This window comes from Barbus barbus, assembly GCF_936440315.1.
Source record: "Barbus barbus genome assembly, chromosome: 5".
NCBI lineage: Eukaryota > Metazoa > Chordata > Actinopteri > Cypriniformes > Cyprinidae > Barbus > Barbus barbus.
This window is the reverse complement of record NC_136733.1, coordinates 22,986,602-23,220,692: the sequence shown is the minus strand read 5'-3', so window position 1 is coordinate 23,220,692 and position 234,091 is coordinate 22,986,602. Positions and strand designations below refer to the sequence as shown.

Sequence of the window (234,091 nt, the reverse complement as noted above, 5' to 3'; positions counted from 1 at the left end):
CCTAAAAGCTAAATTAAAATAAGGGTTAATCCTTTACAAGACTGATGGTCACATGTAAACCTGTAATATGAATGAATGAATGAATGAATGATGCATTTATATAGCGCATTTATTATGTATTACTGTACACCCAAAGCGCTTTACAATCATGTGGGGGTCTCTCCTCAACCACCACCAGTGTGCAGCATCCACTTGGATGATGTGACGGCAGCCACAGTACAACGGCGCCAGTGCGCTCAACACACACCAGCTACAGGTGGAGATAGAAAATCACGAGCTACAGACTCTCTTGGGCAGGTCTTCCCCCATACAAGACAAAGAAAGACTGGAATTCCTTAGGAGACCTTTTAACCTCTCTCTGGTCGTCAAAGAACATGCCTCTTATTCTCCATAGAACTACACAGTAGAGACAAATCTGTTCATATTCACTAAAAATAACCTTAAAAGGACTTATGAATTATTTCTCTGCATAGAAATAACCTATACTTTGTTTGTAACCCACACGTTAGACTATCATGTTGTAATCAAATATTTTTTGTGTCTTTTTAATCATTATTGAATAGCTGAAGGACTCATTTGTGTTTGGTATGTATGAGTTTGACAATTCTAGCTTGAAACGTTTCTTCCAATTGATTCTGTGTCAAATGTATCATATTCTGGTTATAGAAATCACATCCAAAATTATACTTTGCAAGAGTGTGTAAAATTCTGACCATGTGACTGATAACATGCTGATTTATGATGGAAGGAACACCCTTAGCTAAGATAATAGCCTATATAATTGGTCAAGACACCAGAGGGGATGGGTCCAGAAGCCGAGTTTAAAATCTCAGGACACCATCAAAAGTCGCCGCCTTCTCTCTCCTCTTCTTCTCTTTTGCCACCGCGTTTTGACGCTGCTCTTTGAGCGTGCTCTGGCCCACGTGCCAGCTGCTACCACAATGAGAAGAAAACCAACCTAGTCTCTTTACATCCCTTTATTCTTTAATTTATTTTCTTTTCCGTTGTGAGTTTTGTGTACTGTGGCGGGAGGAGCAAACGACAGACACAGTGGGTGTGGCGTCAAGCCTCGGAGAGGTTTTTATCAAACAATAAAAAGGAAAATAAAGTGTCCAAAGGGGCAAAGTGTCCAAATAAACGGGTAATCTGGTGTCCTCGTTGTGCCGCGGGGCTAGTGAAGGAGGGTAGTGTTTATCAGGGAAGGGTCCAGGGAAGGGGCGGAGTCCGGTGGCCGCACGCGCTCCCCTCTCGGGGCCGGGAGCGAGTGGCGGCGGTGTCTCGTGCGCGGCTCCTTCCATCTCCTTGGTTCCCGGCGCTTCTGGGGGATTCGACGGCCCGGCATCCTGGCCCGTCAGCCGTCTCACGGGTGCGGCAGTCCTGCTCGACGCACCCTTCCTGGACCCACGAGGACACCAGCGTGCATGCACGGGGAAGAGACCCATCTCCCGAGGAGAGGCGCGCTCGGCGTTTAAACGGCGGCGGTGATGAGGCTCTATTCACGTCAGGTGCGCCTCATCACACGCCGCCAGCCCTGCGTGTTCAGCGCCCCTCCTCTCTCACACACCCACTCCCGTTGGGAGCCTGGTGAAGGGTGGCGAATACGGGACGGGGTGGTGATGATGGACAGGGGGGAGGCAGCCGACTCGTCACAGTACTCAGTTAAGTTTTGCCGCCACGCCTCTTCTCTGAGTTCAACTGGAGTCTGTGACCACCTCAAAACTTCTACCAGCCACAGCTCCATCGGCTCCCCAAGACGTCACTTCACGACTACTGAACTCTCAACCAATCAGCCACTTCGGGGAACCCCCTTTCCTGCAACTAGACGACACAAGGGATTCCCTTAGCAAAGCAAGCAAGTAACCTCCAGGTTCTAACTGAATCGATGCAGTTAATATAAATTGTAGCCTCATTGAGAAACTCAAAGCGAGGGTTAAATAAGTGATTGATGGTTGTTCAGGTCTATGCAATTGAACATATTGCTGTAAACTTAGGATTTCACATTTTCATTCTCTTAAACTCATCCTTTCCTCACTTTCTCTCTGTCTGCAACGTGTGAATGTGTGAATGCTTGTGTTCATGTGTTAGATTAGTTTATGCCTTAGGTTTATATAAATAAAATCTTATTTATATTGAAAAGAGAAGTATCTTGTGTTTTGTGCTCACAAGTTAATGTCTTAATCTGTCGATCTTGTTGCTGTGCTATTAAATAGTGTTTCCACTATATTTTAGATTTTAATATCCAGTGCAGAGTTGATGTTATATGGTTTGGTCAATGAATCGCTGCCGCCTCAGTGATCAGCCGTAAACAGTGAGTCTGTTCAAATTCCTTATAAAATCATAAATGATTCCCTTTGAGTTAAATTAAACTATTTGCTTTAAATATATATATATATTTTTTTTTATTACATTACAACACATGGCTTGGCTTAGGGTAGACTGAGTACATTTGAGACGTGTACAGTTGAAACACCTTAAATAACTTGTGTACACAAGAACCCAGAGTCGTGATTTTTGCTCCACACATGTGTATTAGTGTTCTCTTTGATTGTGGGAAATTTGAAATATGTGCGTCTTTCCACTCCGAAGATATCGGCAAACGTTTTTTTTCTAAGGTGAGATTTTCATTTGACCATGTCCCTTCCACAATGAATAGCTTATTATTATTTTATGATTGTTAAACTTAACATATATCATTGCAAACTTTACTCTGTGCTCTAAAAATAGACATAATTTATGACATTTTAAGAATTACACAAGGTGGTAAAGTGGGTACAGTTGAGACACCCTTTAGGTTGCTATGTACTGTATACAGTAACAGTTCAATCATAGCAAATAAAATGCATACAGAGGCTGTGTGTGTTTGTGTACTGGTTTTACCTACATTATGGGGAACAAATATCCCCACAAGCATGTAATGCCAGTAAATTCACCTTATGGGAATATTTTGTAGCCCCCCGTGATGAAACAAGCTTATAAATCACATAGAATGATTGAAAATGTAAAAATGCAGAAAGTTTTGAGTGATGTGTAGGTTTAGGGGTATGTATATTGTTATTTTTACTGTTATGTTTACATTTGTACTGTTTGCCATATATTTTTGTAGTGTTAAATATTTGTTCCTGTTTTGTTTAACTGAATCTGAATTAAATAAAACAAATAAATAAGTTTATTTTTAAACTGTAATTATTTAAAATTGTTATTGTGTAATTTATTTAATTTGCTATAAATGGTTAGCCAGCTTTAGACCATTAATAATGGATGTCTCAACTGTACCATGCTACTGTTTCAACTGTACACCATATGGGTACAGTTGAGACAAAAATGCACCTCATATTTATGAGCTAATTTTGGAAAATATAAACTACTTATGGCTATTATCAATTTATGATATTTTAGTACACAAGCAAAAGAAATATCATCTGAAAAATCATTTCATTTCAGCATCTAGTTTTTTGTTGTGATGAAAAAAGCAGAAAGTGTCTCTACTGTACTCAGTCTACCCTATTCATTATATATTCTCAACAATGATGTAAAACAAGTATGAGAGGTTACACTAGAGTGCTTGCTGAAATGTTTTGTTCATTAAGCTGAAAATGATCATATGACAATATTTAAGACAAAAATATTAGTTAAAAATATGACTGAATCAACCATACTACAGTATGTTAGATTACATAAAGAAAGCATGAAGGGTTTTCAGGTAGAAATAGATCCTTTTGTGTAACAGCTTTCCCAACAGCTTTTTCACTATAACGTGTCTAGTTGAATACACTTTGGGCTCTGTTTAATTTGTGAGGCAGCACTGCATCACAGACAGGGATGAATGACCGAAGGCTGATTCCACAAAAAAAGGTTTAATCAACTGCCAAAGCTGAAATTGAAAGCTTAGGTCTCATTTATCATGGCCCACATTAAACCTTGCACCTTGATATCTTTCTTTTCCCTGTATTTTACTTTTTTTTATTACCTGTTTTGACTGCAAATAGAAGTCATGCATTTTGTCAAGCAAAAAAAAAGCTGACCCATCCAAAGTACGTGGATAGTAAATGGCAGCCTTTCAGCCTAAGTGTGTTTGTGAAGAAATTACCATTTCACGATTATATTGATCGATGTGGCCTGATGCTCTGATTGCAGCACAGAGTCTTAAAATATCTAACAAGTTTTAAAGATGTACACGTACAGTATATAGTGAGATTAAAAAAAAATGTTTATTCTGTCCCTCACAGTATTTTATTCTGTGCTCATATCACAAGGGACATCTAAGATGCAAAATAGATCTTTGTAGGGCTTTCTGGTGTGAAATAGTTTGCCATTTGTCTTGTAAATGTATTACTTTTGTGGATGCCCAGAGCAAGAGAGGACTGATTTGCCAAAGGCTTCTTATTCTCTTGAGGGTTCTCTTTAAACCATTGCACATGAGGGTTTATAGTTTGCTATAAATTCACCCTGTGGTCATCATGCCTGGATGGTATTTGTTGTCATGGTTACCAGTAAAAGCACCTTCCTGACCTACAGCTGTTTAAAACTGAATTGTGACACAGATTTTGCCCATAATTTTGCCATTTGTGATTGCCTTATATCTGTATTTTTTCATTTACACATTTACACTTTTTTATTCAATGTTGAGAGCCTAATTTTATTGTCATGATCATTGTGAACCAGATTATTATAGGATACAGACTGATTATGTTCCCTGTAACCATGACTACAATTGTGACATAGTTCCTCTCCAAGCCTTTGGGATTTCTCAGATTAAATTCTGTTTGGCTGACGTTCTGGAGTCCCTCTTGCATGGTCACTGGTTACATGCAAGGACAGCATACTTTTGATTCTTCTTCATGATGATACAATTCAAAGGAAATGGCAGATATCCAGAATAATGACAACAGTGAAACTGACTTAGAAGAATATAACTGTGAAGGTTCTGAAATCTTTGGAAGGTTTCTGGTTTCAGAAAAGAAAATTCTGAAAGGAAATGTTGTTACGATTGTCTCAAGAAGCTTACTAGTAGGTCTTACTTTGAAGCTCTTTTAATACATTTTAGAATGTTTTTTTTTTTTTTTTCAGCCATCGGTTTCAGCCTCCTCTGATACTTGACGGAATTATTTGTAATTTCCGTCAAAGCCAAGTGATCAGGACCTTATTGGATTTTGTTAACTAGGTTTCGGCTCTATGTCATTACATGTGAAGGAGTCGTTGAAGTGTCTTTCCTGTACCGTCTCACCATCAAGAGGACATTGTATCACATCTACAACCCTTGCTGTGTTCTTTAGGTTTTCAGATTAAAATCAGCAGGAGGCTGCTGGTGTCTGATTCATTCTAGCGATTTGCTTATCTGAACCATGTTTTTGACTCTCACTAATGCTGGGTACACACTAAAAGATTTTTAAAATCTTTTAAGATCTTCAAAATGTGAGAGACCACAAACATGAGGACAAAAAAATCCTAGATTTAACAGTTTTACTCCTATAGTGTGTGTGGTGTGCTGCGATGCGACAAAGACAGCACACCACACACCAACAGATTTTCAACCAGAGTCCCAACTGTGAACATGGGAAATCTCGCAAAATCTCTGAAGACTTGAGAATAAACAATATATATATATATATTTTATTGCAATTTTAGAACAAAGAACATACAAGGGCAATGACACATAAATTACAACAAATAGACTACAATAATAAACAAAAAACAATAATAAATTAATTAATTAATTAAAATAAAAAAGGAAAAGCAATAAGAAAATTACATTTCCTTAAACAAGTATAAATAATTACAAATTATTCAAAGAATAGATTTAAGGCTTTAAAGTCCCAGTCTTTAGTTATGGCAGGAAGAAATTGCGATGATAGTGTCAAAATCCTTTTGTGCTGCGAAATGACTGCATTTGTTATGCTTCCGTCTTCTGTCAGCTCGCTTTCTGATTGGATATTGTTTCGTTTCACATTATAATCTGCAGATCATACACGCGTTTGTATGCTGGTAGTATCATCACATCTTTGGAGATATAATGGAGCTCCAAGCCTTGAGCTCTAGATTTAGTTGTTTACTGATTCTGTTGTTACTGTAAGGTAATAGTTGGTAAAGTGTAGGAATTAAATACCTGTGAAACCATGAAGAGGGGGAAAAACAGAATTGATAAGTATTGTAGACAGAATATTGCATGTGACCTTAATGCTCACTTAAATACATTAATATGATGTTTTTGTTGCTCCTACAAAAGTAGTTCCAAGCAAAACCTCAGCAGACTTATTAACAAAAAAATCTGATGGTGTGAGTGGTGCTTGCCATTGCATTCCTGGTTTCTAGGGCATTACTATGTGGTAAACCACCTCAAATCGTTGTTCCATTTGCTTAAAAGAGATTGCATACAATTGTGCTGCTCTTATGAACAAGCTGCTGTCTGTTGCACAAATAATGCAGTTCGCATTGTACGGCAAAATTTTATATTTGGGGTAAAATTTTAAAATAAGCACTACATCCTCAAATTATGCTGTGCACTTTGTCTGTTTGCAACTAATTTTGTGTTCATTGGGAAATTGTCTGTTTTACTATACAGAGAGTTCCCTATGATTAGTAAGCTGCATGCCATATTTCCAGGTTAGCCTAAGCTACTCTGATGGTTTGTTTGCATTCTCCAAGCATATGGTTCTTTAGGCTTCAAACAGACATGGCCTCTGGGATGGAAACTAGGTTGCCCAAGACCCCCATCCCCCATCACTAACATGTTAAACTGACAGCTTGGATTCTTCTTGAATTCACAAGCTGAGTTCTTCATAATTTAGTTATTCCCATTTATTCTGTTATATTCTTAAATCAAATTCAGTCAAATATAATTGAACCTTTGCGACTGAGCTAAAGAGGAGGGGGAAAATATCTACCTTCATATTATATGTACCTTCATTCACATTTCAGTTCAGTACTTTCAGTTCATTCATGAAAAAAATCTAATTTATTAAAGGAAACAACTCCAGTAAGTCTCTGATCAGTTTAGAAGGGCAGCTAATTAAAACTATGTCAGAACTGCTCTGAAAATGAACAGAACACAAAAGAATGTAGTCATGATTATAATAAGCTCTTATGTTTTAATATCGTCATGAGTGAGAGTTAATAGAAATCAAATCAAAGCATTATTTGTAGCAAATTGAATTGATTTTTGGTGAGAAGTTAGAGATAGTTAAAGAGAGTATAAGAGAAAAGAGTATAAGAGAAAATAGAGCATGTGAATATGCTTTGAATTTGGCCAACAACAAAAACAATACGAATAAAGGGGGAATATTATATTTTATATTTTTATAGTGGGGCAAATAAGTATTTAATAGACTGCCGATTCTTCAGGTTTTCCCACTTACAAAGAATGGAGAGATCTGTAATTTTCATCATAGGTACACCTCACTGTGAGAGATATAATAAAAAAAATCCAGAAAATAACATTGTATGATTTTTGAATAATTCATTTCCATTTTATTGCATGAAATAAGTATTTGATACAATAGAAAAATAGAACTTAATATTTGGTACAGAAACCTTTGTTTACAATTACAGAGGTCAGACGTTTCCTGTAGTTCTTGTCCAGGTTTGCACACACTGCAGCAGGGATTTTGGCCCTCTCCTCCATACAGGTCTTCTCCAGATCTTTCAGGTTTTGGGGCTCTTGCTGGGCAATACAGAGTTTCAGCTCCCTCCATAGATTTTCTATTGGGTTCAGGTCTGGAGACTGGCTAGGCCACTCCAGGACCTTGAAATGCTTCTTACGGAGCCACTCTTTAGTTGCTCTTGCTGTGTGTTTGGGGTCACACGAAAACTGATGACACTTAGTCTAAAATAATTTCTTTTCAGACACCTGTAAGAGAAACTCTGGCGGACTGTAATTTATAATTGGTGGAGGAAAAACAGGGTCATACACAATTTTTCATGTCTTGAATTCACGATTAGCTTTATATAAGCAGAATTATTTGTCTTCAGAGACATTTTCACTTTTGGTCATTTTGAGTTTATAAGAATTTTACTTTTAGGAAGAAATATTTCCCTGGGCATAAAAAAAACAACCTTTCTTCTGTAGAACATTAATAAAAATATAATAAAAATATATTTTAAAATAATAAATTATATTTTAGGATGTTTGAACTGTTATGTATTTTGGCCCAATAGTACACAACGCAATTAAAAAAGCAAACATAAGCTCACAACACAACAGCATTAAGCAACAACACAGCAACATTTAGCCACAACACAACGACATTTAGCCACAACACAACGCAATTAAAAAAAGCAAACATAAGCTCACAACACACCGGAAATGCTCCCGACCACTAGGGGGCAGTTGGTCTGCAGAAACGGGCAATGGAGACTATGCACGGCAATGTCCAAATTCAGGGTCTGCATCCTTCGGAGTACTCATTTGAAGGATGTTACGTCACAGCGCCGCGACGAAGGCTGTCCAAATTCGTAGGATCCTTCAAATGCGGCCCACAAATACGTCCTCCTTTTCCCCGAATTGGAAGGATGGGTGTGGTGGATCCTTTCCCGTCCTACCTATCCCATAATTCTTTTCGGCAGAGCGTAATGGCGGACGAAGCGAGCGGCAGCGGAGTGGGAGAGGAGTTTCTCTGACAAAACAAGCTAAAGTTTATGCCTCGGCTCAATGAATTTGTAGGAGAAATTAGTAGAATACTTAAAAACAAATAAAAATAGGCTATAATGGCTTACCTGGATGTGACTGTCTTGTAGTCTGATATAAAAAACTCTCCGACAACGAGCAAAGAAAGTATTTAATTTATTTAATTGCTTTATTTCTTCCAAAATAATTAAAATGAGCAGAATAACTCTTTGTTTGTCCATTTTCCCGCTTCTTGCTTGGCGCTGTCACGGTTGCTAGGCGACAGGATATGAGCAACGGGTAAGGGAGGGAACTGAAAGAAGGGTAGGCTGTCCAAATTCACAAACACCGACTTCCGGGTTTTGCGGACGTCGGAGGATCCCTCCTCCTTCAACCGGGTAGGAAGGATCCTAAGGAGGATGCAGACCCTGAATTTGGACACAGCCTTCGTATTTCCGGTGAAATCTCATGGCTTATAAAAGGTTCCGATGCCGCAATCTTTTGTCAATGAACGATTAATATAAAATAATATTTATACATTTTATTGCTATAATATAACTAATTAAGTATAGCACAGTAATATAATTGTTTAATGAAGAGTTCCATGTCCCGTTTTGTGAGGCTTCTCAAAGGTTTTTCACACCTCTCCCCTGGATGAAGAAACTCGCAGTAAGTGGATTCAGAGTAACGTTAGTAGATGTAAGGATTTTAACATCACTTCTGATACTTCAAGAATGACGACAGCATGCGGTTCTACACCAGGTAAGAGCTATCCCTCATATACTTTACTATATTACCGAGTATAGTGTAGGCTTACTGTGAATTTCTTTGTCGCTGTGGTTGCCTGTTTGTTTAAAAAGCTCTTCTGTGGGTCTGGGCAACACGTGTTAACGAGTTAACAGATGATTCACCCAAAAATAAAAATAAAGCTGTCATCATATACTCACCTTTATGTCGTTGTAAACCCATACGGCTTGCTTTCTTCATTGGCATACAGAAATGTTCTAAATAATGTTGTGTCAGTCAGCTATTTAGATTTTTTTTTTTCCCACAGAAGAAATTCATAATGGTTTGGGATCACCATGAGGGAGAATAAGCTAAAATCCCAGCTAAAATCATTTTTTTCATAAGAGTACTTGCATATCAATTTTGAAAGTAACCTTCAGGTTCAGGGTGAACCTGCATCCCACAGCATGGTACGTGTGACTAGTGTTGTTTTTGGTGGCCTGTTTTAATTTTAGTTTTAGTCTAGTCTTTGTGTGAAGCTGTCATTTTAGTTTTTATTAGTCACGCTCATACTCTTTTTAGTCTAGTCAAGTTTCAGTCAACTAAAAGTCTGAGCATTTTAGTCTTATTTTAGTCAGAATTATCCATTACTATTTTCGTCTAGTTTTAGTCGACGAAAACTGATGACATTTAGTCTAGTTTTCGTCAATGAAAATTGTATTTTAGTCCCTTTTTAGTAATACAATTCTATTTAACCCAGTCAATATAGTATAAGTATCTAGTAGTATAGATGAAACCAAAATTTTCTTTTAACCAAACCCATTTCAAACAAGGTTATCTTATTATATTATTGTTACCTTATAGACTCAAGAATACACCCATTCCAGACACGGAAGATGCTCTGATTTGAATTTACAACATTTATTTTACCAACCAAACATGTTAGAAGTACACACACATCTCCCAAAGACGAACCCCGGCTGGCCGACCATCGGTCCCTTTCTCTGTGTCAGACTTAACTTTGTTGTCGTCTTCTAAATAATGCCACAAGTGGGGCTTGAGGAAGTGACGTCGCCTGCGTCTGCGCAGTGCGACCTGATGCAGCCCCTGAAGTGAGACACAGGAAACAGAATTGCTGCAAAATAATAATAATAACGTGACTACACGAGACAAAATAACGTTATAACATTTTGTTTCGTCTCGTTTTGGTCAACGAAAATGAAGAGACATTTTAGCATAGTTTTTACTTTGTAAACCACATTTAGTCTCGTTTTTATTCGTCAACAATATTGCATTATACATTTAATTATAGTCATCGTCACATGACCAGCATTTACGTTGCGTCTCGTCTTGTTTTCCTCACGTGATAAAGGTTCGTTGACGACGATATTTAGTCATAATTTTCGTAGACGAAAGCAACACTACGTGTGACCAGAGCAAGGACAGCTACAACAAGGAGAGAAGTTGGAGTAACAATGCAATAGTAAATATTGATATTATATTGTTTGTGACAGAGAAAGAAAATGTTATATATATATTTTTATTTTTTGATGCACACGTTACATGCATGTATCATAATTATTTAAAATTTATTTTGATAGTGTCAGTCTCTGCAGCCCTTCGATGAGTTCCTCCTCTTCATGCTCCACCTTTCAGTCGGTCTTCCACAGAGAGATCTGGCCTTACACAAAACACTTGGGATGGATTAATTTGGTTTTATTTGTACAGACTAGAATATAAAATGTAAATTAAATATAATGTAAATGCAAATACTTTAATACGGTTTCTTGCTTACTAGTGTAATCTAAACGTGTAAATATAAACACGTAAATTTTAGAAACTTTTATACAGTGTAATAGTTATGTAAAATACTAATAACTGTGGTATTGTATTTTTAATTTTTAATTTGACTTCTGCCACTTTGAGGACTGATAGGTCAATAGTTATGCAAAATACTAATAACTGTGGTATTGTATTTTTAATTTTTAATTTGACTTCTGCCACTTTGAGGACTGATAGGTCAATAGTTATGCAAAATACTAATAACTGTGGTAGTGTAATGAAAAACAGAGGTATAGTGTAAATTGACCATTAAAAAAATAAAAATCTTCCACCACTGTCATTACATGTTGCATACATTATGAATGGAGCCATATTAAATATGATTGTGTTTGTCTTTTTTCTGCTAGGGCTAATCATATAGGCATGTTATACATTATGAATATAGCAAGATATGAAAAGATGATGTAACAATAGTAGACAGTCTACTCCTACCTTAACCACTCTCTTGCAAACAGGACCACCGTCCCATTGACAGGACCTGGCTTGACTCTCTAGGCATACCAATGGGGCATGTTAATATTATTAATCAAAGTTTAATAATTATGTCATTCATTAAAGAATTTGATAATTCCCTTACCATTTAACATTGTTCTAGGTTTGTGCCAACTCTGCTCCATTTCAGTGCAGCTCTGTACAGGAGGAACTGCGTTGATTCTCAGTTCTGAATAGTGTGCTGTCTGGTACAGTGCTGCAACAGTATGGATGGGAATCCTTTAAAACAATCTGTGCAGATAATTACTTTGGGTTACATACTGAATTTATTTCAGGTACATTTTGAATTGCTTTCAGTGTCAGGGTTCTGTCACTTCGGTCTAGTTTATTCATGGTTTTGTGACGGAGCCCTGACACTCCCTTCTTGTCTTGTTTTCTGGCGTCTTGTTTTCGGTTTCGAGTGTGCTCGAGCTGCGCACTGTCTTGTCTTCGTGCTCTGTTTCATGTTGGGGCGTGGTATTCGGATCCCGGCACTCCTGTCTTGTTCAGGCTCGGTTCTGTTTTCGTGTCGGGTTTGGACACTCACGCTCCAGGTTTGTTCTCGCTGTGGGAGCGTGCGATTTCGAGTTCGCTCGGGCCGTGCGCTCCTCTGTCCTCTGTGTGTGTGTTTTGTTCGGCACGCGGTTCGGTTTCGGCCACGTGCTTTTTTCTCTTGTTTTGTCTTGTTCTGTGTGTCTCCTCGTTAGTTGCATGTTCATGTCCTGATTTGCACATGGCTAGTGATTTTTGTTTTGCTGGCCATGTGCTTGTGTTTTTGTTTTGTGTTTGCACATGGCTTGTCTTGTTTGGTTCTATGTGCCATGTACTCTCATGTCAATTGTCTTGACCCCACCCACCTTGTTTCCTGATTATTGGTTAATTTGCCCCACCTGTGTTTACTCGTTACCCTCCTCATTTGCTCCCTTAATAATCTCCTTGTTTTTGCAGTCCTGTGCCGGTTCGTCGTTGATGTTACCCTGTGTGAAGTCCTGGGGTGTATTCCAGAAAGCACGGTTAACTTCCCTTCAGCTAAACCCTGAACTTTGGGTTGATTAACCCCAAACCTTGCTTACTCGAGGTATGTGTGTTCATTCAACACAGAGTATGTTCCTGGTTAAGACTCAAGACATTCTCAACAGAGCGACGAAATGACGAGTCACTATGGAAACGGACGCTAAGAAAAAGCGCACCATGCTCTTTCTTTCTTCTTCTTTTGTTCGTTTACATGCTTGGTGCATATCGCCACCTAATTGATGGTTGTGTAATCATTTTTTTTCCCCGTTTAATCTTCAATCCTTGAGAATATGACTTATATTTTTAGTTTGATGCTAATTATATATTAAGTCATATCAGATATGTATTTTTATTATAGAAATACATTATAGAAAATGCCAATCCATGTGTGAGATGATAATATAAAATGTAATAAGTACATATAATATAATAAATTAAACATTACCTTGTCATAGTATTTTATAATTTATACAGATAACTGTTATATATGCCAATAAAATAAATAAAATAACCATATTAGAATAATATATTACCTTATTTATTACTTATATAAGCGCTTTATATATATATATATATATATATATATATATATATATATGAGTAAAACATTATATAATATTAGATTATATAATATAGCCTTATATATATATATATATATATATATATATATATATATATATATATATATATATATATATATATATAATCAACGGGATTCACGGGATTCTTTGAGCGAATTAAAGTGTGTAACCTCGTTTTACTATCCCCAAACCTAGTCTTACACTCCGGGGATAGCCTGCCAGGCCTCAGACCGTGTAGCGAGGGGTTGGATTTATTCGAGTGAAAGGCCTGATGCTCGTGATAAGAGGAAGAGGAAATACTCTTTTGAAAATGTTTGTTTTATTTTTCCTCGCTATAACTGCGATCGGTTGTGTGTTCACAACAGTATTTACCACAAACACATTGCTGTCGGCACCTGGAGCTGAACGGGGTGCTCGGAGGCATGACCGTTTGGGGGCGCTAGACTCAATGTTTCGTAACGAGAGCATTCAGCCTCCCGTGGGCATGGCCCAGAAGTGTCTAGAGCCTGAAACTGTCAGTGATAATCATAGTGACAGCCTTTTCTATCAATCTGCCTAAAAAGATCAAGCTGTTCATTAGAAGAGGGGTACTGATGATCCTTATGTGTAAACACACCGGCAGATCAAAAGTGCTGCGCACATTCTCTCAGATCCGCTCGTAGCGGACAAGGGGAGGGACCGCCTTCATAGAAGAAGGCAAGCCACGAGCGAAGCAGCGAGAGACACAGAAACGCGGGGGATGTACCGGCGTAAATTCACTCAGGCTTGAACGCTCAAACCCGCGAGTCCACTGTTTTTTCTCTGAGGTAACTGGGAGAGGAGAAACGCGAGAGCAGGGGAGGCAGGGCCACCTTCATTGAAGAAGTGGAACCGCGAGCGCAGCAAGGGCATACTGATGCTTTCATAGTGAAAGCAGCCTGGCAGATCAGAGAGCTGTGAGAGTGAGCATTCCGTCTCAGTGAGCACGCAGTCTCTGTGTGGGCGTTACCCATACAGGCGACGCGCTCACTGCTCTTCTGCATCGAGCAGGATTCAAGTAATCAAGACTGATGGTCAAAGAGATTGCCGTCACATGTAAACCTGTAATAGAAAATCACGAGCTACAGACTCTCTTGGGCAGGTCTTCCCCCATACAAGACAAAGACAGACTGGAATTCCTTAGGAGACCTTTTAACCTATCTCTGGTCGTCACGGAACATGCCTCTTATTCAAAAATCATCTTAAAAGGACTTATGAATTATTTCTCTGCATAGAAATAACCTATATTATGTTTGTAACCCACATATTAGACATAATATTTTAATCTAATATTATGTATGTCTTTTTAATCATTATTGAATAGCTGAAGGATTCATATGCGTGTTTGGTATGTATGAGTTTAAAAAATCATGCTTTAAATTTTTCTTCCAATCAATTCTTTGTCAAATGCATTATAGTCTTGTTATAGAAATCTTGTTCAAACGTATACTTTGCAAGAGCCTGTAAAGTTCGGACCTCCGACTGAACAGATAACGTTGATTTATTGATTGGGTGAAGGAAGTTAGCAACACCTCAAGCAAGGACAGTATCTAATTGGTCAAGACGTCCAGATGGGACGGTCTGAAAGCAGAGATTAAAAACTCAGGACACCATCAAACTCCCTCTTAGTCCTCTCTCTTCTCTCTCCTTTTTGCTTCTCTTTTGCCACCGCATTTTGACGCTGCTCTTTGAGCGTGCTCTGGCCCACGTGCCAGCTGCTACCACAATGAGAAGAAAAAATTAAATTAAACCAAATTAATATTTTGGTCTAAATGAGTGTACTCCACCAAGCTACTGTTATAAACATGAGCCCCGTCAGACTGGTCGTGGCGATGGTGTTGCAACAATATATAGCGATATTCTCAATGTTACTCAGAAAACAGGATACTGGTTTAACTCATTCAAAATACTTCTGCTTAATGTTACACTGTTAGATGCAAAAGACATCTCTCCTATCTCTTGCTCTGGCTACTGTGTATAGACCGCCAGGGCAATATACAGATTTCTGCAGATTTCCTCTCAGATCTATTGGTTAATGTTGATAAAGTGCTAATTGTCGTAGATTTTAACATTCACGTTGATAATACAAATGATGTGTTAGGACTTGCGTTTACTGACCTAATAAACTCTTTTGGAGTTAAGCAAAACGTCACCGGGCCCACTCATCATTTTAATCATATGCTAGATTTAATTATATCGCATGGAATTGATCTTACCGATATAGATATCGTACCTCAAAATGATGTTACTGATCATTTCCTTGTATCGTGCATGCTGCGTATTACTTATATTAATTATATGGCTCCGCGTTATCATCCGGGCACAACTATTGTTCCAGCCACCAAAGAAAGATTCACAAATAAACTGCCTGATTTATCTCAACTGCTCCGTGTACCCATAAATACACATGAACTAGACGAAATGACTAGCAACATGGGCACTATCTTCTCTAATACATTAGAAGCTGTTGCCCCCCTCAAATTGAAAAAGGTTAGAGAAAAACGTATTGGTACAACAGTTATACCCATTCTCTCAAGAAATAAACTTGCAATCTTGAGCGCAAATGGAGAAAAACTAACTTGGAAGTTTTTAGAATTGTGTGGAAAAACAGTATGTCCAGCTATAGACGGGCTCTAAAAGCTGCCAGGGCAGAGCATATCCGCAAACTCATAGATAATAACCAAAACAATCCAAGGTTCTTATTTAGCACAGTGGCTAGATTAACAAATAAACAGACGCCACCCGATCTAAATATTCCCTCACAATTTAATAGTAGTGACTTTATGAATTTATTTACTGATAAAATAGATAACATCAGAAATACAATATCAAATGTAGATTCTACTGCGTCTAGTATTTCAGTTCTTCATCGCACCCAAAGAAAAACTGCAGTGCTTTACAACTATAGGACAGGAAGAGCTAAATAATCTTATCAGTGCATCTAAACCAATAAAATGTTTATTAGATCCTGTACCCATTAAACTACTGAAAGAGTTGTTACCTGTAGCAGAAGAACCGCTTCTCAATATTATTAACTCATCGTTAACTTTAGGTCACGTCCCAAAACCATTCAAGCTGGCGGTTATTAAGCCTCTTATTCAGAAACCACAACTAGATTCTAATGAACTGCAAATTACAGACCCATTTCAAATCTTCCGTTTATGTCTACAATTTTAGAAAAAGTTGCTTCAGACCAAGGTTGCATTTCATTGCTAGTATTACTTGATCTTAGTGCTGCGTCGACACTATAGACCATGACATACTCATAGATCGATTACAAAACTATACTGGTATTCAAGGGCAGGCTTTAAGATGGTTTAGATCCTACCTGTCTGATCGCTACCACTTTGTTCATTTAAATGGGGAGTCATCTCAGTTATCACCAGTAAAGTATGGAGTACCACAAGGATCTGTCCTAGGTCCTCTGCTATTTTCAATATACATGTTGCCCCTTGGTAATATTATTAGAAAATATGGGATTAGTTTTCATTGTTATGCTGATGATACTCAACTATATATCTCAACAAGACCAGATGAAACGTCTAAACTATCTAAGCTAATAGATTGTGTAAAAAATGTAAAAGATTGGATGACCAATAATTTCCTCCTATTAAATTCAGATAAGACAGAGATATTACTTATTGGACCAAAAAACAGTCCAATAAGTAATATCTTATTGGACTGTTTTTGTTTTGAATATCAGTACACAGATATTCTGTGTACTGTCTTATTGGACAGTACACAGAATATCTTGGATTACAATTTGAAACTAGACGGATGTACTGTTACGTCCTCTAAAGTCAAAAATCTGGATGTTATATTAGACAGCAACTTGTCCTTTGAAAATCATATTTCCCATGTACCAAAAAAGCATTCTTCCATCTTAGAAACATTGCCATGCTTCGAAACATGCTACCTGTTTCTGATGCAGAAAATCTAGTTCATGCATTCATGACCTCTAGACTGGACTATTGTAATGCACTGCTAGGTGGTTGACCTGCATCTTCAATAAACAAGCTACAGATAGTCCAAAATGCAGCGGCTAGAGTTCTTACCAGGTCAAGAAAATATGATCATATTACCCCAATTTTACAGTCTCTTTACTGGCTACCTATTAAGTTCTGTATCATTTACAAAATATTATTACTTGCCTATATATCCCGTGGTAACTAGGAATTACAGAAGCTTTAGTCTGGATCCAACACTTAAATGATCTGAGATGACCGAACATCTAAGAAAAGATAATGCCAACCCCTCAGAGGACCTCAGAGGATGCCAACGCTCAGACAACATACAGAACAAGTTCAAGTTGAGCTTTATTGTCATTCCGCTACATGTGGGGACATACAGTGGAACGAAATGTCGTGCCTCGCAGGACCACGGTGCTACATAAATACAGACATACAACAATGAAATAAAAAAACACTATAAACCTATACACAACTAACCTACTGAAATTACCAAATTTTGTCATAACTTAAATATATTAAGGTTCTGCAATATATAAATATATTGTGCAAACTTAATTTCCTGTAGAGCTGCTTGCAACGATTTGTATCGTAAAAAGCGTTATACAAATAAACTTGAACTTGAACATATTATTGAAGTGCAGAGGACGGATTCAATGATGGCAGAGTAGAACTGGTTCAGCAGCTCCTGTGGCAGGTTGAATTTCCTCAGCTGGCGAAGGAAGTACAACCTCTGCTGGGCCTTTTTGACAATATAGTCTATGTGAATGTCCCACTTCAGGGCCTGAGAGATGGTGCTGCCCAGGAATCTGAATGGCTCCACTGTTGTTACGGTGCTGTTCATGATGGTGAGTGGGGGGAGAGCAGGGTTGGTTTCTCCTGAAGTCCACGATCATCTCCACAGTTTTAAGCGTGTTGAGCTCCAGGTTATTAAAACTGCACCAGACAGCCAGTTCTTTAACCTCCTGTCTGTAGGCAGACTCGTCACCGTCCTGGATGAGGCCGATCAGTGTGGTGTCATCTGCAAACTCATCTGTCATCTGGGTCTTTAGATGTGCAGTCATTGATGTAGAGGGAGAAGAGCAGTGGGGAGAGAACGCAGCCCTGAGGAGCTCCAGTGCTGATCGAAAGGGTGCTGGATGTGTATTTTCCAAGCCTCACTAGCTGCTGCCTGTCGGTCAGGAAGCTGGTGATCCACTGACAGACAGAGGTGGGCACGGAGAGCTGAGTTAGTTTGGGCAGGAGGAGGTTTGGAATGATCGTGTTAAAGGCTGAGCCGAAGTCCACAAACAGGATCCTCACATAAGTCTCTGGTCTGTCCAGGTGTTGCAGGATGTAATGCAGTCCCATGTTGACTGCATCATCCACAGACCTGTTTGCTCTGTAGGCAAACTGCAGGGGGTCCAGTAAGAGTCCAGTGATGTCCTTCAGATAAGCCAAAACCAGTTTTTCAAATGACTTCATGACCACAGATGTTAGAGCCACAGGTCTGTAGTCGTTAAGTCCTGTTATCTTGGGTTTCTTTGGGACGGGGATGATGGTGGAGCATTTGAAGCATGAGGGGATGTCACACAGCTCCAGTGATCTGTTGAAGATCTGTGTGAAGATGGGGGCCAGCTGGTCAGCACAGGATTTCAGACAGGCTGGTTTCACACCGTCTGAGCTTGGTGCCTTTCTTCTCTTGTTCTTTCTGAAGACCTGGCACACTTTATCACTTATCTGCAGTGCAGTAGGGGAGCGGGGGGGTTGCAGGAGGTGTTAATGGTGTTTTTTAAAACCTGCAGTAGAACTCATTCAGATTGTCTGCCAGTTGTTGATTCTCCACAGTGCTGGGGGAATGGTGTCTTGTAATTGGTGATGTTTTTCAGACCTTTCCACACTAAAGCCGTGTCACTGGAAGAGACTTGGATCCTTAGCTTATCGGAATAATCCCTCTTTGCCACTCTGATCTCCTCTTCTAGTGTGCATTTGGCCTGTTTATTGAAGACTCTGTTCCCATTCCTGTAAGCATCTTCATTGGCCTGACAGAGATGTCGGAGTTTTGCAGTGAACCATGGTTTGTCATTGTTATAAGTTAGATGAGTCCTGGTAGGAATGCACATATCTTCACAGAAACTGATATATGATGTTCTGTTTCATTAGTCCATCTTTTTACAGTCCTTAATACAGGTTTAGCTGATTTCAGTTTCTGCCTGTAGGTCGGTATAAGATTAACCAAACAGTGATCAGAGAGTCCTAAAGCTGCTCTTGGGACAGAGTGATATGTATCCTTTACTGCTGTGTAAAAGTGATCCAGTGTATTACTGTCTCTGGTGGGACATGTAACATGTTGTCTGTATTTTGGCAGTTCACGGGAGAGATCTGCTTTAAGTCCCCTAGAATTATTAAAATAGAGTCCGAGTGTTGTTGTTCTGTCTGTGATCTGATCAGCAAGTTCCTGTAAAGCTGAGCTCACATGCGCTTGCGGTTGAATGTTGACACTCACAAGAATGAATGAGCAAAACTCCCGCGGCAAGTAGAAAGGCTTATAGTTGATGAAAAGCATTTCTAGATCTGAACAGCACATCTTCTTTAACACTGTTATATCTGGACACCACCTTTCATTGACGTAGATCAATGAAAGCTCGGCAGATGAAGCGCGCTGTCTGGGATGGTGTCATTCAGCCAGGTTTCCATGAAACACAGAGCAGCCGCGATTGAAAAGTCCTTGTTTAACCGGGAAAGCAGAAGGAGTTCGTCCATTTTGTTGGGTAGAGAGCAGAGATTCACCAGATGGATGCTAGGCAACAGCATTCGAAATCTGCGCTGTCTGAGCTTCACGAGCGCCGGCTCGCTTCCCCCATCTGCACATCCTGAAGCATCTGAACAGCACCGCAGCTCCGCTGACTACTGTTCAGCAAAACATCCAAATAATCGAAAACCGGATGGAGATTTTGTGGTGTGTTCTGCCGAATGTTCAGCACTTCTTCCCTGGTGAAACTGATCATGTTTGACAAACAAAAAACAAGGAAAAACTAACAAAAACACTAAAACAACTGGAGAGCCAAGCATAATGGCTTAATGGCCATCTTGATCGTAGCATCTAGCGACGCAGTACAAGTGAAGTATCGAAAGGGAACTCCTTTTCATGAGATGAAGATCATTAAGGTTTGGGAAAACATGAAGGACAGTAAATTGTGACAGAATTTTCATTTTTGGTTGAACGATCCCTTAACTTGTGCCTTTTTTTTCTTCTTCGTTCATTTATCAACAAGAACTTATGCTAAATCACCTGATTTAGTCCCCTAAGTCAGGGGTGTCCAAACTCGGTCCTGGAGGGCCAGTGTCCTGCAGAGTTTAGCTCCAACTTGCCTCAACACACCTGTCTGGAAGTTTCTAGTATGCCTAGTAAGACCTTGATTAGCTAGTTCAGGTGTGTTGGTTGGAGCTAAACTTTGCAGGACACCGGCCCTCCAGGATCGAGTTTGGACACCCCTGCCCTAAGTGAAGCTTCAGATAAAATGGTAGAAAACTATGCTCATGGTCATGCAATATAATATTCCTCATGCTCCAATTAAAAGCATTCGGAGAAAGACACAATGTCTCATTACGCCTGTTTTTACTATTTCATTCATAGAAGTGAGAATTTGATTTGTTACGCACCAAATTATTCTGTCTTTTAATTCCTCAACCAATTTTAATGTTCCCATGAGAGATCAATGGAACAGCCTGCAGAGGAAACGTTTGACTGATGTCACAGCCGCTCACTCCTGCAGCTATTCAGCAGAACAAACGGTCCAAGGCCAAGATTTCAGCGTGGCAGTTTCTTTGTTGTCTAAATGACCACGTCCAGAACATTAACAGGCTTTGAGATTTGTAACTAAGTGGGACAAAAGGAGGAGATAAGCCCCGTTCATGCTGGATTTAGACTATGGAAAGGGAATTTCAGAGGTAAAATATAGTGCATGCCTCAGGCTTCATGTGCTCAAAGCATATTCAGATTGCTGAAGAAAAACTATACACCATTTCTGAATGAATGAAAAATACTTGATGAAAACATGAGTTCAGTCATTTTAATTGTAGTAATTCTGGAGTCTCTCTGCAATCTGCAATTGCTCCTGTGGGTTGATTGTGATATTTTTTTCACCTTTCCCCCAAAAACTTTAACAGTGTATCTTAAAGGTGCAGCAGGAGATCTTGGAAAATGCTAACTTTAGCCTGATAGCACTGAAAGCGATATCCCACCCTCTCTGCAATCGCTGTCCAAAGCCATGCCCTCTGAATGCATATACACTCACAGACAACATTACTACAATAGGCTACATCAGCGGTTCCCAATCCGAGTCCTAGCACCCCCCCTCCATCCCCCCAATCATTCCACCATGATTCCAGTTCAAAGCGAGCGTATATGTTCCATACAAAGGGCATTAAAGTGTGCGAGATGTAAATTGAAATGGTATTTATTTACGGAGGTATATTATGTCACACTTTACACTTCTCTAGTAAGTTTGTTCTGTGTGTGAAAAGGCTGTGTAGCGCAAATCTGTGAATGAATGTTCTGAAGTGAAGTAAACTTCAACGGATCTCCCCTGCTCAGGGAGTAGGGAGCAAAGAACACTGTGTAGGGAGCATGTCAATTGGAACTCAGTTCTTGCACTTAGCTCTCTTGTAACGAATTGGTTATCTGAATCGGGTGTTGACTAAATGAGACATGCAAAATATGCAGAGCGGGGAGCGCGAGGACTGGAATTGGGAACCGCTGGGCTACATCATGTGTCACTCACCGGTGAGAAACTTTATAGTACGTTAGTAAAAGTACTACAATACCAGGAAGGAAATCAAGTTGTTGATGTTTGTCTGCCATTCTCGCTATGTCTGCACAGTGTGCGTGAACGGGCTGATGATGTATCCTGTCTGCACGAACCTCGGTGCGCAAAGGTTTGCAAGTAGGGTAGAGTGGAGGAAAACGCCCCCCTTAAGGATTGTCTTTTTTCTTTTTCAGTGAAACAAAAGTTAAATGTGTTCAGAAAAGTTATCATTGTTTTAGTGACAATGACAAAAATTAGAAACCAAGTATGAAAAATGTCCAGAGTTTTCATGTTATTAGATTTTTAACAAAAATATAATTTGTGCCAAGGGGGCGTTCTACCCCACCTATGGGGTAAAATGCCCCCCAGTCTGACAAAGCAATTTGCTTTAAACATTTACAGCATAATCAGAGTGCAGGCAGTTTTAGATTAAAATAAGTCATTTAAAAAAATTATATAATTATGAATTACAAAGTTATAATAGTCTATTTGAAAAAAAAGTTAGCTGATGATAACTGGCTAGCTAACTAGCTATCTGATGCTAACTTGAGGTAATTTTAAAGTATAAAGTACAAATATTTTTATTCAACCAACCAGTTAGAATTCATTTAATGGAAAACAAAGGAATTGATGTTCAGAACAGATGTAGCATCTGCTTATGATCCTTGATGGTCATTGTGGCTTAAGAGACCCCTTTTAGCCTTGGACATTGGCTAAATAATTCACAGACCAGGCCCCACATTCTACATTTATATGGGTGCTTAATTGCCAGTGGTTGTCCCCCCACTGTCAGACGCTAAGCAGAATTGACTATCTGTTCTCTCCATCGGACTTCAAAAACATTCAATGTTTTAGAATGTGGGGCCAGGTCTGTGAATTATTTAATAATTCACATTTAAGAGAACTAAATGACCCTCGGTCCCAGGCCTGGCTGACCAGCAGAATAACTCCACAAGTACAAGACACACACACGCATGGAGATATTTCCTTTACTTAGACCATAATTATTCAGTTACAAAGGTATCTGGTATAGGCATGTGTTGTTTGTGTATTTCCTTATTATATTAGCCTAGTGACCACTCATTATTTGTATTAGTAAGCTGTAAACACTAATTTTCAAGTGTATGAATTGATCTCCGGTTTAATATATGTCAGATGTCTCTTTCTTGATATCAAAATGATCTGCTCTTTATTTCTCAAACAATGATGTACACTATGTGAACGTGAAATACATCATAAGATTTTTACTGTACTGTGGGAAGAATTACACCGATCGAGCAGAACAGTCATAAAACATGCAAATGAGGTGTAAGTGAGACAAAGAAACACCTTCCCGCTGAAACTATGAGCCTTGCTATTGGTCAAACTGACCAAAAGTGGGGTTTACTGGATCCAGATAAACTTCTCCCACACCCAAAGGGACTCTCTCTTCTCTTCATCTTCGGTGCCCTGAACAGTCACATAACCGTGGAAACCTCGCGACTCCCCTTTCAGAGGGAGTCCGAGCTTCTGGCAGGTTTGATTTCAGTAACTTTGGCGATTTAACTTCGGACCCATCAACCCATGGCTGGAATAACGAAGCTTTCACCCCTAAAGGAATTCATCAAGAATTAAGAAACGCATTATAGATGCAGCGGGACACTTTACTCGGCATCAACAAACCAGTGCAAGTAACCGCTTGTTAACTGTTTTGACGCGCTTCTAGGCTTCGACCTCTTTTGATTAAGGTGATGTAATTCTTTGATGGTTCTAACAGGTTGTGTTTAGCTGATGTGCAAATCTTCTCTCTCTCTTGCGAGCGCTCTCTCTCTCTCTTTCACACGAGTGCATGCGCTCTCTCTCTCTCTCTCCATGCCTTCCTTGCCTTGGCATCTATGTTTAATGTGTGTATGTTTGTGTTTAGTTCAATGTTACATGTTCCCCAGTAGTGTAGTTTAATAAACATCCATATGTATTCACACTTGGTTGTCTGTGTCTGCAGCTCACAGAAACAAGGTCATTTTAACGTTCCGGTTTTGTTACATGCTAATGAGCGATGTATTAAGAAGGGAATTATTTTTCGTGACCAGAGAAATAATTTTCCTTCTAGTCAATAGACGATTGAAACTGTCAGTACTGCGGACAACAAATCATTTTATTGTACTATTAATGCTACATTTAATTCCTGAAAATGAATGTATAATGGATAACAACCCGTTATGGTAAATTATGTTCATCTCACTTTGAGCTAATTTGCTACACAGAATAACTACAGTAATTGCCCAATGCCCCCTGGGGGCGTTTTACCCCACCCTGGGGGATTGTTGGTTACCCCACACACTATATTTGAGAAAAAAAAATTGTCATTCTGAAAATATAATTATATTTTTATTAAATAACATGTGCTCTCTATCTACTGTTCTCATGTCATATATAACGGCGATGTTCTACAAAACAACAAGCTTTAAAACACTTTTTTTTCTTACTGCTGAAAATTAGATAATTTACTATGAAATCAGTTTTCTCTCCAGTACATCACCAGTGTTAGCTTCATTGTGAAAACTTCTACATCACTCTTGTCAATGTAGTCCATAGTTACAATAAAAATTTATCTTGACTTTATCTTACGGTTATTTTGGAAAAAACAGTAGGGGTGCGTTTTCCCCCACTCCACCCTACATACGTTGACAGGCAGGTATGAAAGCCAATTAAAGTGCTCGGACCGAGCGTTTTGATTGGACAAACATTTCTTGGTCCTACGCCTTCCACAGAATATATAAATACAGATTAATACATTTAGACCACTTAACCTAATGATTGCTATCGGAATGTGAAAAGACTTTCAAACAGCATAACAAAAAAAAATTCTGAAGACAATCACCTATTGCACCATTAAAGTGCCCCTATTATGGGTTTTGAAAGGTTCATATATGGTTTTGGGAGTCCACAAGTTGATGCATGCAAGGTCAAAAAACACTTTCATTGTCTTATAATATGCATTTGTTTTACCTTATTTGCTTAACGACTCCCAAACGATTTGCTCAATGATTCAATTTTCTAAACCCCTCCTTTGTGTGATGCTAATCTGCAGTGATTGGTCTGTTTCATTTTCATTTCATCATGCCTGTAATGCCTGATAAAGCAGTGTTTGTGAGTGCAGTGCTGCTTTGTGTACAGCCTTTACTGTGGAAACATGCTATTTTTACCACTCCAAAAGCGGCACCTAGTGGCAAAGAATGAATTTGCATCTCCATTCAGACCACCACAAAAATCAAGATTTCCCAGGTCTGTGCAAGCAACAAGTGGGCGGGTAATATGCTAATGTTCATGTTGAGGTCAACTTGGGATTCGTTTTTAAAAACGACTCTATTAAATGATTCAGAGTCGACTCTTTCTATGAAGGTATTTTTGGTACGAAACAACTGAGCGTCTGTGACTGCGGAATTTGTCTGTGACTTCACATTTTTGATGCAGGTGTGTCGATGTGTTTAGCACCATATTCACTGCAGCAATAGTAGCAAAACATGTAAGCATACGATTTTCTTGATTTGTGATTCGTAGAATAGGTTTTGTGCACCTGCAATGGAGGATTCGAGAAGGTGTAACTGGTGTGTTGTGTTTGTGGGAGAGAGAAAAAAATCTACAAGTTTGCAACTTTTGTCTGTGACTTCAAATTTACTATTACACGTGTGGCTATTCTCTATACAACTACAAATTCCATTGTCGCAGACGCTCAGTTGTTTTGCACCAAAAATGGGGTGTTGATGGCACAGTGGATAAGACACATGCCTTTGGTGTGAGAGACCCGGGTTCGAATCCACTGTGAGACACCAATGTGTCCCTGAGCAAGACACTTAACCCCCTAGTTGCTCCAGAGGCGTGCGACCTCTGACATATACAGGTCCTTCTCAAAAAATTAGCATATTGTGATAAAGTTAATTATTTTCTGTAGTGTACTGATAAACATTAGACTTTCATATATTTTAGATTCATTACAACACAACTGAAGTAGTTCAAGCCTTTTATTGTTTTAATATTGATGATTTTGGCATACAGCTCATGAAAACCCAAAATTTCTATCTCAAAAAATTAGCATATCATGAAAAGGTTCTCTAAACGAGCTATTAACCTAATCATCTGAATCAACTAATTAACTCAACACCTGCAAAAGATTCCTGAGGCTTTTAAAAACTCCCAGCCTGGTTCATTACTCAAAACCGCAATCATGGGTAAGACTGCCGACCTGACTGCTGTCCAGAAGGCCATCATTGACACCCTCAAGCAAGAGGGTAAGACACAGAAATAAATTTCTGAACGAATAGGCTGTTCCCAGAGTGCTATATCAAGGCACCTCAGTGGGAAGTCTGTGGGAAGAAAAAAGTGTGGCAGAAAACGCAGCACAACGAGAAGAGGTGACCGGACCCTGAGGAAGATTGTGGAGAAGGACCGATTCCAGACCTTGGGGGACCTGCGGAAGCAGTGGACTGAGTCTGGAGTAGAAACATCCAGAGCCACCGTGTACAGGCATGTCAGGAAATGGGCTACAGGTGCCGCATTCCCCAGGTCAAGCCACTTTTGAACAGAGAAGCAGCACTGGACTGTTGCTCAGTGGTCCAAAGTACTTTTTTCGGATGAAAGCAAATTTTGCATGTCATTCGGAAATCAAGGTGCCAGAGTCTAGAGGAAGACTGGGGAGAGGGAAATGCCAAAATGCCTGAAGTCCAGTGTCAAGTACCCACAGTCAGTGATGGTCTGGGGTGCCATGTCAGCTGCTGGTGTTGGTCCACTGTGTTTTATCAAGGGCAGGGTCAATGCAGCTAGCTATCAGGAGATTTTTGGAGCACTTCATGCTTCCATCTGCTGAAAAGCTTTATGGAGATGAAGATTTCATTTTTCAGCACGACCTGGCACCTGCTCACAGTGCCAAAACCACTGGTAAATGGTTTACTGACCATGGTATTACTGTGCTCAATTGGCCTGCCAACTCTCCTGACCTGAACCCCATAGAGAATCTGTGGGATATTGTGAAGAGAAAGTTGAGAGACGCAAGACCCAACACTCTGGATGAGCTTAAGGCCGCTATCGAAGCATCCTGGGCCTCCATAACACCTCAGCAGTGCCACAGGCTGATTGCCTCCATGCCACGCCGCATTGAAGCAGTCATTTCTGCAAAAGGATTCCCGACCAAGTATTGAGTGCATAACTGAACATAATTATTTGAAGGTTGACTTTTTTTTGTATTAAAAACACTTTTCTTTTATTGGTCGGATGAAATATGCTAATTTTTTGAAATAGGAATTTTGGGTTTTCATGAGCTGTATGCCAAAATCATCAATATTAAAACAATAAAAGGCTTGAACTACTTCAGTTGTGTGTAATGAATCTAAAATATATGAAAGTCTAATGTTTATCAGTACATTACAGAAAATAATGAACTTTATCACAATATGCTAATTTTTTGAGAAGGACCTGTATAGCAATTGTAAGTCGCTTTGGATAAACGCGTCAGCTAAATGAATAAATGTAAATGTAAAACTACCTTAATATCTTTCTTTTGAGAGACAATAACTATACACGGTGCACTTTCAGATTTGAAACTTTGCAGGATGTTCTCATTCACTTAGAGTTGTGTTACACACTGCATGAAAGGTAATTTTAAAAAATCCATAATAGGGGCACTGTGATTGAGCACAAAAATAAATGCTGGTCACATAACACCATTTTACTACTTCAATTAATTATTTTGATTAGTTTGTGAGTGACTGCTTTTTGACTCTACAGTTTTTGTACAGTGACAACAAAACATAATCTTCCAGGTTATCACAGCCTTAACAACAAAAATATTAAAATCTTATGCTTTTTTTCTACATTATGATTTTAGAACAGTTGTATCACCTTGACGTTTTTTACTTCATGCCCCCAAAATTCAGAATTTGAATTCAGAATTTAAAAAATGCTCATAATAGAAGAGATGTATTCAAATCATTGTACGTATGAATGAGCATTTTTAATGTATTAACAGAAGAAATTAAAGGATCCAAAAAAAGGAGCATCACATCAATGACGCTCAACACACAGAGGCAAATGAAGAATAGACTTGTATTCAAGCCCTTTCACATTAATTTATTACCCTGAGCACATGACATTTTTATTACATCATTCTCAAACTCACAAGCTTTGGACTCTGACAAATGACAATGATCACCAGAAACAAACATAACAATATAAGTACACTCATTTTGATTTATTCACTTTCCTCAGTTATAAAACTTTGCCACAATAACATGTCTGTATGACTGATGTCTGTTTCAACAGCACCATCATTTCGCCCAACGTGTTTTACTATTGTCTAGCACATGATGAAAGTGTCTACACATGCCGTTATGGTCAGTGACCGGATCATGACAAATGTCTTGCCTCAGTGGCACTCAGAGTTATGACCACATCACGTCATCACTAACACCATAGTATGAAGAGTCATTTCTCAAGTTACCCATGCATTGACCTGAATATACCAACCCCCTCTTCATACTATGTGAATTTTACTCTTTGCGACAGTTTTCGTTCTTGCTACTCAGAACATACTCATGCACGTCACTAGATTTGCACCAGTACTATGCATTCATAGAGGACTGAAAGCACAGCAGGTTGAATCATTGCCAGAATTGTCCTATTTCCAGCAACGTCAAAGGGAATGCAGGAGCCAGGCCCGGGGCCAGGCAATGCCTGATTACATTACCAAAAGCAGGTCTCTTGCTTCCTCAATGGTTACAGAAGAAAAGACAGCAGAAAGTTCAGTGTGAATAGATCCGTGATTAATCACATGGCAGTTTGATCAGACAAACTTCACTTTTCATTTTAACGCTGCATACTGCAAGACAGACAAAGACTGGAGGCTTGTGGCTGGTATCTTGCACCTATAAAGAATAAACTGCATCCTTTTTTCCATTCAGGAAAAGGAAATGGTGACAGAATCAGGGATGTCTGAGGTGGCGCACCACTGACTCAAACACAAAAAGCATAAAAGACATTACAATATTTTTACATTATGCACCGATGAGGGACAATTAAAGATGTGTCTGGTGCAATTATGTAAAATTCACCAAAAAAAAATTAAAATTCTAAAAAAGCAATTGAGTTACACTGTTTGATTATTCTATACCAAAACATGATGGTATCTTCACAACATAAACGGCACTCTGAAGAACAGACTATTTTTCATCCACATCCAGTCAGTTTAAAGAGAAAGTTAACCCTGAACACAGATTTCTTTACTCTTTGTTGCAAGATGTTTTAAAAAAAAAAAAGTCACAATCACTTTTGAAACAATTTTACTCATTATTTGCATGTAGCCAACACTAATATAACAAGATTCACAGTTTACAGCATTGCTTTTGCTAATACATCATTAGAAATACAGAAATGAACAATTTCACATTAAGTACTCTGTTTTTCATAAACAGAGAGTTTATGTTCAGTAAACAGAGAGATTTAAAACGAAATGTTTTTTTTTTTTTTCAAGAAATGTGTCCCTGGCACATCTTGCAATAACACATCTGGAGAGTCCATAAAGTCAAAGTCACCTTGCAATCATAGACATTTTTTTCCCCTTAACATTTTCTGTTTCTAACACACATTCTCTTAGCTAATTTTCAATCTCACTTTACAGTGGTGCTGCCTTAATCAAGTTGAGATTGCATTTGGTTTATGTAGTGTCTGCTGTCAAGGAGAGGGCAGAATTAACATACTCATCTCCCATCTGCTATGATAATCACAAAAACACAGCTCTGACTGCTGAAAGATTTAATCTACAGTCGACAACAGACGATAGAATTACTTGAGGACAAATCCTCCGCATGTCTGTATTTTTGAACATCTCCAATGGTTCAAATAAGTAATCCAGCAGACTCCTGTCACACAATTTGAATCAAAATAGTCTGATAAATGGAAATGGTTTGCTCTATTTGAGGGATAGAAAAGACTTTTGCTGACATTCACAGTTAATGTAGGACATTCATTCATTCAGGGTAAAGCTACAAAACAAACTGAAATAAACACTGACATAGCCTATATTCTGAAACTTTACTAAAGCATACTAGAGTATGTCTGTAAATATGGCATAGATGCAAAACAGTGAGCCTTACTAAAACTTTCAGAACTTCCTTCATAGTGTGAAAATGTTTATTTTAAATACAAATTTAAAAATAAAATAAATAATGAAGTATTGAGACAGAACTTTCTGATGTCAGACAAATGAATACATCAACGTAAGTTCAGCTGAATCACAGCGAGTAACAAGTACAAAATAGAAAAGCCAGACACTGCATTCCAAAACTTTGTGTTGTCCCCCTGAAGGATCTAAACAGAGCTGAGGTTCATCTTTAAAGTCACTGCAGTCTGACTTTAACAGTTTCAAGACAACAACAGTTCATGTTTTGCGAAACTGTCACAAGATAATGCAGGCCTAGGGAAGGGGTAGTTAAAAACTACATGGCAGGAAACTCGTAATTTATGGACATGCAAAAAGAGAGGGTAAAAAGGGTAATGAATAGGTTTGGTATAAACAGACTTGAGGCGAAAGCATGCTTGAAGAACACATCAGCTTTAGGAAAGTGAATCACAGTGCTACATCCAGACTTGTGCTTCAACTATTACTGTTGCCCATACAACTGTCAGTCAGGGCAGAAAGGCAAGTGTGACTTAGTATGACTATTATGTTCTGCTATTTGGGCCAACAACAAACACTCAGATTAATCTCTATCATGGCTCATTTTACCCTGTTTTGGCACAAGTTAACAAATACGGTCCATAAAACCCTCCCACTGAAATTCCATTCCAGCGTTTCAAGGGATCTGTCACAGAAGAGGTATGAAGTTTTAATGTTAGTATTAAGATGTATATGCTGTGGCTAAAATCCCATATAGTAATCCAGAAACAATAAATGATTCTGTATTATGGCAGTTCTGATACTTTCATGTGCATATAAAAATAAATCAATAAATAAAATGATGTACTTTGAAACCCCAGATGTTTACATCACTATACATGATTCTGTGTATATACATAATTTTACAATAATATTCCAGCTTTTAATTGAATTTGATTGTAAAGTTTACAAGACTACAGTTGTTAAACTGCCAAATGTGCCCAATCGTATATGACAACATCAGTAAGTACATTCACATTAGCAGCAAACAACTTTTAAAAATAAGTAAAATCCATTTTATACACAGCTGTATAATGTTAACAATGTCATTTTAAAAATGCAATTAAATAATAGTCTGTCATTTGAGATGTAATAAGCCTGCTATCATACTATTCCTCTCTATTAAGCCTCTCAAATTGAAGCTCCTTCCACACTGCATTCAGACACTTTCTCTAGATCTTCCATCACTAAATCTTGCTCATTGACGTGGTTCATCCTCCTCGAGCTGTTGTTCTCCAGGCTGTTAAGAGAGATGGGCTCTGTGGAGGGTGGAGGGTTCACCGGTTGCACAGAATTGCCCTGTACTCTGTGAGAATAGGTCCGATGCTGACCGCCGACAGGACACAGGCCGAACTTAAACACAGCCTGAAATCCACGGCGGAAGTTCTCATTGAAGAACCCGTAGATTATCGGATTGACGCTGCTGTTGAAAAAGGCTAACCAGTGGGCAAAAGGGTAGATGTAGATGTTAATAAGCATGTACTGATGTTCAGTAAATTTAACATAGTCTGTTAGCATCATCAGCGTCCACAGAGGCAACCAGGACAAGATGAAGAGCAATGCCACAATTAGGAGCATCTTGATTACCCTTTGTTTTTTCTTCGACACTGAGTGGCGGTTATCGTGGCCCGGTTTGGTGCCTGCCGGCATGGCTGTTTTAAACAGAGTGATCCCGATCCTTGCGTACATTATCACTATGAGGGACAGAGGAGCCAGGTAAATGTTGGCAAACAGGACGGTGGTGTAGATCTTCCTCATCTCTTGGTTAGGCCAATTTTCCCTGCACCAGTAGAAAGGGCTTGTTCGGTTGCCATCTCCCAGGAACACGCGGATGCTTTGTTCTTTAGTCACCTGAAGCATGACGCCAGAGGGGCACATGATGGCCACTGCCAGGACCCAGATTATCACGATGATAAGGGTGGCTGTTGATATTGTCAGTTTTTGCTTGAAGGGATACACAATACATCTGAATCTGCAAAAGACAACATGTTAAACATTTAACAGCTCTTTGGAGAAACAGCTGTGTCAGATATGAAACCAATAAGAAGAGGTGCATTTATAGTGTTTTTTAAAAAGAGTGTATTTGTTCCTCACATTTGTTCATTATATCATGCAGTCACACTATTGATTGAGGCTTTTTCAGTGTTTCTTCTCTGCAGTACATTTGGGAATGAACAGGGTAACAGTATTTCAAAAGATGTTTTGCTTTCATTCCCTGTTCTCTCAAATCAGTGTCTCAGTTAATAGTACTTTCTGAATTATTTTGATCTGAAAAAGGTTTCTATATTGTTTTTAATATACACTGTTAGTATGATTAGCTGCCATAAACCATTTATAGTTGTATCAGCCTCACTATTAGGTAAAAATGATAGAAGACCGTTTCTGCCAGAGAATAATTTTTTTTTTTTTGACATCTCACAATTCTGACCTAATTTCTCTCAATGTATCTCACAATTTAAACGTATTCCCTCAGAGTGATTAGTTTGCATCTCACAATTCTGGCTTTTTTCTCCCACAGAATTCTGAGTATACATCTCACAATTCTGACCTCTTTTCTTGCATTTCTGACCTTATGCATGATAAAGACAAATCCTTTCGTCCATGAAATGAGGTGCCCCTTAAGAGAGATACAAATTCACAATTAAGAGAAAAAAGTGAGATGTAAACTCAGAATTCCAAGAAATAATTACATGATTGTTAGATTAAAAATTGCTAATACCTTTGTTTTATTTATTTTTATTTTTTATTTTTTTGGAAACAGGCTTCAATACAAAACAGAAAAAAAAAAATGCACCATCTTAACAGCTTTATCTGGTCTTTTCCATTAAGCACAAATGAAAAGTACACTCAACTAATCTGCACTCTTAATAGTCAGCAAGTACCCTTGATTTTTACCTAAAAAAAACCCCATCTAAAACAAACAAAAAAAACAACAACAACTAATGTGATGCTTTGGAGATGCTCTATATTCTCATTTGGTCTTCCTATGTTGCAAGACCACATGAGAAGTTATATGAGAAGATGTAGCAGAGTAATTGATGTGGAAGCTTTATGTACAAAAGCTTAAAAACACATGAAAGTGACAGCATTTTACAAAAACTGATAATTTCCAGCAATCTTCTTGGTGCACAGCATTTACGCAGCTAGCTATTGTCATAGTAAACTGTTATTATCTGCAGAATAGACAACAAAAATAAAAGCTATTGAAATGAGAAGCCTGATGGCCTCTGTGTACCCTTGAATTTTCCCAAACTATATATATATATATATACACACACAGTATCTCACAGAAGTGAGTACACCCCTCACATTTTTGTAAATATTTTATTTCTTTTTATGTAAAAACACTGAAGAAATGACATTTTGCTACAACGTAAAGTAGTGAGTGTACAGCTTGTATAACAGTGTAAATTTGCTGTCCCCTCAAAATAACTCAACACACAGCTATTAATGTCTAAACTGCTGGCCACAAAAGTGAGTACAACCCTAAGTGAAAATGTCCAAATTGGGCCCAATTGTGACTCGTTAGTGTTACAAGGTCTCAGGTGTGAATGGGGAGCAGGTGTGTTAAATTTGGTGTTATCGCTCTCACTCTCTCAAACTGGTCACTGTAAGTTCAACATGGCACCTCATGGCAAAAAACTCTCTGAGGATTTGAAAAAAAAGAATTGTTGCTCTACATAAAGATGGCGTAGGCTATAAGAAGATTGCCAAGACCCTGAAACTGAGCAGCAGCACGGTGGCCAAGACCATTCAGCAGTTTAACAGGACAGGTTCCACTCAGAACAGGCCTCGCCATGGTCGACCAAAGAAGTTGAGTGCATGTGCTCAGCGTCATATCCAGAGGTTGTGTTTGGGGAAATAGACATGAGTGCTGCCAGCATTGCTGCAGAGGTTGAAGGGGTGGGGGGTCAGCCTGTCAGTGCTCAGACCTTATTTGTTTCAGATGGTGTCAAGCATGTGTGGCGGCAACCAGGTGAGGAGTACAAAGACAACTGTGTCTTGCCTACAGTCAAGCATGATGGTGGGAGTGTCATGGTCTGGGGCTGCATGAGTTCTGCCGGCACTGGGGAACTACAGTTCATTGAGGGAACCATGAATGCCAACATGTATTGTGACATACTGAAGCAGAGACTGGGCCGCAGGGCAGTATTTCAACATGATAACGACCCCAAACACACCTTCAAGATGAACACTACCTTGCTAAAGAAGCTGATGGACTGGCCAAGCATGTCTCCAGACCTAAACCCTATTGAGCATCTGTGGGGCATCCTCAAATGGAAGGTGGGGGAGCGCATGGTCTCTAACATCCACCAGCTCCGTGATGTCGTCATGGAGGAGTGGAAGAGGACTCCAGTGGCAACCTGTGAAGCTCTGGCGAACTTCATGCTCAAGAGGGTTAAGGCAGTGCTGGAAAATAATGGTGGCCACGCAAAATATTGACACTTTGGGCCCAATTTGGACATTTTCACTTAGGGGAGTACTCATTTTTGTGGCCAGCAGTTTAGACATTAATGGCTATGTGTTGAGTTATTTTGAGGGGACAGCAAATTTACAATGTTATACAAGCTATACACTCACTATTTTACATTGTAGCAAAGTGTCATTTCTTCAGTGTTGTCACATAAAAAGAAATAAAATATTTACAAAAATGTGAGGGGTGTACTCACTTCTGTGAGATACTATATATATATATATATATATATATATATATTATTAAAGCCTCTAAGTGCATCTAAGTATATATATATATATATATATATATATATATATATATTGTGACGAGTCGGCTGCCTCCCCCCTTTTTATCATCACCACCTTGTCCCATATTTGCCGCCCTTCACCAGGCTCCCGACGGGAGTGGGTGTGTAAAAGAGGAGGGGCGCTGAATAGCTAGGGCTGGCGGCGTGTGATGAGGCGCACCTGATGTGAATAGAGCCTCATCACCGCCGATGTTTAAATGCCGAGCCCGCCTCTCCTCGGCAGACCGGTCTCTTCCCCATGCATACACGCTGGTGTCCTCGTGGGTCCAGGAAGGGTGCGTAGAGGGATTCCCGCACCGCCCAAGACATGAGCTGCCGGTCCCGCGGTCTGGACGAAGCCGCACCCATGACACGGTCGACGGGTCAGGAGGTCGGGCCGTAGGATCCCCCGGAAGTGCCGCGGCGAGTGAAGAGAGACGAAGCCGCTGGATGAAGCCGCCACCCTCGCGCCCCGGTCCCGAGAGGGGAGCGCATGCGGCCGACGGACTCCGCCCCTTACCTGGACCCTTCCTTCCAGAACACTGCCCTCCTTCACAAACCCCGCAGCACGACAAGGACACCAGATCCCCCTGGTTATTTTTGGACACTTTTACCCCTTTGGACACTTTATTTTATTATTTTGTTTAATAAAAGCCTCTCCGAGGCCTGACGCCACACCCACTGTGTCTGTCGTTTGCTCCTCCCGCCACAATATATATACTAGGCAGGATAGAAATAAAAAAAACACTGCAAAATGTAAGCACACAATATTGAATCTATATTGTATAGATATAATATATAATATAGCCCTGTTGTGTCCTGTCAAGTTTTTGTTATAATGCCTTAAGATAGATATTCACACTACATTGATAGTCATAATGTTCATATTACACATTACATATACATATTACAAACTACATATACATCATACAGAAAGGGAACGTACAGAGAGCTTAGAGGGAAACTGAAAGTGAAAAACATGACCTCAGCTGACTAGTTAATAAGTAATTAAATGTGACGCCATGTGAAAAAAAATGTAAGTGGAGATCAGGGTTAATATAACTCCCTAATTCACCGTCTGGTAGTATTAAGCAGGAACAGATGCACTACAGCAATATCACACACACACACACATCTCACTCCTTTCCCCAAAGGCCCCATGCCATGATGATATAACAATGACATCAGGTGGGTATGGAAGTCCAGCTGTCCAATCCAAAGGAACAGAACCATTCCGACAGTAACAGCCTGGACCTAACAGACTAAGACACACCACAGCATGGTTCTTGTCCTTATCAGGTTCATCAAATATCAAGCCCCTCTTAGGATCTCTATACTATTATGTGCCACTCTGTAACAATTTATAAGCTCAAAAGGGAATTGTATATAAATAATTACGATTAATTATGATTAATTACAATTATTTATATTGGCTAGTAATAACTGTTGCAGAATTAAATTGACATCAGCTGATCTGTCCGTCCAGCGAACATTCAGTGTAAGTTCGTATCAACTCTAAGAAAGGGTATTTCCTTGGCCACAGAAAATACTTTCCTATTAATGCATTAGAGCATTGTAGCAAGGGTCAAAATCGTAAACGGACATTTAATATGCAAGGCAGAATCAGAAACTCATGTAATTTGTGCACACAACTTTTATTAACTAAACACTAATGCAGACTAGTCTAACAAACTAACAAACATACATACGTACAGTCACTCATACATGGGAAAAGGGCAAATGATAGTTGATGGATGAAGCCATCAGGAAAACCAGACAATGCAGTTATGGAGAAAGTCATTTAACCACCTGAGTAAAACCATCAGCACCATTTATAATGGGGTCTATAACTTATACTAAACCTCTGTTTCGTTTAGTTAAATGTTATACTTGCACTGCCTTTGGTCGGGTCGAGTGTCCGGAATGCAGTCTCAGATGAAAGTCTTAATGGTTTCAAAGTTTTGGACTCCCGATCACGTTCTTCCGGGTTGAAGAGTGATGAATTCCAAAGATGTTCTCAGGTAGAAATGTTCTTCTGAGTATTGAATGGAAAAAGAGCTAAGAAAAAGATCTGCTGAGGTCCAAGGAGCTTGGTTGAATGGAAAGACGAGGCCGCAAGGCCCGGCACAAAACTTGGAGGGTCCAGAAAAAGTTCTAGCTCACATCCTCTTAGGATCTAACAAAACCGCAGACTGCTTGGGCATCTCTGAAGTGAGAGCTTATCTGCTATAGAGGTCACACTTCTGGGGTGTCAAATACCCAATGGAGTCTTATGGATTTTTGGAGGGAAAGTTTTACGACCTTTTGCCTCTGAACATGGTAATTTGCATAGGTAATTCACCTGGGTTAATGCACAAACTTCTAAAGATTCTTAGGACACTAATATGTTGCATAGGTATCGACATGTAATATTCACTCTCAATTAGATAATCCGAAGACGAATTGATAGAGACTAAACATGATGCAGCTAAAGTGATATTAACTAGTGATCTATCATAAGCATGCAGAAAACAGTGTACAATACACAAAAACATATACAAGAACAGTAATAATATACACAATGACCTAAAGATATGTGTGTTCATTCAAAGAAGGATTTTCTATGAATTAAGTAGAGAAGAGTCCATTTTGATGGTGTAATGTGTCTTTCCTAAGAGGAAGTTTTGCTCTACCCGCATTCCTTTGAGCAATAAAACCAGTATTATCAGATGGGTTGCCATGGAACCAGAGACCTGGAGTCGTTGACAGACACACCAGCACCAGTATGTGTATTGGGGGGGGGGGGGGGGGGGGGGGGGCGGGGGGGTCTGTGACCATTTGTTAATCTAATAACTAATTGATTTGTTAAATCAAATGTGTCTGATTGGTCAAAATGCTACATAAATCCCCCCTTTCGAACATTGTTGTCTATCCAATAGACAACAACGAGCGATGTTAAAGATACAGAACAATCAAACATGCACCTGCCACCCATGGCTAGTAGACAGTGGTGGCTCTCAGGCTGTTGCTTGTCTCCAGGAGTGGTTGTGGTGCCGTGGCGGATGCTGTCAGGTGGTATGTTGTGGGGATACAGGCTGGTGCAATGTGCGGGTCCTCGAGCTTGTGCAGCAGGTGTCGAGGCAGTGTCACCTGTTGTTCTGAAGTGAGTTGGTCCAGGTCAGATGGTTGTTGATGTTAGCCAGTAGGCTATCTGTGGTACCTGTGGTGTGGAACAGCCAGGTGAGACTCTCACTGGTGAGAGTGCAGGTGGTTCCAGGGGTAGCAAGCAATTGTTATGGAGATTTTGTAGTGTGAAAAGAGTTTCAGACTGACCTAGTGTTGATGGCAGGAGAGCAGCAGGTGGTTGTTAGCCATCTGTTCTGCTGGAACGTCACCAGAAGTCTGATGATTGCGGTGTCGCTTTTCTCTTGTGTCGGCACCGACTTGAGCTTGCGTGGGTTGTGTTGGTAGAGGTTTCGCTATTGAGCATGTGAGCCCGTTGCTCCATCCAACGTTGTCTGCCTGCTTCTGGGTTGTCGACTGGTTTTAAGGGATGCTCCTCCCTTGGAGGGGTCTGATGATGCGTTGCATCAGGCAAAGAGTCAGAGGTCTGTCCTTCGCAGTATTCCTCAGTTGAGTTTTATTCAAGGAGCTATTTTGCTAGAGACAGCAGCTCCTGTAACTCAGAAGTAGGCGTGTCCAGCTGTCCTTGTGAAGCATCCGTTTGGCACCCGTGTGAAGGGTGTGGAGGAGGATGATGTGACTGCCGTTGGACATGCCGTGGTGTTCGCAGGACGAGGATGGCCTTTTCCATGGGCTCTGACAGTGGTTGGTCTGGAACCTGGGTCTGTTGCCATGATGACGGCTCTGTCCTCCGCTGACTTGTGGCTCTCTGTAGAAGGGCCTTGCATTGTGGCAATGCTGGGTGCCTTCTGGTGCCCGTTTTGGATTCTGGGTTGTGCAGTTCAGAATCAGTGAGGTCTTACAAACACCTTTGTTAGAGGCCTTGTGCTTGTTTTGTTAGAGGCCTTGTGCTTGTTAAAGGCCTTTTGTGTCAGGTCACGCAGTCATTGAATAGGCATTGTGGGGCAGGCCATAATGCCTAAATGGTGACTTACAGTGGGGTGGAGGTTCCGGAGGAAAAGGCTCTTGAAGCTGGTGTCCTCCTCCATCCAAGGTTCACTTGCGAGCTCCAAAGTAAGCTCGTCAAAGTCTGTGGTAGTAATCACGGGGAGTTTAATGGCGGCCCTGTTCGATGGCAAGGGCAGCAATCAGTCCGTGCTCAGACTCTGGGTCTGAGAATTCCTTTATGATAGCTTGTTTAAGCTGCTGGTAGTCTGATTGGATGTGTTCTGGCTGTCGAGCCAGGAAGCGTCGCACTTCTGGGCTAGCGGTGACCCAGATCAGATAGAGTCTATCTTGGTGTTTCACACTGGTCCAAGACTGCAGGTGAAAGTCAATTTCTCTTAAGTAAGTATAAACATCATTCTCTCCTGCAAGTTCTGGTGTGAATGCAGGGATGTTTCTGGCCATTCGGTTGAGGTCTTTGAGTGTCACTCCATGTGCCATTTCAGCGCTCGTCTGAATAAACCCCTTTCTTTCTGCAGCTGGAGAGGTTTTCAGGAGGCTGACTTGTGAAATGTCAAACAGAAGGCTTTGGCTCCCCCCTTCGTATCTGTGTACAGGAGTGAGGAGATTTGCACTGCTGGCTGTGTGATGTGCAGCAGGGTGCCTTTGACTTGAGTCCATGCACAGTCGGTAGAGGACTGTTTCAGTTCTCTCTGAACCATGTCAAGCTCCTCGTTAATGCTGCAGAATTGCTGAGTCAAAGTTTGGACTTCAGCTCTGGTTGCATGCAGATGGCCTTCTATGGCCAAATACAAAATTGTGTGTCTGATTGGTCAAAATGCTACACTCTGCAGGTTCGGTGACTCTTTCATGATCAACAAAGTTAATATCAATCATCTTATCTCCTATTCTAAATGAATTTTAAAATCAATCGGCCTTGTTTATGGAATTTAAGCTGAATTTATGTTTAATCACAACTGTCTCTGTGAACTGAATAAAGAAATTTAAGTAAAATTATTTCACGAATGGCAAAACTTTATAGTATTTAATGTTTCATAAATGAGGCCAAATGTTATCTAGTTTTAAACAAAATTGTTTCTTTAAATAAGTGGTTTCTTGAACAACAGGCTTTAGCAAACCTGCAAAGGGATGACTTAAAAGTGTTTAAATGACTGCACTGTTCACCCAAAAATTAAAATTCGCTAAAAATGTACCCTCTGGCCATCCAAGATACAGTAGATGAGTTCTCTGCAGTAAATGGGTGCCATAAGAAGATTCTCTGCAGAGGGTCCTTTGGTGGTCAAGTGATTTAATGATACATTTCTAAAAAATCTGTTCTGATGAAGAAACAAACTCGTCTGGCCTGAAGGTGCATACATCTTCAGCAAATCTTCATTTCTGAGTGAACTTTTCCTTTAATACATCCAAAGAATACTAATCTAAATTAAAATGTCAATAAGCATATAAAATAAAGATATAAAGAGAAATACCAGATATACCTTTTATATGCAGGGAATTTAAATATATTGTGTTGGATAACGAGAGGTCTTCTAGTCACAAAGTCTGAGAACCATTACTTCAAATTTCCAAGCCCAAATGCTATTTAACTATTTTTTTAAATAGCAACTGTCATTCAAGTCATGTGAACTTTTGACAGTGCATTATTAATGCCTGAACTGAGAGACGTGATGATATTACCAAGACATTACCTGTCAACTGCTATGGCAACCAAGGTGAAAACGGAGGCTGAGACCGATATGCCCTGGACCATTCCGCTCATTTTGCAGACCATGCTTCCAAACGGCCAACCTGGGGTGAAGATAGATATTACATACTGAGAGATGATCCTGGCTAAATTATACAGGAAGCATTTACAACACTTAAAGTACTTTTTCTAAACTCTTAACACAGCAACACAATTAGCCAAATATTTAATTTGAAAACCACATTTTGTTAAATAAATACAAACTTTACATTTCAAAATGCTGAATATGCTGGCTGTGAGATCTGCTAGTGAGCGACGCCTTGTGGTACCATCACAGAGAGGCTCAAAATAAATACTCCTCTCAGCAGTCCTGGCTGCCTGCTGTAGTCTCTTGATGTCTGATTTGGTAGCTGAACCAAACCAGACACTTCTGGTCCAACTACTCCTCTCCCTGGTCCAACCAGTCCTTTTCCTCATCCAACTCTCCCTCCTCCAAACATTTTCTTTCTTTTTATGCTTCTCTTTGTTGTTCTGTATAGTTTTGAACAAAACCAATCCAGAGACTGCCTTTTTATTGTGCATGGCCATGTATGGAAATACTTGGAATTATTCATTAAGATTGGAATCAGCTATTTCTCAATTATTAGTCATTAAAATAATTCTTAGCAGCTCTTTTAAGCTGCCTTTTTACACTATATTTAAAGTTTGGAGCATTAGGTCTTCATTTCTGTCATGCCGTGTTTAAGCATTTGTAAAAAAAAACTAAGAAAGATCCATGATTTTTGGTATGGGGTAAGCTTGTGTGAAAAAGAACTTTTAAGCATTTTAGAAACGTGTGAATTGACTGAATATTGTGTGAAAACAACATGAATTGTGTTAATGGTATGGCCACAACAGACGGATGTTGTGTTAATTGTGTTTAGAGTTTTGAAAATGTGACTACAGATTGGACAAAGGGATGTTAGCAATTGAAAAAAACTGTAACTGGATTACATTATTGTTTGTTAAAAATGACTGTAAAGGGGTGTCCCGTTCCGTTTTCAGTGTTGAACTTTCATAGCATGTACAATGATGTAGTTCATCACGTTGAGTGTCATTTGACACTGAGTGACCCAAGCAGCTGATGTAATAAATGTCATGTCCAGTGCATGTTGACAATTTATAAAGGAATCAATTAGAGGAGAACAACTGCACACTCACTTAAGCATATGCTTTATGCACTTCATGGTTAAGTGAGCGTGCAGTTGTTCTCCTCTAATTGATTCATATTTTTTCCTTTAACTTGCACCTCATAAAGTGTGCGTTTGCCTTGCCTCACTGACAACTTATAAAGGACCACATTTGAAAAATGCAGATATTATAAATCTGCTAAGACTATAATTAACATTTACCTGGAAACTATGGTTCATGAACCTGGATATCAGCTCAGTTTATTTGGCCAATTTTGCCTTTAAACCCCAATCAAAAATTAGCTGAAGTGTAATCAATGCACTGCTGTGGGCCAAAACAGCCAGATACCTTCAGATTTGCCTTGGTATACAGCATGTAGGTCAGTTGCTATCGCACTTACCATCTGGTGGGATTTATTGTATTTTGTGTATGATTGGAGGAGGTCAATTGGCTTAGGGAAAGGCTTAACAATATTTCACTGTGGGGATGGGGAGTATCTGTAGGAGATCGAATTCATTTGCATGCTGTTTTATTGACTCTTAGGTAGATAGGATGTGCTCTTATTGTCTATTATACTAGTTCAACAGACATATTTTTCTCAAGATTTCAATTTTTCTACAGAGATGGGTAGATATGCTTTTAAAAAATTATGCTCATATGTGTAGAATGAGCTTTAAGGTAGGTTAGGCTATACTGTAATCTCTTGCTTTGTGTAAAAATACTTTGTAATAATAATATTTTTTTTTATGGAACAGTGTAAATGTTTTAATATCTGATTAGGATTTTTAGATACTGTGTTTTGTGTTTGTTTATTTGAGGCATTTTGTACTTATTTGCAATTTTTGTTTTGTGCTGCCTTTCTGGACCTATAATTGAATGTAATTCCCATTGAATCTTGTATGGCATGCATTTAAATATTAGTAATTACACATTTATGAAGACATTTGTACATTTGAAATATTACCATTCTGTGTATTACGAAATAATGTATTGTGCAGTTAAAATTATAATCAAAAAATTTATTTATCAAGTGCTTTAGTATGTTATTCACTACATCAAAATAAGTGGACTGTGCATTTTTAAAGCAAAAATTATAGAAAGATTATAAAAACAATTATTTAAGATTTGTACTGAAATGTAGCCATTTTTTTTTTCATTTGACATCACAACATACAAAGGACAAGTTTCTTTAAGTATGTGAAAAAATAGTTGCCCTTTTATTTTATTTTATTAAGCAGTTTAAATTAAATGCTTTTTTTTTTTTTTTACCTTGAATCAGTGAGGACTTTGTCTTTTCATGCCCTACATGCCCTACATCCTCTCCCAATATAATTTATGCCAAGGGCTTAGGAAAACTTAGGAGCCCCAAGGACCCCTTAGGAATCCGAGGAACAAAAAAAAAACACACTTGTGCTTCCCCCGGGCTGCCTGGTTGACTAATATTAAATATTTTTACTGACCTTATTTGAATATTGTTTACTGACCCTATTTAACGATTGCCTTCTCACAGACATACAAAAAGGACAAAATGCTGTTATCACCCACCCAACTGCAAAAACAAAGGTTTTTGTTTGGTTTAACCAAGTTGTTTCATGACTTTCATTTAAAGTCTTTAAAATAACAATGGTGTTGATTACCAAGTGTAACTTAGTAATGTGTGACTACATTTTATAAATAAGAATAAATAAATATCTAATAAGAATGCAGTACTTTGGACAGAAAGAACAGCTTTCATCTCATCCCACTAGGGCTTACTCACACAAATAGTCACAAATAAAATTGCATTCAGTGTCTAATCAATTCCATGGGAATGTGTGAAGTGCATGAAATGTCTCTTACACGGAATTGCTACCAGGCTCAACTTTGGACAGTAAGTGAGGAAAAAAATAGGGGGTACAAAAAAATCAATAATTAGGAATCTATTACAAAGTAAACAGGTGTCTAAATGCACTGGCATCATTTCAGATTTCCTGTATAAGCAAAGTTTAAAACATTATTTTCAACATCCTAAAAGCAACCAACCAGACACACATGGTAAATAACCATCTCACACAGAGATATATGAGAACCCCAGTCATTATTTCTGAACAGCAGACAAAAAACAATCACATTTACACCACGTCTCAAAAAAGCAGTGATTTGTGTAAAAAGACTGGCCGTGCTACTCAAATTGATTTTAAGGTGTGATAAAAAATTATTTGTTTCTTACATACTGTCAACCATCCTAGTGAACATTTCTCATTTTCCTCTCAACATTTTAAATCAATGTCCACATGTAAATCTGTATGTCTTGTTTACTGTATATCACCATGCATGATTTGCATCAGTCTTGTGGCTGATTTCATCATTAAATCATTAAATGTGAGTGAAATGTAATGCGTGTGTGAATGTATTTCAGAAAATTGGTGATTCAATATTACATTTTTGGTGGCACCAAACACATTTTTTATAGTCTAGCAGCACTCATAAATGTTCATTTGTATGAAAATTCTGGACCGTCATGTTCAGCTTTTCATAATGTTCCTATCTTAAAACTCATTCTAAAGGTGAACAGCATCCTCTACTGCCAAACACAGCCTGAACTCAGTGTTAACTTAAAACCATCAGGCTACTCGAATAGATGCCTTCTCTGGTCACGACAGCCCTAATGAGATCCATAAATGTCAGTTGAAAATTCAAGCATGCAAGACACTAAAAAACGAACCTTGGCTAGAACAAGTAACTTTAAAGAAGATGCAAAGATTGCATATGGTTACTGGCATTGCACTGACCTGTAATAATGTTGTCAAGAAGAGTTGTGGGCATGCAGAAAATCCCAACAAGAAGGTCACTGATGGCAAGGTTGAGGATGAAAAGGTTGGTGACGGTGCGCATGTTTTTGCTTCGTAACACAATGAAACACACCACTCCATTTCCAACCATGCAGACCAGGAATATAAGCAGGTAGGACACTATAAAGACTGCTGCTACAGATGGCTGATGCAGGTAATATCCAACATATGTAATTTTGTTCTGAGGTAAGAAGAATTCATTGGAGCCATTGACAAAAGTCCAGTTTCCATCATCCTCAAGCGTAATGTTCAGGTCCAGTGTTTCGTTCATTTTAGATCTGAGGATAATAGAATAGGGTTGAGAGATGGGCTTTACTCCCACTGTTCTCCTCATTCAGTATCAAGCCTTTGTCTTTTGCTTATTGTCTTTCCCCTTGTTTTGCTTTCAACCTCTCTGACATGCAGCTGCAACTGAACAAATCTGTTTATCTACTTATCTCTCCGACTTCCACATGTGTAATTAACTGTGCATATTGTAAGCAAATGAGTAAAGCAAATGATTAATGACAGACAACACCCTACCATTAGCCTACTCTTCATAAAGTAGTTTGCAGTTGTCTACACTCTGCAATCATGTTTGCCTCAAGAAAGAAGACAAACTAAATGCACTTGGGATGACTTTGAGTCTGATTTAATGTAATTTGAATTATTTTATTGGCTGCTACCAAGATGCTCTGAGTTTATTTGTGATACGTAATTAACTGAATCATCTAGGTGTGTGATACAGTCTGGATCAAGTCCTCATGGGTCAATGCTGCTTGCCGCTCACTGTTATTTTTTATTATTATTTAACAAAATCATCACAAATCTCACAGATGTTAATAATAATAACATCAAATACAGTTAAATATACCTTTCAAAGGCTAAAAAAGGGGAAAAAACACTTTTATTAGAAAAGCACAGCCTAACTCATTTTACATCTACCAGAAAATCAATGTAAATTCCACAGTATGTTTAATTAAGTTGCGCGACAGCGCTACAGCTAGTCTATAAATAATATGCATATGTCCACTGATATTATGTAGCCTACTGTATCTCTTTCATTTGCATAACAACATTGAACATTATGCCATTAACATTTTGAAATAAATGAACAAATGAAAACACAAAGTAGGCTACCTCTTGAATCCAAGCATACATTATTACAACAATACAGTCTTTCTTACCTTTCTTACACCCAGTTTCCTTACAGTACTACCTGTTCCCAGGTAAAAATGAATACCTCCTTGTTCGCCCGTTGCTCCACGGAGACATAAGGAGTCTTTGGGAAGCTTTTTAAACGTGAAACAACTGAATTAATATTTTTAAATGAATTTCATTTCTTCTTAACGCGAACTCCAGCATATTGTGTGTCCTAATTGTAGTTTCAACAAGTTTCCCATGCGAAGCGAAGCTGCCGGTGTCACTTCTACATTCTTCGGCGGACTGTCAGTGAACAATATGCATGCACGAGAGAGGGAGAGAGAACTGAGAACGGAGACTGGCGGAATGATGCTGCGCTTTTAAGCGTCACGGCGCGCGTGGGGATGGATACAGTGTTGAATTGTACTCTGGGCGCTACTTTAGGCTGCGGCAGTGATATTTTCAGCTCCGGACTACAGGATATTGAAAACGTCACCAACAAAAGGTAAACAGTTAATCACAAAGCATTTTTTATTATCATTATTTTGCACTGTGACCTTTTGTTTTGAAGCTGAGATAGTTGCTATATTTAATCAGGAAATATTTTTGCGCAGTCGATTGTAATTAAATTTATAACTGTGTGTTAATGCTCATATAGGTTCTTTATAATGATGTTATCACCATTCTGGGATCTTATTTATACTGACAGCTAAGCGTACGTTAACAGTACTTTCAGCAATAGAGGGCACCATTCACTAGTGTATGTGAACAGGGCAAATGTTTCCCTCAAGTTTACTCGATTTCCTAAATGGATGGTTCACCCAAAAATGGAGATACAAAAATGTAAAGTCTGTCATCATTTACCCACCCTTATGAAGTCCCAAATCAGTATGAGTTTCTTTTCTCTGAGAGCACAAAAGTAGATGCTTAGATAGAATGATAGTGACTGGTAGCTTCAGGCTCCAGTCCCATTCACTAGATTTTTTTCCATGCAATAAAAATTAATCGGGACTGAGACTGTTGTGCTGTTGTATTTCAGGGAATAAAAAAATAATGTGTTTGTACCATTAATAGAGTTTTCGTTTCTGAGTGAACATGGATAAAACTGTAGAATAATATTTGCAAAAATAAATAGCTCTCAGCATGGGCGTAGATCACGCGGGGGATGTGTTAAAAGCTAGAAATTAGAGAAAAATTAAAGTTGCCTCTACCAGTCAAATGTTTTTGAACAGTAAGAATTTTTATGTTTTGCTGAAAATTTAGCTTTGATCAGAGAAATAAATTACATTTAAAACTTTTGACTGGTGGGATATATGGGTCATTCTACAGAAACGTCCACTTTTGGTATGGCAAGATGTCTTAAAATGTATTTCTTTTTTTAACATTTAAACTTAGACCACATTATTAGATTACCTATTGACTTTATGAATACATATAAATGACAGCTTAATTATAATTTTATTTTATTTTTTAGCTTTTTTGTGCAATTATTTCAAGACCACATGTATCATTTTTTGTCACTGGTGTTACCTTCTTTAGCAATATTAAAAGTTTTTATGAAATATTATTTCTCGATTTTATTTGTCAACACGTAGTCAGAGTTACAGATAAATAATGAAAATGCATGAAATAAGGAGATTGTTTTATTTAATGTGAGAGAAAAAAACAGTACAGTAACACCAGTGACACGATGAATCACCAGTGACATAAGACCTAATATACTGATCTTCACTAAATTTTCATGAAAAATGCATTTTACTAAATGTCTGCTGCAAGGTATCAAACCACATATTGTTAATCATGGTATACTCACTAAATTAATTAGTTTAAACCATTTGTCTATTTGTTATAGTTTTTTTTTTACAATTCCCTAACAATAAATAGGTCATACCAGTGACATCAACTAAAAGCTTCATATGAAATCATGAGATAAATGAGAACATTTCTGATAACTGAAAAGAAACAGTGGACTAAACATGGGCCTTTTTTCATAGATGTTTAGAAAATAGGAAGGAGGAAGTCAAGTGATGTCATCAGTGTGATTTTTTATTCCAAAATAACACCAGTGACACAACTCCAGGGCACCACTATTTTCATTATATATTATATAATATTTATTTGTCATTTTGTTTTTTTTATGCCATTTACATCATATATTTGATAGTTATGAATAGAATTTTGTATTTTAAATGGTAGAAAATCCTGTTTTTGAACTCAAAATAAAGCACTTTCCCGCTGTACATTATAGCAAATTTTAGCTCAAAAGGGAATTGTATATAAATTACAATTACAATTAATTATGATTAATTGCAATTATTTATATCGGCTGACAGTAATAACTGTAGCAGAATTAAATTGTCATCAACTGATCTGTCCGTCCAGCGAACATTCAGTGTATGTTCATATCAGCTCTAAGAAAGGATATTTCCTTGGCCACAGAAAATACTTTCATATTAATGCATTAGAACATGTAGCGAGGGTCAATAAAACCATCACCGCCATTTATAAGGGGGTCTATAACTTACTGTATACTAAACCTCTGTTTCGTTTAATTAAATGTGCGATACTTGCATTGCCTTGGTTGTGACGAGTGTCCGGAATGCAGTCTCGGATTAAAGTCTTAATGGTTTCAAGGTTTTGGACTCCCGATCACGTTTTTCAGTAAATGAACCTCAGAGTGATGAATTCCAAAGATGTTCTGAGGTAGAAATGTTCTTCCCAGGTAGAAAGTGAAAAAGAGCTAAGAAAGAGATCTGTTGAGGTCCGTGGAGCTTAACTTAAGGGTCCAGAAGAGCTTCTCAGAATCTAACAGAACCGCAGACTGGGGGATGTGAGAGCTTTATCTGCTATAGAGGTCACACCTCTGGGGTGTCAAAGAGACAATGGGGTCCTGAACTTTTGGAGGGAAGGTTTTACGACGCTTTGTCTCTGAACATGGTAATTTGCATAGGTAATTCACCTGGGTTAATGCACAAACTACTAAAGATTCTTAGGGCACTAATATGTTGCATAGGTATCAACATGTAATGTTCACTCTCAATTAGATCATCCGAAGACGAATTGATAGAGACTAAACATGGGACAGTTAAAGTGATATTAACTAGTGATCTATCATAAGCATGCATAAAACAGTATACAATTCACAAAAACATATACAAGAACAGTAATAATATACACAATGACCTAAAGATATGTATGTTCATTCAAAGAAAGGTTTTTCTATGATTAGAGAAGAGTCCATTTTTATGGCATAATGTCTCTTTCCTAAGGGGAAATTAAGTGAGTTGCTCTTCCCACATGCCTTTGAGCAATAAAACAAGTGTTATCAGATGGGTTGCCATGGAACCAGAGGCCTGTTCTGCCTTTCACAACACCTAAGTTAGATACATTTCGGGGGAAGGGTCCATAGACACTCATAGTTGGCCTTTTGGACTTGGAATTCTATATAATTAATTTAAAAAAATAATGCCACATTGATGGCTCAGGAAGGTGTAATTGTCCAAAATATATATTGTTTCATTTTAAAACATTAAAAATTGTAACCCTAATGTGTTTATATATATATATATAAGTGAGTGAAGTGAAATACTGCCAAGTATGGTGACCCATACTCGGAATTCGCCACGACTTCCCACACACACACACACACACACACACTTGTTTCGCTATCCTTGTGGGGACTTCCATAGGCGTAATGGTTTTCTACTGTACAGACCGTATATTCTATTGCCCTACACCAACCCTACACCTAAACTTAGCCCTCACAGGAGACTTAGATTTAGATTTTCAAAAAACTTAATTCTGTGTGATTTATAAGCTTGTTTACCCGTGGGGACCTCAATTTAGTCCCCATGAGTCTGTGTGTATTCAGGTTTAAGTCCCCACCGGAATATAAAAACAAAAACACACACACACACACACACGTTGGTTTTTGTGGTTTATGGGGACTCTCCATAGGCGTAATGGTTTTTATACTGAACAAACTGTGTGTGCTATTGCCCTACACCAACCCTACACCTAAACTTAGCCCTCACAGGAAACTTTGTGCATTTTTAGATTTTTTTTATGTTTTTTAAGCCTTTTGAATTACGGGGACATAGGCAGTGTCCTCATAAACCACCTTCATATTGTAATACCTCTGTCATACCCATGTCATTATACAAATTTGTGTCCTCATAAACCACATAAACATGCACGCACACACACACACACACTCACTCACTCACTCACTCACTCACTGGCCACTTTATTATAGGTACACCTTGCTAGTATCGGGTTGGACCCCCTTTTGCCTTCAGAACTGCCTTAATTCTTCGTGGCATAGATTCAACAAGGTGTTGGAAACATTCCTCAGAGATTTTGGTCCATATTGACATGATAGCATCACGCAGTTGCTGCAGATTTGTCGGCTGCACATCCATGATGCGAATCTCCCGTTCCACCACATCCCAAAAGTGCTCTATTGGATTGAGATCTGGTGACTGTGGAGGCCATTTGAGTAAAGTGAACTCATTGTCATGTTCAATAAACCAGTCTGAGATGATTTGAGCTTTGTGACGGTGCATTATCCTGCTGGAAGTAGCCATCAGAAGCTGGGTACACTGTAGTCATAAAGGGATAGACCAGACAATGTTTTTCCAATCTTCTATTGTCCAATTTTGGTGAGCCTGTGTGAATTGTAGCCTCCGCTTCCTGTTCTTAGCTGACAGGAGCGGAACCCAGTGTGGTCTTCTGCTGCTGTCGTCTTCACCACATCTAGATGCCTAAATTGCATTGAGTTGCTGCCAAGTGATTGGCCGATTAGCATTTTGTGTCACCAAGCAATTGAACAGGTGTACCTAATAAAGTGGCCGGTGAGTGTATGTATGTATATATATATGTATGTGTGTGTGTGTGTGTGTGTGTGTGTGTGTGTGTATGTATATTACATTTCTGTCCCCCTCACTTCTGAAATGATGGCTACACCCCTGGCTCTCAGTGAATGGAGAGATAAATATGTAAAACAGTGCTAGATCATTCACAGTCAGTAAGGAATTGATATGCATGGTGACTGGAAAGAGTCTGAGAGATAAGATTAAATGAAAGACCGTGAGCACTCTGTGTGTCAGTGAAGTGAAGTGAGCAGAAATTGGCTTCCAAAGCTGGGAGCGAGACAGACAACTCAGTATTTTGGTAGCTCTCCCTGGGGATTATGCCTGTGCATATAATATTACTATTTACATTAATAACTGTCTGAACATTATTCCTTTGATTTTAGATTTATTTTGTTAATTTAGTTGCTTAAACACACTCCTGGAAAAACATGTAATAATTCTTATTCTTATTTAACCTAGTCATAGCCTTTTTGTTTGTTTGTCTATTTGACAAAATTAATAAATGGTTTAGTCATGTTACCATGTCCATCTATTATTGGTATTTGCAACCATGTTGATTCATATAATCTAGTGAGTGAGTAAGTGAATGCACTTCCATTATACTGTCTATACAACATTATAAATCTAACCTTTATCTTGTTTCTAGGACTTACAGGATAATTTATCCAAGAGCTGCAAATAAAAGTTCAGAAGGAGCATGTTCATAGTCAGTCCCAATGGATATACCAATGTTTCCGTATCTGGAATAAAAAGACAATGTGAAAACATGAATCACTGATTTATTCAGGGCTTCAGGTAAGGTCCACAAAGTATATACAGGTGCATCTCAATAAATTAGAATGTCGTGAAAAAGTTCATTTTTTCTTGTAAGTTATTTCAAAAAGTGAAACTTTCATATATTTTAGATTCATTGCATGTAAAGTAAAACATTTAAAAAAAAAAAAGTTTTTAATTTTGATGATTAGAGCTTACAGCTCATGAAAGTCAAAAATCAGTATCTCAAAACATTAGAATGTTTACATTTGAGTTTCAATTAATGACCATCCCTACAGTATAAACTCCAGCTATCTCTTGTTCTTTGAAACCACAATAATGGAGAAGACTGCTGACTTGGCAATGATCCAGAAGACGAACATTGACACCCTCCACAAAGAGGGTAAGTCACAGAGGGTCATTACTGACAGTGTGGCTGTTTACAGAGTGCTGTATCAAAGCATATTAAATGCAAAGTTCACTGGAAGGAGGAATTTGAGTAGGTAAATGTGCACAAGCAACAGGGATGACTGCAAGCTTGAGAATACTGTCAAGCAAAGCTGATTCAAACACTTGGGAGCGGACTGAAGCTGGAGTCAGTGCATCAAGAGTCACCACGCTCAGACGTCTTCAGGAAAAGGGCTACCAAGCCACTTCTGAAACAGAGATAATGTCAGAAGCGTCTTAACTGGGCTGTGAAGCAAAAAAGAACTGGACTGTTGCTCAGTGGTCCAAAGTCCTCTTTTCAGATGAAAGTAAATTCTGCATTTCATTTGGAAATCAAGGTCCCAGAATCTGGAGGAAGAGTGGAGAGGCACAGAATCCATGTTGCTTGAAGTCCAGTGTGAAGTTTCCACAGTCAGTGATGATTTGGGCTGCCATGTCATCTGCTGGTGTTGGTCCACTGTGTTTTCTGAAGTCCACAGTCAACGCAGCCATCTACCAGGAAATTTTTGAGCACTTCATGCTTACTTCTGCTGACAAGCTTTATGGAGATGCTGATTTAATTTTCCAGCAGGACTTGGCACCTGCCCACACTGCCAAAGATACCAAAAGCTGGTTCAATGACCATGGTGTTACTGTGCTTGATTGGCCAGCAAACTCGCCTGACCTGAACCACATAGAGAATCTATGGGGTATTGTCAAGAGGAAGATGAGAGACACCAGACCCAACAATGCAGATGAGCTGAAGGCCGCTATCAAAGCAACCTGGGCTTCCATACCACCTCAGCAGTGCCACAAACTGATCACCTCCATGCCACGCCGAATTGAGGTAGTAATTAAAGCAAAAGGAGCCCCTACCAAGTATTGAGTACATACAGTAAATTAACATACTTTCCAGAAGGCCAACAATTCACTAAAAATGTTGTTTTTTATTGGTCTTATGAAGTATTCTAATTTGTTGAGATGGTGAATTGGTGGGTTTTTGTTAAATGTGAGCCTAAATCATCACAGTTAAAAGAACCAAATACTTAAACTACTTCAGTCTGTGTGCACTGAATTTATTTAATATACAAGTTTCACAATTTGAGTTGAATTACTGAAATTAACTTTTCCATGATATTCTAATTTATTGAGTTGCACCTGTAGTTTCATAAAGATTCTGCTTGATTTTACAGTATGTGTTCTGTAGCACTCTAAAAAATAGTGGCTCATTAGTGTAGTGAGCCATGTGATGGCTTTAGGTGGAATGTAGTAGTGATGAGAATCAGTGGCATGGTGAGTCATTTAAAGGATCGTGCATGCAGCAATGCATATATTAGGGGAGTGGGGGCGATTTTTAGATCCATTTTCTTCTGTGTTTAAAGGGTGTGTGTAGCAGTAAATTTCTAAAGTAGGATTAAAAACAGAACCATTTTGTGGTGAAATGGTAGAGGTAAGCATAGTTTAGATTCTGCAGAGAATCTGACCTCTGATTGGTTGATAGGTTTCTCACAGTGTTACGATATGATGCGAAATTTGCAGCTATGAACAATATAAACATGAAAAGAAACTTGAGGCCCCACTGGGGTTCTTCAGAACCCTATAGAGAATCTCTAGGCTCTCTTTCAAAAAGGCCATTCTCTGAGGATCTAAAGACTTAAGGGTTCTTACAGTAACCCCATCATAAAGGCAAAGGTTTGAATCACAGATACATTCTGAAGTTCTCTGAATGCACCATAGGATACCTTCAAAGGATGTCTAGAGGTTCCCTAGAGGATTCTATACCCATATATGCCTCAAGTATATTCTCATTTGTCATTGTTCAGTGAAAATGTCTCCCCGATATCATTTTTTTTTTTTTTGTAAAAGCCTTTTATTATGTCCAATAGGAAATACATCAATACATGACTGAAAACAGCTTCGTGAGAAACCCCAAATGATACTTTGAATTATGCTAGTGCAACTCTTTCATAATGAGTTGCATATATCCATTGATGTTGTATGTTTGTGGGTGTGTATGATAAGCAGTTTAACTGCTAGCTGGGTGCTCCTGTTCTTAAGATAGAACACTGCAAACAAGCTGTGCACTGAACAGTTAACAAATTATTCATTTTCTAGTACCTTGTGATTAGCCTGACAGGGATTAAATTGCTTTAGTAACAGAGAGCAGTTTCTTTTTTTTTTTTTTTTTTTATTCTTTTTTTTTTTGAGAATATTTTTTCATATTACCTGTCAGTAAACTAGGGTGGTGGAGCTCATTTATTAATTTTTATTAATGGATAACATCTCCTTATGATACTAGTTCTTCAAGTTCATCATGCATTCATTATACCTTCTTCTATAATAAATAATTCAAAATATACATGACTTGATTTTCTTCAATATGATTTCCACCAGTTTTTTAACATGATTTTAGCAAGCAAGGTCGAATTGCTGGAAATCTCATTATGAGAAACCCTGTGTGACAAAACAGATTAATTGGCTTATTATATTTTAAAATGTTCTAAAGGCCATCTCCAGAGGACTTGGCATTTATACCCTCTAAGAAAAGACATAATTAATTTATTGAACCTCAAATTAAATTTGATTATGAAGCGCTAATTGACACTACTAAATGAACATTGTCAGTCATCCACCAATGAAGATATTAAACATACCTTACTCATGAGCTGATGGGCATGCTGGATATTCTGTAAAATATAGATTTTGGTTACACTTTACTTTAAGATATCCTTGTTATGGTGTATTTATACATTTAAATACTAATTAATAGTAATTACAGTGGTGTGAAAAAAGTTTTGGCCCCCATCCTGATTTTTATTTTTATTTTTTTTGCATGTTTGTCACACTTTAATGTTAACCCACATGGCCCTGTGTGAAAGAGCTACACATCATGTTGAGATCCAAAGAAATTCAGGAACAAATGAGATAGAAAGTAATTGAGATCTATCTGGTTAAAAAGATTATAAAGCCATTTCTAAAGCTTTGGGACTCCAGCGAACCACAGTGAGGGCCATTATCCACAAATGGCGAAAACATGGAACAGTGGTGAACCTTCCCAAGAGTGGCCGGCCGGCCGACCAAAATTACCCCAAGAGCGCAGCGACGACTCATCCAAGAGGTCACGAAAGACCCCACAACAACATCTAAAGAACTGCAGGCCTCACTTGCCTCAGTTAAGGTCAGTGTTCATGACTCCACCATAAGAAAGAGAATGGGCAAAAATGGCCTGCATGGTAGAGTTCCAAGACGAAAACCGCTGCTGAGCAAAAAGAACAAAGGCTCGTCTCAGTTTTGCCAGAAAACATCTTGATGATCCCCAAGACTTTTGGGAAAATACTCTGTGGACTGACGAGACAAAAGTTGAACTTTTTGGAAGGTGTATGTCCTATTACATCTGGCGTAAAAGTAACACAGCATTTTAGAAAAAGAACATCATACCAACAGTAAAATATGGTGGTGGTAGTGTGATGGTCTGGGGCTGTTTTGCTGCTTCAGGACCTGGAAGACTTGCTGTGATAAATGGAACCATGAATTCAGCTGTCTACCAAAAAATCCTTTAGGACAATGTCCGGCCATCTGTTCGTGACCTCAAACTGAAGCGAAGTTGGGTTCTGCAGCAGGACAATGATCCAAAACACACCAGCAAATCCACCTCTGAATGGCTGAAGAAAAACAAAATGAAGACTTTGGAGTGGCCTAGTCAAAGTCCTGACCTGAATCCTATTGAGATGCTGTGGTATGACCTTAAAAAGGTGATTCATGCTCGAAAACCCTCCATTGTGGCTGAATTACAACAATTCTGCCAAGATGAGTGGGCCAACATTCCTCCACAGCACTGTAACAGACTCATTGCAAGTTATCGCAAACGCTTGATTGCAGTTGTTGCTGCTAAGGGTGGCCCAACCAGTTATTAGGTTTAGGGGGCAAGCACTTTTTCACTCAGGGCCATGTGGGTTTGGATTTTGTTTTCCCTTCATAATAAAAAACTTCATTCAAAAACTGCAAGTTGTGTTTACTTGTGTTATCTTTGATTAATATTTAAATTAGTTTGATGATCTGAAACATTAAAGTGTGACAAACATGCAAAAAAATAAAAAATCAGGATGGGGGCCAAAAACTTTTTCACACCACTGTATATACAGGGCTTGGCATCAACACCTGCAAACCCGCCAAATGCGGGTGGATTTCAGCTGTGGCGGGTAACACGGTAACTCCCACTAGCCACTCTGGCGGGTTGAATTTTATATACAGTAACAGAGCTTGACATTAATGCTTGTTTGGGACAAGAAGATTTTTTTAAAGGGCCAAGTGAAAGAAGAGAATTTTACTTGCCCGACCGGACAACTATTCTGATTAAAACATCTAATTGTACTGAAATTTCTGTGAGAATGGTTCTGCTTTTATTACATTCGGTGTAAACGGCTAATTATAATGGATAATCAGTAACAACAAGGTCGCGCCAGTTGACTATATATATATATGAATATATATTCGTCACATAACTTGCTAACTGGCACATTATTAGGAAAGGCAATTTACAAAGATAAATATTAACATATTTTCTGCATTTGTTAAATGTCAGAATCGAGCAAGGGAGAATTTTTATGTATTTGTTTTATTACTTTCATCAAAGTCAGAAGTATACATACACTAAGTTTATTGTGTCTTTAAACAAAAAGAAAACTCCAGATGATTCCATTCTGAGCTTAAGAAGCTTCTGATAGGTTAATTGATTCAATTTGAGTTAATTGGTGGCACACCCGTGGATGCATATAAAGGCACACCTCAAACACAGAGCCTCTTTCTTTCACATCATGGGAAAATCAAGAGAAATCAACCAAGACATCAGGAAAAGAATTGTGGACCTCCACAAGTGTGGCTCATCCTTAGGTGCAATTTCCAGATGCCTGAAGGTCCCACGTTCATCCGTTCAGACAATAATATGCAAGTATAAAAAACATGGGAATTTACAATCATCATACCGCTCAAGAAGGAGACGGATTGTGAGTCTCAGAGAGGAATGTTTTTTGGTGCGAAATGTGCGAATCAACCCCAGGACAACAGCAAAAGACCTTGTGAAGATGCTGGCTGAAACTGGTAAGACAGTGTCCTTATCCACAGTAAAACGAGTCCTGTACCACCATGAGCTGAAAGGTTACTCTGGGAGGAGAAAGCCATTACTTCAAAACTACCATAAAAAAGATAGACTACAGTTTGCAACTGCACATGGGGACAAACATCTTAATTTCTGGAGACATGTCCTGTGGTCTGACGAAACAAAAATTGAACTGTTCGGCCATAATGATAAACGGTATATTTAGAGGAAAAAGGGCGAAGTTTTGAAGCCTCAGAACACAATCCCAACTGTGAAGTATGGGGGTGGTAGTATAATATTGTGGGGCTGCTTTGCTGCAGAAGGGACTGGTGCACTTCACAAAATAGATGGCATCATGAGAAAAGAAACTTTTGTGGATATATTGAAGCAACATCTGAAGACATCAGCCATGAAGTTAAAGCTTGGGCGCAAATGGGTCTTCCAAATGGACAATGACCCCAAGCATACCTCCAAATTAGTTACAAAGTGGCTTAAGGACAACAAATTCAAGGTATTGGAGTGGCCATCACAAAGCCCTGATCTCAATCCCATAGAAAAGTTGTGGGCGGCACTGAAAAGGCGAGTGCGAGCAAGGAGGCCTACAAACCTAACCCAGTTACACCAGTTCTGTCAAGAGGAGTGGGCCAAAATTCCAGCAAACTATTGTAGAAAGCTTGTGGAAGGATACCCAAAACGTTTGGCCCAAGTGAAACAGTTTCGGGGCAATTCTACCAAATACTAAGGAAGTGTATGTATACTTCTGACTTTGATGAAAGTGATAAAAAAAAATATATAAAATTCTCCCTCGCTCGATTCTGACATTTAACAAATGCAAAAAATATGTTAATTTATTGATATAAAACAGAAAGAGTTTACTCTGATTTAATGTTTGACAGTAAAGAAAAAAAATGTTTTTGTGTTTTTTTCTGAAGTGTATGTAAATATCTGGTTTCAACTGTATATATATATATATATATATATATATATATATATATATATATATATATATGTGTGTGTGTGTGTGTGTGTGTAAGGAATAATTGACGACGGGCCGTTGAATTATTAGAAAAATAATGCACACCCGAGGTGGTGATGCGGCCACGACGCGAAGCGGAGTGGCAATTACACCTCGGGTGTGCATTATTTTTCTAATAATTCAACGGTCCGGAGTCAATTATTCCGCTTATACTACGGTTGCCACACCTCAAGACATCGATCAGATTATATATTTCAAGGGATTCGTCCGGTTTTTCTACTTAAATCGCTATTGTGAATAGGATTATTTCTTCCGCATCTCATCCAACGACTCTTTTGCTAGTTCCAAAACGTCATTTTAAAGCTGGCAATGGAGGCTTGAGCCGTTGATAGCAGACTAATGCAGTTAATAATGAAGTTATTAGAAAGAGAGCGAGAGAGACAGAGAGAGAGAGAGAGAGAGAGAGAGAGAGAGAGAGAGAGAGAGAGAGAGAGAGAGAGCTTGTATGAATTAGGCTACCTCTGTGTGTCCCTCAACAGTGTTCTGAAGCACCGTCTCTAAACTGTAAGTCTGCTTTAAGATGCAGCGCTGTTATTACCTCGCTAGTGAGAAATGTCATGTGTAGCCTTTAAGTTGCTACACTAGGCTAACTGATAAAATCGTCAGGGCAGCGCTGACAACGATGCGAAGTGATATGGAACTGTAATGCGGTCAAGAAAGCTGCCTGGAACTACGTTCGCCGTGCGTTTCCCTGAAAATAATTGCACACCTCAGAACGTTCGTCAGCCAATCAGATTCAAGCATTCAACGGCCCCGTAGTATAAATATATATATATATATATATATATACAGTGCTCGAATTGAATCAAGTCTTATGGGGGGTCCCCACCATCAGACTTTTTTTTTGGTGGGGGTTAGTCTCGCAATATACAATTTATACAAAATAAACAATATATTTGATCATAATATGCATAACTATATACTATTTAATGTTGCATAACAAAGAGAGATAAGCTACTATTCTTCTTTTAAATGGCTTACTCCAAGTAATACTGGATTTAGAGGGTGACAAAGCAGCAGACCCAAAAGGGCAACTATGGCAAATATACCAGGGGACTACATATAAGGCGCTTGAAGATCCGTAAAAGCATGTGACATAAAAATACATTGAAATTTCTCAAAAACTGTAGAAAATATTCAGATGGCTTTCAGACACACTGAATGGTATTCAAATTCAGCAGTGGCACAGGAATAATTATTTCATAATGTTTCAGACAGCAGTGATAAAGGAGCAGTCAGTAACTTCAAATGGACCTGTTTAAGGACCTTTTTATTGCTTAAACAGTAGCAAAAGGATGGAAAACTGTTATCAGGCTGTAATGATACTATAGAGATGAGATTAAGTATTATTCAAAGAGTGCAAGACAACTGGGCAAACAGGATATAGTCTTTATAATGGTTTATAAGTTTAACTTAGGCATGTCCAGGAGTCAAAAGTCAACACAAATAATAACAAATTTGTTAAATGTGAGCCTAAATCATCACAATTAAAAGAACAAAAGACTTAAACTACTTCAGTCTGTGTGCACTGAATTTATTTATTACACGAGTTTCACAATTTGAGTTAAATTACTGAAATAAATAAATAAACTTTTCCACGACATTCTAATTTATTGAGATGCACCTGTATATATATTTATTTTTTTTTATTTTTTTTAAAGTAAAAACATTAATATTGTGAGAATGTGAAACAGCTGTTTTCTATATTTTTCTATTTTCACATCATGATCATGATCCTTCAGAAATCATTTTAATATGCTGATTTGCTGCTCAAACATTTCTTATTATTATCAATGTTGAAACCAGTTGTGTACAAACGGTTTTCAGGATTCTTTGATGAGTAGAAAGTTCAAAAGAACAGCATTTATCTTAAATAGAATCTTTTGTAACATTTTAAATCTTTACTGGTCACTTTTGATCAATTTATACATCCTTTCTGAATAAAAGTATTAATTTCTTTAATTTATTTCCACCCAAAAACCCCAAACTTTTGAACGATAGTGTATAGTGTTACAAATTATATCTATTTCAGATAAATGTTGTTCTTTTGAACTTTCTATTCATCACATAATCCAGAAAAATAAATTGTACATAACTGTTTTCAACATTGATAATAATCATAAATGTTTCTTGAGCAGCAAATCAGCATATTAGAATGATTTCTGAAGATCGTGTGTGTTACGTTCCCTTTTATTCTAGGGGTGACGGGGAAGTAGCATATACCATTAAAGGTGTATGAAAGCGTAAGAGAGAGAGAGTGTTGGCTTTATCTGCAATCACAGCACTCACACACAAGGAAACTCTTCAAGAATTCATTTACAAAGTAGTGTCTCTAGTAAAGCAGTAAAAAACAGAAGTAAACAGTACAGGCACTGAAGACTGGAGTAATGATGCTGAAAATTGTTTACTATTGTATTATTATTATTTTAAATTGTAATAATATTTCATGATATTAGTGTTTTTACTGTATTTTGGATCAAATCAATGGAGGCTTGGTGAACAGAAATGACTTTTGAACAGTAGTGTACGTTCAACGATTTCAGTGCAGTTTACATAGTTACGTCCAGTAGGTGGCGGCGTGGACTGTTATGAGTGAGTCTGTCAGTCAGCAGACTATTCAACCATTTCTGTCCAAGTCTGCTTTATTCAGGAACTTACTATGGCTATCAATGTCAATCATAGCTATTTCAAGAGTGAATCCCGCATTTATATGCCGATGTAATTCCCGAAACTTTGCAGCGTGTATGTGGCCGTTGGTCTTAGCAGCATGAAAAACAAGTTTTATACCATTCTGAATGGATTATATATAGCACAGAAACCGCACAACGAGCACTCCCTTTATAATTACTAAAAAGCTGTCACTCATCTTCATCGAGATCTCTAGCACCCCAGAACCAGGCCTAATAATAATTTATGCAAGGAATACAAAAGACATGGAGTTGATAAATATAGTGGAAAGATATAGAGAGAAAATTACCCCTCAAAAAATTCAGTAAGAAGCTTCCTCTTCCCGACTGCGAGTGGAGGTTTGTTATTCTGCATTTTTTTAGCTGAAGTTAGCTTGACGGAGCGGCGCCAATCAAGCAGTCATGTCAACGATGTCCTGCGCTTAGCGGTCTTTAGATGTGGGCGGGGCGTTTGAAATTTAAAGAGACATGACAACTAGCCCATAAACAAACTTAATATAAATTATTTTAAATAATTCACGAAATTTAATTTACCATATCCATTGCTTGAATTTAATCACATTTGTCATTATCATTTTTACTCAAATAAAAATGTCTGAGGGACCCCCCTAAGTCTATTTTTTACTTCTTATGGGGGGTCCCTAATGCCTTATGGGGGGTCCCGGATCCCCCCAGCCCCCCTTCAATTCGAGCAGTGTATATATATATATATATATATATATATATCAGTGGCGATTTCTTTAAGACTGCAAGGGAAGCTCAGCGTCCCCTATAATGTCAAAAAAGTAATGGTCAAACATGTACTATTGTGTTAACATTTTATTGATTAAAAATGCGTTAGAACACGTTCATCTCGAAGACGAGTTCGTTCAGAATCAGCTACATATAGCAGGTAACTCGATTTCCTTCTCATATAGTCCCGTAGCATCAGTGTATTTGCCTGTTGAAGCCCAGCGTCCATTGACTTCAATGGGGCTGCTTTGAACAGTTTTTTTCAGTGCTACAAAACTAGACGGTCATTGGATAAATGCTGCGATTATGTCCCGCCCCCGGACGCTCAGCGTCTCTGGGGGTGAATGGAGGAGTGGGCGGGGCTGGACTCCGGCCTTCTGCGTGATGATTGGAGGGTTTGTCGAAAGACTGCATCTCCTTTTGATTGACAGCGATTGTGTCCTATAAGAAGTCGCTGATGCTGAAGCTATTCGAGCCAGTGTTGCCAATTTAGCGACTTTTCAGACCACCCTAGCGACCTTTTTCCCCAAAAGTGACTAGCGACAAATCTAGCAACTTCTTTGACAAACCTTAGCGAGTCTCTGTGATCGCTGGAACTGCCGCAACGGCGCGAGGTCAGCGGCAGCGCGCACGCACCTCTTTCTCTGTTCAGTGAGCGGCTGAGAGGAGCAGCGCGTTCAGTTCAAATAGATATTATGTTGCTTCTCTAATTTTACATGCAAATATAGCCGAAATCACAGCACAGGAATTGTGTTGTCTTATCTTGTGTGTATTATTTGATTTCATCAGACGACGGCTCGATTATAAATTAGGATTTTTGTGCAGACTAACTTCTTGGAAGGGAGAGCTGGTTATGTATTCTTAAAGGGCTGCGTTTCAGTCACTATTTCATATTTATCCAGTTGACTGACAACATAAACAGTAAAATATATAAAGGAGAACAGTTTTATTGAGAATTTGGCTCCATTAAAATACAGTATGAGCACAGAGAGACAAACAAATGTAAAGGGCAATATGACGGATGACGTAATTAATATGCTAATTAGCGCATGACGTCATCTGGCGACATTTAGCGACTTTTCAAACTGGCTTAGCTACTTTCCATCGAAAGAAGCTGGCAACACTGATTCGAGCTCAGTCCCATAGTGGACTTTGCAAGTGTAGTCAAAAGACAAACTGCTGCAACCTATTTCTTGATATTTGCTTGGCGAAATTGCTGGCCAATTTTCATTATACGTTTCACACAATTATACACCACATTCCTTGTTTCAGTTTAACCTAATTCCCACATTTCCTCCGTCGAGCTTAATGTTTTTTTAGATCGTTTGTTCATTCATTCATTCATACAGTAGGCCAGGCGGTGAACTAGCCAGCTAGCAAACTGCACACGATGGCAGAATTTACGTATAAATAAATGGACAATTTTTATGATGTAGGCCGAAAATGAGCTTCCCCTCTTTGAAAGACCAGCAGCCGCCACTGATATATATACAGGTCCTTCTCAAAAAATTTGCATATTGTGATAAAGTTCATTATTTTCTGTAATGTACTGATAAACATTAGACTTTCATATATTTTAGATTCATTACAACACAACTGAAGTAGTTCAAGCCTTTTATTGTTTTAATATTGATGATTTTGGCATACAGCTCATGAAAACCCAAAATTCCTATCTCAAAAAATTTGCATATTTCATCCAACCAATAAAAGAAACGTGTTTTTAATACAAAAAAAGTCAACCTTCACATAATTATGTTCAGTTATGCACTCAATACTTGGTCGGGAATCCTTTTGCAGAAATGACTGCTTCAATGTGGCGTGGCATGGAGGCAATCAGCCTGTGGCACTGCTGAGGTGTTATGGAGGCCCAGGATGCTTCGATAGCGGCCTTAAGCTCATCCAGAGTGTTGGGTCTTGCGTCTCTCAACTTTCTCTTCACAATATCCCACAGATTCTCTATGGGGTTCAGGTCAGGAGAGTTGGCAGGCCAATTGAGCACAGTAATACCATGGTCAGTAAACCATTTACCAGTGGTTTTGGCACTGTGAGCAGGTGCCAGGTCGTGCTGAAAAATGAAATCTTCATCTCCATAAAGCTTTTCAGCAGATGGAAGCATGAAGTGCTCCAAAATCTCCTGATAGCTAGCTGCATTGACCCTGCCCTTGATAAAACACAGTGGACCAACACCAGCAGCTGACATGGCACCCCAGACCATCACTGACTGTGGGTACTTGACACTGGACTTCAGGCATTTTGGCATTTCCCTCTCCCCAGTCTTCCTCCAGACTCTGGCACCTTGATTTCCGAATGACATGCAAAATTTGCTTTCATCCGAAAAAAAGTACTTTGGACCACTGAGCAACAGTCCAGTGCTGCTTCTCTGTAGCCCATTTCCTGCACACGCCTGTACACGGTGGCTCTGGATGTTTCTACTCCAGACTCAGTCCACTGCTTCCGCAGGTCCCCCAAGGTCTGGAATCGGTCCTTCTCCACAATCTTCCTCAGGGTCCGGTCACCTCTTCTCGTTGTGCTGCGTTTTCTGCCACACTTTTTCCTTCCCACAGACTTCCCACTGAGGTGCCTTGATACAGCACTCTGGGAACAGCCTATTCGTTCAGAAATTTCTTTCTGTGTCTTACCCTCTTGCTTGAGGGTGTCAATGATGGCCTTCTGGACAGCAGTCAGGTCGGCAGTCTTACCCATGATTGCGGTTTTGAGTAATGAACCAGGCTGGGAGTTTTTAAAAGCCTCAGGAATCTTTTGCAGGTGTTTAGAGTTAATTAGTTGATTCAGATGATTAGGTTAATAGCTCATTTAGAGAACCTTTTCATGATATGCTAATGTTTTGAGATAGGAATTTTGGGTTTTCATGAGCTGTATGCCAAAATCATCAATATTAAAACAATAAAAGGCTTGAACTACTTCAGTTGTGTTGTAATGAATCTAAAATATATGAAAGTCTGTTTATCAGTACATTACAGAAAATAGTGAACTTTATCACAATATGCTAATTTTTTTAGAAGGACCTGTGTGTATGTATATGTATATATATATATATGTATATATATATATATATATATATATATATATATATATATATATATATATATATATATATATATATATATATAATTGTTATATTATTATTATTATTTAAAGGTGCATGATAGGAAATAAAGAGTCCTGGGCAGAGAAACAGCTAGAGGAGTTGATGAGCACCAATAGAAATCTTTGGAGAAGCAATGCTCTAGTAATGCTTTTCTGAGTCTTGTTTGAGCCAGAGCGGTTGTGAACACACTCTCAATTCTGCCAGTAGGAGATCCTCTGATCACTGGATTCGGCCATCTCAGCATAGCATTTTTTGACATTTCTACAAAGTTCACTATCCTGCTGAAGAGGCATTTTTGACAGTCGACTGTAAAAGTCAAACGCTAATACATTTACATTGGATTAGTAATACATTAGCTTAAAGCTTAACCATGATGGTCATAATTTTTGTGTTATTTGTTTTTTTTTTTACCTTAAAATGGTGTTTGTTATTTCCAGGCCAGGCCAAACAAATTGGACCCTAACTGAATAACAGTTTATTGAATGAAAAGGCTTCTAAGTGCATCCTGCACACAAGCATACAAATAGATGGCTCATCTCATTTCCTGCATTTCCTGCATTGACCTTCAACGAGAGATTGCTTCAAGTCTTTCCCATGTGTTGTTACAGCTTGGCAGTTACGACAGGGAAGCGAGTCTTCCAGAGAAGGGTGCTAAGGAGGCCACATCCTGCCCGAAGGGAGGTGACATGTGGAGACACTGATATGGACTGACCCAGGCCTGTGGCAGTACTACACATGGAATGGGCCTTTGAGGCAGGACCTACCTATGAGAAGGGAGGAGTGGCTGCCAGCAGAGTCTGACAGAGTGCTCTGTAAAAGGGAAGACACAGGTTTACCGAGAGGGAAACCTTACAATGAAAGAATTCACAAATGGGATTGCCTGAAGGGAATCAAGCCATAAGGACACCTAGCCCAGTAAAGGGGCTGACCGGAGACCCAGGCATGCTAACACCAATACTGGGCCTGCCGTCAGATTGCTCCGCCCAGTCTGACTGCCGGGGGTGCTGGAGGAATTGGCTTCCCGCCAATTACCTGTTAAGTGAAGTGACATACCCATACTCGGTGACCCATACTCGGAATTCGTGCTCTGCATTTAACCCATCCAACGTGCACACACATTGGATGTGTGTGCACCATTTATGCTGCGGCGCCCGGGGAGCAGTTGGGGGTTCGGTGCCTTGCTCAAGGGCACCTCAGTCGTGGTATTGAGGGTGGAGAGAGCGCTGGACATTCACTCCCCCCACCTACAATCCCTGCCGGCCCGAGACTCGAACCCGCAACCTTTGGATTACGAGTCCGTCTCTCTAACCATTAGGCCACGACTTCCCCTACACACGACTTTACCCAACACACGGGAAGAAACTGGCTCAACGCGGAGACTGTAAAATCTTGCGAAGGTGTTCAATGTTGCCCAGCCCGCAACCCTAAAGATGTCGTGTCGAGATGTCCATGTGGAGTGAGCCCTCACCCACAGGGGGCAAGGCTCGCCTTAAGATTAGTACGGCAAGGCAATGGCATCCACTATCCAGTGGGCCAACCTCTGCTTGGAGACAGCCTTCCCTTTCTGCTGACCTCCGTGGCAGACAAAGAGCTGCTCAGAGCTTCTAAAGCTCCAGGTGCGGTCCACGTATGTGCTCAGCACTCTTACTGGACACAGCAACGCTAAGGCTGGATCTTCCTCCTCCAAGGGCAGTGCTTGCAGGTTCACCACCTGATTGCAGAAGGGCGTGGTGGGAACCTTGGGCACGTATCCAGGCCGGGGTCTCAGGACAACATGAGAGTAGGCCGGCCCGAACACAAGGCACTCTTCACTCACCGAAAATGCTTGGAAGTCCCAACCCTCTGATGGAAATGAGCATGGTCAGGAGCGCTGTCTCAGCAGACAGAAATTTAAGCTTGACTGACTCCTGACTGACTGGCTCAACGGGACCCTTCTGCAGTCTAGCCAGGACATTAGAGAGATCCCAGGAGGGCACCAGGGGTGGCCTAGGAGGATGTAACCTCCTGGCACCCCTCAGGAACCTCACAATGAGATCGTTCTTTCCCAGGGACCGGCCGTCCATTGCATCGTGATGTGCTGCGATAGCAACCACATACGCTTTCAAGGTGGAGGGTGACAGCCTATGCTCCAACCTTCCTTGTAGAGAATAAAGCACTAATCCAATCATGCTTCTTTGGGGGTCCTCTCGGTGAGAAGAACACCAGATCGTGAACAGACTTCACCCCAAGGCAAGAGCTAGCCTCGTAGAGAGGGCTCTGGCCTGAGTGAAAGTCTTCCACTGCCGGTGGACAAAACACTCAAGTCTGCCGCGTCTCATCCAGGAACCACACATGGAGGTTCCAAGATCTGGACGCGGGTGCCACATGGTGCCGGGCCCCTGAGAAAGGAGGTCCTTCCTCACAAGGAGAATGAGTTCCGAAAACCAGGTCCGGGTGAGCCAAGACAGATCAACTAGCAGGACCTGTTCCTTGTCCTCACTGACCTTGCACAGTGTCTGTGCGAGAAGGCTCACTGGGAGAAACGCATACTTGCGTAGAGCCCAAGGACAGCTGTGCGCCAGTGCGTCCGTGCCGAGGGGGCCTCGGTCAGAGAGTCATACAACTGGCCGTGGGAGGACTCGTGGGAGGCAAACAGGTTCACCTTAGCTTCCTCGAATCGACTGCAGAACAGCTGGATCGTCTCAGGATGGAGTAGTCATTCTCGGGGAACGTGAGCTGTTGTGAGAGCACATCGGCTGCACGATTGAGCTCACCCAGGATGTGGACAGCGTGCAGCGACTTGCGCTGTGTCTGACTCCAGAAGAGGAGATGGTGGGCAAGTTGTGACATGCGACGTGATCGTAGACAACCCTGGCAGTTGAGAACAAAATGGTTGCAATTTTGGCAATGCAGACCAACACATGCAAGCCAAGCAGTAGAGGCCGGACCGCCACAAGGCTAGTAGCACTGCCAGCAACTCAAGGCAGTTGATGTGCCAAAGCAGTTGAGGCCCTGTCCAGAACCCCGAGGCTGCCTGCCCGTTGCATAGAGCACCAGCCCGCACTGGAGGCATCCATCCTGACAACGACATGTCGAGACACTTGTTCTAAAGGTGTTCCGACCCGTAGAAATAGAAGGTCCGTCCAGGGGCTGAATGAGCGGCAACATGTTGGCGTGGTAGTCACGCGAATTGTACCGCGGCGCCATGCCCATCTCTGTACTAGGGAGTGTACCCTGTGCTGAAGTGGTCTCAAATAAAGCAATCCGAGCTGCGAGACTGCGGCTGTGGATGCCATATGCCCTAGGAGCCTCTGAAAGTGTTTCAGTGGTACCACCATCCTGCCTCTGAAGGAACTCAGGCAGTTCAGCATGGACAACACACTCATCGAGTCTTAACTTCATACTGAGAAAAGAGTTTCTCTGCATGGGGGAGAGCTTGCTCTTTTCCAAGATGATCCGAAGCCCCAACTGGCTGAGGTGCCGGAGCACCAGGTCCCTGTGATTGCACAACTGTTCATGCTTGAGACAGTTGAGGATCCTGATGCCCACTTCCCGTAACGGGGCAAGGGCGCCCCCCATGACTTTAGCAAAGACACGAGGGGAAAGGGAGACCCGAAGAGGAGGACCCTGTACTGCCATGCCCAACATCGCCTTCCCGAGGGACCACAATGTGACTTTCGTCGCCCTTAGGATGAGGGCAGTCGTCAAGCGCAGCTCTTGCATCAACCTCGGATTAGTACTACCCTCGTACATCTTAGCATGCAGGACAGAGGTGGCTTGGCCCGCAGCACTGTAAGCTTTGGCCACGAGAGCGGCAGTCAGTCTACAGTCTTTGGACGGGAGACGAGGACGATCCCTCCAAGTGGCGGCGTTTTGTGGGCACAGGTGCACCGCAACCACACTCTCCACCTCGGGAATGTCAATGTACCCCCTAGCTTCATCAGCTCCTCATGCACCTCCTGGAAGAAAAGAACCAATCATCCCACCGCGAGGGCTCGGGACTTGGAGGTGTGCACGCCTCCAAGCCCATTGCTCGTAGCAGCATGGCCGTCAACTCTGGGTCCGATTCGGCGGTGGCGGCCCAAACACCCAAGGGGGCAGCCCCACTGAATCTTCATCCTCAGAGGACGATTGCCCATCCCCCGTTGCTGCTATTGACATCTGATCCTCTATCGGCATGCCGAATGAAAAGCTGGGCGAGCCGTAAGACGGCACAGCAGAATCACCGGGGAGCCGCACAGAACAGCTGCTGCGGGAGGAGTGAAAGGTCTGTGAGGACTGGCCCGGAGGAAAGGCTCTCACTCTAACCCTCAGATTGCCCAGAGCACTAGCCGATGGTTCTCTACTCTTAGCAGAGAAGCCAGCGTGGGCAGTGACAGAGGGAGCCCCTCCCATCCCCGTGAGGTGAGAGAGGTGTAATCGCAAAGCTGCCATGGTTACACACTCACAACGAATGCATAAACCATCCACGAACGCAGCTTCAGCATGCTGGTTGCCCAGACACTGAAGACAACGATCATGGCTGTCGAAGGAGGATAGGAAACAACTACAACTAAGAGGACACGGCCGGAATTGCATCTTTGTAAAGATGGAAACCGACCGTGATTTGCTATTTTAGGAAATCTGCTCTTTTAGTTGAAGTGCCTAGGGGAATCGCTAATGACAGGGACACCGCTGTTCCCACCATGACGTAGAGGGTGAGACGGGAATGGATTTTCAAACCTCTCCCGTCCCACTCCCACAAAAAAAAAAATTATGTCCTGTCCCAATCCCATGAAAAAACTGGGGGAAAATCCCGTCCCGTTCTACTCCCGGAAGAATGACTCCCATTCCCTCCCACTCCCGTGTTGTGTTTTTTTTTTTTTTTTGGCCGAAATCTGTCAGTTACAATAAAAAAAATATAGTACAGATCACAACGTACCCACCTTAATTGAACAAAAACCCAAAATGTAGTTTTTTGTTATTATATTGAACTGAAAGCCAGCTTTGCACAGTGTGCATTGCACACATTAAATTTCAGTAAATCATCCATGCTAACACACATATTTTCTATTTTAATTTTATTTGAATTTTTTTCCATTTGAAAGTAGATATTTCACTCTCTATAGATACATTTTTCAAAGACAGAGTTTCGAAGTTTCTCACACAAGTTCACAGAGACCTAAAGCGCATCCTTTTTGCTTTAAAGCGCAACGTTTCATTGTTATTCTGAGTGCACAGAAATAAAAGTAGAGTCTTTACAGATTCTAAAGATGTATTAGGCTACTTTTATCTGTATGACCAAAATTTACGGAGATTTTAAGAGCAAATGAGCGCACCAGCACCTGTCCTGCAGCGAGCGCGCTATTCAGCTTCCACTCTCCACACAAACACTTAAATAGCGCACAATTCTCTTGGTTATCATCATATTGAGCGGCCATGTAAAGTTGCTACTACATACAGTGCCCTCCAAAAGTATTGGAACAGTAAAGCCAATTCCTTTATTTTTGCTGTAGACTGTAAACATTTGGGTTTGACATCAAAAGATGAATATGAGATGAGAGATTAACATTTCCGCTTTTATTTACAGGTATTTTCATCTGGATCTGATACACAACTTAGAAGATAGCACCTTTTGTTTGAACCCACCCATTTTTCATGATGAGCTGTTAGATTGTTAGTGATTGCATGCTTACCTAAAAAAAAATGATATAAAGGTCAAGTATGCACACATGAACCAAATAAAGCTCAAGTTCTATCAGGTTGGCACCAAAGTGTCACAAAGATTCAGCTAAGATAATATTGATACACCTTGATTGGCTTGATTCTGCATTAAATACCAGACAGGGGATCACAGTACAGACCACAGTGTTGCCAACTGCTTTCAATTGAAAGTAGCTAAAACTGGTAGCTAAATGTCACTAGATGACATCATAATGGCAAATTCACTGATCTATATAAAGCTGAATATATGCCAGTGGGCAAGAAAAAAACTTAGACAAGGTTTGTCCAAGAAGTTGTTATATTTGTCCCTAAACTTTTGAAAAAAAGTATCAAAAGGGGTGGGGAAGTAGCTAAATCTATCTACAAAATCTGTAAATTGGCAACACTGCAGACTAGAACTAAATACACAGGCAAATGAAGATAATTAACAAGACACACCTGAACCAAATGACATAATCAGACATAAACAGGAAAACTAGGTCAAGGACCACATGACAACAAAAAAAATGCAAAAAGTCCAGGGGCTTCATTTATAAAATGTTGCGCAGAAACCATCCTAAAATTGATCTTACGATCATTTCTCAAATATGTGTGATTCATAATATGAACGTACCTACAGAAAACGCACTTTCAGATGTGAAATCTATGAATCACAAATGATCTTGAACTTGCGCGCAAATGAATGGTTTCAGCTCTCTGCCTTGTAAACGACTCCTAATTAATGTCATTAACATGTAAAAGATCACCAGTCATCAACCAAATTCTTTCATTTAGAACAGCGATCTGCAAAACCAGCTGAGCTAACATTTTCAAAAACCTGCAGTACTCGAACAAGAAAAAGTGCATACATCTGCTCAGACCCTGACGTGATGTGAAGCACTTTTCCATGTCAAGCCAGTTTTTACAAATATGAGTGTTGGTGTGGATTTAAGCATACACACACTCTAAGATCAAATATGAACACGCTTTATAAATGAGGCCCCAGGTGGGTGACTCATCTATATTTATTTATTTTTTTATTTTTATTTAATATTTAAATGGTTGATATAGACTGATATCCAGTCTGACAGTCATTAACGCAACAAAAGCAAAACTAATGATCAGGGCAGCATGTGCCATTATAATGATATTAAAATAAATAGAACAGAGGAGGAAGGATATAAACTATAGGTTTAAATATAAAACATGTTACATGATTAAAAAGAGGCAGCTAGTGAGGCTGGGCAAACTCACATCCAGGACTCTCACCATCAGCACTGGCGCCCCTCAGGGTTGCGTTCTCTCCCCACTGCTCTTCTCCCTCTACACGAATGACTGCACATCAAAGGACCCCTCTGTCAAGCTCCTGAAGTTTGCGGACGACACTACAGTCATAGGCCTCATCAAGGACGGTGACGAGTCTGCTTACAAACAGGAAGTTGAGCAGCTGGCTGTCTGGTGCAGTCTTAACAACCTGGAGCTGAACACGCTCAAAACTGTGGAGATGATAGTGGACTTCAGGAGAAACCCCCCTGCTCTCCCCCCACTCACCATCATGAACAGCACTGTGACTTCAGCAGAGTCATTCAGATTCCTGGGCACCACCATCTCCCAGGACCTGAAGTGGGACAATCACATTGACTCTATTGCGAAAAAGGCCCAGCAGAGGCTGTATTTCCTCCGCCAGCTAAGGAAGTTCAACCTGCCTCAGGAGCTGCTGAAACAGTTCTACTCTGCAATCATCGAGTCTGTCCTATGTTCTTCTATAACTGTTTGGTTTGGTTCAGCTACCAAAACAGACATCAGAAGACTACAACGGACAGTTAGGACTGCTGAGAGAATTATCGGTGCCCCTCTGCCCAGCCTCCAAGAACTTTACACCTCCAGAGCGAGGAAAAGGGCTAAGAAAGTCACTCTGGACCCCTCACACCCAGCTCACTCTCTTCTTGTACTGTTGCCCTCTGGCCGGCGCTACAGATCACTGAGCACCAGAACAGCCAGACACAAGAACAGTTTTTTCCCCCAGGCCGTACCCCACCTGAACAACACATAACACACCCCGGTACTGTACATCTGTAAATAACTCATCAAACCTTCATCTGTACATAGGACACATGCACATTCACAGTTCTGTCTATGGTCATGTCTCTTTTCTGTATATTTTTATTTTTATTACTATTGTTATTCTTAATTATTGTATATTCTCTTCATTAGTGTTCTTTATCACCTTAATTATATGTTGTCTGCACTATGTTTGTACTTTCTGTACTGGAAGCTCATAACACCAAGACAAATTCCTTGTGTGTGCAAACACACTTGGCAATAAAGCTCTTTCTGATTCTGATTCTGATTCTGAAAGCTGTTTCATCTCTGTCAGACGGCAATGAGATATCACCGTCTTTCCTAATAATCCTTTCCTAGACTCCTGGGGTTATGAAAATGTAAATGAGAATGAAAGAGAGTATAAACAGCCAGATGATCTCACATGAGGGTGGGTGATCTACTATGCCAAGGTATCAAGCTGCCATCTGGCCTTGATCACAGCAACCTCAGTAAGATTTAACAGTTGCTTCTCTTTGAAGCTGCTGTTATGAACAAGATAATCTAATGCTCTGTGCAGCTACAGGTTGAGTGAAAGAATATGCCTGAGATGCATTTTGATAATTTGTTATTGGTGTTTTACATTATAACAGGGCTCTCAAGTTATAGCGAAAGTTTGGAGTGAGATTAGGGGAGGGGACACACAAAGGGGAGGAGTCACTCAAAGGAGAGGGGCAAGTCAAAGGGGAGGAGCAACTCAAATATTTGCAGCACTCAAGTTTTTGCTAGCAGTTCAATTTTACCTATTGTTCATAACTGACCAGCACAAATAGAAATGATAACATCTGGTAAATCTGATGAAAGACAAATTCATTATAATAAAATAAAAATATTTATGTATTTAAAAATACAAATGTATCAAAAATAAAAATACATTTTGCACCAAACTAGCCAACTGAACAGCAGTACTCAATGTACATACTGTACACATATACAGTAGGATTACAGTACTTACCCTGAGCATGTATGTCAAGCTTTGTGTGTGTTTGTGTGTGTGAGAGAGAGAGAGCCAGAGAGAGTACACATTTCAGCTTGTTTCTTTTTTTCTGTTGTAAATGTTTGTTGCACATTTTGATGCCTGATGACAGGGGTAGAGGACTCCCACATAAAGCACTGTCATGATGGATAATAGTGTTCCATCCAGAGTCAAACTGTTCCTGGTTTGAATCAAGATTCAAGATTCAAGAGTTTTTATTTGTCACATACACAATTATACAGGGTATAACCAGCAGTGAAATGTAGGTCAGGTCCGCTCCAAGGACAGTGCAATTATATAGAATACAAATATTAAGGAGAAGTACAAAACATAAAATAAAATAAAAGAATAAAATAAAAGAATAAAATAAAATAAGATAAGATAAAAAAATATAATATGAATGTGCAGGTCAGTATGTTGTTGACTTAAATAGTAATAAGAGGAATGTGCAAAAATAATGTGCAAAAAGTTGTACAGGGTATTTGAATAGCAGCAATATGAGGTAGAGAACAATTATGAATAGCTTATTGATATGGTGATATTTACATGGAGTCAAGTGATGTTATGACACAGAGTTAGAGTTTAGGAGCCTGATGGCCTGGGGGAAGAAGCTCCTCCTAAGTCTCTCAGTTTTTGCCATCAGGCTACGGAAGCGCTTACCAGATGGAAGCAAAGTGAATAGACGGTTACCAGGGTGATTTGGGTCCTTGAAGATTTTAACAGCTCTGTTTTTGCAGCGTTTGAGGTAGATGTCCTGCAGAGAGGGGAGCGCAGGCCCTGAGATGCGCTCAGCTAAGCGCACAACTCTCTGTAGTGCTTTGCAGTCCTGATTGGAGCTGTTTCCATACCACACTGAGATGCACTGAGTCAATATGGTATTAAATCACCCAGTGTTGCGGAAATATTAAGGACTGAATTCTTATCTGTAATACCTTCAACATTTACAGAATTGTTGAAATAGGAGGAAACAAAACAGCAATGTATTAATGTGATGGTTGAATTCCCAAATTTAGGGGTAAGTGCAGCTGTGGAGACAAGTGCAGGAGATGAGAGGAAGCTGGCATTTAGGTGGCATTTAATTCTGTATAACTCGAGACAGCTATGAACTCGGCAGAGAACTTACCTCCGTATTCCCTCATCTATCAATTGTACATATAGTGGGACAAGTTATCCCTTCTTAGCGTGAGAAATACAAGGTGTGGCGTGAGAGCGTGTGAACTGGTTGAAATGCGTGAGTCACACAGTGAATGCGTGAGACTTGAGAACCTGCATATAATAGGCAGTTTAGTTTAAATGTCCCACTTTACTTGCATTCAGATCAGCATATCATTGCTTCATGTCTAATTGGTTTAGCTTATACAAGGATCATATCTTACCAAAATATTATGCTCTACTTCACCAAGAATTCTTGTTTGTATTTATACAAAGACACAAACATTCACCCCATATGGCCTCTATCCAGTGTAAGGCATATTTTGTCTGAGAGAAAATCCAAAGATGAAAGAAAGCTTAAAATGTGAGAAGGATTTTCATACAGTTACTTAAAGTGAGTGTCGCCAGTGCAGGTCTCACTGGGAGCTCATTGAATTGTTTACAATGCTTTTATAAATTATATCATTTTCTCCAAATTGCACTTAATAAGCAGTGATGGGTATGCAGATAGGACACATCTAAAAAAATTAGGTTGGCTGAATATCTGATCATATCTGACACAGCGTGTCTGTTTTTGCATGGTGCTCCATGAGTCTGAAACATTAAGGGGATTAGCTTTAATTTTCCCAATGAAGTCCAGAGCCTCATACTTCTTGGTATCCAAAATATTCTATTACTGTATACATAAATACAAAACTTGTCAATTATGAAAAAATATAATTTTAAAGATCATAAATTGCTCTAATTTATTAAATTCTTGTGAACAATTTCACAAGTTCACACTTACATATAATAAATAGAATAATGTTTATTCGTATTTGGCGTGCTGTCTGAGGGGAGGGCTCCGAGCTCGGAATTTTGGACCGAACCCAGAGTAACCCCCCCCACACACACACACACACACACACACACACACACACACAGGTTTGGACAGTAATAGTTGTAAGTGCAGAGAAGGGGTGGCAGAGGAATGCTGGTAAACTGCCAATGAACAGAGGTAAGTCTGCTGTGTATATATATACACTCCTCTTATTTTGTTAAATGGGTTGATTTCTGATTGTTCTCCTCTCGTGTTAATTAGGTTAATTATCTGAACGTGCTCCTCCCGAACTTTGTTAATAAAACATCATTTAAAAATAAAAAAAGTAAAGGGATAAAGTACAGCTAGCCATTAGCTTCAAATCAACCTAACCAACACATTCTCACTCCCAACTAGTCACATATTGACACTTGGTCACAACCCTTTGACGTCATTTTTTGATGCACAGGGTACCCCTTTAGCATAATTTTTCGGCGTGCAAGGTCCTCCATTTCTTTAAATAAGAAACCCTTGGTGTCAATATGCCGACGCGAAAGGTACTGGGAATTTTATTGACATGATTAAATTATATATTGGGTAATAATATTTCCATTATTGCATATTTGTTGGGATGTGAATTTTCAAACAGTCACAACAGTTTTATTTACATTACACCATTTACATTATTTACATATATGAGCATGTAACCCAACCCCTGCCCCTAAACCTACAATTTGTCAATAAAACACAATATATTGTAACATCCTGATGTTATCAGTGCCCAGTCGCACTGAGTAGAGCATACTACATGAAGTCATCAGTATAGCGAGATTACTAGATGTATGTGATTATCGTGTGTGAGCCAAGATGTCAGATTAAACAGTGGTTGAAGTTAGACCGGTCTCTTCTCTTCGTTATATAAAAGTCAAAAAGCTGCCAAAGGGCAAACACAACAGATATAGCAGGCAGGTACAACCATAGATATGTATAGATGCCATATTCGACCATTCCAGACACGCTGATGCATCCGCCATTTTGGAACGGTCAACTTGATGTCATACACCATAATAATCAATGAATATTCAAAGATATGCAAGTGCATAACTTGCTGTTAAAAACTTGCATGTAACAAAACCGGAACATTAAATTGACCTCGTTCTGTGAGCAGCAGACACAGACAACCAAGCGTGAATACATATGGATGTTTATTAAACTACACTACAGGAGAACATGCAACATCGAACTAGACACAAATATACACACATTAAACATAGATGCTAACGCAAGGAAGGCATGGAGAGAGAGAAAGAGAGAGAGCGCTCGTGCGCAAGAGAGTAGAGTGTAATGGCAGGATTTACCCATCAGCTAAACACAACCTGTTAGAACCATCATAGAATCACATCACCTTAATTAAAAGAGAAGACCCACCTTTGGGTGTGGAAGTAGATTTATCTGGTTTCCCTGTAACGCCCATTTTGGTTAGTTTGACCAATAACAAGGCATATAGTTTCAGCATCAACTAAAAATGCATCAACACCTCATTTGCATGTTTTATGACTAGTGAAGAATCTGTGTAGTTTTGCTCACAGTACAGTAAAACTGGTATGATGCATTTCACGATCATGTAGTGTACATCATTGTTTTAGGAATAAAGAGCAGATCATTTTGATATCAAGAAAGAGACATCAAGAAGATAATAAACCAGAGATACATTCATATACCCTACATTAAGCTGTGTCGTCAGCCACTCCATACACTATAATGGTAAACACTCTTACTAAATGGTGTTTTCCCCCATATAAATTTTTCTACAAATTAATCTATAATGGAAAAACTATGAAGATTAGAATCCAGACAGTTACCACACATGGCAGTTTATCCAGCGCACCTAACGTCTTATCCATTGACTTCCATTGAAACAGGTCTCCATGATCTACTTGCTAAATCTACTTACTATCTACTTACTAAAATCTGTGCTCAGCATTACTTTTAATATTACAGAGTGCTGATATTCGGTGCATTTACATGGGTTGCTGTAGTAATGAACTTATTATCAGGACGACATCAAGAGAACTGTAAGAAGCTGTCATTGTGGAAAGAGAGAACAGTGAGTCCATCATGGCATATTGCCACAGTGCTGCTCACTAGGCGCACAGAACCTAAGCAACAGGGGCATTGCTGTATTTGCGCATTCGTGCATTTACTGTGTTCAGAGCTGAAACGTTCGCTCATTCACTATTCACTGTAGTGAATACCATAAACTACAAGGCCATTAGCGTATTCACAGACAATATTGCGTAGTATGACGCGAATGCAGTGACGGAATATCTTTGAAATCCGACGATGACAGATTCAGTGAATCAAACAAGCTTGCTTGCTTTCTTTCTTCTGCCTGTCTGAGCAGAATTATTCACCAAACCAAAACACATAGTTGATGATTGCGAACCATGTGAATCCATATGATCACTGTATAGTTGTGTACACAATCAGTCAAATGTGTTCAGATCTAAGGTCCTCTGAAAGAGTGATGAGAAAAACTGAGCTGGCTTTGCAGTACAACAGATACTTAAAAATCAATGTGTTACCTCTATTGTGAACCAGTAAAGCTCTAAAACTCCATAGGCCTATTAAAGTCGGGAACATGGTGGTGTAGTAATGACGGATGATTCAAAAGTAGAACAGACTCTCAGCCAAAGCAGATTTAATTGATTACTTTGACTGAAACATTTATTTCATTTTATTTTGAGAATGTGAACGGCGTGTGACAGAAGAAACAGATTTCATAACACTGCTGCAAACAAGATGAACTAATAATGTACCTCTACCTTTTGGATTATTGGACCATAACAGGTCTGGGATGGGAATTGTTGATCAATAGGCTACTATTGATTCAACCCTGTCCATGGTGCAGCCTATAATCTGCAGCCATAGTTACAAAGAAATTGATCTTCAACAGTTAGCAGCACGTAGGTATTTGGAGTCATTTGAGTGAAATTGAAATGGTCTGCCAAAAGGATCATTCTGTTTGAAAAAGATGGAGAGGGAATTTAAAAAATATCTTGGGTAAGTGTGGAGAATCATGAAGATGAAATATCTGCAGATGATGCTAAATAAAATTATCCAATTGGCCCTATAAATAAAGGTACATCTTGTCAATGGAAACAAACTTTCTTTTTTGAAAACTAAAAATCATAAATTATGCTCTTGTCTGCACAATTACAGTACAGTTTTTGGCTTTAGAATTGAACACACTTCAATTATTTCTTAGCATTTGTTATGTTTCCATCAAGCCTTGGGCGGCAAAAGCCTTAGTTAAAAGCACTGGAAAGATTATCCTGTATCATGTTTGTGTTATTTTTAAACCAATCCTATTTTGGTGTGTTAATGTTTCATTCTAACAGCTCAAGAAAAATGTATTCCCTCTTTCATACTAATAAATTGCATGGACCATGTGTCCGATGCATGCTTATATTCTCCTCATGCATGAAAGCTCAGTCACACAGACTTCATTGCAAAATTACACATAATGGCACAAAAATCAAAACTACTTTAAGAAAACTGAGTCAAAAACAGCCTAAACTGGGTTATAAAAAATATAAATATACAGTATATATCACTGGGTATTTTTTTTAGATATCGCATTCATTAATTGTTTTGACTGTTTTGCCTTAAAATATGTAGTTGGGGTTTGTTTATAAGCTCCTCTTAAAAATCACCCTTATTACAGCGGAATGTATATTTACTCTTCCAGGTGATCTGAAAGGTTAATGTACCCAAACAAGTCTTATTTTTACAACTCATATTCAAGGTTTGATTGCTCTTTTTCGGTTCCAGCCGCTGGAATCTTAAAGTTGATCAGAATTGATGTAATTAACATTCTGTGTATTTTTCTCATGCCAGAAATGAGTTCAAGAGGGCAATATTAGTAGTTTGCCAGCAGTCAGTCAGTTGATTTATTGCAACATTAACATCCACTACAGGTCAAAATCTTATATATATACTGATCCCCTCAGGTTTTCTTTCATTTAATGTCAAAGTTTTTCATTAAGGACATATATTGCATGGTTATGTACTACAACTAAATTATGAACTTCTTGAATTTGGCATTGTGGTATTATTAAAGTACACTAGCTAACCCATGGGCCTATAATACACTGAGTGCCCTTGTTTCCATTTCCCTAAAACTTTGAAGTGCACTTTCAGTTGGAACAAGATATCAAAGCATCCTTTGATAACTGCTAACCTTTCCTGTGAGAAGAATGAAAAGCTTGAATATCAAAGTAAAAAGCTAATATATCCTTTTTTTCCAAGAGCCTTTTAGCCCACTCCTTAATGCCAGGCTCAAATCTAGAGTCAGATCTAACCTATTTCCAGGTAAATTTAATACTCTGATGTGAGGTTCTGAGTATAACCTTTAAAATGTTCACAAAGCTGTTCTTGTAGGTTATTGTAAGTCTGAGGCAATGTTGTCAGAAAGTTTTAGTTTTAGTGACCAGCTGTCAAGCTGTGTCATGGGGTCTAAAGCCGGAGTCTTGTTTACATTTAAACATTTACATAACTGTCTGTTTTTGCTGGTTAATTTTTGACCATGCACACTTTTGTCTCTTGTAAAACTGCAATACAGAAGCAGTTCCTAATTTGAACTTATCCTGAAATCGCATTATAACCTGGGGTAAAATATGAGGAACACAGCTCTCATTTTCATTTCTGCTTTAGTAGTCCCAGCTTTGCTGGCTGACAAAGGTAGGAAAAACAGACTTTATTGAACTTTGTTGAACGTTTCCACTGTAGTAAGAGGAATGATTCAGCCAGATTCACTATTGTTTCTTTAATATAGATGATTTGTTATTAATGTTAGATTAAATTTTAACAGAATAACAGTTGAAATTATGTAATGTCTGTTGTGAAACAGGCAGAGAGGTGATGAATAAATACACTATGAAAGAAAATCCATCAGAAATTACAGCTACGTTGACTAATGTATTTATTTTGTGATTATGCTTATGCAATTATTCTTTAAAATATATTTTTTTGTATCTCTACAGGCAAGAACTATGCCAAGGAAAATGTTTGCCAAGAGCTCAAAACTATTGGAATCGAGAAGTTCAAAGAAATGCAAGTATAAAGTTTCGTTTCTTATCCCTGAGGATTTACACGGTTCTAAGTCTCAAACATAGTTCATGGATATAAATTATACATATTTGGGTCTCAAGTTTTAAGTTAAAAGTTTTTAAAAGTATGTAAATTCCTGTTCATTTTGCAGTGCATTTTTCACAGTTATTCACTTTTTGTCCACACAATATCCCTACATTTCTGATGTAATTAGTAGAGATTCTCTGAAAATGCTTGCATAACCTATTTTCATAACCTATAACCTTTGATCCTCGTGCAGGGTCACTGTCCTCTACAGTCAAAAGTTCCCGAATGGCACATTCCAGGAGGTCAGCTGTGTGGCAGATGAAATGACCAAGCTTGCAGAAAAATGTTGCAAAGATGATGCCAGTCCTGACTGCTATAGTAAAGGAGTAAGTGGTTGATCTCTATGGCATACCCGGCAATACAATATTTGCAGATACCTAAAAAAAATAAAAAATTCAATATAATTCAAATTAGATTCAGGAGTGTGTCAATCAATATTGATATTATGATATCATGTACCTATTTTACACAACCACTTACACTTTGATGAAATGCAACCATATAATATGAACATTTATCTGAAATATCCACATCCTATACCCCAATTGGGACATTCACAGCAAAAAATTGGCCTACACTAGGCCTTTATACCTACCTTTATATAACAGGCTTTTAAATAATTGAATCCCAGGTTTCAGGGTACAGTTATAGGCTATAAAAAGTTTAAAAAAAAAAAAGCACAAAAGTAGACTTTCACGCTGTTCTCAACGTAACAATGGGTTATCATCATTTTATTAACCCTGAGTTAAGATCACATACACTATATTGCCAAGAGCATTGGGACACCCCCTTCTAATGTACAGGTATGACTAATATCTATGAGTACAAATTTTAATGTTTAAGCATATAATGATATTCTTGGGAATTGTGTGCTTCTAATTTTATAGCAACAGTTTGGACGGGAGCCTTTTCTATTCTAACACGAAAATGCCTCTGTGTATAAGGCAAGGTTCAAAAAGAAATGATCGATTCAGTCAGTGTGGAAGAACTTGGCTTGTCTGCAGATATCCAAGTCCTAATGAAATAGTCTTTAAGAGAAGCAGTCTATCAGCGGAAGTTTAAAATCAGCTCGTAAGTGTATTTACTTGTCTCAGTGTTTAGCGCATTTGCCGTTGCTAGGAAACGCTTATTTTGTTTACTGTGTTGAGAGGTGCTGAAATCGCGTTTGGCCTCGTACTGTATCGCGTATCTTGTCAGTGTGTGCACTTGCTTGGCCATTTTTAGTTGATAAACAGGAAAGTGGGTCCAGCTGAATTGAAATGGTGATTTGTTGGATTGGTATAAAAAAGGTTATTATACCGCGGCTGTCGTCGTGTGAAGCCTGAAGAGTGTAAAGACCATCAACTCTACCGTGCGACTCCACCGGGCAGGGACACCGGCAAGGGATAGAAGTATCGCTTTTTATTTTAGTTTTTTTCATTTATATGTTTATTATTGAAATGTTATATGCATGTGTCAATTTTATTTAATTTCTTTATTTTCCTAAATATGTGGGTATATAGTATTTATAGAGTTGTAACTTTTTGTTTTAGTTACTTTTTCTTATTTGTAAGTCGCTTTGGACAAAAGCGTCTGCTAAATGACAAAAGTAAGTAAGTAATCCCAGCTGAACACCTCTTGTGTGATTTTAAATGCAGACCTTGAGGCAAGTTTTTTATTTTTTTCCATGGAAATCTGTTGTAGTAGTCAAACCTGTTCATTAGAAGGGTTGTCCGTCGTCCGAATACTTTTGGCATAGTGTATAAATAGAACGTTTGTCATTTTGAAAGAGGGTTAGCACCGCTTTTTAGAAAAACCTGCAGGAAAGACAAAGGGGCTGAGAAATTATTTGATTAGAATCACCTCCTTATGCTGGTAGATGCTATAGCTAGTGTGAAGTTGTTTGTTTAATATTAATTGTACAGGTAATCTCAAAAAATTAGAATATCGTGAAAAAGTTTTCTTGTAACTTATTTGAAAAAGTGAAACTTTCATATATTTTAGATTCATTACATGTAAGGTAAAACATTTCAAAAGTTTATTTGTTTTAATTTTGATGATTAGAGCTTACAGCTCATGAAAGTTACAAATCAGAATCTCAAAATATTAGAATATTTACATTTGAGTTTAAATTAATGACCATCCCTACAGTATAAATTCGGGGTATCTCTTGTTCTTTGTAACCACAATAATGGGGAAGACTGCTGACTTGGCAATGATCCAGAAGACGAACATTGACACCCTCCACAAAGAGGGTAAGTCACAGAGGGTCATTACTGAAAGGTGTGGCTGTTTACAGAGTGCTGTATCAAAGCATATTAAATGCAAAGTTGACCGGAAGGAAGAATTTGGGTAGGAAAAGGTGCACAAGCAACAGGGATGACTGCAAGCTTGAGAATACTGTCAAGCAAAGCTGATTCAAACACTTGTGAGAGCTTCACAAGGAGTGGACTGAAGCTGAAGTCAGTGCATCAAGAGTCACCACGCTCAGATATCTTCAGGAAAAGGGCTACCAAGCCACTTGTGAACCAGAGACAACGTCAGAAGCGTCTTAACTGGGCTGTGGAGAAAAAGAACTGGAAAAGCTCAGTGGTCTAAAGTCCTCTTTTCAGATGAAAGTAAATTTTGCATTTCATTTGGAAATCAAGGGCCCAGAGTCTGGAGGAAGAGTGGAGAGGCACAGAATCCATGTTGCTTGAAGTCCAATGTGAAGTTTCCACAGTCAGTGATGATTTGGGCTGCCATGTCATCTGCTGGTGTTGGTCCACTGTGTTTTCTGAAGTCCACAGTCAACGCAGCAATCTACCAGGAAATTTTAGAGCACTTCATGCTTCCTTCTGCTGACAAGCTTTATGGAGATGCTGATTTCATTTTCCAGCAGGACTTGGCACCTGCCCACACTGCCAAAGGTACCAAAAGCTGGTTCAATGACCATGGTGTTACTGTGCTTGATTGGCCAGCAAACTCGCCTGACCTGAACCCTATAGAGAATCTATGGGGTATTGTCAAGAGGAAGATGAGAGACAGCAGACCCAACAATGCAGACCTGTTATCAAAGCAACCTGGGCTTCCATTACACCTGAGCAGTGCCACAGGCTGATTGCCTCCATGCCACGCCACATTGATGCAGTAATTCATGCAAAAGGAGGCCCAACCAAGTATTGAGTGCATAGAAATGAACATACTTTTCAGAAGCCTGACATTTCTGTTTAAAATATCCTTTTTTGTTGATCTTATGTAATATTCTATTTTTCTGAGACACCGAATTTTGGGTTTTCATTATCTGTAAACCATAATCATCAAAATTTCAAGAAATAAAGGCTTGAAATATTTCACTCTATACATTCTCAAAATAAAATGAAATAAATCTATATAATATATGGGTTTCACTTTCTGAAATGAGTGACAAAAAACATTGACCTTTTTCATGATATTCTATTTTTTTTAGATGTACCTGTATTATTTTTCTGCATGTTTTTGCCAAGGACTTTTATTTTGGTGTTGCGTCCTCCGAGAAGGAGGAGGGTCATGTTAATGTAATATGAAGGGAAGTGCGGGAAGAGAGGAGAGTAGAGCGGACATGGAGACTAGTTGCTCTCTTCCCCAGTTCTAGGACTTTGCTCAATAAAAGTTACTAGCCATCGATATTTTCAAGTCCATAGTCTTTATTCACATTAACCCACGGGCAGCTAAAACCCCACACCACAGGTGGACGTCTCTGGCGTCTTTGGAGAAGTTGCTGTTGAACTGGTGTGGTGACAAAGACTAAAATATATGATAATCGCTGCCCTTTCATATATGCTGGATCAGTACTAGTGGATTAATTTAGACTGAAACGCATCTTGCTTTACGTACTGTTTCAATTATGGATTGTATTCCAACAGATTTATATCTTTAGAGCAGTTTTGTTGTTTTCACCATCGTGTGAGTTTTCATTTCACGGTCAGTTATCTGTTTCTTTCATTTTATTTAGGTAAAAAAGTAAAAAAAGACGTTTGCAACTGGACTATTAGAAGTTGGTTTAGGATTGAACAGCTCTCACTTTTCTGACACGTGTGCGCTACTCCCTCCTGTGGCGGACTTCGGTAACTGCACATAGCCTCAGAACCAAAGGAGAAAGTATTGCAAACAAGACTTTAAAATATATATATATATATATTGTGTTCATCGCCGTTCACTGTACTGAGTCTAACCTGCAGACCATCTTTATCAATAAAAGACTTTGCTCGACTGAACTGATATCATACAGCTTAGCTTGCAATGCAGGTTCAAGTCCATCAATAAAACGTCGCAAAATTTCACCTTTGACGGCTGATTCTCCATAGTCCAAGCTTGGTGAACAAGGCGGGTCAATCCGGCAGCATACACTTCCATGGCTCGTTACTCAGACGCGGTCTGGCATTCAAGTAAGTTTGAAAGTTTTTTCATAGCTGTTTTTGATCGAAAACTGCAGCTAATTTGCTACAAATGGTGTTGTAATCAGCTTTTATGTCATCCGACAAACTATCCCAGTAACTGAATGCAGCACCTGCCAATCTTGAAAGTACCTTGGCAAGCTGAGATTTGTCCATACCTGAGGTCTCACAGCATACTTGAAAACGACAAGCCCACTGAGAAAAGCTTTCGTTGAAATCCCCAGTGAAGTCTGGAGGTAAAACAGCTCTGAAGTGCACTTGCGGGTTTGTTACATTGTCCTCTCAAGTCAAGTCAAGTTCAAGTCAAGTTGAGCTTTATTGTCATTCCGCTACATGTGGGGACATGCAGTGGAACGAAATGTCGTGTCTCGCAGGACCACGGTGCTACATAAATACAGACATTACAACAATGAAGTAAAAAAACACTATAAACCTATACACTACTAACAGATTTAACTATAAGTATACTATATATAAGTATTTACCCTATACAAACTAAAAGGATAAAAAATACAACTATACGAATGCTTCACATAAATATTACCCTATACAAACTAAAAAATAGAAGATAAAAAATACAAACTATACGAATGCTTCACAAATACTGTACATGTGCAAAGAGAGACATTTGAGTCAGCAGCTGGTTGGGGAACAGTGCAGGATGATTTGTAGTGCATGAGCATGTAAATATACATATATTGCAATATACAGTTTTTTGTGAGATTGTGCACACGCAGCAGTGTGTGTAAGTGTCCATAGTGCACATAGTGTAAAGTGTAAGTGTCCATAGTGCACATAGTGTAGAGTGTGAGTGCCCATAGTGTAAAGTGTCCATAGTGCACATAGAGGAGAGTGTCCATAGTGTAAAGAAAAATAAGAATAAAATAAAAAAAATATGCCATGTTTGAAAAGAATGAAGTCAATGCAGTGTTGTTTTGGTCTTCCTGCACTTGACGATGCGATTAAAGTAGCCGGTCGGTGTTAGAGAGCACGTTCTGCAGCCACTGAGTCTTTTCCTCTGCCGGCGCCTTCTGCACCTCAGCCAACCATGGTACACAGCCTCACGACAGAGTCCACCAATATGCTTGCAGCACAGCTCAGTGACCTCCATCTGAAATTAGATAAACTTCAGTGTGTTGTTACTATGCTGGCGCAGCCGAAGTCTCATTATACCACTTCTGCTTCATCTCCAGAACATCACTTTGCCTATCGTCGACGATCACCTTCACTAGACAGAGCTAAAGACAATTAATATTTGTCGTCTTCTCGCTATCAACATTTCACTGCATCTGATGATCCCTACTCCAGAGGAAGATCTCCTGTACGTTCCAGTAGCAGCCATCGCAGATCACAAGGGAGCCCCAGGCCAAGTTATCATCAGCAGCAAGGCTATGAAAGACCCTTACTCTATGACAGTCGAGATATTCACTTTAGCCCTCAGCAGGTATATGCTGCATACGATGACTCAGTGACTTCTCAACCCAGCTACAGGCGTCAATCGAATGATGGCAGCAGTCCAGGCAGGAACCGAGATCGACGGAGGGGTGAGCAGAATTACAGACATCGCTCTCCAAATCCACAGCGACCACATTCATGCCATGTACACTTCACCGAGCAGCAGCGGTCAGGAAACGAATGGTAGCTGGAGATGAGGGCCAATCTTCAGTTCAACTGTCAGCGGCCCATAGCGACAACACGGTGACATCTTCGGACTCTGCAATCTGGACACCATACATAAAAGGACTCGTTGAGGACCAAGAAGTCAGTGTTTTCCTTGACATTGGCGCTGGTTTGTCGCTCATTAGTGAGGCCTTACGTCAACGCATCCCTGCACTGAAACATTGCCCCTTACTGAAAAGTTTCCAGGTGGCACACACACTGACAGGATACTTTTGTATCGATTATAGACATTTGAACTCAATTATGCTTTCCTGTAGCTCAAATAGTAGAGCATGGCGCTAGCAACGCCAAGGTCATGGGTTCGATTCCCAGGGAAAGCAAGAGCTGATAAAATGTAAAAACTGTAACTTGAATGCAATGTAAGTCGCTTTGGATAAAAGCGTCTGCTAAATGCATAAATGTAAATGTAAATTGCTATCAAAGATGCACACCCACTTCCACGTGTGGATGACAGTTTAGACGCCCTTTCTGGAGCCACCTTGTTTAGCACTCTAGATTTGTCCAGTGGCTACTGGCAAATTCAAATGGATGATGTTAGCAAGGAAAAAAAGTGCCTTTTTCTACAGGTGATTCCCTCTATCATTTTAAGGTCATGCCAATGGGTCTTACTAATACCCCCCCAACATTTCAGCGATTGATGGAGCTTGTTCTCCGTGGCCTCCATTGGTCCAAGATTTTAGTATATCTTGATGACATAATAGTCTACAGTAAGACCTTTAAATACCACATTCATGATCTCTCTGAAGTGTTAGGTAGATTACGGCAAGCTGGCCTCAAACTCCATCCTCAAAAGTGTCAGTTTTTCAAGCAGTCTGTACTCTTTCTAGGACATGTTGTTTCGAAGGATGGCATTCAACCAGACCCCAAAGTGACTGAGAAAGTGTTGTACTGGTCTCGTCCAACTACACCTACAGAGGTTAGAGCTTTCATAGGCCTCTGTTCCTACTATCGGCATTTTATCAAAGACTTTGCAAAAAAAAAGCAGCCCCTTTACACAGTCTTACGAAGAAACATGCCAAATTTGCATGGAGTGAATAATGTGAGGACACTTTCAGTATTTTCGGCATGCTCTAGCTTCCCCTCCTATTCTCACCTATGCTGATTTCAGTAAGTCTTTTATTCTGTAAACCGATGCATCTGACCATGCCATTGGCTCCGTTCTTGCACAACAACAACAGGGTGTTGAAAAGGTAGTAGCCTATGCCAGTCATGTGCTAAGTGCAACAGAGCGCAACTGGTCCACCTTTGACAGAGAATGGTGGGCTATTGTTTGGTCTGTAAGACATTTCTCACACTACTTACAAGGGTGCCCCTTTGTGATTATTACCGATCATCGCCCTTTGTTAGGTTTAAAGAAAATACCTATCGCTCGAGATCCAACATGACTGAGGGCACGCTGAGCATTGTAGCTTGATGTGTCCAATGGGTCATAAAACACAGGAATGGCGCAAAGCACACAAATGCAGACTCCCTATCTAGACGCCCGACTCAAAGTGATACCTCGCCTCAGCCTACTCCTGATCCCTCCGTATCAGGCAAGTCAGAACCTCCTTTAGTCACAGCTCCTCTTACCGCTCATGCTGTCATAGACCTTTCTCAGACTTTGTCAGTCAGTACTGCACAGTGTCAAAAAGATGATGTCACACTGCGGACAGTGTGTGAATGGTTGAATGACGGAAGGAGACCTCCAGCTTGGGCTCTAAATAAAGGTTCGGCAGAGCTCAAAGTATACTGGCGACAGTTTGATAGACTGCATTTTCAGGATGGGAAAATTTACCGTTTTGCCTGTAACAAACCCAAAGAGTCACCTACTCTTCATATAGTCATTCCCAGCAAAGCTGTCCCCCAGGTATTACAGTTTTTACATGGACATTCTACTGTAGGTCACCTTGGTCATAAAAAGACACTTGCAAGAGCTAGAGAGGATTTATACTGGCCATACATGGCTAGAGACATATAGAACTACTGCCAACAGTATGTCCCATGTCAGTCAAGATCTATGCCAGTTCCACATTGTGTAGCTCCCTTGCAGACTGTTCATGCCAGTCGTCCTTTTGAAAAGGTGGCAGCTTACATTACTGAGTGTCACCATCAGGCCATAAATATGTCCTCGTTCTCCAAGACTATTTCACCAAATATGTGAATTTGTACCCTATGAAAGACCAAAGAGCTGTAACGGTTGCACAACGGTTATTTTTGAACAGTATGTCACAGTGCATGGTGTTCCTGAATGCCTTCATACAGATCAAGGCCGTCAGTTTGAGGCAGATTTAATCAAGGAGTTGTCTTCCAAGTTGAGTGTCACCAAAACCAGGACTTCTCCTTATCATCCTGAGGGAGATGGGTTAATCGAAAGATTCAATCGCACCCTGAAAGATCAGTTGAGTAAATGTCTGTATCAGCAAACAGAGCCATGGGATACCATGTTAAGGGCAATCCAGTTGTCTTATAATACTAGTGTATACAGCAGCACTGGATACAACCCTTTCTTCCTCATTCATGGACATGAAGCCAGATTGCCAGTTCATTTACTCTTCCCTTGTCCTACTGTGCTTTCCAGTGCCTCTGCCGGCACCCCATCAGAGTATGCTACGTCTGTCTACATGAAATTGGAGTATGCTTTCAAGTTCCGTCAGGATAATCAGGAACATGCTCATGAGCAGCAAAAAGCTCAATATGACAAAAAGGCCAAATATACCTCGTACAATGTGGAAGACTTGGTTTGGTTGAATGATCCTGCTCATTCCCGGTGTAAACTGGCCCCACGTTGTGAATGACCCTACACTGTAACACAAAATGTTCAGCCTACTGATGGTTATTCTGTACTGTATGCTATTCAGTCAAAAGGTTTTCCTGAAAAGACACCGCAAGTGGTACATCATAACCGTCTTAAACCTTACCTTGGACAAATAGTCTCGGATGCATCATCTCCCATTGCACAGCCTGTTGAAAGGGAAGTACCCACTAGTACTTCTAATTCCTCTACACTTGCTGTCCAGGAGAACTTGCCTTCTGTTGTCTTTACTGGTGAGGTCCCCAGTCAGAGTCCAGCTAGGTCTTTGCTTTTTGGACAGTCCCCCAAACTTAACTCAGAACACTGAACAGTTTACTGTCACACAGGCTGATGACATGGACACTGTATCCTCAAAAGTGGACCATCCTACAATGGCTCCGCATGGTTTGCTGGACCCTAGACCGTTAGGTCACAGACCTTTCAAACTGCCTGCAAGGTTTAAAGATTATGTTGTGAAATAAGAAAAAAAAAAAAAAACTTATCAGTTCTTTGTTTTAGAACCTTTGCTGCAGTACGCATTAACACCCTGTATTGTGTTTATTGAAAATTTTGGTTGTATTACACCAATAATCTGCACATTGTTTTGTCTGGTTTAAGGACATTGTTGCTTTCTATATATTGAAAACGTGGACATTTCTTTTCCCACAGGGTGTGAAAAGTTGCTTGTTTAATATTCATTGTATTATTTTTCTGCATGTTTTTGCCAAGGACTTTTATTTTGGTGTTGCATCCTCCGACAAGGAGGGTCATGTAATGTGAAGGGAAGTGCGGGAAGAGAGGAGAGTAGAGTGTGGTGGGCACGGAGACTAGTTGCTCTCCTACGCAGTTCTAGGACTTTGCTCAATAAAAGTTACTAGCCATCGATATTTTCAAGTCCATCGTCTTTATTTACATTAACCCACGGGCAGCTAAAACCCCACGCCTTACACTAGTTATGATGGCCAAAAGCATTTTTCACTAGTACTGCCAAAAAAAAAGCAACAACATATTCTGACAAAATGTTTTTTTCAAGCAACATAACAATATTTCATTACATTATATGGTTTACCAGTGACAGATTTATTTTTTGAAAAGTCTGAAAGGCGTGAAATTGGCCTTATATTTTTTGCTGCCTGCTGCTGACGAGTGATCAGTCACATGACAAATGTTTTCAAAATTGTGTCCTCCAGAAAGAAAAATTTAATTAACAGTGCTGACCTTATTAAATATGCATGGGCTTTTTGAACAGTCAAATAACTTTCATACCACTGTATTTAGTTCCAGCGTCTGGAAGAAAAAGGGATAGGAAACATGTTAACTTCAGTTATTTGCCTTTGCATCTGGAGGCTTAAAACAGACAAGGTGGATGACGTGCACAGATGGGCACACTCTTAATAAACCAGGTGTCAAGATTTATTACCCAATACATTTTTATTAACCTCATGAATATGCAAAAGTATGTTAACTGAAGGGTGGACAATCATGTAATTGTGAGACCTGCATACCCATTATTAATTGCTAACGCAAGCATCAAACGAAACAAGATAATGATGATTTAGAATGACCCTATATTAAAATGTTAATGTGTGAGAGGCCTGAGTTAAATGCATACAAGTGTTTATTAATATCTATAGGGCTGTGTTGATGATAGCTAAACCCATTGAGATACCAAAATCTACCATAGCTAGGCTATGCTAAGTTTATACACTCTGTATCAGTTACTTCCAGTCTGTGCTTTCTTAGGCATGAACATTAAGCAGAATTAGAGCAGAATCACATGCTAGATGTAGCACAACATACCTCAAATAGACTCATGCTCACATTCTAATTACTGTAGAAGGTCTGGAGGTAGTTAACTTAATTACATCCCTAACTCACACAGTCCATCTTTTCAAAAATCTTTCACCCTTGATGGTCTTCTCATAGACAGGTTGTGCTTTTTGATTATGCCTGACTGTATAAATCTCATCTTGCTAAATCTCTCAGGCTCAGTCTTCATCATCAGCTACAGCTAAGCTCATTTCATTAAATTTTCACATGTTCCTGTCATCAAGCTTCTTTTCATTCTGTATATTACATCAGTGGTGTGTTAGCCAGACCTTTGCAGTGGACGTCAATTCATGTAAGACTGATATGACCGGCAATGGGAGAGAGAGAGGCAGTTTAGCCTTTATTTGGGGTTTGTGTGATTTTGCCATTCTGTTTTCATAAAAGGAAAAAATAATGAGAAAAATACAATTCTAACTGGTATAAAAGCATGCTTGAATGTGAGCAGTGGCACGGTTTTTAACACACATGCTCTGACATACTGAGATTGTAACTTATACAGGTTACGTGAGTTTAAATCTGCCTCGTGACATTTTCCAATCTAATCCCCCCCCCACTTGTGCCTTTTGATTCTTGTCCTTTATTTCCAATATCCTATAAAACAAGAAGTGGCAAAAGGCCACTCACTTGAAATGGTGAAACTGGAAACCATCATCAACAAATGTGAGAAAAAACAAAAATCAACAGATATTAATTCTTTTGAAAAAGAATAATAAAATACACATAAAATATAAATATAAAAAATAAATAACAACAAAATATAAAATGTGAAAAATATGTTTATATAAATGTATGTGGTGCTTAGTTCCTACAAAAAGTGGTACAAGGAAGGACAACCAGTGAACTGGCATCAGGGTCGCGGGTGCCCAAGGTTCACTGATGCACGTCGTGGGATACAAAGGCTAGCCCGTCTGGTCCGATCACACAGAAGAACTACTATAGCTCAAAATGCTGGTCATGATAGAATATATCAGTTTGTAGCCACAGACTGGCCAGAATGCCCATGAGAACCCCAGTCCGCCACCAAAAGGATCAATGGAAGAAGTTTGCCTGGTCTGATGAGTCATGTTTTCTTTTAAATCTGTTGAATGGCAGGGTTTGTGTATGTTATTTACCTGGGGAGTAGGATGCACAATAGGAAAAAGAGGTCGGTGGAGGCACTGTTATGCTCTGGACAATATTCTTCTGGGAAACCTTGGGTCCTGGCATTCATATGTATCACCTAAAGATTGTTGCAGACCACATACACCCCTTCGTGGCAGTAGTGTCCCTTGATTGCAGTGGCCTCTTTCAGCAAGATAATGCACCCTACCACACTGCTAAAATTGTTTGGGAATGGTTTGAGGAACATGACAAAGAGTTCAAGGTGCTCTACTGGGAGGTGTTCTCTCTCCTAATTCCACATATTTCAATCCAGCTGAGCTCCGTGGGATGTGCTAGACCAACAAATCTGATCCATGGAGGCACCACTTCACAGCTTCTGCTGTTAATGTCTTGGTACCAGATACGTTAGGACATGTTTTCATAAAAACAGTGATACACTGGAATATTCCTTACTCATACCCACGATCCTACAGAGGATAAGTTGTTTGGAGAATGCATTGACTTTCTGTGGTATACTGCTGCTTAGATGCAGGGTTTATTTTAAAAGAAAGCCTCTTACACTAAAAATACAAATAAAACCCTCCTTTAATTTGTGCATGGAGATAATAACATGTATCCTGACTGGAGGCAACTCCAGCTCAGCTCCGGAAATGTTCCCGTTGTCAGTTCCAGGCCCAATCCTTGGCACACTTCAATGCAAATGAATTACAGTGCGTGTTAGTGTGGGCTTCATTCATCGCTGCTTCATTCATTGTATCATTGTCATTCCCTGGGGATGGCTTACATTCATGTCATTAAAAAATAATTGCTTGAGCAGAATGTCCTCATCTGCCTCAACTTGCTAGTTGCTCACATTGCATTTACAATTTTAAATACAAGGACTGTTTCAATAGGCTTCAAACACTGCAGACGTAAGTTTCACAGCTCATATGATAGCCATTATGATGTAATCGGTTGTCTTAATGCCATTAAAGGACCATGAAGTATTTTACACATGCAAAACTATTAAATAAATAAAAAAATAATATCATGTCTCCAACATAGAAAACATGATAAATAAATTTGTTTCATTATGGACAAAAATTGTTCATATAGTCAGTTCTTTACTGTGGTGTTTGTTTTGCCTTTGCTTTTGTGTTGTGTCGCTTGCTTTTTATTTATGTAACAATCTCTTTCCAAGGCTACAGAGATCTCTGACAAGTCATGCGGAAAGGACTCTCCATTCCCTAAACACCCAGGCATTGAGCGGTGCTGCACACTTCAGGGTCAAGAGAGGAAACTTTGTCTGGCCTCACTACGGTACTCTGCAGATGAGCTGCCTTCTTTACTGGAGCCCACAAATGAAGAACTCTGCACCGAGTTCACTAAAGACGAGAAGGACTATGCTATCAGGTGAGATTTGTCCCATTAGGAGTCATTATAAAGGCAACAATGCTTCAGGCTTATTAGTGGAAATAAAAACAGAAGAAATCAATGTAACATTGTCGCTCACCCCTGGTCACTTTCTCATTTTCTTTAGCATAAACACATTGCTACTACCCAGTCTTCAGAAATCCTCTAATTTTGAAAGGCTCTATCTAGCCTTTTTTAAATAACTTTGATGTAGTTTAAAAGTACTAATTATTCCTCCTAACTAGTTTCAACTTAAAGGTGCAGTAGGAGATCTTGGAAAATGCTAACTTAACCTGATAGCACTGAAAGCGAAGGACCTTCCCAACAAATCGCCGTCCAAAGCCACACCCCCTGAACGCATTAACACGAACAGATCAGACGACCAGAGACAACATTACTACAATACATCATGTCATTCACCGGTGAGAAAGCTTTATAGTACCGTTAATAAAAGTACTACAATACCAGGAAGGAGGGTCAGGTTGTTGATGTTTGCCTGCCATTCTTGCATAGCGTACGTGAACGTGCTGATGACATTTCCTGCGTGAACAGGGTGCGTAGAGGTATGCAAATACATATGTTGACAGGCAGGTAGGAAAGTCGACGAACATTTCTTGGTCCTACGCCTTCCACAGAATATATAAATACATATAAATTTAGACCACTTAACTTAATGAATGCTATCGGGATGTGAAGAGACTTTCAACCAGCATAACAAAAAATGTTTCTGAAGACTATCACCAACTATTGCACCTTTAACACTTTATTATTTATTTATTTTTTTTCTCGATTTGCAGCTGTAGAAGAGTATATTAGAATATATTCTCTGAGTAAAAATGCGGTATGTCTGTTCTTATACGTCACAGTGGTAGAAAAGCATCTCTCACAACTTGAACCTGCAAATTCAGCATTTTCTTTTGAATGGATTCATTTGAATGATGTATCCCAATTACATTACCTCAGAAAAATCACTGGCTATTTAGTTTCTCTGAATAGCCATGATTTTTTTCAAAACTGTTCTTCCAGGTATAGCATGATTAGAGAAGGAAATTTTCCATGTCAGTCTAATGACTTATGATAACATCTCTTTGTCAGTGTCACACTGATAAAAAGATGAAAAAAGACTGCTACTGACTCTAAAGACTAGAAAACATTGCTTCAAGAAACCAAAGATTTCCTTATTTATCCACTGTTTCCTTTCATGTAAATATGAATGTGTATAAATTTTTGACAACTTTTTGTCTGCCTGTCATTTCTAATCTCTGTCTTGATCTCTTTCATAGATGTTTTTTTCACCATTTTACCATTGAGTGCCACATTTTGGATATTAAACACTTTTCAGAATCTACAGGCTTATCTTAAGGCCAGCTTACACTGCATCGATAGGTGCAGATCAACATAGACAACTGAGAGCTATAAGTTTACACAATGAAGTTTCCATACAGTGGCATCAAATATCCTGCATGAATCCCGAATACTTATTCCACAAGAGCACTGCATAAAGCTGAAAATTATTTGGTGCTTTAGTAAGTTTCTTATATGCTTGTGAGCTGTAATAGCCATATTGTCCTCATAAGTGTCCTCTTTCTCCACTGCTCTACTAGGAGTTCATTTTAAAATGAATACCAACATGTTTGATTGTAATTTATCCTTGAAACTAGAGACAATAGCATCTGTTGTACATGCTTTGGTAAATCTCATCGCCCCCCCCCCCCCCCCCCCCCCCCTTTTTTTTTTTTTTTTGCCTATAAAACACATTTGGGTTTAATAGTGTGGTGGAAGTGATAATTGCTTGTTGGGCTGGTTTGCCTCAGGGGAGCCTTCTTGGTCAGAACTTCCATTTAAAGACAATTTAAGCAATAATACAGTATTTTGGTTTAGACTTTTATGGCACTTAGGACTTAAAATATATAAGTAAGAAATTGCCACCTTTATCAAAGTGCTAATTGCTTTTTTGGCCATTGTTTCCTTTGATTGTGTTTGCATTAGTAGTGAGGGGAGATAAGTTCCTTTGATGCACTAAAGCAGATTTCTGTATACCAAATAATTCTATACATCAAAACGTGCTTTTGTCGAGTTGAACAAAATGAGAAAAACATGTACCCCCAAAGCTCCATTAGTCAGGTTAAAGTGCCCGATCAATATAGTTAAATCAGACTCACTAATAGCTTTCTATCGGCATATACTGTATAAATTTTATTTTATATTTTTAGTTTTATGTTGGTTTGTTTGACTGCATAAGAAAATAATACTAATATATAAATACATAAACCCTGAAAATTCACTGAATCTTTACTCTACTTTACTTTAAATTAAAGACTAAAATAGTATTTACTTGTAAAACACTCCAATACTCAATTATTTACAGCTTTAAAAAAAACATAGTATTTTTTTTTTTATTATTATTATTTCTACAGCTGTTCAAAGCGGTGTGGGCTGCAGATAGCTATTTTTAGTTTTATGAACAGCAGATGTAAGTTTGCAGGTTCAGAGGTTTTGTTTTGACAAACATCTACACAAACGGACAAACCTAGTTCTTAGATATAGAAAAAAAAAATTCCCCTTATAAATAGTAATTTAATCAAAAAGTAGATTAATCAATAGCCATAGTATATATTTTGTATATGTAATAGTCATAATTTATCATTTTAAAACAGACAATCTAAATGTTTAGAAGTTTAAGTCCTTTGGCACATGGATGGTAATCGCTTTTATATAACATGTAATTATGTTCGTTTTGCTTACAGAAAAACAGACCTCATGACTGAATCCCTTTTAGTTCATACATCTCTCGCTTCTTTTTTTACATCTTCCCAACAAAGATCTGCATAATGAAGCTAAATTGGTGTAGCCATGTTCTAAAATATGCTTTGGGAGCATAATGACAACAGTATTCTATAATAAAATCTTTTGGTGACAGCACACCCCCATCTATGCGTAAACATGAGGATTATGTGCTGTTTTCATGGTAATAAAACAAAGCAACACTTTAGTGGCTTTGATTTCTGATTAGAAGTTACTATTAGGGGAATAGAATGTGCTGTGCCCTTTATGACTCATGTCTTGGAGGGCTTTGATTTACTGTGTTGACGTCATTTATTGTTATTTTCTTTCCCCTTAGGCATGTGTATGAGTTTGCCCGAAAGCACAGAAACATCCCAGCAGGCTTTGTTCTTAATGCTACTCAGAACCATGTGAGAATGGCAGAGAGATGTTGCCGCCCTGCTGTCAAAAACTTATGTTTCCTCCAAGAGGTAGTATGAACCATACGTCTCTGATTACACTCTTTGGAAACCCTGGTGTGGCACGACCCCAGTGAGAGGGGTGATGTCGAGTGAATGTATTTAATGCCGATTATATTTTAACACTTTGTCGTTTACAATCATATGCCCACACACAGTAAGACGCTGCATATCATTCAAACCATAATAAGACATAAGACATCTCACAGGACTATATTATTATTAGACGTCACGACTGAAGTAACTGGCACTGAAATGACAAGGAATGGTGGTCAAAGGGTTACGTGAAAAGCAAATTATAGATATTCTGTTGTGGGGTCTAGAAATGGCTCAGACATGAAAAATGCAATGTCTGCTTAATAGCACTATTGTTATGTAGGGGAGACAGACAGTCACCTGTCTTTCACTTCAGACCCCCTGAAAATCTGACATCTGTGATTAACTCTACCACTGCTACCATTTCTAAGATATGTAATTATATGAAGTTTCATTTATTCACAAAAATTGTGTGTTGAGCAAGGTTTAAACTTGCGACCTCTTATACCTAGGGAAGAAATAAACATCTAAATAAATAGAAAATACATCGCATCAGCTCAAGCTCAGATCAGGAGCCCGAAATCGTAGAACCAGCCCATTTTTATAACAGTTTGAATGAATATGGCATGATTTGCAGTTTTCTACCTAAGATAAGTTTAACAACCTCCCCTGTCTAGGTGCAGAGAGAATATATTTAATATGATGTCTGGGGGCATTAACAATAAATGTAATTGTTCAGACAAGTTAATATCGGATCTAGTGTAGACCTGATTGTTTCGCTTCTATTACATGCATATGAATGTCAGAATATTAATGCTTACATTATGTTCATAAAATTTCTTATAGCTTTAGTTTAGTCCTAAATTCTAAGTAAAAACAGTACTATAAAATGAACCTAGGGAAAGTAAAATATTAATCTCTGATCAAGAAAACATTATTCTGCTTCTTTTTTCACATTGAGACTCTGGACTGCAGCAAATTTTAACTAAACAAACCTAGCTCTTTCAGCTTAAAAATATTATTAAACTCTTGTTAGCCTGTGAGTCTGAGTTGGGTCTGATCAGGATACTTAGGCTATCCCTTCTAAACCAACCAGTATATTTTGTTTTTGATATGCTGGTCGACAGTGTAAGTTGCTGGTGTCCCCACCAGGCTTTCTGTGCTGCCGTACAATATCTCATTTGTGGGTATTTGTGTATGTAGGCATTAGTATGTTAAATTTTTCACCCAAAAATGAAAATTAGTCCATGTTTTACTCGCCCTTAAGGCATCCTAGGTGTAAATGACTTTCTTCTTTCAGACAAATCCAATCAAGAGTTATATAAAAAAAATGTCCTTGCTCTTCCAAGCTTTATAATGGGCAGGTTTTTCAGGCAACAGATAATCCACTTCCTCAGGGAAATGAAATCTGTTGAATTCACACGCAGGTATAAGGGCTTCAGACATTCGTCACACCGAAGGTTTTCCCATAGGGACTGCTATTGAAGCATTGAATTGAACCTATGAAATGGAACGCTGGTTTTCAAAAGACTCACATGTGCACGCGCTATGCTTACTTCTGGTGGCATTCGCCGGAAAGGCAGTCTCTCATGAACGTGTGTACGACAGTTAGTGGAAGTTACACAAAACTGTTTATATCGTTTTAAATATGGATTTTTTTTTTTCTTACAAAAACAGATCGATTTGCTACAGGAGGCCTTTATTCACTCCCTCGAGCCGTGTGAGGCATGTTTTAATATGGATGGATGCACTTTATTTGACTACTTTTGGACTCTTGAGCAAAAACACCCACTCATCCCATCATAAAGTTTGGAAGTGCAAGGACAATTTAGAATTTTACTCCGATTGGATTCGTCTGAAAGAATAAAGTCATATACACCTTGGCATAGCTTGACGTTTGAGCTTGGGGGTGGGGGGTGGATTTGGGCAGTCACTCTTTTAAACACATTTTAGTTGCTGTGTAGGGGGAAGAGTGCTATTTGTCTAGTTTTGTTTAGCAGTTTGTCTAAGGAAGCAGAACTATGGGATTGAATAAAGTGATTATGAGGATAAGAGTGATTAATACAGTATAATGATATCATTCAGTTTGAATCAGTTTAATTTGTGTAGGTCAAAACACCAATAATTATTGTGAAAATTAAAAAATATATATACAGTGCCTTCCAAAAGTATTGGAACAGTAAGGCCAATTCTTTTATTTTTGTTGTAGACTGTAAACATTTGGGTTTGACATCAAAAGATGAATATGAGATGAGAGATTAACATTTCAGCTTTTATTTACAGGTATTTTCATCTGGATCTGATACACAACTTAGAAGATAGCACATTTTGTTTGAACCCACCCATTTTTCATGTCACCAAAAGTATTGGAACATGTGACTGACAGGTGTGTTTTATTGCCCTGGTGTGTCCTATTAATTGATTATTCAAACAATAAATAGCACTGAATGTCTGCGCTCAGTTTCAGATCTGTGCAGACTGCATTTATAGTTAGTTAGACGTGTAACCAACATGAAAACCAGAGAGGTGTCTATGGGTGAAAAACTAGCAATTGTGAAGCTGAGAGAAGATGAAAAATCAATCAAGCCATTGCACAAACACTGGCAATAGCAAATACAACCATTTGGAATCTCCTGAGGAAGAAAGAAACCACAGGTGTACTAAGTAACACACCTCAAACGGGTAGATCAAGGAAAACATTTGCAGTTGATGACAGAAACATTGTGACAGCTATAAAGAAAGACCCTAAAACAACTGTTAGTGACATCAGCAACAACCTCCAGAGGGCAGGAGTGAACGTATCAAAATCTACTGTTCGCAGAAGACACCAGAAGATGCAAACCACTCATTAGCAAGAAGAATAGGAGACAAGCCTCAAAAATTCTGGGACATGGTTTTATGGACTGATTTTATGGACCAAAGTGATGGAAAGGCTAAAGTTTGGAGAAAGAAAGGATCTGCTCATGATCCCAAACATACAAGCTCATCTGAAACACAGTGTACACAGGTGTACATTATGGTACACATTACACAAGTAATGTAATGGCTTGGGCTTTCATCGCTTCTTCTGGGACAGGCTCATTAATCTTCATTAATGATGTAACACATGATGGCAGCAGCAAAATTAACTCAGAAGTCTACAGAAATATTTTGTCTGACAATTTACAGAAAGATGCAACCAAACTGATTGGGAGATCCTTCATCATGCAGCAAGATAATAAACCAAAACATAGTGCCAAAACAACAAAGGAGTTCATCAGTGGCAAGAAGTGGAAGGTTTTAGACTGGCCAAGTCAATCTCCACACTTAAGGGGAAAGGGAAGTGGTGTGTGGCCAAGTATGGTGACCATACTCGGAATTTGTGCTCTGCATTTAACCCATCCAAGTGTACACACAGTAGTGAACATACACCCAGAGCAGTGGGCAGCCAATGATGGGGCGCCCGGGGAGCAGTTGGGGGTTCGGTGCCTTGCTCAAGGGTCTCACCTCAGTCATGGTATTGAGGGTGGAGAGAGTGTTGGTTATTCACTCCCCCCACCTACAATCCCTGCCAGACCTGAGACTCGAACTCAGGACCTTCGGGTTACAAGTCCGACTTTCTATCCATTAGGCCACGACTGCCTAATGGATAATTAAACCGTGTAGAGTATGCATTTTACCTGCTAAAGAAGAGACTGAAGGGAGTAAACCCCCAAAACTGAAAGAGGCTGTGGTGAAAGTCTGGAAAGGCATCACAAAAGAATAATGCAAAAGTTTGGCGATGTCAATGGGTCACAGGCTTGATGCAGTTATTGAAAGCAAAGGATTCGCAACTAAATATTAAGTCTTTTTCACTTTAATCTATGTTAATTCTATCTGTTCCAATACTTTTGGTGACATGAAAAATGGGTGGGTTCAAACAAAAGGTGCTATCTCCTAAGTTGTGTGTCAGATCCAGATGAAAATACCTGTAAATAAAAGCTGAAATGTTAATTTATCATCTCATATTCATCTTTTGATGTCAAACCCAAATGTTTACAGTCTACAGCAAAAATAAAGGAATTGGCCTTACTGTTCCAATACTTTTGGAGGGCACTGAATATGATGATGATACTCATGTTAATGAAAGGTGGTGGTTGATGTGGATTTATTAGTAAAATATCTTACTACAAATCCTGTCTGTTTACAGAGATTCCAAATGCGAAGCTCCAACATTTTTCTGAGGTTTCTCTCTAATGTTTGCAACAACCAAGTGAATTTGAAATCCTTCAAGTTTGGGTAAATATGCCATGGCTCACACAGCTTCCTCATACTATTGAAGGAACAGTTCAGCAAAAATTATGTTATTATCCACCATTCTCATGGTGTTTCAAAATAGTATCCTGTTGTTGTTGTATTTTTCTATTTATTTATTTAATCCTCATAGAGCAGGGTTGACAATTCTGTAGGTTTCCATTTGTTTACTCTTTCTGCAGGTTGATTTCCCCCCCTCTGTGGGTTAATGGTTTGACATATTGGATAAATTATATTTGATTGAAGCTACATGTACTTTCTGTGGGGTAAGGTTTTGGTTAGGTGCATGTAATTATGTATAATTTACTGTAAATATTACAGTAAGTACATGTAACATGTAACAAGGACACTGTTAAAATTGTGTTACCAAATATTATTTCCCCAACCAATTTATATTCTGCCAATTATAAAACTGTGCTAGACGAACAAGAGATTTTTGGGAGGGGAACTAGTAAGAAGTCTGTGTGCAGACATGACTTACAAGGAGCGAGAAGGAGAAGAGTAAAATAAGAACAAGATCTATAACTGTATATAGTTCTTTTATCAAATATTTTAAAAATAAAGGATTTTACCACTCTTACTAAAGTATTTTGTTTATGCGCTCTCAATCTTAAAGTTAGATGTTTTTATTGTGTTTGCACTTACCATACCATTAAAATTGTGTTTAATGCATATCAGTGACATAAAATATGTAGCTTAAGTATGGAAGTGGCATATTTTGAGTTTTGGTATTTGGGATACCAATAGTTTTGTACTATTTTAAATTGTGGGCTTGTTTTCTTGCATAGATCTAACAAATCTAGATCATTTCCTTACAACAATAGTTAATAGAAATTTTTAAGAATCAAGTTATGACTCTTGTTGCTGGACAAAAATAAATGTAATGTTTACCACACACCTTATTTTCAGAACAAAATCTATAGAAAACCTTTTCTAAAAAACAGAGCTGGCCTAAAAATTTGAAGTCATTGCAGAACAGCTCTATGCTGCATGAGTAACATGGATTACTTTTATGGTGTTTATTGTGGTCACCATGACGTCATTGAATGGAAAATAGCAACAATAAGAGCCCCCCCCCCCCCCCCACCACCCCTTGTTATGGAAGAAACAACAGCATATGGGTTTAGAATGACATGAGGAAAGTAACATTTCTGAAAATATTACACATGCTTCTTTCCTCCTATACAGTACTTAAGTTTTCTGTTCTCTCTACTTTTTTATTTAATCATAATGATGATTAAAATAGCACAAGGACATGTGATCCAGATTAAGTGCAGCATATGCAAATATGTTAACTGTTTAGTTTCCTATATAGCCTGTGTGAATGAAATGTGTCATGCTCATTACATACCATGGATATACATTTTCTTACATGTAAATTATGTCATATTTATAGGTTGTCTGCATATTATGGAAATCTACTAGGACTGTCATTTGAAGAGGCATCAGTCATGTCTGGACGTTTTCAGGCTGGGCTTGAAAAATGCTGTTTACAGCCACAACCTGAATGTATCATTGAAGAGGTGAGGAGAAGGGTCAGAGGAGGGGGTGGGCCGCTTGATGCTGTGTTCAACAAACCACATGAGCAGCACAAATGTCTCTTTTGGGACAATTCTTTTGACCAGTGATCCTTCTGGCGGTGGATTTCTCCTGTTCTGCTTTACAAGATATCTGATGATATGACAAACAAAAAGAATGTGCTTTTCTTTGGTAACTAAAGAAAACAAATCTACTACTGGAAGACATAATACTCACTTCTTTCTAATCTGACATTTTTTTTATTTTACTCAGTGGTGCAGAACTTACTTTTATGGCCATTTATTGGTTAATTATACAAAGTTCCTTTAGTGAATGCTGTTGAAAGACCAGCCTTTTTTTCTGTACCTTCACACAGTCACATAATGCTTTTATCAAAGCTGCTGTTCCTATTCAATTAATTTGTATCATTATCATTTATGCCATTCAATTTTAGTGTGAATCTGACAGAGCTCTCATATCATTTGAGTAAAAGAGCCAGATTCATTGTTATTTTTCTTTCATAATAGCTAACAAGCTTTCAGAAAGTTCTGTGTGCTGAATCCAAACTGGATGCCATGTCTGAGGATATCCGAAAGTGCTGCAGTAAACCTGCCCTGGATACTTTTCCCTGCATGGATGACTTGAAAAGGCAGCCTCGTCCGTCTACAGATTTAGCCAAGCCTGTTTCATCCCAGCTCTGTGAGGAAGCTCAACCTCATGGGATTGACAGGTGCTAATTTAATATTCATCAAATACTCAGAGGTAGGGAACCCAAGCATGTCATAAAGCGAAGGTCAACCAATAGTTCTGATAGCCTGCTTATTTCATTCTGCCGAGATCACATGTTTTGTTGAATGAAGACCTTGCAATCAGCGCACTATATTTTGATCTGACTTCATGTGATTTACATGCTAATGTGATGCTGAGTAATATAATAGACATATTGCGTGTTCACCATGACCCACTATGGGAATAGTCACCCGGTCCCCTTTTTCTCAAACACAGTGGAGAGCGTTCCTCTTGATTTTGATCTTTAGCTAGTTGCTTAAAGGGCAAGAGTGCAAATAGTCATGAATTATTCATAGATTGGCTCTGAATATGAGCATATTATCAAAATTATCATACATGAGAAAAAAGCTTTTGAGTTTTGCTTAATTTGCATTATTGCATTATGCTAAAGCTCAGAATGCCTCTTGTGATACGTTTTTCATAGACAGATTGAACCAAATGTCAATTTGGGCTGCAAGAAGCACTTGAAAACTCGTCTTAACTGTGCATCAAAAGCGATCACCTTCTCGCCTGATTCTAAAATTAATTTAGCCCGTTATCAGAATGATGGTAAAGCGTATTTGACTTGCACCTGGAGAATGTGGGCCATGGTTGGACCTTAAATTTTCCCCACAGACATGAACGAGCAGATTAACAATAGGTGGAGTTGATGTGGTTTAGACCAGGGTTCCTCAAATCTTTCCATGGAGGGCCAATCTGCTCCAACCCTGATCAAACTCACCTACCTGGGATTTTCTAATGATCTTGAAGACTCTGATTAGCATGCTCAGGTGTGTTTGATTAGGATAAGAGCTAAACTCTGCAGGAGTGGGCCAGATTTGAGGATGCCTGGTTTAGACTATTCCTATATATTCCTGCAACTAGGATCAGATTACGTTTAGATTAATATGGATCAGACCCATTTGTCCTCTGTGTAACACTTCAGATCCTATTTCAATTTTTGCTTTGCAGGCTCAGGATCATTTTCCTGAAAATAATGCTTTGAACACTGACCGTAGATTGCCCTCAAAGAAAGATCTGACCATTTCTCTCCCATGATGGTCCGTTTCGGTTGGCTGTTCTCTGATCAGCACCTCGTGCCTTTCTCATTTAATGAAAATGTAGCCAATATGCACTGCACATGCTGTGCTGAATGAGCCGTATGAAGTCACTTGTGTGCCTGGGTGGACAAGAAAGAATGAACTCTTGCTGCGGGGCAGACAGTCCTGCAAAGAAATTTCAGTTTAATTTATCTTGAACTACAATTAGATGAGCCACTCAACATGGAATTCGAACATGTTCTAGCAAGTTCTGCTGAGTTTACCTCAGGGTTTGGTGTCATTACAGGTGACATTTTCACAGTGTTTTGGGGGGCTAATACCAGGTCATTTGTTGTAGAAAAGTGTGTATGCAAGTCAAATTAATGTGAGACAGGGTGCTCTGACAAAAACTTGAGAAGAACATACGTTTTTATTAATATTAAAATAAAGGATATTTAAAAGCATACTAACTCCCTGATAAGACTCTCGCTCTTCAGTCATTACACTGCCCAATTGTACCCTCTAGTGGTGGAGCATAAAACTTTAAAATCTTCATTTTAGAGTGACCTGTATACAGTATCAGCCTTTAAATGTATAAATATATTATTTTAAGCTTTACAATGTGTGAAATAAACTAATCCCAACAAAATTCTGTTTTCAGACGGCACAAAAACACAAGCTGAGTGAGAAATCTTTAATATCCCTATTCCCAACTACTTTCATTTGCTTTGTCAAACTTATAAAACTAAAATGACAATATACAGTTATTTTTATTGTAGTAGACCAGATTCTTGCATAGATGTTTATGCCACAGATTTTTTATTTATTTTTACATACTCAAGTGAGTGCTGTTATTTCATACTTGTTGAGTTTCTATTAAAATTAAATTCCACAATAGATGTGTTTCATGTATTTTTAGCAATTGTTTTATACTTAATATAAAATTATGTTATTGTTAACTGATATTAATAATAATAATACTAAAATAACATTAATAATAATAATACAATTTGAAATAAAATAAATATAAATGTTTTATGAAAAACCTAAACTTAAAAAAAAATGGAATTGTTGCCTTGGAAACTAACAGAAATAAATAAGTAGAAGTACAACATTTACTAAAACTAAAACAGAAAGAAAAATAAATTAAAGGTAAATAGAAAAATGAATAATATTATTTATAATAATGACCAAAATACAGAATTACTAAAACTAAAATGGAAATTAATTTTAGTTCAAGCGTATATGTTCATATATAATCCTTCACCATTTTATAAAAGTAAAAGCTAATTCAAAATATATAAATACATACAAATAATACTAAAATAACACTGATAATATTATACTAATGATAATTCCAAATGAAAGCCAGTATAACATTCAAAACTATTTTGAACGATGGATGTTGTAAACCTAAAGAGAAACATTTCCAATTCGATTCATATTTGAAATTCAGTGTTGTTCACAATAAATATTGATTTATAGATGTAAATAAATATATAATAAATTGGACAAAACCTTCTTATGGACCCAAGTTTGAACACCCTTATTGCAGCAGAAACCTAGGGTGAAGAGACCAGTACCTCCTATGGAGAATGTTTTCAAAACACATTGAGGTCTTGCAGCCTCCTGCTGGTTGACTGAACATTTCTGCTTGTGGCCTGCCCTCAGAATCTGCATTTATAGTGGCCACAAAATATAAATAAACTCATGATGTATGGCACAGTAGGGGAATCACAAAATAGCATGTCTCCCAAAGTCAATGAATGTGATCAAAAGCATGTTTATGTATGTGTGCGTGTGTTTCCAGATACTTGTTTCTAATTGGAGTGAATCATGTCTCCATTTCTCTTCCTGTGCTGACCACCGTTCTCGATCGAATCAAGAACACAGTAACAACCTGCTGCTCATCTGCTGATGTCGCAGCATGTTTAACAGAGAAGGTGAGATGACGCTATTCCTCCTGAGACTGACATGATATCCCAGTCTCTGGTTCACGACAGGAGATCTTTGTTTCACAACAGGTTGATTTGAAAACACATGTTCTGTGCTTAGAAGCAGATTTTCAGTTGAATTTGAATTACACAACCAAGCCATTCTTCAGATTTCAAGGGTTTTTTGTGCTTATTTGACTGCAAGACAGCTCAAAGCCCGGGTAGACGGCTATTGTGAGAGGCTTCGATCTTTTTGATGCATGTCTAGATGATTTGCAGCACAATGCCTCTCTTGAGTGACTTCATTTTGCTGTGAAGCCTCATCTCAGTTTTGAGATTGGGATTGTATTGTTTGACGTTCTCATCGGAGCTGAGACTTTATGCTGATGGTTTTCAAAGTTCTTCTGTCAATAATACAAGATTAAATCGCATTGAGTTGAGGTAAGACAGCACTGCATAAGGATGCTTGAGAAATCCTATTTTAATGCTGTAACCGGAGCTGCAGGAGAACTGCTTTTAATGCTTGAAGATGATATCAGAATCTCACAGGTAACCTGATCTAAAGCGTGTCGTTTGGTTAATTTAGCCTTTCAGTTTTTCCTTGCAGATCCTCCAATTATTTGCTCGCTTGCTGTTTTTCCACATAGAGTAAATGGCGAAGTTTGAAGAATTGCTGGTGAGGACATCTAATTGAAGGGTCTAAACTGCATCTGTACCCAGGGAATGAATGTACATCATTAGCATGCACAAACTCAGCTCGCTCGCCAACTGAGAGAGGGTTGCGAGATTTCAATTAATTTAGAGCGACAGGGTGCTCTTTGTACTCGCTTGGTGCTAACCAATCTGAACTGTCATAACAACGAAACGGTACTCTCTCATCTTCTCTCCCGCTGCTTGACTTTGAACATTGACGAGGAAAATACATAGCCGTTTTTGATTTTAAGGGTTGGATTACTGGTCAAACTGTCCTTTTTATTTTTTTCTCTCTCTCTTTCAACTTTTATCAAACAGGAGAGTAAACTGAAAAAGACTATGGCACTTCTGTCCAAGTTGGATGACACTTGTTCGCGGTACTTTGAACTGGACCTGCCTTCGTTCAAGACTCTGTAAGTTATGGTTAGACTAGAAAAGAACATAGTCAGTAGATGTTATTTAACATCAGGGGATTTGAAAGGATGGAGCTGATCAGACTCATCATCAATGCTTTATTTTCTGCAGGATGCAGAAGGAGGTGCAGGGGGAGGGAGGTGAGAAGCGAACACAAGCTTGGGTGGACTTCGCCACATCCTGCTGTTCCCAGCGCTCCCCGGCACAACTGTGTCAAAAGCTGGTGAGCACACTGAATAAGCACTGCACTTTGAAAAGTTTCAGCTATAGAAAATTAAATAAAAGTTTGCTTACACACACACACATATATATGCTACTAAATAAAATATGCATGTAAATATACACTACCAGTCAAAAGTTTGGTAACACTTTAGAATAGGGAACACTTATTCACTATTAACTACGACTTCTCCCTCAATAAATTCCTAATTTGCTGCTTATTAATAGTTAGTAAGCTAGTTGTTAAGTTTAGGTATTGGGTAGGATTAGGAATGTAGAATAAGATCATGTACAATAAGGCATTATTATGTGCTTAATTACTACTAATAAATGGCTAATATTCTAGTAATATGCATGCTAATAAGCAACTAGTTAAGAGACCCTAAAATAAAGTGTTACCGAAAGGTTTTGAACAGTAAGATTTTTAATGGGTTTTTTTAAAGAATTCTCTTCTGCTCATCAAGCCTGCAATTATTTGATCCAACGTACAGCAAAAACAGTCCAAATCTTTTCATATAAAATAACTATTTTCTATTTGAATATATTTAAAAAATCTCATTTATTCTTGTGATTTCAAAGCTGAATTTTTAGCATCATTACTCCAGTCACATGATTCTTCAGAAATCACTCTAATATTCTTATTGGCTGCTCAAAAACATTATTATTATTATTATTATTTTATGTTGAAAACAGCTGAGTAGATGTTTTTGGTAACACTTTACCAACCACTTTAACTGCACGCTATGAATCATTAGGTAAGCATTAGTAAATAGTCAGTTCATCTTTTATAAAGCATTGTTCCAACATTAATAGTCATTAGTAAGCAGTTTATAAATACAGCTATAAATGCCTTGTTCTTGATTTATAAGCATATCTATTACAAACAAAATTTAAAGTCTCAGTTATCTTCCTAACAGAAAACAATTAACAAACACAAAACAGAGGGATACTGTACTCAGAAATATTTATTTCAAGATGCAAAAAAATGAAACTGTACAACTGTACACTTTAATTTGTATTTTTGATTTTTTTTTATGAAATTTCAGGGGTTTATTTTTCATTTTTTATCAAGTGAACAGTTGTACAGTTAAATTTTTTGCATCTTGAAAAATTATTTCTGTGTTCTGTATCCCTCTGTGTTGTGTTTTTTTAACTTTTCTGTTTGGAAGATAAATGAGCCTTTCCTAATTTTATTTTTAAGAAAATTGGAGGCATTGAATTTTTGTTACAGTGCCCCTTCTCACTTGGTTAATTACCCATTAAATTAGCAAAGTTTCACCAACAGGCTTTATTGTCGTGGTTACTAATTTACAAACATCATTTTTCACCTCAACTTTGTTTTATTTGGAATAATCAGAATATTGAATCATTATTTTTTGAGAGATGGTATAAATAACATACTTTGTTAATCAGTTGGCAGATGACAATGTTCAGCTATATTCCTTTTCAGAATTTTCCAGGAAATTTGATTTTGGGGCTTCGTTAAAAGAATATAACACAGTGTATTTAATGCCATTCTTTGTGGTATAAAAACTCTATTGAAAGGAGAGCAAACCTTTAACCCTGTTTCTATATGTAGGCCTAACAATTCTATCTCAGTATACTTCTATAGAAGGGATTTTGATTGTTGAGGACAAAGTCAATAACCGCTTTGTTCGAAATCGTATCAACAGAAAATCTATTCCATCTTCTTTTAAATGGATGGCATTGTACAATGTTAATTGGAGTGTTGCTTGGCCTCTTCCACACAAATATTTATTAACAAACAAAATAAAAGAAGTCACATTTAAAATATTTCATAGATGCTACCATTGTAATAGTGTACTTAATATATGCAAAATATTGAAGAAAAAAAAGTACTTTCTGTGATTTAGAAGAGACCATTGTACATCTTTTTGTGAATGGGTTTGTGTTTTTTTTTTGTCCTCTATTGTTTTTGAGGTTCTTGTGGTTATATTATTGTTATTAAGTGTTTTGGCATTAAAGCATATTCCCGTCCCGTAGCATAACGAGACACATAAGAGCCAATTGCATTTCACAACCAAGGCTTCTTCTGGCTGCATTTTTTTAATTCGCTCACAGACTGCAGCAAACAGGAAGAGCTTTACGACGGACGGAGATGACGATCGTGACTATTCCTCTCACAAATCAATCGTTTTGCCTCAGAAGACTTGGAATATTGATACTTTTTAAATACATTATGACGGTAGTTGTATCTGAAAGCTATATCTTGTGATTTATTGACAAATGGTAGGTTTAGGGGCAGGGTTGGGTTATGTGCTCATAAATGTGTAAATAGTGTAATATAAATAAAACTGTTATAACTGGGTGTGCCTCACACGTCCTGTAGTTTGAATCCACGGCTCCACCTCACGACACTACTGTGCAGACTCTGGCTCCAAATGAGGTCATTTACTCACGATGACAGCGGCCATGCTGAGATGCTTTGGCTTCACTTTTCTATAGTGGAAGGAAGTGGAGATGCGTCGTCCATCTTTTTTACAGTCTATGGTTGTGACTGTTTACATTGAAAAATCACAGCCCAACATATATGCAATAATGGCAATATTATTATCAAATAGATAATTTAATCATGACGATAAAATTCCCAGCACCTTTTGCTTCAGCATATTGACCGCAAGGGTTTCTTATTTAAAGGGGACCTATTATGCAAAAATCACTTTTATAAGATGTTTGAACACAGTTGTGTGGCCGCAGTGTGTGAAAACAACCAGCCCATAATGGTAAACATCCACCCACTCATTTTTTTATAATCTAAAAAAATCATAAACATTCTCTCAGAATGAGCAGTTTCAGATCATCCCTCTGTTCGCGTCACCGAGGGTAAAAAGCATAGACAGCCCTGAGTGAGAAGCTGCGGTCCGCCTCCGCCATTACTGATAACCTGCTGTAGCTGCTGGAGATATACTATGTCAGCGCCAAAGAGGCATTTCAAGTGTTGTGTTTTGGGATGTACTAACGAACATAGGAGTCTCCATAGACTCCCTCCATCTGAGACGCTGAGGACACTGTGGTCAAGTTTCATTGTCTAAGGAAATGTCCTGGAAAAAATCAGAAAAGTCCCCAATATGTGTATGGATCAGTAACAACGCTTTGTGCGCTAACGTTGCTCTGATTCCTCAAGTAATCAGGTGAATCAGGAAACACAAGCACGAAGTGCTTCTGGTGGCCCCGCTCTGGAAGAACCATCAATGGATCTCAGAGCGCTCTCTTAGCTGCTAACAGCAGCTCCGTGGCCCATTCCCCTGAAGCGGGACTTCCCTCTCTCAGGCGAACTGAACGATCTGGCACCCCCAGCCCGAGCTGTGGGCCCTGCATCTCTGAGCTCTCGACGGAAATCAATAGATCTCCCTGAGAATGTCATAAATACCATTTCGCAAGCTAGAGCCCCGTCTACGAGATGCCTCTACGCCCTTAAGTGGTCGGTTTGCTCTGCCTGGTGTGAGGCCCACGGCGAGGAAACAACAACATGTGACATTGTCCTACTTACAAGAGCTGCTGGATAAGGGTCACTCCCCTTCCACGCTCAAAGTCTATGTGGCAGCTATAGCAGCTTATCACGCTCCTATAGCCGGACAGTTGGTGGGCCGGAACAACTTGGTTGTCCGTTTCCTGAAGGGTTCTAGGAGGCTCCATCCTCCCCGACCCTTCACAGTCCCAACATGGGACCTGCCCACGGTCCTGAGCGCCCTCAAAGGCTTCCCCTTTGAGCCACTACAATCCGCAAGCTTAAAAACACTGTCGCTCAAGACCGCTTTGCTGCTGGTGCTAGCATCGGTGAAGCGAGTAGGTGACTTGCAGGCTCTTTCGATAAGCTCTGCCTGTCTTGAGTTTGGGCCTAACGACTCTAAGGTCGTCCTAAAGCCAAGACATGTTTATGTCCCTAAGGTGCTCTACACTCTGTTTAGGACCCAGGTTATTACTCTCTCTGCGCTTCCTCCTCCTGAGGAGGACCAGGAGTTTAACCTTCTCTGCCCGGTCAGGGCATTGAGATCTTACATCGAGCATTCCGCACCCTTTAGGCAATCGCAACAACTCTTTGTCTGCTTTGGTGGTCGCACCAAGGGGTCTCCGGTCACAAAGCAGAGGATTTCTCGTTGGTTAGTTGACACTATCACAGTAGCATACTCCTCCCTGGGCCTCCAGAGCCCCATTGGAGTGAGAGCCCATTCCACGAGAGGTGTGGCCTCTTCCTGGACGTGGTCTAGTGGTGTGTCCATGGCAGACATTTGTGCGGCGGCCGGCTTGGCCTCGCCGTCCACATTTACCAGGTCCTATAACTTGGATGTTCCGGGCTTGTAGGCTCGGGTTTATCTGCTTAAAGTGGCACACGCCTATCTAAGCGGTCTATTCTCAGGCATAGCCTGATTCCTCAGAACGCTGTTGGCCCTATTGCTAGTGCTAAGGCTGTACTTATGACTGTTGGAATGATTATCCAGGCCCGGGCTGACCTCTACGAGTTCAGTTACCATGCCTCCTGCAGTATTCTTCCTGCTCATAATTGGTCCCTTTGAGTCTTTATTGCTCAAGGCCAGTTGTATCAGTCATTCCTCTTCATGGCATGGCGGGATTGCATTTGTATTTGTATTTGTTCAAAGTATCGAAAGGGAACGTACTCGGTTGCTTACGTAACCTCGGTTCCCTGAGATACGGGATCGAGTACTGCGTACTGTGCCATGCCATTCCGCTGCACGACTCAGGTCGTCGCTTCAGTCGAATTGGCCTGATTTCCTATTTCCTATTTTCTGGCGGGCTCTGGCGGGCTTTACCGCCATAGGCTTGTGCAGCACCGCTGACGAGCCATTGGTTCGTTTTTATTTACTGCACGAACCAATGGCCGTGCAGTCACACTACGTGATTGGAAAAGTCTTCAGTCCTCAGAGGAAAAGGAGTTTTTCCCATAGCGTCTGGCGATGCAGTACTCGTTCCCGTATCTCAGGGAACCAATGTTACGTAAGTAACCGAATACGTTTCTTGAACAGCAAATCAGAATATTAGAATGATTTCTGAAGGATCATGTGACACTGAAGACTGGAGTATGATGCTGAAAATTTAGCTTTGATCACAGGAATAAATTACATTTTAAAATATATTCAGATAGAAATAGATATTTTAAATGGTAAAAAGATTTCACAATATTACTGCTTTTGCTTTCATTTGGTTCAAATATTTGCAGGCTTGGTGAACAGAAGAGAATTCTTCAATTCTTAGTGTTCAAAAACTTTTGACTGATAGTGTATATTACATAATAAAATAATAATAAATACAGTTTTTAAAAATATTTATTAAAATAATTAATATGATCAACCTTTTAATTTTTCAAATGTAAATCAGTTAATCATAGTAGTAGTCCCATGTGTAGCACTTATTTATAGATTCTTTATTGCAATACTATTTTTTTCCAAGGCTTTTTCCTGGAAAACAAAAGGGGAAACTTTTTTTTTTTTCTTTTTTACAATTGTACTTGTCAGAGAACCTAACATTAATTTAAATTTTCTTACCCCCTGGCTTCGGCATAAACCAAACTAAATTGCATTATATTTATACTTAGAACAATTCCATTTATCAGTGAAAATGAAAATGTTGCCATCAGTTACTCACCCTCATTTAATTTCAAACCTGAATGAGTGTATTTCTTCTGTTGAACTCAAAAGAAGACATTCTCAAGAATGTTGGTGAACAAATAGTAGCTGGTAGCCATTGACTTCCATAGTATTTTTTCTATACTATGGAAGTCAATGGCTACCGTCAACTGTCTGAATACCCACATTTCTAAAAAATTATATTAATTTGTGTTCAACAGAAGAAAGACACTCATACAGGTTTGGAACAACTTCAGGGTCATGAAATGGTGTTTTTTCATTTTTTGGGTGAACTATTCCTTTCTCTCAGCAATTCATCACCAGGACAAGCAGATGTCAGATCAGTTTACGGGGTGTTATTATTTAATAGACTTCAATACAGTTTTAGTAAAATCAGGTTTAACTAAAACCCATGTTTTCTTTTTCAGACAGAGGATGCTATTAAATATGACGATGACACTGTTTAAAGATTCACTCTTCAGAGATTCTTTTGAGCATCAGCAATTATACTGAATGACAAGATCTTCTAAATTCCCTCTCTAATAGAAAATGTCATCCCTCGCTATCTGAGATTTTTAAATAAACTTTCCACTTGCTTCAAAGAGTTTTGTTTGTTGGCATCTGTTTACTTTGCTCTGTGAGCTCTGCATTTGCAGTGTGAATGTATTAGGCTCCTATGTGAATAACCGTTACTGGGAACATAACATCCACGATAAGATGATTTCTGTTGTTGCTATGCCGTTTCATCACACTGGAAAACTCTTCAAATTTACATTTGTTTTCATGTACCTTTTACAGATGATTTTTTAGCAAATGGACTGACAAGAAATGTATTTTCGTACTTCAGTAGATTTCAATACATTTTTTGCTAGAAAAATATTACTTGTGAATTTAATGTAAGTTATTGTAGGTCATGTTGAATTATCTGAAGAATTTAATTTAATTGCTTGTCAGGTTTCAAATAAGATATGCGATTTAAATTAAAATCTCATTTATTGTGTAGATGGGTTTTAGATTCTTCTTTGTGCATTTTATTGGTAACAGGGCCGGAGTGGGACTCATTTTCAGCCCTGGAGTTTCATGCCTTAGACTGGCCCACTGTTTTACCGATGTTCTTGCTACGTTTCTGTGCGCTGATCGTGGTAGTATTCTTGCGGTTTATGGAGGGTCAGAGAGTTCTCAGATTCCATCAAAAATATCTTAATTTGTTCTCCGGAGATGAACGAAGGTCTTACGGGTTTGGAATGACATGAGGGTGAGTAATTAATGACAGAATTTTCATTTTTGGTGAACCATCCCTTTAACCTGCAGGCTGCACTCGGCGAGTGGGGCTGCAAGAAAATGATGAATAAAAAGAGTTGGGCTTCTGTGAGTGCAGGCAGCCTAGGAAAAGTATATTTCAACCCCAGTATCATGACAACACCGCGGACCTCGTGACCAAAAAAACAGACCGGCCCACCAGGAATCCTCCCGGTGCTCCCAATTAGCCAATCCGGGACTGATTGGCAATCAGAAAAATATAAAGCACCCTGTGGCAGGAAGAAAAACACAAAGCACCATTAGCATGACATTCACATGAGGGACAATAAAGGTAAAATGCACCCATCTCATCCACCCCTAACATCCCAAACACACAACACAAACAAGTACAAGTAACAAAAATACAAGAAGTGTAATTATTAAATGATTCAATAAATGTACGAAAAAGAACAGAACAAAATAAGTAAAATAAAAGAATAAATAAAAATTGTTAATCCTCTTCTACATCTTCAGGTGACAGATCAATAGTATCAATATAATTCAACAAAGGTTTCCATGTTTCATAAAAGATTTTTAAAGACCCTTTTAATTAATAACAAATTTCTTCGAGCTTTAAACAGAAAATAATTTCTTTTATCTATATTTCATATGAAGGAGGGGACGCATGTTTCCACTTAAGGTGAATAAGCCAACAGAGCGGTGAAAGCTTGTGTTTTTGAAGGCAAATTTGGCCTAAAAGGAATTCCGAACAGAGCTGTAAAAGGGCTTGGAGTGACTGCTATGTTAAAGGTTGTTTTTTTTTTTTCAAAAGTATCAAATATTTTAGACCAAAACTCTGTAAATCTTGGACAAGACCAAATCATGTGAGTGTGATTTGCTGGAGATTGTTAGCACCTATTGCAGGTATTACTTCTGTCTGGGTATATTTTGGATAATCTGACGTTAGTGTAGTGTGCTCTGTGAAGAATCTTGCATTGCATCAAACATCGTGTCGGGGACATATAGAGGAAGAGTGTACTAAATCAAGTATATAATCCCTCTCTATTTCACTTATAGTGATCTCCAGCTCTTGTTCCCAGGTACTGTGTGATTCTGAGGGGTCAGAATTTAAAGAATCTATTGATTCTTAAATGACAGAGATTAGCCCTCTTCTATCTGGGCAAAGAGAAAGAACGGTGTCCATTTTTGAATCAGGAGGAAGATTAGGAAACTGAGCAAACTGATTTTGTATAAAATGTCTGATCTGAAAGAAGCGAAAAAGATGGCTTTTAGGAAGATTAAACTTTTCTGAATATGCCTTGATCATACAAGTCCTTGATGGTACTAAGACCCCTAGAAGACCAGTCATGAAAAACTGGATCAGAACATGATGGTAGAAAAGATCAGTTGTTTCTATAGGTGCAAGAGTTGACACACTGATTAACCCAAAATTTGTATTAAAAAATGAAGCATATTTTAAGAGTATTGGTCACCACTAAACTGTATGAGACATTTTTACTGTTTATAGGAAGCTGAAAGCAAATCATTGAATGAAGCGAATATTTTGAGGATGGCAATTCTATTTGGACCCAGATATGATATTCAGGAACTCTTGAAGGGTTAGTCCAATACAAAAGCTTGATCATATTAAAGGCACACTAATACTGTTGAAAATTTTGTGGCAAGGCCCCCTTTCGATTTTGGAACTTCAAGAACCTTTCCTTCTTATCCATGCATTTTTGCCACCCCACAAAAAAACACTTGTTAATATAAATGGGTATATGCTGGAAGAGATACGGCCAATTAGTGATATTGGAAGAGAGGACCATCTCTATATATCTTCCTTATAAGCATCTAGCAAAGAATTTTAAAAAAATTCTGAGAATAACTATGACTGATATACACCTAAATATCTGAATCCCACTTAAAGGGAAACGTGTATTGAGAAATCTCTGTCTCAGTTGCTAGATTGATTGGGAACAGTTCACTCTTTTGAAGATTCAATTTGTAACCAGAAAATTTGCCAAACAAATCAAAAATTTGGAGGATTGGCGATAATGATATAGTGGGGTTAGTTATTTATAAAATAAGGTAATCTGCATAAAGGGACAGTTTATAAGAGGTTCCAAACTGAGTAATGCCCACAAACCTTCCCTCACTTGGCCAATGGCCAATAGCCAATGCAAATAATAGAGGTGAAAGGGTGTGCCTTTGCGAAGGCGAAAGGTTTTAGAATGCGTTGCACTGGTGCACCGATGCAACAGGGGAGGAGAATAATAATCAAATCCATGCTATAAAATTTGAGCTGAAACCAAATTTATTTAAAATGAAAAACAAGTAGGGTAGAGTGGGGGAAAATGCCCCCCTTAAAGATTGTGTGTGTGGGGGGAGTTCAGTGAAACAAAAGTTAAATGTGTTCAGAAAAGTTATTAGTGACACAGTTTTAGTGACAATGACATTCATTATAAACCAAGTATGAAAAATGTCCAGAGTTTTCATGTTATTAGATTTTTAACAAAAATGTAATTTGTGCCAGGGGGGGGGGGGGGCGTTTTACCCCAACTTTTTTTATAAACCCGCTAATAAAAATGTGGTGGACCGAGTCATTTCTGGCAGAATTGGACAGGCGTTTTGAAGCGATGGTCTTGAGTGTGGTGTGTGATTCAGAGAGACTTAAAGATGAAGTACAGAATTACAAATATGCAAACTTCTTCAGACATGACTGCAGCTGCACTCTCGCTTGGTTTGGTTATCAGAAATAAGTTTCTCAGTTATGAGGAGAATCTGGCTCCGATCTTCAGTGGCACAGGACAGATTCTCAGATCTTTCTTTACTGCACATAGAGAACGATTTTACAGAAAAATATATTTCAGAAGAGATAGTGAAGAAAGATAGTGGTCATCTACACAATTCGGAAAAAGAGGTGGCTTTTCTATATTAGGTAGGCCTATGTTTTTTTTTGTTGTTGTTTTTTTACTCTTTGTACAGCAGTCATTGTTAATTCTAAATGTATTTTTAATGTAGAATATAAATATATGAAATGTAGAACATAAAGTTTGTGGCTTGTCTGCCGGTGGGTGGGGGGGGGGGGGGGGGATGGGGGGTGTTTCCCTCACTCTGTCGAATGCCTTCTCAGCACCGAGGGATAATAACCTTGGCAATGTCAGAACATGAAGAAAGGATAGTATTAAAAAGTCTTCTGGTGTTATAAAAAGAGTGTCTACCAGTCATGAAACCTGTCTGGTCAGGGGAAATAACAGCAGGCAACATTTGCTGAAGACAAAGGGCAAGGATCTTAAATACAATTTTAAAATCCAAGTTTAACAAAGAAATATGTCCAAGTTTTTAAATGTTTTAGAATTTTTTTTATTCTTACTTGGTTTCACGAACATTAAGGAATGTACTAAAGATATTTTGAAACAAGCAGAAGCCTAACATTTAAAAACTGAAAAGTAATATCGAAGAAAAACAGTTTCATAAACAACACAATGTTTTGAGAACATTATTAACTATTAATGATTATTCTATTAAGGTTACTGAAAGTTTACGGGATGTTTGTTCATAGCTTTAAGAGAACCTTCCCAAAAGTTGTAGGATTGTTTCCTGTTAGCTGGGCACACTCAGCTTGAGAGAGAAGCAAGGACATCTATCTATCTCTCATTGCCAACTAGTTTGGACCGCAGGAACTTTTCCTTATCGAGCTGCTCCACCAGCACAGAAGTAGACTTCACCTTCAGTAGGTTCCTGTTCCCAATTTAAACTGCTGTAAAAAGCATCTTCAACTCTTTTCACAGCTGTTTATCTGCAATCCGGTGGTTTAGAGGTGCTGTCGGGTCTTTTGGATTCAATTAAAATCATTTTCATATTGAGTTCATGCATAAAATGTTTCTGATGGTGATGTACTGTGGACAGGGGACTCTAGGTAAGGAGTGTGAACTCCATGATTTATCTAGAATAGATCATGTTTTTAGGTCCTAAACATGTTCTTGCTGTACTAAGGTTGCAAGATGTATTGATATGAACAGAACAGATGGTCTATAGAGCCAGGGACTTGCATCTCTCTGCTGCAGCTGTCTGGATGACATCTAATGCAGCACAACAAAAGAATGATGAAAGACCAAGAAGATGTGCTGAATTTCTCCTGAAAGCCTTCAGCTGGACAAAACCACCAAACCTCATAAATACATCTAAATGGACTATGTTAGTTTTGCTTAACATGAAAAGAACCAAAAAAATAAGTTATGATTTAGCATTGGAGTTTACAGGCTGTAAGCTGTGGTTTTTATACGATTTTTATTACATTGCAAGTAAGGGGTCACATTGTGATGTAGCCTACTTAATACTAATACTTCTGAAAGGTTTGGAAAGTGATAGTTCAAATGAGCTTTAATGGGAAGATTTTCTTGTCACTACACACAACTTGAAACTGCATTATTTGAATAACTGACATCAAACATGTCTTTATTTCTCTTCTCTTATTTTCTCTTCTCACTAACATCTTCCACCCTCTTCCTCAAAATGCTCTTTAGTTGGAAAAGTGTAGCTTTCCTCTCTAGTCTAGAACAATCAAGTACTATCTGGCACCTTTTTTGGCGTAAAATGTCCTAAAAAGAAAGCCCTTTTCTGAAATTCTAAATTTAATGAATTATTGTAGATATTGAAGTCTATGTGTCACGGAACTTGTTGCAGTGTTAAATGACAACACTAGATGGTGATATTGTGTCATCTTCAGTAAAAAAAAGAAAAGAAAAACGGGTCAGGACAACTGCTGTAGTGCAAGATCATGTAATTATACAAATTAGTAGTAAATGTCTCAAAAATGTCCCCAAACATATTAAAAACTAGATTTACTTTTATTGGATACTGATGCATAAGCATAGCCTATGTGAAAATACATGGTAAAGTAAGTTTGATTAAATATATATACAGGTCCTTTTCAAAAAATTAGCATATTGTGATAAAGTTAATTATTTTCTGTAATGTACTGATAAACATTAGACTTTCATATATTTTAGATTCATTACAACACAACTGAAGTAGTTCAAGCCTTTTATTGTTTTAATATTGATGATTTTGGCATACAGCTCATGAAAACCCAAAATTCCTATCTCAAAAAATTTGCATATTTCATCCGACCAATAAAAGAAAAGTGTTTTTAATACAAAAAAAGTCAACCTTCAAATAATTATGTTCAGTTATGCACTCAATACTTGGTCGGGAATCCTTTTGCAGAAATGACTGCTTCAATGTGGCGTGGCATGGAGGCAATCAGCCTGTGGCACTGCTGAGGTGTTATGGAGGCCCAGGATGCTTCGATAGCGGCCTTAAGCTCATCCAGATTGTTGGGTCTTGCGTCTCTCAACTTTCTCTTCACAATATCCCACAGATTCTCTATGGGGTTCAGGTCAGGAGAGTTGGCAGGCCAATTGAGCACAGTAATACCATGGTCAGTAAACCATTTACCAGTGGTTTTGGCACTGTGAGCAGGTGCCAGGTCGTGCTGAAAAATGAAATCATCTCCATAAAGCTTTTCAGCAGATGGAAGCATGAAGTGCTCCAAAATCTCCTGATAGCTAGCTGCATTGACCCTGCCCTTGATAAAACACAGTGGACCAACACCAGCAGCTGACATGGCACCCCAGACCATCACTGACTGTGGGTACTTGACACTGGACTTCAGGCATTTTGGCATTTCCCTCTCCCCAGTCTTCCTCCAGACTCTGGCACCTTGATTTCCGAATGACATGCAAAATTTGCTTTCATCCGAAAAAAGTACTTTGGACCACTGAGCAACAGTCCAGTGCTGCTTCTCTGTAGCCCAGGTCAGGCGCTTCTGCCGCTGTTTCTGGTTCAAAAGTGGCTTGGCCTGGGGAATGCGGCACCTGTAGCCCATTTCCTGCACACGCCTGTACACGGTGGCTCTGGATGTTTCTACTCCAGACTCAGTCCACTGCTTCCGCAGGTCCCCCAAGGTCTGGAATCGGTCCTTCTCCACAATCTTCCTCAGGGTCCGGTCACCTCTTCTCGTCGTGCTGCGTTTTCTGCCACACTTTTTCCTTCCCACAGACTTCCCACTGAGGTGCCTTGATACAGCACACTGGGAACAGCCTATTCGTTCAGAAATTTCTTTGTGTCTTACCCTCTTGCTTGAGGGTGTCAATGATGGCCTTCTGGACAGCAGTCAGGTCGGCAGTCTTACCCATGATTGCAGTTTAATGAACCAGGCTGGGAGTTTTTAAAAGCCTCAGGAATCTTTTGCAGGTGTTTAGAGTTAATTTGTTGATTCAGATGATTAGGTTAATAGCTCGTTTAGAGAACCTTTTCATGATATGCTAATTTTTTGAGAGCTGTATGCCAAAATCATCAATATTAAAACAATAAAAGGCTTGAACTACTTCAGTTGTGTTGTAATGAATCTAAAATATATGAAAGTCTAATGTTTATCAGTACATTACAGAAAATAATTAACTATCACAATATGCTAATTTTTTGAAAAGGACCTGTATATAGGCTCTATAGATAGGGCTGTAGTGGAGTCTAGTTTAGAAATATTGTTTGCAACAGAGTTGTTCACATACACAAATACTTTTAATGCATCAAAATGATTTTGGTAGGATTACTTAACCAGTGTATCTTATAAATTATATTTATATTTTAACATTATATAAATTCTATATTATAAGGGGGAAACAAAAGGATTAAAAAAAACAAAAAAAAAACGTTGCTTGAAAAGAAACGAGGAGACCATTTAATAAATTCTGTTCATTTTTAATATTCATTTCCTTTGAAAAATATAAATTCTAAAATCATTTCAGCGGTTTTGTTCTAAAAAGTCGCAAAACTTGATTAAAAATGTATCTTTGTTACACACTCTACAATTAATATTTAGCATTGTTTAAATGTTCAAGAATTTCCCCAGACATGCTTTCACAATATATTTCATCTTTAGGTACCCCCAAAAATAAGTTAAAAAACCTATACTTACAAGGTTAAAATGAGTTGATTTTGAAAATACAGTATAGATGCTACCTGTATAGATCTATTGATTTTTTTTTTTATATATATATATAGAAAGTCCTAGGAAAAATAATGACAAATTAGCAGGATTCGACAAAAGATATTGAGTTCTTCAAGGATCAAAGAGAACATGTTTAGGACATGCACATGACAGCAATAATGCCATCTTCATTCAAATGCATGTACCATATTGTTGACATTTTTTGACTCATTTGTACAAATGACACAAATTGCAATGACATTCAGTGACTAGACATCAAGTAAATAAAGCACAAATAAAAAAAAACTGATCTGAATTACATGACAATCTTAAAACTAAAGGAATTTCCTGTATTATTGCAATTCAGGTTTAAGCCACTTAGGTAAATCATCTGCAGGACAACAGACCCTGGAGTACATGTAGGTTTACACATGTAGACTTTTTAGGGTTTCAATAATCAGGTGACGAAGCAAATGCCTAACACGATTTAAAATGCAAAATAAATTATTAGGCTTTCTTAGTCAAGCTAATTAGAATGTATCTGGATAATCAGGCATAAATATTGTTAAAGGAAACATTAAGTTTAATACCACATTTATATTATAGGAAACAATATGAAAAATAGCAGGCTCAATGCCAATCGATAACATTTACCATCATTAAAAAGTTAAACAGTTAAATATAATATATTGTCACAGTTGTTCTCTTACATCATAATAGAAGTCATTTGTTGAAAAGTTTGCTCAAGATGTACAATTAAAAATAAAAAAATCAACTTTAAAATCTCTTGCTGTGCAAATAAAAAAAAAAAAGGGTTTTTTTTTTTTTCTTTTCTTTTTTTTTACCACACAATGCCTACCATGTAAAACAAGGGTAGAGCAGCAAAAAAATTAAAGGGAAAGGAAATAGTGTCATGTTAAGTGAATTTGGTAGAAAGATTTATAATGTATTGGATGAGTAATGGAGAGAGCAGTTGTGCAATCATGTAAAAACAAATACAGCATTTCTCTGCAGCTCAGCACATAAATCAAACAATGAAGTGAATTGCATAATATTTAGGGATTATAACTTGCAAACCGTAATGATTAAGTGAGGTGGAAGACAAGCGTTCCTCAAGCCGTTCTTTAGTCTTCACAGAAAGGATCTGTGATGGGGAACTGTCTTTATAAAACATCCCTTGGCAAATGGCTTTCTGCAAATTGGAAGAGCTATATAAGAGTTATATGGACGTCTCAGACCCTCGACTACTCCAGTAATAGCCATTGTTGTCATCTGGGTCCATATCTATTTTGATCTGAGGCACATTTAATGGCAGTCTCTCTGCACTGAGAAAAAAAAAAAAAGAGATTCAATCAGTCAACTTTGGAATAGGCATTCAGTTTATTTCCCAGTAACTACCAGGAATTTATTTGAAACTATTTAACTTGTGGTTCAAAGAATTATTTAACAAAAGTAAGGACATTATGTAACAACAAAACCTTAACAAATTGTGATGTTTTAGAATGAAAGTGTCTTCCAGTGCCTACATCCTGATCTTATTGTATTAAAGTAAAGCACACCATTTATTATTATTATTTTTTTTTTATTAAGTATGCAAATCTGAACACAGATCCAATCATTTTAATTCAGTGTTCTACACACTTTCTTGATATTCTATGTGATAATCCATCCTTACTATAAATACTTATTACTTACACACAGCAGCTTGAGATGCATACCTTGACATTGGGCTGGTCTGAAAGTAGTGCCGCTTTTCAGCACGATGTATATCGGTCAAGGAATGAAGGGGACTTTTCTCCTGCAAGAGGGACACATGGTGCATTATTAACACATGCATGGCTTCACACTACCTATCTGTCAGTCACTTCGAGTTGTCAATGACGACATTAGGAGAATCACTTGGGAGCCACAATCACCTCTGACTTGAAAAGAAAACGCCAATGAATATTGGCTAGTGGATTTTGCATACCTGAGCCACTCCCCGTGCATACGGGTATAAATAGGTGACAGGTGCATCCACTCTTCAAATATTTGCTTCGGAGCCGAGTGGAATGAAGAGTGCTGATCTCCACAAAGCCCTTTCATCTCTTTGAGGAAGATTGTTCAAGTTGGCGGTACGGTGCGGACAACGGTGTCTCTGTCAGCAGCGATTCCCCTGGGCACTTCAACTGAAAGAGCAAATTTTCTAAAAGGGCAAAATCACAGACGGCTCGCATTTTTTTAAAGATGCCGTTCCGTCCGTATCCTCTTGGTTGCGGCCTTTACTTATCTTCTAATGATGGACATGATCGGTGTCTTCAGTGTCTGGACATCCAAAACGCTGAAGCTGCGTTCGTGGATGACTCATGCGCCTGTTGTTGGCGTATGAGTATGCCTTCGCTGCGATCTTGCCTCTCTTTTGTAACCTGTGGCTCGAGCAGAGGACCGCCCGCCGGCTGGCGCTCTAGGAGATCTGAAGATTACAGAAAGAGCCTCTCCGCCGGCTGAGTCCCCATGGACCTCTTACCCCTCAAACAGCGAACCCGCATTTCATTTGGTGCACCGCCAGAAGATCAGATATCGAGCGCGGCATTGGGGGAATGGCTATCGTCCTCCGAGGATGAAGATTTGACGGGGCGAGAGCCGTGAGTATCTGGCTGCAGGTCAACAGACTGCCCCAGTCCCGAGCTCCGGTTCCTTTCTTCCCAGAGGTACATGAGGAGCTGACGAAGTCGTGGACAGGCCCCTTTTACAGGCCTTATGCTCGACTCCATCTGTCCTCACTACCCTTGATGGCGGGGCGGCCAGGGGGTACGTGGATGTTCCCCAGGTGAAGACAGCAGTTGCGGTGCACCTGTGCCTGCAAAACTCCGCCACTTGGAGGAACCGTCTGCGTAAGATGACAGCTGCTCTCTCAGCCAAAGCTTCCAGTGGCTTCCATGGCTATTCTACAGGTCCACCAAGCCAAGGCACTGAAACAAATGCACGAGGGTAGTACCGACCGAAGGTTGATTCAGGAGCTGCACACGGCGACTGACTTCGCCCGAAAGTCACGGTGCAGTCCCTCGGGAACGCGATGTCCACTCTGGTGGTCCAAGAGGAGTTCTCGGCAGTGCAAAAGCAGACAGAGGCGATCCAGCACATCTTGTTCCGGCGTGTCTGCTCATCGCCATGGGTGCCCTCCTGCGTCCTCCAGAGCTGCTCCGCCCCACGCTAAATTGAAATCTAGGCCGGCGCGTCGAGCTTCTCGCAGGAGCGTCCCAGCCAGCCCCTAAGTCGTCTAGGAAGATGACGAATCGGCCCTGACGCAGGCAACCCGGAGATGTGGAAATCTGCTCTTTCGCAAGAGACTGCGAGGACAGCATCGCTCCTTCCCCCGAAGGAGGACCGGGCGGAGAATCTTCTATTTTCGTTTTGTTTCGGTTCCGCCATTGTCCCACATTGTCAAAGAAAGAGCAGTTTCCTTTTCCTCCGGGTTCTCAGGTTCATGGGCTGACAGTGTGCGACGCTCTGCCTCCTCACTCTCCCCCACGACCCTTCTTGCCAGCGGCCAACAGAATGCAGTTGGGGGACGCAATGCCCCTCCACGCATCTCTAGCCAGTCCCCCCGGGGACTTAGGGAGTTCTGCAACGCAGATGGGTCAGAACGCAATGTTTTTCTGTACCATCCAGCTCGACTCCCTTTCACTGCACCACCACGAGTACGTTGATTGTTCCTTTGGTGCCACTTGTACGGTGTCTGGAAGCGTGGCTAGAAAAAAAAAAAAAAGCACTCAGGCTAGAGCTCCCTCGACGAGGCAAGCCTATGCACTGAAGTGGAGTCTGTTCGCAAATTGGTGTTCTTCTCACCAAGAAAATCCCTGAAAAAGCACGACTGGAGTAGTGCTTTCTTTCCTGCAGGAAAGTTTGAAGCGTAGGCTGTCACCCTCCACCTTGAAAGTGTATGTGGCTGCTATCGCAGCACATCACGATGCAGCGGACGGCCGGTCCCTGGGAAAGCACGATCTCATCATCAGGTTCCTGAGGGGTTCCAGAAGGTTGAATCCTCCTAGAATCATCCCTGGTGCCCTCCTGGGATCTCTCTATCGTCCTGGCTGGACTTCAGAGGGGTCCTTTTGAGCCGCTGGATTCAGTCGAGCTGAAGTTCTTTTGCGATCAGGTGGTGAACCTGCAAGCACTGCCCTCGGAAGAGGCTGATCCAGCCTTGGTGTTGCTGTGTCCAGTAAGAGCACTGTGCATATACGTGGACCAAACCCAGAGCTTCAGAAGCTCTGAGCAGCTCTTTGTCTGCATAACAATCCCAAGGCGAGCCATGCCCCCTTGCCTCCTATACATTGGTGCACGGCACCTCTCTGGCAGATATTTGTAGAGATGCAGGCTGGGCGACACCAAACACCTTCGCGAGATTTTACAGTCTCCGCGTTGAGCCAGTTTCTTCCCGTGTCTTGGGTAACAGGTAAGTGGCGGGAAGAGCTGGCCGGTGTCATGCTTGCTGTGCCATTCCCCCTCACCCGGGGATGCGAGTGCCTTTTTCCTCCAGTAAGTTCCCCGGATGGCGAACCCTGGTGGGGTATCCTCCAGCACCCCCGGCAGTCAGATGCCAGGCCCAGTATTGGTGTTAGCTTGTCTGGGTCTCCGGTCAACCCCTGTACTGGGCTCGATGTCCATATGGCTTGATTCCCTGCGTATTCCCATATGTGTATTCTTCCACGGTAAGATTCCCCTCTCGGTGAACCTGTGTCTTCCCTTTGACAGGTCATTCTATCAGTCTCTGCTCACAGTCGTTCCATCCCAACTCTCAGGTAGGACCAGCCTCAGAGACCAATATGTAGTACTGCCCCAGGCCTGGGTCAGTCCATATTGTGTTTCCACATGATACCTCCCTACAGGCCTCCATAGCGTCCTTCTCTGGAAAATTACAGCCAAGCTGTAACAACAAATAGGGGGAAAGGGAAAGGGAAGTGGTGTGTGGCCAAGTATGGTGACCCATACTCCGAATTTGTGCTCTGCATTTAACCCATCCAGGTGTACACACAGTAGTGAACATACAACCGGAGCAGTGGGTGCCTTGCTCAAGGGTCTCACCTCAGTCGTGGTATTGAGGGTGGAGAGAGTGTTGGTTATTCACTCCCCCACCTACAATCCCTGCCGGACCAGAGACTCGAACTCACGACCTTCGGGTTAACTTCGGGTTAAAGTCCAACTCTCTATCCATTAGGCCACGACTGCCCGAAAGACTTGAAGCAATCTTTCACTGAAAGTCAAAATCCCTTCTGTTAAGAAATTTCTGTGGGGAAAGGAACAGCGGCTTGGCTATCACCAGCAGCATTATACTCCCCTCTGGTCCCTGCGGGTACCAAGGGCAGCGAATTTGCGCTGGGGTGGTGGGAAGGTTACGACCTTTGCATGGCATTTGTCTGTCATGCAGCTGCTTGTCAACATTTGCAATGCCATAGGGTTGTGACGGGGTTCAGGTTGTGGCGCTTTCCATAGACCCCTAATGTCGTCATCGACATAACTCGAAGTGACTGACACATAGGGAACATCTCGGTTATGTACGTAACCCTTATTCCCTGATGAAGGGAACGGAGACGTTATGTCCCCATGCCACAACCTCGAACCATCGCTGGCGGCCAGTGACAAGTTCTCAGCTCCTCAGCGTAAAACCTGAAGAGTGGATGCTCCTGTCGCCTATTTATACCCATATGCACGGGGAGTAAACTCAGGTATGCAAAATCCACTAGCCAATATTCATTGGCATTTTCTCTTAAAGTCAGAGGTGATTGGGGCTCCCAAGTGAATCCCCTAACGTCGTCATTGACATGACGTCTCCGTTCCCTCCATCAGGGAACGAGGGTTACGTACATAACAGAGACGTTCTGCTGAACACAAGCACTATATACAGTACCAACTTCATGCAGTTTCATCATACAGAATCAACAGCACCAGCACACTTTATACAGCAGACACATGCAAAAAAGCCATCAGAATCACTGAAGACTAAACATCTCCAATGATTTCATATCGAGTATATGCTGGGATTCCATGGGATTAGTTTTCAATTAGCATTTTCATTAGATAAATACATCCTAAAACAACTAGAAATTAAGCTGTTAAAACAGACTTTGCTACAGTTTGTTATTCACAAAAATTACAAAAAAAAAAAAAAGTTACATTTTCTGTATTATTCTCAATCTCAATTATCATCCCTGAATCCATGTTAGCGTGACACAAAAGATGGTTAAATAGTTAATGCAAAAATGAAAATTTGCTTAAAATTTATTCACTTGGCAACCATTCACTGCAGAGGATCCATTGGTGAGCATCAAAATGAGAGACCGCTGATAAAAACATCACAATATTCCACAAGTAATTACTTAATGTCTTGGGAAGCGAAAAGCTGCATGGTTATAATAAAACATCCATTTTTAATTTTTTTTTAACTTCAACCATTGGTTTTAGATAAAATACAAGTCCTCTATCCATGATATTGCTTTATCCAGTGAATTAATCTGAATAAGAAGAGCAATATGCACAGATCAAGCACCATTTAAAAATTAAAACAGGAGGACATTAGAGGACAACAGGAGATGGACATTTTCACTGGGTGAAGCATATGGGTTAGGGACTCGTATTTTGGCCAGAAGTGATGAATAAATGTCAAAATATCTTCCAAGATCAAACATGAAGCCTTTCTCTTCACAAGACGTTAATTGATGGAGTGGAGTACTTCTGGATTATTTCAATGTTTTTATCAGCTGTTTGGAGTTTCATTCTGACGGCACCCATTCACTGCAGATGATCCATTGTTGAGCAAGTGATGTAATGCTACATTTTCTGCAAGTCTGTTCTGATGAAGAAACAAACTCATCTTGGATGGCCTGGGGGGGGGGGGGGTTTGCAAAAGTAAAGCGAAATGATTACAACAGGGCGAGAAGAGGTAATGAAGCCGTCAGTTGCCATAAAGGACTGACAAACTCCACAGGCATTAAGTGACAGATGAGCAAGTGGTAGAATGCACCGCATACAAAAGGAAGAGAAAGCAAACTGCTCATGCTGAATCATTCAAGAGGTACAAATTGAGGTGAGGCCCCAGGTCCAGTCTACTCACTGTCAGAGGCCTTATCTCCTAAAAAAGGCTCCTGCTCCATCATGTCCATTGGGATTTTAATGCTGGGGACATTCTCATTGTAAGGATAGTCAGACTGCACAGGGAGAAACGGTCAAAGAGTGCTTTAGGAGCTACATACACCAGAGTAGTTCACACTTCCTTTTTCACAACCACCCAAATTGTAATAGTATTAAACTAAGAAACAGAATATTTATCATGACAATCATGACAACCAAGTTTCTTTAGAGTGTGACTGAGGATGTTTTTTTCTAATCTTTTTGCTTTATCATTGGAAAAGTTTCAAGAAAAAGTAAAAAAATAAAATAAATAAATAAAGTATTTCAATAAATCATCAGAACATAATGTGTATCATATACAGGTATTAAGACATTATTAAAGGACAACTAAGTGAACTTATTTCCAAAGTGTTCTTAATACTACAGGACACTCACATCTTCCATGTCACTGTCTATGCTCCCTTGTTTCTTCTTTTTCTTTTTCTTCTCATCTTCCTTCTTCTTCTTATCCTTCTCGGGTATGACATCATCCAGGAAACTGAGGTCATGCTGGGAAAAGATATAATCCAACGCCTTCCTCACAGCAACCAGAGCCAAGATCTGACCAATGAGAATAGCAAATAGTGCTCTTTCAGTTAGAGGATATATTACAGATGCATCTTGCAAAAATTTGGCACTTGAGTGTTAGTATTATTGCTGACTGACCAACATATCAACATTACCAACATTCTAGTGCAACATGTATTTTGTCCCTTATCTAGTGGGATGCAATAAGTGGTGCAAATACTATACCAGTCAACAGTTTGGAATATTTTTTTTTTTTTAATGCTTCTGAAAGAAGACTCTTATGCAGTCTTGAGCCCCGTTTCCACCACAGGAACTTTCCCCAGGAACTCGGAACTTTGGGCTGGTACTCGGTGTGTTTCCACCACAGGAACCAGGATCTAAATAAAGTTCCGGGTAAAAATTTGCCCCTCAGAAAGTCCCTGCTCACTAGGCAGTACTTTTTCAAAGGTCCGGAACTTTCGGGGGCGGGACTTGGGAGCTGAACATACTGATTGGTTGAGTTCACGCAGCATTGTATTTTAACCACCATATTCACATAATTTTCTAAATATTACTGTTATTATGTCATGAAATGTAATTTTAAAAGAATTTCAGGCGAGAATGTATTTTAATGCGGTTTATTTATAAAGACAGCATCTATTTGAAAATGCGCTTCGCCGATTTCAGAGACGTGAGAAGTCCGTACGGAGGATGCAAGTCCGAAATTTGCTTATATACTTGGTATTGAGAAACACGGGCAGACCTACGTCACCAGACTATTTGCCTATTCTTCGCTGTACTTTAGACCGCGATGGAAACGCAGACAGCAACAGGTCTGGGGGAAAAAAAGTTCCTGGGACAAACTGTTCCAGGTAATTTCGGTGGAAAAGTAATTTGATACGTTTTGATTTTTCGTAGAAAAGCGGCTTTGGTAAGCAAAAGAAACTTCCTTTTAAAAAACATAAAAAAATCTTAAATATTCCAACCTTTTGACTGGTTGTGTAATATTTAGCCTTGAAGCTCTCAGTTTTGCAGTCACAGCCGCTTTCAGGATTAAGGTTCAGTATTAAATCAAGAACAGGTGAAAGAGGTGACTAACCATAACAGGAAAGACGATGGCAGCCACAGTGGACTTGAGGATCCAGAGGAGTGCCAAGCAAAGCAGCTGGACGAAAGTGAATAAATGGACCTTCCTGAGTGGAACATGCCGCAAGTAGATCAGGTCTGGTTGGTGTTTGGCAGGCATGAGGAGCAGTTTGAGCCGGTCCATAAACTGAGAACCAGAGAGCAATATTTAACTTTTTCTAGCTAAGTTACTGTCAAAGGATTTCAAATAATGATTTTCAAAATAATCAAATGTTTTTGTAAATACCCCAATTTGATTTATATATATATATATATATATATATATATATATATATATATATATATATATATATATATATATATATATATATATATATATATATATATATATATATATATATATATATATATATATATATATATATATGAATTTAATTCCACTTTGAAATATAATTCTAGGTCCCAAAAATTTTTATTCAAAAGGCTTTTTTTTTAATTCAGTTTTATATAGCACAGAATTGTGTTGGTAACTCACCTGAACTCCGTTGAGTGAAGCCACTCCCATGTAGAGGAAGACTCCATACAACACTGGCATGGGTATAAACTACGGAAAAATGATTATTCATTTAGAAAAGAAAAAGAAAAAAAAAAGCACACCCATGCAGCAATATGTTTGACATATTTGATGTTTTTTATTGCTACCTTGAGGATAGGAGACATGAAGACAGACAGACCAGTGAGGATGAAGACAAAGACACCAGTGACTCTCTGTTCCCTGAAGAGGAGACAATTAAAAAAAATTAAAAAAATGTTTTTTGAAAAAGTACACTACTGTTCAAAATGTTGGGGTTGGTAAGATGTTTTAATGCTTTGGAAAGAAGTCTCTTATGATCACCAAGGCTGCATTTATTTTAACAACAAATGCAGTAAAAATTATAATATTGTGAAATATTATTACAAATAAAATGTGTATATATATATTTTTTTCATACATTTTAAAATGTAATTTATTCCTGCGATGTAAAACTGAATTTTGAGCAGCCATTACTCCAGTCTTCGGTGTCACATGACCCTTCTAATATGCTGATTTGCTTCACAAGAAACACTTGTGTGATACATTTTTCATCTTTAGGAGTCTTTGATGGCTAGAAAGTTCAAAAGAACAGCGTTCATTTGGAAAAACAAAAAATGCAATGTTGTATTATAAAAAAGTCACTTTTAATCAATCTTATGTGTCCTTGCTGAATAAATGTATTCATTTCTTTGAAAAACAAAACAAAACCAAAAATCTTACTGACCCCAAACTGTTGAACGTTAGTGTATGTGGACACCCCCTTCTAATTATCAGGGTTGGCTATTTCAGCTGCACCCATGACTTACAGGTGCATACAGCAATAAAGCATATAGCTATATAATCTTCACAGACCAACAGACATTTAGTGTATCGTTGTTTTAATTAAAGGAAGAAGTCCACTGGCAGATGCTTTTATCCAAAGTTACTCCCCCTGGAGTGACTTGGAGAGTAGTTCCTTGATCAGGGGCATAAAGGTGACAGTAGATTTGAACCTCCTTAATGACTACTAATCATTTCTAATTATAAATTATCATTAATATCTGAAATACTTTGGAGATTTAAATCATATTGGATTGCTTAACCTAACCAGAGAAGCATTAAAAATACAACCTAAATACGGGCACAGTGTGTTTTCAGCAGAACTAGGCCTGTTTACGTTTGTTCAGCTTACAGCTGCATCAATAACCCCCCCGGAGTTCAGACCAACCATTTTAAAAGGCATCCCACTGAGCCCAACTATGTAATCAACGAGTCATTCAAAAGCATAAGTTAGATACTTTGGTTTTATGCCACAACACTGTACAAAATAAAAAATACATAGGAATCACCAAAAAAATTATCTTTTATTTGCATTAAAACGTACCTGACACCCAAAAATTTAGGCTGTTCACCAGGAGCGGATGTCTCTGTCTCCATTTTCAAGCTGTCAATGTGGGCGATGGAAATAACTGTAGCAGCTACATACCACGGCAGACCCATGAAAGAGCACACTGCTAACAGCACAGCTACCCAGAAGAGATCCAGATGATAGCCTGCACCTTTCTGATCAAGACAGAGAAATTAGGTTGTTTACAAAATTCTATTGGAAGAATCAAAAACATTTTATTTTACATTAACAATGACTGAATTTTCATTTTTAGGTGAATGTCCCTTTAAATAATCCATCAAGTGCTTTATTCTAACAAATAAAACTACTCTGGTGACATATTGTACTGTACTTTTGTGTGATGCAGAGCAGTGTAATTCTCACAGAGATGACAATAGGAGTTCTTCCATGGGGAGGCATCATAGTGAGAGAACACAATGTTTTGAGGCCAGTCTCACATTACAGGCCAAAACAGAATAAATGCTTTGCCTTTGTTTGATTCACAATTCCTCATTGTTCCACTCAGAATCTGGACCAAAAGCGTGACGTTGGGGTGAAACTGCTTGGTGAAGCACTGAGTTTGAATTTAAAATGATTTAAATATAATATAGCCTTGTGTAGATATCATGATTATCAATAAAACGTGTCTAGTTATCATCTTACAAACTCAGTATATTAGAAATTCAAACTGCTTTTCCTGTAGTTTCCAATTTAACATATCATTTCCTGCATTCCTGCATCCATGATGTGCAACTTTTTCCCCCTTTGGTTTACATCAGACCATCTGTTTACATAATACTATTTTTTGATTCCAAGTGCTGATTCACATCCTCCAGACAAAAGATAAAAAGCTCTATACTGTCTATAAATATCCCGATATAGTAGCCAATGGCACTGTGAGTGTTTCCTGTGGTCCTGGGCGGCTCAAAGTGAGCGTGATAAACCATCTGGCTCAGGAGAGAATCACAAAGCAGAGTCACGGCAGGCCTACCTTTAGCTTGTGCTCCTTGCGATTGACAATGACAGCGGTGATCTGCTGATCCATGAAGAGCAGGATGGTGACCAGCAGGGCAGGCAGAGCTGCTGCCAGGTACACCCACCAGGGGTTCCCTCCGAACGGTGGCACAAACCAGCCACGGTTTGGGCTTGTTGGCTGAGGACACGAGGGAAATGCAGTTTGAGGATCACAGAAGTTTGCGTTCAGGGCACTTGGCAAATGTTTACAGGAAATGAATAGTAACGTCCTGAGTGGATTGGCACTGACTCATACTGTGAATCTGTACTTAAGAAGCAGCAAACAGAGCATGCCAGCCAATGTGCCCTCTGATATTTGTTTTCCTGAGCAAAATCTATTTCTATTAAGCAGATCCTCTGGCCACCTGAGTAGAAACACTGCATGGGTCTGTACATGGAGTGTTTCAGGTGGCCAGAGGGTCTGCTTCAAAAGGGGTCACTGTGCCAAAACACTCTGTACAAATAAATAACGCACTCAATAAGTTAATCTTTTGATTAGACTATCTGTCACATTATTCCATTTATACATTGAATAAAACTTACTAAAATAAACTGCTTGTTTTTTTAGATAACCACAAACAAAACTCATTATAAATGTAACTCATGTAAAGCTAAGCCATGTCAATAAAGTTAGATAGAAATAAATTAATTCAAGGCCTCTGTGGGCTTCCATACTGTATGTTTGGAAACAGTTTTTCATTTGACATTTCTAGGATGTGGTTCTTGTCATGTGAATTGGAATTAGTAAGACTTTTTTTTTTATTATTTAGCAAGGATGCATTAAATTAAGTGACCTTTATAATGGTATTACATGCATAAATTATTTTAAACAATCAGAAGAATCCTGAAAAAAAATCATCACAATTGTTTTCAACATCAATCATAATACGAAATGTTTCTTGAGCACCAATTAGCATATTAGAATGATCTCTGAAGGGTCATGTGACACTAAAGACTGGAGAAATGGCTGTTGAAAATTCAGCTTTGCCATCACAGGAAGAAATAACACTAAAATAGCTGCTCTTTATTTTATTATATTTTGAAAATTAAATACAGTATTTCATCAAATAAATGCATCCTTGCTAAGCATTAGATACTTTTATACAGTATACAGCAGGTCTGTGCTGGAGCAATATTAGAAGTGCACCTCAGAGTGAACATCACTTTACAGTAAAACGACAGACAATACGGACAGAAAGATTACCTTAAATTCAGTTGGCACTATGAGCTTTGGCGTATCGACCCCAACGAGAGCATCAACACCACAGAAGATCAAAATGGCCAGGATAATGGCAAAGTCACTTATGAGTTTTCTCACCTAAGAAAATAGGAAAAAAAATATGTTTTTTAGGAACTACTATAAGTAATGAGTATGACGTCAGTAGTCTTTGGCCTCAACGACTGCAGTATTGCTTAGGAGTAGAGACTGAATTGACAAAACAATTGTCTACCTGCCCACAGTATATGGATTAGAGACAGGGTTTGGCTAAATATTGATTGCCTCTACACATGCAGTATGATTACAGCCCCAAATGACAATTCCATCACAAACATGCCACAGGTGGACAATGTGGCTACTTACAGTAGTAGGAAAGAACGGGCTGGTCTTGAATTTCTTTAGACACATGGAGCAGGTGTAGGTGCCAAAGAACAGGATGAAGGACATGAGGGTGATGTCGGGCACAAAGTCGCAGGCTTTGCCCACTAGCTCCCCTCCGTATTTCAAGCATTCCTTCTTTGACAGGGAGGACCAGCTGGCATTCAAGCGCTGCAAAATGATACGAAGACATATGAACATCAAATCTACAGGTGTCTGGATCAAACTTTAAAATAAAAAAAATTAAGTTGTTCGTTTAAAGAAAATCACGACATTCCTTGTAACTCTCTCATTCATGAAACTAGCAGAAGTAAGTCAGATCTTGTTGGTTGACTTTACGAAACCACTTCTATCATGACAACTTTCAGAAGATTTTAGCATGGTATTGGATATGACCATGTTAATATATTTGGTTTTGGTGGTCATTGCTGTAGTTGTAGATTATTGCTGCTGCAAGCAAGTACAGGAACTTGCTACTGCCAATGCATATGGCAATACGATGCTGTGAGTATTCAAGACATACTGCTGCTGCATAAATAGCCTATAAAATAACCCATAGCAGATCTATGCAGGTGGAGCTGGGGAAGGTGGAGGATTTCAGAGGAACTCTGAAAGCGTGCTGGAATGCTGGAATGCCAAGTTGTATAACACTGTCAGTATCACCAGTTACGTTAAGACCCATCAGCCTGCGCCATCTAGAGTTTCATGAAAGAACTAGGCATGCTAAATAATTCACATTTATGTAATCGTGTTTATAATAACTGAGGGATGAAATGAAATTGTTTTCCTGTGGTGATCTGCATTATTAACACATAGACCTACAGTAACTTGAACCCAAGACATAAATTTAAAGTTGAGTGACACTTGTGTTATGAACAAAGACAGTAGCAGAACATTAAACGCTCTCTAGTTTCTGTTTGAAGGCAGATGCTTTGTAGTCCTCAACCTCTTTGAAGTTTTACAATAACTCTGTTACTGTTCAAGTTTGCACAAAAGGTGCGAAACATGAGCTATGGCTCATTCAGTCACAAAGATATTGGCAAGGATTTGGGTATTATGTTTCATTGATCTCAAACTGAGGACTACACCTGAATGAAACCATTGAGATTATTATTTGCTCTATTATTTGCAGCTGGGAGCTTAGTTTGGCTTTAGAACAGGACAAAATGTCAGGCAGGTCTGGAGAAAACCTTTTATGAAAACAGCCAACAATTTAAGGATTACAAAGCACCATGTATTTTCTGAACATAACCAGGACAAGGAAGTTTTCTCTAATGTATTTGGTGACCTCGTCCAGATTTTTTTTGGAGCTGTTGATAAAAGTTGCCAAAAGTCAGTGCCAGTCTACAGATTTTGAGCAGTTGACAGATTTCACAGAAAATCATGTAGTGTTTAATGGGCATAGACTTTTTTTGTTTTTTTTAGATTTTTCAGACTATGATTCTTCCAGTCTTCTTACTTATATTTTTAGCTGAATTTATTACACAGATTTATTTTTTTTTTGTCCTGTTTCTCCTAGAAATGAGGCGCGTGTTTCTCAAATAGTGTATTACAGCCTATACATATATTTCAGTGATGTTTTGAAACACTTACTGTATCACTGTAATTTACAGTCCAGGCAAATGTTGAATCAAGTGGATCAGTGTACACATCTGAAGAATTGGCTGAAAAACAAAGGTAAAAGGTCTGAAGTGGCCTTTAGAAAGAACCAAAAACACAGTGGGTTTCAAACATGTAAATCTTATTTAAACCAAATAAACAATATTTTATAATGTTTCAGAATTTTTCAAAATACTAATGTAAAATAAATAATGCAAATAAAAATAAAAGATAAAATGCAAAATAAAAAGGTTTTTCACTCATTTTTTGGACCCATTTTCCCATTTTATCTGTAAAATTTAACTAACATTTGTACTAGAGTTAGTTCACCCAAAAATAAAAATTATGTAATTAATTACTCATCCTTATGTCGTTGCAAACCTATAAGACCTTCAACCATCTTCTGAACACAAATTAAGATATTATTGATGAAATCTGAGAGCTTTCTGACCCTCCAGACAGCAAGGGTCCTACCACGGCCAAGGCATAGAAACATAGTAAGGACATCATTAAAATAGTCCGTGTGACATCAGCGGTTCAACCATACTTTTATGACGTTTCGAGACTACTCGTAGCAAAAAACAACACAAAAATATTGACCACTCTCCATAAAAATGGCAGAAGACGGTTACTCGCAAGAGAAGAATTGTTTAATAAAATCATTATTTTAGTTTTTTTGCACACAAAGTATTCTTGTAGCTTCATAAAATTATGGTTGAACCACTGATGTCACCGGTAATTTTAACAATGTCCTTGCTACGTTTCTGTGCCTTGACTGTGGTAGGACTGTTGCTCTTTATGGAGGGTCAGAAAGCTCACATATTTCATCAAAAATATCTTAATTTGTGTTCTGAAGATGAACGAATCTCTTACGGGTTTGTAACAACATAAGGGTGAGTAATTAATGACAGAATTTTCATTTTTGGGTGAACTATCCTTTTAACACACTTGACTCAAGACTCGGATGATGTCACAATTTATTTATTTTTTACCCCTAAACTCTCAAAAACATGATAGATTTCACAAGCAGGTGCTCACACAAGCCCAAACATTGCATCACGGTTGCGGGTGAGTCATGCATGACGTACGTGCCAACCAGCCTGCAATGACCGCAGTAAAATGTTCACCACTTCTCCACAGCATTAATCTTTAAAGAGTCTCTTTGCTGGGTTCCTCTAACTGGAACTATTTCCACACAGCTGTTGCTACCCTCTGCAGTATCGAATTGGAGAGAAGACGAGGGAGGGTGAAGAGGAGCAAACGGCGGTTTAAAGGAAAGCAGCGTGAGTGCATGAGCGCCCCACCCGCCAGCTCCTCTCCGTTTGGACTTAATTCACCACACGCATGGAGGAGATTAACCCCAAACCACATCACGTCCACATCCGTCCCCTAGATTGCTCCTTCATTCCTACTGAGGACACCACACACACCGCCACTAGCACAATAAACAGATGAAGTGAATGTCAAAATCTTTGCTAACTCAGCCACAAAACATTACACAGATACAAAGAAGGGATTTACTTATTACTTCAAAACCTCAAAAACAAAGTTTTGTAATTGTTCAGTGGTCTGAATATCAAACGGCCCCAGTGGAGAAATGGTTTAGTAGTGTGATAATTGACTAACACATTATTTCACACGAATATAAAACCAGCATTAAAAAACAAAACCGATGACTGCAGACTGTATCCACTCCTGTTCTTGCGGTCTACAGTTTATAGTGTCAGAGATGGAAAAAGTTACCCTTCAGTCACCCTTTGGTCATAATAGACTTTGAGCAAGCAAAATTTCTCCGGACACTGCAACTGTCATAATATGAAGTCTGAGGCATCTTTTTTTAAATAATATAACATGTAAAAATATTCAGTATGACTTGGCTTGTAAACAATTGATTTGAGTCTTGACACTCCATTAATTAAAACATGCCAAGTCTGATACTTGACTTATACTTTATTTCTGAGATGCTGAATTAGAGAAAAGTCATGTGTATAGAAAACTACTGTAAAAGTGATTTGGGACTAAAGACTTGACCCTTGACTTGCACTTGCATCAGACGCCTGTTATGATGTTCTTGATCATTGCAGCTGCAAACCATATGGTGCACTATCCTACTGTATGCTGTAAAATGACAACAGAACTGAATCATCATGCACTTACTCATTGCTACAGGCACTGTACTGAGTTTTGGATACGAGGACAAAAACAATCTTCTGGGTCTGAACTATCATTTGAAGACCAGTAACATTACAAAACATAGGACAATTAAATATATATGCTGGTCATATTTATAAACCATTGGCCAGATGTCGACTTGGACACCTTCTAACGGTAGCTATACAAGCTTCAATTCTATAAACAACCTAAACATCCATTCCTATCACACTATTGTGCTTCCACTGTTTGTGTATCGGTGTGAATAAAGCAATTTCAATTTATCATCAATTTAAACTCAGGCCCATTTTCTTTCAAATGACCTGGTAGTCAAGAAGAGGAATGAAAATTTGGAAACTGCACGTGAGCTCAAAGCAGAACATTTTGGATCCCAACCAAGGTGAAAAAAGGTCACTCTGCGCTACATCATATCAGCTTCACTGAGCAAAATAATGTTACATATGCATCAGTAATCTTTTTTTCCTGTTTGGTCAGCACACATCGTTTCTTGCATCTGGTCAGAGACTTAAGAAGGCAGTTCGTAATTTAAAATGAAAGTAAAAATTCAGGTAAGTTTACAAACTTGCAAATGGATGAAGGTTTACTAAGCACAATTAGCATCTCAACATCAAAACAAGGAAACGTCAGAGAAAGATTTACCAGGTCTTACCATCAGTGGGCGCCATACACATGCAGTCATACAGCGTGACATAATCGGTTTTATAGTCTGAGTTGATGGGGTAATAATGAGCCAACTTCAGCATCTTCTTGAAGGAGTCATAGATGAAGATGAAGCTGATGAGCGAAGAGAAGCCCTCCTCTGTAAATCGGGTGAAATACTGCACCAGGAAACTGGCGTCAGTGGCCACAAGGACTAGACAGAAGAAGGCCGACCACAGGCCGATCCAAAGACGGAACTCTAGGTAGTCAAAGTCATGCTCTCTGTGGAGGATAGTATGGACAGGAAATGAACTCAAGTCCCTCCAACTTTCAAATCATCCAGAAATTAAAACTAAACCACCATTCAAAGGTTTGGGGATGGTAAGTTATCCTTAATTTTTGATCAAATAAAATGTAGCCTTGGTGAGCCTAAGAGACTTTCAAAAACAAAGTAAAAACAGTAATATTGTGAAAAATTATTAACATTTAAATAACTGTTTTCTATTTGAATATATTTTAAAATGTAATTTATTCCTGTGATGGCAAAGCTGAATTAATACAGTCATCTTGGTCACACGATCCTTCAGAAATCATTCCGATATGCTGGTTTGGTGCTCAAACATTTCTTCTTATCAATGATGAAAACAGTTGTGCTGCTTAACCTTAGATTAGGTTTACTGCTAGATGGTGAGTATATGCAGTAGTTGGCTTGTGATGTCACATTCTGAACAGAGATGATTAGGGCTGCAACAACTAATCGATAAAATTGATTATTATCGATAACGAAAATCATCGACAACGATTATCATTATCGATTAGTCGGGTCTGCCCACAGTGCATGTGCAACTTCAGCCGGTCGCTAGATGACATGTTTTTTTCTTAAAGATGAAAACCAGGTTCTGAATGTTTTGAAAGGACTGGAGATCTTTTTTCAAAAGCTTCTGGCCACCTAATCAACACCGACAAGAGTAAAATACTTACTGTTCATGACTCGAACCAAACCCCGATCAATGGAATTAAGGTCAAGCAGTCAGTGAAATATCTCGGAATAACAATTAAAAAAAATCAAAGGAGAGACTGGATGAAAACTTTACCCTTAAGCTACAGAAAACAAAGACCATTTTTAACAGATGTCTTCAAAGGGACTTAACTATACAAGGAAGGATAGCTCTCAAAAGCGGAAGGAATTTCAAGAATGGTTTACTACATCTATCGTTATCTGTGGACAAAAAGACAGCAACGTTAATTGACTCTTTTGTTCAAATTTATTTGGAAAAACAAGACAATGATTAGGGAAACAATGATTAGGGACCACGCTGAAGGAGGCTTTAATGCTATTGATTTCACAACTCTTAACCAAGTGTTTAAAATCAACTGGGTCAAACAATGTATGCTTGGAGGAAATGCTCCCTGGTTTTTCATTCCAAACTTATTATTTAACCGTTGTGGTGGTTTAAAGTTTTTGCTTGGTTGTAATTTTAAATGTAATAAGTTACCAGTCAAGCTATCAGATTTTCACAAGCAAGCACTGGATTCTTGGAAACTGGCTTTTAAGCATAATTTTTCACCTCACAAATGTATTGTGTGGAATAATCAATATATTCTGTATAAAAACAGGACGATATTTAATAAAGACTGTGTAGAAAAGAATATAATATTTATTTCAAAATTCATAGACATTGATGGGACTATGATTAGTTATGAAAACTTCTGCAAGGATAACAGTATTGATATTACTCATAGAATTTTTGAGAATAATTAATGGCATTTCGCCTAAACTTCTACAGCTTATACCATCTTATTAAAACATCTTTACAGTACTCTTCTGTAAAGGAAGACATTCCCCGTTTAATGGTAGGTGGTATTGATTTGTTGGATAAAAAGTGCAATAATATTCATATCAGAAGAACATTACTCTCTATAAGCAGTTTTGCCCCTAAAGCGCTCTTTTCATGGAAACGGATGTATCCTTTATCTTTGTGTAACATATGGTCTGTTCGTAATAATTTTGTGATACCAAACAAGGTTAAAGAAATTCATCTTAAAATCCTGCACAATTTTTACCCCTGTAAGTTATTTTTATCTAAGTTTATGGATATTCACCCAGAATGTTCTTTTTGTGGATCTGAAAATGAAACAATGCTTCATTTGTTTTTTAGATGTCCCTTCACAGTACCATTTTGGACTGAGATTTCAATTTTGATCTTTACATCCTTTGATAACCTCATTGATATTACAGAAGAAATGGTCCTGTTTCTGTTGTGTAATACTGGCTCTGCTCTCTTAAATAATGCTGTTCAAATCCTGTGCTTGCTTGGAAAAGGTCATATTCACAAGTGTAAAGTTACAGCCTCCAAACCAAATTTTATAGTATTTTGCTCTGAATTAAAAAGTTTTGCTGATTCACTGTGCAATTTAAAAAGAAACAAAAAAGCAGTTAAAACATATCGTCTGTGAACAGAGATACATTGTTTAGATGAGGTTTCTTACTCCCTACTTGAGTCGAAAAGTAAACAAATTGTTGTTGCTTTTTTTATTATTATTATTTTTTTTTATTTGCTATTATTATCTATGTATTTCATTATTTAGATTTTATATATTTGTTATTGTTCTTTGTCTTCATTTATTTTATCTTGTTGGTTTATATATCTTATGTTTGTTTGATCATTTCAATCCCTCGCAATAGGTTGCTTGTTCTTACACATTGTTAAAATCCAAATATCTTTGTACCTTAAAGTATGTTTTCAAACTAAATGTTACTTGCAAAATATTAATAAAAAAAAAAATAAAAAAAAAAAAATGCAGGCTTTCTGCATTGGTTAGTCCTCCAATATGCATAAGCTCTTTAGTAACAGTAGTAGGCTTTTCTAATACGATAATATAATTATTGCTGTTATCTATGAAAGTCAAGCGTTAGTGTTTTTTCTTCAGATACCCAATTACAGTCAAAAGGTACATAAATGCCAGCAAGGATGCTGTTATGAAAGGCATAGGAGGCCATTTTTGATATCTGAATAAATACTATTTAGTTGTTTCAGTTTGTTATTTGCCCAATAAATGACAATAACATTTTTAGATGTAAACCATTTTTTTTGACAGATTCTGAAAAAAAATTGTCAATAAAAGAAAAAGGAGTTTTTTTTTTTAATCCGATTAATCGAAAAAACATAATTGGCCAACTAATCGATTATCAAAATAATTGTTAGTTGTAGCCCTAGAGATGATGAAGCACCTGCTGAAGTTGAAGAGTAGCCTTTCAAACACCAGCACTGGTCCCGTACTGCTGAGGATTGTCAGAGGCTGCCCAGCCAGGAGACAGAAGACTGCTCCAGTCACTGCTGTACCCAAAAAGCTCTCCAGCACACCCTTCACACAACACAACATCAAGAAGAGTCAAAGAATAATGAGAAAACCCAACTGAGGCTCACACTCTGTGGAAAGAAAGTCTGTTAAAGTGTGTTTAAAGTCCTGTTCACATACAGGATTAGTTTCCCGTGTTCACAGACATCCTTTGTGATTTTATCCCATGCGAAACTGTTCTCTCTCACACAACAAAAGTTTTTTAGTTTAAAGCTACTCTGAGAAACATCATCTAAAGTCCTCACTCTCAGAAATACCTCTGAATCTAAGCTTAATTAATTACTTCATGTACATAACTAATAATGTACATAAGGTTACTCCAAACTTTCAATGGATTTATTATTGATCAAGCACACTGTATCATCTACCTGAGTTCAATAAATTGATTATTTTTACCCATAAATTTAGTGTTGCACATGGCCTTTCATAATGCCCATATATCCAGACCATAGACTCCCACTCTCATGTTAACTAGCCCTGTCCAAATCGATACATGAAATCACAGGCGTCCTCTGTTAATAACTGAAATACAAATATTGTTTGGAAAACTATTTCCATCTGAAGTAGTGCTAATGAGACCTGTTGTTGAACTACCATTGAACAGAGGTGACTTCATGTTACAGTTGTGCTTTGCTGTCTGAATCAATCACGTATGTTTTTCTTAGACAATCTTAGTTAAAATGATCTTTTTTATGGCTAACTCAGGCACCCTCTGTGAAATCTACTTCAGTCCAGGTGGGAATGTCTGTGATCGTGGTATACTATTTAACACTTCATCTGTCTTTTGACCTTCATCAAACACTATGACTAAAGTTAAATATCATATTATGCTACCCGGTACACCTTCATTGAGGGTTTACGTCTTTTTGTTGAGTAAAATAACAAACAATAGTTAGTGGCTAAAATGGTCCTGACATCCAATTAGATGTAAAAGGAATCAATAAGGAGAGTCTCTGTACTACTCAGAACAGTCACTAAAGACCTCATCTTAATTAATTCCCTCATTTAATGTTTTCGATTAACGTTATAATGTACACATAAATCCTTAATAAAGAATACTAATAGAAGACCCTCTGCTACTAGCTGACAAATACTGAAGGGCTTTCCTGAGCTGAAACATTGACTAGTCAATGATGTGTGAAGCAGACCTTAGCTAGCATTCATCTTTAAAACAGCTAAACATATGAACTGAGAGACTTTAACTTACTAACATGACCTTTGAACTAGAGGTAACATTTCAAAAGGAGGTCAGAGAAGAAGCTGCTCCCAGTTTGTGTCAGTTAAAGATTGACCGAGATTGAATTACACTATAATCCCTGCCAAGGCTGGACTGATTCTTATTAAGAAAGAGCACGTCATATACGTAAACTCATGCAGTTTCTCATGGTTCGCAACTGTATCTTCACCTGCATGTTCTCTGTGGCATCGCCCAGCAATCCTCCAAACGTGATGGCATTGGTTACCGTTCCCAGGTAGATGAAAAGAATGGCAGACAAAGACTGGATGTGTAGTGCATCGTAGAAATCGCTGAAGAAAAAGGGGGCTTTTCTTTTGATATCAAGAATAAGGCCTCCACAAAACCTGAAAAACAAAACATGATATAATTGTTATAGTGATTTTCAATGAATTTCATTACATTTCAACATCTTAAATCTGCCGTCCTCTATTCACGAAACATATTTTCTCTCTGTACAGTGGGATTCAAAAATCTGAGTGAAAGTCTGGGATTTAATTTAAAACTAATAATAAACCATGCAACAATTACAAAAATTGCAGGACTTTGAAAAACTGAACATGAAATAATACTTTTTATTATTTCTAGGCAAAAGAGGGGTAAACCAAACAAACAATTTGAAAGTCATTTTAAATTTTATGAACTATTATTTAGATATATCAGTTCTACGTTTAACAAGTTATTTAAAAATATCAAATACTTTAAATAGTTGTATGTTTATTGCTATTATTAAATGTTAACTGGGATAAAAAACTATTTAACACAAAATACTAACAGTGCATAGATGTTTCTAAAACCAAAATTGGGACAAACTTTTACTGTACTAGATAAAATCAAATCTAATGATAACAGTCTGTACTCCGTAAATGGAGCACATGCTGACTTCAGTGTTTTTCTAATATTAGGATCATTCTAGTCATTTTAAAGAGTCAAACAGACCTTTATCTGAACTAAACCATGGTGTTCAGAGGTTTGGCATGATCTGTCCCTTCAGAGGAACTTTTACAAACATTAACTCACTTCCCCGTCTTCTTCAGCTCCTCGCCTACTGCGTGCCCCCCACCACCATGTCCACTGCTGTGAGGCGTATCTCCATTCATCTGTGCGCTATCCCCTCCAGCATACATGTTCTTTCTGGACAACATAAACACACAGAGATTGTTTAACACCACACTTAATGTTATTAATGCTCAAAAATAACTGTTATAGAGGAGGAAAGAAAGATGACAAAAGACGCACTCAGTGGACTTTTCTTCAGTCATTTTAAAGTCCCCAGCCTGAAATAATTTTTTTTTTTAAAGCAAGCTCATACACCGGTGGTACCTTACACAAATGTCTTATGCAATATGAAATCAAATACAAGATAGACATGGTAATGCCATTTTATTCTTTAGTTCCTAAAATTACAATCTACACTCACCAGCCACTTTATTGGGTACACCTGTTCAATTGCTTGGTAACACAAATTTGCTAATCAGCCAATCACATGGCAGCAACTCAAAGCATTTAGGCATCTAGATGTGGTGAAAACGACTTGCTGAAGTTCAAACCGAGCATCAGAATGGGGAAGAAAGGGGATTTAAGTGACTTTGAACGTGGAATGTTTGTTGGTGCCAGACGGGCTGGTCTGAGTATTTCAAAAACTGCTGATCTACTGAGATTTTCACGCACAACCATCTCCAGGGTTTACAGAGAATGGTCCGAAAAAGAGAAAATATCCAGTGAGCAGCAGTTGTGTGGACGAAAATGCCTTGTTGATGTCAGAGGTCAGAGGAGAATGGGCAGACTGGTTAGAGATGATAGAAAGGCAACAGTAACTCAAATAACCACTCGTTACAACCAAGGTATGCAGAATACCATCTCTGAACGCACAACACGTCGAACCCTGAAGCAGATGGGCTACAGCAGCAGAAGACCACACCGGGTGCCGCTCCTGTCAGCTAAGAACAGGAAACGGAGGCTACAATTCATACAGGCTCAGATAGATTGGAAAAACGTTGCCTGGTCTGATGAGTCTCGATTTCTGTTGCGACATTCAGATGGCAGGTTCAGAATTTGGCATAAAGAACATGAAAGCATGGATCCATCCTACCATTTTCTTGGCACACTTTGGGCCCCTTAGTACCAATTGAGCATCGTTTAAACGCCACAGCCTGCCTGAGTATTGTTGCTGACCATCTCAGACTGGTTTCTTGAACATGACAATGAGTTCACTTTACTCAAATGGCCTCCACAGTCACCAGATCTCAATCCAATAGAGCACCTTTTTGATGTGGTGGAACGGGAGATTCGCATCACGGATGTGCAGCCGACATGTGCAGCAACTGCGTGATGCTATCATGTCAATATGGACCAAAATCTCTGAGGAATGTTCCCAACACCTTGTTGAATCTATGCCACGAAGAATTAAGGCAGTTCTGAAGGCAAAAGGGGGTCCAACCCGGTACTGCGACCATTTTTTGAGAATGTGCGAGTAAAAATTTGACGTGGTCGCACTTGTGCGAGTGCATGGTCTGCGCTGCTCCAAAGCGTCTGCTTCATACAGCACAAGCTGCAGAGCCACTGCACATTATAGCAGGAGTCAGATTTCACTGATCACAAGAAGAGAGGCGCTTTCAGCGCGAGCATTTCGTGGGTAGAGCCTGGTTTATACTCGCTGCGTCAGCACGGGCGCGATGATGCGCACGGAGGATTTGGTTTTCAAACTAAAGTAAAAGACCGCTTCTTAAACCAGAGGAAGTGAACATGTTGGTATTCTTGTAGAAAAAAAACATGCAAGTCCTGTCAGCAACAGCCAGTTTAGTTTTAATTTTCTTTTTTTATCTTTGCCGTTTACCTCACGTTACGCTATGGAGGCTTTCCTTACTTTTTTAATATTATTATTATTATTTGATTCCTCAGTGTTTGCTAAACATTCTGTAATTTATTAGTCGTATATAATACAGCATGTGATGTGTCCTATGCCATGCCTCATCTTATTAGTTTTTGTTAATAAATGTTATGTAAGACAGTTTGCCATTGCAGCCTATGTTCCTGTTCACAAAATTGAAATCACAAATAATACAGATGAAAAAGAAATGGTTGAATGTTGAACACTTTTGTTACCATATAACTATAAACTATGATAAAAGTTCATCAGCATCCATTGATTAATCAAATGTTGTATCAAAAAAAAAATTTAAATAAATAAATGCAACCAAATTATGTGCTCGTAAGTGAGAAAGTTAGTCGCAAAAGTGTGACCAGTGGTAAGAATGAGTCTAGAGCCCTGGTATATGTCATGATATTTAAATATGTTACTCATTTAATTATCCATATGACATAATCATTTAAAAAACAAGGAAGGAATGGTAGATATAACTATATGATGATACATAATCTGATAAAATTATCAAACAATAGATCAAATGATAAAATACCAGATAAAAAGACAGACAGAGATACAGAACGACTTACCGATAGATAAAATCGTTAATTGATCAAATTATAAGATAGACAGACACACAGACAGACAGACAGACAGACAGACAGACAGACAGACAGACAGACAGACAGACAGACAGACAGACAGACAGACAGACAGACAGATAGATAGATAGATAGATAGATAGATAGATAGATAGATAGATAGATAGATAGATAGATAGATAGATAGATAGATAGATAGATAGATAGATAATTAGGGGTGGGCAATATGAACAAAATCTTATCACGTTTATGAGAAATTTTATTTCACGGTAATGATATATCTCACAACAGTTATTTTTATTTAAATATGGTCTTTATGATACCAATTTATGATACCATAGAAATTTCTGAATTCTTCTCACCAGTGTCAGTACCACAAAAAAAACGAAAAATAGCCTAAATTTAAAAAAAAGTTTACTGAAGACAAGTCAGCGATTAAATAAGAATAAGAAACTAATTACAAGCAACAGGACAAAAAAAACTACAGTTGAACAAATAAATTAGGAATGCTACAAACACTGTAAAAAGTAATAAAAATGTACAAAAACAATCCATATTCTTCACTGAGTAAATTAAATATATAATACTACTTATCACAGTTCCAAAAGTGATTTAGCTGTCACTTTAAAAGCTGCCCGGATCCAATATATTGTTACACGTGTTTTTTTTATTTCTTAAAATCAATTGTTTTTAAACTGCAAGGTTTAAAAACATGTGCAACCAATAAGCTTTCCTGACCACAAAGCACAGCAACATCATGTGAGTGTGTAACCATGATAGAGACGATCATCTTTACCGGTTGGCAACTGAAAATTATAAAACAATAGAGAAAACAATACAAGAACAGAGCAACAGATAAAAGAACTAACCAAGGATAAAACAATTGATGACAGAACTGTTAGATAGATAGATAGATAGATAGATAGATAGATAGATAGATAGATAGATAGATAGATAGATAGATAGATAGATAGATAGATAGATAGATAGATAGATAGATAGATAGATAGATAGATAGATAGATAGATAGATAGATAGATAGATAGATAGATATTTACATTCAACAAGCTATGAAAGAATGTATGCGTTCTATTGTGTGCAGTGTGTTGTGTATACAGTTATGCTGGCATGACTGACTGTTGCAGGCACACAGCTCTACTTTATGGGTAATGTGGGCAGGTACAGATTGAGTTGGCAGGATGAGGAGACAGCCTGCTGTCACTTCACCTCAAGCCAAAGAGAAGTGACGTAATTAATCTAATTAACCGCAGCTTTGCTCCTCTACACTGAATGAATGAATGAATGGATGGCCTGGCCAACTGGCCTTTGAAACTACTTCCTGACCGTGTGTGAAATACATTATGTAACACACTGTATATGGCTTAAAGGGTTTGGCTACTAATATATTTTTAAAAAGACACGCCCATTTTACTGAGTTTCTACTTGTCATTTGTAACAATAAAGCAACAAAATTACTTTAACCCTTCAAAAACTGGGAAACTATACAACTGACACATAAAGGGACAGCCTCAGAAATGCTATTTCACCATTGATTGAGTCATTTCAAAACAATGGAACATTGATAGACTTTGACGTGAAATATTGGTGGGGCTTCAGCAAAAGAAACTGTGAGAGGCTGGAATGGGCTTCCTACATCAATTACCTTTTATCTGAGGAAGGCAGGGATTTTGGAGGCTCTATCCTGATGGCAGGGTCCCATTCTCCAGGAGGGAGGACAATGACCTCATCCAAGAACTCGTCAATGCCAGCAAGGAGATCTTGTCTGTCCTTGGCTTTGTACGCAATTTCATGGAAGACCTTGATAAGAGAACTTTGATTACTGGCCAACTCTCCCCACACATGACTAATTCAAGCACAAACCTTTTTTCTTTTCTTTTTTGCTATATATTATAACAGAACATTTCAGGCACAGCTACTCAGCATCAAAACATAAATGGTGGGTTCAAACATTTAATGTTTGGGATTGACAGGTCTGACTATTGAATTGACCTGTTTGAATTGGTCTATTCATAGAGGAGCAGCTTGAATACTGCTTTTAGGATTTAACTGAAGACAAGCACCATTTCTATTATGGCGATAATACAGGATAATTAAAACTTTTAGAAATTAAAATAGCTAAAACTAAAATAATAATCATAACAAAAAACGAAAGCCAACTCAAAATAAAAAAGACTAATAAAATAATAAAAAGCATAAACAATTACTACAAAAATTAAGCTACAATAAATTAAATAAAAAAATATATAATACAAAATATTAGTAAATTAGTAGTTTAATAGTACATAAATGACATTACTGTAATCTGTAACAGAACCAGTGTTCATTTAATTAAAAAAAAAAAAAAAAAAAAAAAGCAACAGTATTTAGCACTCTTAAACCATTTTCTGCTGTTGCATGAGCAAAAACAAATAAACAAAATTAAGCAAAATAGGACACTAAATGTTCTAAGTTTCATCTGTACGTACCTCATCGGACATCAGAGTAGCAATGGCTCTACCAATTTCATGGTATGACTTGGCTTTGCCTTTGGGTCCAAGAAGAATGAATAGAAACCTGGGGAAGATAACAAATTTTATTAAACCTAAATTAAAACATACACCTTTTCTACTGGTTTAATAAAAGCCTCTTTTTGAACTGATCAGTCCTCCACCACTACTATATTTTCCTCCTTGGGTTTGTGGGATGAAAGCAGGTCATACCTGGTGGGCACAGGCACTTCAGTCAGCGCCCCCAACATGACAGCCTGCTGGAGCCTCACAAAGGCCACAAAAGGACTGTCCAGGAAGTCCACTTCTCCAACGAGAATATTGGAAGCTTCAGCATCTCTGGGCAGCTTCTTCATGAACTTATTCTTCAGCTGAACACAAGCAGGATGGGATTTTAATGAAATTCAGTAAAGAGGAAGAACCGGATAAACAAAGTGCACAAATCAAGCTCCAGCACATGACTTCATTAAACATACTGCCCAGCTGGCATTCTCTGACAAGACTTTCATGAAGATGTGAAGGATCTAACAACTGCAACTGTCCAACTAATGGAAATTACAAAGATTGGTGGCTGCATGTGGGATTGTTAAATCTAGGATTCGGCAAGGGTCCACTGTGACTCCTGCATTCTTTTGCTCTCAAAACAGAGGAACCAGTGGTAACCAGTATAAGAACTGTTCAATTAATTTTATTTATATGGGTTGTTGTTGTTCCTACCAGTGATAAAATGAAGGCCAACTTCAAAGGCAGTGGCATTTTCCAGCTCAGACTTTGAGGTCATGCCAAATGGGAAATTTACAAGCCAAAGATAATTAGTACACCCTGCTCACATAACCATAAATTGTTAAGAAACTCCAACTTATGCTTCCAAAGTCATTATTGCAAATTTTAACAGCTAAAAGTGTCACAATTACCCAAGCTTGTTGCATATATAAAGTACTTATTACTTGCAATAATGTAAACATTCATTATTTTTTAACAGTAAGACTAGCTCACGTGACAGAAGTCTATCGACATGTTAATTATAAAGCTTATAAAATCACATTTGACAGCTCTGCTGAGAACTTGAAGATGGGGTTACAATGTCAGTCATTAATAAACCAATTCCCCAGTATACTTCCAATACATGAACATAATAACATTCCCTCCTGAAAGTCTTATTGAACAGTCAGAGAAAGCAGTTTCGTTAAACATTGATGGAAGAACATTGGAAACGCAAGGACAATGGAAAACATTTAACCTGGAGCACCTGAGCACATGATGGGACAGACCTCACACTCATCAACAGCACTAGCACCATAGAGCATTTGTTTTGAAGGTCTTGCTTTTATTCCATTATACTGTTGCAAAACCATCCTAACACTGATTATGATTGAAATACTGTTGTGAGAGAAAATAAGCACATATCCTGATGCATTAACAAGTGTATAAATGTAATGAATGGGATGATCTTGTGTCTTGCTCTAGAAAAGATGACTTATATAAACTTGATATGATTTGTCAATTCGGAAAGTTTTTACGACTTCTCAAAAAACCTTGATGACTCCTCTTTTATGAAATATGTAGACACTAGTTAAGAAAAATATTTTATTTGTACATGTAGATGTTTTGAAATCAGTTATGCTCATTTTTCCCCTTGTTTTCTTGTGATTTGGTTGCAATAGAAAGTCTACCATATCTCTGATCATTAAATCTATTCTACTCCCCGATGTAAAGAGATTCACCAGTAAATTAATTTTTTGGTCAAATTACATTTTTATTGTTGTTGATTGACTGGAGTGAACATTTTGTTCAAAATAATCAGTTAAAAGACACATGATCTAATTTCATTGTGCTTTTGAGTGATTTTAAAAACTCCTGTTTGACCAATATGACCAGCCCTACTTTGTGGGGAAAACCTTTATAAACACTGAAATCAACTCGTGCTGGGAATTTAAAAAGAAAAGATACCATAAAGTGACAAAAATGATCATGACTAAATGAAACTAAAGCAAGTGAATAAGAGGTGGCTATAGATAGGAGGGGAGTGATGTCACTGATGTTGACTAGAGGCCAGATTGTAGACAGCATTACAAGAGGAGCGTAAAGGGATGATTAAGGTATTAGAAGGACACACCTTAAACAACCCATAGTGTTTTTCTCTGACTTATATGAATGTTTACCTCTGAGCTTCATTATCTAGGAGTCAAAAAAAGGTCATCAGATGGTTATGTTCCATCAGTTAATTCACTTCAGCAGCACAATATGTTTAATACAACACCATACAAAGCATTTTTTACAATCTACGTGTTCCAATTTTATAAGAGTCAATTTGACCTATTGATATAAATCACACACTCCAAGCAACTTGCATTAACATCAAATATCCCATCTCTAGCTGTCCGGTAGTATGTGATGTGGACAGGCTTAGCATCATCTCTGATACTGTATTACTTCCATCACTAGAGCAGGCAAATATTTATTACCTCAGGCCATCAACAAGGTCTGACAGCCTACATTTTGTGTAGTCAAGCCATGGAACAGAAGACTTCCTGTTGCAGCTAATGTTAATTGAACACTGTCACCTAAAATCTCAGTAAATATCTTTAAATAAATGCTTTACAACTGAGTGCTGCTGTTTTCTTCATACTGTATTTGCCTCCCATAACTCTTTATAAATCATTTTTTCAAAGCTTGAAAGACTAATAAATCCATGCTACTACCTTAAGTGGGCGCTATTTCAGAAGAAAAAAGTCAGGGTATTCTTGTCCTACACTACAGAAAGAAGCCTCAGGACTTCATCCTAAGAATCATGAAATGGATATTAAGTTCAATTCATTAAGTTCAATTAAGTTAAGCTAAATTCACAACAGCAGTTTATTACATAAAGAAGGATTCTTTACATGGGAAAATTGCTCAATGGTCTAAATCACCATACCAAATCACTTAGTACTCATTCATGTTACTTAGGTTACCATTCATTTCCAGAGTCTGTGAATGTCTAATCTCAGAAAGCAGGAATGACATCCTCAAAAAAAGTAAAAAGTGTGACAAGCCATAGTGCATGACACGAACCCGAGCCATCCCTCAATCTGTGTTTACAATCACAATCTGTCCATGTCTCTGGGCCACCTCACACAAGCAGCCTCTCAATCCCCCACTCTGCCAAAAGGGGCAAAGTCTATCAGAGCTGAGGCCTTCCACCAATCAAATCCACACTGGTTTATTCAGCACACAGCACACACACAGAAACACTGTCAAACATTTGTCAGCTATTTCACTTAATGCTGCATTCAGCAAGAAGGGATTCGTTCCCACGTACAAAAGAAAGATTCTACAATTCCTCTGAGGTGAACTTCTGAGAAGCGAGTTAATTTTTATGGTTTGTCACAGATTGACACCACCCTAATGACCTCTTGGTGCTCTGTCAATGAAAGCCCAAGAACTTCCGATTAGGAATGAAAGTCTGTATTTCACACCAGCTATGTCCTTGTGTTAGACACTCCACTGCTTCTGTTCTGTTCATCTAACCTCAATGTCCTATTTTATCATTAGGAAAACATTGGTAACACTATTTCGATAGTCCACTTTATACTTTCTACTAACAGTAAGAAAAGTAACTTTGCAACTACATGTCAACTAGTGGTCATTAGAGTATTAGTTGACTCTCTGCTTAATATCTTCCAACACTTTATTTTGATGGGTCTACAATATACAACATACTGACTGAGAAACTTTGTAAGTATATGTCAAATTATTCTACTAACCCTAAACCTAACCTAACAGTCTACTCTGAGAGTTAGTAGAAATATAGTTGCAAATTAATGAGAATTAGTTGACATATAGTTGCAAAGTTACTTATAGTTAGTAGAATGTATAAAGTGGACTAACAAAATAAAATTGTAAGCAAAACATTGGCTTCATGAGTTTTGTCATAGTGACACTGACTGTGATGTGCACAGATTTTTGGCAGTCCAAATTACATTCAATTGCAGATGCTTTTCGATTTTTACATGTATACATGTTTTTAATATTTGATCATTAATAACATGTTATATTGCATTCCAGAGTTTGGGGTTGGAAAGTTTTTAAATGTTTCTGAAAGAGGTCTCAAACCCAACAAAGCTGCATTTAATTGTAATAAAAATAGAAATATTGTTAAAATTTAAATAAATATTTAACATTTTAATATATGAAGAGTTCATTAGCAAAAACCGATAACTCCGTTTTTAACTATTTTCAAAAATCATGTTTTTTCATTGTGCATTCCAATAAATCTCAATCAAACTGCAGTTGGGTTATTTTGATTAGGTTAAAAAAAAATAACAAAAAAACTGCAAACTAACAAAAACATAACAAAAAGCTTGATTTTTGAAAATCAAACTCTTCATATGTTAAAATTAGGGCTGTCAACTGATTAAAATATTTAATCGCGATTAATCGCATGATTGTCATGAGTTAACGCATGATTAATCGCAAATTTATCGCACATTTTTATCTGTTCTAAATGTACCTTAAATGAATACTTTTCAAGTTTTTAATACTCTAATCAACATTGGCATGGACAAATATGGATGCTTTATGCAAATGTATGTTTATTATTAGTGAAACCATAGTCAACAGAGCATGAAGACTAGACATGTTTCAAAGGTCATAGAAGTTTTTCAAATAACTTGTTCATGTCTATTAGACACATGAAAAAAGAACAGAAATACCAGGTTCCCATTACTTATCTTTCTTTGCACTGAGCAATTTACTTACACAAGCCTGTTTACATAATTTGCACAACAGGGCAGCTCACTTCTTCTGAACATGCAAAATGTACATTTATTATTATATTTGTTTGCGTCTCTGTGCTCACATACCGTAATTTGATGCAGCCAAATTCTCAATAAAACTGTTTTCATATTTATATTTTACTGTTTCTGTTGTCAGACAACGGGATTAATATGAAATAGTGGCTGAAATGCGACCCATTAAGACTAAATAACCAGCTCTCCCTTCCAAGATGTTAATCTGCACAAAAGTCCTGATTTATAATCGAGCCGTTGTCTGATATCAAACACACATAAGATAAAGACAATAGCGGTGTTGTGATTTCGACTATATTTGCATGTAAAATTAGAGGAGCAACATAATATCTGGACTAAAAGCGCTGCTACTCTCAGCCGCTCACTGAATAGAGTAGACGCAAAACCTTGCCAGCAGGTCTCAGAAACTAAATAAGGTTTGTCCAATTGTGTGTTATGTATTGTTGCTAGGCGCTTTTTTTGAAAAAAAGTCTCTGAATCTAGCGACAAAGTCACTAAGTTGGCAACACTGTCAGCCAAGGATATTATAGTTTTGGATTTTTAAATTAGTTTTTATTTTAATATAGTTTTCAAATGTACTATAATTTCAGTTTAGTTTTAGTTAGTTTCATTAATGGTTTTGTTCGTTTTAGTTTAGTTTTTATTTTGTGAACATTTCTATTTAATTTTTATATATTTTAGTTTCAGTTTTAGTAATTATAGTTTAACAGAGTTAATGGAACACTTCCAGTGTAGAACAAACCAAGACATTTAATTTTTAGCAAAGTTGAATGTTTGCAATTTACTACGGAGCCCCTTAGAGCTCATGGTGGTGGAAAGATTTTGGGGTGGGTGAAAAAAAATTTGGGGTGGGAGGAAAAAATATTTTTCAAATCTTTTGCGTTCCCTCGCAAAACTTTGCATTCTCTCGCAAAACTGTTTGCGTTCCCTCGCAAAACTGTTTGCGTTCCCTCGCAAAGATGTTACAATATCCACCACCCCAAGAGCTCGTGGTGGTGGAAAGATTACGGGGTGGGTGAAAAAAATTTGGGGTGGGAGGAAAAAATATTTTTCAAATCTTTTGCATTCTCTCGCAAAGATGTTTGCGTTCCCTCGTAAAACTTTGCGAGAGAACGCAAAGTTTTGCGAGGGAACGCAAAAGTTTTGCGAGGGAACGCAAACATCTTTGCGAGAGAATGCAAAAGATTTAAAAAAATATTTTTTCCTCCCACCCCAAATTTTTTTCACCCACCCCGTAATCTTTCCACCACCACGAGCTCTTAGGGTCTCCGTAGTTTACAGTAAACTCGTGCAAACCTCTTAATAATGAAAATAAAATAATTCTTTACAGTTCCAAACCAAAAATATGCAACTTATGTATAGAATTTATTAATTCATATTCATGTTCATTCATATTGTAATCTTGTTTAATATGCCAATAGTTTACAAACAACAAGCTAATCAAGGTTTTCAGAGTTACTAGACAGTATCAGGCAGTTGAGTTTTTAATCAGGGTTGGAGCTAAATTCTGCAGGACAATGGCCCCCCAGTGCTGGTTTTGAGGAAACATGCCCTGCATCCCAATGTGCATACTATCCACCCTATCTGCCCTATATAGTATTAAAAATTACTAATATCACATAGAATTTAGCATGGACAGTGTGCACACTGGGATGCAGGCATGTTCTTTGCAGTGATTGAAACTCTGTAAACTTCATTTTTGTCCATCTGTGTTTTCAATGCATTAATTTGTTGGATCTTTTGCGCAGCGCCACCTATACACTATACCTACTGTATGTCCCGTCTCTCACTCTATGAACGTACACAAGAAGAAACAATATAAAATGCTTTGAAACCTCATACTACTCACAAATAACTGCGATATGGTGATTTAAATGATGTTTGCACTTGACTTTGACGAGCCGCTCCAGATGAGCAACGCAATCAATCCCGGTTCTAAAGCCCCTTTTACACAACACGGCAAGCGCTGAAAACACAGTGCGGCTATCGCCTTCTCTCATTTTGGATGAGTTTTATACAGTCAAGGCGGTGCTCGTATCATGGACTCGAGGCGGACGAGTCAGCTCATCCAAAAATGTTAATTCTGTGTCTGTTAACTCACTCTCATGTTGTTCTCGCACGTCAAGCACGCTTTTAAACGTTCATGCGCTGTAAGGTGTGCATTATTATTATTTCCCAAGTCATAGCCCGTGTCTTTTTTTTTTTTTTGAAGCTAAAACGCATTCTTAGGACTCCGCTCACGTGCATGAAGCCTCTATTTCCCTAAACAACCACAGGTCCGATTTTCTGACACAGAACAAGAGTTTATTAAATCACGAACACAATGATTTTTTTGCTAATTATTATTTTAGTTAGTTTTTCAGTTACTGTTGTTAGTTTCGTTTAGTTTTAGTTTTTCATTTATTTAGAAATTTAAATTTTATTTCAGTTTTTTTAAATGTTTTTTGACCAATAGTTTTAGTCTTAGTTTCAGTTTTCGTTTGCGAAAATACCCTTGCAGTCAGCATCTCCATTTCTCCAACTACGGCCTAGGCAATGGGTCAAACAGAAAAGGAGCGCTTTGTTTATTGTGCATTAATACAATTAGTACGGTTAAAATGAGTTTTCTTTTACGTTTGACAGCCCTAGTTAAAATTTTATTTATTCCTGTGACAGCAAAGCTTAATTTTCAGCATCATTACTCCAGGCTTTAGTGTTACATGATCCTTCAGAAATCACTCTAATATGCTGATTTGGTGTTTAATAAATATTTAATGCTATTATCACCATTGAAAAATATTACAGTTTACTATTTCTGTGAAAGCCATACTATTTTTAAGGATTCTTTGATGAATAGAAAAAGAATAGAAAGTACAAAATAACAACATTTATTTAAAATTGAAATCTTCTGTAACATTATAAAAGTCTTTACTGGCACTTTTAATCAATTTAATGCAGACCTTGCTGCATAAAAGTTTTTTTTTTTTTTTTATCTTCCTGGCCCCAAATACACACACAAACACGTGAACAATCTTGAAACTGGACTCACCTGATCTTTCTCTGGTTTGTCTGAGATATCGTTCAGGCTGCTTGATGTCAAGTTGCGATGTGTGGTGGTTGGGCTACCTAATCAAAATTTATGAAAATAATAGACACAAATTGAAACTGTTCCATTATTTTAAACAAAGCTTTAAAACAATAGTCTACAAATAAATCCAAATGCAGAATAAGCAAGGGCACTGAATGTCAGATGAACCGTTGGGGAATCAGTGGGACTGACAACACTGCACAGAACAGTCATTTTTGAATTTTTCCCACAGGCTGAATTGCTTGAGTCCATGCTTTTAAAAGTAAAATAACTTAAACAAGGAAAGGTGATGTGCCAGGCAAGAAAGGATCCTACTGAAAGGTTAACTATTAACCTTGCAGTGTCCAAGTCATTGTCATCATGCTGTGAACAGCATAACAGGAGAACAGTGAAGCAAAGCATTCCCAATGTCACAGACTTATATTGACTAAGATGTCAGTTTGATGCAGCCAAAAGAAGAAAAAAAGCAGCCAAAAGAAGAAAAAGGAGGCTGAATATAGATGAGGGAGGTTTTAAAAAAAAAGAAGCTTCATTTATGAAGCACTTAAAAAGAAAAAAGTAGTAACTTAAAAAAAGCAAAAGGAAAAAAAACACTTCACATCCACCTTCATATATCCAACATTATCAGATCAGAGCTGCTCATTAATATGGTTATGGTCATGATGACACTGTGATCTCCAGTGGAACGTTCCACAGAAATGAGTCCAATGTGATTATTAGAAGACTTTGGAATTTAAATTAAGGGTCAAGATCACCATAATGGGAAATTCTAGATATGAAAATCTATTACATAATGACTATAGGACTGACTAGCTAGACACAGATAGTCACAACAACAAATAAAAAGGTCATATCTTACAATCTTAAAAATAGTTTCTTTATTGGCATCAATGGTTCTATAAAGAATCTTTAACATCCATGTAACCTTTTCATTGCACAAAAGGTTCATTATGAAAAAAAGGTTCTTCAGATTATTAAAACATTCTTTATAATATGCAAACTTTTGACTTAAAAGTTCTTTGGGGAACCAGAAACAGATTATCAATGCATCGCAGCAAAAGCATCCTTTTGAAACCCTTATTTTTAAGAATGTACATTTTGTATGTTTTAATTTGTCCCTAAGGTCTTATTTAATTATTCAATGAATTCTTTAAATGGTCTAAGAAGATTTGGTTCGTCGTGATATGACCCTTTCAAGCTACAATGCTATTCTATTACGGCTACTGTATGTTACACACTATGTGGGGTGAAGGGACACATATACATGTACTGGCAACTGGTAAGTTGGACTTACTAGGCCATCCCATGCTTGGACTTCCAGGGGCTCGCAACAACTCCTCTGAGGTGCGAGTCATTAGACAAGGCACTGAAGTCTCAAGTGGATTACGTGCTTTTAGTGACAAGTGCAGCAGAAAGGATAAAAGATGGTAAGAAGGGTGAAAAGAAAGATTATTAAGGTGATAGAGGTCTGGTTTTAGAGCATAAAGTTTAGCTAGTTTTGTAAAAGACTGTGACAATGGTGTAAAATCACAAAGATTGGATTTGTTAGATGTAGAAAAGCACAGTTCAAGCAAGTTTGTTTTGTTTTTTCAGGAAACAAAAGTTCAAGTGAATAACATTTATGTCACATTCAAAAAGTCAAATGGTCAATGAATCACAGGATTCATGGTATATTCAATCTAATGAACCTGGAAAAGTGCTGGCTTTGTGTAAAGTTTTATCAATGCACTATTTATCTTAACTGAAGGCATGCAAATATAATTGCCAAAAATCGAATGATCCTTTTGACCATTGCTTTATTTGGAGTGTTGTCTCATCTTGTCTTTTAAACATGGTTCTCAGATTAGTTTATTAGTTCACCAGTTCAGGTTACATTCTCAACAATGCAATGCAACAGCCTAATCTTTGCATTACTGAAAAATATATGCATACAGATATAGGACAGAGTAAACAAAATCAAGGACTGAAAAGTTACTATTTAAAAACCCCATGAACTATTTTCATGTCTACTAGCTCATGACTGTATGCTTGTGTACTCCTTAAAAGGCCTAAATTAACCTTAAGCAAATACTGATGACTCATCCTGAACTATAGAGAGTTTTGACCAATCAAACGCTCTCTGGAATGAGAATGTGTAATTAAAGCTTACACTGGGTATTTAAAGACATACAATCCCTTTGATATGTGTCACAAACCTCATGTTGTAAGAGAAAATACACTACTGTTCGAAAGTTTGGGGTCAGTAAGATTTTTTAAGTTTTTGAAAGAAGTATCTTCTCACGAAGGCTGCATTTACTTGATCAAAAATACAGGAAGAATACAGCAGTACAGTGAAACAGCCTCATCTTCAGCATCAGATGATCCTTCAGAAATCATTCTAATATGCTAATTTGGTGCTTAAGAAACATTTATTATAAATCATAAATTTTGAAAACAGCTGTGCTGCTTAATATCAGAAACCATGATACATTTTTTCAGGATTATTTTATGAATAGAAAGTTCAAATTAATATATTTTTTTTTAAATAGATACAATATTATAAATGTTTTTACTGTCACTTTTGATCAATTAAATGTGTCCTTGGTGAATAACCAACAAATAACAAAAAATGCCCCCAAAGTTTTCAACGGTGGTGTCAACACCAAAGAAGGTGCTTGTGAAGTGATTTCATGGAGTCTTTAAACAAACAGAGACTATTAAAAGGAAAAATATTAAAGTCTAAATCTATGCTGAGTCAACAGTGAATCAGAAAATTGGTAAAACATTAGTAAAACAATTATTGTAATCTGTGTGACTAATGCATTTAAATATGTAAAAATGCAAAGATAAGGATGTAAATCTCCTGAATAAAATTTGAGGCGTAAAATAAAAAAAAATTGGTATTCTTCGGTTATCTTTGAGAACACAAGAAAATTCAAAACACAAAATCACAAAAGATAAAAGAATTTTAACAAATTATATTATTGAAAAGTGTGGAGAAAAACAATCCACAAAAGACTTCATAAAACTGAAGAAAAAAAAAAAAAAAAATTATATATAAAATATCTTATAAGGAAAAAGGAGGGTAAAAAATAACTGCACCAAACTGGCACCTATATTACCATTATCCGGGGTGGAAAACAGCCTACTTGCGCTGGAGACCGTCTTGCCAATGTCAGCTAAGGAGCGAAGATTGGACTTCTTGGTCTGGTGGCGATGCTTCCTCAGTAAGGTGTACATGACCTTATCTTTCAGGTCAGCTTTCAAGAGACCGTTCTCAATCTGACTGTCAGTGATCATTTCTGTAAGAGAGAGACAAGAGAGAATGCCAAACAGAGAGAGGCAGACAGCGAGAAAGCAAAATTGGCATTAGAAGAGACCTGCCTCGTGGTTATTTTGCATCTCTAGACTTTGAGAAACTCATTACAACCCTTTCACATAACACTGTTCATCAAACTTTTAACTAGAACTTGAAATTGAACTCTCCAAAGCAACTTTCAGTGAGTGTCAGTGAAGCGACACATTGCCTTCTATTCTTAGTCTTCAGAAGTGGACGTCTAATGAGGCAGTGGCTTGTGCATAAGATTGTCTGGTGGTTCCTGTAAGCATCTATTTTTATAAAAAAAGGGTCAAAGACACGAGGCCCGGGCCCTCGGGCCCTTTTTGTGAATGGTTTGGCCCTTAATGGCCGATCCTTCAATTCATTTTTATCTCAAAAGACACTATGAGGTTGACCGAGCTTAACTCAGCCAAACTTTAAATTTGCTTTAAATTGATAATTTGACTTGACACATCATGCTCTGAGTAAGAGATACGGCTAGGGGATTCAAGAATGTGAATTAATATATCTCATTTGATTGGTGGCAGTGGTTACAATCTGACCCGCCATCTTAAATCCAGAGAGCTGCAGTAAATGACAAATTTTTTTCAACCAATCCTCCTTCCTAAAAGGAAGCTTTTACAAAACAATTACCAGAAACACATACTTTGCTACCAGTGCACTACAGTTATTTAGAGGCCACAAAATTTTCATTCTGATCATCCTCACGCACTGCCTGAATACAGTATAAAAGAAATGGCCATCCTGAATGGATGTAATCACCCGTGCATCTGAGCCCAGAGTTATGGCGAGGGTTGAGAGAGGACTGTATTAAACAGAGCTATGAATACATCCTGACATGTGAGCATTTGGAAACCAAATAAAAATGGGCTATGCTGGCCAAGACCATGCAATATCCCACGTGCCATCTCTCATACCTTACAGTACATTTGGAAAAGTGGAGTCTGATCTGCTATAAAATGTTATTCTTCTGATAATATCTGATATTTATTTTTCCCTTTGTCCACTGACAGAGCTGAAAGCTGATGGAACCATTCTGCATTCTTCTATTATAGAAAAGGCAGCTCCATGATAGAAAAAAAAAAGTGGCTCCTAAAACCTGCTAAAAAAAACATGACTGATGCAAAATGAACAATGCATTAAACTAGATTGTTTCATCCATTTGACAGACATCCTGTCCATATAAACAGTCAAATTGCACAGCAACACGAAATTTATAATACTCACAAATAACACAAATATTTTCTGACCTTTGCATCAAAAGCAGTTTGTGCATAAATCAATAATCAATAAGTCAATCTGAAAGTTACATGAATTATGTAAAAGTTAAATAAAATAATTGTTTTCAAAACTTGTAACCTTCCCTTTTGAAAAAAACAGCATAGGCCGGTTAGGTATGTTTTGAAGCATGGCAGCCGGTTTGAGATGGTTTAAACTGGTCCTTAGTTATAGGTTCTTAGCCATAAATTGATTTAAGCTGGTCCTAAGCAACTAGCTCCTGCTCAGGACCAGCTCATAACCAGCTTATAACCGGCTCAGGAACAGCTTAAAACCAACTCATGACCAACTAAGGACCAGCTCAAAACAGCTGCCATGCTTCAAAACATACCTAACCGGCCCATGTTGGTTTTCTCAACAGGGTTGATATAGACTGCAACATCATGTTAAAGATGATTTATGTCATTGTTTGGCTCTCAAGTCAGTGTAAACGTGGGCCACTGTGTACATAGATCCCTCTGTTGAGCAGCAACACTATTTCGGTGAAAAAAAAAAGTATTGCTTTGTGTGTGTAACCAAAACTGCTTATGGCAGTAGAGCATCCATTGATAAGACAAAACAGCTGCAGAAGAGACACTTACCAACGACCCCTGGCAGTGTGTTGGCCTCTAGGTCCAGCATGATGGTGCCCTTCTCTATACACGTCCTAAGCTCAAAGAGACTATGTAGAGACAGAGTGGCCACATGTGGTTTACTCCACCTCTCCCCACCTTTTTCCACTTTCTCTTCAAACTTTATCCACCTTTGAAGAAAAAAAACAACAGACAGCTGACAGTTCTGAAGTTGGAATGTGAACAGTTCTATATAAAAGTGCTACTGCAATTCAGTTGAACACTGATTTATTGATTTTGGTGCTCAAGAAACATTTCTTGTTATTTGTAACAATGAAAATGTATTTGATTTTCACTTTTGATCATGTCCCCGCTGAAAAATAGTATTAATGTTTGAAGGAAAAATCTTGTGTTTACATAATATATGTATGTGTACTGTGTATATTTATTAGGTATATATAATTACACACACATACAGTATATATTTAAAAAAATATTACCATGTATATATGTAACCCTGGACCACAAAACCAGTCTTAAGTCGCTGGGGTATATTTGTAGCAATAGCCAAAAATACATTTTATGGGTCAAAATTATACATTTTTCTTTTATGCCAAAAATCATTAGGATATTAAGTAAAGATTATGTTCCATGAAGATATTTTGTAAATATCTTACTGTAAATCTCTCAAAACTTAATTTCTGATTAGTAATATGCATTGCTAAGAACTTCATTTGGACAACTTTAAAGGTGATTTTCTCAATATTTAGATTTTTTTGCACCCTCAGATTCCAGATTTTCAGATAGTTGTATCTCGGCCAAATACTGTCTGATCCTAATAAACCATACATCAATGGAAAATATTGGCGCTGCGTAATATCACTGCACCTGCTGCACCCATGGTACGGCAGCAAAGTTCCTTGATTATTACACCGGAATGAGACTATAGTTCCTAGCCATATAAGCTTAGAAAATCGCAACTTTTCATTTTCTGCCAGTCTTAGTACACGATGTAACTACAGAAGAGTCAAGTTTAAATAGGAAAAATATCGAAACTCTCTGATCATTTTTGAGCGAGACGCTAATGGTCTAATCCGATTCAATCATCTATGCTAAGCTACTCTAAAAGTGCTACCGCCAGACCCGGAGATCGGCTGAATGGATTCGAAAACGGTAAAACTCAACTGTTTAACTCTTGGGGAGTTGGAAAATGAGCCTTTAAGACTGGTTTTGTGGTCCAGGGTCACATTTATATTCTTATATTTTATATCATATTAATATATTTAACATATAAACATAACATTTTTCATAAACATATACATGCATGTGTTTGTGTTTGTATTTATATATATATAAACATACACAGTATACACGCATATATTATGTAAACAAAAACTTTTATTTTGGATGCGATTAATCATGATTAATCATTTGACAGCACTAGAAAAATCTTACTGACCCCAAACTTTTAACGATAGTGTTTGTATATAGTGGATTTACAATTCTTAAATCTACCATATCAGAAACACATACCAGTCCCAGACATGAGACTAGAATCTAAAGCAGCCCTCATATTCAACTCTGATCTTTCCCCTGTACAACTCGGTTTATTAAAACTGATGACCCTGCTTGAAAGGCTTTGATATGTAATCCTTAATCCTAAAATACACAAACAACTGGTAATCTCATCTCTAAAACAATCTCTCAAATAAAAATCTTGATTGGAAATGAAAAGATCAGCAGCAGTCATTCTTGTACTTATTTAATCTGTTAAATGCCCGCTGTGGCATGTGATAATGGCCGCTGATTGGGGGCCACCTGGAGTGCCACTCAACTTTACATGAAACTGCCCCTCTCATTGAATGATCAAATCCTTTCAAGAGCAGCATAGCTCCATAATTGATGTGTTCTGCATGCAAGACTCGTCTTTTATCAGAGACCAAGCTGTATGCTCAAACAAACTCACGATCACAGGGATTTAAAGCAAAAGTTACTGTTAAATGATCAGATGTGCTTTTAATGGATAAGCAAGTCAACTGGAAACATATGCACGTTTTCAACTTTCTTCACACCTTTCCCTAAAGATTAATCGGGTTGGATTCATCCCTTTAGACACTGTCAAGTGTTTAAAATGTGTTCGTATACTGGCACCAAGCAGTCATTGGCAATGAGCCAGTACACTTGAATCCTCTTTTGATTAATTGTATGGTTATTAAAGAGTAGTTAAAACGGTCTTTATTGAAAACAGAACAGTTTGAAGGAATTAAATAATATAACTAACTTTAGGATAACTGCTTTTTTATTTCAATGTCTTTTAAAATGTAATTTAATCCTGTGATGGCAAAGCTGAATTTTTTAGCAGTCCAGTCCATTTTTTACTCCAGTCTTTAGTGTCACATGATCCTTCTGAAATCATTGTAATATGCTGATTTGCAGTGATACATTTTCTTTTTTGCATTTTTTTTCTTTGATGAATATAAAGTAAAGAACAATTTTAAAAAGAGCAAAACCAGAGATAAAATAATACTATTACACGCAAGTTATCAAGCTTTTTTTCCCAAAACCTAGTTCCTGCTAACAACACAGACTCTAATAGTTCTGGTCTGTTTTTGAGCCTCATTTAAAGTTCCAACCAAGCCATGATGCTCTCACCTGGCAGTTTCCTTCCACTCCATCTCCTGGCCATCAACAGACAGTAGCTCGTCCAGCTCTGTGAAGAGCTGAGGGGGTGCTGGGCTGTCATCGTCCTCTCCCAGAATGAATCGAATGCGTTCAGCAGCAGGTGAGACTGCAACAGGAAAAATACTGCGGGTCAGAGGAGAAGGTACAGTCCTACATATTTCCGGATTGCCATCATCACTTATGCCATTAGGCCTGATCTCCAGCTCAGTCGGAGGAAGAATCTTGACCATAGACATGTCTGAATTTGGGTCCGCATCCTGCTTGGAGTCAGACTCCATCTTCTCCTCCTCTCCAGCCTCACTCTTCTCCACATTATTGTTCTCGGTTGTGTTCTCCAGGTTGCTATCTGATGCATCCATCCTAAAACCCAGTTAAAAAACAGTTCTGTTCCCCAGAACACGATCAAAGCTGGTGAGGATGGCTAAGAGAAGGAGGGAGGTCAAAAAAACGAGACCTCACACAGCCAGCTGCACTCAGACCGTCATTAGAGCCCTTCGTGTTGTCTGCTGTCCTGTACACCCCACTCTAACACAGTGACACCTAGGTAGTTAAAAAGGGGGTCCCCACTTGTCACCCCAGAGCAACAGCCCGCCCATCGGCTGCTCCGGCTGTACCCCCTCGCCATTGGCCCTCCGACTTTGGCACCCTGCCCCGAGCCCCTCATTAACAATTAGGAAATGTTTCACAAACTGTTCATTCTTCACAAGAGGGCCTTCTCGCTTGTTTTGTAATTTGAATATTTATTAGTTCTTGTGGAACAAAGTAAACTGTAATGTTTCATCTAAATCAATCCCCTCTCGTCTTATTAACTTGACTCCCACATTAAAGGTTCATCAAAACTGGCAAAATCTGAAAAATTAAAATGCTATTTTATATCAAATGAGTTATTTCTACCTAACCTAAACCTAAACTGTACTTTTATTGGTGTAGCTTAATGTATTCAAGTTGATTGATTAATTTTGTTGCATAAAAACATTTAAAACATTAAGTAATCAGATTTATGCAAATTTACAGTACGTTACCATATGAAGTGCATTTTAACATCACTCATTTTATAAGTATATATATATATATATATATATATATATATATATATATATATATATATATATATATATATATTTATATATATACACAATGGAATGGAAAATTGCAACGTAAAACAGCTCGCTACAGGCTAACAAACCATTTTATCAGCCAAAACAGAACAGATTGGAACATTTAATTTTTCAAAGAAGAACTGTTTAAGGTAAAAGGTCACGGTAACTACTTTTCACTACTGTTCATTATTATTCAGTAAATGTTCATCAAAGACAATCAGTTTGATTGAACTTTCGCATGGGCATTTTATATATTGTAATTAAAAAAAGACAGACAGGCTGTCCTCGGAGTCAACCTACATTGCCACTGGCTCGAGTTGACATTTTCTAATGTTGATAACATCAACATTAATATCATGGATACAATGCTGTTTGAGTAAATCAGTAATCTAATTGTGAAGCTCTGTACTGAATCAGTCTGAATTCTGACGAAACCTCCAGAATGAATTACTATCATTAAGCACTTGTGTTTCTTTGAAAAGATAATTAAACTACAGTTTCTGATTGGATGAAAGGGCTGCACATAACACTTGCTTTCCAAAGCCAGTATTTTCCTCAACTTTTACTACTGCTGCTGATATGGTAAAGGCAGGTTAAACATGCTATGAGGACCTGAAGTGGTAACAGAATGAGAAGAAATTTCAACTCTACTAGCTGTAAAACATCAGTAATTCCAACATTTACATAATACCATCATCTACGACATCATATTGTGCACCATTATGTTTACAATTCAAAACATTGTAACTGAGACTATAAAAATCTGGAAAATAATATACAGAGATTTTGCCTTGATAGTCTGCCATGACTATCATATTATACACACTTTTATTTAACAATAAAAGATGTAATGCTCATTCCTGAATTTATGTTAATAACTTTTTTTCAAATATACACTACAATCCAAAAGTTTGGGGTCAGTAAGGTTTTTTTTTTTAAGAAATTAATACTTTATTCAGCAAGGATGCATTAAATGGATTGTTTAACCAAAAATGAAAATTCAGTCATCATTTCCTCACCCTTTAATGTGAATACTCATGCAAACAGTTGTTGGTTCCCATTGACGTCCACAGTTTTTTTTTTTCCATACTATGGAAATCAATGGGGACCAACTGTTTCGGTTAACCACATTCTTCAAAATATCTTCTTTTCTGTTTAGCATAAGAAAGAAACTCATACATGTTTGGAACAACATGAGGGTGAGAGTGAACTATGCCTAAGTTCATCAAAAGTGACAGTAAAAACATTTATAATGTTAAAAAAGATTTCTATTTTAAATAAATGCTGTTCTTTTGAACTTTCTATCCTTCAAATAAACCTGAAAAAGCATCAAGATCTCCACAAAAATATTTAGCAGCACAACTTTTTTCAACACTGATAACAATAATAGCTGTTTGAGCACCAAATCAGTATATTAGAATGATGCTGGAGTACTGGCTGCTAAAAATTTCACTTTGCCAATACAGGAATAAATTGCAATTATACTATTACATATTTTAAAATATATTAAAGTACAAACCCGATTCCAAAAAAGTTGGGACACTGTACAAATTGTGAATAAAAACAGAATGCAATGATGTGGAAGTTTCAAATTTCAATATTTTATTCAGAATACAACATAGATGACATATCAAATGTTTAAACTGAGAAAATGTATAATTTTAAGGGAAAAATACGTTTATTTTAAATTCCATGGCATCAACACATCTCAAAAAAGTTGGGACAAGGCCATGTTTACCACTGTGTGGCATCCCCTCTTCTTTTTATAACAGTCTGCAAACGTCTGGGGACTGAGGAGACAAGTTGCTCAAGTTTAGGAATACGAATGTTGTCCCATTCTTGTCTAATACAGGCTTCTAGTTGCTCAACTGTCTTACGTCTTCTTTGTCGCATCTTCCTTTTATGATGCGCCAAATGTTTTCTATGGGTGAAAGATCTGGACTGCAGGCTGGCCATTTCAGTACCCGGATCTTCCTTCTACGCAGCCACGATGTTGTAATTGATGCAGTATGTGGTCTGGCATTGTCATGTTGGAAAATGCAAGGTCTTCCCTGAAAGAGACAACGTCTAAATGGGAGCATATGTTGTTCTAGAACTTGGGTATACCTTTCAGCATTGATGGTGCCTTTCCAGATGTGTAAGCTGCCCATGCCACACACACTCATGCAACCTCATACCATCAGAGATGCAGGCTTCTGAACTGAGCGCTGATAACAACTTGGGTTGTCCTTGTCCTCTTTAGTCCAGATGACATGGCGTCCCAATTTTCCAAAAAGAACTTCAAATTTTGATTCGTCTGACCACAGAACAGTTTTCCACTTTGCCACAGTCCATTTTAAATAAGCCTTGGCCCAGAGAAAACGCCTGCGCTTCTGGGTCATGTTTAGATATGGCTTCTTTTTTGACCTATAGAGTTTTAGCCGGCAACGGCGAATGGCACGGTGGATTGTGTTCACCGACAATGTTTTCTGGAAGTATTCCTGAGCCCATGTTGTGATTTCCATTACAGTAGCATTCCTGTATGTGATGCAGTGCCGTCTAAGGGCCCGAAGATCACGGGCATCCAGTATGGTTTTCCGGCCTTGACCCTTACACACAGAGATTGTTCCAGATTCTCTGAATCTTTGGATGATATTATGCACTGTAGATGATGATAACTTCAAACTCTTTGAAATTTTTCTCTGAGAAACTCTTTTCTGATATTGCTCCACTATTGTTCGCCGCAGCATTGGGGGAATTGGTGATCCTCTTGCCATCTTGACTTCTGAGAGACACTGCCACTCTGAGAGGCTCTTTTTATACCCAATCATGTTGCCAATTGACCTAATAAGTTGCAAATTGGTCCTCCAGCTGTTCCTTATATGTACATTTAACTTTTCCGGCCTCTTATTGCTACCTGTCCCAACTTTTTTGGAATGTGTAGCTCACATGAAATCCAAAATGAGCCAATATTTGGCATGACATTTCAAAATGTCTCACTTTCAACATTTGATATGTTATCTATATTCTATTGTGAATAAAATATAAGTTTATGAGATTTGTAAATTATTGCATTCCTTTTTTATTCGTAATTTGTACAGTGTCCCAACTTTTTTGGAATCGGGTTTGTAGAAAATATTTAAAATTATAATAATATTTTATATTACTGTTTTTAGTTTTTTTTTAATTATTATTATTTTTGATCAAATTAATGCAGCCTTGGTGAGCACCAAAAAATTTTTTTTAAAAGGTTAAAATCTTACCGACCGCACTGAACTTTTGAATGGTAATGTACAAAATATACTGATATATCAAGACTGAAGAATTTTTCTACATGATGTCCACGGTTTATGTTAAACAATTATTTAAGTAATAGTTGGAAAATTAAATCTCAAAGTTCAAAGTATACATTTGTCGATTATTTAAAAAAAAATAATCAGACCAGAAATGACCAGGAAGTGCCTAGTTGTCCCAACTCTGTTCTACAAAGTCCACACACAAAGTGACCCTGCGATGCATACAGACAACTCTGCTACAGATACCATGAACTAAGCCTCAGTGGGCACTCGCTTCATGCTGTTGCTAAGCAGGGCTGGGACAGAAGGAACAAGTGAGGGAGGGAGAGAGAGAGAGCGCAAGTTCAATATGGGAGAGCGCAAAGGACAGATAGAAATGAAAATCGCATCGTTCAAACAAGTTTCAAAGATGTGGGCTCTCTCGCCAAGAGCTAAGACCCACACAAAGGGGACTTTGTCCATGCACCAGGGACTTATGGGAAAAGCGAGGGAGGGGGGAAAGTATGCCCAGCGCCCAAAAAGGGACTTAGCTGAGCTGCCACTTCATGCTGGAGAGTCCCAGTCTCACTAGCAACACGGCAACATCCCACATGCAACCAGCGGTATCCCAAACCACATTCTTCTCACTGCATCTGAGAGCAAGTATTCAATGACATTCTTGTGCCATGCACAGACCAGAAAAACAATCCTTCTCACTGCTCACGGGTTTGTGAATTGTGGTGTTGAGGCAATACAAGCTTCCCACGTCTGTCTGTTGTAGAATTAATGGCCTTCACAGCATTACAAGTCCTGTATGCTTGCAGACATAAATTAACTGGCAGGCTTGGCAGTTCAAAAATAATCTTTCTGAACACACAATATTTAAATCAGAAGTCTTGCTCTCTTTATCTTTTGCTGATGGCGACTGTGCTTTTCAGGAATTTTACAAATTAAAATTGAAAATGAAAAGGCCAGTATGAAAGCCAGCAGCAGTACAGGGTTTTCTAAATGGGTTTCATGAGTTGATGAAAAGCTAATAACGAATTAAACTGAATGTAACATTAAAATAAGTGGTAAAATAAATGGTTGCATAATTACTTGAAATAAAAATTGCATTTCTTTAAGTAGTATACAGTCAGACGTCCTACATAGTACAATGTAAGACTATGAGTTCCCAAAAGTGACCAACAACCCACAATTTAGGTATTTGTGCTATAAAAAAATTACGACTGCGGTTCTGTTTTCACAGGAGGGTGAACGATTACCCCAAACATAATTCACAACAGGTTCAAGTTGGCCACGCAAATTTGATGAACTGTCCAATAGAAAGCTGTTTGGTTTGACCTCTGTATGAGCTGTGCTTCATACATTGCTACGCTATTAAAAATAGGCAACAGACCTTTTTGCCTGTGGTAGTTTCCCACCAAAGTTTAAGACTTGGGGTAAAGGCTTTGTACATTTTAGCAATTCATTCAAGCAATCGTAACACTTTCACACAGTTTTTGGACTAATGAGTGCACTGAATGTGAATAATTGCATTCAACATGTTGATGATTATCTATAAAATATTTAACATTTCAATTGTAAACTTCAGGAGGAGCAGATGTACACCTCACTAGTTTACTAACACAAAAAGGCATAATAAGAGCGTCTATTACAAAGGCTGTCCTTTGCATTTACTCCTAGCAACAGATGCTTGGCAGAAACACACCACTCACCACATATCAAGACACAAAGAGGATTTCAAGTCAACTTCCGACTGGGATGCACACTCACTTGTGGTCTAAAGAATAGGGTCAAGGGAACTAAAAAAAAAAAAAAAAAAAAAAAAAAAAAAAAATCAAGATTAAAAAGATATCTGATAGAAGAAAGCACTTGGTAAAACAGCAAGTTCGTCAATATTGCTATTTCAGAATATTGAACAAGGGGTTTTTGTTTGAGGCACAAGCAAGGTTTCCCCGGTAACGCTGTACACAAAGCAGAGCTCCACTCACAAACACTGCTTTATCAGACATTACATGCAAGATGAAAAATCTAAATTTTCTGAAAACAGTCGGTTTCCATCAGAAATCCAGTGATATAAAAACACCCCCACCTGGTTTCGATTTTGAAACGTGCAGTGCTAAACCAAGCGTTCTCCCCACCCCCCAACCATTCCAATTGCCATAGGCGGGATTTATTTTGTGATATCACGAATACCGGAAAACAACTTTGTAGTCCAAACGAGCCGTACGTTGTAGTTCTTGCAAAGGGATTTTTTTTTTTTTTTTACACAAAATATCTCCCTTAAGAGTGGACTTTGAGATTTGTAAAATGGTAGATCTTTTTATGCCCAAACATACACATTATACACTGAATAAAATTCAAAAAGTGAAAAAGCATAATAGGCCACCAATGCTGTGTGTTTCACATCTGTCCAGTAGTGAGGAGCACAACAGTGATTAAACACATTTGAGGCGTCACATGCCTGTGATGAGTGGCTCTTGTCTTTTGTTTGAGGCACAAAAGAGTTTTATTCAGAACAACTATTGTTCTTTCACTTGACTGCCTCCCCTGCCGTCTCCTACTGACTTCTTGACAATAACTGATATCCAACTCCACCAGAGTACAACTACCACTGTTATCACATCGTCTTTCCCACTTCATGGAAAACGTCCACATCCTAATGATTCTTAGGACAGCTGTTAGGGACAAACGTTGGCTTAATAAAAGCACAGATGACAAATTATCTGCCTAGTTTTCATCTTCCTCTTCAGATTTTATTTTTCTTACCCTTATCAGTTTCATTTTCTAGCACAGGTTGTGTCAAATAAGACATTTTGTTATCAAGTATGTGATAATGCAGCTGTCAGGGCCTGAGTCCCAGTCAGATAAGCAGTATCACCAGGACGCTTATTGTCTGTTCTCCCTTTTTCATTAGGACGTGATTGACTCCCGTACGTGCCTGTCATTCCACATACCACCGGAGAAATTTACCTTTTCATTATTTTTTATGTCTGCCTCAATATTTCAGCAAAAAAAAAAAAAAAAACACTTTAAGGGATCATGTGATGCAATTTCAAGTTTTCCTTTCTCTTTGGAGTGTTACAAGCCGTTTGTGCATAGATAAGATCCCTGAAGTTGCAAAGACTAAAGTCTCAAAACCAAAGAGATATTCTTTATAAAAGTTAAGACTCTGCCATGCCCACCTAAAACAGCTCATTTAAACACGCCCACGTCTGTCACGGTGTGGGAAGATTTGCAAAACACAGCCCAAATGTATACGCTATGAAAGAAGGCATAACTTTTATTCTCTCTGTAGTATTGTTGCTGCCGTCGGCGCCATGTCATGGAGACGCTGCGTTTTGTTGTGAAAGCGAAAGTACTTTGTTTGGGCTTCCAAAAGAGAACACAACTAGAAATCAGTGGTTAAGTTGTATTTACAACACTGTTCCAGAACAGTTCAACCCAAATGTTAGAGTGTGTGTGTACTGTGCGGCGTATTTTACGGAGGACTATTTCCTGAACCTGGCAGGAGAGTAGCCTACAATGTTGGCTTGCACAAAGGCTGTTTCTATAAAGTGGGGCAATTCCAACTTTGCAAGGACAGTCTGGCGCTTCTGACTCACAGCCTGTAAGTACGTTTCTGCCACTCACGATTCAAACGCGAGTTTTGAGCAGTGTAGAGTAGTGCTTGTTGTTTGTCATTTCTCCGATCACAAATGCAGACATGGCAATGTTTACGCGGCCTGATGCAACGCGACGTGTAAAAAGACAGTATATGTCATTATAATCAGTAATTATGTACCCACTGGATGCAACAAATGCCTTGTTTGTAATGTGTTTTATAGTTTGTGTGTCGTCGCACCGGGACACAGCATGACAATACGGTGAGGGGCGTAACATTTCCGTCTCAAGCTTGAGGTATTCGGCCAATCACAACGCACTGGATAGCTGGCCAATCAGAGCACGCCTCGCTTCTCAGAATGATGAGCTTTGTAAAAATCAACGCGTTTCAGAAAGGCGGGGCATAGAGGAGCAACAATAATGTACAGTATGTGGAAAATAATGTGTTTTTTTTTTACCTTAAACTGCATAAACACATTGCATTACACCAAATACACAAAATAATGTTCTTTTTAGCAACGTCATATGACCCCTTTAAAATTCACAAAACTATTTGTGTTGATTTTCATAGAAACAATTCAAATTTGGTGAAGTCACTCTTTTGTTATCTGAAAATTAAATTCAAATCTTGATCCTCCTCAGATGTCAGGATTAGAGCAGTGTCAACAAAGCGCCAGGAAATAATTTGGGTCTGACTAACAACTGATGTTTTGAGAGGGATTCCATAATGGTAGCCCTGAGAGACTAATGAAGAATTGAGAAGTCAGTCACTAGAGCACTAAAACATGCCCCGTGTTTCTTTCCTTGTTTTAAAAGTAAATAATTAACTATCAAACAAATGTTGGATGCTGATTGGTCAACATGTTCCCATTTATGTGTTCTAAAATTTACACTATAGCAACAGATACGATGCCAAATAACTGCCCATATTTTTTTAATTTACACTACCGTTCAAAAGTTGTTTTTAAAAGATTATCTTATGTTTACCAAGCCTGCATTCATTTGACAAAAATAAAAAGGTAATATTGTAAAATATTATTACAATTTAAAACAACAGTTTTCTATCTACATCTTGAAAAATGTAATTCATTCCTGAGATGGCAAAGCTGAATTTTCAGCAGCCATAACTCCAGTCTTCAGTCTCACTTGATCCTTCAGAAATTATTGTAATATTCTAATTTGGTGCTCAAGAAACATTTATTTTTATTCTCCGTGTTGCTGCTTCATATTTTTGTAGAAATTTGTTAGGGTTCTTTGATTAATAGAAAGTTCAAAAGAACAATTTACGTGAACAAATCTTTTTAGCATTTCTTTCTCTCAAAAATAATTATTGACCCTAAACTTGTAGTGTACATGTAATTAAATTCATCTTCTAGTGACTGAAAAAAAAAAATCAATAAAATCCATGACATTTTTTTTTTTAAAAGGTGTCCATTTTTATTATGCAATGTTTGATAACCACTCAAGAGTATTGTGAATATGGTCACTAAGCCTAATTATAGCAGAGTAAAAATAAAAAAAAATAAAAATAAAAATAAATAAAATCAAGACTTTCAGAAAAATATATATATTTTTTTTTTTTTTTCAGGCTTACTTCAATGGCTGCACTTGTCAAAACTGTTCAACAAAAGTACTGATGATGCACAGTGTTGGTCTACTTGTATTCACAAATATCCTAGCATGATCTGATCACTTCCTGGTCATTGGCAATAGCATGTGGGTGGACATGTGGTCAGCTTTAAGCACCTTTAATCCCAAACATCCCCCAAAGCACAGAGGAAGCAGCATGTCCAGACACTCTCTACACTTCAATACATGTTCAAATGATACCCAATATACTCATAAAAAAAGCTCACAAACATATACACACTAGGACGTGATAATCCTGCCAAAATAACAATCGACTAAACAATGTTTCAACATCCACGTGCAGACCTGGATAATCCAATTTCACCATTGTAAAGGAATGGAGACCATCATTTTGTTCACCCTCAATATTAACTAACTAGTCAAGAAAATATAGATTTATTATAGCTGGTGATCACATATGGGGGTTGGATTTAGGAAGAAGGTTAGATTAACTAATTATAACCTGCAGTGGAGGGAGAGAATAACTGTAGTTGAGAGGATTACAGTGCATCGGCCCTCCTGCTTCTGGGTTTAAGAGATCTCCTGTGGGACGTCCTACTCAGCAGAGGGTCTGACTGGCTCCCACTGATGAAATTTAAACATTTGCAGGAACCATCGAAAGAAGGGACAGAACACCAATTTTAAAAACTAAAAATAAATTTTAGAAGTCACAACAGATTGGTTCTCTAATGTGTTGTGACTTCTAAAAATCGACTGCACTGGAAGGCAAATGGAAAGGAATCTCCACATCATGTGAGAAAAACTAAACAGACGAAAAGAGAAAGGCTTTGAATAAAAACCCTGAAAACAACAACCAGTTGCTCTAACTGTAAAGCTCACATCAGATCAGTAACAATGATCTAACACAACAGAGGAGAGTTTCCCACCTATATTTGCACACATGAAAATGAAACACAGTGCTGATTAGGAGGCACAAAGGCATGCTCCAGATAGAGGCAGAAAGGAATACGACAAGGAGGTTTCTTCAGGAGTAAATATACTAGAGGGTGACGGGCAGCTCAAGAGCACTGAAGAGGAATGAGCAGAATTCCCCTAAAATCAAGGCCAGTTTAAAGGGACAGAATATTATAGCATTAATTACTCATTCTTATGTAATCTTAAATCTGTATGACCTTTACTTGCAATTACAATAAATGGAGGCCTGGACCTTTCCATCTTTAAAAATGACCACAAAAGAGGTCCATATGACAGGTCAGCTACGTTTAGGTACTTCCAAGTTATATGAAAGCTTTGTGAGATAAACGACTTGAAATATATTTTTTTATTGACAGATAATCTTCCCTTCCAGTGAGCTGTTAACCAGATTGAGTCAGCGAGTAAAAATCAAAAACGGGTCCGAATCATAAACAACTTAACGTGACCGGTTTTGTAAATCTGCAATAGAGAAGATGTGATTCCAAATTATTATATATATATATAGAAATCACATGTTGCCATTTCTCTCATAAACTCTCAAGTCATATGGACAAGTTTCATGTTGCTTTTTTGTAATTTTGGAGATTGACAGCCCCAGTGTTCATGTTTCACTTTTATTATACTGAATAGAAAAAAAAAAAAATAGGTTAGGAATGATAAATAATAAAAAATAATCCCCAAATTTTCATTATTTGGTAAACTATTCCTTTAAGAAGCAGGGATATGAACACATTTAGAACATTTCCTGCTGGTAATTTATTTTTTACCTTATACTGTTCACATTTAAAAGAGACTTACTGTGTTATTTGTTGTAGCCTATAAAGAGGAAGATTGATACCAACAAACATGCATCCGGATAAGGGATAACAATCAGGAAGTAATCCATCTACAGACAAAAGGTCAACACTCATGCTGCTCAGGGTCGAAAGGCAAGGAGCCAGGACATTGTTACATGTGTGCCTGCCCTAATCTTCTGCATTACTATATCAATTTCCATCAGAAAATCCCTTGCATGGGAAAAGCAGACACTGACACATTAAAAAACAATATATGTGGAGAATTCTGCCATGTGCAAAACATATGTAATATCCACATTCAAAAATGGTCAGATTATAAGTGTAATGAAATATATGAAAGCTCACTCTCCGTTTTAAACCTCCTCTGCATAAATGCCAACAAAACAGGAAATCCCGCCCCAATCTCACATCATTAATTGAGCCAGAAAAGTGTAAAAATCTACAGAATCCTAATAAAACGGTAACACTTAAAGATAAGGTTACATTTGACAAGCTAAAGTTAATTTTAACATTTATAAAGTAATTTATTATTAAAATAAAAAATAGCATCTGCAAATATTATGTATTTTTGAAATCCCAGAGATGGTAGGTCATCTGAGCTTTGGGTCCGCATCACTGTCAAGTTCTGCATTCTGCTTGGCTGCACTTGAGTTTCCATTAGGAGCTGAATAAGTTAAAGGTCAATAACAAGGTTTGTGCAGAGTCAGCGCAAAAAACTGTATTAAAACCTCAGCAGATTTAACAATTTATAAGAATAAATCCACCAAAAGTGTGTCATTACTCACTCACCCGCATGTCGTTCCAAACCCCCATGCTGTTATTTCTGCAGTAACACACAGGAAAAAATTGAAACAAAGTGTCTCACAAATCTAACACGCCACCAAATGTCTTTAGTTCTCAAGTGTCTTGTAAGCAAAAATCATGACATCAAACCTGTACACTATAGGTGGAGGTGAAGCTAAACTTAAAATATAAAAATAGTACATATGATTTGTAGGCTATTTGTACTTTTTGGAGCTTTACAAGTCTATGCTATAAAAAGTCTTACTCCATATCCTAACTACACGCGACATGTATCAACATGCGATAAAAGGAATCTTTTTTGAGTTTTTGTCGCAACTAGCCGCGACTGCGATACGCGAAATTTCCATTTTAGAAACGGTTTCCATTTCTGCGATGTCATAGCTGGAACAAACTATATTACAGTAGATAATTTCAGGTGATTATGTACTTTATTCAAAGTTAAACGTGTCTAATATGAGTTTAAATATCATTTTGTGTGACCTTATAGCCATACTGAAAGCAACAATAGATAGTTTACCTTAGATCTTGAAAATCAATTAAAGCAAATATATACGTTAAAACTGCGAACCAACAAATGTTTTCCATAAAGATGGTATCACTTATAAATTTCGTTGCGAGTGCAGAGCGCTTCGAGAGAGCCCGCCCACACACGCTTCTGATTTGCTGTGATATTTGATTGATTCTGTTGCGTCGCGTTTGGTGTGGACAGCCAAATTGCTTGTCGCTGGAATCGTCGCGTGTAGTTAGGACACGGTTAATCGTGTTAGTTTGGAAAAAAATTTAAGTTTTAAAGAAAAAATAACAGCAATGTCATGATGGTGAGTAAATGAAGATTTTCTGTGTTTGGAAAATAATTAATTTAAACCCACAATTTTTGGACTCTAAAAAATAAGTCTACAAGACCACTGTACCATTTTAGGGCAACATTTTCCTCACATGACCTTGGAATCATCATGTTCTTTCTCCGTATCTGCCTCTGCCTTGCTTATGCGATCCCTTTCACCTCCTCTCTTCCTCCTCATTCTCCCTTTCAGCTTTCAAATCATTAGAGAGCATTCAAAGTCCTGGCATCCAAATCAACAGAAACGCCTCCTAAGTGATCCTCCCTTGGGCGTATAATCCTTCACCATTAGAAATCTCAGAGACACACATACTTCCCTCCTCCAGTGGCTCACGTCAGGGAATCGTGACCCATTTGGATGGTTATTACATACACGCAGGGGCCTTAGTCCCTATCTGTCTAAACACACTCATCCGCTGGCTAGGCAGCTCTGGATATCTGTTCTGACTAAGTAGAGTCAGCAGCAGCCTTGGCTTGTAGCTGTGTGTGTGTGTGTGTGTGACCGGCTCTATGAAGGAGCCCTCAGCATTAACGTGAACTGACGGCTCTTTTGCAAGCGCTTACTGAGTGGTTTGAGAATGCTGTTGCTGGCCTCCTCATTGTTCTCTGCATCCGACCTGTCCGAAGCGTTCTCAGTCACTTTCTCCTTTCTGTCCTTGTGACTGGTGCGTCGGCGATGACGTCTCCGTCGCCGGTAGCTCTTAGGCACATGCACACCAATGTATATGGTGTGGTGACCTGAGAAGGTAAAATTGAGAAGACAGGTCAGGCTAATAAGTTCACATGACACCACACAAAGCATAAGTAACAAAAAAAACTTGAGCTTAAAAATATCAATATTCTTGTCTAGCTTTTCAGTATTAATATTTAAATAGCCATATAACAAGATTTTTCTATTCACAAAGATTGGGGTTGTTAATATATTTTAAGATCTTTGAAAGACGTTTCTTATGCATTAATTTGAAGCTACAGTAAAAACAGTAATATTGTGAACTATTATTATAGATTGAAAATATCTGCTTTTCATTTCTAAATTATGATCCTTTAGAAATCATTCTGATATGCTGATTTGGTGCTCAACAAACCTTTCCCATTACTCTCAATGTTGAAAAAGTTGTGTTGCTCAATATCTTTGTGGAAACCATGATACTTTTTCCAGGATAGTTTGATGAATAAAAAGTTTAGGAGAAAAGAGAAAGTTTTTAGAGAAGAATTTATTTGAAATAGAAATCTTCTGTAACATTAGAAATGTCTTTACTGTCACTTTTTGACCAATTTAATGCATCATTCATTCATTCATATATACACACATACATAGAGTACATTATTATTATTATTATTATTATTGTTAAAAAAAAAATTGCTGGGATAAAATAAATCATTTAAATCTATTTATTAATTATTAATTTATACTCTTCGGATTTTGGAAGCCCGAAAATTAAATTAAAAAAAAGACCATAAAATGTGAATCAAAAACATTTTCAATACACAAATATCAATGAATATCAAGGAAAGAGTTTTATTTTACTATTTACAGGGTATCGGCAGAATTTTTATAAAATCTATTTAAGGCAATTTAGGACTTTTTAAGAGCTGCACAAGTAAAATGAACACTGTATGAGTGGGGCTGGACAATATCTATGGTAACATATTAAGCCATAAAATTACATGATTTACAGTTCAGATACAGGTTTTCACAAAAACAAAAAAAATATATAAAATGGTATTTCAGCCTTTAAATCATTTTTATGAAAAGGGATAAGTCAAACATTATGAATTATTATATTAATGTAAAACAAATATTACTGTGTAAATTGTTTAGATTTTTAGAATGCACATTAACTTTTCACATTTACAACTCTATGTGTTTGCTGCGTAAAAACATTGGTCGATATGCACAATTGGGCATTGATCTAAACATAAGATGCAAATTCATTCAGCTGAAATAAAGCGGTTCCCCTGGTATGAGCACCAGGCTCATAAACGCTGTTTTATCAGGCATTATAGGCAAAATGAAATGAAAATGCCAACGATATGTTTCTGAGGACAGACGGTTCCCTTCAGAGATGCATTCACAAGAATACATCCATGTCGTGTTTTGACTTTAAAATGTGCAGCGCTCATATTTATTCAATGACATAATTGCCTTTTGAAGTTTTATCCAGATATATCGTGATTCTTGCCTTCCCACCCCCACCTGTAAGACCCCTTGAAATTATAATTAAGACTTTTCTTATACCATTTAACATATTTAAAACTTTAAGGCCTTAAAACTCTTAAATTTAGTTTAGTAATTTAAGGACCCACGGGAGCCCTGTATTTAAGATAGCCTATCGGACAGGGCGGTCATACATTTTGGTAGCCCGACTGGAAAACACAGCCCCAGGGCTTCAGGCTAGCGATTTTGCGAGCCCAGGGCAGAATGTGCAATAACAACACTACCAGTGACAGCAACTCATTCGAAGTGAATTCCCCTCAGTATATCTAAAAGGCTCTTGATGACGTAGATAAACACATACAGAACTAACCGACTCTATCCAAGCCAAGTAAATACAATAATGTCAGTCCTAACATTGTTGTTGTCATGAGATAAACGGCTCCCTACTGTCAAGATAACACAAGCCACGTGACCATCCTGCAGCAGCACAGTTCAACATCTGTAAGATAAATAATGTGTAGTGCCACTAAGGTCAGGAGCTGGACGTCGACTGTTTGCTTGTGGCCTATTGGTTACGACTTACGCTGTAACCTGAGTAAAGACGTAAATAAACTGACTTCCTCAAGGCAATTTATGCAGGAAATGGTGAATCTTGCTGGAGGGGTTTGCAGCAGACTGTCAAACTAAATATTTTGTCTGAGAGAGCTATAGCAGGTAGTGCAGAACGTCCAGTGTTTAGATCCATATCATACAGACACTTTCCATGTCTCTCCCTCAGTCACAAGATGTCCATCTGTTAAAGCTACATCCCAACACTGTGTTACTTTGTAACGTTTTTAGAACTTCATGTTTCATTCTGAGATTTCTAAGCTTCCCCAGGCTAATGCTACAACTGAACTGAGATGTTTAATTAACCAGACAATAATAAAAAATTTCTAACATGGCATAAATTGTGAAATAACCAGTGTTAATCAGGGTTCAAGAGCTACAGACATTTTTATTTGGTTATATCGTTTTTTACAAAATGCTCAAAAATAGGGGCGCAGGGTAACAGGTTAAGCCTAAATTTAATGTTAAGAGTCAGTGTTCAACCAACACCTGCCTTTAAGTAGGCTAAAGCCATTTATTATGGAGCCAATAAATTATTCTCATTTGATGCACTGAATTTTAATAAGTAATAAGGTTTTCATGAAAAGCAATAATAGGGTTACAGAGCGCATCTCAAATGAAGGTTTTATACACCAGTTAAAAGTCAAAGAAAAAAGTACAGCAAAACAAACAAGTTGTATTAGGATTTATTCAGGTGAATGTTGTTTTTCACTTACAACACAATCTTTACATCTTGACCCCAGCTGTGGTGCCACGGGTCACATAGATTCACACCATCAGAGAGACAACAGACCACCACAGTGATTCATGAGCCTCACAACATAACCAAGTGTGACAAGGTTAAACGCAGGACAATCCCCACCATTAGTCAACAGATGAAGCCATTAGAAGCAGTGGCAACATGTCTTAAATGGAGAGATAGTCCAGATGACTATAGGGAAGCCAAATTAGTTCATACCAAGAACGTTCTGTATTGCTTTTGTATTGTCTTTATTTTCTATGTCAATTTGGTCTAATTTCTATTTGGTCTAAAATTACTTTCCAATACGTTGCATGCAAATTAACATTTTATGCAAAACAGATTCAGGATGTACTGGGTTGAAAACCAAGGGCTGGATTTTTTTTGTGTGCACATTTCTTCAAAAAAAAGTTGATCTACGTGTTTCATATTATTATATTGATAATATACGGTATGACTGTACTCCTGTTTTTATGATTGTATTAATGCGTTTCTTCTCAAACAGAGACAATCTTACATTAAAACTGCCTCCAGTACTTTAAACTAAAAGATGTGCTTCCACCCCTAAGGTTCTGAGTATGACCAGATGAATATACACTGAACCTTAACACAATAATTATTGATTTTGTGCAAAGTCATAAGATACATCATCCATTCTTATAAATTATGCAGAGTGTATTTAAACTGGATTCACAGCCCTGCGGTCTCTTTTCTTATGATTTGCTTTCACTGCCAGCGAAAGATAACTGCATTTGAATGCTGTCCAAATTCTCTTTACAAAGGTGACATGTGTTTGTTTGCATTGAGTGTTATCTCATCTTTTCATCTCTTTATCTTATATTATTATAGCTTCATTATATGTGCTTTACATGTCAACATCTACAATAGATCATACTTTGTTACAATGTAATTTGTTGCACTGTCGTAATATGAATTACTTTATTTTGACAAAAAAAGCGTTTAAATAATAAATGTTACTTAAGCCCTATTGGCACGGGATTAGTATTATCTGGGGACCATGTGTGATTTTGAACTTACTCCCCCACATCTGAATTTCGTGTGGTGCATTCGTACGGGATAAGCGAAGCCTGTGATTTTACTCGAAATTACTGACTTATCTCCCGGATACCCGGATGTCAAGGCTTTGAGAGTCCCGTTCTATGGTCCAATTAGATGGATTAAAAAAAAAAAAAAAAAAGAAAAAAAAGAAACTAATATAGTTTTGTGCCCCGTGTCACTTACATTTCACCAGGTTAAAATAATATCTCAAGCTTTATGCTTGATTTATTTGTAACACAAACCTTTTCAGCTCTCTTTCTGCAAATTGTATGGTGTAGCGATATGACAGCACCCAAAATACTATCAAACACTCCAACGCAGCTCCATTCTTTGCGAAAGATGGATAAAAAGGCGCACAGGAAACTAAAACCTTGAAAAATTATATACGACCCGCCAAATCACAGTAGACTAATATTATCACAGGACCTCGGTGTTTGGCGAAATATGGTAGGTCATTTGCGGGGGAATTTTTACTTTACAAATTACAGACATGGCCGATTCGCACAGGATTAAGATCACAGACAACCTCCGCAATTATTACAAATGACTGGAGGTCACCAGGTAATACTAATCCCGTGCGAATAGGGCTTTAGACGCAAATTGATTTGGAAAAAAATAAAAATAAAAAAAAGACATTATGGATATAAATCATGTAGCTTGAGGAAGTGACTTAATTATCTGCCTGTTTGTCTAAAGTTAAGAATCAGTCAAATCGGTCCACTCCAGGGAACATCCAGTATCTTTTCTGCAAACATTCTTAGTTTGCAGCCTTAGAAATTTATTGCAAACTGTTGACATTTTGCCATTTTCTTTGCTTGTTTTTAAACAAACAAACGGTGCAGAAAGATCATCAAGAACCACTTATGAATAGGGATCCCACCAATGCTGGGATGGGCGAGAGCAAAATAAGAAAAAGGGAGTAAGAGCAGGGACTACGAGAAGGAAAGGGAGAGGTAAGAGGGAGGGAGGAACCACAGATTGTCGAGCCAGCTTTGTGCCAAGCTTCCTGTTCTTTCGGAGGGACCCTTTTCTATGCAACCATAGAAAGAGGCCTGAATTGGAGTGGCACGCAATTCGTCACTGGATAAAGCTTATTCCCTGAATCTGGCTGGAACCTATGGGCTTCAACATCTGAGCAACTTGTGTTACCGCAGTAACAGAGCTGTTGAGATGGAGGGTACAAGTACAGAAGATAGAAACACACCACTGTGAATGCTAATATAGCTGCTAATAAAGCTCTACCTAAATGAACGGCCACATATGGACTCTTTGTCTAGCAGGCACATGTTGCTCTGTTATAGTTACTTTGAGGGCAGGCCAATGCTAATTTTTGGATTTCTAAGACTAATGTTCTTTTCATTCTACTGGGGTCCGCAAGATTTATTTTTATTTTTTTAAATGAAATGAATACTTTCAATAAAGATGCATTAAATGTATTAAACAAAATTAACAGTAAAGACATTTATAATGTTACAAAAGATTTCTATTTTAAATAAATGCTGTTCTTTTGAACTTTCTATTCATCACAGAATCTTGAAAAAAAAAATTCCACAAGAATATTAAGCAACAAAACTATTTTCAACATTGATAATAATAATAATAATAATAATCAGGAAATCAGCATATTAGGACCTGTGGATCTGATTTCTGAAGGATCATGTGACACTGAAGACTGGAGTAAAGGCTGCTGACAATTCAGCTTTGTGTCACAGGAAGAAATTACATTTTAATCTACACTCACCAGCCACTTTATTAGGAACACCTGTTCAATTGCTTGGTAACACAAATTGCTAATCAGCCAATCACATGGCAGCAACTCAAAGCATTTAGGCATCTAGATGTGGTGAAGACGACTTGCTGAAGTTCAAACCGAGCATCAGAATGGGGAAGAAAGGGGATTTAAGTGACTTTGAACGTGGAATGGTTGTTGGTGCCAGACGGGCTGGTCTGAGTATTTCAAAAACTGCTGATCTACTGAGATTTTCGCGCACAACCATCTCCAGGGTTTACAGAGAATGGTCCAAAAAAGAGAAAATATCCAGTGAGCAGCAGTTGTGTGGACGAAAATGCCTTGTTGATGTCAGAGGAGAATGGGCAGACTGGTTAGAGATGATAGAAAGGCAACAGTAACTCAAATAACCAATCGTTACAACCAAGGTATGCAGAATACCATCTCTGAACGCACATGTCGAACCCTGAAGCAGATGGGCTACAGCAGCAGAAGACCACACCGGGTGCCGCTCCTGTCAGCTAAGAACAGGAAACGGAGGCTACAATTCATACAGGCTCACCAAAATTGGACAATAGAAGATTGGAAAAACGTTGTCTGGTCTGATGAGTCTCGATTTCTGCTGCGACATTCAGATGGCAGGGTCAGAATTTGGCGTAAAGAACATGAAAGCATGGATCTTAAGCCTTATCTCAACGGTTCAGGCTGGTGGTGGTGTAATGGTGTGGGGATATTTTCTTGGCAAACTTTGGGCCCCTTAGTACCAATTGAGCATCGTTTAAACGCCACAGCCTACCTGAGTATTGTTGCTGGCCATGTCCATCCCTTTATAACTACAGTGTACCCATCTTCTGATGGCTACTTCCAGCAGGATAATGCACCATGTCACAAAGCTCAAATCATCTCAGACTGGTTTCTTGAACATGACAATGAGTTCACTTTACTCAAATGGCCTCCACAGTCACCAGATCTCAATCCAATAGAGCACCTTTGGGATGTGATGGAACGGGAGATTCGCATCATGGATGTGCAGCCGACATGTGCAGCAACTGAAAATCTCTGAGGAATGTTTCCAACACCTTGTTGAATCTATGCCACGAAGAATTAAGGCAGTTCTGAAGGCAAAAGGGGGTCCAACCCGGTACTAGCAAGGTGTACCTAATAAAGTGACCAGTGAGTGTATACTACAATAGAAAACTGTTTGTTTTCATTTAAATAATTTTACAATATTACAGTTTTACTGTATTTTTGATCCTCCCTTGTGAACATAGAGACTTTTCAAAAAAATCTTACAAGCACCAAACTTTTTAATGGTTGTGACGCGTTAAAATAAGTGTAAACTGCACATTTAAACATAAGTTACTTATTTAGGCAAACCATCAACAGCAAAACTAAACCAAAATTCAATTTACATATGGCTCTCCAATTTCCATTTAAATAGCAGTAATAGTAATATAATTTAAATAATTCTGATATACTAGTCTTTCCATCTCTGCAATATATGGTATGTATGCTACGCAAATGTTCAGTATGCACAGATGACTGACTACAATTTAAAATTAATAAGTGTACAACAGAGACTTGACCTTGACCACTGTGATGAATTCAAGTTTTTCGTTTCTTTCTTTCTTTCTCCCTCAATATTTTTTGCACAAACTTACATCAATATGCAATTTTTTTCCCCAAGATCATAACTGGACACATGCACATGCAACACTAACATACTACTTTTTTAAAAGTTTATCACTGCATTATTCAAGCTATTATTCATTGTGTGAACAGCCTCTGCCACACTCTGACAGCAGGAAGAGGAACGGTGTTCAATCAGGGCTGAAAGGATAAGGAACACTTAAAGACATGGAAATTGAAGAAAGAAAGACGATGAAACACCGGTCCATCCTCTCCTCCCTGCAATCATTCAAAAGCTAAAGATATCTGCTGTATGTAGCTCAGATACCTGTTGAGGACCTATCACTGTTCTTTTTATTAAGCCTTGAATTAGTTCTCATTAATAGATGATCATGTGGTAGCTATTATGTCACAGTAAATAATTAAATATATATTTGATAATTGATTCACTTATTTTATTGTGTCTTGTTTTATTTTCTATTTAGTTTTGTAGAAGCTTCTACAACTTATTCTGATCGCTGTCTAACTTAGATTCACAAAGTCATTAAAAAAAACCATTAAAGTACTTTCCTAAACATGCTCTTAAATGGTATTCTGATAAACGACACACACCAACACTCGTTTAAATCTATCTTTGGACCGGAAGGAAGTTGGCAAGGTAAACACATAGTCACCAGGTATTTGTGCCCTACATCTTCATCACCCTAAAGTAAACATACTAAGCGTACTACTAATATCTAACTGTATCAAAGCAAAACCCAAATTACTTCACAATAAGAAACATTTCCTAGGCTTCAAAATTTTTAAAATAGTATATCTTTAGACTAAAAATTAGCTACTTACCTTCAACTTCTTCCTGATCACATAAGTGTTTGAGTAACGAGGCTCCTCTGTCCAGCACGGCCTCATCCTCCATCCTGTAGTAGTAAAAGAGGAAAAAAGACTGCTCACATTTCTCTTCTAAAGACAACGTGGAGCCATAGCGGCGAGGCTCATTCACTTGCAGTGTGTTTCTGCTAGTACTAGCCATGTTCCCAGGTTAGCAGGTAACGCTAACAAGGGATGAGTCTTTGGTTCTGGATCCAGCCCTGGTTAGTAAATGTGCGGTGAAACTTATGGGACACGGTCCTGTTCTGAGTGCTGCCCTTGAGGGGACGCAGGAGCGGTCAGGTACACATTGGGAGGGTAATCCGGTCTCTGGGGGATGGGACGGGATGGGCAGTCTAGTAAGATGCTAATTGAGTCTTATGTCCAGGAGGTGTGAGCCGGGCTGCCACACACAGATTTCAGATCAGCTAACGAGCGATACTAATGCTAATCCAACATGTTACATGTGGGTGGAATAAACACTGAGCATGGTCTCAAACACTATTTATGACAATCGGATTTCTCCAGCTGGTCTATTATACTCAAGAGATTATGGAGCATTATATGCCCTTGCGGCATTAGATCAATAATGAAACATAACCTAATCTGACCTGATATAAGAAACTTTACAAACAAACAATGCTTTCTGTATCTTCCTAAAAATAGTCCGCACCTGACTGTAGTCACACCAGGTCAAAATTTCATTGTTGAGAGAATAAAAAACACAGGTAAGTATTGCACTAGTTTTATTATTACATTAAGAAATAATGTAAAATCCCAGTAAAGCCACTTTGGAATATTACTCCATCTGAAACAATGTTTCAGAAAAAAAAGATTACTTGCATTACAGATTATACTGTAGTTATAATGTAATATTCTGGAATTAAGACAAATGTGTCCAACATTTAGAATGTTTGAAATGAGGACAAAAATTTATAGCCAGGCTGAAACTTATTTCAACATTCTTATATATAATATATTTTTCCCCAGTAGATAAATATCTATACCTTTACATTTACTTCATTGTTTAATACATTTACGGAGTGTACTGTGTGTAAAAGGCTGTGAAAAATAAAATAAAATAGGACAAATTTCTAAGTGGACAAAAAAGAAACAAACAAATTTGTCCAATGTACTGGATGTCTGGAATGAGGGGGATAAAGACCCATAGCAGGGCTGAAATTAACTCATTTCCTGTTTGGCATTTTTTCCAATAATAAGAGTAGAGGTGGTACGTTATTCCTAACAGATTTTCTTTTTAATAAAAGTCAGTTATATTAGAAATTGTTAATTTCAATACTTTGAGCCAAATCAATTTCTCACTTGAACCAACAAAGCACAGAGCTATTTATATTTTCTATAAGATGATTGTTACAACATGACTTTTGTACAACATGAAGCAGTTAAACCTTTATCTGACATGTTCTGCCTGGCTAAGACTACCTATTAAAATTAAGCAACAGCAGCACTGGGAGTATCACAATGATTTAAGAGTGATTTTGGCCATTAAGTTTCCAAAGAGTATGTTGATAGAACACAGTGCTTCCATGTCCATTAATACATGGAAGTTTAAATATCTTAAATTCTTCATTGAGACTTCTATAAACTCTCCATATAAAAGGTATGCTGTAAACTCTATGTATGTAGTGTACTTTACATTTGCATCTGGGGGAGCATGTAGCCATTTGCCCACTAGGGATAAAGATTAATGCTCCAAGAAAGGTGTGACTGCTCTTTGTCACTTTAGAAAGAAGTCCAAAGAACAGACCGAAACAATTCAGTCATCGACATTCTCTTTCAGGAACAGAGGTGTGACTAAGTGTGCAGTAAATGGATATGATGTTATTAGTTCAGATCACAATGATCTTTAGAGGTTTGATAATAGAGTGCTTTTCACTTCTAAAACCCATTAAAAACATTTCATGCCCAGAGAACACACTTTAGATAATGATTTCCTCTATGGGCTCATTACATTTTTACAAAACCATAAATGCAAATCAAGATGTAAACACAAACAGGAAGTATAGAGCTTGTTTCTCTTATAAGAGCGCAGAGCTCCCTGAGCGCCCAGTGTCACTGCATATCTCAACTAGATGCAATCAAGCATGCTGAAAAGATGCCAAGTTTAAACACTCAATTCTGGAACCCAGGCTCATTGAACAAATGTGCCTGTGGTGACATTTCAACAAAATGATATTGCATTGCTTCTTGTACATTTCATAACGAAATTTGAACGTGAATCGGTCAACATCGGTTTTTATATTTAATCGCAGAAGTTCGGAAATCAAATGTTTGGTGAGTGGTGCTAAAATGTTAATGCTCTATCGCATTTGAAAATAAAATACCACCTACACTAAACCCTATCCTAAACCTATTCGATAAAAATGCATTTGCTGAATCAACCATGCCATTTTAAATTGCTTCAACAAGTCTCTTTTATCATGACACGTGTTTCATGGGATTTTTGCCTGAGCACTCAGTATACAATGTTGCACCGCGTGAGCTACTGATCAAGTTTACCATGTCAGAAAAGCCATACACCTTGAGCTGGTTATGTGATACAAACGTAATGTGTATTAATTCAGAGATCATGCACTATGGTAAAAGTTTTATGAGGTCATAACGTAGTATTGTGCAAGGACCTGTGCAAAAATACTTTTTTACTGCCTCTAGTGTTAATTTCCGCTGGAAACTGCAGTGAATTGTATGTATAGATAGCCTACATTTTGGATTTTTGCAAAAAATATTAGTAGGCACACTTTACTATTGAGCCTGTCAAGATTTGTGTCATTTATGAAAGTTAAAAGTTAAGTTAGTATTACACTAACCACCAATTAAAAAGCCATATTACTGAGGCCTGCAGGGTTTTTACATTTAGACATGTTGTTAAACAATAACTACATACGGCAGGTTAACTGGGACACAAACAGAGTTGTTTGTTATCTGTGGCATGATATAATACTAGATGACTGGTTAATAGGTCAATGAATAAGTTTAACAGAGGGGTTTATCATGACCATTTTTCTAACACCTAGACTTTACAAATAGCTTAGGATGGTAATAGCAACCATCAACAATACCAGTTTTATGGACAATGTCAAAATTCATAACCCGTATGATAGCCACAGACAAAACAATCCTGTTTACAGTAATCTCATGTGTACAGAACGTACAAATTGTAAGGAAAACAATTCTCTTGAAGGCAATGGAAAGCTCTCAATTTATCCAGAGTTTGTTAAATGATAAAAATATCTTGTAAAATACTTTAATCAACCATTATAAAGTAAGGCAAAAAGAGAACAAAACAAAAAGATCAGTACTTAAAGGTTTTGTTTTTTTTTTACATCAGACTTTGACTGTTCCTTCCCAAAACTATCCTTCTTCCTCCCCCAATCTTCATTGCCACCTATAGAACAGACATTGACACAGCAAGCACCAACAGTGCTCCTTCACATCAGATGGTTTCACGTTTCATAGCAAATAGTCGGGTGAACTGTTGTTTAAGGATACATAAAATATGACAAACTAGCATAATAAACTACACCCACACTTAACAATACAAGCAAAACATAACAATTTGCAACCATGTAACTACAGCAAAATAAATACAAATCTAAAGTGGCAATATACGGAATTAGCTCTCCTCTTTTCAGGTTTCTTTAGGGTTTTATGCATAACAATTTGGATTACATATCTGACCTCAACTCCTGACTGGAATCTCTCAAGTGTAAGAGAATCATTCTTCTTTAAATATTAACTTGTATATTTAGATTTTGTACCACTGATTTATTGAGTACTGGGACATAACAGGCTAAAAAAATGAAAAAAAAGTAAATAAATTCACATATCAAATTATTTTGGGTGAATCTCCTAAAAATATTGAATATAAATATTGACATGAAATGGATTCTTCTATTCAGAACTGTCACCAGTTTGAAAATATTCAAAGTCTTGATAAATCAGGTGTTGATAAAAAAAAACGTTTTGCGTATGGGGTTTCTAGTTAGCCTACTACTAATGAGATTATAATTTGTATGATGGAGTTGACATGTCCTGCTATGGCAGGATGGAGGTGGAGTATGATCATGAGTCATCAATTACTTAATCATCAATTAGGCTACTTAAAAAAAAAAAAAAAAGGAATTCACCAGAGCCTGTGATTTGTTGAACTCATGGCAGGTGAAATATGGAAAGATGACCAGGATGGCTTCAATATTATCTCATTTTATAAAAGTTTGCATAAATAGCCTATCTGGCAATGCTGGCAATATGTAGAAACTACTGTAAATTGTGGAATATGTTTTGTCCCATGTTTAAACACCAGCACTCAGTGTATATTTAATGTCATTTCAGTGTCTGTTGTTGGGTTTCAGATGCTATTCTACTATGAACTGGATGAGACTTGTTAACTGAACTATAATCCTGACCTCAGAACCGATAAATACAGGAACATGTTTTGGGCTCTTACCTCTTACCGCCGCTCATTTTGTGAAGTTGAATCGCTGATAATGTATTCCAGTGGTTTGCTGCTTCAGTCCAGAGCGATCGATGGAAGCACTGCAACGCCAAACGCTTCAACTGTTCACTTACAGCGCGCTCCCAAAACACTGACACTGATTTTAACAACTCCTTATGAATAAAATAAGTATAATAAATAAGTAAAATCAAAAAGTGACAAAGTAAATGTAAAATACCTCCCGTCCTGTGTGAATGTGCTCCGCCGCATGTGACAGAGAAAACGCGCGTCTGCTGAAGCAGTAGAACTGGACGCTTCTTGCGCCTTTCTTTCATTTATTACTAGCCGCTGCTGCTAGGCACGTCACAGCACGAGTGGGAGGTCAAATGCGCGTTTACCTCCAGTAAGATGACACTGACACCATGCAGTTTCTCTTTGAAACGGCAATTATTAACTTTAAAATACACGCCTCAAAGTGTAAACACGAGTAACCCGCGTAACTACTTTAACATACGCTCATGTGATCAACAGATCCAAAGTTTGGCTGTGGGATGAGAACAGGTACTCTGCGCGCACCTTGTGCTTGCTTCAGTCACGTGAGACACAGCGACACCTTCCGTGGAAATCTCACACCGACAGCATGTTTACTCGAAATACACACGTTAGATTAGTGAAGTGTAAATAAAGTGAAATGTTTTATGTTAAATTTCATAGACCGTAAAAAATAGCTTAAGCTAATTATCTGAATACGCCTTTTTAAAAAAGAAAATAGAAATTTGATTGTGTCAAATTGTTACTCTTTTCATCAAGTCAGAAAACAACATTGTTATGTTATGCTATGTTTCATCCGTAAGCATTTCAGATAGATTAAAAAGAAACCATAGAACACCATGTTTATGCTACAGACACACACACACAGCTATCTAAATGGGGACATCCCATAGGCGTAATGGTTTTTATACTGTACAAACTGTATGTGCTATTGCCCTACACCAACCCTACACCTAAACTTAGCCCTCACAGGAGACTTTCTGCATTTTTACAATTTCAAAAAAACTTTGTTTAGTTTATTTTTAAACCCGTTTTACAAATGAGGACGTCCCAAAAGGGAGGTTTTTGGACATTTTGTCAGGTTTACCTCACTTTTGGGTAAAAATTTGTCCCCAAAATATGGTTTATACACACACACACACACGCTGTAGTAAATGATACATTATTAAACGTTCAGTTGGAGAAGGTCAGCCATTCCTTTCCTCTCCTCTGTAGGGACAAAAGCCATTTGTGTAAAGAGAGCGAACTTTACTGTAACATCAGCTGTTCATATGTTAGATGATGTAGACAAAATAATAGTGGAAAAGATGTATACAATATACATATTTTATTCTATGCACATGCTTTGTTTTTGTTTCTTACTGTCCACACACTTCACTTTTGTGTCGGCCTATGTGTCTGAATCACATTTAGCATGCTTTATGGGAACTCTCCATAGGCATAATGGTTTTGATACTGTACAAACTGTATTTTCTATTTTCTCTCCTGTAAACTCCTCCCCTAAACCTACCTCTCATGCAAAACGTTCTGAATTCTTTATGATTTCTAAGCTTGTTTCCTCATGGCAACAAAAAAAAAATGTCCCCACAAAGACAAATATTACTAGTATTATACATATATTTTTGGTAATATATGAAGAGTTCATTTGCAAAAACAGATCACTCCGTTTTTAACAATTCTCAAAAATCATGTTTTCTCATTCTCATTCTCATTAAAGTCAATGAAACTGTGGTTGTTGTTTTTTTGTTTTTTTGACTAGGTTAAAAAATAACAAAAAAATAGCTAACTAACGCAATAAAACACAATAAAAACAACATAAAAAATCTTGATTCTTTAGTTATCTGAGATATCTGTTTTTGCAAATAAACTTAATATATGTATTATTGGTTTTATATACTGTATATATATATATCTTACTGTCAACACTTCATCTTGCCATCTTTCATAATTTGAAGTCCTCTATAAGCAACTGTCAAAGCCATATGCTTTGTAGGCCAATGAGCAAAATAAAAAAAATATTAGAACAGAATATATACAATTATTTTACCATTTACATTATGTTTTTGATTTGGAAGAGCTGTTGACTTCATAGATGTACATTTTGTAGTCCTAAAAGACATTTAGCATTTACTCTGCATTCCCTTGTGAATTTCCTGTGGGTTTTCATTTTTAGAGTAAAATAAGGTCTGTGATTTGTTTGAACAACATAAATTACACAGACTAACAATGACTACAACTACCACAAGGATGTACATTTACATGCTTGACAAATTCAAGTCAAGTCAAGTCACCTTTATTTATATAGCGCTTTTTACAATGCAAATTGTGTCAAAGCAACTGCACAATATCCAAAAAGGAAAATAATGTGTCAATAAGTTTAAATAGTGTCTTTGCAATCAGGTCGACGATATCGCTGGAAATGAAGCGTCCCCAAGTAAGCCTTTGATGAATAAGATTTCTTTCTCTCATTTGTTCAGTTCACTTATTTGTTTGATAGTAATGACTGAATTAATATACTAAGTTGTAATGTCAATGGTTTAAATGACCTCCATAAATATACAAGTTTTTTAGAACTACTGCGATGAAAAAAGGTTGACATTGCTTTGATTCTGGAAGCTCATTTGTGGAAGGATGACATTCATAGATGCAATAATAAATATTACGAGGTGGTCTCTTTTGCTGCGACTGACAATAAAACTAAAAGGTGTTTTAATAGTTGTTAGAATAAATTTAAATATTTCCATTTTAGACAGAAATGATGATAATGCTGGCAGAATTGCCTGTACATCCCTTGCGGAGGGTGGTTCTCCCCACTGATGGTTCTGTTGTTTCTGCTTCAGTTGTTTGCTCTTTTTTCCTCGGACAATCATGCAGACCATTATCCGTGGCGATTATATGGTCTAAGGATATCAGAGGTGACTTGCAAGCTTGGTTTTCTGATCAAATTTGGGAGACAATCACATCATCCTCAAGGGACCCAGGTCATCGGATGATCCAATGGAGATTGCTACATGGACTCTGTCTGTCCCCTTTGTTTCTTCTTTTTGATGTGTGTTTATTTTATATTCGTGTGTATTTGTTGATTTTCTTGTGATTGGGCGTTGCACTTTGTTCTTTTATTCACTGCAATGTTTTGTCTCAATAAAAATAATTATTCACAAAAAAAAACTGTTTTCTATTTGAATATATTTTAAAATGTCATTTATTCCTGTGATTTTAAAGCTAAACTTTTAGCAACATTACTCCAGTCACATGATCCTTCAGAAATCATTCTAATATTCTGATTTGTTACTCAAAAAAACAATTATTATTATTATTATGTTGAAAACAGCGGAGTAAAAAATGTTCAGGTTTCTTTGATGAAAAGTTCAGAAGAACAGCATCTGAAATAGAAATCTTTTGTTACATTATAAATGTCTTTACCATCGCTTTTATCGATTCAAAGCATCTTACCTAAATAAAAATATAAATTTCTATAATTTCTTTCCTAATATATATATATATATATATATATATATATATATACTGAGTACTGACACCAAGCATTTGAATGGTATAGTGTAAATGCTGATCCTTGGATCTTTCTATTCATCAAAGAATCCTGAAACAAAAACTGTACTCAGCTGCTTTAAATATTGATGATGATGATGATAAATAATAATAATAAATGTTTCTTGAACAGCAAATCAGTATATTAGAATGATTTCTGAAGGATGATGTGAAGAGCAATGATGCTGAATTTTGCTTTGATCACAGGAATAAATTACATTTTAAAATATATTCAAATAGAATGCAATTATTTTAGATAGTAAACATATTTCACAATATTACTGCTTTTGCTGTATTTTGGATTAAATAAATGCAGGCTTGGTGAGCAGAAGATAATTCTTTAAAAAACATTTAAATATTACTGTTCAAAAACTTTTAACCGGTAATGTATCTATCTGTCTGTCTGTCTATCAAAAAAAGTTAACAAGGATTCATTCTTACAGGTTCATTTGACCGTTTTTTTAGAAAAGAACAGCCTAAACTGGTATGTCCATCTTAGCTGGTCTTCCTGACTGGTTCTAAGATGATCAGGCTGGGAGACCAACTGGCCATTGTGATAGAAATGTACTGTTTACTTCATTTCTTACTTGACTGCATATGAAATACTTATGAAGTGAATATTTGTCTTGCATACCAGATGACGTCCTGGGCCTCTTAACCTCCGAGGTAGAAAGAACTGGTTTTAGCTGGTTATTGCTGACACTCTCACATCTCTTTTTCTGTCTGTGCATAGAATATAATAGCTAGCGGGGTATTTCTCTCTCAGTCACAACTGCATATGTTTGTTGACTCTCTTTTCAAACAATAAAAGACAAAGATGAAAGTTGACTCAATATCTTCCTTTCAGTCTCAACCAATAATTTTCACACAATACCATCCAGCTAAACAGCAGCTTGGCTATCATGGCAGCCAAGTTAGACCAAACCAGCTAAACCATCCAAGACCAGCAAAACTTCTGAAGGTGCTTTTTCAGAAGGGATCTTGGTCCATGAAAATAACAACCTCTTAGACAAATGTGTCTGTCTTTCTGAGGACGCAAACACCTGTCTGCCATTAAGTATTGGAAGCCCTTCGATCCTCATGTGGGTCTGCATGGAGGCTTTTTAATAACATTCCTTTGATGGAGATATTGAGACAAAGGCTTCAGGAAGAACAGTTAAGGGGTTCAAGACTGTTCCTTGTCATCTCTAAAGCCATCCAACACATTGTATGCCGCTGGCACATTCTTTGCTTCAGCCTCTGCAATGATAGGATGTTCTGAGAAGAAAACAGGGTGCAAAACTTCACAGTTCAGACTAAAATGGCTTTTCACTCCCAGCTTTTATGAATAAACAGATGAGTCTTTTCACCAGGTGTGCAATGCTGCAATATATTTAGATTTACCAGAAAGCAGAAGGGTTAATGAAGGGAAGATGGGAGCAACATCATTTGGTAGGCTACTTGTCAAGTAGGATTTTGTCCTCTTGTGGCCAAAAAAAAAGTTTAATTCCAGGTAAAACCTGCATGATACACATTGTGTAATTAGGATAAATAAAATACCGTTATCTAAATAATCAAATCTAATTCTTTTTTTATTTCTATCACCGTTTTTCTTGCACAAATCTTCTTGAGTAAGTTCATACAAGACCTGTATTCATTAAAACAAGAAAAGCAAACAACAAACGTTTACATTTATTCACAGTTGAGCAAAGACAAATATCTGATCTCTGACTTAAAACAAAAAATTTCAAATCTATTTACATTGATTGCATTGATCAAACCACATACACTCAACTCCATATTATTTGACAAGTGCATTTCACAGTGTAAAAAAAAAAATTGACCACAACTAACTTGGTATTGTTTGTCAAATGGCCACTATGACAAATTAAGGCTTTCATATTTTTTCTACAAGAACATAAAAATACAAACAAGCTGAAGATTTTAGCAAAAGCAATCCAAATTAACGTAATTAAAATAAGCTCTGACACAGACTCTACTTTTTAAGATAATGCCACGCTTCAAAGATCTTCCTTTCCTCCATAAAGGATTCATCGGCGTAGGTACCTGTATTTGTGACATAAAATGCTATGCTGTTATATTTTTGAAATTATGGCAACCAAATAATTTTCACAAAAAAGGACATTCAGAAATAGAAAATAAATAAATATACAAGAAGTGGAGAAGACAAGACCAACTGTGTACTGCTATTAAGAGGGAATTTTAAATAATATTAAGGTAACTCAATACTTCATACTAAAAACTGAGTACTTGTGTCTCGTTGTAACAAGAGTTGAGTTACAGGGAAGGAATATTAGAAGATAGAATGGAGTGGCCAATCAAAGTTATAGTGCCAAACAATAACAAGCAAATTAAATAAATACAGTGATTTGCAAACTTCGTACATATTTAACCATATTTACATGGTTATGGGAATTTAATTATGTACTTGAGCTCAACCCCTGCTTTCCCCATACTTATGCAGACGAGATTACATTGTCCTAAAACTGGTGCAACAAACAGTGATTTTCATATTTAGTGTTAAGAGAGCTAGAAATGTCGAGCACCGCTATCTAATCTAACACAAATAGCTGAAATAAATGTAAAAAAACTACTCCAAGCAATAACAAATCATATATACCCAAACAATATATAAACCCTATTGCTCATATCAATGTCTTCTGATCCTGAACCACTATTCGACAAAAATCTATGTTTACACAGGACAGATCTGAATTTGCAAGCATAGTTTGGTAGTGAAGTGCAAAGTATATTATTTTGCCAAAAAAAGTAAATAAGAATATGCATAAATATGCACACAATCGTTAAGTTAAAATGATTTTTTCTTGTTCCTCTTCTTGGCGTTTCTGCTCCACGTGGCTGTTCTCTATTACTGTGATCATGTCAAATGACCGCAAACTTTGACTGCTGGGACTTGGACACGCTTGAAGAGGAAACTCCTCAGACCTAAAAAACTACATACAGGGAGAGAAAATATAAATCATTTAATAATAATAATAATAATATAATCTTTCACATATGACTCTAGCTGATGCATGGCAGTGGATAGTTGCATGGTAGCAGGACTTTAAAGTACTCAAACAAAGTTGACAACTTGCACATAAAAGTAGTACACTTATAATTACTTCATCTTATTATACTTTATCTCAGAGAAATGATAATTCTAAAATATGGATGTGTACCTCTTGATAGTGATTGGGGATTTCCCAGGGAAATGGTTGTAACAACTGTTTGAACTTTTTGTGTTGTTTAAAAAGCAGAAAAATGCAGACTCCACACATGGCCGTAAGAAGAAATGAAGTTAATATACTATAGAGTAAAGCACGGCTCTTTATCGTTTCACCTACACAGGGAAAAAAATGAAAGAACAGGAGGCATTATTAATTATCAGTTAAACCAATTAAAGCATTTCAGCAAAATTTGTAATTTATTGCAGCATGCAATTTATTTCAGCATCTGACTATAAGCTGACTATTATCTGGTGGGTTTAATCACAAACAATGTGTATCATACTGTTGCAGTTTGTAATAAGTGAATAAGACTTACGTGTTTCCGGGATGATTGCACAAATTTGGTTGCTAACATTCCCATAAGGCTTTTCGTAGAGCGAATACTGAACCTGGAAACAGTAGTTTTGCCCTGATTCCAGTGTAAAAATGTGTTCATTCTTGCTTTTTGTAATAATAAACACTGCCTGAAGGATCAAAAACTTTTGTCAGCTTTACAATAGTCCTCTAACAGAAATACAGTGAATGAATAAGTTTACATGACTTTTTGAGTGTGAAGAATGCGAGAGACCTTTGAGTATCCTCCGTTATTCACTTTCCAGAATGATAAATTAAATGCAACATTTTCTCCATCTTCTTTCTCTAAGCTCTCGTCCATATGTGTCATAGTCGCATGGACCATTCCAGGTTTAACAGACAGTTTCAACAAAGGAGCACAGGACTTAGCTGTGAAATATGATGAACAAAGAAATATATGAATGTGTGAGTTATGCTACATATTAGAATTTGTCAATTTAAAATGGATGGCGTATATATATAACCACATAAAGCACTCCTTACCATTTACACACTGGACTGGTTCTGAATACTGCCATTCCGACACACTGTTTCCTTTCTCTGCACGCACTCGAAATACTGCTCCATAAAACTCTGGAGTGATTTGAAATCTTAATTCTGTTCCGTTGTGGCTCGTCACATTGTACCATTCATCATTGGTTTTGCTAAAATCAAAGTAACAGTAAAGAGTATGTTAGGAAGGCAGGGCCAAACAAAACGTGTTGATGGCCTCAGGCACCATTCACTTGCACTGTGTGGAAAAATTGCCAGTGAAACTGTCATAGTGTCAGAAAGAACATCATAAGGGTTTGCAACAACATGAGGGTGAGTAAATTATGACAGAAATATATATATATATATTTTATCCCTTTAACACAGCATGCTTACGAGCCAGGTTTATACTGCAGTGAATACAGCAAACTGTCATCATCGTCTGGAGGCTTCTTCCACTGAAGATTTGATCGGACTATCTTGACATCCCGAGGCGAATTTAAGCAGAATCCCGCCTCTGAAATAAAACAGACAGGCGGTATTCTGTGTTATGGATATGAAAGTAAATATTTAAATATTACAGTAACTGCAGTTCCACGCTTCATGTCTTTTGTGTTCTTACCTGTGTTTATTAACAGCGTCAAAACCACCCCTACGCAAATGTGGCGGATCATCGTCGATTTTTAATCCATATCTTTCACAGTGAAATGAGCCATCGAAGTTAGCTGGCTTTCTTGAGGAAACGCGTCAGTTCCTCTTACGATAAACAATAAATGTTGCGTAATGTGTCCAGTTATAAGAGACTCGCGCCATAAAATTAAAACACATACCTGTTAAAACCAATAAAAAATGTGTCAGCACTGTTCTTGCTATTTTTTACGCATAAATCTCATTTGTAAGAGTTATATTACAGTCAGTCGCCGATAAAGAAATACAGATCCTGTTTCGTCTTTTGCATTCCAAGAAGTGATACCCGTCGCAAAATATCGCGAGAGTCCTACGGATGGAGTTAAGATCACGATTTTGGACTCCAAACAAACACAACAATTTGTGTCCTCTTCCTGAAATGCCATTCAAGGCAAGGGCGCAAAAACACAGTCTGGGAATTACTCGCTATAAATAAAATGTCATAATGAACTCGGTCATTTCTCGACATTGGCCACTAGCCAAAAGCGAAACTAAAATCACGTGTTAGAAAAATTTCTGACCGATAGCTACAGTGCACTTTGTAACGGCGTTAAAAAATAATATTATTTATATAGGAACTACTTGTCACTGAAGAATATGGGTTATTTTTTAAAAAAGATTTTATTTTTATTTTTATATAGACATATCCTATAGTCGACCACAAAATAAATAAATAAATAAATAATTATAGCATACATGACCCACTTTTGTCACACTGCATGGAGTCTATGGGGCTTTTAAAAAAAATTGAAACAGGAACAACTCATGAAACAGATAAAACTATAAAACCATTGTAATTAATAGCTATTGCAACTAATACGCTTTGTAGCCTACATTTATAACATTTAAACACATATGTCATAACAACCATCATTATGTAAGACAACCATGATTCTTGTCAGAAAGTATGCTAGTAAGATGTTCTCAATATGCGTTTTTATTGAATGCCTGAAAAAAAAACAACAACGACAAAAAACAAAACAATTATCATCGTCAAAACACAACAACCACTCGGGGACACCCAGTCCTTCAGTCCAAAGGAAGTGCCAAGTCCTTCCATAAAGTCAATGTTCTTATGGCTTTCAAGTTTGTAGAGAACTCAATAAAATCAAAATAATTTTTCATTTTAAGTTTTAATCGTAAAAAAAAAAAAGGTTTACATTTAGAAAATGTACATTTATGAATATGATATTTAGCTAAAAGGAAAATAAGGTTTATAAAATAAGCATCACTTTTTTCACATTCATGAAAGCCAAAAATGACATTTCTATAATTAAAATCAAAATTAGGATTCACATAACATTTGATAAAGTCAAGAATGTCACACCAAAATGATGTTGTGTAAGAGCAATTCCAGAATAAATGTAAAGACATTTCATTGTTTTCTAAACAGAAAGAACAGTTGATATTAATATCATTCTTAAGTCTTTTAAGAGAGCACTTATCCGGGTAAATTCCATGAATCAACTTAAATGCAATTTCTCTCATTTTGTTAGTAATTAAATATTTGTGAGGTAATGACCAAACTTTCTTCCAGGGAATATCACTTACTAAACCATTCCAATAAGAGATTACATAAGGCACAGAAATAGACTCCATCTGACTTGGATGATGAAAGGCAACCAATGTTTTGAGTGACATGAGATTGGAAAAGAAAGACCTCTAAAAAGCATGAGAAGCCCATGTGGCACTGCATCAGCAACAACTGCAAACGCTTTCAGACTAACAGGAATTTCATGCTTAGCTAAAAACTCAGAGTAATTACAGATTGAACCATTTTGATTGAAAAGGTGAGACACAAAAATAATACCATTTTTAAACCAATTTTTTAAAAAAAAGAGATTTATGTTTGTACAGTAGATTCATGTTATTCCAGATTAGACATGAGTGAGGTGTAAAACTGTGTTTAAAAATGAGGGACCAAGCCAACAAAGTTTGCCTGAAAAAGAGATCATTTGACAGGGATTTTCATGATGTTATACAGATTAATAAGAAATTTAAACCACCTATAGTTTGGAAAAAACAACATTAGGGATCAGATTCCATATAGGGTTTATTGATACAGTTTTTTATCCAATTTATTTTAAAGGTGTTGTTTAAAGTGGTGAAATCAAGAAAGTTTAAACCCCCTTTCTCAATGGTGTTCATAAGTACAGATTTTCTAATAAAATGAGTTTTATTCTTCCAAACAAAGTTGAGAAGCATTGTATGAATTTATTTTAAGAATGGCAGTGTCAACATTCAAAGAGAGAGCAGCATGTGTTAACCTTGACAAATCTTCAGCTTTGGCTAGTAAGATTCTTCCCTTCAGTGAGAGATCCCGTTGGAGCCACATATTCAGTTTTTTCTGAGTACTCTCAATTAATGGATTAAAATTGAAGGAGCATCTTTCTAATTCATTTTTTGTTTTAATAACACCTAAATAAGATACTTGATCTTTGATTTGAATATTACAAATTTCTGACAAATTATATTCTTTGATGGACTTCAGTTCACACTTTGAGATGTTCAAGAACAGGCCTGATGCTTTGGAGAATTGCTGGATATACTTTAATGCTAAAGGAACTTGATTAGCATCTTGCAAATAAAGAGTGGTATCATCAGCCAGCTGACTGATGAGTATCTGTTTGTCAGCAATAGAGATACCATGAAGACCACTATTAGAAATATAGGAAGCGAATATTTGGGAAACTAGTAAAAATAAATAAGGGGATAATGGACACCCTTGCCTAATACCATGTGACAAGTCAAATCTAGGAGAAGTACCATATTTTAATTTAATTGTGCTTCTACAGTAATATAGAGTTCTTACCGCCTTACAAAAATATTCACCAAAACCAAATTTTTCCACTGATTTAAATATAAATTTATGTTCAACTGAATCAAAAGCTTTATAAAAATCCAGGAAAAGAATAAAACTATTATGTTCCAGCAAATCACTATAATCCAATAAGTCTAAAACTAATCTAATATTATTCATTATATGTCGGTCCCTCATAAATCCAGACTGAGTCTCATCTATAACAGTATCCAAACAATCTTTAAGTCTTTTAGCAAATATTATGGCAAAAATTGTATAGTCATTGTTAAGGAGTGTGATGGGTCGCCAGTTGTCTAAATTGGTAAGATCTTTCTTATATTTAGGAATTAAAGTTATGATACCTTGCATCAATGTAGGAGGTAAAGCTTCTTTTTCAATACTTTCTCTAAAAACCTGAGTTAAAAAGGGAGTAAGTTCATCAGCAAATAATTTGTACAGCTCAGCTGTAAGTCGTGAAGTGAAGTGACATACTGCCAAGTACTCGGAATTCGTGCTCTGCATTTAACCCATCCAACGTGCACACACACAGCAGTGAACACACACACACCGTGAACACACACCCGGAGCAGTGGGCAGCCATTTATGCTGCGGCGCCCGGGGAGCAGTTGGGGGTTCGGTGCCTTGCTCAAGGGCACCTCAGTCGTGGTATTGAGGGTGGAGAGAGCGCTATACATTCACTCCCCCCACCTACAATCCCTGCCGGCCCGAGACTCAAACCCACAACCTTTGGATTACGAGTCCGACTCTCTAACCATTAGGCCACGACTTCCCCAAGTCCATCACACCGAATTATTGTTTTTCAAACTCTTAATTGCTCTTTGTACTTCCTCAGGAGTAACAATGCTATCACAGAAAAATCTTCCAAGGAAGCCTGGCAAGACGAGGAAGACGTGGAAGCCTCCTCCACGAGAACGCAAGTCCGTTCTTTGAGTTCTTTGAATTGAGAAAGAGTGACTTCTCCGTGTTTTAAAAATCAAGTGATGTGCTTGTGATTTTGGTATTACGTTAACTTGACTTGACTTAACTTCTAAATTGCAACTTGAAAACATAAATCATACAATCTCCTAAAGTCCATTTATGTTGAAACCCCTACTTGCCTGTTGCTCATATTCTATGTTTATATTCCAGTACAGCAGGTGGCGATATAGACGTTCATTCCGGATATGCTCCTCTTCAAGAGCAAGACGTTCGAATACGCAGTCTAGTTGTTTTGTTTAAAACATTGTAGATTCTTGTCTTTAACTATATATCTATGAGACAGGCAAGTAATTCAGTTAATTCCAAATTTTTTTTAAATAGTGATATCTGTTTATTCTATATTCATCCAGCCAAAAAAAGCCCAGGGGGGAAAAATCGTCATTTTGCCTGTTGTCAGACGTTTAGCCTCCATGAAAGTCGATTAACGTTACTGCGTTACAGCTTTTAATTTGGCTCCATCCATAAAGATGAGTTAAACCAGCCAAAGTAAATCGGGTGAAAGTATTATACAGAAGATGGAGAGTCATCACCAGGTTTCTGGAGCTGATCTTCTCTCCAGGATCGCTCTCAATGATAACAAAGCTGGCATGGAGGGGCTGGACAGAGACAAGATCAACAAGATCATTCTGGAAACCTCCAAGGTTTGCACAACTATTTATTTACTTAGGTTACACAGAATTATACATACTTGTTTAGGCTGTGTATTTAGGCTATATAAATGTTTTATAAAGGTTTTCGGTCTTGGATGTGCCATAGATGATACAGTATGATGATAACATATAATCATCCTCGTGGAAGGGACCTCCAAACTAAATATTTGTCCTTTTATACTGTGAAATTTATATAATAAATATTTGTAACTGTGTAGGTTAATATATATATGATAAAACTGTAATTAAGACTGTAAAACTGTATAATTAAGTATAGGAAGATAGCGAGTTACAGTGCAAGAGTGTTTACATAGCTTAATGTCAATTACCTATTGTTGTACAGTAAAAAACAACAACATTATTTTGAATGACAGGGGTCTAAATTTTATGATAATGAACTGAAGAAGGAGCAGCAGGTGAATCAGCGCATTGAAAAGATGATGGAGCAAAAAGCAAGAATCACAAAAGTACAGCTGAAGCAAGCACAAGCAGAGGTAACTCTGTAATAACTCTGTAATGACTGTAATAAATGTTATTACTGGATTCCCCACCATGTGGACACACACATTTCCTGTGTCAGTTTTATTACTGTAATGTAAAAAAAAAATCTCATTCGCACTGTCATATTGAAAATAAAAAGATCTATTATTTAAATCAAAAGCTTTCAAAGTATTTATGCATCATGGTTAATTTACATTGATATTCATTTTAAAAAATCATCTGTCTGTGCAGGTTGACCCTCATTAATGTTTTGTTTTTTTTTACAAATTTGTAGAAATAATGAGAATTACAAACTCATAAATAAAATATTATGGTAATGACAGCTGAGTGGGGAATGTGCTTTAATGTCATAAAAATAATGGCATATGCAATGACTCTTAATGGTCCTAAAATACAGTGTATTGTCTTTATGCAAAACATAAACTGAGGTGAAACATGACCTGTACAATGCATTCATTTTAGGACTCCTTTTCACAGCTGTCCACAAGTAGAATTATTATTTAAGAGTTTTCATGCCACAGGTGGACAAACTGACGTGTGAACTGGAGAGGAGTCGAGAGCTGGGCCGTGTGATAGTTCATGTAGACATGGACGCGTTCTATGCTGCTGTAGAAATGAGAGACTGCCCAGAGCTAAAGGACAAACCGATGGCAGTGGGATCCATGAGCATGCTGGTGAGAATCTGAAATAAACCTTGCAGAGCATCATCACATATCTACAATGCTGACATATTAAGTTGTTTTGATTTTCAGTCAACCTCCAATTACCATGCTAGGAGGTTTGGTGTCCGTGCGGCCATGCCAGGGTTCATTGCTAAGAAGCTCTGTCCAAATCTTGTCATTGTGCCAACTAACTTTGACAAATACAGAGCAGTGAGTGCCCAGGTATGTTGTATCTTAGTCCTACTTTATTCAGTAGTCATAGCTACTGTTTGCTAATGCCTGGCTCTGTCTTAAAGGTACGGGAGATATTTTCAGAATATGACCCTCATTTCATGCCTATGAGTCTGGATGAGGCTTATCTGGATATCACTGAGCACCTGGAGCAGCGGCAGCACTGGCCAGAGACCATGCGAACATATAACATCTGTGATGCCAAAACAGGTGCATTACTGTAGTCTATTGTGTGGTGCTGGGGTTTTCAAGCTAGAGGGGTCTGTGTTTAGGAAAAATTTAGAGATAAACTGTGTAATAATAAATAAATATTAAAATAGTATATTAATATGAATAAATATATTACAATCAATTAAAAAAAGATTAAAATAAATTTTTAAAATGTATTTAAATGAATTAAAAAATAATACATAAACCCAAAGGGGGAAGTCGTGGCCTAATGGTTAGAGAGTCGGACTCGTAATCGAAAGGTTGCGAGTTCGAGCCCCCGGCCGGCAGGAATTGTAGGTGGGGGGAGGGAATGTCCAGCGCTCTCTCCATCCTCAATACCACGACTGAGGTGCCCTTGAGCAAGGCACCGAACCCCCAATTGCTCCCCGGGCGCTGCAGCATGGCTGCCCACTGCTCCGGGTGTGTGTTCACGGTGTGTGTGTGTGTGTGTGTGTGTGTGTGCATTTGTTCACTACTCACTGCTGTGTGTGTGCACTTGGATGGGTTAAACGCAGAGCACCAATTTCGAGTATGGGTCACCATACTTGACAATACGTCACGACTTTATACAAAGCTTTTGCATAGAGATATAATCTTCTCAAAGTTGTTTTTAGTCTTCAGTGCATACGTCAGATGCGAATATTGTATTTAAATAAAGTAATAAATCAATCAAATATATTTTACAGTACTATAGAAAGTAGAAAAAGTTTGTGTAGATTTATAAACTAATTATTTTCCAAATAATATTTGACTCACATTTATCTATAAATATATAGCTGCCTTTTAAATTTTCTAACGGGGGTCCCTCGCACAAGGATGATTATATTTGGGGGTCCAAAGCATCTAAAAGATTAAACATCTCTGGGCTAGTTTTAAAAAGAAGTCAGATTTTTACTCATTTTCCATTGTGAAAGCATTGAAAATGAAAGTCTGTTTTTTGTTATGAGTGATTATAGTAACTTGATTAGGGCATAGGGCAATCGTGGCCTAATGGTTAGAGAGTCTGACTCGTAACCCAAAGGTTGCGGGTTCGAGTCTCTGGCAGGGATTGTAGGTGGGGGGAGTGAATGTCCAGTGCTCTCTCCACCCTTAAGCAAGGCACCGAACCTCCAACTGCTCCCCGGGTGCCGCAGCATAAATGGTAGCCCACTGCTCTGGTTGTGTGTTCACGGTGTGTGTGTGTTCACTGCTTTGTGTGTGCACTTTGGATGGGATAAATGCAGAGCACAAATTCCGAGTATGGGTTGCCATACTTGGCCACGTGTCACATCACTTTCATTAATGCTCTTTGTTCTGTTCTTTTAAAGAAAATGATGCAGATAGGTCTGCGGCTGAATCAGAGAGAGATGAACTGTCTCCTGTGCTGTTCGAGGACAGTCCCAGCTCATCGCCCTCTCTCTCAGGGGCTGATAGGAAAGCAGAGGTGTTTGGGACGAGTACAGAGGAGGCTGTGAGGGAAATGCGCTTCCGTATTCAGCAGAAAACATCTCTTACTGCCAGTGCAGGTGAGAGACTGGATGGTTTAGTTGCAATTGTAAGCATATACAGTCTTTACACATTGTGTAAGAAATATAGAGCATGTTTTTCCTTGTTTGTTCTCTCTTATAGGCATTGCCCCAAACATGATGCTTGCAAAAGTATGCAGTGATAAGAACAAGCCTAATGGCCAATACCGAATTCCTCCTGAGAGACAAGTTGTGATGGAGTTTATGAAGGATCTTCCTGTCAGAAAGGTCCGTCTGACCTGTTTATCTATAACAGTCTTATAGCTCATTAATGTGGCCTAATATTATTGTAGTATATTTCTTCCAGGTGTCTGGTGTTGGAAAGGTTACTGAGAAGATGCTGGCTGCTTTGGGTATTGTCAAATGTGACCAACTGGGCCAGCAGATGGCGCTACTATCACTGCTTTTTTCGGGAACATCCTGGCATAATTTCCTTCACATATCTTTGGGTGTGGGCTCCACGTGTATGGAGAGGTGTGTGTTTTTAGTGTTACCTTGTCAAATTTTTGCATAGTAGTTTTTTGGATTCAGAATAAGAAATTCACAGGAAAAAAAACGGTCTTTTGTTTCAGGGACTCGGAAAGAAAAAGCATGAGCACTGAGAGGTAATCTGCTCAAAGTTTTCTCCAGTCTTCACCAAATGTTTCAGATCCAAACATTCCTGCAAACTTGAAATCAACATTCTGTTTCCTCATTCTCTCAATTTATTTGTGTTATTTCTATTCACTCTTTCTTTTAGGACGTTTGGGGAGATGAGTGATGCAGAGGAGCAGTATTCCCTGTGCAGGGGTCTCTGTCATGACTTAGCACAGGACCTTCAGCGGGAGGGCCTCAAGGTACCTGGGTTTCCGACCGAAAGTAGCTTCTCTCATTTTTAAACCGAGTGTTACAGAAACTTGCATATCACTCTGAACTATTTATCTTTTGATTGATAAATCTCAGATGCTTTGGTATGAACATCAATATCATGTACTAGAGTTGCTTTTGCAGATGTTGTTTTGAAGATATATGTATGAAGTATATTATATATTTGTGTTGTATAGGAACAACCTCTCAATTGTTTCCTTTCCCCTCCTTATTGGATGATTTAAACATTATAAACATGTCTGTATAACACACTGAATGATTTCCACATAGTTTATTATGTGCAGAAACATGTCAAATGATCTCCATACACAATTAGTATAAATGTAAACGTGCAGAAATACTGATCTCACATTCATAAGATGGAATGTATTTGTGTTTGTACTATAGGGCAAAACTGTTACTTTGAAGCTGAAGAATGTCAAATTTGAAGTGAAGACCAGAGCGTTTACACTGCAGTACGCTGTCTGCACTGAGGAGGAGATCTTTGCTGCTGCTAAGGATCTTCTCAAAGTTGAGATCGACAGTGTCAGCCCTCAGCCACTAAAGCTGAGACTTATGGGTATATATTACACCTCATGTTATTCTCTGAAGTTGTTTCTTTGAAATATTAGTGTGTATACATATACATTTGTATATCACCAAGGATGCATTAATTAAAAAATACAGTAAAAACTCTAATTACAATAAAGTTTAAAATAACTGTTTTCTATTTGATCATATTTCGAAATATCTGATATGCTCATCCAATTTTCTTATCAGTGAGTGCGTTTACATGCACCCTCTTAATGCAATTATACTGAGATTTTGCCAATATTGCGATTAAACTTTACCTCATATAAACGCAATAACTCACTGCCACCAGTCTCTGTTCCTTAGCCTCATCCAGAAACGGCGAGAACGTGACGGCAGCGTATAGGCAAACAAATTCCATCACATTTCTATGGCGCCGAAAAAGCGTGGAATACAGCCATACAAAATCATTATGCATTAGACGTAAATAAATTAAAACAGCGGCCAGTAAACACACCTGCTCTTGCTGAGTCCATCGTTTGTGCTGTGCAATAGGGTAGGCCTATGTGAATAACGGCAGTAAAAAAAAATTTACCACAATTCTTAGCGAATAAGAATAATGGAAATTGCATGTAAACGGGAGTAAAAGCTTTGCTCTTGACATGTAAACATCATAGTCCATCAGAGTCTTTACTCTGATTATTGGAAATAATCGCATTATTCGTGCGCATGCAAACGTAGTCAATCTTGAAAACAAAGCTGCTTAACACTTTTGTGGAGACATTTTTTGATGAACAGAAAGTTCAAATGAATTTGCGTTTATATGAAATCTTTTTTTTTAGACCTATAAAAGTCTTTACTGTCACTTTATCAATTTAATGCACCCTCTCTAAATAAATGTTAAGTTTATTTGTTAATGTTACGTTAACTTTTAAAAAAGAAAATCTGTATATAATATCTATAAAATATATGAACTTTAGACTAAACAAATATCTGTGAAATATATATAATAATAATAATAATGTCTAAAGTTTATTGTATCATGGCATATAATATTTTTTGGGAAAAATTTAATCTAAATGATTCATCATAGCAGCATTTGACATCATGCACAAAGAATCAGATCATACAATCAGATACGTTTCTGTATGTTCTGAAGCTACTTTAGGTAGCTACCTTCATTTCAGTTTCTGAAATGCTCATGCTAACGAAGAGATGTGTGTTTTGCAACAGGCGTTCGAGTGTCCGGCTTTATCAGCGCTGAAGATAAAAAGCCTCTTCAGAGGAGTATAATGGGATTCCTGCAGAAAGGTGGATCTGATACAGGCAGTTTCACGCAGTGTGCTGGATCTGTGCTCAAAGCAGAAGAAGACAGCGATGGTGCCAGTTACCTAAAGCCTCAGTCCACTGAGATGAAAGTACCTTCTGTGTCGGAGCAAAAACCCAAATCTAGAGGACCTCAGCAGCAATCATTTTTTCAAAGAGCACAGTTGAAAAGACTTCAGCAACAGCAGGAACAAATGTCTGTCATCGCTGGTACAGACACAACAAACAATAGTGCTGACGCAGCTGCTGCTACACAGACAGATCTACCAATAACAAACAATCAGTCAGACACAACATCAGCAAAAGGTTTGTCAAATACAGACTCAGGGACAGACATAACAAGCTACATAAACAAACCTGCAGTTTTAAAGCCATCATTTAAAATTTCAACCCAGGTCCTGCAGTTTCTCACCTGTCCTGTGTGCAACACAGAGATGAAGGATGTAAACCTTACAGCCTTCAACAACCATATTGATGAATGTCTGAAGGGCAGTGCAGTGGATAATGAACCCACAGACTTGGATGCGGCTGAGGAACGGGAAGAGCTCAATAGCAAACCACCTGCATCAGTTTCAGAAAGCAAGACTCAAAAATCCTCAAACCACGACCCATCCTGTAATGAAGAGAAGCCGTCCACTAGCATCTCTGTGCCACTCGTGGAAACTGATGATTACAGTGATTTCAAGACTCCATTTTTTAGTCACAGGACAAAAATTAGTGGAAAGCGTTCTGTTATTTCTAAAAAGAAGATGCCTGTTTCTGAAGCTAGTTCTAAAGCATCACAAAAAACACACAATCTTGAGGCTGTCACAGAGATGTCATCTGACTCGAAAGGCACGTCTTTGACGTGTCCAGTGTGCAGTCAGCCGCAAAGCACTGATGACCTCGCTCTCTTCAACCGGCATGTGGATATGTGTCTCAACCAGGAAGTTCTGCTGGAGTTTAGAGAATCTCATCCTCCTGTGGGTCACTCAGATGAACCAGCACTCAAGAGCGTACGAGGTCATGAATAATCAATCAATCCAAAAAAAAAAAGATAAATCAGTGCAATAAAAAAATAAGGTAGCACTTTAGTATAGGGACCAGTTCTCGCTATTTACTAGTTGCTTATTATTATGCCTATTATTAACATATTGGCTGTTTATTTGTACTTATAAAGTACATATTCTGCAGGACCATATTATACATCCCTAATCTTACCCAATAATTAAACTTAACAACTACTTCACTATTAATAAGCAACAAATTAGGATTTTTTTGAGGAAAAAGTTATAGTTAATAGTGAGAATTGGACCTTAAAGTAAAGTGTGACCAAAAATGAAGAATTCAAAGAATCGCATTTGGTAACAATAACTATACCATGACAAGTAAGGAAAAGAAATGATTATAATACTTTTGTTATTTTGTTTTTTTATAGGCCAACTGGGGGACCAGGGAAGAGTTTCTAAAGTGAGAGAAAAAAGCAAAAGGTAATTAACTGTGTAAAAGGCAATAGTACAATATTGTAAGAACGCCATTTGAATGTACATAAATACTTAAATGTTTGGGGTCAGTAAGATTTTTTTAATATGAATACTTTTATTCAGCAAACATGCAATAAATTGATCAAAAGAGACAGTAAAGACATTTATAGTGTTGCAGAATATTTCTGTTTTTAAAACTATCTATTCATCAAAGAATCTTGAAAACATGTATCACATGTTACACAAACATTTTATGCAGCACAACTGTTTTTAAGATTGGTAATAAGACGTTTATTGAGCAGTAAATTGGCATTAAGTGGCTTTATTCATGAACATTAAAGAAATCTTACCAGCCCTAAACTTTAACACTAATGTATATTATTTTTGTGTCTCATGATATTTATGTATTCTCCATTGTAACTACAGACAGGGATCGTCTCCTCTTCCTCCCTCGAAGAAAATTAAAGTGTTGAGCACAAAACAAACAATTGACAAGTTCTTCAAAAGCGATGACAGACAGAAAGTCTAATTATTTTACAAATCCAGAGAGATAAACATATCGCTTAATTTATGAAAAAGAGACTTTATAATCCATGAGGATTTTGCTGGATTCACTTGAGGGAATATGTTGATGGAACAAGTAAGAAGATTAATGCATGGTGAAGAAAATCAGGTGTTTAATAAAATGACTTTTGATAAGAGATGTTTCAGGTGATATACTCTGACACAAAGCTGAAAAACTGCTTGGGTATATTTTTTGTATTTATTGAAATTTTTGTGGTGGAAAAATGCTTCATATTGTGCTTCAGATTTATACTTTTGGACTTCTTTCAGTATTTCGGCAGATCATTGATGTTACATGTACATTTATATATGAGTGAAGGAAAGTTATTCTATGCATAAATAGAAATTAGCATTTAATTTTGTATGGATATTGTAAAGCACTTTATAAACCATGACATAAGGCTTACCATCTAAGTAATAAATATATACAAGTATCATAATTGATACATTTTTACAATGCTGCATGTACAGTATATATAATTTGCACCAAAAATAAATGTGAACAAAAACATTGCTCTATTAATCTCATTTAATGGTGCTTTGTGTCGGTATGGAAATATATCAGGTTCTTTTTCTTTTGGAAACAATTTAAACATCTTTACTCTTGTTGTTTAAATGCTTGGATGTTATTTATATCATTAAAGGACTCTTCCATTCAAATGTTTTCAAAAGTCTTCAGTGTCACATGATCTTTCAGAAATCATTCTGATATGCTAATTTGGTGCTCAAGAAGGATTTATTATTATCAATGTTAAGAACAGTTGTGCTGTGAGATGCATTTATCCCCCCAGGATTCTTTGATGAACAGAAACTTGAAACAGCAGCATTTATTTGAAATACAAATCATCTGTAAATCTAAATGTCACTTGAATAAATAAATGTGTTCAAATTAGGGAAGAAAAATCATATTGACTCTAACTTTTAAATGGTAGTGTATATATGCATAACCTTAAACCTCATTCCCTATATCTGCACAGAACACAGTCAGTGCTTGAAGCCGTTTAACTGTGTGTACTCCGGGTGAGAGTGCATGTCTTTGGGGCGTGAGCTCTGAGAGCAAACAAAACCATCTACCTGGTGCATTTTACAGATTACAAGTCTCCAACTCAAAGAACTATACGACCAGTACACTATGGAGAGGAAAGCTCAAGCCATAAAAGACTGCATACTGAAGCAGCCTGTTTGGAAAAAGGAGAACCTTCATCCCAAAACATGGTTAAAATCAGACCATGTCAAAGTTTTTACTGAATTTATACTGCCAAAGGACATTGTAGAAGATGGTGGTTATGACAGTAAGGAAATGTGTGAGTATAGATTTTCTTTCTTGATTGTGCTAATGATATTTCATACATCTTATGGTTATGATGATTCCTCAGTACTGTTCATGTGTTAATAATTGTAAAGTAAATTGAAGAAACAAGTTGTAGTTACTCTAAAATACTCTATAATTTAAATTATGAGTTCATATGTATTCATAAGACTTGTAAAGATTGATGCCCGTCTACCTTTCATTTTTCAACCAATCTAGAGGAATATTTAGTGCTCACTGCACATTAAACGCAATCAACATCATGTGTACCATGATTTCCATGTCTTTCCATGGAAATAAAGAATAAATTCCAGATTACACTGAGGCACTTGCATAAGACACATTGAACAATACAGATGAGAATTCCAGCACACAATTGTTATTTCAGAGTTAACTGGAGTGTTACTATTGGCCTGACGGACTCCGCATTCATTTATCACACTTGACATATTGTCTTCCAGTGGTCCTTAAAGTGAACACCCACAACACAAACTGTACTCAGTGATATTTACACATCGCTGTGTAAATCAAATAGAGTAGTAGTTTACTAGTAGTCACTCATAATTAAAAATACCATGGTTTTGAAACATAGTAGGCTACCATGGTAAAACCATAGTGAGTACCATGTAAATGCCACGTTGAACCAATATAAACATGCCAATGTAATCATGCCATATGATAGAATACATCACTGTTTCACGGTACCTTTTATGTAAAGTACTAGTATTCAACTGATCATTCAAACTACAGTGTTGGAGGTTGAGAAAGACTTCATAGAAGCAGCCAAGAGAAACGACGTGGAGGGCATGAAGCTTCTCGGGAGAGGCGTTAATGTCAACGCCAAGAATGTGGTATGTCAATAAACTGCTCTTAGCTCACTTACACGTGTGATGAGTGTTGAAGAGCAGAATGTTCACAGTAGCAAATACAGACGTGTTTGTTCACCGTCTCTGAGCAGTTCTTATGAATTTGTGTCTTATGTCAGCACGGTCGAACTGCTCTTCATTATGCTGTGGCCTTCAGAAATGTGGAAGCTGTTGATGTGCTCCTTCGAAGGAGAGGCAAACTAGATTTGCAAGATAAGGTATATATTTGCACAGTCATTAATGGTTGATACTGTTTTCCTTAAGATCAGTACGGCACTCATACTGTGTTTCTGCAGCATGGACTGACTGCTGTTCACTTAGCAGCATGGTTTGGGAGTTTGGAAATCCTCAAGTTACTTGTGCAAGCTGGAGCTGACCAAAGCATTGAAAATACGGTGAGCTGTTCGCGTAGCACATATTTAATTGATTTATTTTCAGGTTTATTTGACAGCAACAATGCACATCAATGACATATAAATGTACAATGTGCCAGAATTAGGCAGAAGGCAATTTTGCATCTGCAGTCCCTGGACTGATTGTAAAATTGTCACTCTAAAAATATAAAATAAATAATCCATACATGCTCCAAAATGCATAAAAATTGATGCTATACCTAATACCAATTCAAAAAATAAATAACAAATTATAAAATGATGCTATACATAAAACCAACAAATCAACACCAGCTCGCTCAAACACAATCCAACTGTCAGACGATGACAAACAAAATGTATCAATACAGTGATTCATTTTTTTATTTATATTGATTATTCTGCAGTTGCTGTGGCATTTCCATATAAATACATATCACATTAAATCTACTACTACTACTATAATATTTTTTTCCCCAAATGATGAATTTAAAGTGTTTCAAGAAAACTTGCAGAAAATATTTCTAAGCACAATTTTGCATATATATATAATTGTTTTCACATAATTCACAATTTTGAATATTTTTTGAATGAAAGACCAAAAGGATAAATGCAGATGTATTGTCATAACCTTCTTCACTCATATTTACCAAGAGGGCTAATAATCCCACCTGTTTAAATAAAAGTTTTTTTTTTTTTTCATTAAACCTTTACCTATACCTTTAAGACCTTTAAACTTTTAAGAAATACTTGATACATTTATTTCAACTCTTATTTTGTAACACCACTGGCATTAAAATTAGTAACTATTGATTTTATGTAGGCTAAATAAAATAAAATAAATTTATTAAATCCATGTTAATAAATAATATCCTATAGAAAACTAGGATAAGCTACTGAATATAATAATGTTCATATATGAAAAATGTCTAATTTGTCCCTAATTGTCTCATAGCGCAAAGACATGACTTTTGGATGCGCTTGGAGGAAGTTATTCGAAAAATGCGTTTCCATCTCCCTTTTTTCGCATTAACCCTTTTTCGCACAAGTCAAAAACCACCTCAAACCACCCTTTTCTAATGCGATACTTCAAAATGCTAAAAAGCTCATTTTTTAGTTTCATCTGACCATAGAAGCCAGTCCTATTTGAAGTTCCAGTCGTGTCTGATAAGTGAATATGCTGGAGATTGTTTTTGGGTGAGCTAGGAGCATTTTTCTTGAAATCCTCCCAAACAGTATGTGGTGATGTAGGTGCTGTGGTCCTTGAAGAGTCTTTAACTCTCCTCCTCACCGTGCATTAAGACGATATAGACACATGTCCTCTTCCAGGCAGTTTCATTACATTTTCTGTTGATTGGCAATTCTTAATTATTGCCCTGTTGGTGGAAATGGGAATTTTCACTGCTCTAGCTCTTTTCTTAAAGCCACTTCACTAATTTGTGAAGCTCAATTATCTTTTGCTGCACATCAAAAATATATTCTTGGGTTTTTCTCATTGTGATGGATGATTTGGGCTTTGTTTTTCCTCCTATTTATATTTCTGTGAAACAGGAAGCCATGGCTGGATAATTTCATGTTCATAATCACCCCGGAGTGCTCAGAATTGTGAATATGAATGGGAATATACTTCAGAGATATTTTACTCATAAGAATTTCTAGGGGTGCCAATAATTGTGTCCAACGTGTATTTGAGAAAAACATTTATTACATAATGATATTTCCCACCATTTTAAATTCTTATTATCCAATGAAAGGTTAGATTTTTTTTAAATAAAAGATCAAAAGATTAATTTTCACAGCCTTCTTTGATCATATTTACCAAGGGTGCTGATATTTTTGGACATGACTATATATGTCATCATCAAGACTTAAATAATGTAAAAATTATTCTAATGTTGTGTATTATTCTAAGTGTTTTAAGGTGTTTTCCATTTGAATTGTGTACACTGTAGATGTCCTCTATAAGTGAGTGACAACATCTATACAACATTATACAACTTGCAATTGTATAACACCACATATGGCTTATTCATAATGCATTTAGGACATAAATGTAAATGTTCTGTGTTCAGGAGGGTCTGAACATGATGCACTGCGCTGCCATGAATAATCACACTGATATTATAGCGTACATTGTTGATGACCTGCAAATGGGAGAACTTGACAAAGAAGACCAAGTAAGGAAACAGCAGTTACAATAAAAGCAAGAACCAGAATAAAACGAAACACTCAAACATAAATTTTGCATGTTGTTTTTCTGTCAGTATGGTAACAGGTCTTTTGCCCTGGCTGCTGCGCACGGCTGTCTTCGCATGCTACAGATGCTGATGGAGGAACCCTACAACATGGCCACCATGGAGGAAAATAAGGTTCATTTATTGCATCCTTCAGTTTGTAGATGTTTTTTTATTTTTTATTCACAGAAACGTATGTGTTGTAGCTGTAATAATTGTTCAGCAGGGCCTGGTTTTCTCTGGTTTTATTGACAGGTTGGGGACACACCTCTACATCTGGCAGCCAAAAATGGCCAATGTGAAGCACTGCAGTTACTTCTAGACAACTTTAACATTCGCAATGAGGTCAACCAGGTACAAATCTGTCCTATATAATGTAACAAATCCTTATCAACACATTGATGCACACACACACTGATGTGCTGTATCTGCGGTGTGTGTAGGCAGGGCAGACCGCTCTGTATCTGGCTGCAGCTGGAGCTCACGAGGACTGTGTACAAACCCTGCTGGAGGCACAGTGTGACCCAAACATCTTCACATTAGTATGTACTGAGTGAATGTACAGAGGTGATGATTTTAAACATCTCTTTTGAGGGCAACGTTTTTTACCAGTAGTGAGAATGTTTTAACAATGAAGTATTAAACGTATTCCACATTCAGCATTGTTTCTTAGAGAATGGTTACCTGTGATGATTTTCAGAGCAGAAGCAGTCCTCTGCATCCAGTCTGTGAGAGGGGCCACTTTCCTATTGTCAAACTTCTCATCAATAGTGGAGCCCAAATTAATCCTCAGAACCAGGTGAGAAATTTTCAACATTGTTTTTTTCTGCTCCCTGAAGTTGTAATGCTACCGAATCCACGCTAATGTCAATTTTAAGTTAAACTTAAGCATTTATTGTAACATTACATAAGAATGGCATTTTAAACATTGTCATTAAAGATTTTTTTTTTTATCAACTGGTCAATATATATATATATATATATATATATATATATATAAAAAAAAGAATTACGTTAGATAACTATAATGAACACTAATGTTCAAAAGTTTGGGGCCAGTAAGTTATTTGTATTTTTGGTTATGTATTCATTATTTCAAAGATTAATACTAGTATTTAGCATGGATGCATCAAATTATTCATGACAGTAAGACATTTATAATTTTATGAAAGATTGGTATTTTAAATAAATGCTGTTATTTTAACTTTCTTTATCAAAGAATCCTGGAAAAAAATGTATCATGGTTTCCACAAAAATATTAAGCAGCACAACTGTTTTCAACATTGATGATAATACAAAATGTTTCTTGTGCAGCAAATATAAGAATGATTTCTGAAGGATCATGTGACACGGAAGACTGGAGTAATGATGCTGAAAATTCAGCTTTGCCTTCACTGGGAAAAATGACAATATATTAAAATAGAAAGCAGTTATTTTAAATGGTGTTAATATTTCAGAATATTGCTGTTTTTACTGCACTTTACTGATCAAATAATGCAACCATTGTGAGTATTAGAGGCATTTAAAAAATAAATAAATAAAATAAAAATCTTACCTTCTCCAATCTTTTGAACGGTTATATGTCCAATTCAAGCTTTTGCATTAAACACAGATACATTATTCCTCAAAGCTGAAATAATTAATAATTAACACCAGAATTAGTACCAAAAGTGAAAACTGACAATTTATCAAATACTTGACTGATATTTTCGAACATTACTATTTACCCCCTTGGGCTTCTTGTATTGAATTCAATATGATATGCTAATCTAGTAAAAAAAAAAAGTTAAATTGTTTCACACTTTTTTTTTTCTTCATTACAATATGAGTATAATCCATATTAACCATAAATGCACTGATGCTAAATTAAAACATCAAGATTGATTGACTGATTGTTTCATCTCAGCCTTTGCACACTCCATTTCATCTGGCGGTGAAGAACTGTCATATTCCAGTAATCCACACCTTACTTGAGGCTGACTGTGATCCAAACGTAAAGGATCATGTACGTTCTCTCTTTTCATACACCATTTGTGAAATGATATTTATCACTGCATGCACGTTTCAGTTATTTATTATTCATTCACCACACTCAGATGGGGCAGACTGCACTCCATATCGCCGCTGAGATGGGGAAGGTGGATGTGGTGGAGATGATTCTGAAAGCTGGGGTGGATCTGGAGATTCAGGACAGGGTGACAGACCGTGTCTGACATTTTACACTGCCTGATAACATTTTTAAAAGACCGTAGAGAAATAGGCAATTTGGGAGTTATTTTGGTATATTTTATTTTCTTTCACAGCAAAATAAAACAGCTCTTGGAGTGGCGGTGAGGGGAAATATGGTGATTATTGTGGACATGATCATCAAAGCTGAGAGATATTTCAGATGGAAGCATGATTTTCAAATGGTAGGCATTCAGATTTCCAATGTGGGTCAAAGCAGACCGTGAAATAAACGGTATTGTGTTTTGTTAAGGAGTGGGAAGCACATTTTCCTCCCACCAAACGGCATGGCCTACTATAACCTCTGTCATTTTCTATTAAACCCGGTGCAGGGGGTGTAATGTGGTATTAAAACATGTATAATTCAATTCAGAAAGGTCACCACAGCACATTTATTTGCACAAGGGTTGCATATGTCAAAAATCATTCTGAATAACAGCGAACATAATATTCATTGTGCTGTAAATATACCTGTGCTAATTTCAGCACCTGGCTTCTGGCGAATCTGGCCTTTCTCAGAGCTGGATATTATTTGATTACCCTTTCAGACTAATACAGATGCTATTGAGAGCCTTCACAGCGAATCACCGCTGACGTTTAAATTAGATCACTCTCCTGACACGAAGCCGGTGCGCGATATAATATGGGACCTCGCATACAAACACCTCAAGCGCAATGACTGGAAGAAGTTGGCGGAGTTCTGGGAGTTCACTGATGACCAGGTGGCTGCCATCGAGGAGCAGTGGACAGGTCAGACAAGATGCTTTAGGATCAGATGTTTACATTTAGGAAGACTTCAAAATAAATCAAAAACTAAAAGTTAAGACTAATTTCATTCTAAAATGTACACTGTCTACCACTTAAAAGTTTGGATCGATAAGATTTTTTTTTTTTTTATAGAAAATAGTTATTTTAAATTGCAATGTTTTTAAAAGAGACTTTTAAAAGCATTCAAAAATGATATCAACCCCAAACTTTTGAACTAATGTATTTATTAATAAAAAAAATTGTTTTATTAAAACTAAAATCTATTTGGCTATCAACTACTTAAAATTATGGTAAAATTATCATTTCAAAATTACATTGAAGAAAGAAAATCACACAAATCTATAAAACATATTACAGATAAATCTGAATCAGTGACACTGATTAAGGCCCTTATTCATTCTGTCATTAATTACTCACCTTCATAAGACCTTTGTTCATCTCCGGAGCACAAATTAATTTTCTGGGAACGTTTCAGTTGCATTGCTCTCTATGGAGGGTCAGAGAGCTCTCGGATTTCATCAAAAATATCTCAATTTGTGTTCTGAAGATGAACGAAGGTCTTACTGGTTTGGAAGGACAGGAGGGTAATGACAGAATTTAAATTTTTGTGCAAACTATCCCTTTAAAAACTTAAGTGTTTTGTTGTACTAGGTCCTAACAGTTTCCAAGAGCATGGGAACAGGATGCTTCTGATCTGGCTTCATGGAATCATGATAGAAGGGAGCAGCCCAGCCAAAGGCCTGTATGAGGCACTGCTCTCTGTTGGGATTACAAAGATTGCTGGTAGGATATATTTCCACAATTTTATTGTCTATTATCTTTGTTTATGGACGTCCTGAGGGACACGTTGCTAATACAAAAAGAAATATGGCTTTGCAACTTCTTATAATTTATACATTTATGCTTTCACAGTCGTTTATAATGTCCCTTACGATAAAATTAGCAAGGAGCAAAATGGTGAAATCTCATTCTATACATTTTTCTCATTCCCAGAAAAAATAAGAATGGAAGGAACAAACACTGATACACGGAAATGCACAGTTTCGTGAATTCAATATGCTACAAAGACTGCTATGAACTAAAAACAGCACTTTAATTTCTAATTGATCCAACAATTAACTTTAGTACCATCTGTGGATTAAGGTACAGTACAAAGTAATATAGTAGCTGACTGATCTGAAACAATGAATCAGAAAAGTGTTGCAGATTTTGATTATGACTTTGTAAAACATTATAAAGTAAATGGTGACAAACAACTTTAATAAATTAAAGAAACCACATCATGTAATAAATAATGATTCTTCAATTAAAATCTTGGCAATTTCAGTATAAAACAACTTGCCTTCATTTCATGTTATGAAAAAATAAATTACATTTAGTACTAAAAATGTATTAATCTAATTCAAAGCCTCTTAACAAATCAAATATTATGGAGTTACAATTTCCAGACTCAAGACCTGACAGATACATGAACGAGTGTGAGTGTGTGTTAGTCCACAACTTTGATGGAGTGGATGTGAAAGGTGGAGGAGGAGGGGCCTCTGGGTTGGCTGGAGGAGCTCTTGCTACTGGAGACAGTCTGACTCTGAAGAGCAGAGCGAGGGAATTTAGCTGCTGTTGCCTGGCCAACAGTGAGCTGTAAATGGTGAAAAAAAGAGGAACTTGAATGAGCAATTTGTGTGTTTTGATATCATCTCATGTACTTCGACGGCTATAGGGATGTTTCTTGATACCTGAGTGACAGGGTGGTGTCTTTCTACAACAACTGAACTCATGGGAGGAGCTACGCCCATGACATGCAGAGCTGCAGGGGGGCGGCCCATCCGGTTATGCTCTGGCCGTCCTGTCAAACGAGCGGTCACTGTCTTGGAGGCTTTTTGCTTGCCAGCTGTTACTATCCGTGTGCTCGCCTAAAGAAGAGAATAGAAGTGTCATTAAAAACAAGCAGTTTTCAAAACATTCGTTACACAAATATATAAATGTAATCACAAACATTTTGAAAAGGCAGGTTAGAAACAGATTCAGAGGGTTGATATAATAAATATACTTGCAGTGAACTGGGTACCTGTCTGAAAGAGCTTGTAATGCCCCCCGGTGGTCCGGAAGAATTCACCACTGTGGTTGAGAAAAAGGTTTCTGCTCTTGGGCCTGTGCTCGAGCCAGGCTGAGAGACAAAATGTTCCTGAAGAGAGAGAAATAAAAACAAGAATTTAAAAACAAGTATTCTGACGATTAGACTGTCATGTAAAATTTTGTAGGAAATAAAACAAAAAATGCAAAACAAGCATTTGGTCCTAAATGAAGTAATTGAGGTTAACTTGACAACTAAAGGGCATCAGTAAATACACTAAAAAAGAAAACACTACAATCTCGTAATGATGTTCCATCAAGCTTGATACTGAAATGAAGAGCATTGCATACACAGTGTATATCAATATGAAAACAATAGCTCTAAATATGACTGCTGGGTTCAAAGCATTGTGTTTTGCATGTCTTACCGCCTCTACATCTTCTGCAATGCTGTGTGAGGGACCCAGATGTACTGGACTCTCCATGACAATTGGGCTGAGCCGTGATGACGAGACAGTCCGTGGAGGGTGATTGGCCATTGAGCTGCTGCTTGGCTCGTCCGCTGGAGGTGGAGCATCTACAAAAATAAATAAATAATGAAGTCATGATACTGCATAAGGTTTGATCTTTGGAAATTATCTCGCAAAATAAAAAGGAATATGGTACCATGCACATAACTGTATTAATATTAATAATTCTGTCTCTCACTCACTCCCTCTTTGATGCTCATTGCCTCAAAAATAAATAAAAGAACAGTCACAATTTTCACAGGCAAAAAAGGTCCATTATCTGCTATCAACAGTGCTGCAATGAGCAAAAAGGCACAGCTCACAGAGAAGTCACTCCATTTTTTTTTTTAAACAAACAAGTTTCCTAAACTTTGTCCTTCTGCTGTTTGTTTAGCCGAAACCTATGAATGGCTGGCTTATTGTCTGCACACCATGGAATAAGTATTTTAACACAGAAAAATATAAATTGACACTTCAACCTTTAACATTTGTCTACCTTTACTGCTTATGTCATTGTATATACAGTATGAGCTACATGTGAGACAACAGAAGGGAAAAAGGTTGCTTATGATGCAGGAATAATACACATGATTAGAAAAGCCAGAGGCTAGAAAACCGTTACCACAATCAATCTGATTTAGTTGCCATATAAAATTACATGCCTAGAGTGTATTCTATTATTTAGAAATGACCTTTTATCAAATACAGTTTTTAACACTAATGTGAGGAGGTTTTATTACATTCAAACATTTTCTGCATGAGGGAAATAGCGGAGTATCTGTCACAACCTACACTTCGATAATGTAACAATTAGTCATGTTAAACTGGAAGGGTACAACGGGGCTAAAGGCCCACCTTAAGAATAAATGTGCTATTGACTGCGTCTAAAATGCATAATTGCAGAAAAGAATATATACGTTGTCTTGAACATTAATGGAGCAACAGATTTTGTGTGAAAATAAATCATTCAAGTTGTTTATTTTGTTTAAAAATCATATAAATGTATGAGGTGGTAAGGGGGGCCTTTTACCCCACACACGGGGTAAAAGTCCCACCAGCATGGGGTAAAAGGCACACGGTATTGATACAAATACTAAAGCTAAAATAATGTTTTTTAAAATAATGTCTAAGTTCATACTTGTTCAAAACAATCACTTTAGCAAACTTTGTACTATTTTGAAAAAAAAAAAAAAGTCATTAAAATATGTTAATATAAAAAAAATATATATTTTAAAATACAGAAACAAAATCATTTTAATTAGTAAAGATTCTGAAAGAATATATATTTACAGTAGTAACAACAAATTATATTTTATTATATGATATGATTAATATCATGTTTTTAAATATGATGGTTTCATTCTAAACATGGTGATTATCTCTAATATGGACATATTAGAGATAACATAATATATGATATTTACCATCTGAATCTAACCATGTCATGTCAACAAATGGAAAAGTCAGCGATCTATTAATTATCATGTTAATTACTGTTAATTACTACCTTTAGTCCCAACAGCGGGGGGCTTTTTTTACCCAAATACCATACTTTTACATATTCTTTCGTTTTTTTAAACCCGTTGCTTTAATTATCTTAAACAAAACTGAAAATCATAAAGAAGACCTTTGTCTCAAAATATATGCATTGATTTTAGCAATTCTCATTTGCTACTTAAATCTAAAACATTTAAAAAAATAAAATATTAGATCAAGTAAGCACAGAATCAACTTTGCGCGCGATCGCGTCAAAGATCAGATAAATATACACGTGCATCTTGAGAAGCGAATGTTTTGGAAAGTGCTAAGCCATGTTTTTGTGCCATCTAGTGGTTTAGATGAAAGTAATATCAAAGGCTCCTTTTACCCCCATTGTAACCTATACCATGCCTTCATGAATGTGATCATTTCCACTGTAATTGAGCTGAACCTATCTATCATCTTACCACGGTCCAGTCTACCCGCTTCTCCAGTGTTGAACATGCTAAGGGCCTCGATGTTGAGCGCACAGACCCCACGCATGAAAGCTTTCTTCATAGAGTCCTCATAGCGATCTCGCTCCGTGTGCAGCCTGTGGATTTCAGCTTGAGCTTTCTGGAGCTCCTCTACATGCTGACAAACGCAATCACAACACTTTCATGTTATGTACAAACCCAGTAACTTATTAAGCATGGAATCAATCACACTTTCAGTAAAATTGGGGTATGGGCTCCAATCACCTGTGCCATCTTGGCGTCGTAGTCTGTAGAGAGCTGCATGCAGACGTCCTCTGCTCTGGCACAACATGCTCTCTCCACACGCTCCCGCCACCTGTTCTGGATGAGCGAGTGCCAGCCTGCCCACACCTTCCTCTTGAGCTGCAAATGATAGTGCTGCTCTGCCAGTCTGCCACCCTGAGCCTGAAACACACACAAATCCATATAAATAACATTTATATTTTATTTAAAAAAGTAAATGTTTTAAAAGAAGTCTCTTAGGCTAAATTATTTGATTATAAAAAAAGCAATAAAACCGTAATATTGTGAAATATTTGTACAATTTAAAATAAATGTTTTCTATTTTCTATATTTTAAAATGTAATTTAGTCCTGGATTTTCAACAGCCATTTCTCCGGTTTTCAGTGTTACGTGATCCTTAATCCTTAATCTAAAACTGACTGAAAACTTTTGAATGAAGGTAGTGTGAATATATAAAAAGAAAGAAAACTTCTTTGAAGATTAACCAAAACACAAATAGGTTTTTGAGCAGTAACTAGTAGTGTAGTCTCAGCCTCAGACGTCACGCCCACAGAACGTTGGCTAAACGTCTGATGCATATGGCACACTTTTCTGGAATGTTGAAGTCGTTATCTGACTGGTTGAATTCAACCGGATGTCTGGGAGACGCAAGTGTCGCGTTTATTTTCGGTCTGCCGGGAAACAAAGATGCCGTGGCACCAAACCCCCTCACGAAATAAGAAAGTCGTCGTGTTTACAAATGTGACAACGAATGCTTATCAGGGTCAACCAAATGCTGGATTTTCAAAAGTATGTGAAATATTTAAAGTTCGCGGGATAGAATCTTTAAAATACAATAGAGTTTCACACACCGGTTGTTATTGTGGCGACATTCCACACCCCGAAACGTGATGCTAAATGAAAAGAACTGTGATTGGTTGTTTGACATGTCGGTCAAACGGCCTCATGGGCGGGCCTTAGCCAATGAAAGCGGACATCTATTCCAGACCTTCAGCCGTCAGTCTGAAGGTCTGGCTACGCGAGACTACTAGTAGTGTAACTAATTACTAATACAATTTCAGTAATAATACAGTATTTCAGTTACCATCCATAAAACAGCTAGTTACCTAGTTACTTTTGATGCCTCAACCTCTACTGATTTGAAGTCCAACAATCCAATAATTCCTGAACACATGAAGTCACCAGAGCAGCGGGCAAGCATGGAATATGGAAAAGCTTAAATTCAACAAATGGAAATATTGCCATTACATTGATTTTGTGTGAAGAAAAGTTTATCACAACACCGATGCGTGGCATTGTGACATTATGGAAGTTGTGGCATTATTTTACTCTGGCATTGCATGGCTTATTCACCCACATCCCTCTCATCCCGCTATAAATTGTATTACTAGAATTAAAAATCTTTTTGGAAAACGAAACATTTTCTTATGAACTTATGCTATTTCTTTTGATAAAATACATCACAAAATAAACAGGTTACAGAAAAATTATAGCTTCACTTAGCTTCAAGCTACACATGAGAATTAATGAGGTTAATACTACACTTAAAAAGTCACTATCAATCACCACTGAGAGTTTGTAATAACTTCTGACTGCGATCCAATGTGGATTTTGGTCAAATGATGAGGCAGAAATATATTGTTAGTAACATTTCAGAACTATCCTTTTAAATGCAGATAGCCTGTGAAACTGCAATTTCTCCAAGAAAAGAAAATGAATACAAAACAGTATCAAGTATCAATCTGACGCGAGTAAACAACACCGTCTGAAAAACATCTGCCCTGTGTGTGTGCTGTCAGTCTGAGCTGCCCCGTCTCACCTCCTCTCTGGCAGCACACTGCTGTAGTCTCCACTGGGTGAAACTCCTCATCAGCTCCAGCTTCTCCCTCTGCCTGTCAACCGCCCTGCTCAGATTCACAATCACCTGCAGATGGCAAAGGCCAAGAAGGAGATGACAGACTGGAAAACAGAGACTTGCAGCCAGTGAAAAACTGACACAGAGCCACATTTTGCACCCCATACACTGAATTTCAAAGCTTTATATTCAATACCAATATCTCTGTAAATTTAGCAAATGTTTATTAGCTTCATATTACAGGATCAATATCTGTGTGCACCTCATCTTTTCTCTGGTTAGAGATCTTGAAGGTGTTGAGCAGGTCTTTGAGACCATTCATCTCAGCATTTACAGCAGCCATATGGGTTGCATGTTTCTCCCTCTCCTTCTTAAGCTCCAGTCTGTGCTGCTCCACAAAGGCCAGTTTCCATTTCCTCAGCTCCATCATCACATTACTCTGTACACAGACCAAGAAACAGTTCCTATAATGCATTATAGTATGAAGAAAAACACTATTTACCAATGTTATTTTAATATCACTGAAATACTATTATAGTTTATTAATATTTGAATACATTTTAAATTAATAAATTAACATTTTATTTAATTTTTTTGTAATTTTGTTGTTTTTAGATTTTTTTTTTAAATATGCCTATATATTTCTATTAATTTTATTTTTGCATTTCAATTATCATTTATTTTATTTCTTTTTTTTTTGTGATTTAAATGTTATTTAACTATAACTCTGCTACTTAAAACACATAATTGCAAAGCAAACCTTAAGGTTTGTGCTCCAGGTGTCCAAAATGTTCTCCATCTTGTTCAGGTTCTCCTCTGAGATGAACATCTCAGTCATGACGGTGGTCAGAGCATCAGGACTGCTTTGTCCTGATCTATCTGATCCAGTCTGCGACCTCGCTAATCTTTCCGCAGATGACACAGACCTGTCTGCCATGCTCTCAGCTGAAGTAGAAGCAATATTATAAAACACATAGTTCTAGATTCTGATTGGGGGAGACACATTTGAAAGCAAGAGGGCTGAGAGATTCTAATTTGACGTTACCCTCAGATGTGCGACTTTGTGGTCTGGATTCTTCTAATGACGGAGTTGGCGTAGCTCCGTTGTTTGAGTGCCCTTCATTATCTGAAATGAAACAAAGACTGGTTCTCTGTCTTTTTGACTACAAGGCCCTTCCATTGTCAAAGACAAATATGAAAGCCTCACAAAATATTTATGATACTTCTGCTATTATGAAAAAGCTGCTTATTTTTTATTTACAGAAACAAGGTGTGGCAGTGTAGTCAAATAATTCCGTAAAATTATTATAAATAATCAAAATAATTAAATTCCAATAAAAGAAAGTTCTTCATGGTTTACACTTTTTATTACCAATAAATTTACATGACTCATTTACATGCGATTAACAAGGTTTTTTTAACTCACAAATATCAGTTCCCAGCTGATAAAACATTTTTGAGCTTTATAAAACATTTCAATTACTTAAGATTATATTCATTTCCACAACTTCTCCATGTCTACAAATCACAATTCCCTAATTCAGTATAGAGCTCTGTCACTAAATAAAAATGGCAATTGCTTATTGGAACAAATTAAGAAATAATTTCTGCAATTATTTCAGCTTCAATCTTGATGTTTAGCTGTTCTTACAGCACCTTTGGATGTGTGCTCAAGTCAAGAATCACTGCTTTACCTCCACAGACCTCTCAACCATAATTACTTACAACATTAGCGTCTGCTTGCAATTATATAGCATTATCCTCTCCCAAATTGACATTATATGTTAGTAAGGGGTCTACCTGCAGTGTGTTGAGCCGGTGTTTCTCTATTAGTTGTACGTTGCAAACTCTTGGAGAGTTGAGTTGTGCTTAAAGGCTGTGATGGGAAACGCGGTTCATATTTAGGAGTCACAACAGCATATCGAAGAAGTTCTTCATATTCATCCTGAACATTTGAAAGAGAAGGCACAATGTCAAAGCGTCTTTTAAACAGTCCAAAATGACAGAAAATCAGAGTCATATACCTTAGTGATTTGTGTGATCGTGGATATGAGAACGCACCTGAAGCGCAGAGGAAACTGAGCTGCCTCTGTCTGAATCTCTTGGTAAAACTGGACTGTGCTGCTCCCCTTCATCTGATGACATCTGAAACACAGAATCAATCAGGATGCGTTACATATAACAATGTTTAAATGACTCATTTAGGACCAAAAGAAGCATTTCTTCTTCAATGCAAGACATGTATTGCTTGATAGCTCTTTCCAGTCTACTTCAAAACGGTTTAATCTTATATAACTCCAAGCTATCATTGTTAAAACACACTTAAAAAGTGATTAAGACAACTCGATCTATCAGCTTAAAGTTTTACATACAAAATACTACTAAAGTATCAATAATGTATTTATAGAACCATTAGTTGTAAGGAACAGTACGGCGTTTTTGTTTATTTGAGCAGAAGCAGTGATTTTCTCGAAGGAAACTTAGCAAAGTTTTTGTTTGCTAACGTTCAAATAATAAAGTCAAATACTGACTCAGGTAGACATAAACGGACAGTCCCAGAACCGAAGCAAAAGTGCAAACGACTAAGTTAAGTTCCTGCTGTAGCTTCAGAGCGCTGTGTTAGCCTCTTACTGAGCTCCTAAGCTAAGTTCAATCAGCTAGCAGCATGTGAGGTGCGGCAGAGAGATAAAACAGTACGATCGTTACCTTCTCAGTGAGTGTTTTAAAGGTATTTTTTCTTCAGCAACACAACGTAATCCTTCAATCTACAACTACCCACTATACTGTTAAAAAAGCACCGTTTCAAACTGCTAGACGTTGCAGTAAAAGCAGTTTTGATTGGTTGAAAAATTGACACGCCTCTCTTCGCTTTTGTGATTGGGTAAAATGTTTCCGTAGTAACGTAACAGGGACGCGGAAGCGTCTGTTGTATTGTTCTTTTGACTTGACCACCTACAATGGCAAAAATACCCGATGGGGTCAAGACTTAAAAAAACAAATGTTAAGATCGCCCCCCCCCCTCATATTTATCAAATAAACCCTTTATATTAATTTCATTTCCTTTAATTTTTCTATTTTGCTTTGCTCATCAACTCTTTCAAAGTTTCTTTTTTTTTAATTGTTTTTTTTTTTGCATTTTTCGTGACAGGAAGCGAGTGGGGGAGAGAGAGGGGGACGGGTTTGGGAAAGGTCCACGAGGCAGGATTCGTACTCGGGACACCCAGAGGCCATTATTAATAGACGGTTTGTAGCTACAAAAAAAATAAATAAATAATAATATTATTAGAAACATCATATTGGATTAGTGACTTAGAAATAGAGCAAATTCAAATATATTTCTTCATCATTTATTTTATTTAATTTTTATTTTATTTCAACTTTATGTAAATGTTGTTTATTTCCAGATTTCCAGACAGATCAATTTCAATATGATCTCAGACTTGTGGACATATAATAAATAAAGAAAAACAAAAACACAAAGAAACGAAATCAGAGAAGAAAAGAAATCTGAGGCATCATTAATGCATCAAGAATAAAAAAGATAACTGAAGCGCATGAATTGAATGAATGAATCGACCCACACACTGACCTTCATGAATAAAAGCACTGTTTCATGCTATATAAACCCTGCAGGTATTTTGTGTTGGAGTGCTTTATAATTCGGTTATCAGAATGAGTGGACTCTTAAGTACAATAACTTCAAGGTTATTTAGATTTCAGGAGGTAGGCTACATATAGACATGTAGGACTTAATTACACAATAACACAGTAGGGCCTATGTGTAGTGTCTTTTCCATTAAAAACAATAATACAATTCTCAGCTCTTACATTTGTATCAGGAACTGAAAGCAATTGGAGTATAATTCACAGGATGGGCTCTTTCTTATTTTGGTGTTGTTGTTAATGTTGTGGACATTTCAGCAAACAGTTTGTTTTGTAGCCTACATTGAATTTAGCAGCATTAAGTCAGTTGTGTCTTCATGTTATCTGAGAGATATTCTTCATTGCTTGTAAACCATATCATACTGTTCTTAGTGGATTGTAAGTAAATTATTCCACTTTATCCATCACTCTTTTTGTGCTCTGTCTTGTGAAGTATCACAGCTGTTTAACCCCGCCAAATCATTTTACCCCTTGTCCCGGACCCCCAGCTCAAATGTCAAGCTACGCTTATGATTACAGCACCTTGATAAAATGTCCAGCTCAGCAATGAATTCAAATACTGCTTCTGAATCTCAGCCTGAAAAGCACAAATGTGTTTGCATTTGCCCTCACTTGGAAGTCAACCCACATTCTTTACTCACAACCTGGTTCAATTTGTTCCAGGACAATAGTCTCAAGCCATTAAATGAACTTTCTCCCCTGTGGTGTTTCTGTAGAGGTATTTGTGGGCTTCAGAATGTAGAAACTGTAGACAGAGGACAGAAGTAATAAAAGGAGTTGAGTTAGGACGTTAATCGAATAACACATTTTTTTTTCTTTTAGCAGTTTCAAAGATGTTAATTGGTTCTCAAGATCATGTAATTGTGTTGTCAAAGGAAACCGATTCTCGTTGGCAGCAGAGAGTGCTCTTAGATGGACATTGTCTGCCCTGCATGAATGAGCATGAAATGAATATACTTAGGTGCAATTAATATGAAATTTCAATTTCCCTTTCTTTTCAATACATTTTCCTTCTAGACATTTTAAAATAAAGGGAATCATTGCATTTCACTTTTATAAGCTGGCCGAACACCTTAATGCTTCTCAATATAACTGATATAATATTAATGTACCAACTGAAGAACTAAAATCTGTTTCTTCACAAGGAGCTTTTCCACAAGCTGAGGGAAATACTAAAGAAGATGCACAAAACACTATCATGATAACACATATTACACAAAAACAATGCAATAAAACGACATTATACCTATACACACACAGGCATTATTACAGTCTTTTGCTATTAATGATTTTTTACATTAGAATTTATTTCAGTGAATCATCCAGTTGGGACATTAATCTTATACAAACATGTGCTTACATGATCATGTTATTCATGTTTTAGCTGCGCTATAAAGTTTGCACTTTGAACAGTTTACAAATTTGAAATCTGTGATCAGAGCATATGCAGAACACTCCCATTATTATGCAGGGAATCCTTCATAGGCAGCAACAGCTGTCATAAAGCTGTCATAAAGCCGTTCTACTCTGAAGCACTGCAGCAACCAAAAATGTAAAATGCCTTTGAGGTTTTTATCATTGCTCACAACTAAGACAGACAGGTTGTGAATTATTGTTGTAGAATTTATGTCAGAGTTCTTCACTTCTGTTTTGAATGCTAAGATTTTTTTGTATGAGGCAAATAGTTAAGGAAAGCAGATTCTTTACCACTGCATGTTCTAGCATTTGTATTCATTAGCCATTAGAGGGGCATAGGCTCTGGTGTACGATGTATCATTGCAAGCTGATCTATTTTAAGTATCAGCTAAGATGGTTATATGTCAATTTGTAAGATGGAAAGGCCAAGTCTAATGACTGCTGTTATGACACAACTGATAGCTTAGTTTTTATTATTGTCATGCTGAGTCTCTCTATAGTCGAGCTCCATCATGAATTCTTAGAAATGTTTCAAACCTTTTTTTAAAAAAAGAAATTGTATGAGAAAAGTATTATCTAATGTCAACACTGACATAATGTTACAAGTTACAAGATTTACAGAAGATTTAGCTGTGGTACATGCATTCAGGTGCTGTGTCAGAGTGACATGAAATAGATCTTTGATTGTCTCAGTGTTAACAATCCTAAATCGTACTGTTTTTTACATTTTTGACTCAAAGATTTAACAGGCTGAAATTCCACTGATAGTCACAACTGAGGACACATAGTTGTAATGTTCCATATTTCAGAGTAGCTCATTAAAGGGATATTTAAATTCTGTCATTATTTACTCACCCTCAAGTAGCTCCAAACCTGTATGAATGTCTTTGTTCTGCCGAACACAAAGGAAGATATTCTGAAGAATGTGGGAAACAGAGCAGTTCTGGGGCACCATTGACTTCCATAGTATTTTTTTTTTTGCTACTAGGGAAGTCAATGGTGCCCCAAAACAGCCTGGTTACACACTTCTTCAAACTATCTTCCTTTGTGTTCGGCAGAACAAAGAAATTCATACAGGTTTGGAGCTACTTGTGGGTGAGTAAATGATGACAGAGTCATTTTTGGGTGAACAACCCCTTTAAGTTAAGTGCTCCTTGGCTTTCAGTCATTAATGCTATAGAGTGTATCCTTCTCTATGGCTCAGTCATAAATGAGGAACAGAAGCATAAGGTCACATAACAAGAAATTAGAGGACACTGATTCATACCGGCTTAGTGCACAAATTCGCTAAAGCTAGGCTATTGCTAGTATTACAGAAGAATCTGTTAGGCCTATGTGCACGTCTTGTGAACTGATCGTACACCCATTGATTGAAGTCTCAATGAAACACAACTCTGAATTTTATGTATTTATATTAGCATAATTTGGCCCAATTCGTCTAACTGGATGTTTTTCGTTCTACGCTGTCGATTTACGTTGTCCATCAAATCTAAATGAAACTCAATTTCAAAATTTTTTTCTAAAGAACAAGGGTGGCTTATGAAAAAGCTTGAATATTTAGTTGTTTGTCACAACAGACACATATTTCATGCATAGATTTTCTACATGAAATAAACTTGAGGTTGTTTATAAAAGCAATGTCTTATTAGGATAAGACCAAATAAACCTCATTATTTATGCATAAAAACTTTCTTAATTGTCATGATATGCAGAGTGCACCTTTAAATGACGCCAGTTTGTCGTGATCTGGCAAAGAGATGCCGGATTTGACTTTCAATAGGACAGTCGTTATAAATCTCTTGTAGGGGGTTTCTTTATGTCTTACCGCGGTGTTTCCGTCAGGTCTCTCTGCATAGCTTTATTACTACAACACACAGCAAGAGACTCACTCTCTCTCTCTCTCTCTCTCTCTCTCTCTCTTTCTTCAATTTCTTGAAGTACTGCAGAGACGGAGCTGCAGAGCTTACACCGTCAGCTCTTGCTTTAGTTGCCGGATACCTTTACGACACAAATAAATGTTAATTCATTAGCAACGGCGGGCGTCTCGTAATGGAGAACCAACATCGACATCTCATCTGCTCAGCTCCCTGAAGGGTGAGTCAAATCTTAAAGACATTTTGCTACATTACTGTACTGCATAAAGAAAATGTTCAAACCTTTTATTATCTGATCCGCACTGTGTAGTTTGTCAGTGCAAGGAGACAGATGCACAGGAA

At 37.8% G+C, this 234,091-nt stretch overlaps 7 protein-coding genes across 12 annotated transcripts; 3 read left to right on the top strand and 4 right to left on the bottom strand.

Moving 5' to 3' along the window:
* Positions 1-31,322: 31,322 nt before the first annotated feature.
* On the bottom strand, positions 31,323-44,957 carry LOC306869467 (neuropeptide FF receptor 2-like; the record flags this gene model as incomplete). The annotated part of the gene is made up of 3 exons (XM_079416241.1): positions 31,323-32,163; positions 40,690-40,789; positions 44,627-44,957. The coding sequence occupies 3 exons, from the start codon at positions 44,955-44,957 to the stop codon at positions 31,323-31,325; spliced, it is 1,272 nt and encodes a 423-aa protein (XP_079272367.1).
* Positions 44,958-79,754: 34,797 nt separating this feature from the next.
* gc (GC vitamin D binding protein) lies at positions 79,755-113,920 on the top strand. The gene is made up of 12 exons (XM_079417167.1): positions 79,755-79,951; positions 80,254-80,323; positions 80,601-80,733; positions 93,366-93,577; positions 96,699-96,831; positions 101,024-101,112; positions 102,524-102,650; positions 103,173-103,375; positions 106,264-106,396; positions 107,399-107,493; positions 107,606-107,717; positions 113,745-113,920. The coding sequence occupies exons 1-12, from the start codon at positions 79,888-79,890 to the stop codon at positions 113,781-113,783; spliced, it is 1,410 nt and encodes a 469-aa protein (XP_079273293.1). The 5' UTR covers positions 79,755-79,887; the 3' UTR covers positions 113,784-113,920.
* A 7,386-nt stretch (positions 113,921-121,306) lies between these two features.
* slc4a4a (solute carrier family 4 member 4a) lies at positions 121,307-192,326 on the bottom strand. Of its 5 annotated transcripts, none has more exons than XM_079417020.1 (27): positions 191,960-192,326; positions 191,734-191,822; positions 187,242-187,315; positions 179,040-179,213; positions 165,479-165,614; positions 162,857-163,017; positions 160,780-160,959; positions 158,973-159,068; positions 157,640-157,716; positions 150,035-150,192; positions 149,801-149,888; positions 148,978-149,132; positions 144,867-144,980; positions 144,019-144,193; positions 142,485-142,618; positions 139,263-139,534; positions 136,436-136,506; positions 134,828-135,013; positions 134,450-134,563; positions 133,223-133,384; positions 132,229-132,407; positions 130,994-131,066; positions 130,827-130,895; positions 130,305-130,478; positions 129,095-129,259; positions 123,271-123,350; positions 121,307-122,877 (listed from the first exon to the last, which is right to left on the bottom strand). In XM_079417020.1, exons 2-27 carry the CDS (start codon positions 191,748-191,750, stop codon positions 122,772-122,774), a joined length of 3,390 nt encoding a protein of 1,129 aa, XP_079273146.1. In that variant the 5' UTR covers positions 191,751-191,822; positions 191,960-192,326; the 3' UTR covers positions 121,307-122,771. The 5 variants fall into 5 exon arrangements, with proteins under 5 accessions (XP_079273146.1, XP_079273147.1, XP_079273148.1 ...); XM_079417023.1 differs by lacking the exon at positions 158,973-159,068 and adding an exon at positions 128,643-128,736 and having other exon boundaries at positions 121,309-122,877; XM_079417021.1 differs by lacking the exon at positions 158,973-159,068.
* Positions 192,327-196,875: 4,549 nt separating this feature from the next.
* LOC306869557 (uncharacterized protein) lies at positions 196,876-200,366 on the bottom strand. The gene is made up of 8 exons (XM_079416313.1): positions 200,288-200,366; positions 199,999-200,206; positions 199,773-199,893; positions 199,389-199,549; positions 199,120-199,274; positions 198,868-199,015; positions 198,504-198,664; positions 196,876-198,275 (listed from the first exon to the last, which is right to left on the bottom strand). The coding sequence occupies exons 2-8, from the start codon at positions 200,048-200,050 to the stop codon at positions 198,126-198,128; spliced, it is 948 nt and encodes a 315-aa protein (XP_079272439.1). The 5' UTR covers positions 200,051-200,206; positions 200,288-200,366; the 3' UTR covers positions 196,876-198,125.
* Positions 200,367-204,038: 3,672 nt separating this feature from the next.
* On the top strand, positions 204,039-213,018 carry polk (polymerase (DNA directed) kappa). The gene is made up of 15 exons (XM_079415939.1): positions 204,039-204,145; positions 204,304-204,503; positions 204,887-205,006; positions 205,535-205,687; positions 205,766-205,897; positions 205,972-206,116; positions 207,424-207,621; positions 207,725-207,849; positions 207,929-208,095; positions 208,194-208,226; positions 208,361-208,457; positions 208,876-209,047; positions 210,232-211,326; positions 211,742-211,793; positions 212,214-213,018. Exons 2-15 carry the CDS (start codon positions 204,378-204,380, stop codon positions 212,314-212,316), a joined length of 2,718 nt encoding a protein of 905 aa, XP_079272065.1. The 5' UTR covers positions 204,039-204,145; positions 204,304-204,377; the 3' UTR covers positions 212,317-213,018.
* Positions 213,019-213,411: 393 nt separating this feature from the next.
* Positions 213,412-221,455, top strand: ankdd1b (ankyrin repeat and death domain containing 1B). The gene is made up of 15 exons (XM_079416737.1): positions 213,412-213,655; positions 214,411-214,511; positions 214,646-214,744; positions 214,823-214,921; positions 216,970-217,074; positions 217,162-217,266; positions 217,387-217,485; positions 217,575-217,673; positions 217,832-217,930; positions 219,038-219,136; positions 219,228-219,326; positions 219,435-219,542; positions 219,906-220,107; positions 220,777-220,908; positions 221,119-221,455. Exons 1-15 carry the CDS (start codon positions 213,484-213,486, stop codon positions 221,172-221,174), a joined length of 1,674 nt encoding a protein of 557 aa, XP_079272863.1. The 5' UTR covers positions 213,412-213,483; the 3' UTR covers positions 221,175-221,455.
* Positions 220,337-229,636, bottom strand: LOC306869815 (centrosomal protein POC5-like). Of its 2 annotated transcripts, none has more exons than XM_079416735.1 (13): positions 229,503-229,636; positions 228,858-228,941; positions 228,597-228,741; positions 227,842-227,922; positions 227,557-227,741; positions 227,059-227,235; positions 226,761-226,865; positions 224,924-225,103; positions 224,651-224,816; positions 222,624-222,772; positions 222,191-222,307; positions 221,859-222,035; positions 220,337-221,761 (listed from the first exon to the last, which is right to left on the bottom strand). In XM_079416735.1, exons 2-13 carry the CDS (start codon positions 228,939-228,941, stop codon positions 221,615-221,617), a joined length of 1,713 nt encoding a protein of 570 aa, XP_079272861.1. In that variant the 5' UTR covers positions 229,503-229,636; the 3' UTR covers positions 220,337-221,614. The 2 variants fall into 2 exon arrangements, with proteins under 2 accessions (XP_079272861.1, XP_079272860.1); XM_079416734.1 differs by having other exon boundaries at positions 220,911-221,761; positions 228,821-228,941; positions 229,503-229,593.
* Positions 229,637-234,091: the final 4,455 nt, after the last annotated feature.

Coding starts and splice junctions, on each gene's coding strand:
- gc (XM_079417167.1), top strand. CDS start 79,888: ATGAGGAACACAGCTCTCATTTTCATTTCTGCTTTAGTAGTCCCAGCT. Junction 93,578..96,698: donor GAGAAGGACTATGCTATCAG/GTGAGATTTGTC, acceptor CTTTCCCCTTAG/GCATGTGTATGAGTTTGCCC. Junction 102,651..103,172: donor CTGAATGTATCATTGAAGAG/GTGAGGAGAAGG, acceptor CTTTCATAATAG/CTAACAAGCTTTCAGAAAGT.
- slc4a4a (XM_079417019.1), bottom strand. CDS start 187,428: ATGGCTAGTACTAGCAGAAACACACTGCAAGTGAATGAGCCTCGCCGC. Junction 163,018..165,478: donor GAGTGGAAGGAAACTGCCAG/GTGAGAGCATCA, acceptor TTTTCTTCAAAG/GTGGATAAAGTTTGAAGAGA. Junction 150,193..157,639: donor ACAAACCAGAGAAAGATCAG/GTGAGTCCAGTT, acceptor GCTTGTGTTCAG/CTGAAGAATAAGTTCATGAA.
- LOC306869557 (XM_079416313.1), bottom strand. CDS start 200,050: ATGATCCGCCACATTTGCGTAGGGGTGGTTTTGACGCTGTTAATAAAC. Junction 199,550..199,772: donor CTGCAGTATAAACCTGGCTC/GTAAGCATGCTG, acceptor CTTTGATTTTAG/CAAAACCAATGATGAATGGT. Junction 199,275..199,388: donor ACCAGTCCAGTGTGTAAATG/GTAAGGAGTGCT, acceptor CATATTTCACAG/CTAAGTCCTGTGCTCCTTTG.
- polk (XM_079415939.1), top strand. CDS start 204,378: ATGGAGAGTCATCACCAGGTTTCTGGAGCTGATCTTCTCTCCAGGATC. Junction 207,622..207,724: donor ATCTCTTACTGCCAGTGCAG/GTGAGAGACTGG, acceptor TCTCTCTTATAG/GCATTGCCCCAAACATGATG. Junction 208,458..208,875: donor TTCAGCGGGAGGGCCTCAAG/GTACCTGGGTTT, acceptor TTTGTACTATAG/GGCAAAACTGTTACTTTGAA.
- ankdd1b (XM_079416737.1), top strand. CDS start 213,484: ATGGAGAGGAAAGCTCAAGCCATAAAAGACTGCATACTGAAGCAGCCT. Junction 219,137..219,227: donor ATCCAAACGTAAAGGATCAT/GTACGTTCTCTC, acceptor CACCACACTCAG/ATGGGGCAGACTGCACTCCA. Junction 220,909..221,118: donor TGGGATTACAAAGATTGCTG/GTAGGATATATT, acceptor TCTCATTCCCAG/AAAAAATAAGAATGGAAGGA.
- LOC306869815 (XM_079416734.1), bottom strand. CDS start 228,931: ATGAAGGGGAGCAGCACAGTCCAGTTTTACCAAGAGATTCAGACAGAG. Junction 228,742..228,820: donor CGATCACACAAATCACTAAG/GTATATGACTCT, acceptor TCAAATGTTCAG/GATGAATATGAAGAACTTCT. Junction 225,104..226,760: donor AGTGTGCTGCCAGAGAGGAG/GTGAGACGGGGC, acceptor TGTGTGTTTCAG/GCTCAGGGTGGCAGACTGGC.